General features: G+C 33.7%; 1 pseudogene; it reads right to left on the bottom strand.

The window, feature by feature from the left end:
- Positions 1–39,139: 39,139 nt before the first annotated feature.
- Positions 39,140–39,225, bottom strand: LOC120885122 (small nucleolar RNA U3; annotated as a pseudogene).
- Between the last annotated feature and the right edge of the window lie 249,133 nt (positions 39,226–288,358).

Below are 288,358 nucleotides of genomic sequence, written 5' to 3' on the forward strand. Positions count from 1 at the left end.
TCATCCTTTTTGTGTGTCTGATTGGAAGGAAAAGAGTTTTCCCTACTTGTAAGGACATTGGCTGTGTAATTTTTCTAACTGCAATTCACTCTGTTGAAGATTTCTTTTATTCTGAGTTTATTGAGTGTTTGTTATTGAGTGTTGAATTTTGCCAAATGTTCTTTATACATAAATTGAGAGGATTATGTGGATTCCCCCCACCTTTCCTTCTATTTTATATTTCGGACCATGCTTTCACTTGTAATATAAGTGTCATTTGGTCATCATTTTTTAATCTGTTTTCATTCTATGGTTGTTTTGCTGAATTTTTGCATCAATATTCATAAGGAGTATTTGTAGCTCTCTTTTCTTATAGTATCATTCAGGTAATGCTGGCCTTGTGTAATGAGATTGATTTGTTTTTTAATATTTTTGGAAAAGTTTGAGAAAGGATACTAATATTTTAAACATTTGGTAGAATGTTTAAAGTATTAAACATGAAGTCATCTGGTGTTTGATTTTTCATGGTTAGAAAGTTTCTGATTATGGATTGGAGACTTTTTATAGGGGTTTTTCAAATTTTCTCATCTTTATTTGATTTGGATAGAGTTTTCTTTATAGGGATTCATCAGTTTCACTTAAAATTTAGCTGATTTACTGAAATAAATTTATTCATAATATTCTGATAATCTGTTTCATTTTTGAAGAATTAGTTTTAATGTTATTCCTTCACATTTCTGATTTTAATAGTTTTTATTTGTCACTTTAGTTAAAGCTTATCACTTTTTGATTTCCTTGATTCTCTCAACTAATTTTCTGTTATCAAAATGTTTTGGTTATTTCCATTCTAATCTTGATTATATTCTTATTTCTACTGCCTTTATGTTCAATTTTATCTTTATTTTATAATTAGTGAAGTTGTTAATTTAGATGATGATTTGGTTCTTTTTAATTTACATATTTACCGGTCAATATAAATTTCTCACTGAACATTTTTGATTTTTTATCTCACATGTTTTGGTATTTTCGTGTTTTCATTAATTTCAAAGTATTTTATAATTCACTGGTAGTATTTCTTTGATTCATTGGTTAAGATTTTTTTTGCTTAATTTCTACATATTTATAAATGTTCCAAATTTCCTTCAAGTACAGACTTCTATCTTCATTCCTCCTCGAATGTTGTGGTTTGTGCTTGTAATTCCAGCAACTGGAGAGGCTAAGGCAGGAGGATCACAAGTTTAAGGTCAGCCTTGACAATTTAGCAACTTAGTGAGACTCTGTCTCAAAATAATAAATGAAAAGTTCTGTGCATGTAGCTTAGTGGTTAAGGTCCACTGGGCTCAATCACCAGTACCAAAAAGAAAACAACAACAACATAAAAACAAAACTTCATTGCTTTATCATCAAAGAAGATACTTTGTATTCCTTAAGTTTCTTTAAAATTTATTGTGACTATTTTATTACCCAACATATGGTCTATCCAAGAGAACGTTTCATGGTCACTCAATAAAAAGTTTAATATGCTATTGTTAAGCAGTGTTCTAGACATGGCTATTTCTTATAGTTGATTTATAATGCTTAAATCCTCTATTTCCTTGTTGATATTCTACCTAGTTAATCTATTGATTATTTAAAGTAAGATAGTGAAGTCTTTTGTTATTATTGAAAAATTCTCTTTCTCCTTTCATTCTCAGTTTTTGCTTTATAATTTTGTGGGCTTACTGTGAATTGTGGATTTTTTAATGTTATATACTAACCCTTTCATCAATTAAAAAAAGTCATTTTTGTCTCTTGTGACAATATTTGACTTAAATTCTGTTTGTCTATGGTTATTTTAACTATTATACCTCTTCTGGGTTAACACTTTCATAAAACATCATTTTCCTCCTCTCACAAATATTTTATCTTTGAATCTAAATTGAATTTCCTATTGATGATATGTAGCAGATCATTTAAAAAAATCTAATTGGCCCATTTTTGCTTCTAATTTGAGAGTTTAATTAATTTATGTTTCATTTGACAGCTAGTTTAAAAGTTGCTTCCATCACTTTATTTTTTTTTTACATCATTTGCTTTTTTTGGTGGGTGGAGGATACTGGGGATTGAATTCAGGGGTACTGAGCCACATCCCTATTTTTTTTTTTTTTTGTATTCTATTTAGAGAAGGGATCTCACTGAGTTGCTTAGCTCCTAGCTAAATTTCTGAGGCTGGCTTTGAACTTGAAATACTTCTGTCTCAGCCTCCCAAGCCACTGGGATTACAGGCATGCGCCACTACGCCTGGCCTTACCATTTGCTTTTGATATCTTTTAATGTTTTCATTCTTCACTTTCTTCATATTTCCTTCTGTAGTGTTTATTTCTTTCTGTTATATTATTATGCTTTCCTTCTTATTTCTTTTACTGTTTATGTTTTTAGTTGTTTTCTTAGTTGTTACCCTGGGTATTACAATTTATATTGTAGTTGATATTAATTTACTTTGAGTGCATGCCATCTTAATTTTAAATGTATACAAAAATTGCTTTTTCTAGTTTTACCCCTTATATTATTATTGTCATTAATTACATATTTCCATTTTTCTCATTAAAAAAGATTCACTAAAATCATTGTCTTCTGTATTTGTCTTTGAATGTTATAGGAAAAAAAAAGAGGTAAAAAGCAAAATATATGGAATACATTGGCCCCTGTAGTTACCTTTACTAGTGTTGTTTCTTTTCCTGTCTTCAAATAACTGACTAATATCATTTATTTCAATGTGAAGAATTCTCTTTAACATTTCTTATGGGGAAGATCTACTACCAGTAATACCCTCAGTTTACCTTTATCTAGAAATGTCTTAATTTCACATTAATTTTAAAAATATTTGCCAGATATAAAATTTGGGGCTGACAGGATTATTTTTTAAGCACTTTACATACGTTGATTCCACCGGTGGTGAGAATCAATTAGGGCTGAGTTCCATTTCCCCAGATGTAAAGACTGAACACCAGGCAAGAGCAGAAAGCAAATTTTGTTTAAAGGATAGAACAAAGGTAGACTTCTCTGTAGAGAAGGGCTCCAGAGGAGGTGGGGATGTCCTGCCCCTTTATACATTTTAGAATTTCTTTGTTCTCAGGCCCTCTTCTCCCCTTGTCTTGCCTCTTTGCTCTCCCCATCTTGAATCTGTGACCAAACAGGACCCAAGTGATCTTACTGTGACAACAAAGCCACCCAGGTGTATGGACAGGAAGGGACCATCCCCATAAAACAAGTCCTACAACTCCCTGAGTAGAAGAACAATTCCTGGGGCAGGTTACCATAGGAACAGGCTGGAGGAGAAAGTAGATGTCAGCATTTGATTTCCTTTCTTTTCCAACTAGCTCCTATTTTCCTGATTGAACTCAATTATTTATTATCTACACTATTGTTTTGCACCCCAACCCCTCCCCATCCCCACCTCAATGTCATTCCACATCCTGTGACTCAATAACGTTTGAAGAAAAATGGACTACTAATCTTATTGAGGATCCCTTATAGATAATTTCATTTTTCTTTTTTTTTGGTTCCATTTATTTAACCTTATTTTTTGTTGTTTTGTTTTTTTAATTTCATTCACTGAGCCACATACCAGCCCCTTTTAATTTTTTTATTTTGAGAGAGCATCTTGCTAGGTTTTAGAGCCTTGCTATATTTCTGAGGCTGGCTTTGAACTTGTAATCCTCCTGCCTCAGCCTCCCTGCCTATAATCCTCCAATGGGATTACAGTGGTGAGCCACAATGCTCAACCAATTTCCTTTCATCTTGTTATTTTCAAGAAACAATCTTTGTCTTTGTCATTCAATGATTTAATTATTTTATGTCTAGATCCAGATCCCTTTTATTAGGACAAAGGATGCACACACGACAAAGGTGGGAGATTGGAAGCAAATTTTAGATCAGCAGGCTTTTCTTCATTCAATATTTGAGGGACAAATCAATCGGTGGAACCCTTGCGCAGCTCATTTTGGGAACACAAAACGGTGATGGACAGAAACAAAGGTCTGGGTTATAGAGGCTTTGTTTAGGGTAGGACAGGAATGTAAATAGGGAATTTCCTGGGGCTTATTTTATTGGTGTCAGGTGACCCATTAGAATCAGATACTAGTCAGGTGAAATTCCTTTTGTGTTTCCTTCCCCTTGCTGAAGTTCTGGGATTTTAAATGACAAAACCTAGAGAAAAAATGTCCCTGGACTTATTTTTCATATTCTTCACCTTTTAGTTTACCACATTTTTTTAAAGCCTCTTCAGTGCAGAAATTCAGACATCTTACCGTATTTTGGAAGCTTTACTACTATTTCTGTAATATCCTTCTGTAAGGGTCCGGCGGAACGTCGGAGAAAGAGACCACACAAGAGACTGGCTCCATGCAATTGGCAAAAGGGGACTTATTGGGGATCCATTCCAGCAAGCTGGGGTCCTGTGCTCACTGAAGAAGGGAGAGCAGCCTGGAGCCCCGAGCTGAGGTCAAGCAGAGCTTAAGTACACTTTCTGGAGAGGGCGGTGGGCTTTGCATACATCAGAACAAATCATCATGAGGCACGGGAAAATTGAACAACAACTCTGAGACGTGATTAGCACATTCATTGGCGGAACAGGTCGGGCGGGGGTGATTGGTCACTCCTAAGGGGGATACACATTCAAACTGATTGGTTCGGGCCCTGTGACGAACTGCAAAGGGCCCTAGGCTAAATGGCCAGTAGGGCGTTGTCTTAACTATCTCAGGAATCTGGGTGTAACAGAGGAACTTAATAATACCTAATCTTTTACATTCAAGCTTTCCAGCTTAGAAACTTTACCCTTTCACTTCCACTCTCTTTGCTCTCCTCATGGGTTGTGTTCCAGGGGTTTCATTCCATTTTATTTCATTCCCTTAGTATTTCTGCACCTCAGACTGGGTAATTTCTTTTTTTTTCTTTTTTCTTTTTTTTTTTTTAGAGAGGAGGGAGAGAGAGAGAGAGAGAGAGAAAGAGAGAGAAAGAGAGAGAATTTTTTTTAATATTTATTTTTTTTTAGTTCTCGGCGGACACAACATCTTTGTTTGTATGTGGTGCTGAGGATCGAACCCGGGCCACACACATGCCAGGTGAGCGCGCTACCGCTTGAGCCACATCCCCAGCCCAGACCGGGTAATTTCAACAGTATTATTTAATTATTTCAAATATTTTAATGAGTTCTGTTTTTGTTTGGTTGGTTTGGTTATTTGTTTTTTGTGGGGTGAAAAAGGGGAATATTGGGAATTGAACCCAGGGGCTTAACAATTAAGTCACATCCTCAGCCCTTTTAATATTTTATTTAGGGACAGGGCCTGGCCAAGTTTCTGAGGTTGGCTTTGCACTTTTGATCCTCCTGACCCTTTATCCTGAATTGCTGGGATTTCAGATGTGCACCATATCTTTATTGATATTCTCTATTTGGTGATAGAACTTTCTCCCAGTTTCCTTTAATTATTATTATTTTTTGTGTGTGTGTGTGAATTGTGGCTTACTTTAGCGTTTCTTTTTTTTTTTTAACTATTTATTTATTTATTTATTTATTTTACTGTAGCTTTTTGAGCATATTTGAGATAGTCAATCTTAAATGTTTACCTGGTAAATTCAATGCCTGACCTTCCTGAGGAGCAGTTTCTATGATTACCTTTTTGCATAAATGGGTTATTGAAAGTAAAGTGAGGAAGTGGGAAAAGGGTGAGAAATGAAAGACAAAAACCAGGCAGAGATACACATGAGAATTTATTTGTCAGATTCAACAGATAAAGGTCCCATTGTGGCTCACCACTATAATCTTTCCACAGAGTGAAGGAGACAGGACATGCTTGGATTTGGGGGCTTTTATGGGCCAAGCTCAGGGATCAGAGCTAGATGGGTCCTAATCTGGGCAATTTAAGAGTGGGGTTGGTGTAAGGGAGTGATGTGCCTTTCTCAGAAAGACCCTGGGGTGGGAAAATGGTGGCTGTCACTTAAGATGGCCACCCAGATGCTCAGCAAGGACCTTACAGTCATACTTCCTTATTTCTTTATATCACTTATTTTTATTAGAAACCAGACATTCTGAATATTACAGTGTACTACTTTTTGTATTTGTTTTATGACTTTTCTAAGCAGATTTTAGAAAGTCTGTATTATTTTTCCTATGGGACTAATGAAATCTATTTCATTTGTGCCTATTGATTTGATAGAAAATTTCTGAAGTAAATGGAAACTATCCCCTAAAACAAACAGCTCTCTTAATATTTTCAGACTGGCTCTGAGTTAAAATGCTCCAGTGCTTGAGGTGGGGAGGGCAGTTTTCAATGCAGGATTCTCTTCTCTTCCCTTCTGGGTGAAATGGGAAGGTCAGCATAGGTGAGAACTTGGAGTGATGGCAAGTCCTTTCTTAGCAGACATTTCATCCTGGGTATACATGTGGCCTCAAGATTTGCTAACACACTTTCTAAGCCCTTATTCCCTCAAGTGTCTCTTCCTTCAGCTTTCTTTAGAGGTTTTTTACTTGTTAAAATGGTTCTTTTTTTTTTTTTTCTTTTTTGCTGCAGGCACTAGCAATTAAACATTTATATATAAATGCTTAATTTAACAATTAATGATGCCTGGGAAAGCACCTCCATTCTAGAGAAGATCTGAGACAGGTAAAATAAATGCAAGACCTTGATCCTAGCCTTCAGGGATTCAGTAGAAAGTCAAAACATACAATCACAAGTTTTTGACTATATGTTTATTATTATTCCTTCTGATATCAGCAGCCTCCTTGGGAATAATTGTCCTCATCAAGCCTGCCTTGATTTAGGGAGTGAGGGAGGTCAAAAGATAGATAAAAATGCAATAGTTATCTTAACAAAAATTCATCATTTTTCCTATGTTAATTCTTCTTCTAGTTGTAAGTTTTTTTTTTATTAGATTCCAGAATGCTTTGGTTTAATTATCCCCCCAAATTCATATATTGGAAATGTGATTCCCCATATGACAGTGTTGAGACTCTGCCCTCATAGATAAATTAATCCCTTCATTGATAAGGGGGTCATGAAAGGAATGGATTTATTATAAAAAGGAGCTGTCTCTGGCTCATTTGCTCTGTCTCTCCATGGATGGCACTCTGCCACGTTACAATGCAGCAAGAAGGTCCTCATCAGATGTTGAGCTGGTGCTGACAACATGCTTTTAGACTTTCCAGCCTCCAGAACCACAAGCTAAATAAACCTTTATTATTTACAAATTACTGAATCACAGGTGAGTTGCTACTGCACAGAAAACAGACTAAGACACCAAGTCCTTAAAAACATTGGTTCTGACAGTCTCCCCCAACCCCCACTCTCTTAATTGCTTTTGTGGAATAAAAAGTCTTGGCATTCTGTACCATCCCATGTCTATTGATATCACTGTATCTATTAAATTTTAATGTTTTACAATTAAAAAAAATAATTTTGCAAAGAAAACAAACTCCCAACAGGTGTACTATGACATATGTCAGAAACAACAGACAATAATTCTGTATTAAATTTGTAATGCATTATAAATACCTGCCCCCCCCCAAAGTCACAAAGGATTGATTATTCTTGTGACAATAATATTATGTCATTATTATTGTGATTCTGTGTATTATTTTTCCTTGTGGTAAATCTGAGGAAAATGATACTTTTCTTTCAGTTACAGTATTTAATGCCAAATTAAGAGAGGTTCCTGCCAATATTCATGCTTAGAAAGTCTTTTGTCACATGTGAGTTCATCATTCATCCAGTCTTCTGGGTCTAATCAAGCAAAGAAAGATAGGGAGATGAATTGGGATTAGTCATACACAAAATTTTAGTTAACATAATTCTTTTATTTTAAAGAATACATATTATTGTACATTAGTTTTTGCATTGTGTTCTAGCAGTCAGGAAAGCAACAGAAATAATTTAAAATTTTTGAACTATAAAATTGAAAATATAGTTTGATTTAATATGTTTAAGCTATTAAATCATTTTAATGTTGCTTTGAAAAAAAATATGTTTAGATTTATTGCAGCTAATATCCTAATCTTTTCATCACTTCTCTCACAAAATGTCTTGAATAAACAGTAACAAACTCACAGAAAATGAAAAGAAACTACATTATAGGGGTCGGTTTGGTTTGATACATAAGAATTCATGAATCTAAAGGTTTTATTAGCCTTTTAAAAACTAGCTCCATCATAACATTAATTCATAGCAAGGCAATCTTTGACTATCTCTGAACTGAGTTAGTCATTGCTTAGGGCCACAGATCAGGCCTACAAGATATAAACAGCCTTCAATCTGATATTGATTAGCTTCATGGAAGGAAAAGGAGTAAAGACAAAGCAGATAGGTTTTTATTCCATAGAAAGGCACACTCCCAGGACCCTGCATCACTTACTTATGTCCCTTTCCCTAGGGATATATACATAGGGATGCCACAGATAGATAAGAGTAAATTTATGGATCAGCCACCATGACAGAGAGGTTGCCATATCAGTTTCCCATCAGTTATTAAGAACTGCAGCTTTTGTGCAAATGCAATTAGTGCAATCCAGGAGAGTTACACAGATGAGAATATTGTGCAACACACACCATATTCCATGATGATTTTAAATACAGTTTTTAAGGGGAAAAACCTTGGTTTTCAAGTAGGCTAGTATTAGCCCCAGCATAATATTAACTCTTTTATGTAAAAACCTATTAAACAAACTTGAATAAAATCTACAATGAAAGAAATCCAATTTGAAGAAGATTTGGCAACTGTACATATTGCTTTTATTCCAAATCTGAATTAACTCTCCCTTTCTTGATGTCTTACAAGATCAAAATTTCAATTTTACAAGTTTCCCAAAGTTGTTAAGACTCTAGAATGCTCATTAAAGGTAGAGATACTCATAAGGGACAGATGTGTAAACTTTGTAATTTATTAGCAATAAATGTCCAAACTTCCAGAAGAACTAGAAGTCATAATAAATGTGCCAGTTCATTATCTTCATGTGAAAAGCTATGTATGCCAAAAGACTTCTCTAGAGAAGCTTGCAAAGTCTAAAAAAAATTTATTTCAATCTATCTTTAATTTTTATTTAATCTTTTTTTTGTAGAGATAGAAATCTATTGCATAAATTATAGTCTTATTAGTATTAGACTCTGATATCTTTCATGCTTGTCCCATGCCTTTCAGGGGCTCAACATCTTGACACATGCTAAGTGTTTGTCAGCCCTAAAAGGTGGCCTATTCTATTCTCTGGAAAGAATTGTATGAACTTTATCAAAGCTAGTCATTATACCTAATTGTTTTTCCTTTAAAGACTAACATCTCTCTAAAATGACAAATTACTTCTGCAGATGTGTAAATACATTTAAAAGGGTTTACTGTAGTCCTACTAATCTTAGAACTCTGTTGTGGTTTAGATATGGAGTGTCCTCCAGTAAGCTCACATTAGTTAATGCAAGAATTTTCAATCGTGAAATGATTAGATTATGATAACTATAACCTAACCAGTGGATTGATCCATTTTATAGATTAATAATTTGAATGAACTAACTGGTTGGTAACTGGAAGGTGTATTTTTTCTCCTTGGCTTCTCTCTCTTCTCTGCTTCCTGACTATCGTGAACTGAGCAGTTTTACTCTGGCATGTCATTCTGCCATGGTGGTTTTTGCCTCATTTGATGCACTGAGTAGTGAAGTTGGCCAGTCTTAGATTTACCTTCTGAAACTGTGAATCTAAATTATCTCTTCCTTCTCTAAGTTGCATATCTTGGCTGTTTTGGCCACAGCGATAACAAGCTGACTACCACAAAACTTGATTGTGGGGACAAGCGGATGGAATACTGCATACATGATATATGTTAAGAGTGTCTGAGTGGCAGGCCACTCCCCTCATGCTAGGCGTGTGAGTGGCAGGCTGCTTACCCTGTAGGCACAGCACTGGGAGTGAGGTCATGTGTTGCAGTCTTTGCACTTGCTCCATGGCCCACTCCTAGATTGGTTGCTGCAAGGACAGTTAGCAGAAATTGCATTGGTGGCTGCCTATCATCTGCTTAGCTACGGCCTAAGAAGTACATATACATGGTAACTGCACAATAAAATCAGACCTGCTTGCTGCTTGGTCTCCGGATCTCCTCTACCCTGTTCAGAGGACCTTCTCGCTGGACAAGAGAGAGCCCATGCACTTGATACTAGAATTAAGGTCATTGCTATGATTAACCTGACCATTTGGTTCAGAATACTTTGGACCTGGTTTGTGTGAGATTTTGGAAATGTTTGGACATGTAGGCTGCAGAAGCCTTAGCATGTTTCGATTTGAAATTAATGGGCAATATTTTGTGTGAGCTCAGAAGACAAGAATGGCAACTGAAATGCAAACAGAAAAGACTGTACTCATAAAATTTTAGGGGGGGAACAAGTACTAACTGGGAATTGGACTGGAGACCATCCATGTTACATTATAGAAATGAATTTGCCTACCTTTTGTCTGTGTGGTGATAAATTTTGTGGGGCTGAATTTTTTGGAAAACTAATTAATCAGAGGTGGTTAAGAAGTTGTTTCCCAAGGATTCAGGTGCTTAGTCACTTGAGCGTGAAGAGATTGTGTCAATCTTCATCCAAAGGGGCTGAACTATTGCTGGAGATGACAGCAGATTTTGGCTTCATCCACATGGGGCTGGTTCTGCTGAAATGCAGGGTGATAGAGTTAGGGACATGTGGCGACTTTCACTGAGCTTTCAAAGGAAGTCCTGGGAGGACAGGCAAATATTAACTGTGTTAAAAATCTTGATGGACAGTCTCTGATATGTTGATACATAAAGATGTGAAGGTGAAGCTGAAACTGTAATGGAGACCCCTAAAATTAAGAAATATCAGTACCATGGAACTGTTGGTTGCAAAGAGAACTAAGCTAAGAGAGAGGCCAATGGCTTGTAAACAGTAAGGTTATAGAGGAAGAGCTAAGCAAGCCCTTTGGAAAGAACATCTTGCTAACATGTGGCCCAGATCCTGTTTGTGGAACTCCAAACTTGTTTTTTCCAGAGGGTTTTAATCTTACATTGGTCCCATACTTTCTTTCTATACCTTTATTTCTCCCTTTTGGAATAAGAATGTGTACTCTGTGTCATTGTATATTGGTTATTTGTAACTTTTGATCTTTACAAAGCTTATAATCAAGAGTTTTCCTTGAGTCTCAGAGGAGACTTTGGACTTGGGCTTTTGGTCAGTGCAGAAACTGGCAAGACTAAGGGAACTCTTGGAGATGAACTGATTTCATTTTGAATTGTGAGATAGAGATGATGTTTTGGGGTCAGAGACTGAATGCTATTGTTTGAACACGAGATAACTTCCAATAAGCTCATGTTACAAAATAATGCAGGAATGCTCAGTACCACAGTCTGGCTGGGCACAAAATCACGAGCTACTCAAGCAGGAACAAACTTTATTTTGTTTGGGGGGGGGGGAACACCGACACACTCCGCTTCTCCCGGACCCCAACAGGAAGTCTCTCCTCCGGAATTCCCTCCTACTGCACTTCCCCAACCAATGGGAACTCTCCAGGGGTCCCTTAGCAGGCCAAGGTAGACAGCAGGGGTCTAATATCCATAAGAATGCAGATCTTAACATAATCATATCATCTCAATGGCTTGCTGGCTTCACCTATCAACCAAAAATGCCATGCATCATACTACTTGGCTATGACTCTTAGCAGCTCAGAGGTGAAAGGACTATATTACAAGAGCTTTGACTTCACTTAATGGCTTAATAATTTGAACTGAGTAATTTGGTAGTAACTATAGGCAGGTAGAGCTTAGCTGGAGGAAGTAGGACACAGAAAAGTGTGCTTTGGGGGCTTATATTCCCTGCTTCTCTCTCTCTTTCCCTCTTTCTCCTTTGTTCCTGGATTTGTTCAGGAAACAGCAGATTTTCTTTGCACCATACTTTTCTGCTTTACCTCATGCCCAAAGAAATAGAGCAGAGCAACCATGAACTGAACTTCTAAAATCATGAGCCCAAAGAACTTTCCCTCTTCTAAATTGTCATTGTCAGGTGTTTTGATTACAGCAATAAAAATCTGACTAACACAGATTGCTACATTTTATTAATTAATTTATATGTCTTTGTTTTTAGCAATGATACCTTGATGGATTGCACAAAATGGAATGCAAGTGAATTTTAGGTTACCTGACTCATGGATTCCTATCTCCACCACTCATAAATAGCCTATAGATAATATTAGGCATATGCATTTGAATATCATTGAAAAATCAAGAGATCAACTGTTTCTACTTTTATTTCTAAATATACGTACACAGTTTTTTTTTAATGTGAATTTTTTTTTCCTGATTTACCATTCACTACTTTTCTTGAAATTGCTTAACCTCCAGCTCCTGAGTTGATCTTGATTTCTTTCTTTTTTTTAAATCTTTTTTTTTTTCTTTTTTTAAAGAGTGAGAGAGGAGAGAGAGAGAGAATTTTTAATATTTATTTTTTAGTTCTCGGCGGACACAACATCTTTGTTTGTATGTGGTGCTGAGGATCGAACCCGGGCTGCACACATGCCAGGCGAGCGCGCTACCGCTTGAGCCACATCCCCAGCCCCTGATCTTGATTTCATTCTGTGTCATATGTAGACACCAAATGTCTAGTTCTGGTTTAAACCATTAAGACCAGAGAGTCAAATCACTTTAGATCCATGTGACTACTAAAGAACATCTTCTTCATTTTGGGAGATGACAGATAGTCTACTGCTTTTTTTTTTAGTAAGACTTAAAAGTAAATTTTATTTTGTATGATTCAGCATGTCATGCTAGCCTCTTAAGATTTTTATTTATTTATTTATTTTTGGATACTGACTAAATAATAAAAAAATTTCTTTAGTATATATTACAGCAAAATTTTATCTGCATACTTAAAATATATTTCTTCGATTACTATTACCTTTTAAAATAAACAAAAAATTAAAAATCAAAATTTTACTTTAAAAATGAATAGTTATAATAGACATGCATTTCAAGTGTGAAAACATTATTCACTTTATCACCAGAGATCACTCTATTTTGTTATAGATTAACTGATTTTGTTGAGGTTATGTAATTTTGAGTTACCTTCACATAAAAACGTTTGAACACTTATTATAGGGTAGCAATTTTAATTCTTGGTCATTATTGTATTTTACTAAATGACAATTTTAGTTAAATATCTATCTTAATATAGTTCTATGGATTTTGTAAAACATGACATTTGAATTTACTACTTGCTTCCATTTAAAGCATTAACCTTTATGAGCTTTTGAAAATACTATATCTGAAGTTTAATATGCTTAACGTTTGTAATAGTCCTGAATATTACATAAATGCACTTTGCTTTTGATTACTGCTATATCAACTAATATGTTTATTTTTGACCACTGCAACATTGTTGAGTATTTTCTATTTATTTTCATGTAATATTTCATATACTGATGTGTTTAACAAGTGTTAAATTCTTTTAAGCTGAAATAGAAACTCATTTGCTTTGGAGTCTGATTTATATTACTCAGTAATTGAATTGCTTTATTCTATTGCTCTCCAGAAGAGTACACATAATTCCTTTAAACCCTAAAAATAGTTACTTGAATGAAAACAGCTTCTGCTTCATTGTCTTTTTATTAACTTAAAATTTTCAATCTTATAAAAGAACTAAATCCTAATGCCACACATAGGAATCAAAGTACGGAAGTGTCTAAAATTTTTGGCTTTAAAGCTGACTCTTACTGAAAGGAAAGTGACCACAACACTCGGAGCAACCAAAAGATCTTTATTGCAGCAGTGCAACAAAGAGAAAAGAAAGAAGGAAAGAGAGAGAAAAGAGAAGAGATAAAGAGGGAGAGAGCAAGAGCAAGAGACAGACAGAGAGCGTGCGCAAGAAAGATAAAGAGCAAGAGAGAGAGAGAGAGAGAGAGAGAGAGAGAGCAAGAGAGAGAAAGCAAGAGAGAGGGGGGCCTGGCAGTTTTTATAGCCCAAATCTAATGGGCCTCTGGGTCTGCAAGCTGCCTTGTTGGCCCACGGGGGTTGAGTGCTCAGCCTTGAGCGAGACTTGACACAAACAGGTGATAAAGGACCAGATAGAGGGGGGTTTGAGTGCGTGGGCTATCTTGCAGCCAACATCTTTTCAGCCTGCCCTGCAGACAACACAGTTCAGCCTGCTCTGCACCCAACACTTACTATGTGTATCCCTTACTTAACATGGGCACAAAAAACATATGTGTCTAAATCCTCTGGAAAACCATTCGGATTTTGCAGTTTCCTCAACTTTCCCATATCCAAATGCATTTGTACCACGGGCTCCAGCCCTCCTTGCCTTAAACATGAACCATGATTGTGTTGGTCATTCATTTATCAATTTAAAAAAAAGTTCATGTTGAAATTATTGTAAGTTTTTCACCTACTAGAATGATGAAAATAAGGAGGTAGGGGAAACAATTTGTTTCAGGATCAATAACAATGAATGAACCAAATAGCCATTTGATAAATATTTATTTAATTAATTAATCTTTAAATTACACAGTCCTGAACAGTCCTTTGAACTTGGGAAGTAATAATCTGGTGACTTAATTAAAAAGTGAATGTCTTGTGTGAATTGGGAGTATTTCTTCCTTTATGTTATATGTATAGATATTTCATCACCTTTAATAGTTTGTAAAAAAAAAAAAATGCATATTTTTTTTTAAAAGAAAATAATCCTGGCTCCCTGGCATGGAACCAATAAAGTGGACAGGCAGGTTCTTCTCAAAGTGAGTAAACAAACAACAACAACAACAATAACAACAAAATGGTGGGGGAGCTTTACTGGAATTTAAAACTGGATATTCAAAGCAGATAGGGACTCAGAAGGTTGTATATAATAAAATAAGAAAGAAATTGCCAGTGGCACATCCAGAGCTGTCCCTCCATAAGCAAAGTTGGAGGAATAAGGGAATTAAAGGAACCTGCATTTTTAGGAGGCCAGAAGTTTATCTGCATGTTACTGCTGTTTACTGGTGACCAGTCCTTGCTTTCCTGAATGCTAAAGTTTAACACCAGAGAAGCACACCTAGGCAAGTGTAGAGTGGAAAGTGGAAGGCTTTATTAAAGGATAGCAGAAAAGACTTCCTCCCAGAGGAAGAAGGGGACCCGAAAGACAAAAGGAAGATTTGGTGGAAGGGGGAGGTCTTCCCTCTTTTATAGTTAAGGTCTTCTTTTAGTCTTCCCACATTCCTGTCCTTTGTTTCCATTTATCTTGGAGTGATAGAGTACAGGTGGGAAGGCCAAAAGGCGAGAGATAGGTGGACTGAAGGGGTAATCTGGGCAGGAAGGGCCTGGTTTGATTAGCACTTCCCAATTTGCTGGAAGCTGTTTCATTAACAGTTCCTTAGGATGGGTTCCAGGCCTTGGGGACATCAACATTTCAATTTCCCCAAGTGCTGCTCTGCTTTCCTGGATTCCATTCTCAATAATGGTCTCCATTTTTCTTTATCCTCCTTGTAATTAGACCCGATTTACCTAACCACACTAACTACCTAACTTTAAATCTGGCTTCATGGGTATGGAGTATTTAGAGAATACGGACATTGCCCTACAAACCTGAAAGGCAAGCTGCACAATATCCTTGTATGGTAAAGGAGCTACCATCACTCCAGGCAGTGGGTGGAGAACAAAGGAAGGAACCATTTTGGGGCCATGGTCCAGGGGCCAGAAGTTGAGGGAGCTGATTCCTGGCAGACCCAAGTTTGGCCCGAAATACATGCCAAGTAAACACACTGCATGAAACAGAGTATGATTAAATGACCAGGAAAAAGTCAAATGTGGCTATAGGTTTACTCAGGGGACAAATGGTTGTGGAAAGCTACCCAGCTTTATCCCTCCTTCTCCAATCTGGATGCTTACAGGACTGGCTGGGAAAGATGAATCTGGCTGGGGATTTGGAGGGGAGAGGATGGGAAAGATTAGAGGTGAAAACTGAGACCAGAAAATGTGGGGTCCAAAGGCAATGTAGGGGACTAAGAATTGGCTTCCCTGACATGAGTGGAACCAAGGAGAGATCCCTGGGTATACTCTTCTAGCATGGACCAGCAATATCTGGTCCCTGGAGGTGCACTGATTTAAAAATCTCCAGACAAATTGGCATTCATTGAAGAGCCTGAAGTTCACCTAAGCCTAAAACCTGCCTCCAGAAATTCCTCCTGCAAGATTACCTCTCTCACTCCAGCAATATACAGGATGAAACATCATGCTCCAGATAAATCCACTTAAAACTGCTAAGAAGAGACACTGAGAATCTTTTAAAACTCCAACAGAAAAAATTCTTGAACTTTTCCTTTTTTTTTTTTTTAAATTCTTTTCTCTATTGAATAGTGACCATAATGGTACATGGACATTTAGACATATTTATATCTGTCTTTTTCTCATTTCTAGTACTTTTGAAAACAGTTATATTTTATGGATGAGTTTTGAGGATTAGGATGCTTGATTAGTATATTTTAGGTTTTTTTGTATTCTCTTATTTTTATTTTTAATTTCTTTACAGTTTTACTTTATGTATATTTTCTTTTACCTTTTTTCTTTGATTCTCTTTTCTTTTGCTAGCAACCAATCTCTATTGGTCTCTCTTTCATCTTTCCTTTAATTTTTTTTTCATTTCTATCTGTTCTCTTCCTCCCTCAAAATCCTTACATCCTATATCACTTCAGTGTTCTCCATGTCTACCTTTTAAAATTACAAATCCTTTTGCAAACTTGCTGTTTTTATTGTAGGCAATGAAAATGTACCAGTTCTGCTAATGGTGTAATTAACATTGTAGACATGATAGTAGGGATTATTTGGTTTAATCCTGTATATAGTTTGCATTGGTTGTAATTACTTATCTCCTTTTAAAGAGTGAGGTACTGGAAATCTTCAGGGACACTACAAGTACACAGGGTAGAAACTCTACTGCCTTAGAACCATACTGTGACATGGGAACACAAACAACATGAAAAAGCAAGGGAACAAATTGTCTGAAACAAACCAAGGTACTATGGTAAAAGAATCCATCGATACCCCAATGAAAGAATTGTCAGAGAAGGAGTTTAGAATGTACATAGTTAATCTCATTTGTGAAGTAAAGGATGGTATAAGGAGTGAAATTGGAGAAAAAATACAGAAAGTGAAAGGTCACTTCAATAAAGGGACCAAGGTTTTGAAAAAAAAAAAGCCAAAATTCTCAAAATGAAAGAATCAATGAACCAAATTAAAAATTCAATTTAAAGTATCACTAAGAGACTAGATCACTTGGAAAACAGTTTCCGGCAATCAAGACAAAATATATAATCTTGAAAACAAATTTGACCATGGAGAAAAGATGTTAGACAGTGAACAGAATGTGTGACAAATATGAGATAAATTGAAAGGAACAAATTTAAAATGTATTGGGATAAATGAAGCTTTGGAAATACAAACAAAAGGAATACACTATCTTCTCAATGAAATAATGTCAGAAAAATTTTCAAACATAAAGAGTGAAATGGAAAGTCACATACAGGATGCTTACAAGACCCCCAATATACAAAATTACAACAGATTTTTTTTAAAGCACATTATTATGAAAATATCTAACATATTGGATAAGGATAGAATTCTACAGGCTTGCAGAGAAAAACAGCGGTGAAATTTAGAGGGAAACCAATCCAAATTTCAGCTAATCTTTCAACCCAGATCCTCAAAACTAGGAGGTCCTGGAAAAATATAAACCAAGATCTGAAAGAAAAGGGATGCCAGCCAAGAATACTAACCCAACAAAATTAAGCTTCAGAATAGATGACTAAATAAAAACCTTTGGAGATTAAAAAAAAAGTTAAAATAATTTACACTAGAAAACTTGTACTATAAAACATACTCAATAAGTTGTTTCATGAAGAAAAAAAATGAAAAATAAAAGTTAAGATGAGCAAAGGGAGAAAATACACTAAAAAACAAAAAAAAACCCCAAAAAGCAATGAAACAATAGAGAGACTAATTCAAAATAAAAAACAGAAATAAATCAAAATATCAGGGAATAAAAATCATATCTGAAAATAATATTGAGTATGAATGGGCAAAATTAATCAAAAGACACATACTGACAGACTAGATTAAAAAACAAGACCCAACAATATGCTGTCTCCAAGAGACTCAAATTCACAAGGATCTCATAAATAACCAGAGCTATCTATACCCCTATCCGATAAGATGGACTTCAAACCAAAGTTGATCAGAAGAAACAAAGAAGGACATTTTATAATTAAAAGGAAATCATATATCAACAAGACAATAATCATAAATATTTATGCCCCAAATAATGGAGCATATACATACATCAAACAATTCTCAACTTTAAGAATAAAATGCTGCACAACACAAGATACTGTGTGATTTTATTGAACCTCACTCATGACTGGAAGTGGGTCATAAACGTCAGTTAAGACAAGTGAGAGGTGGGTCAGTGCTGTGGTTGTAATATGTGTGTTGCTCCAAAGTTTCTATTGATGCTTAATCCTCAGTGAAACGATCCTGTGAGGTGGGCCTTGAGGAGGCGGTTAGGCCATGAGGATTCAACCCCTGGGATGGCATGTGTACCTTAAGAGTGCTTCTCCTGCATGTGCATGGACCTGCTTCACTTCCCAGTAACTCCCACCCCTACAAACACACACATGCACAATTACTTTTGACAAACTGAGTGTGGTGGCATATGGCAGTTATTTTTTCCCTCCTTGGTACTAGGATTGAACCCGGGTGTGCTTAACCACTGAGACACATCTTGGACCTTTTTTTTTAATATTTTATTAGAGACAGGGTCTTGCTAATTGGCTAAGTTTCTTGCTAAGTTGCTGAGGTAGGCTTTGAACTTGTGATCTCCCTGCCTCAACCTTCTGAATTTTTGGGATTACAGGCATGTGCCACCATGCATGCCTGGGGGCAGTGTTTTAATGTGCTTTTCCATCACAGAGGTCAAGATACTTGACCAAAGCAACACAGAGAAGGAAACTTTTACCTGGGGATCATGGATTCATAGACCTCAGGTCACAGATGGCCAACTTAATAGCTCTGGGACATTGGTGAGGCCATCCATCATAAGGAAAGAGCCCAGCAGAAGAAAGCTGCTCAATTGAGGGCAATAAACTGGCAGAACCTCTTCATGCGAGGCCCTTCTGTCAAGTAGCCCAAAACTGTGCTCTCCATTTATACAGCCGAAACTCACTTCTCCATCATTGACCCCAAATACCTGTTTTCCCTGATACCTCCTTCATTTCACCACTTCCCAAGGCCTCTTCTTGCCTGTTGGTCTCAAGTGCAGCCAAAAGAAGATGGGTGTTTGAGTCAGTGCATGTCCATAGGTCAGAGGAGTTTATGTGTAGCAGTCCAGAAACCCAGAAGTGACAACCATCTTCACAGACCATAAACAGAAGTAGGCCTCATTGTGCTCAGTGAGAGCAAGACCCTGGCCTTAGGAGCCACTGTGCATAGGTTACCCAGGTGACCCAGTGTATCCACCAAGAGAGTTTGCTCAAAGTAAAAAATGGAGAGAAGAAAGGTTTTTGTTGTTGTTGCTGCTGCTGCTGCTGCTACTTTTAATGAGTAGAGCTTCAGTAACCTATGAGATGGTCTAGCATTAATGTCATCACAGATCTCAAATTAGAGGATGGATAGAGCACGGCAGTGAAAATAAATATGGCTCAACTTTCCAAATGTGGTGAAAGATATAAAACTACAGACTAAAACAGCTTAGCAAACCTCAGTAGGAGAAACTCAATGAAATCCGTACCCAGGCACACATAGAGCCCTAAAAAACTCCAGATGGAGTAAAACACTTTCATTTAACCAGAAGAAAATGATAACTTATTAGTAGACATGGAACCATTGAAATGACTGTCAGAAACTATGCAAGACAGAAGGCAGTAATAAGAGCATTTTTGAAGTGTCCCAAAGGAAAATATAGTAAAAGTCAAGATTTGATACCTAGAAAAGATTTTTTTTTTCAGGAAGAAAAGTAAAATAAATATAATTTCATTGAGAAAAGGCTAGGAGATTAGGAAGAGGTGATAAGACAGACATATGATTGTACAGACTGGTATAGAATAATTACAGGACCAAATTCAACATCTAATGATAAAATCTCTCAGGTAAGTAAGCACAGGGAGTGTTATAGAGTAAATTATAACCCTTGAAGACAGGTGTAAAAGGTTCAAAACTCAACACTTAATGAAAAAATTTTTAAATTTGTTTGTGTGTTTGTTTTTGTTCTTTTCTTTCTTTTTTTTTCTTTTTTCTTCCAGAAATGGCATTATTATGGTGTGATGACCTAAGATGATGGTTCAGTCTGGCTTGCATCCTTATAAGGAGAGCAGGACAAGTTTTGATTTAGTGTTACTTACATCTCTTGTGTTCTGTGAATGTTTGTGGTGAAATAGTTTAATTATTGTACCTCTCATTTTGGATATGTCCTATAGGAATATTTTTAATGGTACCCACTGAGGTTTCCATTTAATATAAGAATGGGACACCATTCTGATGCAAATCTGCAGCAGGGTGACTTCAGTAGTGTAAAAAGTTTTGCTGCTGTGTCTCTCTATCCCCACCCCCTCAGCTGCTGATGTCAAATGTTACATGTGAGGAAACTGTGTGTTCAATACCATACAACACAGATGGGGTTTTCTTCTACATGGCTCTCTTACATCTTGTAGAAAAGAGAAATTGCAATAGCTTTTATAATTGTCATGGATTGGCTTTACCAGAGACCTTTTTGTCTTCATGGAAATCTGAGATTCTAACCTCCACCTGAAAGATTCCCCTCAGACAAAGCACATATAATGAGGACCAACTCCAGGGCTTGTCTCTTGGGTGCTGTGGTTAGAATGTGTGTGTCTCTCTACAAAGTTCCTCTTGACACTTCAGCCATAAAGTAATGACATTGAGAGGTGGTCCTTGAGGAGATGGTTAGGCCATGACTTCAACCTCCCAGGGATGGAATATGGACCTTAACTGTGCTTCTCCTTTGTGTGCAAGGACCTGATTTGTGTCCCAGCACTCCCACCCATACAGGTGCGAGCGCGTGCACACACACACACACACACACACACACACACACACTTTCATTTGCCAAGCTTGGTGTAATGGTATATGGCAGTGTTTTTTTTTTGTTTGTTTGTTTTCCTTCTTGGTACTAAGGATTGAACCCAGGTGTGCTTAAACACTGAGAACACATTTCTAGACCTTTTTAAATATTTTATTAGAAGGTTTTCTGATTGACTAAGTTCTTACCTAAGTTACAGAGGCAGGCTTTGAACTTGTGGTCCCCTGCCTCAGCCTTCTGAGCTTCTGGGATTACAGGAATGGGCCAGCATGCATCACTGGATAGCAGTGTTTTATTGAGCTTTCACATCATGGTGGTCAAGACACCTGACAAGAGAAACTTTTAGAGATGGAAACATTTATTTGGCCAATGTAATTGCTCTAGGACCAGAAGAGGCAGCCCATCATGAGGAAAGAGACCAGCAGAAAAAGCTGCTCATCTGAGGGCAGCAAACTAGCAGAGCCAGAGCCAGAACCAGAGACAGAAAGAGGATATGAAAAGGGTCACAGGGATGAAGTATCCTTTTATAGCATGGCCCAATAACCCACTTCCTCCAGCCACCTGCCCACAGTAATCAGTCAGTCCATTCAATGTAGGATGAAATGATAAGGTTACAGCTCTCCAATTCCCATCATTTCACTTCTGAATATTCCTGCACTAGCACAGAAGCCTGTGCAGGGGACAGCTCACATTTGAACCATAACAGGTTACACTGCTCTCAACCCAGGATACTGAGGCAGGAAGATCACACATTGTAGCCAAACCTGAGCAATTTAGCAAGACACTATCTTTGGGAAACAAACAAACATAAAAACACAAAAAGGAAATTCAGGGAGCTAGAGCATTTTCCTCACATGCCTGAGGCCCTCGGTTTAATGTCCAGTGTGTTCAATGAACGCAAAACACAAACTGAAAACAAAACAAAACAAAACAAACAAACAAACAAACAAAAACAGACCCTCTTGATAGACTGTGGTCAACACTTCTGCCCCTCCCATTATGTGAGGATACAGCAACAAGGCACTTTGGCTTCTTGGACTTACCAGTCTCCAGAATGGTGGGAAGTGGATTTATATTGTTAATAATTTACCCAGTCTAAGAGGTTTTGTTAGCAGCAGCAGGAAGGGACACAGGTATGTGGGAATGTCTCCATTTTTTCCCCCAGCGAGAAAGACACTTTTGCTGGTTCTAGGATTGTTGGCTTTTGTATTTGATCCCTCATCACTGTGAAATCATCAACCCACTGTATTTTGGGTTCCAGGGTTTCTAGGAAGAAATGTGATGAGAACCTGTGGGGAAATGATGATGAATGCTACCTCTTTCTCAACCTCATAGGTGTTAATGTCTAGCTCTAAAACAGAGTGTCTTAGGGAGCAGAGCGTTTTGTTACAGCATCCCAATGTGAGTGACGTGCTACCTCCCTTGGACCCCAATCATTGTGAGTTGGAAAAAAGAGGAATTGAATACTTTGAGTGTAGATAATGATGTGGTCTTTAAAAACTGAAAGTCAATTCAGCTTTTCAGCCCCCACGTGAAAAGACCATTGAAGCATCCTACCAGATTTCATATCCTAACAGGTAAATGTTAGTCTTCATAGCCCAGTGAAGCAAAAAAGCTTATAAGGTCCTTTCTTCCACTCATAATGAAAATCAAAACGGTCTTAGAGGCCCCAAAGTGAGATGTCCCCTTCGGACTATGCCTAGGCATGACTGGATTATTCCATGGTGGAAATTCATATGTAACAGAATGAAATTTAATCCTTGTCTCTCACTTTGCACAAAACTCGACTCGAAGTGGAATAAGGATCTAGGCATTAGACTAGAGACCCTGTGCCTACTAGAAGAGGAGTGGGTCCAAATCTTCATCATGTTGGCTTTTGAACTGAATTCTTTAAGAAGACTCCTAAAGCATGTGAAGTTAAATCAAGAATCAATAAATGGAATTTTAACAACTCTAAAACATAACCCAATCAATAAATGAGCAAAGATACTGAACAGACAATTCATAGAAGAAATATGAGTGATCAACAAATATATTAAAAAATGTTAAACACCATTAGCAATTAGAGAAATGCAATTAAACAACACTGAGATTCCATCTCAATCTAGTCAGAATGGCAATAATCAAGAATACAAGTAACAATAAATGTTGGCAACAACATGGGGAAAAAATTATACATTGCTTGTGGAACTGCAAATTGGTGTAATCCCTCTGGAAAGCCTTATGGAGATTTCTCAGGAACCTTGGAATGAAATCCCCATTTGACTTAGTTATCCCCTGTCCAAAGATCTTTAAATCAGCATACTATAGTGATCAGTCCACATCAATGTTCATAGCAGTTCAACTCATAATAGCTGAGCTATAGAATCAACATAGGTACCCTTCAACGGATGAATAGATGAAGAAAATGTGGCACATGTACACAATGCAATATAACTCAGACATAAACCAGAATGAAATTATTACCTTTGCAGGTAAATGGATGGAAGTGAAGACTATCATGCTAAGTCAAATAAGCCAGAATCAGAAAATGAAAGTATTCTCTGATATGTGATGCTTACTCACAACAGCAGGGGCTAGGGAGGGAGGAGTGAAGGTTCACCCAATTGGACAGGGGGAATGGGAAAGACAGTAGAATAAATTGGACATCACTTTCTTATGTTTATACATGACCAGTGTAACTTCACATCATGTATAACCACAAGAATGGGGATTTATACTCCATGTATGTATGATATGTCAAAATATATTCTTCTGTCCTGTATAACTAAAAAGGACAAATGAAAAGAAAGAAAATGAATCCTATATTATCTTCTATAATATGTAAACTTGAAAGCTTCAGTTATTCCCAGCTCAATTATAATTTCTTAAATGATGCAGACATAAAAGTTTACATAGTTTTGCCATTATTCCTCCCCAGATGTACAGTAAAATGCTCAGTTTTTCTCTAGCAATTTGCTAATAATATATAACACTATGTGACCTTTTTGTTAAATATTTTAATTATTTCTACCTATCTCCTCAGGATCACACTCAGAATAATGTAGTGATTTATATGCAAAGCACTGTGTGTTTGCCTAAAGCAGTTTAGCAAATGCCAAATGTTTACTAACAGGACACCACTCTTCCTGTATCTTGATAGAAAAGAAAATAATCATGGAATGAGGCAGTACCTGTAGCCATTTTGCTCTTGAAGCTTGCAGAAGTCACATTTGTAATTGCTTTATGTGCTTTTAATATGAAATGTGTAACTTTTCAAAAATATGACCATTTTGGTAACTTTCCAAAATGGTCATATTTTGAATAATCAACATCACTGGAACTTTCCCAACAGAAAATTATTGTGAGTACAATGGCTTCTTTAGAAAGAAGCAATTTGGGGTGGCATAGAGCTTCTTCAGTGACAAAGACAAAGCCTTCAGAATGCAAAGAAACAAATTTCAGAATCCTAGTGACTCAAGGGATATTGGGTGAGATTTATTTTGATGACAGAGAAGATAATTAAAGTGTTCTCTACTTTATGAACATAGTTTAAAAAAACTAAATTATATTTACCTGAGTTTGTGTTAATTCATCTTTCTGTTACTATGAGAAAATAACTGAGACAAATCAATTTATAATGAAGAAATATTTATTTGGATAACAGTTTCCGAGGTTTCACTCCATGATCACTTGACTCTGTTAATTTGGAATCATGGTAAAGCTAAACATCTTGGTAGAAACATGTGGTAGAGCAGAGCTTCTCACCTCATAGCAGCTGGGAAGCATTGAGAGAGAGAGAGACAAGGCCTTCAATTTCTTAAATTCTTCTACTAGGTCCTACCTCCTAATAGTTCATCTATCTCCCAATATTGCATCAACTGGGGGCCAACATTTCAGCATATGGCTTTGGCGAACATTTAAGATCCAAATCATAACCATTGGTAAAGAGAAAAATTAAAGAAACAAAAGTCTATTATGTGGATATGAAGCAGTGTTATTAGTTTTAAATTAGGCAGGAAAGGGGTGTGGGAAGCAAGAGGCATTTAGACTATGTCTGACTCATATTTCTAAGTCCCAGTTACTGAATCCAAATAATTTCCAAATCTTTCTGAGAGAAGGATGATGTGACCTATGTATGCTTAAAAAGCCTCTGATAAATACAAAATCATACAATCATATGTCAGCTATCAGTGAAATTTCTCTTAGAAAAGTAAGCTAGGGTCAATTTTATTAATAAGATTTACCTAATTATACATTATTATAAAGGACAAAAATTATGTTGGATGGATGTAAAATCTATTTATCAGTATTCTTTAGTATTCCCCTTAATGATCAGAATTAAATTAACTAAGAGACCATTCTTTCTATTATGATAAATATTCCATTATTTTGAACACTGGTCATGGTCTAGGGATGCATTGTCTCTCTCCACACCAATATTTAACAGCAGACTAAAGGTGGAAGTGGGGTGAGATGATATTACTTTGGTGTCTCTCTTATTCCCAGAAATAAAGGGGATAAAATCTGGGGTCTGAGGAGATACAGGTCAAAGGCTTACATGATTTGTAGATTTTCTTTTTAAAGTCAGGCATATTTAGTTAACTTTTTAAGTCCAGCTTGAGATGACTGCTTTATTCTATCAGACATGGTACAGAAACCTTGTTTTTAGAGGTTCTAGAATGTTACCTTACATAAGATGTTGAAATCAGAGCTACAAAGAAATCCAGATCCTTATTCATAAATTAAATTTATTGTCTTATAATCAATACAAATGAATTATTGTAAACATTTAAATAAGTGCATACCCTGAAGAATATGGTATAATTTAGGCATCTTGAAGACATTCATTATCACTTTTGTTAGATTTAAATGTTAAACTTCTGCCAATATGCAATGAAAATCACATCAAAATCATTCAGTAATGGCTGGAAAACAATGGTAACTCTGTTCTCCAAATAAACAATAAAATCTACTTGGTAAGTACATACACATCCTTAAAGAAGTCATGATTCATCTGATCCTGGAACAAATCTGATAAGCTCGACAAATGCAAAAAAAAAAATCAGGTATTAATAAATAAGAATATGTTAACCCATATTTTATTTGAATATATACAATGCCAAAGCTACCATGTTTAAAGCTGGAAATAGTAAAAACATCACCAATACCCTAGGCCCTGAAGTCAAAGTACCCATTGTTTTTATTACTCTTTAACACAGTAATGGAAGTACTAGCAAGTGCACTTAGACAAGAAGAGTAAGAAGTTAACCCTTGGAAAGGTAGAAGCTAAACTACCTTAATTAGAAGAAAGTTATGCATTTTGGAAAACGAAAGAAAAATGGTGCCAAAATGTAAAGCTATTTATTATTTTAAAAGGCCAATTGTATATTTATTTTCAGAAAAAATATCTGAAAACGTGGGGCTGGGGATGTGGCTCAAGCGGTAGCGCGCTCGCCTGGCATGCGTGCGGCCCGGGTTCGAACCTCAGCACCACATACCAACAAAGATGTTGTGTCCGCCGAGAACTAAAAAATAAATATTAAAAATTCTCTCTCTCTCTCTCTCTCTCTCTCTCTCTCTCTCTCTCTCTCTCTCTCTCTCTCTCTCTCCTCCTCTCTCACTCTCTCTTTAAAAAAAAAAATTAAAAAAAAATATCTGAAAACGTGATACAAAATAAATCTCATTATAAATAACAATAAAAATAGGAACTACTAGAAAAATTCAATATTAAATAATGCTTCTCATGAAATACCGACATGATTTTTTTTAACAGATATTTTGATTTTCAGAGGTAAAGCTTTACATTTTGACTGGAAATTGGAAAATTTAGAGCAAGTATGTGCCCATGTTTATGAACTGGAGAGGAATCCATGTTCTGTTTCTTCATTTTCCTTCTTGGTAGTTAAAGTTTGTGACTTTGAACTTGATTTTGCCTTTCTAGTCTGCATTCAATTTATTCAAACTTATATCTTACACATCCCTGCAGTCACCTTAAACTTGTATTTGGAACAAGACAGGATATAAATAAATAAACAGTAAAAGTCTGTGACAGAAATATAAAACATGGTTTAGATTAGGAAAAATAGCATCTCTTTGGTATCCTTGAACTTATATAAATACTAGGAAGCTTTTAGGGACATATATAATACAGTCTGTGCATCAATCCCAATCATTCCCTAAAACACAAACAAAAACCACTTAGTTCTATAACTGAAGTTCTTTAACATCTGCCTGGTGCTTCGCCATTAGGTCAGCTCCATCTCTGTTTCGGTAGAATTGATTTTGTGATCAGAGTTCTTCCTCAAATTTCAAACTCTCCTGATATACAAGCCTTTTTAGTTTTCTGCTGATAAAAAAATTCAATATAAATAAATGCAAAAACAAAAGTCAATCAGAATTGTCAAACACAAATTGTGAGATGGATATTCTAATGTTAGTTTGTTGACCAATTTATTTCTTAAAGCAGCTCAAAGAAGTTTTGCATTTTTTACTATTTTTACAGACAAATAATTCCAGGCATTGAGAAGTTAAGTTGTGAAATCAGTTAGTAATGAAATAGGATTTTAAAAGAAGCAGTTTGATACTAGAGCTTATACTTCTACCCATCATATTATAGTGCCTAATCAAAGATAAATTATAAGAAACAACTATGGGAAGATATTTTAAATGAATATGAAAACTGAATAATGCAATATATATTAAACACTACAGGTTTATTGCCCTAACAAACACAAGAGCGACTCAGCATGCTGTAAAATAAAATTCTAATTAATTAATGGATATGTCATTAGGAATTAAGAGCTCCATTCTTTATTTGTTAAGCATTTATTGTGCTTCAATAATTTTTTAAGTCATTGGGACCAATGGATCTTTTGATATATTAAATAGTCCTAAAACATGTTCATTATTATCTTCATATTTAGAAATGAAAAACTTGAGGCTAAGGGTGGTTAAATGGGCATTTTTCCCTTAAGAGAGGCTATATGAATTTTCTTACAGACTTGATACCTCTTAACTACAATCACAATGTATCTTTTCCCCCTTATCTAATAGGAAAAAGAAGAATACTATGAAAATCTGTTAAGGCTAACTACTATTTTCAAATAAGTCTCAAAAATTACATGTTTTTTTTTTCAAAGATCAAACAAAAATTTACATTGGAGCTGTAAGTAAAACGTGTTATTGTTGAGGGCCACAGCCGAGTTGGGATGATACATGGCATTTTTGCCAGAAGTAGTGGTTGAGAGGTGACGCCAGCGAGCCATTAAGATGATGACTTTTGAGTTCTCGCAGAGTTCCCATTGAGTTCCTGAGTTGCGGTTGAGCTCTCGCGGGAATTCCTGAAGAGTTCACGTTGGTTGGTGAAGTTCCGGTGGTGGGAGTTCCCCTTGGTGTGTGGTGTGTTCCTGGAGGAGCCGCTGGGTGGCGTTCAGGAGAGTTCCCAGGGAGTGTGCTGGAGGAGTTTGGAAATAAAGTTTGTTCCTGCTTGAGTGGCTCCTGATTTGTGCCCAGCCAGACTGCGGCATGTTATACTTGCAAAGACACTGTGACCCATCTTTGTGTCAGCTTTCAAAACACCTGGGAAAATAAACATATAAACACAGGAGGTTTGTCTGGCTGGTGATTTCACAGATTTCAGACCCTTCTTGACCCTGTCACTTTGGGCCTGTGGGGCACAGTACATTAGAGCAGCAGTGTATGGTGGAGGAGGTCTGCCATCCTCATGGGCATCCAGGAAGCAAGGAGAAAATAGGAGTCAGGTGTCCCAATATCCCCTTAGGGAGCACCCCCTCAATGACCTGCCTTGCTTCAATTAAGCCTCACCTTCTAAAGGTTCCACCACCTCCCAGTACAGCCACATCCTGGGGGTCAGGCTCTGACACTTGGGCCTTTTGGAGAAATTCAAGACCCAAACTATAGCAACCTACATGTAAGAATGTTTTTGGAGAAGTTCCTAAAAATGTATGATAAATATGCAAAGGATACCAAAGTAAAGCCACTAAATCTTTTCACATGAAACACAAAGAAGATTAGGGTCACCTCTGCCTATTGTCATATTTAGAGAGAGAATCTATATGTATTCAGAGCAGCCCCTCACACTGGACTTAAGTGAAACCTGTGTTCTATCCTTTTATAATTTAAAATTTGAAATCTGATCGGATTTATGAAAAAATATATAATATTCCCATCCTTTAGGTTTAAAACCTAAAGTTTTAGGTTTATTTATTTATTTTTTAAAGTTAGGAATGGTTCTTACTAAAAACAAATTAAATTTAATCAGTCAAGGAAATCTTCCCTGTTTTACCAAGTGCCCAAAGCACATATCAACATGTCAGGCTGATATATGGCTGAATCTAGTTTCTAAAACTAGATTTAACCACACTTAGCCTCAAGTTTTTCATTTCTGAATATGATGATAATAATATTTGTGTTTTAGGACTATTTAATATATCAAAAATTCCATTGGTCCTAATGACTTTGAAAATTATTGAAGCACAATAAATGCCTAACAAATAATGAATAAAGCTCTTAATTCCTAATGATATATCCATAAAAATGACACATTTTAAATAAGCATATACCATTTAGGTACAACATCTTTGCCTGAATTTTATAACTTTATATTTTTTCCTCATTATCTTCAACATAGTCCATTATGTTTTTATGCCCCAAATCATTGCAATCTTCTCATAAATAAAAATTATAAGCATATTGTTATGAAGTTTGAATTAATGAAACTCAAAATTTCTGTGCTTTATAGTTTTCATTTTTATGCTTAAGAAATATTTATTTTCCAAGGTAATATCATGCCCTTTCTGATGTAATACCACCCTTTTAAGGTGGGATCTTTCACCTTGACATAGATCAATGGGTGTGTTTCATTGCTTCCTTTTTTTTAAATGTGAAAATTTAGAGCAAGTATGGTTTAAAGTTACAGTTCTCTCTTCAACTTCCAAATGATATTTCCCACTTTTAAGAAAGAGTTTTGATAATATTATCAGTCAGGGCCAACTGACTGATGGTAGGAAAACAATAATAATCTGGTAGATAATGGAAAGACATTTGAGATGCACATTGCACAATGCTTATGTAAAAGAGTATTTCTCCACTATGCAGGAATTGACAGTAGGCAGGACTAGATGATCCTTGCCATCTGTCAGTCTCCTCTTCTTCCTCTTCCCTCTCTTCCCCTACTCCCATTCTTCTTTCTCCTCCTTCTTTTAATAGTTTTTGCTTCCTAGAAGAATGAATCTTACCCATATGTTGAGGACATTTCCTGGATATAATTAGAGCAAGTCAATTCTATTTCTGCTACCATAATTTTGACTTACACTACCATTTTTTTTCCTTTGCATAATTGAAGACAGCATTGTAGGTGGGAGGGAATTAAAACAACATTTACCATAATTAACACTTTATGAGAAATAAGAAAAGGTACATCAAAACTGAAGCTGTGTGCCATGCTAAGCAGAGTCCTGGAGGACTAGTCTTTACTCCACTGGTTGCTGGACAATGGAGCTTTTTCTTGGTGGAGACAACAGTGGTAGTTTCAGGATGGGTGAGAAATTGAGCAATAGCTATTTACTAACCTGTATAAAACTAGTATGACTATTTCAATGATATAGAGGCTAGTATTATTTCAGAGTACCTGGATATCAGTTTTAGAAATAAGAAAATATAAATTATTAAGAACTCAAAAGTTTTATTTTGAACTTTTACTCAACCTACAGATTTAAAATCTAATTAATAAAGCCAGGTTAATACAGGAAGGACTGAGATGTCTTAAAGTCTAAAAGTGCTTGGCAGGCAGCGACTGCAGGAAAACAAAGAAAAGGTTTTTGATCATTATCTTTTTCACCACAAAGGCCTAATTTTTATTTTATTTTGAAGTTATAATTAGTACTTTCTTTCCCTTTACAATGTTAGTGAAAATAATGACTATGAAGTGGAAAATATTGAAAAATGTTTTTGAATGTTTAAGGTAAGCTATTAGATAAAAGGCATCTTAGAATTAGGAAAGTTATGTTCCAGAGATACACTTCCCAGCTAGAGATTTGCCTTTTCACCAACAAACACCATGAATTATGCACTTCTTAAGTTTCCAGTGCAAAGAAGAAAAAGATGGAGATTCTCTTTCATACCATTTCAAATATATTTTTCTCAGCCAAACACTTGGCAAAAGTTTCTATTTTTGTTGTTGTTGTCTGTTTTGTTCGTATAATAAATTGATTAATCATTTTATAGTTTCGGCAACTTTGGTCCACAGAATTGTAAGCAAATTAAATACCATAATGCCAACAAATATTTTCTCTGCGAAACAAATCTTTGTTTGTACATAAGATAGACTGAAAAGGCAAGGAAGAAGGAAGTGTAGCCTCACCAAAATTACTGGTGTCCTGTCTGAAACACATTCATGAGCTGGTTGAACCACAAGCAGATATTTTTATGATTTTTCTATTCTGTCTCAATGAAAAGTGTTCAATTATAGTAAAACAGGTATATTAGGATAGTGATTTTTATCCAGGCTTTTATTATGCAATGGGTGCTGCCTGAGTTGAAAATGGATCATTGTTAGTTGTGTTTGTCACATTTCATAAAGATCTGAACCTTGAGTAGATTTTCTTTTGAACAACTTGCTTTGTAAAACCCGGAAAATAAATCTTATTCTTAGTTCCAATAATTGGCCAAACTATCTTCCTTAAGTGAGTAAATGAGATTGTTGTTTCTTTGAAACTTCTAAAATCTTACTATTAGTCAAATAATGAATTTCTTTTCCCTTAAACTGTGGCTTCTAATAAAATTCCTGATTTAATATACTCAACCCAGAAAAAACTCTTTTATCTTTTCGAATGTTGTCTGTAAATTTTATTCTTACTTTTGAACTACTATTTTTATTTCCTTGTTCTCTCTTTCTTAAAAAGAACACTGCTTATATGGCTCTATTATATTTTGTTAACATTTCAACTTAGTTCTTTATATTTTCAAAGGTCCTTGCACAGAAAGCATTTCTGTGTATATAGCAAATGTACATGTATATGTTCATGTATATGCATGTGTTTTATTACATGTGCATACATAACACATCTAACTTATATTTTATATTAAATATCTTATGTAATATATGGCATATCATATATGCTTGTATATTACAGACAGACATGAACATACACATTTAGGCAAAGACATGGATATTGAGGGTTGTAAGTTTTGTTTCATTTTTATATCCATAAGAATGGAGTCCTAATTACAATAAGATATATTCCTTGCTTCTATGATCATATCAAAATAAACTCTATTGTTATGTATAACTAAAAAAAAACAATAAAATTTAAAAAAATTGTATGTGAAATCAAAATTTATTCATTTAAAATATAAAATTTGAAAGTTTCAATGATACCCTGCTCTTTAACATATAACTTGTCAATGTGTATTATAATTAATAATATTATTTATATAAATTTATTGTTATACTATATAATTTATATTTAAATAATTTATATTATTAATAATTTATAAGTTAAGCACTCATTTTATTATGTATGGCTTTACTTATAACATTCCTGCATGGAAAATGGAATCAATATCCTTAGCATCATTTTATATATGTGCATATGGGAAAATAAAATTGCTAACTGTTCTATAGTCCACCAGAAGTTTGATGTCTGCACAGAGTACAAGTTATGTTGCTTTCAGTGTCTACCTATACCTCATACAATACTATAGTCATAGAAACAGGATTTCTGATAAGCTATGTGGACATGGAGATCAACCAAACCACATAGGTATCAGTTCTGTGTCAAAACGGAAACACTATGAGCCCTTTCTAGAACACACATCATAGATCACAGTCAGATTTGATTGGAATTCATTTGTTCTCATTTAATCCATTTAAATTGAACACACTCCTGAGGGCATCAACCTTTATCTATGGATATATTGGTCACAGAAATTCCTGAGTTTGTGATGAGTGTGCATGCAAAGATTTCTGGCCCCTACCCCTTGCATGAGTTCTACAATATAATAGCAAAAATAAAACAGAGTGAAATTTCTAAAATTTAGGCTCTTAACTCATAGATAATTCACAATAGATAGGGAAAGAGAAAAATCATCTTTTTGTAACCAGTTTTAAAATGAAAAAAAAATGGGTCTCATGTTCAAAAATCAAAATTCAACAAGCCAAACATTTATTATTTAAGGTACAGCTAAAAACAATGAAATATTTATATACATAGCCTCTTAGGTTCACTGCATTTGTGAGGAATTCAAATAGGAACTGCTCCTAGCATCCAGTGGGAGTCTCAGATAGAATTCTTAACTTTGTGAGAATAAAGGCATTTCTTTTCAACAGAAGATAGAAGTCAAATTTGTATATTATAGGTCAGAGAGAATTTCAATTGGCCAAGAGAGAATGAAAGGGGGTCTCTTGTGAGTTTAACTCACCAGAGAACTAAGGGTTCACTTGAAAATGTCTTTTTTAGTATTACCTTTTCCTGAAAATAGTTTGACTTGATTGAGTCTCTTTTATGGCTACAGGTCAGTGTCATTAATGAATATGAAAGCTTCTGAGGATGAGGTTGAGAGTTCCAAGATATAAACCAGAATATCTTCTCTGTAGTTAGAGTCATTTCCAAAAGGTGAACCTATTTTACTAATTTGAAAGGGGTTACTGTGGAGACATGTATTCTTCCAATATATAGAATGAAAGACATCAAATTAGAAAACTATTAGGGTCCTTCCTAATACTAACATGAGTGGCTTTGGGATTTCATTTATTATATGAAAAGGAAAAGGTGAGTTGAACAATGTTAAGAAGGAAAAATAATATTGTACTTTTTTTTTTTGATTTCTAAAATTTTGGGGTCAGAAGCTCTCAGAAATGAGCATTTTTGTAAGGTAAAAATGGAAGAATAGTTTAATCTTCTCGCTAGCAAATGCAATATTATTTAAACGGCCGAAATGAACTACATCAGCTCATGAGGACATTATTTTGAATAAGTTAAACTAGTAAAGAGAATGTGAAGAAAGTTTTTATTTGAAACATTCTAATACCCTGAGCTTTCTGTAGGAAAAATGAAACTGACATAAAATTGCAGTTAATATGTTGATTTTTTTCCAGAATAATAGACTTATTCAGAGAAAATTATAGCAGCATTGTCTGTGAAGTTCTCTAATACAAGAAAATCACATTTTGGCAAATTTGGAATCTATTCTTTGAAAAGAAATATATTAAAGAAACCCTTTATTTAGTGCCTTACCACTTTTTGGAAGAATTTATTTTTTAGAATGAGAGATTATGTCTTGTGGGATTTGTTTTCATACATATATATTTATGTTTTAGTCCTGATTCATAATGTGCTGAATATTTCTTACAGAATCACTTTGGCATTAAATCTGATGATAATTTGAAAAACTAGGATAAGACAATTTTATGTATTCTGTTTCTTGTTTCTGAGAATAATCAAGCATTTTATGAGTTTGAGTAAGTGCTTTAAGGGGCTGGAGTTGTAGCTGAGTGGTAGAGCACTTGCGTACCACATGTGAGACTCTGGGTTTGATTCTCAGAATCACATAAAAATAAATAAATAAAACAAAGTCATTGTATCCCTTTTTAACTAAGAAAAATATTTTTTAAAAGTGATTTAAAACTCTGAAGCATGTGAAAAAACATCATGTGGAAAATTCACTTGACATTTTGTTGTTGGTGTTGGTTTTCTGGTTTGTTTCTTTGAATTGCTACTACTAGAAATGATGAAGGAAGGAATGTAGGAAAAGCAGCAGTTGCAATAATGCAGAGAAAGAATACATGTTATTGCACTGGCCAAACAAGGGGTGTCCTTATTGGAAAGAAATGGATGGAAAACTCATTCACAGAATTGATTTACCAAAATTTCAATAATAGCATGATAGACTCACACAAAACCAAGATTCTTGGACCCCTGTTTAAGTCTCCATTCTGTTAAATCATAAATTGTTCCAAAGTTTTAAAAATTACCTACAATAATATTTTCAATTACCTGGTAGCAGGCAACACTAATAAAATATTTCTTGATACAAATACCAACTCCCCTGCTTACAGTCACTTCTATGTGTAAATGAAAAAGGTCAATGCCCACATAACATGATTTATACCATCATTATGTAAACATAATAGCTTATATGAGTACAGAATTAATTTATGAATTAATTTATGAATAGTATGGAGGAGATTATTTATCAGATTACTTAGAGCAGAACCTTATGGAATATTATTCTAATAAGAGGGAAGGTGAGTGTTGCTGAATCAAACACCTCTGGGAATTGCTCGTCATATCAGGTTCTGTCAGCCGTACTTGTATATTAATACTTTAAGATATTCTCATGCATCATTCTTGGTACTTGAATTTTTATAGTCAAAAATTGTTCATTTAGAGAAACATTGAAAATCAGGATTTTTTAAAATGAAGTTAGAATAGATATAACATGGTCCTAGGAAAAAAAAAACTAAACTAGAACTAAAATCTATTTGCAATTTACTGCAAACTCACCTTAGATATTTACAAGTTGCTTGAACTCTTTAAAAAACATTTTTCTCTTATGAAAAACAGAGAAGGACTGGGGTTGTGGCTCAGTTTTAGAGTGCTTGCCTAGCATGTGTGAGGCACTGGGTTTGATTCTCAGCACCACATGTAAATAAATAAAGTCCATTGACAAATAAAAGATATATTAAAAAACAGAGAAGAATATAATTCTTAACTTATCCAGCTACTATTAAAAATAATTAAGAAAATATAGAACATATGAGTGTATCTACATATCTATCTGTATATCTATATATGTATAAGAATTATCACATTGCTTGCAATGTGTATGATACACATCAGTCATTATTAGATGGGCACTATTTCTAATTCTACTTCACAAATTACTAGAGTGCAAATAACATTTTTCAGATTATAGAATTAATAAATGGCAGGACCTAGAGATACAACCAGTTTTATCCAATGCCAAGGTTGAAATATTTAATCTCAGTCATATTCCTTCCAACAAAGACTTAAAAAGTATGTGCTCAGTAAGAGAACAGGGAATATGTGCTCTAAATCATCCTTTGAACCATGTTTTCTTTGAGTAACATCAGAAAACCTGGTAAAGAATCTATTGCCCTGACATGTTTGAAAATCTCTTTAAAGTAATAAATGGAGTAATGACTTAATTCTCAGTAACTAGAGAAAACAAAGATTAAGTTTGGTGAAAAGTAATTAGGTACTACCAAAGTTCATAATATGAATACATATGCATTTATGAATATATATATACATAGTTTTTTGTATATTACATAAATATTATAAATATACACACATATGTATATATTTTAACTTTTCATAGTTCAGGCTATATGTGCTACAGATATGAATCTGACTGCAAACATTTATGTAACTGATGTGTGGAGTAAAACAGGGGAACAGCTAAGGCCCTATCCTAGTCACCTAAGGATGCCTCTGGTAAGCTAGGGCATTAAAATAAGAAGTACATAAGACAAACTGAGGGTCACATATTCTCACTAGAAAGCTTAAACCCAGATAACATTAATAAGATAAATCTTGTGAAGAATGATGACAGGACTATTCAAAGGAGGTAAACAAATAAATCTTATATATAGGAACACTATTTGAAGATAGCAGCATGATATTAGCCTCAGTGGCCCTTTCTGAAAATCCAACCCATTTCTGTCTGTTCCTTGATCTATTTGAATTGGCGCTGCTATACCTTGTTCTTGTTTTCCTAATCTTTTTTCTTTCCTGATACCTTGTCTAGCCCCAGTAGTGGGCGCATTAGGATTGATGTTAACAAAAAATGCCAAGGTCTCAGCTTGGCACCAGAATCACGAGCCACCACACACCTTTGTAGGTTCAAACAGCAATTCTTTATTCCCGCTCTCACACCACCTCCACACAGGTCCAGGGGCAATCCAGTTCTCCCGCACAATTCACATCCTAAATACTTTCTCTCCAGGAGAACTCAGCAGGAACTCAGGCAGCAGGCACGCCCTACTCCCAGCAGCAATAATCTTCAACCTCCAACTTCCCTAAAACTCCTATTGTCATGCCCTAAACCCAAGGACGGGGATACTTCCTGCAAGATACACCCTAATCCTGGATCCACCCTGGTGATTGAGCAGGGTCACCTTTCTCAAACACACAAGCAAGGTCGCAGCAAATTTCCAAGGCAAGTCCATTTAACATGGGGTACGCTGGCAAGGATTTCGATGCATCATTCCTACTTGGTAATGGCCCTCAGCATATTAGCATATATTAAAATTTTGTATTTTAACAATATTGAATAATTTGGGCTGGGAAAATAAATGAATGAAAGACTGACATGGAAAGAATTAATCATTTTGAAAACCCACTATTCAGTAGCTGGTATACTTTATATATACTAATATATATGTATATAATTACAACAACTTTTGGAGACTATTATTGTTGTTTAAGGAGAAAGGGACTTAAATAAATTAATTATCCACCTCAAAATATTAAGATATGCCAGAGTTGATTCTAGCATACTTAATTCAGACTTCTGGTCTTATGATAGAGGGTATGACAATTTGCTCATACACTAGATTAAGAATATCTGTAAAATAAAGAATGGTTTCAATTACATACATTATGTAATTTCAATTATATATATATTATAGATTGAAACATAAATATTTGCCTAGCTTTATACAGACATGGTTTGGAATAGCAGAAAACGGAGGAATAAATTCTACCCAATCGTGAGAGTAACAGAAGCTTTCACAAATGAAATCTGTCAGCCTGAAATCTAATTGCACCCAGTTCTTCTCTGTCATGAGCTATGTTGGCTTCCTGGGGCCATATTAGTGTTGGACTACCTAGAAACCACTCAGAAAATACTTCTTAGATGAAGTAAATTTATCAAATTTATAAATTTCTTTTTTTCTATTCTTTTTTTACCTATATGACTGAGTTTTTAAAATTATTCTAACTTGTTATATATGAGAGCAGAATGCATTTCAATTCATATTACACGTATAGAGCACAATTGTTTATATCTCTGGTTGAACATAATGTACACCATTTGTGTCCTCATACATGTACTTAGAGTAATGATTTCCATATCATTCCACTGCCTTTCCTACCCCCATGCCCCTTCCTTTTCCTTCCCTCTGCTTACCCTATCTAGAGTTTGTCTATTCCTCCCATGCTCCCACATCCCCATTATGAATCAGCATCATTATATAAGAGAAAATATTAGGTATTTGGGTTTTTTTTTTTTTGATTGGCTTACTTCACTTAGCATTATATTCTCCAACTCCATTCGTTTAGAATTTTATTCTTTTTAAAAATTAAATTATTTATTTATTCTAATTTGTTATACATGATGGCATAATGCAATTCACTTCATATTACACATACAGAGCACAATTTCTCTAGTCACTGATTGTACATAAAGTATTTGCACATCATTCATATCTTCATATGTGTACTTAGGGTAATGACTTCTAACTCATTCCACCATCATTTCTACCCCCTTGCCCCCTCCATTCCCCTACCTCCCCTTTTCCCTAAAATTCCTCCATTCCTCCCATGCTCCCCCACCCAATAACCATTAGGACTCAGCATACTCATATTAAAGAAAACATTCGGCCTTTGGTTTTGGGGGATTGGCTTGCTTCACTTAGCATTATATTCTCCAACTTCATCTATTTATCTGCAAATGCCATAATTTTATTCTCTTTTAATTCTGAGTAAGTTTACATTGTGTATATATACTAAAGTTTTTCTATCCATTCATCTACTGAAGGGCATCTAGGTTGAATCCATATTTTAGCTATTGTGAATTGTGCTGCTATAAACATTGATATGGCTGTGTCCCAGTAGTATGCTGCTTTTAAGTCCTTTGGGTATAAACCGAGGAGTGGGATAGCTGGGTCAAAAGGTGTTTTCATTCCAAGTTTTCCAAGGAATCTGCATACTGCTTTCCAGATTGACAGCACCAACTTGCAGTCCCACCAGTGACGTATGAGTGCGCCTTTTCCCCTACATCTTCACCAACACTTATTTTTGTTTGTATTCTTGATAGCTGCCATTCAGACTGGAGTGAGTTTCCAGTACTCTACATCATCAGAGAAACTTCTCTAGTAACATACCATAGAAATGATCTCTGAAAGTATAGTCTTCCTTAGAGTAACTTTTATTTCCATTTCTCTAATTGCTAGAGATGTTGAAATTTTTTTCATATGTTTGTTGATTGATCGTATATCATCTTCTGTGAAGTATCTGTTCAGTTTCTTTGACCATTTATTGATTGGGATATTTGTTTTTTTGGTGTTAAGATATTTGAGTACTTTATATATCCTAGAGATTAATGCTTTATCTGATGTGCTTGTGGTAAAGATTTGCTCACATTCTGTAAACTCTGTCTTCATCTCATTAGTTGTGACTTTTGCTGAGAAGAAACTTTTTAGTTTGAATTCACCCCATCTATTGATTCTCGATTTTATTTCTTGCTCTATAAGAATCTTATTAAGAAAGTTGTGGCCTACTTTGACATGATGGGCCTCCTCCTTGATGTCTTTTGCAACCCATTGTTCATTCAATAGCATATCATTTAGTCTCCAGGTGTTGGAGTAGCTTTTATTTTTTATTTTATCATTGATTTATAATTTCATTCTATTGTGGTCTGATAGAATGCAGGGGAGTATCTCTACTTTCTGTACTTAATAAGATTTGCATTATGGCATAACATATGGTCTATTTTAGAAAAGGATCCATGTGCTGCTGAGAAAAAAAGTTTATTAACTCATTGATGGATAATATACTCTATATATGTAAGTTAAGTCTAAGTTATTGATTTTATTATTGAGTTCTATAGTTTCTTTGTTTAGCTTTTGTTTGGAAGATCTATCTAGTGGTGAAAGAAGTGTGTTAAAGTCACCCAGAATTATTATGTTGTGATCTATATGACTCTTGAACTTGAGAAGAGTTTGATTGATGAGTGTACATGTTTCATTGTTTGGGGCATATATATTTATAACCATATGTCTTGCTAATGCATGGTTCCCTTAAACAATATGAAATGTCCATCTTAATCCATTTTTATTAACTTTGCTTTGAAATCTACTTTATTTGATATGAGGATGGGAACCCCTGCTTACTTATGTAGACCTTTTAAATGGTATATTTTATTCCAACCTTTAGTCTGTGGGCATCTTTTCCTATGAGTCTCTTGAAAGCAACATATTGTTGAATATTTTTTTTTTGAAATTAAATCTACCAGTCTATTTCTTTTGATTGGTGAGTTTAAGCCATTAACACTTAGGGTTACTATTGAGATATGGTTTGTATTACTAGTCATTGGTGTTTATTTTTGGTATTTAGATTGACTTTGATTCTCCTTTGGTTGGCTTTTCTTTTATTGTAGTTCTTTTCTTTGTAGATTTTCATTGTTGTTTTTCATTTCCTCCACATGGAATATTTTGCCAAGAATGTTCTATAATGCAGGCTTTCTTGCTGTAAATTCTTTTAGCTTTTGTTTATCATGAAATTTTTTTATGTCATCATCAAATTTGAAGCTTAATTTTGCCAAATATAAAGTTCTTGGTTGGCATTCATTATCTTTTAGAGCTTGGTATATGTTGTTCTAGGATCTCCTGGCTTTGAGTGTCTGGGTAAAAAGTTCTACTGAGTTCTTAATTGGTCTTTCCTTATAGGTGATCTGATTTTTCTCTCTTGTGGCCTTTGAAATTCTACCCTTATTCTTTATGCTAGGCATTTTTATAAAAATGTGTCTTGGTGTATATCTGTTGTAATTTTGTATATTTGGTTTCCTATAGGCCTCTTATATTTGATTTTCTAATTCATTCTTCATGCTTGGGGAATTTTCTGATATTATTTCATTGAAGAGATTGTTCATTCCTTTGGTTGGAACCTCTGAACCTTTCTCTATCCCCAAAAGTCTTAAATTTTGTCTTTCGATGGAATCCCATAATTCTTGGATGTTCTGTTCATGGTTTCTTACCATCTTTACTGTGAGGTCAACTTTATTTTCAAGATTGTATATTTTGTCTTCATTGTTTGAGTTCTTGTCTTCCAGGGATCTAGTCTGTTGGTGATGCTATCTATTGAGTTTTTTTTAATTGACTTATTGTTTTTTCATTTGAAGGATTTTTGTTTGTTTGTTTGTTTTCAGTATCTCTATCTTTTACTTGATGTAATCTCTTACAACCTGTATTTGCTCTCTTATCTCTTTGTTGGTGTGATTGATGGTTGCCTGAATTTGTTCTCTTATCTCTTTGTTGGAGTGATTGATTTTTGCCTGTATCTGTTCATTTAGGTCATTCTTTAATTCCCAAATCATTTTAGTTGTGTATATTCTGAATTCCTTCTCTGAAATTTCACCTACTGCACTATGTATGGATTCTAGTGTTGTCGTATCTTGGTTTGTTTAGGGCAATTTCCTCCCTTGTTTTTTCATGATGTCCATTATTTTCCTCTCCTGCAATGTAGACTTGAGGTATTATAGCTTCTGTCCCATTGTCTTATAGTGTGCCTACAGGTTAAAAATACCTCACTTTTAAGGGAGAGATCAATATTACAGCACTCAATATACCCAACGTGCAGCCATATGTCAATTAGCTTCTATTTTTACATTTATAGTTTTGTTACTGTAATCAGAAATGATGAGTTCAGTTATCTTCAACCATATACTCAATGAGTAATGCTTTACAGTTTCTGATGGTGAAAGGGGGCACTGAGGGATTGGCTGAGATGTTTATGAGGTAGGATCTGAGAATAGGAAGGTATTAGATTATAAGAATAGTGTGAGGGCAATCATAAGAAGTTGGCTATTGGTAGGAGAAAGAAGAGATAAGCAACCCCATGCAGGACTCTCTGTTACCTCAGCTACAGGATAACTGTCGGCACCCCTAGTAGAGAAACCTCTCATACAGACAGGCCACAGGGATCTTGGTGACATCTTACTAGGTCCTTATTTTTGTCCCTTGATAAAAACCATGATAGCCCAATTTTGTGGCGGTGGCAGCCTCAAGTCTATATGTATCCTGATGTTGGGCTGTGGAGCCATGCTTTGATGAATAAGGAACCCCAGTGTGGGGTGGCTCTCCCCTGAACTTGGAGCCATGGAGGATGAACTCAAATGTGTCATATTTACAAATTTCTACTAATTCATTTTTTAAAAAATAGTTTTCTGATGCTGGAGATTGAATGCACATCCCCAGTCCTTTTTAGTTTTTATTTTGAGACAGAGTTTTGGTAAGTCACTTATGATCTCAATAAGTTGCTAAGTGCTGACCTGGAACTTGCAATCCTTCTGCCTCAGGCTTCCTCCTGAGTTGCTGGGATTACAGGCATGTGCCACTTGCACAAGGTAACTCTTGGGTTTTAAGCATGCAGTTGTTTTCATTTGTTAACAATCGCCAGCTGTGTCCCATCCACATTTCCTTTCATGTGCTTGTTTATTTTCTTCTCAGGATCTCTATGTATGTAACCATCCTCCAAAACCATGTTCTGTTTGTGCTCAAAGTTGTAATTTTATACCTAATTCAAAATCCATTTCCTCTATTTCCCATTGTGCAAGCTAGAGCTGTATTAGTGGCTTGGTCTGGGATCAAATTACGTACTCTTTCCTTGTGGCTAACTAAGAGAAAGTACAAAGGAAAAAAAAAAAAGAGAGATACAGGCATCTCATTTGAATGTTAGGTAACACTTATCCTTTTAGACTGTGATTGTTGCATTCTGTCTGACAATTTTTTACTTATGGGTTTGGGGGACAGAGAAGATCAAAGTGATCCTAAAGGCCAATTGCTCATTCTGAACTGCTGTCTAAATCTAGTGACCCCTACTGATCCCTGACTGCTATCCTTCTTCAGATCCTTCAGTTCTATGGGCATGAGTCATCAGATCACCAGATGAAGAGTGTCCAGCTGAGAAATAAACTAGTGGTAGCTGTTTTTCATATACTCTTTAATTTTTAAATGTGATTGTATGGAGACACCTACTCTTGGCTCTAGGAATATAGCTAGTGCGTGTTTCTGAAAGGTACATAAAGAAATAGAATAATTGATTCCTAAATTCATGCAAAGATTTTTATTAAATGGATGTAGGATTGAAGACAAAAAAGTTGTTTTGGAACTAACCAAGTAGTGGTACCTGTTTTTGCCCACCTTGTAAAGAGAGGTTGGCATTAGCTGGCTTGGTGGATCTTACTTAAAATGCAGAAAAAATGAGTCACTTACACTCAGTGTGAAAACTTCATCACAATTCCAGGAAAAGAGCAAGAATCTATTGGTTTTTTTTTTAAATCAAGCTATGAATTAATCAAAAATTAAACAGATAAATTAGTATGTTATTCAAATTCCTTCAAAGTACCCAAGACGATTGGCTTTAGAGAATACTACAGGGTAGGAATGATTATAACAAGAAAGGAAGAAATTCAAGAAACCTGGTCTGTGGATGCAGATCATATGACTGCATTCAATTTTGAAAACCAACTGTGCAGAATAACAATGTTTTGAACATAACTTGAATGCTCCTGAAAAGAAACTATGGCATATTAAGTTTTGAAAACATTTTATTTTATAACCAAAGTATAACACTTGTGTAAGCAACCAAGTTACAATAGAGAAGGTAGTATCTTATATAGGAGATTCAAAATATTTCATTTAAAAGTCAACAAGGGATGATTTCAGAAAAGGTGTAGAAATTGATTTTTTTTTTTTTGGTCCAAGGGATTGAACCCTTGGTTATTTATCCACTAATTTACATCCCTCTTTCCATTTTTTTTTTAATTTTTAAAATTTTGAGACAAGTTATCTTTAAATTGCTAAGGGTTTCTCTACATTGTTGAGGCTGGCCTTGCACTTTCAATCTCCTCCCTCGGCCTCCTGTGTTGCTGGAATTACATGTATGCACCATTGTACCCAGCTATAGGAATAGATATTGAAAAATAAAAACACAGATCTAGGTATTCACCTCCCTCACCAGATTTGGGGAGTTTTTTGTCATTAGTTTTTAAAATATTTCTTCCATTTTTTCTTTCTCTGTTCCTCTGAGACTCTTACAATGCATATATTTTATGGCATCTTATAAATCACAGAGATTTTCTTTGCTTTTTAAAATTCATTCCTCCTATGATTGAACAATTTAAAACTATTTATGGGACAAAATAATTTCATTGATCTTTTTTTCTGATATATTAAATCTGCTGAGGAAGTTCCCTATCGAATCTTAGTTCATTTATTGTGTTTTGTAGCTTCAGAATTTCTGTTGGGTTCTTTTTCATGCATCACTGTTGAAATTTATATTTTGTTAATGTACTGTTCTCTTGATTTTTCTCTTTGCCTGTCTCTGTTCTCTTGGTGTTTACTAAATTTCTTTAAGATAATTATTATTAATTCTTTGTCAAGCAATTCATACACTTCCACTTCTATTTAGTCAGTTACTAGAAAATTAGTGTATTACTTTGAATTTTTTTTCTTTTTTTTTTCTTGGTACTGGAGATTGAACTCAGGGGCACTCAACCACTGAATCACATCCCCAGCCCTATTTTGTATTTTATTTAGAGATAAGGTCTCACTGAGTTGCTTAGTGCCTCAACGTTACTGAGTCTGGCTTTGAACGCAGGATCCCCCTCAGCCTTCTGAGCCACTGAGATGGGAAGTGTGTGCCACCACACTTGGCTCTCATGATTTTTCATATTTCTAATAAACTCATATTGAAGTCTGCATGTTTGAGGGAACAGTCACTTTTTTCAGACAGGTTTTAGAGGATAAAGATCTTTACCTATAGATGGGTGCAACATTGGCAATGATTTTTTGGTTATGACACTGAAAACACAGAAAACCAATACAACAGATAAATGGTATTGGGTAGAATAACCTATGAATGAAAAAGGCAACTTGCAAAGTAGGAGAAAATATTTATAAAGCATACAACTGACAAGGGATTAAATCCAAAATAGATTTGGAGCTCACACAACTCAACAGCAAAATAGAACACACACACACACACACACACACACACACACAATAACCTAGTTGAAAAAGGAAAAGCATGTCAACATACATTTCTCACAAGAGGATGTATAAATGACCATCAGGTTTATAAAAAGTATTCACCTTCATTAATCAGGGAGATCTAATTAAAATCCTTAATGGGATATGATCTTATCCTGTTAAGAATGCTATTGTCTCTCAAATAGATACCTGTTCACCCATGTTCATTTCAGCATTATTCACCACAACCAAGATAGAGAAACAACCTAAGTATCTGTGTATGGGTAAATTTGTTTTCATATTTATAAAGCTGGATCAGAGTGTGATAGGCTTAGCCACATGGTCTCAGTTACATGTACTTGAATCTAGAAATGTTTGACTTATAGAAACAGAGAACAATATTGATTGATAGGGACTGGGTAAAAGGGTAGGGGAGGTGTTGTTCAAAGGGTAAACATTTTTAGTTATGTAAGATGAATGAATTCTGGAACTCTAATATTCACAATGTAATAATAGTTAACAATATTGTATTGTTCACTAAGACTAAGGTTAAAACTTATAGTGATCTCATACACAATCAAAAAGCCACCTATCTGATGTGATGGATAAAAACATAGCATAATAGTTAAGACTTTGATTAGTGATTAGTAATTAAATCAAATAATTAGTTTGTGATTAATAAATCACAATGAATATATTTATCAAATCATCAGGATGTAAACCCTAAAGTTGTACCTTTTTAAAATGTCATCTGTACCTGATTGATGATATTAAAAACAATAAATAAATTAAAAATTAAAAAGGACAAATAAAGGAATAGGCTCTAGGGGTATATACATATAGAAAATGTATACCCTTATAGTTATGGAAGATTGAATAAGAACAGTGATTTTATTCCCCAATTTTTTTTCAAAATGGACTTGGAATATGTCATTGTCATTAACTAGGATAAGAAAAAAATTAATAAATACAGAATGCCATTTGGAATTATTACTCTGTTAGCTTAATCTGTCTGAACATGGAGTGCATTAATTATGGTAAAGGGTAACTGTATATAAGCTTTTTCAAGTTTATGAAAGTGTTTTTACATCTGTTTGAGATGCATAAAAAAATGAAGATGCATAGTTTTTTCCTGGTCTTCATGGAAAAACAAAGAAGATAAATCTTGATTATTTGTTCTGGGAAGAAAATAATTTCTTTGTGCTACAAGAGTTCAGAGCTCAAAGACAGATGAATTGCAAGTAATTCAGGGACAAGGATCTACCCTTTTAAGCCACCTTTGGCAAAGCTATTTATGTAAACTGAAGTCTGACCTGTCATGACCATTTATTACTCTGCCAATTTTTCGTATTGCAATGCATAGCTCATCTTGCTCTTATTTTTTTTAGACTTCCCAGATGAATTTTTAATGGCATGACTTCAAAATACCATGGATATAAATGATGTTTATATTTCACTTGCAATATCAGGGCTTGAAAGAATCGTTTGCCTACAAATTGTCCCTGGAAGGTACCTAAAAGCTGCAGCCTCATTCAGACTGCAAGATTGCAGATAGCTTGTAGGTTAACTTGAGCCGCTTGTCTCAGGGTAACAGGATGGAGGCAGAACATGAATAGCAAGAAGGAAAATCATGTCTAGGGATTTGCTTTTGAAGAACTCATATAATCTATGAATGATGAAAGTGATTACTTCATCAAATATGCAATGGTGAATGACTTTGCTTTAGGAATTTTGAAATCATCACTGTTTCATCAAAATACTTGAATAGGTACCAGAAACAATTATAGAATATTTATTCTTCTTGCTTTATGATAATTTAAGATTTCTTTTTCCAACAGATTAGGTCTCAATAAAATCTGTATCTGTGGCTTAATATTTCCTTGGTCAGAAGTGATAGACATTATTATTGAGGAAGTTATCATTCCATAAAGGAAATTACTTATTAAGCTGCCCTGAGTGTGTGGTAATAAATATGAATAAGTTATTATTAATGAACAAAAAAACAATATTAAGTACTTAGTAGTAAATGGATTAATCAATAAAAGCATCTGAAAAAAATTTGGGGAACAATCTTCAAGAAAAGAACAGACATGGATTTATATTCATGTTTTGTTAATTTTTTAATGAATGGAACATGAAGCCCTTTCCTTAGATTAATATTTTTTGAATTACACATCTTTTAAAACTAAAATTTTATGAAAGTATTCATAAAGTGTATAAATAAGTTGTAAAATGAATATTTAATACATTGATTTTATTGGCATGCAGCTATAGAAGATATCAGAATAAAATGGAATGGAAATGGATATGAAAATGAAAGCTACTGATTCAATTCTAGGTTTTCACATACTCACTCTGTATCTATAGTCAAAGTAATTTATCTAGGGTTTGGTTTTATTATCTCAAAAATGGAGAAAACAACACCTGATTGTGCTTGGTGTATTGAATACAATCATATATATATATAAAGCTCTTAGTATTGTGCTTGGTACCACTGTCAGGAAGGCACCATTCCTGTCTCCTATCAGGTCTACAATTCTAGGACTATGTTCCACAAATCAGCAATTCCACTAGATGCTTTTTGGGAAATGATTGATTTTTGTAAGCTCATACTTCAAGCATGATAGTACATGTTACTGACTCTAAATAGACAGTGAGATTTATACCATTTTCTCTTTTACTTCCATTTCTTAATGAAAGCAGTGAACCACAAACTGTAAATAATTAAAAAAAATAGTAGCTCAACTGTGCAAATGAGGAATTCAGAGAGTCGGTTAATTACTTCTGAGGCTCTATTGTCATATCTGTAAAAACCATACACTTACTCACTAAATTAATGTTTATCGAAGGCTGACTATGTCGAAAATTCTGTGAGGTGCTGGGGTGAAGTGATGTGAACACATAGTATCTGAATTCAAGGAACACGGCATAATGTGATAAATAAATGGACACATTAAACAGAGATGGAGGTTGAGACAAGCAAAATTATAAGCGGCATTTATAGCAGGATTCCATGAGGGCAACATGAAGAGTAGTGCCCCAGGTCAGTCACGTTTAGACTGACCTGATAGAACCATCAGAGATTGATTTATGTTCATCCACTCAAAACATGTTCACAGAGCATCTGTGGAGGACCAGACACTATTTTGCATGTTAGAGACATACCAGGTAAACAAATATAAAAAATAATCTTAATTTCATGGAAATAGTGTGCAAGCAAAAAATAAAAATCATTTATATAAATGATATGAAAAATAAACCAGGAGAGGAGGTAGTACAAAGAGAGTTGCTTTTAGGAGACTAGATTGGAAAGTTTAATTGAGAACTCTATTTGCCTACCCACGACTATCCATAAGTCAAATATCTCACTGTTTTATAATCAACTGTGTTTACACATAAATTACATGAAATGAAATGCATTAATTTTAATTATATAGTTAGATGCTTTTTTATAATGATATACACCCTAGTAACTAGCACCACAAAAAGTATGACACATCTGTATTACCTCCAAAATGTTCCAAAATGTTTTTGTATCAGTAACTCATTCCATTTTATCACTTAGTAGGATTTTTTTCTACAAATATACAAAAATCTGAAGATGAACACATAGTTATTTCATGTTTTTGACTTTTATGAATAAAGCTGATAAGAAAATTTGTGCACAAATCTTGTAGGTTCATGTTTGCATTTCTCTTAGTATTTATGGGAAGAATTTTTAAGTAAGATGATAGGTTTATAAACACCTATCATCTTAAACAAGTTAGGACTTTTAGTTTTGACATGATTGACATTTTGAGCCAGGTGATTCTTTATAGTGAGAGGCTGTCCTGTAGGTAGAGAGTCTTGTAAAACACAGTGACCTGAACTCAAATGACAATAGCACTGTTGCCAATTGTGACAACAAAGAATAAGGAGATGTTGCCAAATTTCCCTTCAAGGGCACAATTATCTCCTGGTAAAAATGATTAGTTTAATTGTAAGAAAAAGCAAATCATTTTCAAAAGTTGTAGTATCATTTTACATCCCTACCAACAAACATAATTTCCTCCATATTATTGAGAATAGTTGGTATTATCAAACTTAATTTTAATCAGTTTGGCAGACAGAGTGACAGGCCATCATAGTCTTAATTAGCATTTATTTGGTTTCTAATTATTCTTAAGCATATTTTGATGCAACTTATTTTTTCTGTTTTGAATTTTATCATCAAATGTTTGACATGTTTGTGTGTTTTTTTTTTCTTTTTTTGGTGGGGGAGGTGTACCAGGAATTGAACTCAGGGGCACTTGGCCATTGAGCCACATCCCCAACCCTATTTTGTATTTTATTTTAGAGACAGGGTCTCACTGAGTTGCTTAGTGCCTCACTTTTGGCTTTGAACTACAAATATTCCTGTCTTAGTTTCCTGCGCCACTCAGATTATAGATATGAGCCACCACAACTGGATGCTTGGGTTTTTTATTGGTGGATATTTATTGCACAGAACAGTGAGATTCATTGTACATATTGGTACATGTGTATAACATAATTTGATTAATTTGCTCCCCAATATTTATCATTATCCTCCTCACCCGCTATTCTCTTTTTCTATATTGTCATTTCATGACCTTTTTCCTCCATTTTTTCCCACATATGAGGGAAAACATATAGTACCTATCTTAGAGAGTTTGGCTGATTGAACTTCACATAATACTCTTTATGTCCCTCCACTTTTTTAAAATAATTTTTTTTATTGAGGAAAATAGAGATTGACCTACAGGTTTAAGGAATAATATAAGGAGACCCTGCATAAAGTTAATTCAAACTTATTCAGTGATAAATTTTTTTTAATTCTATATCAGAACCAAAAAATCAAATTGAATACAGTCCATGAATCTTTTTAAAAAATATTTTTAATTGTAGATGAACACGATACCTTTCATTTATTGATTTTTATGTGGTGCTGAGGATGAAACTCAGTGCCTCACATGTGTGAGGAAAGTGCTGTACCAAGGAGCCACAACCCCAGCTCAGGTCTGTGAATCTTATGCCACTTTCATGACCTTTACTTGAATTCAGTTCTCTCTGTGTGCCTGTGTACACATCTGCATGCATTTAGTTCTAAAAAATTATATCACATGTGAAGATTTGAGCATCCAACATCAGAGTCAAAATATTGAAAAGTCCTATGACAGTAATTCCTCTTGTTTTGTATAACAACTTCAACTTCTCCTCTAATATACTTCTCTGAACTCTGCCAAAAATAAATCTCTTTTTCAATTCTAAAACTTGTCAGTCTTCATAAACTTTTATGGATCAAACAACATAACATGTAAACTTTGGAGGCTGGCCTTTTTAAAAAATAATTTCTTGGAGATGATGATGCTTTTATTTTTCTGTGTCTGTATTTAATTTCTTTTTTTTTGTCAAATAAGATTTATGTTTTGCCAAAGTTTAGCATTCATCTGTTGAAAGACGTTACTCTGTTTTCCAGTTGTTGCCTATTACAAGTAAAGTTAATATGAGCATTTGTGTATAGACATTTATGTGAATATGTGTTATATTCAAATATTTTTTTTAAAAATTTAGTTGCTGATTTTCTTGGATAAGTGCCAATGAATGTAACTGTTTGGTTATCTGGAAATTGCATGTTTAGTCTTACAAGGAACTACAAATTTTTTCCCCCTCCTTCAAAGTAGCTACATTATTATTATTTTTAATTTTATCCACTATATTTTGTTTTACCCATTATGGCATTCCATTGTGGTTTAGCACTCATTTCTCTGTTAATGATGTTGACCATCTTTTCATTTTTTTTTAAGTTTTCTATCTGGAATGCTTATTTATTTTTAGCCTGTTTGCTTTTTATGCATTTTTTATTTTTAATTTTTTTTTAACTTTTATTTACTTATTTTGAGGTACCATTGGTAGTACCCAAGGACATTTAACCACTGAGCCACATTCCCAGCTCTTTTTTCTTTCTTTCTTTTTTATTCTTTTCTTTCTTTCTTTCTTTATTTTATTATTTATTTTTTTTATTTTTGAGACAGAGTCTAGCTAAGTTGCTTAGCATCTTGTTAAATTGCTGAGGCTGGACTCAAACTTGAGATTCTCCTGCCTCAGTCTCCAGAGTTGATAGGATTACAGGCATGGGCCACTGTGCCCAGCCTTACTGTTAGGTTTTAAAAGTCCTTAATATGCTCTGGATACTAATTCTTTGTTAGTTACATTGTGTGAAAAATTTTCTCTAAGTCTGTAACTTGTTTTTGAATCCTCCAAATAGAGTTTTTATAAAGCACAGGTTTTTACTTTGTTAGATTATTGCTTGATTTTTTTTTTTTTTGATTTTTTTGAATGGATGGTAGATCATAACTTCAATCCTGGCTTGTGCCTCTGTGGTTTTTCCCTCTCTCTTTGGCCTTTTTCTGTACGTCTCTTTCAAGGACACTTGACCTTAGGGCCCACCTAGATAAATAATCCATGATGATCTTACTCAATATCCTTAATTATAACAGGTATAGAGTTGACTGTATCATTTAGGGAGACACTGTTTAATTCACCATTTAATAAAGTCCAATTTATAAATTTTATTCCTTTATAATGATTTTTATTTATTTATGTATCTCATTTTGTTTCTAGAGAATTTTATTTGATTTTTGAAGTATTTTTATGATAATTGCTATAAAAATTATGATAATTGTTCAGGTAATTTCAACATCTGATTTTTTTTAGTGTTGGCACCAACTAATTGTCTTCTCATTCCAGTTGTTATTTTCTTGGTTCTTGATGTGATGGATAATTTTTAAAAATTGTATCCTAGACATTTTAGCTATTATGTTTGAAGGATATGGTTTATATTCAAATATATATATATATATATATATATATATATATATGTTTTAAATTTAGCAGACACTTATTGTATCTTGCTTTCACATGCAGGATTGGCCTGTTTGTAGACTGCAGTTGAAATAGCAGTTTAAAATTTAGATCCTTTTTTATTTTATTTGTTTTAGCCTGTGGTTCTGGGAACACCTACTTATCTTGATGTTGCTTCTGAGTGAGTGTACAAAGAAGCTTCCTTGGATGGGAACTTTTAATGTTGGTATCCCCTTACCCATGACTCCCCGCTGCAATAATATCTCTAGACAAGTGAGGAAAGTTCCAGACCCATAGATCAGAAAGATATTCCAAGACCAAATAACTAGTTGTGGCTGGATTCTTTCTTACAGGTTTCCCTATACCATGTGTGATCTTTCCTGGGAAATGTGATTTCCAGGCAAGGAGGCGAAGAAGAGAGCTTTTTCTAGGTGGGTATTACTCCTGATGGATTTGTCTTGCAGGAGACGGGCTCAACTGTTGTCATCTGAGGAACGGGTCTGGCCTAGGGAAGAAATGCCACTTGTCCATCTTCTGTGGCTGGATGGTGTAGTCCACTGCTTTTGTACAAGAAGGGCAATTTATACTTACTGTTGGTGCATTGTTCTTCTCATCCTGAGATCATAACAAATTTCCCCTTGAGTTCTCCATTGATGTCCTCTCTCTCCATTTAATTCTAGAGTTGTGCTAAACTGAAAAGACCAGGTAGAAAAGGATTTTGAACAAGTCATCTGAATAGGAAAAAAAAATTATAAGTTTTTCTTCATTAACTGATTTATGTAGGTTCATATTTCTAATAGAACTTCCTTCTGTCTAAAAACTTCTTTTTAGCAATTCATTATAGAACAGAATTATTAGAAGTAAACATTCAGTTTTAATCTAATGATTTTCTTTATCTTTGGCTTTGCTAAATATTGTCATTGTATACAGAATTTTGTATTGACAAAATTTTTCTTGCTTGCTCTTTCATTGGTTTCTGTTTGCTTCCTCTCTTGTCATTTAAAAAATGTTCATATATATTTTATGATTCCTATAAAAAAGATCTCTGTAGGTCTTTGTAAGTACATTTTTATTCATTTATTTTTTTAAAAATCTCTTTAAGAATGACTGTCTTAGCTGGGTATGGTGGCAAATGTCTCTAATCCCAGCAACATTGGAGGCTGAGGCATCAGGATCAAAAGTTTGAGGCCAGTCTCAGAAACTTAGTGAGGACCTAAGCACCTTACTGAGACCCTGTCTCAAAATAAAACATTAAAAAAGGGGGTTGAGAATGTGGTCAGTGGTAAAGTACACCTGAATTCCATTCCTAGTACAAAAAAAAAAAGATTGTTGTCTTAGTTTTTACCACTTTGAAGATGACATGTTTGGGTGGCTTTCTATTTTACTTTTGATTTTTCATTTTATTCTTGCGTGTGTGTGTGTGTGTGTGTGTGTGTGTGTGTGTGTGTGTGCATGCAGAATGTTCTTAGCCACTTAAGGTAGGAGTTGGGCAGTCCCCTTCCCAGTGGGTCACATCCAACTCTGAAGCTACGGGATCAGTCTTCCTAGCCTAGGGAAGACTGAAGTCACGTGCATTGTGTAATCTATTAAGTGGGAGGGGTCACAAAATAACATGTAATGCCAGACCAAAATCTCCTTGGCTCAACACTGAGTGAAGACACTAAATAGCTCAGGAGTGGCTTCCCATATTCATCTATGTTACCTTTTTATGTATTTCTGCTCATTTTATCTTGCTCTTCAACCCCAGGGCTGCAAAGCCCCAGCATACTGTTAACCAAGCCCAAAGAAAAGAACTTGGAGGACTCAATAGAGGGGCTTTGGACATTCTGCTACTTACATTCTCCTCAGTGGTGGCAGGCTGGACAGAATGAAGGGCCTCCCGGTGTCTGCAAGCAGGAAGAATAAACAGGTCAAGTTGCAGGACCACTGTAGAGGTCGACTTCTTCAGATGTTTTATGAGAACATGGTTTTACTTACAACTGAGGTCACTCAGCCTCGATCCCCCTCTGAAGACTGGGGACAAGGAAAATGGCCAGCTCCTCTCTTCATACCTTCATTATCACATTTTTGCCAGATCGTGTTTTCTCACTGCTGTGAACAACTAGCTGTGTTCACCCCAACACGTGTGCACTACTTCTTTAGTGTTAACCCTAAACACATTTGACATGATTATGTTAAATCCTGTGCCAAATTTTTCCATCACATGTGAATATGAGTTGATTGTGATTATTGCTTTGTCTTTTTAAGATTTTTCCTGCTTTTATTTTAATGTCTGCTAACTTTTTTTGTTTTGTTTTGAGGAGTGGACATTTTACGTAGAACAATTGCAGCTGAGATAAGTAGTCATTATGCTTGGTAACTAACATTACTTTTTTTTTTCTGCTGCCTGATAAACTGAGATTTATGTTATCCTAATTCTATTTAGGATCTGGGCTATCTTATTATTGCTAAGAATATCTTAATTTATCACAGGTTTCACCTCCCTCCAATGATATCTGGAGTTTAGGGTGTCAAATGATATGCCAGAAGTTATTTTCTCACTATCTGGTCTGATGTTGGTTTCTGTTTTTTTTTGTTTGTTTGTTTGTTTAGTTTTTTTTTCTTTTTCATAGCATCTCAAAAAAACTTGTCTCTTGAATCTCTTTTGGCTGTATTCTACAGTTATTTGTACCACATTTTTGTTTTATGCAAGCAAGGATCAATGTGAGGAATAATTCTCCAATGTTCAGATATTGCTGCAGTCTTATGCAAGCACTTTGTCCAATGATCTCATGGGTGGGGACTTCACAATGACTCAAGATTCTTCTTCACTTGTGATGGTAATTCTAGCATTTTCTGTGCTCTTCCCCAGAGACAGAGCTTTTACTGTGGGTTTTATTCCCTTCCTCCAGCATCAGTGGGCTACTCCTTAGGTGATACTATTTGTTGCCCTTTTACTTGAAGACTGATACTCTTATTGCATAAAGGAGAAAGATGAGGTACATCTAGAACAATACCAGGTGTTTTACTTATTCCCTTCCTGCAGCTGTAGCACAAGGGAAGATGGCACAGGATTCTCTACAATGTTCCCTGTGCTTGACTTTTAGGGATCACAAAGAAAAAAGCCTACTAGAGGAGTGAACTTTCCTTAAATATTCAATTTCCAAGGAATTTGGATTTTTTTCATGAGCCAACACTTGACCATTAACTGTCAAAAAGCATTTCAGTTGAGTTATTCTTATGGGCTTGTTTTATGTCCAGTGGTACCCGTCTGAGTAATGCAAGGGCTCCTGCTATTTCTATCCATAATGATTATTGGCTTTCCTAGATTTTAAGATTTAAAAGCTATGATAAACCCACCAGAAAACTTCTAGAACTAATAAATGAATTCAGCAAAGTAGCAAGATATAAAATCAACACCCATAAATCAAATGTGTTTCTTTCTGTACAGCAGTATGATGAATTCACTGAAAGAGAAATTAGAAAAACTACTCCATTCAAATAGCCTCAAAAAATAAATAAATTGGGAATCAATTTAACAAAAGAGGTGAAAGACCTCTACAATGAAAACTACAGAACACTAAAAACAAAACAAAAACAAATTGAAGAAGACCTTAGAAGATGGAAAGCTCTCCCATGCTCTTGAATAGGCAGAATAACACTGTCAAAATGGCCACACTACCAAAAGTATCATACAGATTTTATGCAATTTCTATTATAAGACCAAATGGAGTCTTCATAGAACTAGAAAAAGCTATCATGAAATGAAATTGGAAAAATGAGAGACCCAGAATAGAAAAAACAATCCTTAGCAAGAAGAGTGAAGCAGGAGGCATCACAATACCAGATCTTAAACTATACTACAGAGCCACAGTAACAAAAACAGCATGGTATTGGCACCAAAACAGACACCTAGACCCATGATATAGAATAGGAGACACAGAGACTAACCCACATAAATACAGTTATCTCATACTAGACAAAAACACAAAAACATTCATTGAAGAAAATATAGCCTCTTCAACAAATGGTGCTAGGAAAATTGGAAATTCATATGCAGCAAAATGAAATTAATCCCCAATCTCTCACCCTGCTCACAACTCAACTCAAAGTGGATCAAAGACTTAGGTACTAGAACACAGACCCTGAACCTAATAGAAGAAAAAGTCGGTCCACATCTCCACTCTGTCAGCTTAGGAACTGACTTCCTTAACAAGACTTCTAAAGCACAAGAAGTTGAAACCAAGAATCAACAAATGGAATGGATTCAAACTAAAAAGCTTCTTCTCAGGAAAGGAAACAATAATAACAAAATGTGAAGAGAGATCTTACAGAATGGAAGCAAATCTTTGCCACATGCACCTTGGATGGAGTATTAATCTCCAGGATATATAAGGAACTCAAAAAAGTGAACAAAACAACAACAACAAAAACAAACAAACAAACAAAAAAACTAATCAATAAATAAGAAGAGGGACTGAACAGACTCTTTACAAAAGAAGAAATAGATGGAAATATATGAAAGAATTTTCAACATGTCTAGTAATCAGAGAAATGCAAAGCAAAACTATGCCAGGGATTGAACTCAGGGGCACTTTACCACTGAACCACGTCCCCAGCCCTATGTTTTGTATTTTATTTAGAGACAGGGTGTCACTGAATTGCTTAGTGCCTAACTTTTGATGAAACTGGGTTTGAACTAGTGATCCTCCTGCCTCAGTCTTCTGAGCTCCTGGGATTATAGGCATGCACCACTGTTCCTGGCTGGTATAACCATTATGAAAAGCAGTATAGAGATTCCTCAGAAAACTTGGAATGGAATTGGACCCAGCTATCCCTCTCCTCAGTTTATCCCCAAAGAAGTTAAAATTAGCATACTACAGTGTTGTAGCCTCATCAATGTTTAGAGCAGCTCAATTCACAATAGTTAAACTATGGAATCAATCAGATACCTGTCAACAGATGAATGGATAAAGAAAATGTGGTATGTATACACAATGGAATATTACTCAGCCTTAAAGAAGAATGAAGGTACAGCTTCTGCCAGTAAATAGACAGAGCTGGAGAATGGCATGCTTAGTGAAATAAGCCAATTCCAAAAAAACAAAGGCCATGTGTTTTCTCTGATATGAAGATGCTAATTCACAATGGGGGTGGCCAGGGAAAAACAGAGGTACTTTGGATTAGGCAGAGGAGAATGAAGGAAGTCGAGAGTATATGGTGGTATCAAGCATGGTAGAATGAATCTGACATTATTTCTTTTGTACATGTATGATTATGTGAATGGTGTGATTCTACATCATGTACAACCCAAGGAATAGAGAGTTATACTCCATTTATGTATGATGTATTGAAATGCCATCTACTGTCCTGTATAACTAATTAGAACAAATAAAAAAGTAGTATGAAAACCCATTTTAGAAAATCTAGAAAATGTGGATGTTGTGAGAATACAATTATTTGATGCATTCAAAAAAGTCATTAATTTATAGTCTTGTCTATTTCTCCTTATGATAAAGATTAAACAATGGGCTTTCAGTGATTTTGTTACACTGAGTTAAGAATGGAAAGCTTGCTTTTTTGATTTTTACATAGGTATACATTTAATAATCTAATAAACTCTGATAAACTAACCACTCAACCCACAAATTAGCTTATTACAAAAACTATGCATCTAATAATGTGTCCTTCTCTATCATATTTCCTTGTCTCCAGTAAGATGAAAACACTATGAAATGATTTCCTTGCCATTCATTACCTTTTCAAATTTAGTTTCAAAACAAACACACAAACATGCACACAATTTAAGTGTGTGTTTCAGTTTTATGAAATTTTGCTTTTCTTAATTAAGTTTCTTTTTTATCTGGGAATATATTTGTTCTTAGATTCATCTCATATGGCTAGGTTCACTGTGCTTGAAGACTTCTTTTCTCTCCAGCATAAACAATGGTTGCATGTGTGAGTGTAAATGAACAGAGTTATTTTCAAAGGAAATGATTTAGCCAATTTTCAGGTACAATGATCGAAGACATGGTTTATTTCACCTTAACCAGTCTCAGATATTAAATTTCTTCAGCATGCAAAAAATTCAGCACAGTAATAACAATTTATTTTTCTTATTCTACCTACTATAGTAAAAATGTAGCAATTAATCCAAAAACGGCTTTCAAATTAAAACCTTACACAAAGATATAACAAAATTTGATTTTATTGCCCTAGAAAATGTAATCTTTAAAAGAGTTCTATTTTGACACTGACTTTTAATAACACACTAACCAAGAAGGGTTGAATACAATTTAATTGTAATTATTATAACAGTGCTTGCATACTTTAAGTAAGGTACACAGTATTTCATCTAGAATATAGAGGCCAGCATAATTTTTTTTGATTTTGCCCTTAGAAAATTTGAATATAACATTGTGTTCAAATTGATATTCCTACACTCATATTTAAAAAAAGTATTCTATCAAAAATACTTAAATTCCAATTAAATGTCCATTATTAAGTTCTAAATGTCATCAAGAGAATTTCACCATTTTTCTTTTCTTTGTTTAAGAGTTCTGAGAAAAACTAGGTCTATGTTAAACAATGTTGTCTTAGCGCATAGAATTAGGTAGCATTGCTCTAGTTAAAATATATGTCATACTTCAAAGGAAAATAAGCCATGTGTTTTGGAGACTGACACTCCGTGAAGGTGGTTGCTACAAGTATTTGGAAATCATTATTTATTTCTTATAAGAGCTCTAAATTATGAATTTCTAATATTTCATCCACCACAAATTAAAAATAAATATACCACATATCAATGCAAAGAAAATTAGCAGAACCATGTAAAAGGTACATAAAACTAACATTATCAATTTTGCACATAATACATAGCCTGGGAAAATTCACTTTGTGGAACTTGCTGTGCTTTCATTCAGAATCATACATAATGTATCTTAACCACTCACTTGTTCTAGTCTTTAGTTAAATCAAATAAAATAGAAATCGATAAAATTGGCAAGGCATAAGGCACTAAATATTTAGGAAACAATATGTAATAACAATTTAACCTGAAGTTAAATTGAAGGAATGATTGACATTCAGAGCACATGCTAATATATAACAAAATTATACTGAAAATGTATTAACATTGGAGAAATGTCACACCTCGGAAATAAATTCACTCCAACTTGCTTGGTTTGCAACTCCATGAGGCGGGTGAAGCTCCTCCGGTGCTGCATTATGCCTAACAAAATAAAGAAAACTCCTTAGTAAACTCTGAGCTCCGTGGAAATCAGAAATCAAGCTTCAGCTGGCAGAATAATTGTGTTCCTTTCCTGGTCATTGTAGAGATAGCAAAATATTGATGAAAGAAGGAGGTGGCAAAACAGACATCATCAAATGATTTTGCATGTTTCTGGAAAAGGATGATTGGTTTAGAAATGGTGAATATTTATGAATGCAAGATTCTTGGCATCACTTTAGAGGTACTTCCTGCAAAGATTTACCTAAATACTGAAAAATAAAAATTAAATAATTTGTATTAACAAAACTTTCTCAGGGGACACTGCAAGGATGTTTGGGCAGGGTTGGCAAGCCATTAACATGGACACTACCCTCAACTCTGAGATGATTGACAGAATCATTGAAAGAGGCTATCTGCTACATTAGATGAATATTTTAGATAATAACAGTACCCAATTACTGCTTTAAAATATTTAAAATGTATATGTTTATTTGAATATTTTAGTAAGTAGTACCTAGTTATCAGCATATTTCAGTTCTCTGAACAACCCCAATCTATTCCCTTCGAAACCAAGTGAATATGAGTTTCCTGTTAGCTCTGAAAACTGGCTTATTTTTCATACTCTGGTCATTTTTTTTGGGGGGGGGGGTATAGGGAATAGAACTCAAGGGCACTGCACCACTGAGCCTATCATATCCCCAGCCCTATTTTGTATTTTATGTAAAGACAGAGACTCATTGAGTTGCTTATCACTTTGCTTTTGCTGAGCCTGGCTTTGAACTTGGGATCCTCCTGCCTCAGCTCACTAAGCTGCTGAGATTAACAGCTATGCACCATGACACCTGGCTTTTTTTTTTTTTTTACTTACTCTTTTTAAAATTTATTTGTTCTTTTTAGATATACATTACAGAAAAATGTATTTTGAAAGATTATACATATGACACTCTGGTCTTTAGTAAAAATATCTCAATAATCTGTTTTATGAGAATTGATGCCAACATTCCCTTAGTACATTACTTACAATGATGACATAGAAAAAGATCATCTTCCCACTAAGGCCATTTGTTCAAATCCATGGGGAAAAATTAAAAGAAATTATAACTGCCATTGTCCTTATGACAAGACCCAATCATTGGCATGTACTATCAAAAGGCACTTTTGGTGGTCATTTTACATTATTAGTCTGGCTGCCTCACTTCCCAAATTGTCACTTTGTTAAGGGAGCTCCTTTCATTCTTTGAGCACATTGTTTCTAATTTTTTATGATTTTTTTCTTTCTTTTCTTCCCTTTACTTACAGGATCTTTTTCCTACTTGAACATGTATGGTTCTCTTTCATATGTTTTTACTAAATTCTTTAATAAGTAATCATGGTGATTCTTTCTTGGACCATATGCCCTGAGTATATAATGTATTTAATACCACCTACTATTTATTATAATCTTGTGACTTGTCTTCTTTTTTCTACTAAACCATGAGGTCCTTGGGAGAAGTAGTTTTCATTCCTAGTATTTGGTTAACACAATGCCTGGCACAAAATAGTCAATACATAAGTGTTTGCTGTAAGTATGAATATCTGAACTTCTGTCCTAATAATCTTCTGGAGAAAAGATATAAAATCAACCTTCCTGGGTTCCATTTCCAGTTCCCTTACTGGCCAGCCATGGATTGCTCAGCAAGTTGCATAACACTTTTAAGAATCAGTTTCTATATCTGTAAGATGAGAACAATGAGGGATCCAAACTCATTGAGATCTTTTAAGAATTTAGTAGAGTTACAGCTAATAATGAAGTTGCATTCATTATAATTAATTTCAAGTAAGGATACATGAGTAAATAAAATAGCAATTTTCTAATGTAATCTGGATGATAATTTAATTATCCAACAAGTAGATGATATAGAAATCACAGTCAGATTCTTATTTGAAGAAAACTGAAAACAAATGTGTCAGCCACCCAAACCTGGAAACCTGATAGCATAGATTCTTGATCTTCTTCTATTTTTGAAAACCATGATTTAAAAAATACCATTTCTATAACATTAATTTTAAGTATCTTACATTTTTAGGAATTCTCCATCACATTTTTATGTGTGCACAAGCACCCACCTTCACACACTTACACACACATGAATACACACACTACCTAGTATTTTGCACAGTGGTACAGAAAAAAAGTTTAATTTTCAACAATAGGAACACACTGGCAAATGTTCTGTCTTCATTCTATTTTAAAATGGCTTGGTAAAGTAATTCAGTGGCCAAAAATATATTGACCAAGTTAAGAGATGATGCTAAAACTCATCACTTTAAATGAACTTCAAACATCCACAAAGGCATTACTTGAGGGCTAGGGTTGTGGCTCAGTAGTAGAGTGCTTGCCTGGCATATGTGAGGCACTGGGTTTGATTCTCAGCACTACATATAAATAAATGAATAAAATTAAAGGTCCATCAACAAGGAAAAATATATTTAAAATATTTTTTAAAAGGCACTGCTTGAGGAGCAGTAGGAACTGGCTACAAAAAAAGAAGCTTTATTTGATTTGGCCTTTGACAAGGATCCCCTCCCCTAAAATCTCTTCTTTATACTCATTCTCCTGCTTAGTGAACAAAACATTTTCCTCCCACCCTCCTCAGAAAGTAGAGGTGATTAGCAAAAAGGGACAGAGTTGAGGGCAGATATACTATTCTATTTGTTTAGCTAGCATCAGCTCCAATATTTGACTTTCTCATTTCAATACTGATGTTTTATTCATTTATTTATTTATGAGGTATAGTGGGAAAAAGTCATTGAAAACTGACTACATGCTATAAAACATTTTTGGAAAGAGGAATGTAAGAATATTCAAAATGGACTTGGTTCTTGTCCTCAAATAAAGGGGAGAAAAATTAAATATTCATTTATATATAATATACACTTATGTATGTATTTATATATGTATCTATATATATATACATAAATATCAATAGGAGCTGTAAATGATAATTACTGTGTGGTATGAGATCCTATAGCAGGAGGTGCTAACATAATGAGAAAATTAAGAAAAACTTTTCTGAGGAAGTAGAATTTCTGCAGAAACGTAAAAGTAAAAGAAAGAGCCAGGAGTGGTGTCACATGCCTGTAATCTCAGCAGCTCAGGAGGCTGAGGTAGGAGGATTACAAGTTCAAGGTCAGACTCAGCAATTTAGCCAGACCCTAAGCAATTTAGTAAGACCCTATCCCAAAATAAAATAAAAATTTAATTAAAATTAAAAGAAAAAGAAAAGGACTGGGGATATGGCTCAGTGGCTAAGTGTCCCTGGGTTGAATCTCTGGTACAAAAAAAAAAAAAAAGAAAGAAAGAAAAGAAAAAAAAAATTCATTGAGTGAAAGGAGCTAATAAATACCTAGAAGCAGAGGCAACATATCAAGGGGTCATGAAGAAGAGCCTTGTACATTGAGATGGCTAGATGTAGTCCTGTATGGAGGACTGCATGGAGGGTAAGAGTGGTAGGAATGAATCCGTGTGGTAAATTGGCAATGCCGACACATGGCATATTAACCTAAAAGTTCATTGAAGCCATGGAAGGTTTTCAAATAATAAGAAATATGTTTCCAAGAAATCTCTTTGTTTTTGAAAGCTGAGATTGGAGAAAAGAACTGTAAGAAGGAAGGAGATCAAAGGCCACAGAAGAATCGCTGGATACTTCAGCTTCTCTTTAATTTGTGCTACTTTGTCAGTAGTCAGTGTGGAAGCCAACTGAGGAGATTGTCAGACAGCAAAATGTAGAAGGTTTTGGCAATATGTTCTTTTATTTTGGTCACTGGGGGCGAGAGAGGCTAAACTACCACTTGCCTCAGACACATTCTAAAATATATTTAAAGTCTATCATTGAATAAACCCAGAGAGTGTAACTCACAGTTCCATGAGAGTGTCAGCTGAACTAATCTGTTACACTGCCTTGACTTACATATGCATATATTTACTGGATGTCTTTTGTAGCTTAACTCTCAACAACATAATATTGGTTACTCCCTTCTAAGTATCAATTTTGCATCTCATGTACATTTCTGCTCTTTACTTGAGCTTCACTCACCAAAGCAAAATTGTACTGGGAACTACTCTCTTAAGTTCTGTGACAGCTATAAAAAGAAAACATGATAGCAGATCCTAGAATACAGTCTTACTGTCAGCTGACTACTATTGCCTCTATGATGGATGATGATGGATGCATGGAGTCGTGCAGGAGATCATATCAAAATGTGTTACTATTTCAAAAATGGCAATTACTAAGTAAAAATTATGCCAGATGTCACCCTGGCACCAGACCTACATTATCTAATTTAGTATACCTCAAAAAAAGCTCCACGGGCCATTATTATATTCATACTTGGTTAAAATTAATATTGTGGTTACATAGTTTTACCTAATATTAAAATGTCAAATACTCAATGGTCAAACAATACTCAAGTAATATACTTTTTTAAAAAGTTAGCATTGTTCAGTGTATAACTATCATTTATTTATTTTTTCAAAACATTCAGTAAAAGCCTACATAACTAATATTGTATATAATAAAGAGGGAAAACAGTGACCCTATTATGTCCTCATAATCATTGGATTTTCTGTTTCAGCATTGTTAGTCACACCTCATAATTTTGATGAACATGTACAAACATCTCAGCATGGCAAACGTTTTTCTACAGGACATGTTCATGTAATCCAACCAGATGTCCTGTCTGCTAATGTGCCATTTTGTCCCAGCCTGGCTGCCCAATTGTGTAATCATCTCTTTTTACTATTCCAGCAAAGTTTCTTTTTTTTTTTTTTTTTTTTTTTGGTACTGGGCATTGAAGCCAGAGGCTCCTAACCACTGAGCCATATCCCCAGCCCATTTTTTTTTATATATCTTATTTAGATACAAGGGTCTTGCTGAGTTGCTTTGGGTCTCACTAAGTTGCTGAGGTTGGCCTTGCCTCATCATCTTTAGCTGCTGGGATTACAGGCATGTGTCAGCACACCAGGCTCCACCAAAGTTTATGGTGGCCACACCAACAACCTACTTATCCAAATTCTCAACCTACAAGCTACTTGACCATTTGTCACATGGTACAGTCTTAAAAGTACAGAGCATTATAGCACTAGCTTTTCTAGCCCAGGTTACAGGCTTTCTTACTCTCACCCAGAAAGAAAGTAAAACCTTGCACAATGGATACTGTGATAGATGAGCTCTCAAAAGTGATTAATTGGCATATTATCTATATGCGCCTAGTCAACGCTCACTCTCACGGTTTCTGTAGATATTGGAAAACTTCAATACCTTGTCATAACGTGCCTCTAAATATTTTTACCATGGTTTTCTCATAATCCTTTTCACTCTACTTTCTTGGTGATTTAATTCTGCCCAGTGGCCTCCATCACTGTATCTATTTTTCTGCTGAAGTTCACTCTCCTTTGTATCTGGCTAACTACCTACTATAAGTTTCTATCTGAATGTTTCACAACATCAATTGAATGTGTCTCCTTCTCCAGCACTTAATTTGTGTTTGTTTTCCATTATTTCTACTCTTGAAGAAAGTCACAGATCTCAGGTATCACTGACATCTTCCTTTCTCTCACATTCACATCTGAGCAGCCTCCAAAGCTAGTCAGTTCTCTAACTTGGGTAATTCTCCACTCCTTGTCTCATTTCCTCTGCCACTAATTTGGCTGCATTCACCCACTGAATTACTGCAATGATTTCCACAAGCTTCCTAGCCATGCATCTTTATTTCTACGACTCATTTTCCCATGCAATACAGTCAGAATAAGATTTCAAGAATGTAAACCTAGTTGAAACATACCTACTTTCTGCCAATGCTTTGGTTCTAGCAGAATCAAATACAAACTTCTTAGCTCATGTAGAAGCTTTCCTTTTGTTTTCAGGTTTCAATTTAATTCTGGATTGCCCTTCTATTTATTTATTTATTTGTTTGTTTATTTATTTATTTTTGTGTGTGTGGTGCTGAGGATTAATTAGAACTCAGGGCCTTGTGCATGCAAGGCAAGCACCCTACCAACAGAGCTATATCTTCAGCTCTGCCCTTCCCTTACATTACCTTTTTCTTTTTTTTCCAGAAAATGCATCTCAGTTTTTACCTACCTGATATCTTCATATATGCTGTCCCTAAATGCAAACATTGCTTACAGCAAACTTTCCAGACCCTTAAAATTTCATTCAGTTATTCCTCTCTGAGGGCCTCCTTCATATTAAAAGCATATTATGATTGCAATTTTATCAATGTTAAATTTAAGTTTATTAAGAAGAAATACTATATTTTAATATTTTACACCTAGTTGAATATTAAATGTTGTCAACTGTAGGAACCAATTAATGTTTGAATCATAATTTATAGTTTTTATAAAACTAGACATTGATTTTATTTACTAGAAAAACTCTGAGGGGAAAAACTTTGTAGATAATTCACCCACAACCTTCTTAAAACAAATAATAAGATGATTGCAACTTTTACTTGAATTTCCTGACTTAAAATTTGATGCAATTTTCATTAAATTTTATCATATAAATCAACCCAAGACTGGATACCCATAATAAATGATTTCCATTTTCAATGTCATGGCTTTGACAGGTAAGTTACTTCAGACAAGCATCCATTATTCAAATATTAATTCAAATGTATTATGTATATGCAAAGGAATTGGAAAAGAGTCACAAAAATATACAAATCTGCTTAAAATCTTATATTAGGGGCACAGTGGTATTTCAGTTACCTATATCAAATGGTTTTCATTTAAAAATTGTGTTCTCATGCTTGAATAATTTAAATTTATTTTACAATGACTTGTGATGTGAATCTCCAATATTAATCTGCTGCTTTACTTGCTTTTCCACTTTTTTATTTTGTTTTGATCAAACATTTTCTACCAAAGTTCAGGCATTATGCTGATTTTGAACTTCCTCACATAAGTAGGAGGCACTCCAATAAAAGGTCACTATCTAACCTAGTGATTTAATGAGCAGAACGTGAAGGAAATATATTCTTCATAGATCCCATGGGTGTATCCTGCTGTTTCTTTTGCTTTTCTCACATTCTCTTCAGTCCTCTGATTTGCTTTCTCAACACATACGAGAGAATGGCTAATCCTAGCCAGTATGCCTTGAAGCTTGCTCTGTGCATGCTATATCTGTTGGGACTTTTGAACAGCCGGTCCACACATGGAGTTTAATAATCTGGACAATTTACTAATTTCTAAAATAAATTGGTTTTAATAGATTAGTTCTGATGCTCCTTCTGATATTATACTTTAAGTCAAGACAGTATTTTACATTTCAAAATAAATACTTAGCACCAACAAATCTCCAGTTCCTTAATAAGGTTGGTTGTCAAAGTATGATTCTTCTTTCCTTAGGCTATATTCATAGAGATAAATTTTCCCTCCATAAATGGCTATTTAACACCATGGAGAATCTTGACCTGTGTTATCTCTATAATACAATTGAGATCACGAGGCCCTGCTTTGAGTTTCTGGTTGATGGACTCATATAACAGCAAGAGAAGTGGAGAGAAGTCAAACAAGATTTACCCATGTCAAGAGATGACTCAGTTACTAGAGTTCTATATGGATGTTCAGCTTCCCTTGCCCTGTGTCTGGTAGGTCACACATAGTTTAAAAAATATATTTTTTTCATTTTTTTCAGGTATACCATGGATTAATTTGGTCTCTCCGATTTCTGTTTTGGGCCTATTTTTCTTCTTTCTGTCTCTACCCCCCTTAGTTTAAATCAATGTCTTATGTGTTTTCAAGCAGATTCCATAGTGTTTTTGCATTATGATCCCACTCTGTCCAGTGTCCAGTGCCCATGAAGAGCATTTTTCACCAGCAGTTTTTCCAAGTTATTGAATATTTCATGTCCGTCGTCTTTTTTATCTGTTTCTCTTCAAATATTCAACTCTTGCAGTTTCTGCTCACTCTATTTCACTTGATGAATATTAGGTTCTGATTTAGTAAGCTTTTCATCACTGTGAGTAAACGACCTGGCAAGAATAATGTAGAGAACTAAAAGTTGACTTTGGCTCATTGTTTCAGAGGTTCTGTCCACTACTGGCCCAATCCCTAGCTCTCGGCCAAGGTAAGGCAGATCCTTATGGCAGAAGGCTGTGGCTCAGGAAAGCAGATCAGGACACGGTTACTAGGAAGCAGAGAGAGAAATATGCTCACCAGGGATAAAGTATAAACCCAAAGACATGCCCCTACTGACCTACTTCCTTTAGCCACATCCCACCTGGCCAGGTACCAATCAGTTAATCCATATCATTTGGATTAATCCACTAATTAGATTACAACTCTCACTATTCAACCATTTCACCTCTATATATTCCTGCATTGTCTCACACATTAACTTGGATATGCCATATCCAAACCATAAAAAGTTTATAATCATTCTTTTTCAACCTCCCTGGGTTCTAGTAAAAATAAAATTCACAGGATCATTATAGGAAAAAGAAAATCTGGGCATTGCAAACTTTAGGTAATGCCCAGTAACTGTAAATTAGGGCAACCTTTCATAAGACATATTGCAACACAAAGTTGTTACTGTAAGACCAATATGAGCTTTTCTCTACTTTCTATGAATTTGAAGTATTTTGCTCACCTGAAATAAATATAAATTTTGAGAAACTAATAAATGTGTAACATTTATCCCGCACCCTGAAGAACAAAATGCTTTGTTGCATCAGGGAAAATGCAAGAGAGAGAATGACAGAGAGAGGGAGAGGAATTACTGCCTTCTTAAAATGTTTTGCTCTATTCAGTATGCTTAATGAAAGGTGTTTTTCAACAATCAAAAGTAGGTATGACCAACCCAGAGGAATATTTCCCACAACTTGACTAAATTTTTAGAGAGGTTTGTAAAGTCCAGTGTGTTTACTTTAAAAAATGGCAATTATAAATTCTTTCTCTGCCTTTTTGAGATGAAATTTTCTCTCAGCCTTCTGCCAGTTTGTACAACCCAGCCATGTCCTTCTCAAAGACCTAACAGCTGTGCTTCAAAATAGCATTTTCAAAGATGATAGAGCCCCCACTTCCCAGTGCCCTTTGTGGGGTTCTGTATGAGCTGAACTTTGGTAAATTCCAAATAGTAAACACAAATGATGTAATCACACTGACTAACTTCTCCTCATTTCTTGGGTACTTTTCCATTAGTTTACTTCAGTGCCTAAAAGTTTTCTCACTATTTTTTTTCATTACATTTAAATTCAAACTCTCCTCTCTATTGCAATAATCTTGGCCCTTATTATAACAGCTCAGAACAATTCATTCTTGACAGTATTAATTCTTCTTTGAAAAGAGTCACCAAGTGAATAGTGGGAGAAATTAGGTGGATTTATTAATTCCCCTCTCCTGACAGCCTGGGAGGAGTTGGGAGTATATAAATGTCTTGTGAAAACACAAAGAGCAAAATGATCTTTTCTACTCTCCACCTCAGTTAGAGTATTTGTACTTTATTTTTGTGGAAGAGAATATAGCCTGGAATGTATGAAGGAGATCATGAAGAGAAAATTAAAAAGCATAACTTTTGTAGACTGTTTTAAATTGCACCGTGTTCAGAGGAGATGCAGCAGAGTTCACACTTGCAAATATCAAATATTTGAAGGATTTGGAACAGTAAAATATATATAGAAAATGGATTTAGACTTGTTTTATCTGGTCCCAGAGAACCGTACCGAGACTATCATGTGCAAGTTAAAATGGAAAACATCTCATCTCAATAGAAAAGAACTATCCAAAACTCTGAGGTGTTTAAAGGTGGAACCTGGTAGGCAGACTTGGAAGGTAGTGAGTTCACTGTCAAGGGACATGAAGACAATGGCTTATGAAGTCTTGATTGAAATGTTGAAGAGAGATTTCAAACACCATCAGGGGATACGGAAAATCCCAACATATGGATTTCCTTATAGCCTTGATATTTTCTATCTCCTGGAAATTTTTATTTTAATATGAATAAACTCATGCAACTTCAACAAGAAAAACAGTATAAAGATTATTTGCACCAAATAAAAGTGTTAAATAGTTTAATTAAATCATAACACCTGCATGCATACATGCACATAGCAGCGTCCCTCACTGAGGCAGTGTTTCTGAAAATACTTATTAGGAAAGAGGAACAAAATACAAAAATGTTAACAGACCACCACAAAGCTACATTATTATGTATCCATGTCATCAATGGACCCCACAGAGATGTAAAACACATCCTTTTTGTCATATGATCTTTAATTGTACTTGAAACAGAAAGTGCTGCATGGCAGAATCCTTTTCTTAACTTTGCCTTCTTAATGGTACATTTCACCTCCAAGCTAGATTAGGCTGTATATCACAGGAAACATAAAGTAGATCAATGACCTTAAGAAATTCAGAAATGGTGGGATCTTTGATTTTCAGAATAGATTAAGAGTAGCATGACTTCAGATGGCCCTGTGGAATGACTCCTCTGGGAAGATCAGACTGTGGCTATTAGTATGATTTGTCCACTCTCTTGGGCCATAAGAGAGTTGTCAATTGCTATGCAGAGCATGCTTTGCAGAAAACCTTTATGATATATATGATAATATATAATTATAGAACAAAGGGAGTCAATAATTTTAGCATTTTAAATTATATCTGGCATTCAATACAGACAAGACTATTACTTGGAAAAAATTTATAATTTTATTGCAATATATATACTTTTATTATATATCACTAAACTTTGTTTTGATAGAAACAAGATGACTTTTCATTTAAAAAGTGTCCTAATTAAAACTTTAGCCTTCCCAAAAAGTATATGAAAGAAGAAGTGCTATTTTCTTTCTTAAGCATAATGTACTAAATGATTTTTTATTTACTTCTGCTATGGTCTGCATATTGCTATACCCCAAAATTCATCATGTTGGAACCTAATATCCAACATGATGGCATTAAGAGGTGGGAACTTTGAGAAATGATTCATTCATGAAGACTCTACCCTGATGTACAGGATTAGTGCCCTTATAAGAGGCTTGAAAAGGCTCCATTATAACTTCTTCCATTTTAGGACAGAGCAATAAATTGTAGTATATGTAAATGGCCCTCTCCAGACATGGAATCTGCTGGTGCCTTGATTTTTGGTTTGGCAGCATCCAGAACTTTAAGCAATAAATTTCTTTTGTTTATAATTTACACAGACTGAGGCATTTTATTATTTAATTTGCGGACCAATCGGATTAAGACCACTTGCTACTAAAATAAAAGCCAATGTAACTGATAGTTTCTGTTATGTAGATAACATCAGTCAAAATGTAACACAGGAAGGAATTTTAAAATGTATAAAATGCCTCAAAAATAAATAATGCAATAAATATGGTAATGGCTTAATAATGGGGTATTGTTGCCAGATATCATGAGATTCCAAGGCATGTCTCTTTTTATGTTCTGGTTTATTTTTTGCTTAACTCATTATGTTTCACTGTCCAATATACAGGACAACAATAAAAACTTAAATTGGCCAGTTTTATAGATGTCCTATAAATTTTTATAGATTTTTACAGGTGGCTTCTATACTGGTTGAAGAGACATGATGTCCTAAGAAAACTCATCATTGAGTATGTCCCTCTAGATGCTTATTACTTGTCTGTAAATTTGTCTCAAAAGGACTATGGATGTTTTGACAGAAGTTTTGCTTATATTCATGACAAAATTCCTTTGACTTAATTATGGGAACATTTAAGATGTGGAAAGTTTTGTAATCTGGTAGCTGATTGACTAGTAAAACTGAAATCTAAGATTACTCATGATAGACGGTGCACAGGAAAAATGATAGGATGCTGAAAATTTCTAAAATTTTATGGATAAATGAAAATTGTGTCCAACTAAGTACTACTTGTGAGAGAGATGATTTTCATTTTTCATGTAGTTCTAAAGATTAATGAAAATTCAATAAAATTCAAATTAAACCTTCTGATTTATACTAGCAATATTTTAAGTGCTCAACAATCTCAGGTGGCTAGGACTGCTATTTTGGGCAGTGCTGATATAGAACATCTATTATCTTTTTTTTTTTTTTTTTTTTTTGAACATCTATTATCTTAAAAGCTCTGTTGGACAATGGTGGTAAAGAAACTTTGGGATATTATTTAAGCAAGTGATTTCTTCCCCAGTGCGTGCACACATACTAAACAAGCAATTTTGCATGCATTACTTAAATCCACATATGATGGTTTTAGGGAGTCATGTGACTTTTCTGGTGCAAAACCAGGTTTTTCTCTGTAGTCATTCTTTACATTAAAAAGCAAATATCAGCCTCTTTCAAATGTCTTAGTGCTCCTTTTCACAAATTTTCCATCTTTTTATGTTCTCTCCATGTCATTTACAAAACCTGCTTTGAGAAAAAAAATCTACTTTCAGCTACTTACAACTTAGTACTTACTTGCTTACTTACTCTTAGTGAATTACTCACTTCCTATGAATCTTTTTTCTTCTGTCACAATTAAACCTACCTTACTGTGCCTTTTATAAAACAGTGGTCATCATATATCATATTCTGTCAGGAAGTTATTTAGGTGAAAAGGAGATTATTCCAATAGCTTTTTTTTTTTTTTTTTTTTGGTATCGGGAATTGAACCCAGAGGTACTTAATACTGAGCCACATCCCCAGCCCCCCTTTCTTTCTTTCTTTCTTTTTTTAAATTTAGAGACAGGGTCTCACAGAGCTGCTTAGGGCCTCACTCAAGCTGGCTTTGAATTGAGATCCTCTTGCCTCAGTCTGCTGAACTGCTGTGATTACAGGTGTATACCACCATGCCTGGCTCTATTGTTTTTGGAATAGGGATTTAACCCAGCCACTTAATTCCTGATCCAGCTCCTTTTTATTTTTTATTTTGAGACAGAGTCTCACTAAATTGCTTAGGGCCTGGCTAAGTTGCTGAGGCTGGCTTTCAACTCATGATCCTTCTGTCTCAGCCTTCTTTCTGAGCAGCTGGGATTACAAGCATGTGCCACTGTGCCTGGCTTCCAACAGCTCTAATTAAAGCAAATGTTTGCCTGATTTACATGATTATGGTTTCCAGTGCTAACACCTTGGCTTTGACACACTGCAATGGAAACCTATCTATGCATTTATTTATTTTTTATTTTTATTTATTTTTTTAAGAGAGAGAAAGAGAGAGAGAGAGAGAGAGAGAGAGAGAGAGAGAGAGAGAGAGAGAGAGAATTTTAATATTTTTTTTTAGTTTTCGGTGGACACAACATGTTTGTTTGTATGTGGTGCTGAGGATTGAACCTGGGCCGCATGCATGCCAGGCGAGCACGCTACTGCTTGAGCCACATCCCCAGCCCCTCTATGCATTTATTTTTGCATTGCACATTAACATTTTATATAGCACACAGCACCAACAGTAACATAAATGAACTATTTATTTATTCATGTGATTTATTAATTCAGTAGATGATAGTATGAATTCATTTTGGGCGTACATTTTGTTATTCTGGGAGTGTAAAGAAGCTTAAAGCAATTGTTTCTTTATTTCAGGATCTTACAATCTAGAAGAAGAATATATTATGATAAATATAGTGAAGGAGAAAGAGTTCATCATTTTCTCTTTAGATACATATTGTGAAGACACACATTTTACAAAATGACTGTAGATATCACTTACTGTATGCTTATTATATTCTGGATATTGTGAAAAATTATTTCATAAACACATTTAATGTTTAGAATTAGTCTAAATATTTTGAAATATTTTTATCTTCATTTGATACATAAAAACTATGATGTTTAAGTTACCACTTCAAAATTAAATGTTTAGTATGTAAAAGATTCTAATGCAAACCCAAATTTTTATGAAAAACAAGACAATGACACATTTAGAATCTTACTGCAGTAAGTGCAATATGTTACCTAAATACTGAAGAAATTTTCAATGTGCCTGACAGTATTATCTGGACAATCTTCACAGAATGATGACATGTGTAGGAAGTCTTGAGGGTAAAAAGTGATACTTTGAGAGTGAGGGATTGATGGTACTAGTCAAAAGAAGAATGCCAGTCAGTCAAAAGAAAATTACTAGGAATTTTAGGAATCCTACCATCATGAAAACATGACAGTAGTTTCAGTTTATCTTTATCAGAGAGTATTAGAAAATGTGAGGGACAGGTGAGATTTCAAAGTTGAGTTAGGAAAGATGAACACAAGGTCTTGTAAACCTCAATAGGTAGAACTCTGATATATAATTAATAGTAAAATTATGGATTTTTATATGGTTACTGATCTTTACAAATTTTGTACTTATGTTTTTATATTCTTCAAATCATTTTTTTTGTGAGAGCAACTGTGAGCCAGACAATGATGCCCTTGTTGTCAGGAGAGATAAATTGCCACCTGCATTCTGAGGGTCACAGCTTGGATGAGATGGTTCCAATCATTTGTATGATATTATTTTTCTTTACATCAAAATTTGGATCAGTGATCAATAAAAGTAGGTCAATTGATCAATGATTACTCAATGATCAATCAAAACTTATGCCCAAGAAATATTGAAATAAAGTACAGCATCATATTATTTTTATAAGCTTACTAAACAAACAAACAATAAATAAATAAATAAAGAGATAGCTGCCAGTGCTGTTGGTGGAAATTTAATCGATGAAACATTTCTGAATGGTAATTGTGTGTGTTTATTTTATATAATGTGCAATGAAAAAACTGAAGAAGTATGTATTTGTAAACTTAGATGACTCTTTTCCAAAAATTAATCATAGAATTCTTCTCATGAATTTGAAAAGTCATATATATTCAAATATGCATTTAAGTTATATAGTCCTTCACAGAGAGTGAGAACAACTAATATAGCCATCAAGATGAAATATTTGACCCATAATAAAAAAATAATTTAGCCCTATGTATCCTGATATGTAAATACACCCATGATAAATTTCAAAGACAGACACCATCATGAAAACTAGAGTAGATTCTGGGAATTTAAATGTTTTCTATGTAATTCTATAGTATTTGTGTATTTTATAACTGACTTACTTTTTTTAATCAGGGAAAACTTATTATTTATAAAAAGCATGTATTCATTTTTTTTTGGTCAATAATGTAATGATGATAAATTCTGCCTTGCTAAACTCACAGGACTGTTGTCCAGTTGAAATATGACAACATGTGACAGTTCTTTGGCAAGCATAAATGTTGTGCATACACCATCAGGAGAGTTCTTGGTAGGAGTCAGTAGTACTTTTGTTCTTGAGAATATATAACAATAAATGTCCTGTATGTTTCTATCTTGTTATATTTTATTACATTTGAAATGATTTTTTTGTGTAGACTCTTATCTACCTAAAAAATTTTAGTTAAGAACAAACTTAAAGTTTTAAAGAATTATAAAAGCAAAATAAAATCCTATAAAACTTTGCAGTTTGAAACCTGAACAACCAAGATGAAGTATTTTGATGGCTTCCAGAGAAAGATCTTGAGAAAATCTTGATTTTTTAACATAAATAAATGTGCAGTATAAAGTGTCATGATTGTCCTAAAAATAAGAGAATTTCCAAATAAGTTTGTCACTCCTTTGAACAATTGTCTTTGCATTATTGCCTTCTGCCAGGCTTTTGCATGGAGTCTTTGGGTAAAACATGGCAGTCAAAAGGGAATACACAAAAGACCACATAGAAGGTAAGCTTGCTATTGGTTTTTAGTCAGGCTTAAGAACCACTGGTCCAAACCAAGGTTCTACTGTCTATATAAATCAACAGAAAATTTTATAAAATGAGAAAATACCAAGTGCACAAATCATCCACTAGAGTAGCATTATTGCTGCTAGCCTATAACAGAAAGATCATGATAAGGGGTGGCACCTTTTACCTCTCATTCTATACTGCTAGCCCATAACTGAAAGATCATGATAAGGGGTGGCTCCTTTTACCTCTCATTCAATTTAGTGCAACAACTAAATTGGAAATATTTGATTTTGGTGCCAGTGGATAAAGGACATAAAAATTTGGCTTTTTATTTGTTTTCAATTTGTTCTATTTCTCTGGAGTTTCCTTGTACTTGAATGTTTGTTTTTAATATCAATAATATGGATTGAATATCTAATTCATAAACCCACCTCTCAGTAATACCGTACTTTCTCTCTATTGCTTTGACTGGGGTATTAATGAATCCTCAGGGACGTCCTATGTTGAAAAGGATAGGAATTGATGGAAGGAAAGCCAAAAGGGGAGAAATCTGTAGATAAAGAAGCACTCTCCCAAGGATGTTGAAATATTATGAAAATATAATGAAATGAATGGGGAATTTTAAAAAGTGCAAAGCTGGGCATTGTGGCTCACGCCTGTAATCCCTTGGCTTGGGACAGTGAGGCAGGAGAATCAGGAGTTCAAAACCAGCCTCAACAAAACTGGAGTGCTAAGCAACTCAGTGAGACCCTGTCAGTAAATACAACACAAAACAGGGCTGGGGACGTGGCTCAATGCTCAAGTACCCCTGAATTCAATCCCTGGGACCTCCCCTCAAAAAGTGTGAGGCTAACTAATGAGTGAAAGTATCTAAAGAAGAATAATTGTGAAGAAAATTTAGAGAATGAAGAGAGTGCTGTTGAGTTCTCAGAAGCTCTTTCCAATAGTGGGAGGAATTGAATAAGAGTTCATACTCTGAGAAATAAGGAAATAACTGGTACTGTGAAGAAGAGAGGATGATGGGAGGCAGTATTTACGCTGGAGAAAACTTTGAATTACAGGTATTATTTACATTAAAATTCTTAGTCTGTTTGAAATATTCAAAAATTCTGATACATATATCTTGTGAAATTCTCATTTTACAGAGCTTTATGGATAAATATAGTGTGTGTATAAACAGTGCAGAAATAATTAATATGCCTGTACCCCCATGATAAAAGTTGTCAAGTCTCATGCATTTTGCTCTTAATTCATCCTTGTTATCCAAAGAATTCTAAATCTCCCTATTTGCAATTTCATTTGGAACATTTCATGGTATTACATTTGATGTCTCTTATATCATCACATATATAGTTTTCGATTTTATACTATAAAATTTAATTCCAGGAATGAAATACAAATTCTTAATCTTTGCTTGTCGAACAAGAAGATCAGCTAGTTATCTTTATCTGGGTATGAATGAGTTCCTTTCAAGTTCAACATTTAATACAGAAATAATGAATCTTTCCAATTCCCAGGAGCTCTCTGCAAACTTCATCTCTACAGTTTTGAATTTTTAATGATCATTTGTTGTTCTCACATTATCATAATTTTAACAAAGAAAGTTGGCTTTCCACATTTTTCCATTTTGAAAATTTCTCATCATCATCTGGGAATATTTGCAAAACAAATGAGATTATAAATATTGTTTGTGATTAAAAATAGAGGATTTATTATGTTCCCTCACCCCATGGCCAGTGCTAAAATGTTGAAATCCTTAAAAAAATCACTGCAAGAAGGGGCAAAACTTGCACTGCAGTTATACAAAGAAATACAAAGAATGTCAAGTGAGGCATAGAAGTCCCCAAGAAGGTCTAATTAATTCAATTATGAAAGAGAGTGGCTGGCCTATTTTTTCCAAATTGGGCATCGGTGAGATGGCATCAGACAAAAAGAAAGGGAGGGAGAAATGGAGGGAGGAGGTAAAGAAGGGATGGACAAAGGAAGGAAAAAACTATTATATTGGCTTATGCTTATACCAATGACTTTCAGTCTTATAGTGCCTGAATCTTTGTTTTACATTGGGGAATGTACTGGAAATGTAAGACACACACACTGTGCTTGAAATCTGCATGTGTGTGATCACAGAATTTGGTTCTGATAAAGGTATGAATCAAGAAAAAAAACATCGCTTTGCAAAACAATTATTCCATTTGACCTTTGAATAATTCAGCTTAAAGGGAAGGATTTCCAATGCTTTCATCAAAAAGAAAAGATGCATATTTGAGGTGATGAATATACTAATTAGCCTCACTTGTTTGCTTCACAATGTACCTGTGTTAAAATATCACACTGTACCCTGTAATGTATTCAAACATTAATTATGTGCATGTATGAATATGTAATAACAAATTCTACCATTATGTACAACTCTATTACAACAATTAAAAATGTGGGAAAACAATAAAAACAACGATTTACAAAAAAAGAAGAAGAAGAATTGGAGTCCTTAGATTCCTACATGTCAGATCATGGGGAAGAGGGCCCCTGAGACACAACTGTGATGAAATTAGAATTTGTTTGTCAGCCTTAAATTTCTTCAAAGACAGGGACATTTTAGTCACTGTAACAGTAATAACAACATAACCTTGGTTCTACTATCATCACAAATGGAAATGATATTTTCAAGAAAGGACACTGGAAAGGGAGAGACACCCCACAGTAAACCAGAAAGAATGGACCACAAGAGGACATAGTATTTATTTTTTTAACATGTTTTTACTTGTAGATTTACACAATACCTTTATTTGTTTGTATTTGGTGCTAAAGATCAAACCAAGTGCCTCACATGTGCAAGGCACAGGCTCTACCACTGAGCTACAACCCAAGCCCTAAGAGCACATCGTATTTTCTAGAGTCATCACCTAACCTTACTAATGATTAAAATAATATTAGTTCAGTAGTTAGTAGTATGCATGTACATCTCTTCTTGTCTTAAACATGTGATTAAATTACCTAGAAATTCCTTATACTGTTATTTAAGGAATCCTAGTATATGATATAAGGAAATGTACAGAAAGCTAATGGAAATGGTATCAGTTGAAATGTAAGAATTGAACACATGAAAATTTCAATTCTAAGTATTCCAAGTGACTGCTTTTTCAAATATTGGTCACTTTGTTATTCTATGAAAAACTATTGCTTTAAAATGTGTTTTTGCCTCTTATCAATTCTTTACACATTATATTCATCTACTCATTCTTTTTCATTTTTGACAAGTATTTATCAATCACTTGCCAAGTGTGGTACAGATTGATCTCTCCCTTCCAAGCACACTTGTTATAGATTACAAATAGTAATCTAGATATCACGTAAACATAAATGTGCACCTGTGGCCATTGAAAAAACCGCTGTGAGGATAAAATGAGTGTATTAAGAACTTTTATCTAATAAAGTGACTACATAAAAATTCCCTCAAATTAGAGGATGAGTAGAACATAACTAAATATATTGACAAATTTGGACAACATAATAATAAAAGCATTTGCAATGAGAAGAAATTTGTTGAACTACTGCACAATATATTAAGGAAGACCGCTGCAGAATGGAGAAGAAAAAAGAAGTAAGAGATGAGATAACAACATAGCTAAAACTATATAAATTTTCATATAGAATTTGCACTTTTCTTCTTACTATATTAGTATGTCACTTTCTCTTTGAAATATTTGTTTCATTTAAATTTGGCAAGGACTTTTCTCCTCTTATATATGTGCCCTTTGTATAATTCCGTAAATATGTATATACACACAAACACACATATATGTACATATGTGTGTATGTAAATGTGTGTATGTAAAATCTCCAGAAGATTTCATGGAATATAACAAATAACAATTCATGACTTTGTTTTACCAAAATTATATGTTCATATATTAGCTACAACAGATAGAATCTGCAAACTCCATTTGGATTCAGATTGTTTGGCTTTAATAGCATAATGGTGTATAGGAGTATGTATAATAAAATTAATTTTATCAAGAAAGTAGTGTATTCTATTATGGTATAGTATGAAGTCACTAAAAATTTTAAAGTTTTTATTTTTTTATATTTCATCTATCATTAAAACACATATTATTGCTATATCAATATCTATAAATGACAAAAATAAATTTGAACTTTAGAGTCTTTTTCAATAGATACATGCATTCTGTTTTATCTTTCTTGGTCTTGTGTAGATATACTGTATTGTAAATTATTTCATCCTCCAAATTTGAACAATAAAATAATGTTGATGATTCAACGCATTTTCAGTAACTCGTCTATCGCTGTAAATTTACTTGTGGTATTTTATTTGTATGTGTAATGTTTTGAGGGTTATAACTATTTTGATTTCTCTTTCACTATCTCTAACTTTCATAATTTTTCTAAACTGTTTAAAGTAATGTAGATTATGGAATCCTTTCTAAATACCACAGTTGGATATATGCCTCTCTTTTATATGCCACTTTATTTTAATTTCTCTCATGGTACTTACTTTACTCCATTTTGCAATCTTTATGCTTATGGTTCACATCTTATTAGAAGATAAGTTATTAGAAACTGTCAACTTTACTATAAAAAGGCCCCAACAGAGTGTTTTATGCCAAGCCTTGAATAAATATTTGCTGAAAAATATTAAACTGTAGTTTAAAATTCAGTATAGTCTATGTTTTATGAAACCACTTTTAATTTCATAAAACCAGATCACTGTAGGGCATGAGAATACAGCCATGTTCTTAGAACTTGGGATCTAATACAAACTGAAACTATAAAGAATAAAGAAATTCTAAAAACAATATTTACAAATAACGAAATAATTTGGGTTTGAATGTGCACAAACCAAATTGCAATATGGCATCCATGATTCTTCCCTTCTTGACGGTTGCCCAAGTCCCTCTCACATTAGATAAGGTATCGCAAACATGGCAGAGCATGTTTCTAAAGTTGGGTAATAAAAAAATCCTGTGTCCTGCCGTCTTTGGATTGATTGCTCTGGGGGACGCCAGACCCTTTTTTGTGAGAACACTGAATCATGTATGGAGAGTTCCATGATGAGAGGAAGTAAGCCTTCTGGCAAGTGCCAGCTAAGAGCAGAGTCCCTCCTGCCAACAGACGTGTGAGTGTGGCATCTTGAAAGTGAATCATGACCTGCCTTGAGATAGAGTCAGCCAGCTAGGCCACTGAAGTATCCCAGACCCTCAGAAACTGTGTGAGACAATAAATGTTTGTTAAGGGGATAAACTTTACAATAGATAACTATTATATTATTTAATTAATCAAAAATCTACACTAAGTATCTCCAAAGGCCTAACCATTAAGGTAAGCACTTCTTTTGCCTTCTATCCTTCATTCTTCCAAAGAATGCTATCATGTATTAATTACTTTTCAGAGGTGAAAATTGTGAAAACTTTTAATTTTGTCTGAAAAAAGCTACTAAATAAAAGAGCTAAATTCTAAATTTCTTGAATTTTTCCCTTAACATATATGTTAACATTCTCTTGCTTTGGGTAAGGTATTTTTTTTTTTTGAGGTGTCTCATGCTGAAAAAGTTTATATTTTGTTATCACTGATGTACATTTATAAATCACTGGGAAGATAGAGTTATTCATAAATATTGAGTAAAATTTAATTGCCAAGATATACGTTTCAGTTCTATATGAATTCACAAAAATGAGAGATTAGCATGTGTTGGAGAAATTGGTTAAATTACATCAGATAGAAAAAAAGTGAGCTAAATTTTGGTGGGTGGCATATAATAAGAAAGTATAGGATCCAGAAATGCATTCAGCAGTTAATTTATTTTCCCCTGTGTCAGGAATGATAATTACCTGTCTGGGAGGAAGAAAAGTTTTCCATTTACTGTATGTAATATGTAGTGTAGAAATTGGATGGAAAATGTTGTTTGGAGTAAGAATATAGAAAGTGGTGAATAATGTTTAATATTTTATCTGGTACTCAGTAAAGACTAGGACATTTCTAATCAGGAGATCTATTTTATAACAGTATATTTTAATGAAATCAGTACAAATATGCATTGAATGTAGAGAAATACTTAATTAGATGTCAAAAACAAAGATAAGTATTTTACTGCATAATTGCCACAGATTATATTCAATTATTTTTACAAAATAGTGGGGTATGACAATTATACAAAGATTTAAAAAAATTGTTCTGATATTACTTAACTATCATCTATTACTAAGCTACTTTTGGTGCAAAGTTAGGATAAAAGGAATACCTATGAATATATGTTCATACAATGGTGATGATCCTATGGTGAAATATAATGTATGCAAGACAGTATATGTAGATCTGCCTTTCTTTAAAGAAATCATCTAAGAAAAAAGAAACTGAGCCAGGTGTGGTGGCACACACCTGTAATCCAAGCACCTTGGGAGGCTGAGGCAGGAGGATTAAGAGTTCAAAACCAGCCTCAGCAACCATGAGGCAGTAAGCAACTCAGTGAGACCCTGTCTGTAAATAAAAGACAAAATAGGGCTGGGGATATGGCTCAGTGGTTGAGTGCCCAGAGTTCAATCCACAGCACCAAAAAAAAAAAAAAAAAAAAGAAGAAGAAGAAGAAGAAGAAGGAGGAGGAGGAAGAGGAGGAGAAACTGGAAAATAAGTGATAATAACAAATAATAATAATAATTTAATAAATGATTAAATTGACTAATAGAGTGATGTACAAGTGTGTTGTCATTTCCAGCACGGGCATGGCAGGAAATATATAACTTCACCTCTCAAGCGAGGACTTCAAAGGAGGTAAAATTCTATCCTAAATTAGCATTTGATGCAATTGGATGAAATAAAAAATCAAAACAATTATGTATATATATATATATATATATATATGTGTGTGTGTGTGTGTGTGTGTAATTTGTCCTATAAAGACAAAATCACTTATTTCTTATTAGATGCTTATTTTTTATATATATATATATATATATATGTGTGTGTGTGTGTGTGTATTTATTTCAGTAATTTTAGTTTTGTCTTATATTCAAAAGTACACATTTCAAGTATTCACAGTGAAACATAATTTTGATTTAAAAATATCATCACCAGTATTTCCCATATTGTCTTTTTACCTATTGGATATAATGACTCTACAGTACCGAGTCAATCTTACATGGTGATTTCATCCATCCCTGTTTCTGCATGTATATACTTTTAAAAATTGTAGAAAAACAAAATACTACTTATTTGTTGAAGGATGACAAAAAGTAAATAAAATCCCTATACATTTTAAGATTTCTTTGACTAAAATATTTGTTTTCTACAATATTTGTCCTAGTGAAGTGCCTTACAATTTTTGTCTAGATTTTCTTAAAGATGAAATTGTAAATTTCATAATATCTAGTCTTAGTACAACATACAATTTCTTCTACATATGTTCCTGTGTAATTCCTTCCTCTTGAGTATAAGTGGACACAGGAAATCAATTCTAATGAATAAAGAATAGCAGCAGGGATAATAAGCTACAAAATAATTGTAACTCCTGGTTTTTGTCTGCCTGTCTGTCTCTCCTCTCTCTCTCTCTCTCTCTCTCTCTCTCTCTGAAGAAATTGACATTTTGTCACTAGCCACATGGAAAGGTCCAAAAAACAAGAAACTGATATTTCTCCAGCATACAATGAGTACTTGAGAAGTATCAGCAGCTTTATGTGTGAGTTTAGAAATGGATCTTCTGAACCTTGCTGGGAGCCTTAATGCTTCAGGATGGCATTACCCCCAGTCCAGCTTTAAAATGACTGTGGCTTTGGACAATGCCCTGACTACAGCCTTGTGAAATACCCCCAGTGAAAAGGGCCCATCAAGGCACACCTTCATTCTTCATTCACAGAAATACAAAACACATGTTTGAAGTTTTGGGGTGACTTGTTATGCTGTATTGATATATTACACTGATGCATAGAAATGTTCATAGATATGAGTTCTGTTCCTCTACATGCCCCTGCCTACACGCACAGGGGATGTAACTTACATGGAAGGAAATGGCTTTCTTTGCTGTGAGGTTAACCTTAGTGTATTTTTTGACCATTGTCCATGTCACAATCAAGAAAAAACTGAAATATTTATTAAAATTTAAAACAAGAAGTTGTCATAGAAATCTAAGAGAGTTGGGGTTGAGCGGACCATTTACATTCATTGCACAAGTGTCTGAGGAACTTAAATGTGTTCCTCGTATCATTTTCTTAATAAAGATGGATTAAAAAGTATGGTTCTCAATCCACTACTAAGGACTTTATAACCACGCAGAGACAGAATCAAAAACTACCATTGAACCACAGAACAAAGGCAATGTTAAATAGAAGTACAAACAGTGCACTCCTTAGATACCAAGAAGACAGTGATGGTTTCTGAACCATTAGGGCTAATCAAGTGGATAGTAGTTAAAAAGGTATTTTATATTAGACAAATGTCAAAATAAATCACTAAGACAAGAAATCCATAGAAAGGCAAATAAATGCGGTTTTGATGAAACTGGTGTTGAACTATGAAGAACTTTGTGATGCAGCTGGAGTTTTGAGGGTCTTGCATTTCTCCTACATGCTGAGTCCATTGTACTGGTCCTAGAAGAGCAAGGCAGGGAGAAAGCAATATAGAAATGGTAAAGGCTAGACATGTTTTTAGGTCTTCATCTTATAAGTGCAATGAAAGAATATATTACATGCTTGAGAAGATTCTTCTAAAGATGTTTACATTTATAATTAAGAAAAACTTCATTATTGTAACTGGAAGAGTTGCCAGAAATGTCATTGTGTTGTGTGTGTGTGTGTGTGTGTGTGTGTGTGCATGTGTGCATCTAAATTTGTGGTCAGATAAGATATTTGAGGACAGGAAATGAAAATCAAAAAGTGGAGGGACCTTATTTTTATATCTAACACACTTACATATTAATTAAGAACAAAAGCAAGCAAAACAAAACCATGCAAAGACACTACTAATTTTGAACTGGCTTGCTATTATTTATTTATACTAAGGTGTCTCTTTTCCTAGAGGATATTTTGATGAAAATTTAAATAATATCAATGAAATAAAACAAAATAAATGCTTAATCAATAGCATATTTGAATTTTATTGCTTGAGAAAGATAATTCCATCAATGTAAGCATTTACTAATTTTTTTTTAAACATTAATTACTTTTCAAAGGACAAAAAAATTGTCAAGGATACATAGTAAATACTCACTTTTTAAAACACACCAGATCATTTTATTTAGTTAAAGTGGCGACTTTGAGCCACTTCAGAAACATCAGAGATTATTGACCTGGGCAACTAATGTGGTGAGTAAAGACGCCTTGAGTTGGTAAGCCCAGGAGATAAGTCAATCAATAATGATTCAAGCAAGGTGCCAGCAAAGAGTTACTTTGGTCCAGTCAGGTGTTACTGGAATCCATCAAAAACTAATCCAATGAAACTAGCTGAAAGTGCTACTAAAACTAGGTAGTCTTTTGAAGTAAAGCACATGCATTTACTGCCAAATCTGACATGCCAGTCCACTTAGATTTAAAGGATCACCACCCCTCTCAAGCAGATAAAGATCACTAAAACAACTAGTGAGTGACAATTGTGCATTTTAAGAACACAACCCCAAGCCAGTATGTCTTCAACAAAGATATAAGGAATTTTGGTAGTTAGCAGACATGTTTTCTGATTAAGCAATTCACTTTTGTTAAATTCTCTCAATAATTACTTCATTTGACTATAGTGGAAAATTTTCGATACTGTGAAAAAGTAAAGATTGATAAATAAAGAAGTAAAGTAATCCAATGGATTAATTTGAGTATCATCACCAATTATCAAATATATGCTTTGTAGAAAAAACTGAATAATGAACAGAGACACATATTAAACAGATGTCTTTATAATAACAAGGTTAATTAAACAATTACTTGTTATTTATTGAACATATTGGGGAAATATATGACAACATGATAAAATACATAAAATAAACAAAATAGATAAATGTATGAAGTATAGAAGTTTAATTAACCTGTCACATATATTACCCAGAGATTAAAGTTTTCTAACATTTTGAGTTATACCAGTTAAGGTTATTATAAAGTGTGTCTCTGTTTTCAAAAAGATCACTTTTATTACTTAGGATATGACTCTTCAGCAAATAAACCTGAATTTGTCAACATGTTGTATAAAACTATTTATTACTATACAAGTCATTAAACCAAATTTCTGTACCTATGAAATGTATTATTTTGATATAGTAATCTTTAACAGGCTATAATATAACAAAATCTGTTGACAATCTGTGACAAATGTAATCCTCTATTGGGTGTTTTTATTATCTATTTTCTTCTCTTTTGCCTGTATGTCCATTGTAGATTGCACTTAACATCTAACCCTTCAACCTTATCTTTTGCAGTTGCTTTAAAGTAATGTGGTAATTTACTATTCATCAGAGAATGCCAACCAAATCCAAAATGAGATATTACCTCTCAGTAGTTATAATGGCTTTCCTCAAAAAGACAGAAAAATAACAAATTCTGGGGAGGATGTGGAGAAAAGGAAACTTTCATTCACTTTTGATGAGGATGTACAGACACAGTACCGAGACTCCTTCAAAAAATAAAAATAGAACTTCCATTTAATATAGCAATTGTACTACCGAGTGGTCATATCAAAGAGATACCTGTACTCCCATGTTTACTGCAGCACTATTAACAATTGACAAGATAAGGACTCATCCAAGGTGTACATAGGTGGATGAATGAATAGAGACAATGTGATACATATGTGCGCCAGAATATTAATTAGCTATAATAGAGAGTGAAATCCTGTTATTTCCAGAAACATTGATGGAGCTAGATTTTATTATGTTAAGTGAAACAAGCCAGATACAGAAAGACATATATCACATGTTCTCGTCATAAGTCAATTTCATAAAAAGAAGGAGTGAAAGAGTTTCCATTAGAGACTGGGATGGGCAGGGAAGGAAGTGGAGATATAAGAAGTTAGATAAGGGCTGCAAAAGCAGAATTAGGAGAAATTAGTTCTAATGTCACAACAGTTACAGCACAGTAGGGCAACTATTTTTTTTAAATAATCTATAATAGGTTTTAAAACAACTAGAAGAGTATGAAGCTATCAATACAGAGAACAGATTAATGTTTGAGGATATAGAAGCACCAATTACCTGTATTTAATTATTATATATTGCATTCATGCATCAAACTAGCATATTGTGGCTCATAACTATCTACAAATATTTCTCAATTAAAAAAATAGTATGCATTTCTATGGGACAGTATTGTGTAAAGTTTTCAAACATTAAACTAGCATCTACAATTTTTTTATTTTGATGCTCATGTAAAATTAACAATGCTCTCAGAATTATTTTGATTAAAGTATACCTACTCTTCCAATATATTTGCAGCAAGATAAATAAATTAAAAGATCATTGAGTATGCATAACACTTCTCCACTCTTCCTTAATGGTTTTCTCTTCATAAAGGATTCTCTTTCACCACTGTATCCATTCACCTCAGATCCAACACTGTGGGTATTCTTTACCTCAGTGTTGGTAATTCACATTTGTGACTAAACATTCTCATTCCCTTCTAAATATCTGGAGAGTTCAGAATGATGCTTCCTTTCAAAATACATTCTTTTATGGGGCTAAACCAACTCTTACTTTTAAATGGTATTTTAAATAATTTAATAAAGAAATAATATTAGCATATTTTAAGTAGTTTCTATTGAAAGAGGAACATATTGTTATCTTCTCATTGATTTCACATTCTCAGTATAATAATTTCAAGCAGTCTTTATAATAATAAGGTTAATTAAACAATAGCTGACAATGAGGTTGTAGAAATAAAGTAAATACTTTTAAAATTTCAGACAGCTCAGCTGGTAAAGTCTTTGTTTATTGGATAATACAGTATCGGTAATGTTTTCCATATTTGCTTAGAATTGTTTAATATATTTGTTCTGTGATGGGAAATTTACTTTCCTTCAAATATCAGTGGATAAAGTGTTGAATATCTAAACATGGATATTCGAATGTAAATTCTCTAGGGTGTGACTCAGAACACATGAGTATGGACTTCTCATGAAGACATTTGATAGTAAAATATATTTTTTTAATATTCTTTGTATTTCTACATAGTTAGAATTGAAATAAATTCAGGGGTGCCACGGTCTGTCTTGTGAGAAATAATAAATTTTTGCAAAGAAAATAAGAAAAGATACAATTGTGGGATTACTCCTATGGCAACAGAAGCATCTACATTATGACATGGAATCAAATAACTTAGTGATACATGGGGTCTGGCCAAGTTTGAATTTAAAAAGACCGATTGAAAAGGCAGTATTTTAACTTGCAAATTTATTTAAATCCTCTTATTTCATCAATCTGTAATACTTTATAATATAAGCTTATTGTTACCTAGAAAAGTACATTCACCAAAATGGATTAGTCTGCAACTTGTAAATTCTGGCCAAGATAATAATAATGATTCAAAGTCCAGAACTAATAACCAGAAATTATGTCCACTGGTCCATTACTTGTCCTATGTATTAATAGGAATTTATGCTTTCTTAGGAGGTATTTATCTACTTGGCATATAAATATTGTAGGTTTTTACTTCTGAACATCAAATATAGGCATAAAAACAATAACCCTCAATGTAGAGTATGGGGAAAGTGAAGCATTGCTAACCTATAAATAATATCATAGCACCTGAATAATGCTTAGGAATTAGTATGCAGTCACTGGTAATATTTAAATCAAAATCTGTTTCTGGGGAGTGACACCAAAAAGATGACAGAGAAGACCTCATTCTTTCATAGAAATACTGACCTCAAGACAATATTTGGGTCAAAATATCTTCACGTGAAATCTGGAATACAGTTCAGAAGTCGCTTCATCATAAAAGGACACAAAACCAAGAATGACCGTGTTGGAATGAGTAAGATAAATTTCACTTTACCCACATTAATCCCTCCTTTAAACTAGCACAGCCAAGTGCTGAGAAAGCTTTAATGAGCCGTGATTTTTCCTCTAGGAGAGAGGGGAAGAGAGGGAGGAAGGACCTAGCCTCCTGTGCTTTCGGGGGTGCTCTCCAAGAAGCCTGTTCACAGAGGCTTGATTCACACAGCAATGAGGGTCCCTGATGGTTCCTATGCCTGAGGCGTCGATGAGCACAGAAAAAGGACTGGGAGGTTCCCTGCAGCTGGCATACCTTTGGGAGGCTGGGAAATGGTGCAGAACTGAGAGTTTTCCCCCAGGAGGCTGGAAGGAAGAACTGAGTATTCCTCCCAAGCCCCTGTGGCCTTGCAGTGCACCCTCACAAAGGGCCCTTTCTAGGCCATGTGACAGACGTAGTGAGTGTTAAAGGAACCACAATATCTGAACACCAGAGGCAGCCAGGAAAAATGGCAGAGGGGTGCTGGGCTCCTTGCAGCTGGTTTTTATCTGTGATATCAAGAAAGGAGCAAAACTGAGGTTTCTCCACAAACAAGGAGGGAGAATAGAGGGTGTGCTTTTCTAATGCCTTGACCCTTCAGGGCTTTCATTGTTTTAACCTCACACTGTTTTGAAGAAATCAGCAGAATCTGACACCAGAGGAAGCAATAGGTTACAGGCTCCTGAACAAAATAAGACTGAATGTCTAAGCAAGCTAAAGAAAAAGGCTTACCTGGGCTGATTTGTGAAATGACTTCCAAGTCTAAGCCAGTTCATAAAGATTGGGAAAGGTGGCTATTTATCAAAAAGTATAGATATCATTACAAAGGTATAAGAAATATGAAAATAAAGATGACACAAATGAGGAAAATAATCCCTAGTAACTGACTCTAAAGATATAAAAAAAACCTATGAATTGTCCATCAAAAATTCAAAATAATTATTTTAAATGATCTCTGAATTACAAGAGAACAGAGGTAGGAAACTAAATAAAAATAGGTATACAAAGAAGAACAAAGTAAGGGTATTTGCAGCAACAAAAACAAAATCCAAAAAGCTACATGGAAATTCTGGAGATGAAGTATACAATTATTGAACTGAAATATTCAGTAGATGGGTTCAGTAGCAGACTTGATTAAGTACAAGAAAGAATCAGTGAACTCTAAGACAGCTCGCTGTTATTAAACACAGAGAAGAACAACAATAAAAAAGACAGAAATGAACTAAAAAAAGTCTAAGGACTTATGGAACGCCAGCAAATGAATCGACAGATACATAATGGATTTTCTACAAAAAGAGAGACAGAAAGATGCAGAGAGCTTATTTAAGCAAACTTAGAAAAAATCTCAAATCAAATCTGGGTAGATAAATGGACATTCAGATTGATGAGGCATAAAGTCTCCTACATGGAATAAATCAAAGGAAATTTAAACAGGGACACATTGTAATAAATTGACAAAAGTAAAAGATGAAGAATTTTGAAAGTAATAAGAGAAAAGCAACTTTTTCACATATAAAGCTGTCTGCAATAACACTTTCATCAATTTCTCAAAAGAAACCTTGTAGGACAAAAAGAGTGGAAAGATATAATCAAAAATTCTGAAAAATAATGCTGCTCAAGAATATCATTCCCCAAACTGTCCTTCAGAAATAAAGAGATAAAAGATTATCAGGCAAATAAAAGCTGAAAGAGCTTATAACCTAAACCAGGCTTATAAGAATTACTAAAGAGATTTCTTTGTGTTGCAATATAAGGAAAGGACACAGCAACACAAAAGCAGGGGAGAGTAAGAAATTCATGTAAAGACAAATACATAGAAAATGTAAAAACTGAAATATTTTAATAGTGGCACAAATAATTTCTGGCTCTGCATAAAAATTAATGTAAAAAATTATGAAGAATAACAACAAATATAAAGAATTATGAGTATGCAATATAAAAAACATGAATTATGTTATAAATAACAAAGTGGGGGAGAAGTAAAGTGTAGGATTTTTTAATGTGATTGGAGTTATCATCAGCTTAAAAAGAGACTGCTATGTTTTATGTAAACTCCATAGTAACCACATAGCAAGTATCTAAAATGATGCATAAAAGAAAAAAGAGAAACCCATCAAAGTAGATCAACACGTATAGAAAAGCCACAAAAATTACATAGGAAGAGAGAAAGAGAGGACGACAAGGACAATAGAATGATACAACAAACTCAGAAAAATTAACAAAATGTCCATAGTAAGTCCTAACCTATCAATAACAACTTCAAATATAAATGTGTTAAACTCCATTATCAAATAACACCAATGAATTGAATGGATATAAACAAAGCAAAACCACAAACAAGATTGAACTGCATGCTGCTATAAGACCCTCACTTTACCTTTAAGGACACATATAGCCTGAAAGTGAAGAAATCCAAATGATACATCATGATATATGAATGAGAGAAGCAATATATAGATTCATATCAGATAGAATAAATTTTAAGTGAAAGACTGTTAGAAGAGGCAAAGTCTTTCACTGTGTAAAGATAAAACATTAATTTGTGGAAAAACATAACAATGAAAAATATATGTATAACTTTAAAAATAATCATATATAAAGCAAATTTTGACAGATTGGAGAAATAGAAGTGCAAGAATATTAGAAAACCCAAATACTCCACTTTTTAAATATTTTTTTGGGGGTAAGGGTGTCAGCAATTGAACTCAGGGGCACTCAACCACTGAGCCATATTCCCTGCCTTATTTTTTTTGTATTTTATTTAAAGACAGGATCTACAAATACCCCATTTTTGATAAGTACTATCCAAGAAGAAAATCAATAAAAATTAGTTCAATTTATATATACTAACAAACAATGGGTAACAGATTTCTGAAAATTTTAATTAAAAATAATGCAGTGTGCAATAGCGTCAGAGAGAATAAAATACTTAGCAGGTGAAAAATATATGAAATAAAACTATAAAACATCAATGAAGGTAATTAAAGAAGACCAGTAAAAGGAAAAACAATGTGTAGTCATGCCTTGGAATATTTAGTAATGTTAAAATGTCCATAATAAAATAAATTATCTACTGATTCATTAGTATCACCATCAAAATACCAAAATAATTTTTTACAAAACTGGAAAAAATCTTAAAATTCATATGAACTCCCTATGACCCAGAATATCCACAGAGATCTTGAAAATGGACAGCTTAGAGCAGAAGGCATCCCTTTACCTGATTTTAAAATGTACTAAAAACCTACAGCAATGAAACTGGCATGGCGCTGACATAAGGACAGGCATAAAGTCAGGGGAAGAGAAAAAAGTACAAATGAATTAATCCACATGTATATAGTGCAATGATAATCAAAGACAATGTAAACAGGGGAAAGGATAGTCTCTTCTATAAGTACTGATCACAAAGCTGGGTATTCTCAGACAGAAGATGAAATTGTGTCCCAAACTCATGACAAATATACAAGGATAAACTAAAATAAATAAAGGCTTAAATGTAAGACCTGAAACTGTAAAAACTCTAGAAGAAAAATTTGGTGGAAAAATTTTCTTGCCATTTCTTGCAACAATTTCATGAATATGATACCAAAGGCACAGTGAGAAGACAATGATATCAAAGTAAATAGCTTCTGTACAGTAAGGCAAACAACAGAGGGAAGAGGCAATCCCCAGAATTGGAGTAAGTATTTTTTTAAAAGAGAGAGAGAGAGAGAGAGAGAGAGAGAGGGAAAGAGAGAGAGAGAGAGAGAGAGAGAGAGAGAGAGAGAGAGAGAGAGAGAGAGAATTTTTTTAAATGTTTATTTTTTAGTTTTCAGTGGATACAACATCTTTGTTTGTATGTGGTGCTGAGGATCGAACCCAGGCCACGTGCATGCCAGGCGAGCGTGTTACCGCTTGAGCCACATCCCCAGCTCAAGGAGTAAGTATTTTTCAAATCATATATCTAATAAAGGATTAAAATTCAAAGTACATAAGAAACTCTCAAATCTCAACAGAAAAAAAAAGTAGACAAAAATATCCCTGTATTTCAGAAAACGAACAAAAGAATAAACATCTCCAAAGACACAAAAATTGTCAACTGGTAAAAAAAAACCTGCCCATCATCATTCATCAGGAGTGAAATGCAAATCACAATGGAATATTACTCAGATTCCTGCCATATGTGACAGCATGGATGAACTGGGAGGATATTACAATAAAAGAGTCACAGAACAACAAATATGGCATGGTTCTACCTACATAAAGCACCAAAATAGTCATTTTCACATAACTAGAGAGTAGAATGGTGCCTACCAGGGGTGGTGTGTGTGTATGGAGAGGGGGAAGGAGTTTGATATGAGGGGAGTAGAGTTTAATTAAGTATAAAGTTTCAGCTTTGTAAGATGAACCAGTTCTAGAAATCTGCTGTACAACATTGTGGGTATATGTAACAATAGGCTACTGTTCACTGAAAACTTTGAGAACAGGGTAAATCTCAAGTGTTCTTGCCATGATTAAAATATTTATACATGAAAATCAAATCAGATCTTACTCAGCCTAACCTTTTCCTCTGCCTCTGCAAAATAACAACAACAACAACAAGCTTCTAGATTTTTGGAAAAGATGAATACAAAGTAATGCAAACAAAACAAAGAACAACACTTGAAGAAAAAGTACATGAATAATAACCACTATATTTCTACTGATTTTTTTTAACAACTTAAGTAGACCAAGGAGGTGTTAGAGTTAATATTCCATTTCTCCCTTGAATTTCTATACACCTGAGAAAAGACATTAAAAGTCTTTGCTCCAGATTACCAATCCAAGAACATTTTACACCAAATAGTGACCTTGATGGTTTCTCCCTTTTGCAGAGAAGGCAGATTTATTTATGTCAAATATAATTAGAGATAATGTTTTCTTTTGGGCAAAGATGGAACAAGTTTGCTAAGAGTCCCCTTATAAATGTAGGGATTTTCTGAGTTCTTCAAATGTGAGTGAGATTAACAGTGAGGACAGCATTTGCATGGGTTCCTCTGCATCACTCTGCAGAACCTCAAGGGAAGGGAATCATGTAGGAACATGTGGCTCATGCATCTTGATGGCTTGTGAACAATAGTCATCTCTTTCTGATCCAGGAATCTTGTGCCTTCTGCCAGCTTCTTGAAATGGTGGTGGCTAATTTGTTAGCTTGTAAATAAGTAAAAATAAGTAAATTGGATAGACTCAGGACTGATGATACCCATAGTAGTGGACTTGGATTACTTGGAGTAGTCAAAAAACAAAACAAAACAAAACAAGGCAGACAAGAGAACACCCATGGAAGTTGTTGCAAGAGGATGTTGGTGAATGTTGAAAGAAGATTTAAGGTAACTATAGTCCAATTATAGTACTCTACTTTACCAGGCAGCACTAGTTCAAATGGGTATACAAGCTAAAATATAGGCCAACATGAAAAAATAACAAATCTATTTTTTTTTTGGTACTAAGGATTGAACTCAGGGGTTCTTGACCACTGAACCACATCCCCAGCCCTATTTTTTTTTTTTATTAGAGACAGGGTCTCACTGAGTTACTTAGTGCCTCACAATTGCTGAGGCTGGCTTTGAACTCATGATTCTCCTGTCTCAGTCTCTCAAGTCACTGGGATTACAGACATGTGCCACTGTGCCAGCTAACAACAAATCTATTAATGAAGAGTTGGTTTAGAAAGGTGGTGTGCCTTGAAACCTTATCATAGGAGAATAGATCAGGATTGGTATCATGTACATGTGGTGAGAGGGATGGCTAAAAAGCAAATTAAAAGAGAATTTTTCAGGAAGGTTCAATAGTAGGATTTGAGTATGGGAAACTGTAATAGACTGGATGAATTGTGAGATAACTAAAAAATCTGATTTAATAATCTTTGCAGTATTTTCAGATGTTAAAAAACATACTTAATATCATTTTCCCAAGGAGATTATTTGCAATTTGGTAGTCTGTAATGATGTTGGGAGAAACGCACATAAGAAACGTTCAGACATCCAGTGCAATGAACTGTGTAATTGCAGTCTCTTTTATTTCACAGATGGAGCTGAGACTGAAAGAAGGGAGGTTTTCTATCATATTCACTGGGGGAGAGTTGGGCTCTACCATTTACTTCCTGAGAACAACATTGGAGGAATGAGGATTAGGTAATGAAGCAGTGCTATCAAGAGATCAAGGATAGTAAAGGAAGACAAAAGTCACGGAGAAGTGTGGGCTCTACAAAGAAGTACAATTTTAAAACTAATTTATATCCTTTGGGAGTTGTGGAAGGGAAGTGTTTGCCTGAATGAAGATATCAGAACCCACATGGGAAAGGGGTGGTGTCTGTCAAGTCTGATAAGAACTTAATTGCTTTTGGCCAAAGGTATTATTTTAGTTATCTTGTCATTGCTGAGACCAAAATATCTGGCAAGACAACTGAGAGGAGGAAAAGTTTAATTTGATTCATGGTTTCAGAGATTTAGTTCATGCTTGGCTGACTCTATAGCTCTGGTCCCGAGGTGAGACAGAAAGAACATCATGCAGGAGGGTGTGTGAAGGAAAGCGGCTCAGGACATGACAGCCAGACAGCAAGAGAGAGAGAGAGAAAGAGAGAGAGAGAGAGAGAGAGAGAGAGAGAGAGAGAGAGAGAGAGAGAGAGAGAGAGAGCGCAAAATATTAACCAAAGGAATACACCGAGTGACCTACTTCTTCCAGTCACACCATAACTGCCTACTGCTTAATAAACCAGTGGATTAATCCACTCACTAGATTAGGGCTCTGATAATCCAATCATTTCATCTCTGAACATTCTTGTATTTTCTCGTGGGACACTTCATATCTAAACAATAACAGGTTTATAAGTTTGTTAAAATTTTCATGGGGAATTTTGTACAGAAATATTTATCATGAATTGATCAGTACAAAATACAGCTAGCATTGAAATTCAGAAATAAAAGGGACTGAAAGTCTTGATTTCCAAATTGACCAAATCTCTACTGTTCATTCATTTAGAATCAACTAAAACAGATCTCTACTGATGCACAGAAATATCTTGATGTATTATAACTAAAATTTAATATCACAATAATGAGAGAAAAGACAAAATACAGTTGATAGTCAACTCTATCTAAAATTCAGATCATGTCTTTGAACAAATATTAAGAATGGTAAACAGAAGTAGTATATCCCTTATTCCCATTGACTTTCTATTCCTCTAGTCTTCCTGACAGATATAATTAATGCAATGCAAAAATTTTAATAATAACTTAAAACATATATCATGGGAAATCTATTCTTGTAATTGTACTAAAAAAAATGTAGGTTTGATTCATGTTGCTTTACCAATCTATCTATTTGTCCATCTAAATAATACTGTTACTTAATCAAAATAGATTAACATTTTTATTTCTGTGCTTTAGAGATAAGAAAAGTGAGCACTAGAGAGTTTAATTAAATTGCCCAAGATCAAAAAATGAATATATCATAAAACTTTGGTTAAAAACTTGATATACTATTCACTTCATATCCACCAGAATATAAGAACACGTTTAGTATCATGCTAAGTTTGTGTGTAGAACAATTATGCATAGTAAATTTATTATAGATAATATTTATTTTTTTTTATGTGGTGCTAAGGATTAAACCCAGTACCTCACGCTTGTAAGGCAAGCGTTCTTCTGAGCTACAACCCCAGCCCAATATAGCTAATATTTAAAACTGAATGTCATCAACAATGTTTATATTGAAAAAAAAACCTATCAGATTGCTATTACTCATCTCCTAATCCTTATTTCTATGGAATTTTATAAAAACAATAATAATAATTGCTTGAATGATACTAGAGTTAATGTTGATCACATGAGCCAATGTTGAATGCTAGGATATCAAATTTTTCTTATTTTAGAAGATATTAAGATGTTGTCATGATGTAAAATTTACTATTTGTTTCTTTCTAGTCTTTTTCTTTTATTTTTCTTTAGGCTTTTTCTGATTCCCTTCTCTACTTATTTTGAATCTCTCTCTCTCTCTCTCTCTCTCTCTCTCTCTCTCTCTCTCTCTCTGCTGCATATTGCTAAATTGCAAACAAATAGCGTTAAAAAATTACTACTTTTATGTACATTTGAATTTTCATATAGGTTTCTTTAAAATGAATATTTTGTTGGTAATATTGCAAGTCTGTAAGTTTCACATTTTTAACTAAGATTTTTTTTTCTCCTGTATTTCAAACCATACCATTCAAGCCTCTCACATAGCCAGGTCTTCCCCAAATTAAGGCATATGGTGTGCAAGCATCAATGATAGTTTTGAATAGCCATCTGTTTTATTTTTTTCCCTTTTAAAACTTCAAAGCACATAGCTACATCACATTTATTTACCATGTTATTTCAGCTTGGGAAACCATTTTAAGAACTAGAAATAAGTACATAAATGACACTTTAAATTTTCATCAGCAAGTCAGTGAAGTGTTTCCCTATTTGACACATCATAGTGTGTAATGAAACATAATGGTGTGAAACTGCTAAGTTGAAAGACACTGCATGAGGTCTGCCCAGAATGGGAAAAAGTCCTTTTTTACAATGTATGAGTCATAGTTAAAAAGGTAGTTTGGGATTGTTTTAATAGAATAATTCACATGGACTTTTATACTTTTGATGTTTTGATTTTTAAGTAAATATACTCTGGATAATATCTCTCTTTCCAATTTTTACCATGGCACAAAATAGGTGATTTCCTAATAAGAAGTTGTATTCAATTAAAAAAAATTCTTCTGAGGGTATATTAATAAAAATGACAACAAAACCAAAACCAGATCTATATTTTTTTTTCTGAAATTTTATCAAATGTTTTACATATTTTAAATTTCCAAAAGTATATGAATATATGATAATTATTATTCTTACTTTCCAAATGAGTACACTGAGACTTTAAAGTTGCTAAGTAATTTGTTAAGTCACAAGGTGAATTACTAGAAGTCAGTTTGTCCTTCTTTGCTTTCAAAGACCACATTCCTCATTGCAGCAGGAATTGAGTAATTTTGTAAGTTCCATTAAAACTATAACAAATGCCAGCAAATTAAAATGCCAGAAAAGTAATGCATCATGTTTCATTATTATTGTTGTATTGAGGAGGTGAGGAGAAAATACCTAATCCCTTTAGAATTATCTTTGTGAAAGGTATGGCATTTCAGATAAGGATTAAAGGATATCTATAATTTCGATAAAGAACTTATGGCTGAAAAAAGCAAAAGGTGAGGACCCTAGAACAGCAAGCAGCTGGAATGGCCTCAGACGAGGGGCTTTGGGCAGTGACCTAAATCAGAACAAGCTGACTTTTCACTTTTGTAGACTCATGAAGTCAGTGAAGTTTTCATAACCTGAATTATAAATTGTCAGTTTCATATACCCTAAATACCAAGATGGAGGCTCTATGGGCCCCAAATTCCTTTATTTCAGAACAAATATATATTTTTACAATGCTTTTTAAATCAATATTTAACCTGAGTGCTAATAGTATGAATTCTCCCTAAAGTCAGTAAAAAAGGGGGCTCTTGAATATCAGGTCCTAGATAAGTTTTTTTTTTTTCCCCATGTGACTATATTCTGAACTGTGATAGTAATCCTTTATATCAAAATGTTAAATTGCTCCACCTTAGCAGCTATGTTGACCTGCTTCTGATTCTCAGTTTCACTTTCAAACATCAAGGAATGATCTTGGAAGACTTGGGAGAACCAAGTCTTAGATGATCCAATTTTGAAGATACAAGCAATGGAATGCCCAAAGTTTCTAGGTTCTAAATCAAAGTCATAATATTTTAATATATTTGTTTTATTTTTAATTATTTTTTAATTTATATATGCCAGCAGAATGCATTACAATTCTTATTACATATATAAAGCACAATTTTTCATATCTCTGATTGTATACAAAGTATATTCACACCAAATCATGTTTTCATACATGTACTTTGGATAATGATGTCCATCACATTCCACCATCAATTCTAATCCCATGTCCCCTCCCCTCCCCTCTAACCCCTCCGTCCTATCTAGAGTTTCTCTATTCCTCCCATGCTTTCCCCTCCCTATCCCACTATGAATCAGCCTCCTTATATCAGAGAAAACATTTTGCATTTGTTTTTTTGGGGGGATTGGCTAACTTCACTTAGCATTATCTTCTCTATATCCATTTATCTGCAATGCCATGATTGTATTCTCTTTTATTGCTGAGTAATATTTCATTGTGCATATATGCCACATTTTTTTAATACATTCATCCATTGAAGGGCATCTAGGTTGATTCCACAGTTTAGCTATTGTGTATTGTGCTACTATAAACAGTGATGTAGCTGTGTTCCTGTAGTTGTTGTTTTTTAGACTGAGGAGAGGGCTAGCTGGGTCAAATGGTGGTCCCATTCCCAGATTTCCAAGGAATCTCCATACTTTTTTCCATATTGGCTGCACCAATTTGCAGTCTCACCAGTTGTGTATGAGTGTACCTTTTTCTCCACATTCTAACCAACACGTATTGTTGTTTGTTTTCTTGATAGCTGACATTCTTACTGGGGTGAGATGAAATCTTAGAGTAGTTTTGATTTGCATTTCTCTAGTTGCTAGCAATGATGAACATTTGTTCATATGTTTGTTGATTGATTATATATCATCTTCTGAGAAGTGTCTCTTCAGGTCCTTGGCCAATTTATTGATTGGGTTATTTATTTATTTATTTTTGGGGTCCAGCTTTTTGAGTTCTTTAATACTTTAGAGATTAGTACTCTATCTGATGTGTGAGGGGTAAATATTTGCTCCCAAAATGTAGGCTCTCTATTCAACTCACTGTTTATTTAGCTGAGAAGAAAGTTTTTAGTTTGATTTCATCCCATTTATTGATTCTTGATTTTAACTATTGTGCCACAGGAGTCTTATTAAGGAAGTTGGGGCCTAATCCCACATGAGGAGATTAGTGCCTACTTTTTCTTTATTAGATGTAGGGTCTCTGGTTTAATTCCTAGATCCTTGATCCACTTTGAGTTAAGTTTTGTGCATGGTGCAAGATAGAGGTTTAATTTCATTTTGTTGCATATGGATTTCCAGTTTCCCCAGCACCATTTGTTGAAGAGGCTCTTTTCTCCGATGCATGTTTTTGGCACCTTTGTCTAATATAAGATAACTATAATTTTGTGGGTTAGTCTCTATGTCCTCTATTCTGTACCATTGGTCTACCAGTCTGTTTTGGTGCCAATACCATGCTGTTTTCGTTACTATTGCTCTATAGTGTAGTTTAAGTTCTGATATAGCAATGCCACCTGCTTCACTCTTCCTGCTAAGGATTGCTTTAGCTATTCTGGTCTCTTATTTTTCCAGATGAATTTCATAATTGCTTTTTCTATTTCTCTTTTTTTTAAATTTTTTTATTGGTTGTTCAAAACATTACAAAGCTCATGACATATCATCTTCCATACATTTGATTCAAGTGGGTTATGAACTCCCATTTTTTACCCCAAATACAAGTTGCAGAATCACATCGGTTACACATCCACATTTTTACATAATACCATATTAATGACTGTTGTATGGAGGACATACAATCAACCAATAAGTATATGAAAAAATGCTCACCATCTCTAGCAGTCAGAGAAATGCAAATCAAAACCACCCTAAGATACCATCTCACTCCAGTAAGATTGGCAGCCATTCTGAAGTCAAACAACCACAAGTGCTGGCGAGGATGGGGGGAAAAGGGTACACTTGTACACTGCTGGTGGGACTGCAAATTGGTGTGACCAATTTGGAAAGCAGTATGGAGATTCCTAGGAAAACTGGGAATGGAACCACCATTTGACGCAGCTATCGCCCTTCTGGGTCTATTCCCTGAGGACCTTAAAAGAGCATACTATAGGGATACTGCCACATCAATGATCATAGCAGCACAATTCACAATAGCTAGACTTTGGAATCAACCTAGATGCCCTTCAATAGATGAATGGATTAAAAAACTGTGGCATTTATACACAATGGAGTATTACGCAGCACCAAAAAATGACAAAATCATGGATTTTGCAGGGAAATGGATGGCATTAGAGCAGATACTGCTAAGTGAAGCTAGCCAATCCTTAAAAAACAAATGCCAAATATCTTCTTTGATATAAAGAGAGCAACTAAGATCAGAACACGGAAGAAGAGTATGAGGAAAAGACTAACATTAAACAGAGACGAGTGGGGTGGGACAAAGGGAGAGAGAAGGGAAATTGTATGGAAATGGAAGGAGACCCTTATTGTTACACAAAATTACATATAAGAGTTTGTGAGGGGAAAGGGGAAAAAAAACAAGGGAGAGAATTAAACAATAGCAGATGGGGTAGAGAGGGAAAATGAGAGGGAAGGGGAGGGGGGATAGTAGGGGATAGGAAAGGTAGCAAAATACAACAGTCATTAATATGCTTTTTCTATTTCTATGAGGAATGCCATTGGGATTTTGATCAGAACTGCATTAAATCTATATAGTGCTTTTGGTAGCATGGTCATTTTAATAATGTTAATTCTGCCTATCCAAGAGAAGGGTAGATCTTTCCATCTTCTAAAGTCTTCTTTGATTTCTTTCTTTAGGGTTCTATAGTTTTCATTATATAGATCTTTCACCTCTTTCATTGATTCCCAAGTATGTATGTATGTATGTATTTTGAGGATATTGTAAATGGTGGTAGTTTTCCTCATTTCCTTTTCTGAAGATTTGTCATTGAGATACAAAAATGCATTTGATTTATAGGTGTTGATTTTATATATAGTTACTTTGTTGAATTCATTTACTACTTCTAGAAGTATTCTGGTGGACCGTTTAGGGTCTTCTAGGTATAGAATCATATCAACAACAAATAATGTTAATTTGAGTTCTTCTTTTCCTATGGACATCCCTTTAATTTCTTTCATCTGTCTAATTGCTCTGGCCAGTGGTTCAAGAACCAAGTTAAATAGAAGTGGTGAAAGGAGGCATCCCTGTCTTGTTCCAGTTTTTAGAGGGAATGCCCTTTGCTTTTGTTTTTGGTGATCAGTTCTCACTTTTGCCTTATACTGGCCTTGAACTCCTAAGCATAAGAAGCCCCCTGCCACAGTTTCCAAATGGCTGGAATACAAGCACATATGACACACCCAGGTTGTTGCTACTGTTGTTTTATTAATAAAATTAGTGTTCTGGAAAGAGTATTTAGTTTTCGATATTTTACAATGCTTTTGTAAATATATAATAGTATTTTTCTCTAACAATTCAATACCACAATTATAAAATCTTTGAATATGAACCTGGTAAATGTTTTTATATTTTTACAATGTTCTTAATTGAGGCTATTATTATTGGCCCCTCAGGTTTTTATTTTCTTATTTTTTCTTGGGTCAGCTGTGTAATAAAAGATCACAGGGCTGGATTTATTGTTCTTTGCTTCAACACTCAATGACCAAAGATTTTTGCAGTGTTGTTCACAAAAGTCAGAAAAAAAATGCTGACTGTGAATATTATGTCTTCCAATTTTAATTTATGCCTAAAAGCAAAAGACTGACATTTTTAATATGGGGAGGGGAATGACTTTTATTTGTTATAATACTTTTAATGCTTTTTGGGGAAAAATAAATCAAAGCATTAGCAAGTAGAAGAAAATATCTACACTCTTCATTTTCTGGCTCCTGTTTTAGACTGTTGCCAAAAGGGTTTTATGACTATTGTTGCTTTTTTTCTAATGAAGCTGATGATCATTTTCTGACCGATAATTCTGATATTGGCTATGTTGAAAATACATATATACTATTGACAGAAGATTCCTTCAGTTGGAGAGAATTCTAAATTGTCTTCAACTGTAGAAATAACAATCAACAACAACAACAAAAAAGACAATGATAATAATCTATTAATCCATTCCAACTTTTGGTGCATTATTTTTTAGACATAGACATAGTCCACCTTATTTTGATGTGAGGACCACCTAGCTTTATAAGTCCTACCACCACCCTTCATATGATTGTTTGCTTCCCTAACTCTTGGTAATATTATCTGATATTTTGATTCTTCAGGGGCTAGTATTCTGTTTTAAACTAAAAAGCAATAATTAAAATTCTTACATTTAAATTTTTATAAAAAGGAAAAACGAAATTTATTTTCCCCAAGTAATAACTAATATGACAAAACAATTCTAATGTGACAGAATATTTCACACTAAAGTGGAAATATATACATACCCTTAAATCCACATGATTTATGATTTTTATTGCAACTATTATCAAAGCCTAATAAATTCAATAAAATATGAAAGTGTATAATGTTGACTTCCACTATAATACTATATATATATATATATATATATATATATATTCATTTATGCTTTCAATCTTTAAAGAAAGAATGTGTTTTTAGTGGAAGTATTGCTAGAAACTCCCATCCTAATTGTGTCTCCCCACTTCCGAGTTTGTGATGAAGGTAAGATCTTCCATTGCACTACATGTCTTCCCTTCTTTAATGAGGCTGAGTGAATCTCCAGTACTTTTTTTCATACTGAGTGGATTTTTGAGAGTAAAGTACATAATTTGCCATTACATTTAAATATAAATAAAACAGCCCTGATTCTCAAGTAGAGTTCAGACGCTTAGAAGTGAATAAATCATGTCAATATTCAGTCCCTATGCTTAACAGTGATCCCATTTCCTCTCCTTCATTTCATGTCTTACTTCATTAAATAGAGCTATAAAATATAGTACTCAAATAATTCTTCTATAAAAATCTTACATTAGTCAATCAATTCAGAATGGACATTTACTAATTGCTTTTTTCATTTAGCATTTTTTCATTCTTTATTTCCACTGAACATCACTGGAATATCTTATGGGAGAGCATATTTTATCTTTTCACTTTATTCCTCATTTCAAAGACATAGAGACATTTGTTCCTTACTGTGTCTTGGTCAAAATATCTTTACCATTCCTATTTCAGTTCCTGTGTCTCCTTGCAATAAACTACTCCTTGTTGCAAAACTTGTCAGGAATAAACTTTCAGCTTCCCATTTCTTTTTATTTTAAATATGGAATATTAATTGAAAATGTCATTTCATTGCATTAATTGCCAACTAATTTAATTAATTTGACCCAAGTGAAAAATGGCAACAGTATTTAAATGGCCCTGGTAGTTAAACAAGTCTTACAGAGATTGATTAGACCTCATCCCACTTGGTCAGAATAGCTCCCACACTTTGAAAGGTTTTGAAATAATTTTGAACTTGACCATAATTTCTTAAGACTTGTATCTTTCTGTTTATGACAGTTCTTCGGTCTATAAGCCTAAAGTACAAGATGTCTTTTACAATGATAATAATCTCTCTCCTGCTGTTATTTCTCATTTCTGTCTGTCCCTTGACAATTTTAAAATATATGACATTCTTGTCTGTACTATATTTGTTTCAGGACAATATATACTTAACATAATTCCTCCAATCTTAGCCCAATCATCACTAGGTCTGGTTAATGTTAGCAAAAGTGAGTTTCAGAGTTCTCTCTTAATTCTAGTCTTACTGTTCTTGCAGGCTAATATTACAAGTGCCCTCATAAGAAGAGGATGATGTGCAGACATAGAGACATGGAGGATGTGAGGCAGAGCTATGAATCTGCAAACCAAGGAATCCTAGTGATTGCCAACTACATGGGAAGTTAAAAGAAAGAAACGGAGCAGCTTCTTCCCTATAGTCTTTAAGAGAGCATGGTCCTATGGCTCCCTGATATTAGACTCATTTCAGAGGTGCTATGGCAGCAGAAACTAATAGAAATTTGGATACTGGGAAGTGGGGTTCTGTTTTAACACATATATGTAAAAATGTGCAAGTGGCTTTGGATTTCTGTAATTGGTAAAGGATGAAAGAATTTCAAAGTGCATGAGGAAAAAAGCCTAGGCTAAACTGAAGAAATTGTTAGTAAAAATAGGAATATTAAACATGATTCTCATTAAGGATGAGATTGGAAATGAAAAACATATTATTAAAAAGTGAAAGAAATGGCTGGGTGTGGTGGTGCACGCCTGTAATCCCAGGGGCTCTGGAGGCTAAGGCAGGAGGATCATGAGTTCAAAGCCAGCCTCAGCAAAAATGAGGAGCTAAGCAACTCAGTGAGACCCTCTCTCTAAATAAAACACACACACACACACACACACACACACACACAAATAGGAATGGCGATGTGGCTTAGTGGTCGTGTGCCCCCGAGTTCAATCTCCAGTACCTCCACTCACTGGGGGAAAAAAAAGTGGAAGAAATGTGGTTATTTTTATAAAGTGGCAGAGAACATGTTCAAGTTGTATTTTCTTGGAAGGAAAGTAAAACTTTTAGGTGATGAACTTGGAGATCTGACTGAGGGATTTCCAAGAACAATATTGAAGGTGTGGCTTGGTTTTACCTTGTTTTCCAATAGTAAAACTCAAAGAAAGGGGCTACGAAATTTAAATTCCATGCACAAAGGCATGTAATGAAAGTAAAGCTAAGAAGAATGTAAGAAAATGAAAGTTTAAAAAGCAACTCTCTTACATATGTATAATATCTTTAAAAAGCAAGTTAGTTTGTACAGCAGCCAAATTAAAGGAAGCGGAGAGAAGTCATGGGAAAGAAACTACATGACAGGATGACCTAGAATTGAGAAACCTCAGAAAACAAAAGCAGATGGAGAGTACACCCAGAGGTGTGGAATTCATTCTCCTTGTTCACCATAACTTTACTTAAGAGAGCTGAAACCCTTCTTTCTTCCCAGTTAGATTTACCCAATAAAGAAAATTAAGGGAGAATAAATTTAAAAAATCCAAGACACTGTGGTAAAACAATCTGTTTTTATGTTAGCAGAAAATAAAAGGAGCTTTTTATTTTTTCCTCATCTGAACCAAAGGAAATTCCAATGTCTTTGGGGATGGAAGTGAGGTGAAAAGAAATTTTTCAGTGATGAATAATAACAAAAAAGGGATCTAAAACAGCACATATAACAAGATAAAGGAAATGAACAAATAATGAAATAGAAAAGTATCACTTGGTAACAGGAAAAGAAAGTCCATGATAAAAATATTGCTAATGGAGCAAAATTAAAATTTTGATTAAATATTTCAACAGGAATTATAAAAAAAAATGCAGGCAAAATTAGTATAATATATACCAAAATTGGAATTTTGAAAGTAGAAAAATAGTGGGAAAGAACAAATATTTAAAGATACTGGTACTTCAGGGTTTCATCCTAATTTTCATTTCTTTGTAAAATTTACAAATTATATAGACAAATTAATAATATGTAAATGTTATTCTCATCTTTTGACCCCTAGCATATAAATACCTATAGGCACTTGGAAAAATATCTTTAAAAAATAAACATGGTTGGTCATCGGAATGAATCAATACAATCTCAGAGCTATAGCAACTTGCTTAATTTCCCTAGAGTAATTCTGCAGGCCTGAAATAATGTATACAAAAGAAAATAACAAAATGTGAAGTGCCATGGAGTGGCACTTTGCTATTCCTCTCTCCTTACATCTGAAGTCGGCTTATTTCTATTATAATATAAAGCTTACCCTGCAAGCAGAAAGCTAAAGTCAAAGTTTAGATAAAACAATCTGGCGCCATTTGGGTGATAATCCTGACATAATGTCTTGTAGTAACCACCGTATCATCGTCATATTCATTGAAGTTGTTGAAACTTGTAAACCCTCCAGCTCAAATCAGAAGATCGACACAGTTACCTCTGGCTCATTTGAAAGGACTGTGTTCCCAGTTTACCAAAAAGTCAACCATCTGCATAATACAAGTTTTATGTAAAAAATAAATTAGTTTACAATCCGGTAATTTGTGCACTGTCATGAAAATCTCTTTTGCTTTCACAAAATTTGCAGTTTTATGCTGCTTATTGTGTTTGAACAACTAAAAAACAATAGTAGAAAAATAAAATGATTAAGTAAAATGGAAAGATGTAGAAGTTGGGTTATTTAAGGTAATTTTAACTCCCTAATAATGCTTAGAGATTATCATAAAAGGTTATTATGCTTTACACTTAATTTTTAATTTCCAAACTTATGGGTGATAAGTGGTGAAAGAAATGTATTTTTCAAAATATGTTTGCATCAGTTATGTTCTTGAAATACTGAATTGAGTGTGTGCCTATAATCCCAGTGGCTTGGGAGACTGAGACAGGATTGAAGGTTCAAAGCTATCTCAGCAATTTAGTGAGGCTATAAGCAATTTAAGACACCATATTTCAAAATAAAAAATAAAAAAGGGATAGGGATGTGGCTCAGTGGTAAAACACCCCTGAGCTCAATCCCTGCTATAAAATTTAAAACAAAATTGAATTGATATTTTATGATGCCTTCTCATGACTTCCTGTAGGCAGTCATTAGTATGTTTTAAAGTAACAAGACATATAGTGGGAATTCTCATGCCATCCCCATTTTCAGTACCCCATCATATATAATGAGAAATTTTTCTGGAATATTGAAAAGAATATTTCATCAGTGGAATGTGCCATTTATTTAAAGACAAATATGCATATAATGAAATTTACTGTCCCTAAAAAGAAAAATTAATTCAATCATTTAAAATGGATTACCTAAACTCTAAGAGGTCAATGATCAATTCCAGGTCACTTAGAAATCTATTAGTATTTGACTTAAAAATTATGTTTTAATAGACATGGTAACTAGATTATTCTAAACCTAGACAATGTATGTTTGTATGGGGATTGCTAGAATTTTAAAACCCATCTTTTAGAATTCTACAACCTAACAGTATTATCTAATATCAATATATTTATTTGTAATTAGAACAAATTAAGTTTAATTTTGTTCCGAACATCTTTGTATTTTAATGAGAGCTCATTTGAGATATCCTGCAGTGTGAAAAATTTACTGTGTAAAATTTCAGTTTATATATTCAGATTACAGTATCTTTTAATTCATCTTTTCTGTCAGTGAGCTAGATGTTGCTAAACTTAATTCCACATCACATCCTTCACTTGAAAACTCTTAGGTCTTATTTAGTATTCTGAACTCTCTTGTTTTTTATCTTTTCTAAAAATAGATAGATGATAGAGAGATAGACAGATATAGATATTAATCATGCATTCCCCCAAATGTAATGCTTATCATCTCAGAACACATTCAGTCATTTCATAAATCTCCAAATAAATATATCCTTTTACCCAATTAATCATTCTAGCTGTCATATGGCTTACCAATTCTTTTAGTATGTATATTTCCACAGATGCTCATTACTCCTACGCTCGATGTCAAGAAGCACAGAACATACATTGGAAAACACAAGCAGTTTCTCTGCTCCCAGGCAGTCCATAGTGCAGTGGGGGAAATAATCAGAAAGTCTTGGTATGGCATTTTTCATCTTCCCTATTTTGAAATGTTATCCTTGCTTTCTTAACCATAAACATCTCTTACTTATTCTTCATGGCTGAACTTCAAGATCAGTGATTCTTTTTCTTCCTTCAACTTCTTTTCCACTGTGCCTCTGAGCAGCCGACCATATACTTGTGTTTACAGTTGCTTTACAGTGATACAACTGTGAACTTTTTACCTTGTCGTCACTATCACCCCTAGTCAGTCATGTGGCACAAGGTTATTACTGAGAGCTTTTTCCAAATAAACCATGACTTGTTTTTGAGAGCAAGTATATATTATATATTATTTACAATTTTATATTAAACATGTACACACACACACACATATATTATGATTTTAATAGACAGCAAAGCACAAAACATACTATAGCTGATAAACAATGATCTGCTGGAGAATGCAGAGATTTTCACTCAATGTATAGAGTGGGCCAGATCATAGATGAGTACTCCTGACTCTTGTTACTCCTGACTCTTGTCTACATCATGAAGTTACTAGAAAAACAGAAACTTAAACCCTACAGACTTATCGACCCCTAAGCTGCATTTCAACAAAAATTCTTAGGTAGTTTCTTTTATAGCAGAGTTTGAAAAATAGTTTATAAGTCCATGTTTCTATCAATAGTGGCATTTAAGCCGTAGCTAACAGGTGTCCTGGAAAGCAGTGATTTTTTTTTTTTTTAAGGAAGAATAGTTGGTTAGAAAGGTCCATATAGAAGTGAAAAGAGAACAAGATTTTGCTGTTCTAAGGGTTCTTCATACAAGGGAAATCAGAACAAGGAAGGCTTTCAGATTATTTAGTTTATTCTTAGAATGATGGTTGCTTGATTGCTAGTTATTAATTAATAGTTGAGTGTCAATTATTAATATGAAACACAAGAAAAAAATATTAATATGAAGCACAGGAAAGAGTTATGATTCACTCAATATATATAAAATTTATCATTTTAAACAAAGAATTTATATGTAATTACTTGGTGCTTTTAAAGTATTCTTATGCTCTAGTCCAATCCTAGGTACTTTAAGTCAAGAGATTCATCACAAGATCAAAGTTTACATAAAGTTTAAAAATATAAGGGATTGAACATAGAACACTGCCTTATTGCATCAGCTGCCTGAATTATACTCACTGGTATTCTAGTAAAGTTTCTAGAATTAACAGCAAGTCATTTGCTGTTTAAGCTTCTGTACCTCCCACTTTCTCTCAAACAATGATTTTCTGGCTTAAATTTTCTAAATTGGAATGAGTGTTGCCCTATGAGATAATATCAGTTCTCAAATTCAGTGCTATTTGGAAAAGTTTTCACAGTGATACAAAGTTTTAATACAAAAATTTCAATAATACGAACAGCAATAGTACAGGAAGAAGATGGAAAAGGAGAAGAGAAGGATCAAAGACTAAGAAACAGAGGAGGGGAAAGAATGGAGACAGGAGAAGGAAGAGCTGGAATACAAATAACAAACAAACAAACAAACAGACCAACCCAGAGAAAAGGAGAAACCATATGAAGTAACGTTGGAGACAGAGGATAGAAAATGAAAGGAAAATAAAAAGCTTGAAAAATAACAGAAAAAAAAATGGAAGAAAGAAAAAAGAAAAAAAATTAGAACTGTTATTCAATGATGTGTTGTTTTCTTTCTTATGCTATAGTTTCACACCCAAGAGGAAAATCTTCTATGCCAACTATGTGTGATCTACATCTTTTACTCTGCCAAATAGAGATGACAAATTCTTTCCCTCTGCCTCTTTTATATTATTATTATTTTCACCGAGTTCAGAGATGTTGGAAATGTGACATTTGTGGATTGACAGTCCAAAATGTAAAGTTACAAAGTTTAACTGGTGAAATCATATGTGTCCCTGGTGAGATGTTCTGAAGGAGAGTGTTTCACAAGAATGGCAGTTTTAGGAATAAACTGCCCAAGCAAACACTGGAGATTTTTTCATAAGTCAATTTTTAGAATTCTGGGTCATTTTTCTAGTACTCAGCTTTATGGCATTTTGTGATTGTTTTAAGTAAGCTTCTTTCATATTGGCGATGATCAACAATAACAGAAATATAGCAACATAATGATTACTCATATCGCAATTAAATTCCTCAAATTGCCAATAATCTTAAATGTTTGAAAATTGATGTCATCCTATACGCATCATGCAATAGAATGTGTGCTCATGTGTGCCACACAAAGACACACACACATATTTCTCAGTGCATGCTAAATGGCCTGTTTTAGATCCACCACCAAGCCCTAAGAATAAAAATAAAAATTCACATACCACTCTAGAGCCATTATGTGATTTTTCAGCAATCACACGGTGATTGCATGCTTTTTAATTTCTGCTTTCTGAGAGGAAGGGCTTTTTTAAAGTAGTTAAATGATATGGCTTCTGAAAAAAAAAACTATGTTTAAGCTGAAAGGGAGTACATGTCAGAATATTGAATAAAACTTTGCATCTTTCTTACCAGAATAACATCAACATTAGAAACAACAACCAAAACAATATTCTCTTCTCTGGAAAATTTAAAACCTACAAATTATGAAATTTACTCATTTCATGACTTTCTTCTCTTTCTTTTTTATATTGCTTTAATTACTTAAGAAAAATAATTATATGTGGTTAAATTATTAGATTATGAATGTCCTTCAATACAGAGATGGTCACTAGTGTTTATTTTAAAGAAATACATATATGAATAGATGATTTTGTCATAGAAAATTTACAAATATAAATAGCTTTGCAACTCTTTGCAACATATATAATTTGTATAAAACAGCATTCTATATAGAAAGTATTAAGTTATTTAAATCAATAAGTATTAAACATATACCTACTATATGTGGAGAGTGGTGACAGAAAATGAAAGAGCAGTGTCTGAAATTGGGGTCTCTGATTACCTCATGATCATGGCATGCTTGGTGCCTGGGAAAGTTTCTGTGCAAATGTGCAGGTGCCTAGTTGCTATGGTAATGCCCTTCATGAGGAAGGTCTATGCTAGAGTCTTATCAGCCTCAACCTTGATCTCAGACACACAGTTCTTGGGAAGAGAGGAACTCTCTTGCTATACAACCACAAGGTTTCACCAAGCTCCTATTCTCCTGAATCTGCCCCCATAACAGTATCTTTAAACAATGGACTTTCTTGAGAGCTACATTGCACATTGCAACTGTAGAACATAACTGCAGAATAAGCTGCATGCTGTTGTTAACTTTGTGACTTTTGTGAGTACAAAGAATAATGCTTTCATAGTCTTTAATCTGATAATGAGAAATATATAAATAAAGGTTACTGGCATAATTCTTTAGACCTGCTTCTGCGTTAGAGAGAAGCACTCCACTGGATCCCAGATGTTATCTTCAAATCTGAGTCTATGAGTCTTTATTTTTCTTATCCCCTTTGGTCCCTCCTCAGAACTTGCTAGATTGGCCACACTGGTTGTGGCAACTATATGTTAGAAGCTATACTAGGTTCCAGGGGAAATTCTCTTTTAAGTTGTGCTCTTAGACTTACACAATTGAGAACCAGAGGATGTCAATGAAGAGTAAATTTCAATAAAGTGTATTAAACACTATACCAATGGAAGTACAAGATAATATAGTGTTAAAAGTGAGGTACTCAGTTGACATTAGAAGTTTAAGAGGAAATTTGAAGTGTACATGTAATGCCTAACTTGAATCTGACATGTATCTGAGAGAAGAAGGCAGGAAGAACATTCCTCACATCCCCAGCAATTGAATGAGTATGTAGGGAAGTCTGGGACTTATAAGAGCATATGATGTAATAGAATAACACTAAATTGTTCCACATTTTTTTTGAAACTTCAAATCTTTAAAGCAGGTACTCTTGGAAGGGTCAGTACCTTGGAGTGGGTTCTGCCAGAAACAGGCTCAAACTCAGATTCATGTGTAAGGAATTTATTAAAGAAGAGTTCTCAGAATATGGTCGGATAAACCTTATATCTAGGACCAATAAAAGAAATGGGAATATACTAAAAACTTGTATTTTCAGAAAAGGATAAAAACTGTAGTTCAAAGATTGTCCCCAGTGGAGGTAAAGAATATTGGCTTCCATCCTCCTGCCTAGCCACTTAATGGGATCAGTTCCACTCAGGGGACCCTAAAACACCAAGAACTCCATGCTGTCTTCCTGGTGGGCAAAATGGAGTCAGCTGTCAGGGACAGTATTCCAAAAAAGGTCTCAGGTGTAGGCTGTTAAGGGAAAGGCCCAAAGAAGCTGTGAAGAAGCACATAAAAATGAATGAAAACACCTAAGGAATCTGTAGAAAGCACCAACATAGTTCCTTATAGGTAGACACAAATTAAGCTTTCATAAATGGGATTGCATTATGGATAATCATCAGTTACTAGTATGGCATTATGTAAAAATGTGAATGTGTAACCTATGTGATTCTGCAATCTGTATTTGGGGTAAAAATGGGAGTTCATAACTCACTTGAAACTATTGTTCGAAGTATGGTATGTCAAGAGCTTTGTAAGGTTTTGAACAAGCAATAAAAAAAAAGATAAAAAAAAGAATGCATATCCTTAAAAGTAAATATGGTTCTTGAACAAATGGAGTATAAATTCTGTTTTAAATAAAAATTTCTCTTGAAAAAAAAAAGAGTCAGAATAGACTGAAGATTTTTTAAAAGCTTTTATCAAAGTATAATTTACATATTTTAAAAACCATCCATTTTGAATGATTTATAGTAAATTTGCTGAGTCCTGAGATCACCATAATCTAGTTTTAGAACATTTCTCATCCCAATAGGATCCCTTATGCCAGAAGACAGTGAATCTTCATTCTCACCTTAAGTCCAGGTAACTACTAATCTCTTTTTCTTTAGATTTTTCCTTTTCTGAATATCTCATTCAAATCTAATCAAGTTATGTGGTCTTTGGGACCTGAATTATTTCTATAATGTACTTAGAATAATGTGTTTACCTAATATTATGGACTACCCATTTTATCCCTGAATTAATCAATATAAGTAATAAATTATAGGTTATAGATTAGGATTAGAAAATATAGATTAATGGAATAGGAAGGATAATAGGTTTATAAGATAAGTGTTATAAAATTGGTGATGTTAAGTTACCTTAATCTGTCCTAGTTATGATAGAAGTAACAGTAAGATAGACGAGATAGCAGTACAATCACGTAATGATATAACCATAAGACATAGGATTTAAGGTTGTTAGCAACAAGATATAGACAATGTAAGGTGATAAGTGTATGCTCTTAGGTTAAATATGGTTACAGACAGTTATAAGTCAATAGAACAATAGTTAAATATAAGAAATAGTTATAGACATGTAAGTATAGCCATAGTGACTCCATCTTTAGGTTCCTGTGTGAAATAGTTATATAAGCTGTTTTAAAACAATTTTTTCTCTGTGCTTCATATACTTGAACCCAGTATGCACAGCCACAACTGTGCTTGAACCCAGGATGTTTCTGCTCTGCTAACTGCTATTTTTAGCCCTTGTAGCCTGCTTGCTTGCAATTTGGAGATTCCATAGGATGTGGTTTTCTTCCTTAAATATTGCAACCACAGGCAGCCTGGTGCACTTCTATCAGAAGGCTGCTTGAGCTCTGGCAGAAGAGTCCCTGGTCAGGAAAATATAGGTAAAATAAAATTCTTTGATTTGTTTCAAATTCCATCTCTTTGTGTTTTCGGAACAGTCGCCCCATAGCAGTATATACCAGGATAGTGCTAACCAACAATGGTGGGAGGGGGGAGAAAGAAAAGGAAAAAAAAAATATTCATACTCAAGTGAGGAAAATGAATGACCAAATAATCATACTAATAAAGGTAAAATTCTAAATAACTTTCATGATGTCTTGGTAACATGTCTGAGAATTGAAGAAATGCTTTCTTGGAGAAGAAGTATTTGACTGAGGCTAAAAAAAATAGAATTTAATTCTAAAAAGGACAAATTATTTCAGATAGGGGGAACAGGATGTGCTCTCTACCCGGAAGGAACACATTTGATACAAATGAATGAGAAAATGTTGTTTGCCTGAAGTTCTGAGGGAGAAAGAAGAATGGTGGGAGGTGAGACTGCAGAGAAAGCAAGCAGTAGTGGAATTTAGGTCTTATTAAGTCATGTTAAATATTTTGGTTTATTTTAAGATCAACAAATGTCATTGGAGTGTTTTAAATTGGATTTGTTTAGAAAAAGACCTACTCGAGTTGCAGAGAACTTTTTTTTTAATTTTAATGTTCTCAAAATACTTTCTCTAAGTAGAAAAAAAGACTATATCTTATTTATGTGATTCAGATTTCTGCCATGACAAAATTATTATTTTTGTTTACCCATTTATCAGTTAAACAAATAAATAGTCCCCTTCATGATAATTCTGGAAAAAAAGAGCTCACCCTAGCTCTCCTATTCTGCTTCCTAAATTAAGTGGACACATTTTGTGTGCATCTGGGCATTGTTCTACAATCATCTCTTCTGTTATATAGTCATCACTGACAACATTACTCATTTAGCAAATTTAAATATGTCATTTAATTTATTACATCATATGAATGACATGAACTAGTTCATGTCTCTTTTCAAATCTTTACCTTTTCTGTCTTTTAATACTAGAAATGGGAACTGAAATATTTCACTTCTTTAACATAAAATCTTACTTCTATGGTAAAATTGAAATAGTTAAGATAGTTATTGATATCATTTGAGCAAAAAAGCTTACTTTGTTGTCTAGTATAATCCTGATGTATTGTTTATGCATATCCAATTTAGCAGATAACAGCTTACCTACATCTTTCAATATTCCTATTACACAGTAGATGATTTAAGACATGCAAAAGATATAAAAAATACTGAAAATGGAAATCTCATGTTCAGTAAATATGCAATAACAAATCTGGGAAATAACAAGAGGATTATTATATTGTTTGGTTTCCAACTAACTTTAATATGAATTTGAGAAAGATAGCATAAATTAATAGTATACATGAGACATTAACCTGAGATGTCAGGACTCTGGGACTGAAAAATATGCAAATTCCTAGGCACGAGGATACATATAAAACATACATATGTCATTGTCAACTCAGCTACCAGTTATAAGTAGAGTTCAAATATATACTGCTGCACACTGGAGGTGGATTCCTTTGAGTGTTTCATGAATTCCGTGTAAATTTCTAAGAGGTACTACAAAAAGTGACCATTTGAAAGATATGGAACTCAGGGCCTTTCTTGGAACATGATGAACACATTTCATTGAAACCAGTCTGACATTATCATCAGAAATACTCTGAATGAAAAAATACAAAAAAATTGAAACTCAGTTTCTGTATATATGTACATTTTAACTCCTATTGTTCTTAGAACCTTATGGTGAATGAAGTTATTGTCAGTATTTACAGAGGAGGAAACTGAGAATATGGGCAAAGAATTGGCCTAAAGCTGCACAATCATTAAAATGATGTGTCTAGAAATTAAACTTCCATTTGTCTGATTCCAGAGTTCCCTAACTTACTGTTCTATTTATAATTCACAGTTCCATAGTTTTACCTTAAATGTACTTTCCTCCTTAAAATGCCATATTACCTCACTTACACAGTAAACCAATATTTCTATCTTTTATAAATATTGTGGCATGAAAAAGGGAAGATTGTGCCATTTACAGGACTTTTTCCTCAAAAAAAAAAAGTTGTGGAAAGGATTTTAATATAGACAGATGTGACCATCAAATAAGTCATTTCAATTTTGATGACTAGAAACTTATAGCTACAAAGTAAAAGGGAATGACATATTTTATGATATTCCCAAGTAGAAGTACCGTGGGAGAAGAATTGGGCATGTAAATATTTGATTTATTTACATTGTGCCATTCATCACATAGAAGGACTGCGATTCTGCTTTGTCAGCTACTAAGATCACACCCTAAACCTAAGTCTATGTAACAACTTAGTAATTGCTCAACTTATGCAGATGACAATTCGGCTCTGTAAGAAGGGCGACAAAATCAGGTAGAGTAATTGTATGGCTAAAATGAAGAGCCCTAAGAGTTGCTTGGGGGACTTTTTGCAATGTTGTACCCGAGGGTTGAATGAATTTGACACATTTTCTTCAGATCCAGGTTATATTACATGATTCTACAACAGAGAAAAAATGATTTCCAGAAGGCTAACAAAAGGTTTGTATAATCATTACATGATGTGTATATGCATTGTATTGTAGAAAATGAATCTCACTGTGGAATGAAAGGGGTTGTGGAAGGGAGGAGGGAGGAAAGAAAAAGAAGCTTTTCTGCAGGAATATCAGAACTTTACAGGTATTTTTAAATGTACACCTGCTGTCTCCCTACTCCTACCTTGTTCTCCCACGTGCAGCCCCACCACACACATACACACATGTACATTAAGTGTTACTGTTTGCATCACTAGCTTCGTATGTCCTTCCTTGCCAGGTTCAGCAGATGAGAGGAGGGTTGAGAATCAAGAGAAAGAGAGAGAGAACTGCAGAGTAGCAGAGGGAACAATTTTCAGATCATGCAGATCACCCGTAGACAGGAGTGAGTTACTTACATATCTTGTCCTTAACTTTCTTCGCATAACAGATGAAGAGTTGGAAATTTATACATTTTAATGATCATTACATTTCTACTCTCTTCTAATACCATGTCCTTTTTGAATAGGTTCAAGATTTAGAAGTCTATAATTAACAAATCAACTGTCTCATATTAGAAACAGGTAACTATGCAAGTAGGGTTTTGTTTTATATTGGAACATACTTGGAAGGAACTTTGCCTATTCTGTCTGTCCCTTAATTTTACTTCACCCTGTTCTCTAGTCTAAACCCATTGATTAGGAAATATTTTACAAGAAATAACATAGTTTAAACTTCATTTTTCATTATTATTATATTTCAGATGCCATTGTCAGATTTTTTTTCTTATTTTTATAATCTATGATGATCTTGAAGGCTATAGTCCTTTACTTTGCTATCAAGCATTTCCTTTTATTATTTCCACCTACAGTTAGCTGAAGTTTTTGTTTATTTGTATTCAGTGATCATTCTTTTTCCTCCTAAGCAACACTCATTTTTAAGCATTTTAATGCCAGAGGCATTTGATATATGTATTCAGGGTAGAGATCCAGCTTTGGAGAAAAAAGAATACAATATTTCTAACTAGTTCAACTAGTGTTAAAAAAAAATAGTACTTTTATGGAAAAAACGGTGTTTTGCACATTAATACAATTTTTTTCTAGCAGTGCCAAACTTTCATAACCTTAGTCATAGTTTTATCATTTTGTTCAAATTAATTCCTCATTCACTTACCAAAATAATGAGTTAAAAATTTTAAATCATGATCAAATAAAATTCCTTCCTTCAGACCCATTGCCATAATGTAGAAATGTAGCAGAAGCCCCTGGATTAAGATTTCAAATGGATGTGTCAGTAAGGCTTATTGTCCAATAAACTAAAATGAGTAGGCACTGCACCATGCAAATGGACTTCTATTCTTGACAGTGGCTGCTGCATTAAAAAAAAAAAGAAACAATTTGAAGGCAATAAACACATGCCAAGCAAAAGAGGCTGCCTACAGACAGTGCACTGGGCTCAAGACAGTAGCTGGGAACTGAGCATAGAAAAATGTTTAAATTGATTTTGGTCATTTCATATTCAGGGCACATCTGCCCTTCAGACTTTCTCTGAAACACAGTGTTTCAAACCCTGCGGATTCAAATCACGTCTGCTTCCGCTGTTCCCCAGCACACAGAACTGCTGCAGGAATCAAGGTCCCAGCCTGGTAATGGAAGCTTGCCCTTGGAATACTGTGGGAGCAATGGGATAATAGAATCGTGGTGTCTTAGAGTTTATGGAGGCCTCCGTGGGTGGGTCTCCATTTTCTTCTTGGACATAACCCTGAAATATTTCTAGCAAATGGCCACTTAGTTTCTACTTGAACACTTTGTATCCCAAAGAGATAATTATTCCATGATTCAAAGTCTCTGAATATCAGTTCTTCCTAATTTTACCCCCAATATATCTGCCAATTCAACATGCTCCGTTGTCTTTCAATCCACTAGTGAATTTCGTAATTGTTTCATGATCATATTTGAACAGTTCAGGAATACAGACATAACCCTATTTACTTGCATCAGTTTTATATTTTCTTACTACTTACTGAGTCTTGTGATAATCTCATATTCAGATTCTTAACATGAATCAGGCTATATTGTAAGAAACTAACTCCTAGAGACATATAAGTTATGTAGTAATAAAAGAAGAGCAAAATCCTCACTGATTTCTGAATTCCAACTACAGGTAGTCATCTCTACGGTTATTGTTACTGTATGCCATCACATTTTTATTTTACTTGTTACAAGAACAGACTATTTGTCAGACTGCTTTGAGTGGGACAAAAGAATATTTTAGGTGACTTTATGTCACCTAAATATTGAGAACAATGAAACACAAGCTTATACAATTTAAAATATATTTTACATTTTTATAAGATTAATTGATTTATGTGGAAATTATAGAGCCCATAGATTATTTCTCTTCTCTGAACAAAACAGTAATGTCAAATGATGTGAAAATTCTAGAGAGGTAAATTGATGTATTTTATTCCAAAAGAAAAAAAAATGGTATATATTCAAAACAAATCATAGTACCAAGCAGAACATATTCATGTATAATTCTGTCACTTTCAAATTATGCAAACTTGGAAATTTTATTTAAGCTCTCTTGCCTTAGTTTTTATTCTACAATATATTGTTATTAAATTCCAATATAAAACCATCAGCATAGTGTATAATATTTAATATGCTTGGCTAAATGTGATCTAAATAGTTCAAAGAATTGATGATGTGAAGACGATAGTGGTGATAATGAATTTGAAAATGATGATCATGATTATGACAATGATGTTGATGTATCTAACACATTGAAAACAACAATAATAAACAAAGATGTAGCCTGGATTTAGGTAAAAATTCTTTAGGATGGGGCTCTGACAGACGGTGGAGAAGAAAAGAGACAGAGAGAGAAAGAAATCTATACCAGTGTTAGTTGGCTTTTCTATCAGTGTAACAAAATGCCTAAAATAATCAACTAATAAAGAGTGAAGGGTTATTTTGTCTTATAGTTTTGGAGATTCTGTCCCATGATTGGTTGGCCCCACTGATTGGGTCTGTCGTGAGGTAACATATCATGGTAGGAGAATATGACAGAGCAAAACTTACTGGAACAAAAGAGAAAAGATGGGTCCAAAGTCCTACAAATTTTGCGGGGAGCACACCCTCAATGATGTTTAGACCCCTCACTAGAACCTGCCTCCTAGACCTTCCACCACCTCCTAATGGCCCTACCTTGGGGATGAAGCATTTAAACATGCGCCATTTGGGAAGATTCAAGATCCAAAGTGTACTAGTCAGAATGATCAACTGCATGAATTATGATTATTTCCATGCTAGAAAAAGTGCAGGGTCACTGACTTTTGGTGGAAAATGTCTGTGATCAGAATGAAGTCTAATGATGACAAATCAATTCTGAAATAATGACATGAATTTTACTACTATAGCACCAGAGGAGATAAAATTAAACAACAACAACAACAACAAAGACACCTCTTTATCCAAAACAACTAACATGAAACAAGACAGAAAATAGCAATGAACAAGAAATCAAACATATTTTTTGGAAAGCAAATGAGGGAACAGTAGCAAACTTTGCAAAGTTGGGAAAGTTATTCTAGGTACTTAGAGAAGCAGGCAGGCAATTTGCCATACAGAAGCTTAAGAAAACTCTTGGGCATGAGACAACAAAAGACAGTGATAGGCTGATAAAGGGGGAGTCAATTAAAAGTCAATAAAATGCATAAGCATGTTAAGTCCTGGTTTCCTTCACCAATCCTCTGAACACAGATCACTACAGAGACAAGAGATTCAATCTATTCTGAAATTTGAATGGAGGCAATAGATGGCTGGAAACAGAAAGATGAAGTAAGAACAATGCATAACAAACATGTTAAGGTTTGAAAACCAACTGACAAACAATAAACAATGCAATAAAAGACACATAGAAATGAGGCAAATGAGAAAGACTACAATAACTAGAAGGAGAAGGGTTGACAACTAGGTCAGATTTCTAACACTTTATCTGCTTGATGATTCTTTCCTGCTTCATGTTATATAGAAAGGTGAAATTTTCCAGGCCTGGATCTTTTCCTTCCTTCTGGATTGACATGATGGTAGAATCACAGATACTCTGGCTTTTAAGCATGCAACATACTGGCCAATGAACTAAATGGTTTTGTCTATTTCCTATTTATTCCGACCTGGATGGTAATTTTAAAATTATCACTTATATTATTTATTGTACCTCAGTGAAATGGTATTTTCAAAAGAAAAGCAAAATCACTCTTAAGAATGAATGTTAAAAACTTCAAAATTAATGTGTGATACTTCATAAGAATCACAATGACCAACTTTTTCCCTTGAAACATCATTTATTTTGCAAAATGATAGAGAATATGCAAAAACTAAAATTCAGTTTCTTTCTATACTTAGCAGTGATAACATTCTCACAATTGTTTGGGTTCAATTACCTGGGAAGAAAATTAATGTGTTCCAATTTTCAAAAACTCCTTGTTCTAAAAAAATGGCAGATACATTGGTTTCCATTGTCAAAAAGCAGGCGAATAAATCCCATGATGTAAACACACACACTTATTCATCTCAGAACATAGTCTGTGGAGTGCAGTGAAAAGTGAAGAGGTGGGTGTCCTTTTTCACATACAATATTCATCTGCTTAATAAACTCAGGGCATCTCTCAGCTTAGGGTCCTGTGGAACTATTCTGGACAGATATCTATGAAGCCAGCTATGTCAGATGCAACTTTTTGTCTTGTTATTCCAGTGTTCTTTCAGTTTTTCATGTTTTATACTGAGAATAAGGAAGAAGGAAAAAGGAAGTAAGAAGAGGAAGAAGAGGATGAGGAAGAGGAGGAGGAGGAGGAGAAAGGTGAGGGAAGAGGAGGAGGAGGGTGAGGGGGGAGGAGGAGGAGACGACAAAGAAGAAGAAGAAAGGAAAAAGAAAAGAAGGAGGAAGGAGAAGATCTCTCTCTCTCTCTCTCTCTCTCTCTCTCTCTCTCTCTCTCTCTCTCTCAAAAAAAAAAAAGGCAAACTTTTTTTCCTAATTGGCAAATCAATTGACTGCAACAATAAACATTGAAATAATTTCCTTTCTTAAAGATATTCCAAAGTCCTGAAATTACTATGTGTCTACTGGAGAATAATCCTTCCTATTTCAAGTAATTTATAGGAAAACTTTTCCTTACAACCTCAAGAAAAAAAAAATTGAAAAATCACATCTACTAGAAAAAAGCTATGTGATAAAAATATAAATATATAATGAATATATCCTCATATGAAAACTGAAAACAGTTAGTACATTACTGTTTATATTGAGCATTATTTTCTTTTCTCAGAAAGTTAATTAATAACTTGAATATGCTGTAATTATTTTAGTTTTAATGTATTTATTATTCAAAGTAATTATATTCCAAACAAGTTTTAATATGGAAAGGTTTTATTTCTTTAAAATTAGAAAATGTCAATTATTAGATTAAATGTTATTTTTTATCTAAGTATATTTGTAAACATTTTAAACTTCTTAGTAGTTCCAAAAATTACTTAATGATCAAGTTTATTTAATATTGAAGTACTTTTTTGTGGGTCAGTTAATAATCAATTTGTGTTATTGTTTTATCAAACCTTAATTTATCATGAGTTTTACTTTATATGTAAATATACTGAGTATTTATGGCTCTAAGATGAGCACGACCTATATTTGAGCCATAATATATTTACACAGAAAAAATGCAAAGAGCATCAATGCGAAGAGGATTGCATAAGGATTTTACAAGAAAATACCCCGAAAGTATCATAATTAAAATTCCTTAGTTCACTGATTCTGATATAAATAAAGTTGTAAAGCATTTATATTTCAGACGATAGTAACCCTAACCCTAATATTAACCCTAACCTCTGTCCCTTTTAGTTCACTTTTCCACTAACTCCAGAACTTGCCTTTTACCTTTATGTCCAGGTTGGCAACAGCTACATTCTAGTTAGAAGGATCAATGCAATAATAATGCAAAAGGAGATTCAGTGGTTCTATTTCCTTTTGTAATGAATTATTTTCTATTTCTTCTTGAAAAATAATTGTATATCTCTATAATCTACAGTTTGGTATTTCAGTGTATTTCACTCATGTATGGAATCTAAAAGCTCTGCATTCATAGAAATAGATTTGGGGGACTACATGTGTGAGTAATATCTTGCTATACTTGTGTTTCTGTACCTAGTTTATTTCACTTAATATTGTGATCTCCAGTTCCATGCATGTCAGGTGACTCTCTTTAAAGAAGATTTCTGAGTTGTCATAGGAATCTGTCATTTACATTGAATTGGGACTGAAAGTAGTCATAAGAGTACTTCAAACTCGGAGGTGCTTGGAAATGATGTCTTTATTCTGGGCAGAAAAGCATTAACTAGAAGTATCCCATTATTATGAAAGAAAGAATTAATGAAAAAAATCAATCAACCTGTTATTTCTTTTAACAATGGTAAAATATGATGTTTTCATATTAACAAATAAAAAGCAATACATATATGAGTGTATGTGTGTGAATATGTATGTGTACACACACATTTATTCATAACTTGTTTGTACACACACACAGAAGAGAAGGATATCAGGGAAAATTTTTATTTTTCTATTATAGCAACCTTCTTGAAGCACAACTGTCTTCTAGACACAGAGATATTTTGAAGGGAGTACAATGTATGAGGCTGTCAGAATTCAAAGAATTGTGGCAAAGATTTAAGCAAAAGATTCTGGAGATATATGCAGTTTAAAAATATAGTGACTAGAGAAAAATGTGTGCTCTTAACAGGGTACTTGATGTTTTTATGGATAATGTTTACACAAACAGTGTACTGATATTTTAAAAAGTTTTGTACAGAGTAACATGTCTCCCTGGAGAACTCCACTTGATTGCAAAACATAGGTGTTCAATTGTACTGTCAAGAAAACATCTGGTATTGATGGGATGGTAAATTTCACATCACTTAAAATGTGACCCTAAGAAGTGGATTAGATTTAGGGTCTTGCATCAGGGATAATGGAGACTATTGAAGCCAGTCAGAGAAACTAAGAATGAAGTCTGGTTATTAGTCTTACTGATATTTAGGTTATGTGCCTCTTTGGACTTGAAAAAAATCGGGCAAGATCTGCCTAAACTTCTTGGTATTTCTTTTAATATCTTAATACTTTTGTAATGAATGAATAAGCACCAGTCCACATACACATGTGCCTATCAATGTACTTACATAGACACAAATGTATACCTGGAGCTGGAAGATAAAGGAAAAACTGAAGGCTGATTCTTTTGTTTTATTTAACATTCATTGAAAAATAGAAATGAATATAAAATTTACAATGTGTTGCTGCTTGTATTACTTAGGAAGAAGCTGATTTGCAAAGACATCACATGGCCTCATCTCATAGAGCTCTGGTAATTAAAGTAAATATAAAAGAGTAACTATGGATATTGGCAGAAATAAAATAGGAAACACTCCACACTTAGCCTGCAACATCTTAGATGTATAGATTACATGAATCTATGAAACTATTAAATCCTCTATAATGAAATACGATTCACTCTTGTTTCCCATAATGCCGACAACTTACTTTACATGACACACAGAGCTATTACATTCCCTGGACTAAAAACTAAACTTATACTATCCTTAAATCTGTAATTTTCCTTATTTACTACCTGTCTTAATCCAGAATCCTGGGAACATCCTGTGCTCATTTTTCTCCCTCAGTTCCCTAATTAAATCCAAACTCGGGTTGATTCTTTCACTTGTTGAGTCCTGTTTCTTCACCTTCTCACTACCTCAACATAGAGTGTTATTCATTCTCCATTTGCATTTGTACAAAACCAAACGATTTTTTTGATTCTTTGATTATTGCTCTATATTCAGTTGATTATATTCTTAGTTCCTAGAGATATTTAATAAATTGTGAATTTGATTTGTCTCCCTCCTGCTTAGATTCTTCACTGGCCCCATTTCCTCTCAGATAAAAATGTGCTAAGAATTTTCTTAAACTACCAAAAATATCATTGATGAAATCTTACAATATAAGTCCCAAGTTTACCAGTTGCCATCAAAAATCAAGTCTGATTGTAGAAAAACGGAGGAACTAAAGTTAAAGAGATCAAAGGCAGGTATAACAAGTTGAGGTATGAGAAGAGCTACTTGGATGTCCAAGGATGACATCTGATGAAGCTAATCATTCATTAGTCAAGGTGGACACAGAGGGGCTCTGGGCCAAATTTTTGTGAGAATCATGGATCTGTAACCATTTATGACAGAAGTTCCTGTTGCTCTGCCTTGCCTTTAAAAACTTGTTGGGACATTTTCTATGGTAGCATCACAGGCTAAATTTGCCAGGGACAAATAGACAATGCCTTATGGGGTCAGGATTATCCTAAAAGGCAATAGCCATGGTGACTTATTATGTCTTATGATATCTTCTTAAAATGTAAGTTCTATTTTAATTTTTTTACCTGATATTTTCAATCTACTAAGAGAAAAAATAAAATTACTTAAGCCTAGAAAATAGCAGAAGAAGAAATCCTGAAGATTGGAAAGTTATATAGTTTTCTAGAACCAAAAGAATAAATGCCAGGCATACTAAAAAATTAAACAAAATTTAATTTACTGAAATTCATTTGAAAGCAGAAAGCTCATATACAACCTCTAAGCTCTGACACTTTCTTATGTCTAACCTGTCCCCTTCCTTAGCAGGTTAGATATCTAAATATCTTCCCATGGTTAATTCAACCAGAAAGTCAGAAAGACAACATTAAAACCCATATTTACCTTACTAAAAATTAATTTTTTCTGCTTTTCCAAACCCTTCTCATTTTCTCTAATAACTTTTAGAGTATTAGATAATAGAGAATCCAATATTTTTGTTCTCTGAAGACACATAAACTATCAAATCTCACTTTCCAGGTAAGAAAAATTTGAGATAATGAGTGTTACACCTGGAGCAAAGTCATAGAGCAATATGTATTAACAGAATTACTAGAAACAGCAATGTGAAGGATTCCCTACATTCTAACAAGCTTTGTCCTTTTCCATTAGAGGGAGTCTAATCCCACCATAGTTACATAGGAATTCCAGTTTACCCTCACCTGATATCTCTTAGTTGATTATAAGTTATCTGATAAAAATATTGCAATTCTACATGTTAGAAACTAATAACTACTATTATGCATTATGGATAATGGATTTTCACATTAACAAGAACCAGTAAGATAATAACCTAAAACAAAAGATACCAAAGTAGAAAAAGTTAAGGACTTGTCTATGGCATTACATACTATATATGTCAGTCAGTTTTTAGTTACTGAGATAAAATACCTGAAATGATCAACTTAGAAGTGTGATAGTAGGAGCAAATGTGACTCCATTTTGTTTTATGGCTTCATCCTGTAAAACAACCATGCCAAGTAGAAGGGTCATGACTGGGGCAAGATGTTCTTTTCCTTTTGCTATAGAAACCTTTAAGAACATGGAACTACCTAATGGGGCATTGTTTCTGTAACGAGGGTAACGGGGCTCTGTTTCTGTACCTGGGGTGACTGGGCTAACTGTGATTGGTTAGGCTTCCCTCTGCTTGACTGCACTGTCCCGCTTCTGTAACCTGGCTTGCTTGCATTGGCTAGACCCCCTGAACATCCCTTTTGTGGTTTTCAGGCTTATAAGGAGTGCCCTTGCAATTGTTCAGGGGTGGTCAGAAGAACAGCTTTATGTTCTGGTCAGCCGCCACCGGTGTGCTTCAGTAAAGGCTTAATTCGATTATACGTGAGTGGTCTGGAAGTCAGTTTATGAAACCCTGGGACGAAGCTTTAACTCTAACAAAAGGTGGAAAGGTTTACTTTGACTCACAGTTTCAAAAGTTTTAGCTAATGTTTGCTTGGCCCTATAGCTTTGGGATCTGTGGCAGTACAGTACCTGATGACAGCTGCTAAAGGCAAAGGAGACCTGTTTACCTCATGGTGGCCAGAAAGTGAAAGACAGAGGAAGAAGCAGATCAGATTTCCAGTATCTGCTTCAAGTCCACACCCTCAGTGACCTAACTTCTTTCCATTAGGCCCCACCTCCTAAAGGTTCAACCACCTCTTAATATCATCATGGGCTGGGAAGCATACTGTCAGCACAAGAATTTGTGGAAACTTCAAGGGCCTAACTACAACATTAGGAAATGCATTTCCAAAACAGACCCTCCTATACTCCTCAAGTGAGTTCACTTAAATACAAATTAACAATGGAAGCAAATTCTTAAGCACAGTTTGACTTTTCCCAGGGTTCCTCGTTCTCCATTTTTTTCATTTCCCTATATTTCAATTCTATACTTATTCTACTTCATTCTCCCCTGCTCCATTATTCCTGAATCATTGCCTCTGACTGCTGTTATTTATTCATTTATTTATTTATTCAAGCATTGACAATTCCGAGTCTTTCCCATCTTAGCAATCTAGAGAGCATTCAACAGCCTATAAATTCCTTCCTAGCAGTGACCTTCCATTCTCAGAATAACATAGTCTCCTTCTTACCCTGGACTATCAGGTCAATCTGCTTGTTATAAGGTGATTGTAAGTCTAGGGGAAAGCTTAATTAATCTAAAGATTATATCATCTCCCTAAGGTAAAATTTTGTCAATGCTTTTATATGATTAAAAAAATAAAATCAAGCCCTGAGTAAAAGTATAAGAAACCAGTAAGTGTAATCAGCCATTCTTTGTTTCCTTGTGAAAATGAGATTTTCTTCTCTATGTGGATGATTTTCTCTCTTCTTTTTTTTTCTTTCTAAAATACTTGGCTTGTAGTGGATCATTGGTAGTAATGATCAAGTTGCAAACAGAGAAAACTTTTATCTTAGGATTTAGACTGTGGGGTTGCAATGGAGAACAAATGCCTCTTTACTCATGATATTCCTCCTCTGCATGGACAGTTTCTTTTCATTTTGTAATCTTTAAAATTATACACCAAAGCTGCACCCTCAGGGAAGTTTTTCATGATATCTTCAACATTGGGGAAAAAAAATTCTGTGTATGTGTGGCAGTAGAAAACCTAAGGTTTGAACCTCAGTCTGTTTTTATTTATTTATATGGCCTATATTTCCCTAAAATGTCTAATGAAAACAATATTTCTCTTGCAGGGTATTTTAAAAATTATAAGCATTGAACTTGAAGTATCCAGCACATTGAGGGATATTTAATAAGTGTTAGGCCATCTTTTTATTAATATTTAGTTTCCTTATTAATAATCAAGTTTCTTTTTTTATGGTAACTAAGTTATTTAACAACCTGTTATTAGATCCTTTAGTTTCTATAACTATAGGTCTTCCCAAGTTTAATAGAAATAGGGTAGGTTGGAATTCCTAGCTCTGGAGCCTCTTCTCTTTGGAGAAGTCTGTCTCTGTATCTCTGTCACTTTTGCTATAAAACTACTTCTTGTTTGCTATATCTGAGTTTTATTCTTAAAAGAAAATAAATGAAAAAGAAATAGTATAAATTGGAAGGATTCATGTGAATTCGCGTGCTGAAAATACTTGAGAGGTACATTTCCAGAGTGATGATAATGAAGGAAAAGGGTGTTATACAAAGCAATGCAGCATTGTCCCCATCATCAAGGGATTAGTGATGAGAGAGCAGGTGGCCCAGAGTGCAGGGCTTAGGATGGATCAAGAGAAGCCCCACTTGGAGTGAACCTTTATTGTAGGGGATATTGATGCCTAGCTTCTTCCTGCTTCCTTACATGTGCATACATAGTACCCATGAAGATTACACTCCCCATTTCTGTATTAAATCAGCTGCCATCACAGTAGGCATCTGGAAGAGAGGTCCCACAGTCTTGTAGTGTGGTGCTTCTTGCAAATTTGAAGGAGGACAGTCAACATGGCTAAGGTTAGTAACAAGAGAGTAGAAAGATGGGAGGGAGTGGGGGACATAACTGGTTTATAAGGAAATGCATATCTGTTGAATCAAGCTGAGTGATACTTGATAACAAAGACTTTTTTTCACTTTTATTCTGTATCTGGTACATGGTGTAATTTCTAGCAGTAAATATCTGTCTACAATGTAAATAAGTGAATTAAAAACACAAATAAACAACATCATGGCATTAGTATTCCTTGGAATATGTAGTAAAGTAACTAATCAATGATATCAACTGATTGAGTTAGATATCTGGTTCAAAATATTTTAATTAATAACGATGAATACATTGCCTATTTGCTTATATGGATCACCAAAGCTACAAAGAAAAGAATCAAAGTTGTTTACTATAATATCTATTACAATTACATCTTAAAAATAATACTTGACTCTTTTCCTTTTTTCTATCTTTTTTTCACTTATGATCTCTTAAAATGTCCTCAGAAATTGTTGACTTTCTCTTTACTTTTACTCTTTTTGTCATTTCATACTAAAACCCTGAGGAAGACTCGAAAATTCTATGTAGAACACATATTGCCTGGGTAGATTTTCTTCACCTATTTAATGATGTTAAGAGTTTTGGCCTGGCATGGTGGTGTATGCCTGTAATCCCAGTGACTGTAAGGCTGAGGCTAGAGAATCACAAGTTAGAGTCCAGCCTTAGCAGTTGAGTGAGGCACTACATAACTTAGCAAGACTCTATCTCAAAATTTTAAAAGTAAATAAATAAATAAAAAGGATGGGTATGTGGCTCAGTGGTAAAGCACCTCTGGGTTTACCAAAAATAATGTATTTTGTGTTTATATACTTGTACCAGAAATCACTGGAGAACAAATATAAGAGCCTACAAATCACAATTGCCTAAATATCATCTTGAATCATTAAAAGAAAATGCTTATAATCCTACAACATGGCACGGAAGTAAGGGAAACCCTGAAGGACTTTCTTTCAAGTATTCCTCGGCACTAACTGGCACAGTTAAATGGAGACTAAATTTGCATAATATAGATGGATGACTTAATTAAATGAAGTATGTACTTCAGGAAAAACATATCAGTACTCCTCTAGTCATCCATGCAGCTGGCAGATTCCTTTGGGAAGCTCTTTCACAGATTGATAGGCAGCACTGAGCCACCAGTAGCTGCCTCTTCCCTTTCAATTCACATTCTCTCCAATCCCATACCCATATCATGGACTAATCATTGGGCAATGCTTCATTTTTGAGTGTGGAAGAAATTTTGGTGGGCTAGTTCCTCTTTTGCTGCTTCTCAGACAGAGTTTGCTCCACCCCCAGATTAATGTTTTGAATTTATTTACCATTCATCATAACAGGGTTTAAATAGCTCAATAAAATATGGGGAAGCTCTGACTTTACTTATAGTATACCAGAAATGCTATCTTTGAGTATAGAAAATATATACATATATATACACACAAAGCCATCTGATACTTGATTAAATTTTTCAGAAACAGAAATATAGACTAGCATTTTCCAAACTAATATGCATTGTACCACATAATTGTTAGAGTTCTTTTACTGTTCTTTTGAGGAACAGTACTCATTCATTGCTAAAGTAGGGTTTGGAAATTTGTGTGTCCTTTTCTACTTTGCCACTATCACATAAATATTCATTGTACTTATGTGTAAATTAAAGTCTCAAGTCCTGTCTAAAACATACTTATTTTGTGTTATTTCAGTGCTCTCCAGATATTTGTGTTCAAAGAAACTTTTAATCATGTAATTTGTATATAGTACAAATACATAATGGGAAAGTAGTATCCCACAAAACTGATTTTGAAAAAACCCTAGTCTAATTGCAGTATATTAGAGAAGTGGTAACTGGTTTTTATTATTCTTTAAGTTTTCTCACAAAGATATTACTTCCAAAAGCCCTTCTGTCACTTATCTGTATAACTGTAGAATGTTGAACTGCTATTAAGGCTGTCATTCTAGTATTGCACAGATTCATTCATGATAAATCTATTATAACCTATTATTTTATGTCAATTACTTTATCCAGAATTTTTTTTTATTTTCATAAAAGTTTTTCAAGATGAGAGTATTCATAGTCTATCTGTGGGAATTCCATAGTTCAAATAGTTGGAAAAAAGTGTTCTGTTAATGTAGGAATATGCAGAGGTACACTGAATAGATTAGAAGAGCTAAACCTAATCAGTCCCTCCTAGTTTAACTAGACTGAATGGGTGTTAACGGTAGGAAGATGGAGGCTTCCTGGAAGTATTCATCTTCCTGTGGACCCTTCCCCTTTCTCTCTCTGCTTCCCAGTCACAAGGTGAACAATGTTCCTTTGTCATACACTTCTGCCATGATGTTCTGCCTCACCTTTGGACTAAAGTTGGTTACCATGGACTGAATCTTTGAAACCATCAGCCAAAATAAACTTCCTCTTCTAAGTTGTTCTTGTCAGCTATTTTAATCACAGCAACAAAAAACTGACTTTCACAACCATGGCACCTCCTTCAGGATCATTCTTCCTCTATAAGTAGATTGTAAATTTTTATTGGGCATAAATTGTCCAATAAATTGATTGTCCATAAATTGATTTCAACCTTCCTTTGCCCTAACCAGCTGCAAGAACTGTTTTGTTGGTAATCATTTCAACTTTTTCTTCTACCTTTACATTTGTGTATATATTTATGGGTGTGCATGCATAAAGTTAGTATGGAAAAACTCAATGACCATGGAAAACAATTGTTAGTAAAGAGGAAGACCTCAAAAATTCAATTTGCAAATAACATGTTTTTCAGCCCTAACAGGTTAACTTTTCATTTACTTTAACTCTTGTTACATTACTAGAAAAAATCTTTTAAAAGCTACAAATAAAATAGAGTTAGTCATGAGTCTTCTAGATGCTAGGATGAGATATTATGAATTGTTTTTTTTTTTGCAATTATTTCTTTATTTTTTCCTTGTTCTTTGGGAGTTTTACCAATTGACCATAATTTAATCATAATGTCTAAAATGAAGACAAACAACAAAGTTTGACATAATTTATTGCTATGCAATGGTAATGAAGTTTCCACACTTTACAAAAATATAATCATCTAGAAACACCAAAGTCACTTTTCTAATGGCTCAGAAATGATATTTCTCAAGTCAATGTGCCAGGTTTGGGAAGTAGAGTGAAGCATATGAAATAGCTTTGGACATTCTCCTCCAGTCCCCTGTTAACCCTCAGGCAGTCTGGTCTCATCACACTCATAAACAGTGCCATTGAGAGAAAATTATTTTCTCTGAAATCTTATCAAAAAATATCCATTGATGTGTTTAATCCAAGCGTTCCTCTTGAACTTTGAGGATTCTTCATGCTGTTTAATAATCACAAGGAAAATTTAAATAGCATGATGGAAAGAGGCCCATAACTTAACATTAGTATAACCCCCCTTAGACATTCTTAGAACAGAGTCCATGAACTTGTGCTACATTCATTGTTGCTATCTGGAGAAACAGGCCCTCAGCTGTGCTGCAGCTTATACATTGGTTGAACTACTAGGGTTGTACTCTGATAGAGAAATCAAATATTATTCAAGTAATGCCTCAAGGCTGAAATTAAGATGAATATACTATCCAACATAGGAAGGATTTTAACAAGAGGAAAGTCTATCAAAAATGAAAATGAGAAAAAAATAATTATTACAGTTGGGAAGGCAGACAAATAAAGGAAACAGAATGAGATTTTCAAGCTAGCTTCCTTCAACCAATATGTATTCTTAACATTTTTAAGGCATTCAGTTAGATGCAAAGAATGCCCAGAAAGCATGTCTTAAAGTAGATTAATATAAAGTGGAAACCTAACTGTGAGTGTACTGTATTCAGAATGATTGGTTGAGAGCAGAAATTATAACATAAAGGTCTTTATTAGAAGAGTGGAATTAATGGAGTGATGAAGTGGGAAATGGGAATATGCAGAATTATGAAAACTTAGTGCTCGGAACACCTGTCTGGCAGACTGAATTTTAAAAATGTTTCATTTGTATCTTAACTATCTAGAAAAAGTGACATTCTTTCCTTTCACACATCAGTTTTAGAAGCTGGTGTTACACATCTAAAACAACTTCCCTCTGAGGGTTTCCTGAGATACACTGTCAACATTGGAGTAAATTTTGAAAATAAGCCACTGAGTGGGATTCACTTCCACCTTAAATTAATTTCTTGATGCTAAAAGTAGAATCTTACTAATGTTCAACTAGAAACATAATGCCTACAAGCAACTAAACCCAAGCAAAACATTACTTCTATATGTAGACTATCTAACTAATTGTTTCAAATAGCCAGATGATTCATTCTCATGCTGTTTTTCCACAAATAAACTTGATATATGCATTAATGAATGGCCAGAGTGTGCATATGCATTTTCCAAGAACCACTGCATCTTCGCTATCACAAACATCAACAAAAGATTTTGATAGCATCAGAGATTATTAAGAGCAATTGTTAGAAGTATTCCTTGTATTGTAATGCTAAATTATTTGTCCATCATTCTTTCTAAAATTTGTAACCTGCATTTGACACATTATAAATCCTTATGCTGAGAATTGAATGTGGTGAGGGAGGAAAGTGTGTTTATTTCAGTTTCTTTGAATTCTCTCATTTATTAGTACCTGTGTCACAGATGAGAACAGTATGGTGAAATCCCATGTGGTTCAGAGACAGAAAATAGTTTGTCTTTTTTTGTTTATTTATTTATTTTTGGAGAGTGGTGCTGGGGATTGAACCTAGGGCCTTGTGTATGCAAGGCGAGCACTCTACCAACTGAGTCATATCCCTAGCCAAACGGTTTGTCTTAACAAGAGAACAAATTAAGATTGAATTCTGAGTGGGCTGTCAATATACAAGCATCAAAGTACAAGTCTGAGTACAGCATAGTTGAGACAGAATATCTGAATCCATTAATGAAATATCAACGGTGAAGAATGTCCCTCTGTCTTATAAGAAAATCTACTTTTGATTATATATAGATTAGGGCTAGCAGATTAGAGCGACACTTTGTGAAAAGAGAAAGAAATCTCCAGAGAGCAATGGAAAGGTTTAAGGACTGAGTCCTCTGAGAAGCCCTCCCAATTCTAATATAATCCATGGTGTTATTATTTGGATATGAAGTGTTCCCCAAAGGCACTTGTGTTGAAGGCTTGACCCCAGTGCACCACTGGCTAGAGCTGGGGATTCTGTAAAGTGATTTTGGAATAAATTGATCTCAGAGGGCACTCAAGCATGCCCTGGAGAGGTATTTGATATCTCTGGTTTCTCTCTTTCTCAGTCTCAATCTCTCTCTTTCTCTCTCACTCTCTCCCCCGCCCCCATTGGCATGAGGTGAGCAATTTTGCTGCACCATGGACTTCCACCATAATGTTTCTACCTTGGAACCAACTGATCTTGGATGGAAACCACTGAAACAGTAAGACAAAATAAAATTTTCTTTCAAGTTCCGTTTCTTGGTATTTTTGTCTCAATCAGGGAAAGCTGACTAATACACTGGGGAACATTTAAATCAAGAGTTATGAGTAAAGTACCCTAGGAAAATTTATTCTTTCTTTTACTTATTTTTGAAAACACCATTAGAACAATCTATACCTGTCAAATGGGTACATGAAACTCAAGAAAATCTATCCTAAATTACGTTAACAACGTGCAGGATGATTTTAGGAAAATCTAGCTACATTTAATGTATCATGCTCTTTCAAGATCCTGTAACTTAGACCTAAGTTGTTCCTTACCCTTTCTATTTTTGGTCACAATCTCATCAACTCTAGAAAGTTTTTAGGAGAGTAAGTTTTCCTCTTCTGCGATGACCTCATTGGTATTTCCTTTCTCTGTAGTCTCATAAGTTTTTGTCCATACTATTTTTATATCACTTAACCAAATTTTCTTTAATTATCTGTTTTCATGTGTGACGCTCCTAATGGACATGTTATCTCTTCCAAATATGGTCATGGCAAGGTGTACTTTTAAAATCATTGTATTTTTGAGATCAGAAGATCATCTGACATGTATACATATTCAAAAAATGTATAATTGAACAAATAATAACAAATGTATAACTGAAGAGTATATTACTCTCACCTCCAGCTCACATTACTCCAAAATTTTCAAGAAATTCTCTCTTACTTCTGAATTGTAGTCTCCAGGAATAGGAAAGAGCATTAAATGGAAAGAAGTAAAATGTAAGGTACAAAAGGAACATGGGTTTGATTGAGAGACAGTAAGATTTGTTATGATACCCTGTCCAGTCTCAGGAAGAGTCTGACCTTTTAGGATCTGTCCCAATTATGTAATCACTTGATTATATATTCCATTTGAGATAAGCAAGCTAATTTATATTTATTAAAATTAGCTAAAATCAGTGCTATAGTTTGAATATTAAGTACCCCCTATTGGTCTGTTTTAGACAGCTTTCTCACTGTTGTGACCAAAAGATGTGACAAAAACATTTTTAGAGGAGAAAAAGTTTATTTGGCACTCACAATTTTAGAGCTCTCAGTTTATACATGGTGATTCCATTGCTCTGCCATGATGTCCTAAGACTGGAAGGACATCATGGCAGAAAAATGTAGCAGACGAAAGCAGCTCAGGACATCACACCAGGAAGCAGAGAGAGACTGTTTTCTCTTAGAAAGGACAAAATATATACTCCAAAGGCACACCCCAAGGATTCACCTCCTCCAGCCACACCTACTTACCTACAATTAATCTCAATCAGGGTATTGGTGCACTGATTAGGTTTAGGCTCTCATGACCCAATCATTTCACCTCTAAACCTTTTTTTAATTGTCTCACATATGAGCATTTTTGGGAGATGCCTCATATCCAAGCCATAATAGTCCATGTGGTAAAGGTTTGGTCACCAGGAAGGTACTAATGGGTGATAGTACCTTAAAGAGGTAGAGCCTGGAGAAACATCTTAGGTCACTGGTCTTAGGTCAATGCCCTTGAAGGGGACTGTGGGACCTAGTCTCTTCCTTTTAATGTCTCTTTAGCTCTGAGATGTGTATAATTTTGCTCTGCAACCTGCTTCTGATATGATGCATTACCTTGCCATAGACTTCAAAGAAATAGGTTTAACCAATCATATATTAAACCTCTAAAATGGTGATCCAAAACAAATCTTTTCTCTGTATAATCTAATTACCTCAGGTTTTGGTAATAGTGACAGAAAGGTGATTAACCCAGTCAAGACATTAATACATATTTTGAATATTTTTTTGGAAATTCACATTATAGAGAATGATTCTTGTTTGTATTTATAGAAAGAGATATACTTAAACAGGATAAATAATTAGCTTTTTTGTTTATTAACAATAAAATTCAAGAACCTTCATTCTGAGATTCACTAGAAACGAACTTTGAACTCCTGATGTCTATCAGAATGACAAACTATGAAAAAGTAGAGAGAAAAGAGAAATTATTATATGCATACCAAATATATTTCTCTCTCTCTCTCTCTCTCTCTCTCTCTCTCTCTCTCTCTCTCTCTCTTTCTCATACACACACACACACACAAATACAATTAATCAATCAAACATGAGACTTTGCTAACGTAGTATGGGGAACAAAATGTTCATTTATTGTCAGGAAGCTGAAAGATTGAGTAACTTTTCATCTCTAAAGTTACTGAACTCTGGCTCAGCAAATAATTTCCTACTATGACCTTTTATTTATAAACAGAATGATAGTATTGCATGAAATTACCTTTAAAATCCTTTCTAGCTTTTATATTTTATTGTTTCATGATTTCTGAAAATTATTATAGAAAATAATTTAGGACAGAATAAAGCACATGAGATGTCTTGGATGTCTCAGAAATGTGTATTTCTGCCCCTTTGCAAGTTTTTTTCCAGTACTCTCACCATATGTTCAGTTTTCCAGTTGAAGTTCTTCCTAGAATTATCGCAAGTGGAAGCAAAACATCTTTTTTCAAGTATTATTTGACCTTTTCAAAATAAATTTTTGGGTCTTTCTCAAATCTGCAAAAGTTATGATTGTACTCTTGATCGATGATCATTGTAATTAAGGAGCTGGCTCTATCAAATATAGAATTCACTTACCAATAATGTAAACATTTCTCACTCAAGTTCTTTAAGAGTAAGTTTTCATTATTTATCCTGCCATGATAGTAAACATAAAAATGCTACACACTGCAGTAGATAACTGTTTATAATGTCAAAACTCAGATATTCACCACCATTGGGAGGCAGAACACAGTGCAAAAGTATTTGAAATAAAGAGACTATATAGAATTGGCTCTAGGCAAACCAAGTTTTAAAGAATTGAGTGGATTTTCAGAATCTCTGCATTGATCAAATGTTTTGAATAACTGGATAACACTATTTCATTTATCCTTGATTTTGTGCCTTGTGCTATCTACCAAGGTCCAAGAGAGAACAAAGGATGAAGTAGAACTCTATGAGCTATTTATTGGTCCCTATTCCACTGAAGGTTAAAACCAATTTCAAAAAAGGCAAATGCAAAACAACTGAGGCACAAATATAGTCCTACTAGCAAAAATCAACGGAAATGGACACAAACACAGTATCTAAGCACTTTTCATTTCTTTCTTTTTATCGTATGGGTGTTTGTTTTTCATGCTATCTCCCATGTGGGCTCTTTAGTTATAATAGAGAACGTCTAACTGTCTTCTAGAAGTTTGTGTAGCACTCCTTCCTCTCTCTAAAATCTGAAGAGCTATCTCCCAAGAATTAGCCTGCATTCCCTGCTTTTTGAAATAAAGATAGACTATATAGAATTAGCTCTATGCACACCAAGTTTTAAAGAATTGAGTAGATTTTCAGAATCTCTGTGGGATGTGTAGTGCTTGTCCTTTGAACAGCCTTCTCCTGGGTCCCAGACTGAGAAACCTTCAATGTCTTTTCCAGAATATGAGAAATTGAGTAGGGGATACAAAGCCAACGTCTGAATGCACACGTGATAACAATGAGCATGGGAGACTAAATTGAGCAGAGAAATATAAATTTCAGTTCAATAAAAAAGTATTCATAACATTAGAAGGCATTTCAAACTTTCCAGAAAGTATTCTGAAAATATTACCTTCATGAAACAGAAGTAAATTTTTCTAAACGACTTGTATAAAATATCGTCTATGAAAAAAGAACATCATGAATCAAAAATCAGGGAAATAAAAATGAAACCTCAATTAGAAAAATGTAAAATTCTTAATGGAAATCATTATTAATAATATAGATAATGACTTCAAGAATATTTTGAGAGTATACATACATATTTTTTAAAAAAGGAATGAGAGAGGAAATATCAGGGAAATTAGTCTCAGTTATGTCAGAGAATATGGTTCAGATATTCCTAAAAGAATGGTTAAAAAAATTCTTACATATGAAATTAGATTAAGGATGTCATGTTTCATGCAACTCTGAATCAAGGTAATGATTGGGAATTAATTTTCAAGATCTATGAGTAAAATCTACTTAAACTATTTTGAAAATTTCTTCAAAATTTGTAAGCTGAAAAAAATTGCCTACAAAAAACATTAAATTGAATTGAATCTCTGAATTTTCCATTTGTATCAATACATTCAATTAGTATTATAACACACAGAAAATTGTAAAAGGAAATTATCTGGAGTCCAGATTTTATATATCCACTATACTGTAATTCATATGAGTAGACAGCAGAAAGATAATTCTCCAAAATGAGAAAATAAGAAACATAATATGCAATTACCTTTGCTGTAAAATTACCTAAAAATATTCACCACATTACCAAGTAATAATCATAAAAAAATTAATGAATGGAGAAGCTGCATTGGAAAATAACTAGAGGCATTTTTCCTCAAATAGTAATGTATTTACATTTGTCTTTTGCTCTAAATTAGGGCACTTCTTGCAGATCATACATATTAATTATTAACAGGATTTAGTCACGGATCTTTTCACATATCCCTTTTTCACTCTCCTCTCAGAATTCTCATAAGCTTCTCTGGTTTAAGAAATTAACCCTAGTTATCCCTTAACCTCATGGAGTCACTGCCTCAGACTCTATTTTGGCAAAGATTACTTGTAAATAGCAGTTATTCATACCAGAGCTTGAAATAAACGTTCCAATCTTCCATACCCCAAATCCATCACAAAGTGCCAAAAGTTTTACATTCAAATTATTTGTTCAGATATACCTCCATTCTATTTCTCTGTTGTTACCCCTTTATCCAAGTCTCTAAAATTCTGTGTTTTCTAATAGTATAGCACCTTCCTGAGTGAATACCTCATAAACCTTTCTGAATATCCCCACCCAATATAAATCTTAAAAAAAATGAAAAATACCAAGATGTACTAAAGTAATCTCAAGTAGATCTTCATTTGATAGAATTTCATGCACAGGCAAAAAACTTCAGCATTGCCACTTGAAATCATTCTTAGCATTTGGAGGGCAAGTTTAAGGACCCTGAGCACAAAGCATATGGTAGGGGCTATCACCACTATTTAAGAAAGAATCAGGGGATTAAAATCCAGGGATTCTTCCAGTACAGTTTGCCTTTTTTTTTCTTCTTTCTGTTTGCCAATTTTTATGGGCCACAAGTTATGAGGGAAATAAAATATGTTAAAACACATTTGAGTGCCAGAAGCTAAAAGTCAGAATCTTCCATTTTGCGTTTTATCTCTTGGGTGTATTTGGAGACATCATTTACCTAGCTACATAATTTTGACACTCCATTGTTGCCTATGTAAGTAAAAATTTCCTTAATACCAATGAATTACTTGCTCCAGTGGCACCAGTGTCTTCATTACACCCCTGTGTCTGGTACCCAAGCATATTGCAAATGACAGAATATGTAACTTTTATGCATGCTCAACACAGTTTATGGTGCTTTTAGTTGCTGAAAAACATTAGACGGTATTTTCTTTTCAGATTGAACACCAATAGCCCATCAAAAACATCTGCAGCCTCTCTAAATGCGAGAATGGTGGGACACATGAGCACAGTTTTGCCCATTACTCTAGTTTGCAGCTCTCTCCGTAAACCTTGCTTTCTGTTACTCATCTCTGATATGGAAGATATGTCTTTTCTTCACTTCTCCAAAGGGAATATCTATTTATAATGTTTTTTTTTATATTCAAAGCAAATACTTTTACCCTTCACACTAATCCTCAAATCTGAACTTTAATTATCAGAGTCATCAATCTCATTTGCCATGACACTGTGAATGGAACTATGAAGACTCATTATTACAGGCAGCTGAACATTCCTGCTTCAAAGAGATTTACATATTATAACAAAAAAAGCATAAATTGAAGTTGATTTGATTAGAAGAATTTAACACCCGCAAAATAATGATACTGCTTCTTCTTTAGGGACACTACTGTATTATCATTTTGCTTCACTAAATTAAAAATGCTATCAAGTTGGTAGTAAATCCTGAAGTGTGTTATTGAGCAAACTCAAAAGGCCATATAGAGGCCAGAAGCTCATATATATCAACAGAAACAAATTAGACAGAAAGTTTAAAAATCAACATTCATTACAGGAAACTTTGAAAACACATCAACATTTCATCTTTTTTTTTTTTTTAATACTCTTGTTTTAATGACTCAGCAGATGACTTCACTAATGTTTAGCTGCTGAAGGAAGTAAATTTAATGATGCTAAGTATTTCAGAGTTCAGGAATATTTGGACTATGGACCACTCTACAATAATTGGAATTTACTCCAAATGAGTTTTTCTATGCCTATTTTCTAAATGAGTGCTTAAAATGGCCTGGTAAATAATCCCAAAGGAATGTATTTAGAGTCTGATCAAACGACCAACCACATTTTACTGCCTGGGAAGTTCAGGGTTAATGGCCCTTATGTATTTGTGTATATGTGTGTGTACATGCATATGCATGAGCATAGAGTGTATGGGAGAGTATGTGTGCATATGTGCAAATACACGTATTAAATATGATTGAAACATTTAACAATAAAGGGTTCTGTCCTGCTTGTATTTTTCTAATTGACATTAATCAATCAAAATGACACAGTTTTAAGGGTTGCTGGGGCACAGACTTAACAAAGAATAAGGATGAGAGGGAAACAAGAACCTAACAGGCCAATGGAAGAGTTCCTAACCTAGATATAAGCTTCCATACACCAAGCACCACAAGGTAATAAGCATGCATAATTGGACTTATGTACAAGATGAATACAAAACTACTGGACCCTTTCAGGTAAAAGAAGTAAACATATGCCTCTAGACAATAGCTTATCAGTAACAATAAACCTTGAAGCTAAATCTAAAATATGTTTCCTATTTTTTGTAGATGTAATAAAAAATAAATTCGCTAACTTCTTACATATAAAATATCTGATTTGCAATTTTTTGAAGACTATTATTTACAAGATTTTTGGCTATTGAGTCCTTTTTACTTGTAATTGAATATGCTTTTTATAAATAAAGTATTCCACATATCATATAACTCTCGTAATTTCATAGGTTGTGTCTGAATTTCATCAAACTATAAACTTATGTTTTCATTAATAAGTTGTATTTCAGTGGCTGCTGAACTCTATGTAGCTATATTGAAGTTGTTTTATGCCCCTTCTTCTAGACGTTTTGAGACTCTTGTGCAGATCCTCATTGGTGCATTTAAACATCTAATGAAATGCTTCTGCTTCTTAATTTACTGTTTTTCCAAATATAGTCACAGATCTTTTCCTTAAATTACTACAGTAATTGCAAATAACAGATTAATATTTTTATTACGCACAAAGAAATACAACACAGAAAGTAAATATGTGGCTATTTTATTGCTCTAAATGCCAGAGTTTAACTTGATTTTAGGTCCCTTATTCTGCACATGTGCAGATTACTACAGAGATTCCTAAGCCCACAAAAATATTTTAGGGTCTGCCCATGCCTCAGATTCCATTTGAATATTCCAGAGAATATTTTCACTTTTTCTTTAAGTTCTACCTCAACTGTCCTTATTTCTTGACTGTTCATAAACTTTTTAGAATAAGGTAATTATGACCCAAGTTAACAAATTCCTTCATGGAAAATTCCAACAACTCCATAAAGGAATATATTCATCCTCAGAATCTCTAAAAAAGAGCAAGGGCTTCAGAAATCAACAGTGCAGGATAATTCTACTCTAGTTTCATTTCATGTGACATCACTTAAAGATAAAACAGTATCTGTATCCTTCCCATTATTTCAAAGCACTCTCCATTCCTGCTTATAATTTCTATATAATCTTTAAAATGAAGACTATGCTTGTATATTCTGTCATTTCTTTCCATAGTTTATTGCCGAAGCATAATTCAATATAATCAATACTTTGTAAACAGATATCTAAATAAAAGACATTCATACAATTTTATATTTAAATCTTTGGATATAAGAAATTACGAAAATATTTTTGCTCAAAGTAGTAGCCCAAAATTCCGAGATGTAATCCAACTAAACAATTTACAATTTAAATTCTCCAACTCCTCAATTTCTCAGTCCCCAAATTCATAATTTTCATCAGTAATAATGAGCAATTCTGTGCTTTATTTTTTGCTATTAAAATGATATTTAGTGATTGTTTTCTGCAAATCTTTGATAGTAGTCAAGTTTTGAAGAAGGACATGATACTTGATGTAGCAAACTGGGTCTCACTGCACAATTATGCCACAAATTCTAATAATATGGAAAATGTTGAAGGAGAAAAATGGTATAATGTTTTGTTTTCAATGTAAGCCATAAACCATGTTTTCTAGTAGAAGGAAGATTTTGAAGTTAATACTCTAGCTAGGTACTCATATAATCTATAAGTATTTAGTTAAGTAGAAATTTAAACAGAATAAAAATGGATTAGTTTTTTTCCTAAACCCCCAACAAAATTTGTTACAGATTAAAAATGGCACCTGCTATTGGGGTTGAAGGATCACATCATCAGTATAGGCTCTTCCATTTATAATGTTTGAAGCATATTTAATCTAACTGATTTTTTTCCCAAAAGGAGATTTTTTTAAATTTTTTTTAATTTGTTCTTTTTAGTTATACATGACAGTAGAGTATATTTTGACATATTTATACAAACATGGAGTTTAGGTATCTGTCTTATAGATGTACATGATGTAGAGATTCACTGTTGTATAGTTATATATGTATGTAAGAAAGTAAAGTCAGATTCATTCTACTGTCTTTTCTATTGCTATACTCTTACCCTTCCCTTTATACCCCTTCATCTAATTTACTGAATTTCTATTCTTCCCCTTCCCACCCTCCCGCCCCTGTGTTGTGTGTTAGCATCCACAGAAAGAACATTTTGGCCTTTGTTTTTGGGGGATTGGCTTCTTTTGATTAGTATGATAGTCTCTAGATCAATTTATTTACCATCAAATGTCAAATGTCATAAAGTTTAAAGTTATTCTTTTTTATGGGTAATATTCCATTTTGTATATATGCAGCATTTTCTTTATCATTTCATCTGTTAAAGGGCACCTAGGTTGGTTCCATAGCTTAGCTATTGTGAATTGAGCTGAAATAAGCATTGATTTGGCTGTGTTACTATTGTATGATGATTTTTTGAGAGAGAGAGAATTTTTTAATATTTATTTTTTAGTTTTCAGTGGACACAACATCTTTATTTTATTTTTATGTGTGCTGAGGATCGAACCCAGCGCCCCGCGCATGCCAGGCGAGCATGTTACTGCTTGAGCCACATCCCTAGCCCGTAGTATGCTGATTTTAAGTCTTCGAAGTATATGCCACGGAGTGGGAAAACTGGGTCAAATTGAGATTCCTTTCCAAGTTTTCTGAGGAATCTCCATAATGCTTGCCAGAGTGGTTGCACAAATTTACAGCCTCACCAGCAATTTATAAGTGTACCCTTGTCCCCACATCCTCACCAACATTTATTTTTACATGTATTCCTGATAATTGCCATTCTGGCTAGAATGAGATGGAATCTCAGTATAGTTTTAATTTGCATTTCTCTGATTGCTAGATATTGAACCTTATTTCAAATATTTGTTGATTGATCATATTTCTTCTTCTGTGAAGTATCTGTTTCAATTCCTTTTTCCATATATTTATTTGGTTATTTGGTGTTAAGTTTTTTGGCTTCTTATATCCTGGACATTAATCTCTATCTGAGGTACAGGTGTCAAAGATTTTCTACCATGTGTAGTTTCTCTTTTCATGTTCTTGATTGTTTCCTTTGATGTGAATAATCTTTTTTAGTTTGATACCATCCCATTTATTATTTTCTAATATCAAGCTACTTTTAAAAAGTTAGTGCTCAGGTGGACTAAACTAAGACTAGGCAAAGAGAAATGTCTCTTAAATTTAATATGCACATGACCTACCTGACGATTATTGAAGTGCATTTTATGACTAATCTTGTAGCTCTGGGGTGTAACTTGATATTTTGGACCTAAACATCTCACAGATGAGTTCATATAGCTACCTTTAGTGGATGGACCATACTTTGAGAGCAACAATGCAAAGGAGTTTCCCTGTGCTAGTCGAGTAGAGGATAACCACAGACATCTAAGTATGATCATTTTCTGTTGCCCATAGCTGCTGAGTCATGGGGTCCGGCAGAATGAAGATCTCTGCGCTCTTAAATGAGTCCTTTCTCCTTTCTCAGTTGTTTTGAAATTCTTCTGGCTTGCAGTAGATGCAAATAAAAATGAATATCTTTGGAGGATGGTGAAAACAAAACAAAACAAAGAAGGATTTCACTTTCTTTTAGGATTCTCATAAAAAAATTCTGAGAATTAGAAGACTGAGAAATTTGAAAACATTTTTTTACTTAGGTTTATGTTCCACCAATTTTGAATAATTATGGAAACCTTTTATCTTCTGTTATCTCCTGCTATATTAAGATGAATGTTACTTTATAATTAAAAGCATAATAACAAAATTAATTCTCCTTTATTTAAAAACTAACCAGGGACAAAGTAAAAGACTTTCCGTAGTTGTGCCTAGACACCAATTTTTATATATCTAACTAAATTTTAACTTCTACCATCAGAATATATTTATGGTTTTATATGTTGATAATCCAGTGTGACAAATTTTATGAATCACTGAGTAAGGTGGTCAATTACACACAAATTTCAGGAGGCAATTAAAGAAAAATGTGAATGAAATTTTCACAGTAAAAATAGCTACATATGAGAAAAGCAAGACTACATTCAGTAAAGAAAGCCTGTGTTTGAGATCTTTGGTAATAGGATTCAGGTTGATATGGGAACCATATAAAAATGTTAAGCAACAACAGAAAAAAAAACTAAAGTATGTTTCAAAGGGACATAAAAGAAATATGGCTCAGGAGACAGTAAGCTTTAGAAAAAGCTGAGAACAAATCTGGCAAGTGTATGAAAAAAAGAGAGGGATTTACTTAAGAGGAATCTTTAAACATTGCAGTCCAAATTAAACATGAATGAAAAGAATCACAGGAATACAGCCAAGAAAAACCTACCTTAAACATTTTTTTTTTTAGGGATTTATGAAGAGCCGGGTATCTTATGCTTTACAAACCATTACAAAATTCATGAGATTGAATGAAAACCAGACTTAAAAAATATAACTGGTGTATTATCTACACAGAAAGTCTGATCTAGAAAATTCTTGAGCATTTACAATATAGTGGCAATAATAAAAATGTAGAAATAAACTTTCCTGAGTTAATGGAATAACTGCAGAAAAATTATTTGCAGAAGATCTAACTGGTTTTGGAAAGATATTGTCACTGAGTTTTGATGCAACAATCATCACCGTTGAGAAACAATCATGAATTTTTTTTTTTTTTTTTATGGAAGAACAAGTGCCAAGCATGTGTGGTATTAAGAGCTCTATAAAAAACCCCAGTGGGCTTGCCCACAACTCAGGTGTATCTTAGGGCAACAGTAATTAGATGTTGAGCTGACAACTCTGTAATTTCTGAGTGGAGCTACTTCTTCAGGGTGCTGACGTGGAATTTGTGTTTTGACAAAATGGATGTTTTGTATAGACCCAGACTGACCCACTTACTACTACAACTGGACAACTCTTTAGGCTGAAAGTTAGGAATAGTTCAAGAAAATAAAACTAAAACTAGAGGATCTTAATGCTCAAGGTTTTAATCACATGTGCAAAGACACAATTGCCTAAAGAGAAATGTCACATAGATTCTGAAAATGATGGAGAACAAAGAGAATAACAGAAGGTTTTGTGAAGATTTGAAGATCAAGGGAGATTCAATTTCATTCCAGTCTGCAGAGAGGACTGCTTACCATCAGTCATTCCGCAAAAGAGATGGCTACTCTGCAGTGTACTCTAGAGAGCACTAGAAGAGGTGAGAGTGGAATAATGAATGATATAAAGAAAATAGAGTCATGGGGGCAAGATATGGAGGGCCATCCTTATGGGATTGCTCTCCAGCAGAAACTGAGACATATATTTATACTGGGGATAAAAATGTTACATGTTGAAATGTTTTAGAGGAAATTCAGCATTTATCACAATAGGAGATGAGGAGGTAGTCAGTTGAAGACTAAACTATTATCGTTTCTTCTGTTTTTTTTTCCAGAATTCATCTTATTAAAAAAAGATTCCATGGAAAATATATGTTGGTGGTGATATTATTTGTATCATAGAAAGTTACTCATTTTCTGATTAATTTTCCCAAACATTGCCTGTATTGATATATCAAGCCCCACTTTTATTCCCCTTGTAAAAGTTGAGTATATTCTGCCCATTATTTTATTTTAGATATCTTAGAGAAACTTTAAAAGTTTTTTTTAATTTTTTCTTTTTAGATATACATGACAGTAGAGAGAGTTTTGTCATATTAAACATACATGAGTATAAATTATTCTAGTTATGGTATCTCTTTGTGGTAATACAAGATGTTGGGATTCAGTGTGGTGAATTCATATATGAAAAAAGGAAAATTATTTCAAATACATTTGACTGTCTTTCCTATTCCTATTCCCGTCTCCCTACATGTCATTCCACCATGTATAATCCCCTAAACCTCTATTCTTCCCCACCACTTCCTTGTTCTGGGTTAGCATTCACATATTAGAGACAATATTTGACCTTTATTTGGGGGTGATTGGTTTATTTCCCTTAGGATGATAGCCTCCAGTTCCATCCACTTTCCAGCAAATTCCATGATTACACTCTTCTTTATGTGTACATATGCTACATTTTCTTTATCCATTTGTCTGTTGAAGGGCACCTAGGTTGGTTCCACAGTTTAGCTATCGTGAATTGAGCTGCAATAAACATTGATGTGTCTGTATCATTGTCATATGCTGATTTTAAGTCTTCTGAGTATATACGAAGGAGTGGGATGATTGTGTCAAATAATGGTTCGATTCAAAGTTTTCTGAGAAATTTTCATACTCTCCAGGGGGGTTGCACCAATTTGCAGCCCTACCAGCAATGGAAGAGTGTACCCTTTTTCTGACATACTCATCAAGAATTAATTTCTTGTATTCTTGTGTGTTACCATTCTGACTGGAGTGAGATGGAATCTCAGTGTAGTTTTAATTTTCATTTTTCTAATTACTATAGATGTTGAACATTTTTACACATATTTGTTACCCATTCATATTTCTTTTTCTGTGAGGTGACTGTTCAGTTTCTTTGCCCATTTATTGATAGGATTATTTGTTTTTCTGGTGTTAAATTTTTTGAGTTCTTTATATATTCTGGAGACTATTGCTGTATCTGAGATGCAGGTGACAAAGATTTTTTTTCCCATTCTGTAGGCTCTCTCTTCATGCTATTGATTGTTTCCTTTGCTGTAAAGAAGCTTTTCAGTTTGATACCATCCCATTTATTGATTTTTAATTCTTCTTCTTGGGCTTTAGGAGTCTTGTTGAGAAAGTCAGTTCCTAAAGAAACATGATGAAGTGGTAGGCCTATATATTCTTCTAAGAGGCAAAGGGTCTTTAGTCTAATACCTATATCTTTGATTCATTTTAAGTTGATTTTTGTGCAGAGTGAGATATTAGGGTTTAATTTCACTTTGCTACATACGGATTTCCAGTTTTCCCAGCACCATTTATTGAAGAAGATATATTTTCTGCAATGTATGTTTATGAAACCTTTGCTTTGTATAAGATAACTATATTTATATGGGTTTATTTCTGTTTCTTCCATTCTGTTCCATTGGTATTCATATCTATTTTTGTGTCAATACCATGCTGTTTTTGTTATTATAGTGTGTACTGTAATTTAAGTTCTAATACTGTGATGCCGCCTGCTTCACTTTTCTCATTAAGGAATGCTTTGGCTATTCTGGGCCTCTTAGTTTTCCAAATACTTTTTCTTTATCTATGAAGAACATCATCAGGCTTTCAGTAGGAATTGCCTTAAAATATATATACAGCACTTTTGATATCATGGCCATTTCAACAATATTAATACTGCCTATTCAAGAACATGGGATATATTTTCATCTTCCAAAATCTTCTTCAATTCGTTTATTTAGAGTTCTGTGGTTTTCATTGTAGAGATCTTTCACCTCTTTTGTTAGATTGATTCCAAAGTTGTTTCTGTTTGTTTGTTTGTTTGTTTTTGAGGCTACTGAATGGAATAGTTTTCCTAGTTTCTGTTTCAGCTGATTCACAATGGGTGTATATGTATATAGGAATGCAGTTAAATTGTGGGTTTAAATTTCATATCCTTCTACTTTCCTGAATTAATTTGTAAGTTATATAAGTTTTCTGGATTTTTTTTCTTTTTTAGGGTGGTATTTTTTTAGGGGTGGTATTTCCAATATAGAATCATGTTATCTGCAAATAGAGATAATTTGAGTTCTTCTTTTTCTTTTTGTATCCCTTTAATTTCTTTCTTTTTGTCTAATTGCTCTGCCTTAAATTTTAAGCATAATGTTGAAAAGAAGTGATGAAAGAAGGCATTACTTTCTTGTTCCAATTTTTAGAGGAAAGGATTTTAATTTTTTTCCATTTATTATGATGTTGGCTCTGGGTTTAACATGTATAACTTTTACAACATTATGGTACTACTATAGTAAGTCACATATCTATAGAAATTTGTCAATTTCTGGCTTCCTACTTTCCCTAGTTTTTCTAGTGTTTTAAACATGAATTGATGCTGCATTTGTCAAATGTATTTTCTGCCTCTATTGAAATAATCATGTGATAAATTCTTAAATCAATGGATATGATGAATTATGTTTATTGATTTCTGTATGTTGTTTTTTTTTTTGGTACTCTTTTGTGAACCCTAGAGTGCTTAACCTCTAAGCCACATCCAGACCCCTTTTTGTTTTTTATGTAGTGACAGGGTTTCACTAGATTGCTAATTGACTAAGTTTCTAAGGTTTCTTTGCTCCTGCAATCCTCTGCAGCAGCATCCTGGGCTGCCGGGATTATAGGTGTACACCACCAAATATTTTTTGCATCTATATTCATCAAAGATATTGGTCAGCAGTTTTATTTCCTTTATGTGTCTTTGTGTGGATTTGATATCAGTTTGAAACTAGTTTCATAGAATAAGTTTGGAAAGGGTTTCCTTCTTTTATATTTTATGAAATAATTTGAAGAAGTTCAATGATGTTAATTCTTCTTTGCAGGTCTTGTAGGACTTAGCTTAGGATCCATCTGGTCCTGTGCTTTTCTTTGTTTTTAGGTTTTTAATGATGTCCTGAATTCAACTGCTTGAAATCAATCTGTTTAAATTTTCCATGGCCTCCTGATTCAATTTGGGTAAGTCATATGTCTATAGAAATGTGTCAATGTCTTCAAGATTTTCTATTTTAATGGAGTATAAATTTTTAAAATGGTTTCTGATTATCATCTGTATTTCAGTAGTGTCCATTATGATATTTTCTTTTTCTTCATGGATTTTAGAAATTTGAGGGGTTTTTCCCTCTTTATCTTGATTAGCTTGGTGAAGGATTTATCAATTCTGTTAATTTTTAAAATATTTTTGTTTCAATTTTCTTGATTTTGGACTGAACTTCAATATTTCCTGTCTTCTATTGCTTTTTGTGGTGACTTGTTCTTTCTCTAGGGCTTTGAGATTATAAGGTTATTTATTTGTTGACTTTCTATTCTTCTAATGAATGAGCTCAGTGCTATAAACATTCTTTTTAAAAATGCCTTCAGAGTTTCCAGAGATTTTGATATATTTTGTCACTATTCTCATTTACCTCTAAATAGAATTTTTTAAAAAAATCTCATCCCTGATTTCTTCTGCTATTAATTGTTCAATCAGTAGAGTCTTATTTAGCCTCTGGATATTAGAGGGGTTTCTATTATTTATTTCATTGTTGATTTCTAGTTTCATTTCACTATGGTCTGATAGAATCCAAAAAGGATTATCACTTCGTACCCTAAGGTATGGTCTATTTTTGAAAATGATTCATGTGCTCCTGAAAATAAAATGTACTCAGTCATTAATGTACTCAGCAGCGTTTTGTGTGGTGAGATAAGGTGTGATGTCCCCTTCATCCTCAGCGTGGGGTGGCTAGAGTGTGAGAGTGGATCCAGTGGGTAGAGTTCCTGAAAGCAGGGTTTAGGCCTAGGTAGGCTTCACGTTCTTCGTTGAATGGCAATTGGTCTTAAGATTTTAAATCAGGGCACCTCCAGGGCCTGTAGTTGCTAGTTCATGCAGGAATTCCCCCCTCAATTCCACTCATGTGGCAGAGGATCTAATCCTTTGTCCTCTCTGTCACTCATGGACATTGCAGTTCTTGGTCTCTGGGATTCAATCTCTAAACACAATCACTCTGCCACTCCCCTCTCCCTTTCAAATTCTTGGCCAGGCCTGTCTCTCCCAGCTGGTCCTGTGAGCCACAGAATTCAAAAGTGAGGGGGAAGCCAGGTGGGTTTCCATGACCTGTATTCCTCTCTGTAAACCCTTGTCTGCATCTGATTTTCTCCCGGTCACTTAGGCACTCTTTATGTCGTGCATTGTGTGTTTGCTAGGCCTATACTTTAGGCCCAGCTTGTTTTTACCAGGAATTGGCTCCCCTTGCTACCAGCCCCATTGCACAACTGCACAATGGTTTCTTCCTGTGACCTCCACACACTGCAGGGAGAGATGCAATTTTTTGCTCACAAGGGTATTGTGCAGCATACCTTTTATGTTAGTCCAGCAGTGTCTAATCTCTATGTACCCAGACATACCACAAGCCTCCTAAAAATGTGAGTTCCTTTAATACTCTTATCCTTCCACTTACCTCGCAGAAGGCCACGTTTCTGGTGGTGGTGATACTGGGATTTCTTTCGTATTTTATTATGTTTAAGCTCTTGAGTCCCCAGTATATCTGAACATCCAGTATTAATTCCCAATAAAGGGTCCCCTCCTCTTTTTTTACACATATTTCTGAGAAGCTACCTATCTGCTTTCTTAGTTACACACAACAGAGCAGCCAGAAAGGCAATCTCCTGTATTCCACCATTTGAAACAAGCCCTCTTAGAGTAATTTTTGTGTTAAAAAAAATCAACTAATTATTTTATAAAATGGCTACTTTTAAGCTTATCTCTCTTTTTTTCTTTTCTTATTTTGAAGTAGCTTTTACTAATCAGAGAAAACATTTGTTCTATGGCTTTCTGAGTCTGACTTATTTCACTTAGTATCATAATCTCCAGTTCCATCCATTTACCAGCAAATGCCATAATTTCATTCCATTCATCTTTATGGTCGAGTAATACTCCACTGTGTGTATATGCCACATTTTCATTATCCATTCATCTATCAAAAGACACCCTGTATAATGGTTTGGATGTGAGGTATTACCCAAAAACTCATGTGTGAGAATGCAAGAAGGTTTATAAGAGACGATTGGGTTTTGATAGGGATTAACTGAATAGAAATTGAAGTGGTATAGTGTGGCTGGAGGAGGTGGACATTGGGATCATGGCTTTGGATTGTATATTTGTATCTAGGAAATGGAGACATCTCTGTGCCTCTGATCACCATGTGAATTGCTTTCTTCTGCCACAATCTTCTTCCACCATGAATCCCTGCATCACCTCGACCCCTGAGGAATAGAAGTAGATGTCTTTGGACTGGGCCCTCTGAAACTTTGAGCCCTCAAATAGATTCTTTCTCCTCTATGGTTGTTCCGGTTGGGTTTTTCAGTCAGAACAATGAAAAAAAAAAAAAACCTGACTAAAACATGTTTATTTGTTCTATAGTTTATCTATTGTGAATTTGCTGCTATAAGCATTGGTGTAACTGCATCCCTATAATATGCTGATATTAGGTATTTTGAATATATACCAAAGAGTGGTATAACTGGATCATATTGTGGTTTCCTTTCTAGTTTTTTGATAACTCTTCATACTGCTTTCCAGAGTGGTTGCATTAATTTTTAGTCACAAAAATGTCATTTGAGTGTACTTTCCCCATATACTTGCCAAAACCTGTTATTATTTAGATTCTTGCTGATTGACATTTATATTGTAGTAAGATAAATTCTCAACATATTGTAATTTGCATTTCTCTAATTGGTAGAGATGTTGAACATTTTTTTTCATATATTTGTTGGCCTTTTATATTTCTTCTTTGAATAAATAGCTGTTAGTTTTTTGCCTATTAATTAATCGAATTATTTGTGGGGTTTTTTTGGTGTTGATAATTTTTTGGTGTTAATATTCTGAATATTAATGCGCTATCTAGAAAGTAGATGGCAAAAATATTCTCCCATTCTGTAGGCTATCTCTGTATACTTTTTATTGTACTGAATAGTTTTAATTTGATGCCGTCCCATTTATTGATTTTTCTGTTGTTTTTTTTCTTGCTCTTTAGGAGTCTTGATAAGGAATGTGGTCCCTGTGTCAACATGTTGAAGTGGTAAGCTTACATTTCTTTTAACAGTTTCAGAGTTTCTAGTCTAATTCCTGGGTCTTTAATTCACTTTGAGTTGACTTTTATGCAACATGAGAGGCAGAGGTCAAATTTCATTCTTCTACATATGGATTTCCAGTTTTCCAGGCAACATTTATTGAAAAGGTTATCTTTCTCTACCTTTGTCTAGTATCAGATGATTGTATTTATGTGGGTTTACTTTTATGTCTTGTATTCTATTGTTTTTCACATCTATTTTGGTATGTTTATCATGTTATTTTTGTTATTATATTTGTGAAACTAATTGTCCCTAATATCAAGAACAGGTATATTGAAAAGAAATTTAGTGACCTGGAAGATGGAGATAAAATTTTTTAAAAATGTGGCCCTTAAGTTAATTTTAATTTATCAAAATTCAAAATATGTTAAATTTTTTAAAATTCCTTTTACAATCTACTAGTTCTATTAGAGAAACTGAGACAAGTAATATTAACAAAAATAATAGTCAACATAAATATTCAGATTAAGAAGACCTGCATATACTCATCAAGATATTTTTAAAGGTAAAGCCTTTTAAATAATAGCAATACTAATTAAAAGTAAGCAGAAACTGGGAAGACATAGTGCTTAGTATACATAGAATCAGGAATAGAAGACAACCCTTTGTATTTTTAGATCAATTTTCCATTTCATTGCTCTGTATCATGAGATTCCTAATTCTATTCAATAAAAATGTGTTAAGTACTTTTTATGTTCTCATTATCTTGTTAATTACTACAAAGAATTATATGAAAGAATACAAGGTTTAAATCAACTAGAACGAGAAAGCAATGAAATATAGTCTAAACAAAAAAATATGGGTACAAATGGAGTTTTTATGGCAATCAAAGAATATTTTGCAACTGCAAACTTGTTCTTTTGACTTGAAGGAGTCATCTCAGTAACTCACTGCTCTCTTAACTCACTGATTCATTCTATCAGTTAACCAGGAGTTTTCATAATCATATATCCACCAAAATTAAAAATTAACACTAATTTTATTATGAAGTAACTCATGCTGAACAGGTAGAGCATGAAAGGGAATATAAAAGAAAGTTTCCAAGAAATAAAGTGGTGATTAAAGGATAAACAATGCATTATTAAAAATCTACAGTATTCATTCTCAAACATGTAATTATACAGTAAACTCTAACATACTTAATTCTAAAATAAAATAATTCAGTGGCCTTAAGTTTTTCTCCAGCACAATAGAATGAACTCACATACCCAAATGAATTACTCTGTGTATGACTGTGGAAGACAAATAAATAGCAAGTATCATTTCTTGTTCAGCAAGAAAAGTATATTAGAGGACTTCAAATATTCAGATTAAGAAACTAATTTTATTTTTGAAACAAAGATTTTTCTGGGGATTAATTATCATGCCCTCAAAAGTGTCTATACAAGCATAGATGACATATTCTTCCAAAGATTCAATGGGAGGGAAGAATTTTGTTTGCTTCTTTCCTTTTCTTCCTCTTTTTATTTTTTGCAGTGCTGGTGATGGAACTGAGGGCCTCCTGCGTGCCAGGCAAGCACTATAGCATCGAGTCACATCCCCAGTTGTTGTTTTCACTTTTTTTTTTCCCACTGATTCATTCAATTATACATGACAGTAGAATCCACTTTGACATATTTGTACAAGTATGGAACCTATCTTATTTTAATTAGGGACTCAGTCACGTGAATGTACATGATGATGAGATGCACGTGTGTATCAGGTGCATAGAAAAATTATGTCAGGGCTGGGGTTGTGGTTCAGGCTTTAGTAGTAGAACACTTGTGAGAAGGCATTGGGTTTGATCCCTAGCACCCCATAAAAATAAATGAATAAAATAAAGGCATTGTGTCCAGCTACAACTAAAAAATATTTTTTAAAAAAGAAAATTTATTTCAGATTCATTTGACCATCTTTCCTTTTCCTATCCCTCCTCCCTTCCCTTCACTCACCTTTTTCTAATCCACTGATCTTCCATTCTTTCTTCCCTTCCCTTTATTATCGGCTAGTTTCTACATATTAAAGAAAACATTTGACCTTTGGTTTGTGGGGATTGGCTTATTTCTTTTTGCATAATAGTCTTCAGTTTGTTTTAATTTTTGATGGACAAAATTTCTTTCTTTTATTTTCAGTTTTACAGAGATATTATTAAAATATTATGTATGGATAAGATGAAAAACTTGAAGTTTAATGTATATTGTTAAATTATCACCAATTTCCAGCTAATTAACATATCTATATTTACACTACCTCTCTGCAGTTATGATTTATTTATTTATTTATGATTTATAGCAAATTTCAAGTGGTGAGCTTACAGTTTCTTTGGTAGTTCTATACTGTATTTTCCTACTGTTCCTATGATATCTATTAGATCTCCAGAACATGTTCATTTTGAGCAACTGGAATGTATCTTCATCCAACATTACCCCATTTACTCCTCCTCTCAGATTCATTTTGTTTTCCTTTTCTTTTTTCATGACTACCTTGGTTATCTGGGGTCTCTTGCAGTTACATAGGAATTTCAAGATATTTTTTTCTATTTCAATATAAAATGTTTTGGGGATTTTGATAGAAAATATACTGATTGCTTTGGAAACAATGGACATTTTAGTAATGTTAATTCTTACATTCATGAACACATTATATCTTTTCACTTATTTGAGTCTTTTAAAACTTTTTTACTGATGTTTTATAATTTTCAGCATGTAGAAAATTTTACCTCTTTGCTTAATTTAATTTGAGTATCTTATGAATGTTTTGCTAATGTAAGTGGCATCATTTTCTTCTTTCCTATTGCAGATAACTTTCATTGGGTTTTGTATGATAATTTTATGTACTGCAACTTTACTGAATTTTTGTATTAGTTGTAAGAGCATTTTTGGTGGATGGAATCTGTGGGATTTTCTATATTTATAATCAAGTCATCAGAAGATGATTTTACTCTTCCTCATTTAGTGGACTTTTATTTCCTATTCTTTCCTGAACACTCCGGCTTGGGTTTTTACTATTATGTTTAATAACAGGGCAAAGAGTGAACATTCATTTTACCTTTCCAAATATCAAATAAAAAGCTTTCCATTCTCCCCTTTGATTATGATGTTAGCTGTGGAATTTTCATTTATGGTATTGGTTAAAGTATAAGTTTTTTCTTTACCTATTCTGTTGAAAGTCTTAATCATAAAATATGTTGAATATTGTCACAAAACTTTTATGCATCTAGTAAGATGATGATGTGGTTCTTGTCTTTTATTCTATTAATATACTATATCACATAGATTAAATTATCCTTATATCTCCAGGGAAAAATTTATCTTGAATGAAGTGTATTGACCTTTCCATATGCTGTAAAATTCAGAATGCTAACATTTTATTGAGGGTTCTTATATCTATTTCCATCAAAGATATTGTTCCTTTCTCTTTTTCTTTGTCTGACTTTGAGATCAGAATGATGTTGGTCTCATAAAATGAGTTTGGGAGTGTCCTTTCATCCAGTTTTGTAAGAATTTCAAAGTGCCAGTAGTGTTTCTTCCTTGGATGTTTGGTGGAATTCACCAGTGAAGCTGTTGGTCCAGCACTTGTCATTGTTGGAGTGTTGTTGATTACTGATTCAGTCTCTTTGTCTGTTATTGCTGTATTCAGGTTTTTTACTTCTTTTTGATCCGGTCATAGTAGGTTTCATGTTTATAAGAATTCATCCATTTCTTATAAGTTGTCCAATGTATTGACATGTAATTATTCATAAAAATCCCTTAAGAATATTTTCATTTATGTGTGAGTTCATTTGTTTCTGCAAGACTCTGACTGAAAATTTATGAGTTGCCTTAGAAGGAGTCATTTTACTTATTAATATCAACAATTGAACATTACAGTCTTTCACTACCAACAAGAATTCTGCATTTAGAGGAGGTATCATCTTCACCTATATTGATCGAATTGTGTCATATCTACCGGTTCCATGAACAAATAATCTCTGTGAATCAAATCTCAAATTGAAAAGAGCTTTTGAGAAAGTATATAGAAACGGCTCTCAGAGCTGAAGCTATAATTGGAAGCATTTTATATTTGCAGCTGTGTTTTGTTGTTACCAGTGTCTGCTGGGAAAATGCTCTGACATTTTCTCTGAAATGGTTATTTTATCATCTTCCTAGAAGTGGGCTAGAGTCCCCCAAATAGTACATTCATTCTGTTTGCCTAAGTATGTGTAGTTCTAGGTGGAGCATTAAAATATTGTTATGTAGCACAAAGCCTCTAGCCATATTCTAAATTTTCACTTCAAAGCTATAGAGCAAAAGGTTTCACTGCTAATTGCTTCTTAAGTTTATATTTAAGTGTAGGATGAGAGACTAAAAAATGAAAGCATGGGATTTAATGTTCAATAAAAATAATGTAATTTGCAACCATGTATTAAACACATATGATGAATATAGTATTTTTTCTCATTATTTTTAAAATTATCAGCACATGAAAACATATTGCCATACTTTAGATGTTAGTGTTAACATTCTACAAGAATGTAACACTAACATCTAAATGAGATAAGCTATACTATTAAAAGGCTACATTTGTAGTTTGTATTACATAAATCTGCATTACACATAATTAGTAAAAAAAATAAGAAAAATAATTGGTGAAAATTAGAATAATATTATTTAATTGTAATTAATATGCACTACCAATGCACTTTGTTTGCTTTTATTTAAAATTTTCCTTGGTGACTATTCTTGACTATAAATAGGAAAATGTCTCATTAAAAGTGTGTTAATCATAGATGGTGAAAGGAGACCCTCATCATTATACAAAATACATGTATAAAGATGTGAATTTGGTGTCAACATACCATATATATAATCAGAGATATGATAAATTATGGTATAATGGTGTATTAAGAATTGTAATGCAAAAATAAATAGATAAAAATATTAAAGAACAGTGTGTTAATCAAGAAGATGTACAATTATTTCAGTTTATAGTATGTATAAATGTGGGCTCTTTCAGGTTTTTTTCAATTTTCTATTTATACTGTACCAACAATATCTTCATTGTTTACAACATGGCTTTGGAAACATCCATAATGAAACTCCTACAAGTTACATACAGCATAAAGGGAACAAAATTTTTTTTGTTTTTCTGTTTTTTCGTAAGGAGCATATTTCCCACAAGCTTCCACAATACACACTTATATATTGAAATTTAAGATTTTATTTGTAATTGACTAATTATATACGTTTATGGGTGCAGTGTGAGGTTTCAATACATGTATAGCTTGTATAAGGAAGTCAAGGTAATTGGCCAATAGATAATTTCACGTTAGATATTTATTATTTCTTTGTGGAAAAAACATTCAAGATCCTTGTTTCTAACCATCTTGAAATATACAATAGATTATGCTTGGCTATAGCCATGCTACTATGTAACTGAACACCAGAACTTATTTTTCCTATCCACAACTTTGCACTCATTGACCAACTTCTCCTTATCCATCTCTTTCCCCACCTTCCCAAACCTTTTGTAACTACTATTCTACTCTCTATTTCTATGAAAATACTATTTTTAGATTTGAAATCATTTGTGAGTTAAAATCATAACATTAGACTTGTGAGTGAAATCATGCTATATTTGTCCTCCTGTGCATGACTTATTTCACTTAAGGTCTTCCAGGTTTATTCCTGTTGCAGCAAATGACAGGATTTCATTATCTCTTTTATAGATGAATAGCATTACACTGTGCATTTATACAAAAATTTCTTTATCAATTTATCTATTGATGTACAGTATGTTAATTTGATATTTTAGCATTGAGAATAGTGCAAGAGCATCAATAACACATATTGGGGGAAAGAAAGTTTTCAGTAAGTGGTGCTGGAGCATTTGGATATCCACATGAAGAAGAATTAAAGTAGACATATAAATCATATACAAAATCAATGAGAAATCGATCAAATACAGACAAAACCCCCTAAATTATAAAGATAATAGAAAAAACGTAATGGGTATGCTTCATAATATTAGATAGCAAAGGTATTTTTTTATAAGACTTCAAAAATATATCCAACGAAAGCAAAAAGAGACAAATAGAACAAAAACATCCAAGTAAAAAGCTTCTGCAAAGCAAAAGAAACAATCAACAAAGAAGCAAACTACATAATAAAAGACAGTATTTACAAACAATATACCTGACAAGGGGTTAATATTACAATATATAAGGACACAAATAACTCAATAGTGTTAATAACAATAATTTTATTAATAAAAGGGTAAAAGACCTCAGGAGAGATTTCTCAAAAGAGGCATTAAAATGGTTAACAGATATATAAAAAAGTTGTTCAACCTCACTAATCATTAGAGAAAAGGCAATAAAATTCACAGTGAGATATCACCCTCCATTAGAATGGCTATTATCAAAAATATAAAAAATAGAAAATGCTAGTGAGAATTTAGACAACAGGGAACATTCATCCCCACTATAAGTGAGAATATAAATTAGATGGCTACCATGGAGAACAGTATGGAGGTTCAAACCATTCAACAATTTTTTTTGCCAGCCACCTTTAATTACCTTTTATTTTCTGCTACTTGCATTCACACAACACCAATTTGTACTTCAGAGAAACTACTCACTAGCATGGAATCACTGTTAGAAAAAGAAAAAACATAAATTTATGCAGAATGATTTGCTGTCAATCATTTAAAAATGTCCGCCAACATTTTATATCTCAACTAATACTTTAATTCCTTGAAATAGCTTACTTCAGAGATAGAGAAAAAGAGGTTAGTGAATAAAAGAAGTCTAGTGATAGAATTCCTTGTTTTAAACTTTTAATTTCCTGCAGTATAATTTTGAGTAAATTGTTTACTTTGTATGCCTTGGCTTTCTTGCTTATGAAGTGGGAAAGCAATAGTACCTTACTTCCAAGGAATGTTCGGAAAAGTTTGACTCATTGGTAAAAGGCAGTGTAATGATTTGGACCATTTTCAAGATCTATAAATTTAAATCTATTTTGAATAAGTTATAGATCTCACAATTGTTATACTTCCTATTGTGAATATCTCAGACTCTACTATTTTAATTTCTAAGACTTCCCTCCCATGAGATTCTTGAAGATTTTCTTCAGTTTCTGTTTACTTGTCCCTTTTCAATGAATTGCTATTTGTAAATATCAATATATAATATGATCTCCTTGGAAATGGTCTAATTTTTTGAGTTCTTTGTATACTCTGGAATTTGGTACTGGTACCAAAACAGGCGGGTGGACCAATGGTACAGAATAGAGGACACAGAGACTATTCTACAAAGTTACAACTATCTTATATTTGATAAAGGGGCTAAAAGCATGCAATGGAGGAAGGATAGCATCTTCAACAAATGGTGCTGGGAAAACTGGAAATACATATGCAACAAAATGAAACTGAATCCCCTCCTCTCGCCATGCACAAAAGTTAACTCAAAATGGATCAAGGAGCTTGATATCAAATCAGAGACTTTGTGTCTGATAGAAGAAAAAGTTGGCTCCGATCTACATATTGTGGGGTCGGGCTCCAAATTCCTTAATAGGATACCCATAGCTCAAGAGTTAATAACAAGAATCAACAAATGGGACTTACTTAAACTAAAAAGTTTTTTCTCAGCAAGAGAAACAATAAGAGAGATAAACAGGGAGCCTACATCATGGGATCATTCCTCTTGAGGGAAAAAAAAGTATGTTTCCATTTACACACAGAATGCCCATATTTTCTTTATTTTCTCTTTTTTTTTAACCTTTTTTCATCAATTATATTCTCTCCTTCTACCCCCAGGGTGTCAATTGCTTGTTATTCCTTATAATCACTTAAAGGACTTCTATTTTTCCCTTTTATTTCTAGTTGTAACTGCTTTGCTATTTCAGTGTTCCCTTCTCAGCCACTTTTTTGGAGGTAGGAGAATATATTATTTTTCTTTTTTGGAGGTGGGTGGAGGTACTGGAGATGGAACTCAGGGGCAATCAACCACTAAGCCACATTCCTAGCCCCATTCTGTATTTTATTTTAAAAGAGGATCTTGGGGGCTGGGATTGTGGCTCAGCTGTAGAGCGCTCGCCTAGCACAGGCCGGAGCCAGGTTCAAACCTCAGAACCACATAAAAATAAAGGCCTTGTTATGTGTCCATCTATACCTAAAAAATAAATATTAAAAAAAATAAAGACAGGGTCTCACTGAGTTGCTTAGTGCCTCACTTTTCCTGAGGCTGACATGCCTCCCAGACTCCCAAGACACTGGATTACAGGTGTGCACCACTGTGCTGTGCTAGGAGAATGTATTCCTGGTTTGTTTCTTGTCACCTCAATCACTTCATGACCCACTGCAGACTGACTGCTGCATTCATTACACATGGAAAAAAGTTTTTCTCAAGAAAGTCATCAAAGGTGATAAAAATGGCAAAATACAGTTATGTTTTCATTTTTTACTTTTTTATTGCTTATCACTTCCAGTCTGTTAAGCTCATTTTTGAAATTTTATGTTCTTGTTTTAGAGACAGAGCATTATTTTTTTCTCTAACAGTTAACCTCTGCATTATGTTCCCCTTGAGCTTCATCTCTTCCTCTGCTAATAAATTAAAAGGTTCAGTTCATTCAATTGTGGTTCACGTCTTTTTTCTAAAACTTAACATCTTTGTCATAGCCTCTCACTAAATATCAAGAATTTTTCTTTCAGTATCTATATGAAATGTCTGGCAAGAAAGTACCTAACAATTGCTTTCTCATTGAATTAGTCAGTGGTTGATTTTCAGGAAGAGGTGGGGTTTTTTTTGTTGTTGTTTGTTTGTTTTATTTTGTTTTTGACTGGCAGGTGGTGCTTGCCTCAAGTTCTTTAGTTCTTAACAAAAGTCAGGTGAATGTGCTAAATGGAAAATCCTGCCTTCAGGGCAATAAGAAGCTGTAGAAGCTGAAGTAAATTAGAGGACTTTCGTCCTATCTAAAATGCATATCTACAATATAATAAAGGACCATTTTAATGCAGAATGTAGAACCTACTATTTTCATTTGGTGCAGTTTTTATTTATTTTTTCAAAATAAACCATAGATTCTATTTTCTAATATGAATAATACCAATATTCAAAATATGTGGCAAGCCAAAAAAATATGGCATCGAACAGAGGAAGTCTATGTGGGATTACATTTCAACCTATAATTATGAAGACTATTAATTTCTAGCCAAACAATTATATGAAATTCCTACAAAGAAAATCTAAACTTGGACATATTTTTGCTGAATTAAACTCTTTGGGAATACTAGAGGCATTTTAGATATAGACAGAAGTTGAACTGACTTTTTATTCCCCATGTTTTACTTACACTAAAAAATCTACTACACTGAAAGAAAATGCATCACTTTAAGAAATGTACAAACAAAAATGACTCATTAGTTTCCAAAACTTCAGGACATCTCTTCCCTGCTAGATGTTGCAGTGGTGAGGGAGTGGGTGGAGGGTTAATCTCAAGGGTACATCCTAATATTTCTAAACATCCTAATCTCCAAGGGTACATCCTAATATTTCTAAACATGTCACAATAGTTTGCTGGGAATCATCCAGGCCTAAATCAATGTAGTGACCTTGATGATGTAGACAAATTCCCAAACCATACGCTTCTTTCTGGACCATTCAAGTACATGTACTGATAAATTCTCTTTATATTTCATCTATTTTGAATTAGTTTTTAATTACAGGAAAGATCCTAACTTGGGATTACAAATTGGGTTGTTTATCTATGATACGATAATATTTCTGTTATTGAGTTCACTTGCTAAAATCAGCCTAATTGATGATTCAATCAATCATTTAACTGAATGAAAAATCAGAATGGTTTTTATATTGAGTGTGATGGGCTATATATCAATATTTTATGCCATGGCGTATTTGATATCTTTCTAGAGGCAGATCAAATGTTTAGAATAAAAATATCCTTGATATTATTCATATTTAGATATAAAGGTTCCAGAAATTACTATAGTCCACTTCACCTTAACTATCCTTGCTATCTAGAATATGCCTATCCTGCACTTCTACCTGTCAAACATAAAATTATTCCCAAAGGGCCAACTCATTCTTAATTTATCCATGAGACTTTTCCAGTTATAATGTATCTCTTCTCTTGACCTTCAATAGGATTGCACTCAGAACATTGCACTTGTTAGGCAAATGCACTGACACTGAAGTACATTCCCAACTCAATCATAGTTTTGTTTTAAAATTTGCTTTTCATATGATTTTGAGTTACTACCATGGGTCATCTATTATTACGTTGTAGTATTAATATCCATCTGTCTCTCCAATAATGCTTAATTTAATGCTTATTCCATAAAACAGGCTTAATCAAGCAAGTGGGATTCAGTTCATTGGAGCTCATGATTTAAGTGTATCAAATGAGTTTTTGGCTGCCCATTACACCTAGCCCCTCTGTCACTTTATGGTCAATATATTCCTTTTCAAAAATAAGATAATTGTGGAGACATATTAACATGAATCAGAGATCTTACAAATAATTTACTTACAAGTTATGGTATATACATTTTATGATTTAGATATTAGGTGTCCTCCAAAAGCTCATGTGTGAGACAATGCAAGAAAGTTTAGATTAAATGGTTGGGTTATAATAAGTTTAACTTAATCAATGGACCAATCCCCTAATAGACATTAACTTGATGGTAACTGTATCAGGTAGAGTGTGGCTGTAGGAGGTGGGTTTCTGCAAGTATGCCTTCATGCCTTTGGGGTTTTTATTTTGCTACTGTTGAGCCAAGTTTCTTCCTCCACCACCCTCTCACCCTCTCTCTCTCTCTTACTTGGTGTGATATCTTGAGCTGCTTTTCCTCTACCATATTTTTCTGCCATGATGTCTTGCCTCACCTAGATTCCCCAGGAATGGAGCTGGCTAAGTACTGAAATCCTTGAAACCGTGAGGCCCCAAATAAACTTTTCCTTCTCCAAAATTGTTCTTGTCAAGAACAAAATTGTTCTTGTTTTAGTCACAGCAGAAAAAAAAATCTGACTAAAATAAATACTATTGAGGCATACGTGAATCAAGGAGATGTCTGGTACTGCTAATTCATCTCCCCACAGTCCTCTTTATGTATGGATAGGGCAGTTTAACATATGATGTCTTTAAGTCCTATCCGTAGCTACAACACTTGTGCAACAGAGAGCCGATTAGTTACAGAACACCTCCATTTCATATTTGGATTGATTGATAGCTTTATATTTTCTAAAGAGCATGTCCATAAGTCATAAGTGATTAGATTATTTACAGTAAATAATCACATACTACTCAATTACATCCTGTTAAAGATACTTTATAGACACAAAATTTACTGTTAGATTAAAATATTAGCTTGTTTTCCAGAAAGCCTATCATTAATATGTTTAAAATGAGATTCAATCAAACTACCTTCATTATTGTCCTTTTGAGACATTTCCACAACCCTGATGCAGAAAGCATACATTACAGACCTGTTAATATACATTTCCCATCCCACAAAACAAGAATATGATACTTTATTCTCCATAATAACATATTTTCAGACTGCTTTCTAAACTTTTATCCAGGGCACCAATCCATATTGGTGAAAATATGTGTAAAGGACACTGAACTTATGTTTTAAAATTATATTTTCATGATACTGGTAATTAAATTTTAATATTGATGAAGTATAGACCAATAGTTTTAGATATGCCTGATACCTGAAGCTTTAAAGAAAGTGATAGTGAGCTTTTAAAGTGAATATTTAACATTTTGATTATTCAGACTAATGGGGATTCGTCATTTAGACTCATGAATAGCTGACAATTTGCTAGTTTCATTGTTTCTCCCTTCGTTCAAACTAGATGCTTTCTTTCTCAGAATTCAAAACCATGGACTTTTGTTAGAGTTAAATATGCATACAACTAGTCCTTTATGTATTTTTCAGTCACCTTATTGTTAATACATATTATTTTCTCCCTAAGACAGTTATCAGATAACATCCTTTGTATTTTAAGTCTTTGAGATCCTACTGCTTAACATCATATATGACTTTTGAGAGCTGTAAAAAATGAGAGGGATAAAGAAGTGGATTCAATAAATGTCAACAACAACACTTATCATGACATCCTTCCTTTTATTTGTTTGTTGGGCCTACAATTGAATCAATTCAAATTCCCAAATTCTGTCTCTTGAATCCATGATTATCATATTTTATTTCTTTTATCTGGCTAATGCATGAAAACTTGTCTTTTTATGAAATATGAATGGAAGAGTTAAATCTGAGACTTCAGGATCTTTTTTTAAAAAGGTAAAATAAGGAGAACTGAAGAAAGGACAATTGAGTCTCTTAATTAAAAAAATCACCAATTAACATGTGTATATATATCTTATATATACATATGGAGATATATAGCAGGGGACTATGGAGCCATTCCAATCTATTTGTTTAAAATGAGTTTATCAACAGTGAATGTGTTGAACCAGACTTTAAAGTTGTGAATTAAATGAAACGAAGAGGAACAACTTGTATGATAGATTGCTAAACCAAGATTTAAAATGAACCTGACAGACTGAAATACCAAAGTGAAATTAACAAGGCAAAATTTACAAAAATAAATGTAAGCATTTTAATTAAAATTCAACTTTAATTACAGTGTCATTGTATGAAGGAGCCCAGGATGACTCAGGTGAAAAACATCAATGTTGGGATATTACTTCTAATAGAAAGCATGAATGGAAGGGGCTTATATCTGTGAACCCAAACAGAAGCAGCATTAATAAAAAATATAATCCCTTTATAACAGAAAGTAATTACACTGCATAGTAATCCAAAAATATTTCTAATTAAGTAATTTCCCATTTAAGGATGAAAGTGTTGTTTGTGCAGGTAAGGTTGATCATCATGGTGAAATGATGTAGAAATGTTTAAGTGAATATGAGATGTTGAGATAAATTCATTCATATTTGAAGAACTGCAGTTGTGAACAAGAAGAAAATTTGTTGAGTGCTTCTTCAAAAGGCTGCATAGTACCAGTAGTTGAAACCCATGAGAATTAAATTGCTTTCAAGAGAACATTTTCAAGTAATTATATCCATCATAGGTAGAAATGAGTTATTTCATGAAGAATTACTTTGAAAACTGCTGTTTTTCAGATATTTCCAAACATCCAAGATCCAATGTTCGTGACTCCCTTGATCATTTACATTTCACGAAAGGCAGGACCCTCATCTGCTTTCAATGCTATATCTGTTTTATTTGGTATGAACTGTTTTATCTTCAGTCTAATTATATTTTTTCCATCTCTTGTTTTTTACTATTAGTCGATTTGTGTTAAATTTCTATGATTGATCCAAGTGGACTTACATTCTTAGAAAAGATTTATTTGTTGTAGATGTGGCAAAATAGTTTTGAAAGTGAAGAAATAAATGAAAAAAATGTACTTGGAGAATTGAGTATATGATATATGAAGATGCTCAGTAGCGCCTACATTCACAGAACTACAAAGCAGACACCAAGGCACAATTACAATGTTCTTTTGAAAGTTTTTTGAAAAGGAATTTTCCACTAGGGAGCCTCCCCAACCACCTACATCACTAAGGCTCCATGATCCAAGGTCACCTAAAGCAGATGCTCTTCCTCCTGACAGATTATCAGGTGGTCCTTACCAGCCTAATGCTGCATCCCAGAGCCTGCTCATTCACCTCCCTTGGCCTTACCATGTAGGCTTTACCTCATTCTGTCACCACAAGAAGGTGAGTATATTATAATAAAGTATTTTCAGAAAGAGACCATATTCACATAAGTTTATTAAAGTATGTCGTTAAAACTGTTTCACCTTATCATTAATTATTGTTATTATAAATATCTTGCTGTACCTAATTTACAAAGTATATTATAGGTATGTATGTATAGAAAAAAATTTTATTATATATATCATTAAAATCCAAGGTTTCAGACATCCTCTGGGAGTCTTGAAGCATATGCTTTGTAAATAATCAGAAACTGCTGTATATGTTCTAATGCAAATTTTTGTGGGATGGGATAAAAATAAAGGAATACATGAATTAACTTTCATATATTTAATTAACTTTTATAACTTTCAAATTTCATACCCAATTTGCTATTTTGTCTCTTCAATGTTGTTTTAGTCAGCTTTTTTGCTGCTATGACTAAAGGATCTGGCCAGCACAACTATAGAGTTAAAAACCTTTATTGGAGGGCTCATAGTTTTAGAGGTCTTAGTCCACAGAAGGTGGGCTCAGTTCCTCATGGATTGAGATGAGGCTGAACATCATGATGGGAGAGTGTGGGAAAGGAAGCTGCTCACAGATAATGGTGATTAGAGAGCCGAGAGAGAGACTCTACTCGCCAAATACAAATAGAAACCCAAAGCCAAGGCCTAGTTCCTTCCTCCTCCAGCCACACCCTACCACTTACTTCAGTTACCACTCAATCAATCCTTATCAGGGAATTAAGTCACTGACTGGGTTAAGGCTCTTATAACCTAATCATTTTTTTTTCTGAACTTTCTTGTATAGTCTCATACATGAGCTTCTGGGGGACACTTCACATTCCAACCATAACAAATATAAAGTGGTTTAATCAAATTCCCATATTCCCAAACATATAAAATACTGTTCCTCAGCATGTTTGAATTCCAAAGAATATTAATACAAACAAAATTTCAAAATAATTTACAGCAAAACATTTAGGAGATATGCAAAAATATTACTTAAATTAATAAAGATATATGTATAGATCTTTTAAAAACAAAATAATTTTAGTGTTTTTGATTCTCAATAAACTATATGAGCAAGTAACAATCTTATGGTGCATGCTCACACACAGACACACACACACACATATAGAGAAAGATGTGTGTGCATGTGTGTATGTGTGTGTATAGAGAGAAGGGTATTAGTTACATATATATATATATATATATATATAAAACTTCCTAATTGTTTCTGTACATCACACTTTTTTTCTGTCCTATTTAATTTATACATTATATCATCTAATCACTCATAGTACTCAAAAGAAAAAAAATTCAGCTACATCAAGATAAGTGTGTTTATAAAAATTGCTTTCTTCTTATATTTTTTTAAACCCAAAACAGTACACAGAAACTAGTGAGTGCTAAATGAATATGTATCAGTTATTGATTTTTCAATTCTAGATGTAGAGTTTTCTAAACTCCAATGACTTGATTTTTTTTCCCCTTAGCAAGTAGTTTCCTATAATATACCCTTAGAATGTAGTTTAAAGTAAATTGCTAGGTCACCAGTGAAGACAAAGCAGCCAGTTTAGAAGCAGAAGATCTGTTATTACTATTGAGTTGGATTCTGAAATGTTTTTGTTGAATATCCCAAATTGAATATCCTACACCTGCTAGGATCTCTGTGCCTCGGTATTGTTAGGTCATGGAAGGATTTCATCCTGGTAAACTGCAAATGTCCCATTTGTTTAGATGTCCTGTATTTGGCACATCTGTGTGTGTGTGAGACATTATGAGGAGGGAGGCCAAAAGAAAATTGTCATAATGCACCTGTCCATTAGTGAGTCGTCATGCCCTGCAGAAACTTTCTGGCACCATCTGGTTATAATCTTATGCTCTGAAGCATGAGAATTGATGGACCTTTTAATTTTTATCTCAGCTAGTATAATTGCAGATGCTATTCTTATTCAAAATGGACCACATTTTGCCCACGGCCAAAAGCATCCAGCTCCCATTGACTTTAATGTGAGGACAGGCATAAGAAACTGACAAGAGAATTCAGCTTAATACTTCTAATTGCTTTATGAATCTTAATAAGCCTGTTTAACTTAATAATATTCAATTGTGGAGAGTTTCACAGGTTATTTATTCATTTTCCATAGAAAGAATTTTTTGAACCCTTTCAGAAAAGGCTGTTTTCATTATAAAGCAGATTCTTTGCTTTCTCTAGCCAAAAAGCATGGCATGGCATTATGCATTTTTTGCAAACAAAAGGAGTCTGAAAAAGATTGAAAATATTAGTTCCAACATTCCAGCAGACACAGAAAGTGCATGCCCCAAAAGGATGAAGGCTTAGGAGAATTTATGCAGTGCCTTTTTCACACAAAGACAAGTGCAATTTGTACAATCATAGCTAATGAGACTGGCTTTAATTGGGTTTGTGCTAAATCCAATGCTTTATAGAACCATCAGTGCTGAGGCGGGAAAAGAGAATCAATTTGTAAAATATACAGAGAAATTGACTACAGAGAAGTAAGAGCGATTAAAAAGGCTACTTGCCCAATATCAAATATCAGCATAAAGAAAGAATGAAGCACACATTTCTAAAAGGAGATAAAGGGGAAATTTGTTTGCAACATTTAAAGTACCCCACATTCCTGTTTCTACATTTTAGAATTTAAAATTGTCCATATGTGTGGGGACAAGTGCATGGAGTACTGCATACCTGGCATACATTAAGAGCATCTGAGTGGCAAACCACTCTCCCATGCTAGGTGTGTGAGTGGCAAACCGCCTATCCCATAGGCACAGCCCTGGGTGAGAGGCCGTGTGTTGCAGTTCCTGCGCTTGCTCCATGGCCCACTCCTCGATTGGTCACTGCAAGGACAGTTAGCAGCAATTGTATTGGTGGCTGCTTGCAATATATATACTGCCTGAATATATATACATGGTAATTGCACAATAAAATTAGATCTGCTTTCTGCTTGGTCTCCAGAGGTCCTGATAAGAGACTCCACAGCCCCACTCTCCTCTACCCTGTTCCGTGGATCTCCTTGCTGGAGGAGAGAGAGCCAACGCACATATGCCTGCAGACATGCCTACTTTCTGACACAAAAATAAAATACCTCCTTCAAGTATAAGATTTATGTCACCTTCACATATATGGGCCACTTCTATTGAGATTAAAACCATGGCATGATGATAATAATGCTCAGTATTGGTATGAGTGGGTATGGACACCTGCCATATGTCATTCCTCCTGGATAGCAGAAATATGAATGATAAAAAGAGAGTTGACATTAAAATGAGAACACATACACCTGCACACAAATATGTATCAGGGCTACCTATATCCAAAGTAGTGGCAGACACATTTACCAGGCTTAGTTATCAGAATGCATTACTTTTCTCTTTTGTGGGCAAACTGGACTTATCCTCCAGTATATTTTTGAGGCAAAAGATTTTCTTATTTCTTGTTTATACCATTCCTAGATGTGAGGAGCTGGAATTAAGCAGAATGCCACTGCAGATCTCTGCTCTAATTTAACTAATCCCATTTTTGCACTAATAAAGATCCATATCTTGATTGGAGGTTTTTAAGGGCTTTATTTCAAAGAGGAAAAAGAAAAGAGGACTGGACTCAAAAAAGTTTAATTTTTTGTTCTCCATTGTTTTAAAGAGTCACAGGGAAGTGTCTTACAATTTTTCAATATTTGAAAAAAAACAGTGCTGTGTTTATCACCCTGTCCATACAAAAATGTTTATATCCAATTAAATTTCATTTCTCGTGGTTCAAAACTGGTCTCTATTCATCCTAACTTAAAATGCCAGATGATATTTTGAATATTTTACTGAGTCATGTAGGTTTGAAGAAGGGGGGCTTCGGACACAATTATATTAATGAAGAAAGTCTAGCTTCTAAAATTCAGCAAATTATTAAAGACAAACATCAGAGTATCCTGGTTTTGTACATGAAGGAACTGAAGTCACCATACGATAGAAATACGTATATGCACATGTTTATCATGACACTATTCATGAGTCAAGTTATGGGATCAGCCTAGATGCCCATCAAAGATGAATAGATAAAAAGTGGTAAGTTTCAATACAAAAATAAGAAATTAATACTTAAACTATTAGAACCACTGTAGTAAATGCTTTATGTATGTTAGTCATGTAATACACATGCACACACTATTAGATGCAGAATTTTACATGTGAAGAGAATACTTTTTAAATGAATTACACAGTGTTATATATGCTAATTCTGGAAATGCTAATGGTTGCAGAAAATTTCTGGAAATTTGATGATGAAAATGTCTACCATCTTATATATTGTGACAGTTTAATGAGTTTTTATGTGTGCCAAAGTTTATTAAATTAACAGTATGTTAAATCTATGCATTTCATTATATATCAAGGTTAGATTAATAAAGTTGATCAATGCACTGTTTGCAGATCAATGCCACATTACTTTATCACAATTATTGCATTTCACTAAATTAGTACATTGATTTGTGGAGGCTGATTATCTTTCCTATTCTTAGATTTCTAATAATAATAATATATTGTTGTATTTATTTAGATATTACCTCCCTAATATAGTAAAATAAAAAAATTCATATAATACTCATAAACATATTAACATAGATATTCTACTCTATAACCCTTGCAAATATCATGTTAGATTTATCTTTAGCAATTACATGAAGATTATTTTCTGCTATTATAAATGCAATAATTTTGGAGCATGAAATTGATTAATTGATTATTCAGTGTGATAAAGATAAGAATCAGTGATGAAGAAGAAGACTTTTTAAATTAAAAAAGGTCTATCTGAACACAAGATTTCAGTGGACCTTCCTATAAGCTGCAAAAGTTCTCTCCTACTTTCTTATTCAATGCTCATTTTTCTGTTTAGGAACACTAACAGCTTCACACCAAAGCCAGATGTACAGTGTTATGAAGGGTCTGTGGCATAGGCAGTTCTAACAATATACATTAATATTCTATGTGAATATATAATGTATAGCTATATCTGCATTTATTTAAAAAGAAAGAAGAAAGAGATTGGTTTCCTTTTTCAAAATGATATTCTTTGGAGAAGTAGAAGATAACTGTCCACATAAAAAATTGCATTTTGTTTTTCAGGAAATTGAGTGGAACCATGATTTCTCAACTGACTCTCAGAGTTTCTAAGGTTGAGTTCCAAATAAATGATGGATTTGAGGACACATACATACTTGTTTCTAGATACAGTTTATAGGAAATTTTCCTCAATACTGACCCACAGAAGCTTCTGGAGTGGCTTCTCAGAGGCAAGAATTTCTAACTGGGGTTTTGTATTGTAACGGGAACAGTAATGAGAGTCCATTGTCCACTCATGTGTATGTGGGAGGGGATGTGGATAGAGATGAATATTTGATGCTGCTCCAATAGTATTCGGGAGCCAGTAACTTATAAAAAGGCTATATGGCTTCTATTTGCCTCCAGCTATTTAATAAAAAGGCAAAACTAATCTCCTCTTTACATCCCAGTGTGCACTGTTGTTTGCCAACTTCACAATAAACTATGATTTATCTCAGGAGGTTATGAAATTGGTGTGAAGAGAAAAACTGCCATCTGAGACTTAACTTTGATAATTAGTCATTGAAACTGTCTCCTGGAATCACTTTTTGATTTATTTTCAAACTCTGCTCCATTACGCCTTGTCAATAGTTTTAGCATTAAAAAAGGGGGGAGCTTTTTTTTTTTTATCAACTCTCAGGCTAATCATTGGTATTCTTCTCCTTTCTACATTTTTTTGCTGCCTGCCTTTTAAGAATTAAGACTCCTTTTAGTAACTCCTTCTTTACTCCTGATTAAGCACTATCTGGGAACAGGTAAAGCATTGTCTGTTATTGTTGAAGTGGATTCTCCCCTCTTCCTGAGTTTCAGGGAATCCTAGGAAGGGTGGCATTATAGCAATTCAACCCTCTTTGGAGGGAAAGTATGAAATTCTACATGCAGTGTACATACAACTTCTCCCAGTAAAAGATAAAACACTTTGAAATATCCCCATGTGATCCTTCCAAACTATTCATTCCTTATCTATTAAAAAACAATCATAACAACACAGTGAAAAAATAAATATACACTAGCATTGTTTTAAGGTACAGATGAGAAAAGATATATTGATTGCCTATAGCAGCCTACAATGTGCTCATTAAATGTGCGTTAATTTCTTCTTTGAATTATCCCACAAATCTGCAGATATCTATTAAGTTATTTTTTTACTGTGTGGTATTCTGCAAGAAATGGGGAATCTCTATTCCCCACGAGCTTAGCTTCAAGCAGCTTCACTCCTGTAGCCAGCCATTCCTGGTTCTCCTAGTCTAACTTGCCAATTGACACCTTTGTTCTTTCTGTCTTGATATCCAATAGACACTCCATTTTCCACACAACATTGCACATAAGTTGCAGCAAAGCAATTGCATTTTAAAGACATATCTATTTGCTATTTGTAATTCCACTTTATTTTTAAATTAGTGCACATCTTTTTCTCTACAGCGTTTCAACCCTTCTTTACCAAATCAGCAATACCTGCATAAAGCTTTTTAAAATTTGTTACCAAAATGACATAAATCATTGTTGGAACATAAAACAATGTTCTTTGGGAAAGAGTTGATTTGATTTCTCAGACACAAATGAATAAAAATAAGGGATAGGATTAGTTATTTTTTGAAGATTTTTCCACTTTGACAACATCTATTTTCATCTTTCTTCAATGTAGATGACATAAAAATTTATCTTCATATACTTTACATTCATTATTGGTTTTACACTGGAAAACTTCCCAGAAAAATCAAAAGAATAATAGTCTGGCAATTAATTGAAAAAGAACAAAAGGGATGGGTTTAATTTCATAATGGAATTACTTATTATTTATTTATAGGATGACTCTGAACCTGTAATGATCATGGTCTGTCTTATACAGGGAGAATAACAACATATTCAAAATAAATATAATAATCAGAAATTGGTGGTACATAATGATATATTGAATTCAGTAAGACACATTTTTCAGCATCTTTCTATAAGATCATGAGTTCATAACTGAGGGTCTCCCCTCTTTCTTTATCTGCTTTTTCCTAACACTAAAACTGAGGGAAAAAATGTTTGAAAACTCAAGTTTTCCCCAAGTTTTCACATGTTGGAAAAAATCTGTGACTCACTACTGTATCTTCAAGACTGGATGATAGCAGTGAGGGTTTCTGGCCCAATTTATGAACTCTAATATTGTCTGTGAAATACTTTTCATTTGTACATTATTGTTATCCTGAAACTATCTCTATACAAATTCAAATTATACACATATGGACAGTAACTCTGTAGGGCAAAATTCAACATGGAAAGTATCATAGAAACTTATGATAAAGATTTCTTCAAAAGTTAATTCACAGGAAAAGAGCAAAATAAGCAATGAATATACATCTTTTGATTTAACCAGCAGTGCTTTAGAGAAGGGAATTTTTTTTTAAAAAAAAAAAGGAGAGGAAAAAGAATGAAGAAAAGTAAAGTAGGAAGGAGCTGTCCCTGAGAAATCATGATCTCAAATAAAGTTGTCACACAGATGTGACCTTCCATATACATAGCCAGTGTTGGCAGCAGATGTGCAAGCTTGAAATGTGTTTCAGGGCATGCAGATGATATCTTCTGAAACATTATTTTACTAAGTCAGGGAGTATCAGTTACTAATGTTTATAGAAGGAAATCCAGTAACGATTTGGTATGAATTTTAGAGGAAGAATTTATTGCCAAACAGTTATTTGGAGATAACAATGGATGATTTGCAAGTAGAGTATTGATTAATGTCATTAAGTTGGAATTAATATTAAAATGCTACTTTTTAAAATGCTTTTTATTTTATCCTTTATCCCATTTTTTGAAACTTGTTCACTCATACACTCCTAAGCTTAAGCTTACTTCAACTTTTAATAATAATTTATTTAATTTTGTCTTTTCCTACTTGGAGTTTAAATTCAATAAAGGTGATACATTCATTTATATGTCTTAATTGTACCAGGTTAAGTTCAGGTTAAGTTTAGGTTAAATTCAGGTCATCAGATAAGTATTATGTTTATATTTAAAAACACAACTTCCTCCTGGGTCTTACATACTTGCTCTGGGACTAAATCCAATGCAATGATCATGTGAGTCTTGTGGAATAACCTCTTGTTACTTTATTAGATCCGTGATCTCTGGTACTGTATGCTTGATTGTTAGATTCCTTTCTGATTCATAAATTCATTGAAAATTATTGCTCTTCTCCTACAGACAATGCTTTATTCCAGGTACTGGGACTATAATTGTAACCAAAGTAAAAACCCCTCCTATGGATCATTAATCTAAAGAAGTATGACTGGTAATAAAAATGTAAGTACAAAAGCATGATGAATCCACAAAATTTTGAATTTCATGAAGAAAATAAGTAGTGTGGCATGGTGTCGGAGGTAGTGGTACCCTAAAAGGGAAATTCATTTGTGAAGTCCAAAGTACATGTTTAGTATATGTTAGAGAATAAGAACAGAGGCTTTCCTAGCATAATTTCCATAACATATAGTTACCACAATAGGCCAAGGAATATACCTCTCTTATAGGCAATATAAGAAGGAAATGTTTGTAGATTTATATATATGCAGATTAAAATAATATATGTATGTATATATATGTATATATATACATATGTGTGTGTATATATATATATATATATATATATATATATATATGAATAACCAATACGGAAAATCTCAAAATATATACTGATTCATAAAAATATCAAATATCTAACACTCAATATATCCTTTTTCTTTTCTTTTTTCTCCTTTTTTAATTGATTTTATTATTATTATTTTTAAATACACAACAACAGTGGAATGCATTATAATTCTTATTAAACATATAGATCACAATTTTTCGTATTTCTGTATATAAAGTATTTTAAAGCCAAATTATGCCATTATACATGTTCTTGTTTTTTGAATTATAATTTTTAATACACAAGTCTTCATACGTGTACTTTATATAATGATGACCATCACATTCTACCATTATTGCTAATACCCTTTCCCTTCCCTTTCCCTCCCACCCTCTTCGCTGTATAGAATTAATCTAATCTTCCCACGTTCTCCCTCTCTACCCCAATGTGAGTCACCCCCCTTATATCAGAGAAAACACTTGTAATTTTTTTTTTTTTTGGATTGGCTAACTTCACTTAACTGGAAATCCATATGCAACAAAATTAATTGAACCCTTATCTCTTACCATGCACAAAACTTAACGCAAAATGGATTAAGGACCTAGGATTAAACCAGAGATTCTGCATCTAATAGAAGAAAAAGTAGGCCCTAATCTTCATCATGTGGGATTAGGCCCCAACTTCTTTAATAAGACTCCTATAGCACAAAAATTAAAACCAAGAATTAATAAATGGAATGGATTCAAACTAAAAAGTTTGAATAAACAATCTGTGAGGTGAACAGACAGCCTACATCCTGGGAGCCAATTTTTGCCCCTCTCACACAAATACAGCACTAATCTCTAGGGTATATAAAGAACTCACAAAGCTAAACACCAAAAAAAATAATAACCCAATCAATAAATGGGCCAAGGACCTGAACAGACATTCTCAGAAGAGGATATACAATCAATCAACAAATATATGAAAAAATGCTCATCATCTCTAGCAATCAGAGAAATGCAAATCAAAACTACTCTAAGATATCATCTCACTCCAGACAGAATGGCAGATATTATGAAGACAAACAACAAGTGTTGTCGAGGATGTGGGGGAAAAGGTACACTAATACATTGCTGGTGGGACTGCAAATTGGTGGCAGCCAATAGGGAAAGCAGTATGGAAATTCCTTGGAAATCTGGAAATGGAACCACCATTTGACCCAGCTATTCCTCTTCTTGGAGTATACCCAAAGGAAAACAGCATACTACAGGAACACAGCCACATCAATGTTTATAGCAGCACAATTCACAATAGCTAAACTGTGGAGCCAACCTAGATGTCCTTCAGTGGATGAATGGATAAAAAAAAAAAATGTGGCATGTATACACAATGGAATTTGACTCAGCAATAAAACAGAATAAAATCAAGGCACTTGCAAGTAAATGGATGGCATTGGAGAAGATGATGCTAAGTGAAGTTAGTCAATCCCTAAAAAATAATATATCAATTTTCTTATGTTAAAAAAGGCTTCAAATCTATTTGAGAACTTTATTGTCTGGCTAGGATCTTTTTGTTTTTGTGGTACCATGATTGAACTTAGGGCTGTTGTATACTAGGCAAATGCTCTACCACTGAGATATATCCCCAGCCTTAGGAAACAAGACTTAAAAGATGAGAAGCTTGTTACCAATGTGGAGCAGTGAAGGTTCAGACTTATTATGCAGTTGGATGTGAACTAATTATGTGCCTTATTCCTGTAGTCTTTGTAGCCCTCGCACTTTTAAAATTTTTATTCAGTAATAAATTCAATTTCTTACAATGTCAGGTTTGCTATACTTCAAAGAAATGAGAGTGAAATCCCTACACTTGTGATCCCTGTGTTAAAGAGAAGACACTATTATGTCACCTTTCAGTTAGATTATTTTGAGCACTAGGCTTCAATTTCTGAAAGGTATAATAGGCTTAGGATGATACTTTTTCTTATTAAGGTTGTCTTTTAGAAGAGAAGATTGCTAAGTGCATAATGTTTCAGAAATACTGGTTCAATTCTAGAACATCCACGGCCATTGTTTTTCTTTTCTTCACATTTTACTGCTAGAGGAGGAAGACATTCACCTCTAGTCACTTATAGCTCTGATAATCCTTTGATAAAAAGTGAATCATTAATATAAGGGAAATTCATAAATATATACAAATCGTGACTTTAAAGCGATCTTTGAATTTGAAATAAACAGTGTTGTCCTTGTCTCCTGTTATAATGTGAAATGCAGTTGATTCATCTGAATAAAACCTTGATGATCTACCAGGGGAAATGAGGTTATTGTTGATGTACAACATTGTAGGAAGTCGCAATGTATCAATAAAATATTTTTTTCATGTTAGAATGAAAATTTAGATGGCATTCTATGTATGCTGCTTGCCATAATTGTATTTAATATTAAAATGGTAGGAAAAAGCTTGTCTGTAATCCTTAGGTTTCTAATACACTCTCTCAATTCTGTTTGAATAGCGGACACCTATTTGAAAAGCAAATGTAATATGCCTTAAACCAAGCCATTTGCATTTCTAGAGTATGAAAATTGCAGCACGGTGCCAATATTTTTGACAGGAAACTTGAACACAGTAGAGTTAGCAGTGCCATTTATACAAAGACTTTAAAGCACTTTCTGTACTTTTTATGAAATAGATAAAAGAAGGCACTTGGAATAGAAGAAAAAAATAATTGAAGATGAGAAAATGATATTGGTAAGAATAAAATAAGCAGGAAATAAAATAAATGCATACATATTCACACAGATTTTTTTCTAAATTGCAGCAAAAGTAATAGTTGTCAGTGTGTGGGGGCCTTAGACTATCTAGACTTTCAAAAATATAATTAATTCCTCTCAGAAATGGTATAAATCAATGTATCCACCTGATCATTGTAAAATTTTGAGGGTTTAAAATTAGATCCTTCTCCTTAGAGAAAGTGCTGATTGACTCTAGGGCTCAGGGAAGAAATACACCACATGAGTCTGAAGAATTTTAAGGTGACAAAATGCAAAGAGATACAAAAAAAAAAAAAAAAAAAGGCAGAGCATGTCAAAAGGACACATAGGCCCAAAAGAAAAAAGTTCCAATGATTAGAACTTGATAAATTTGAGAAAAACCCAAATAATATCCAAAAATATTGGATTCTACCCCAAGACATAAAATAAATATCCATAAGTTACTGAAATTCTCTCTATATATGCATATATATATATACACACACACATACATATATATGTATGTATCTATGTGTGTTGTGTGTGTGTGTATGTGTGTAAAGGAGGACAGAAAACACTTGTGCAGAAATCCAAATAACTATACAAAGACTCTGCCCTCAAAAAAATGGAACAACACTATTGCTCTGTAAGTATGGTTTGCCCATGGAACTTCATTATAAATATTACAGTACAGAAAGGAGAAGAGTAACTTTATAATACTAAAAACTTACAAGCTCTACTTTGGTCAAGTGACCGAATTTATTGACCATAATATGTCTGATGATAATGGGACCTTACTTCTGTGAGATTCCTTCCAAAATCACATATATCCTATATAACCATTATTCATACAGTCACTATGATATGATTTCCAGAACTGAAACTTGGTCACCTTTGTCCAATACATGCACATCCCAGATCTTTAGCAACCACGTTTCCATTCTCTAGTTCTGAGTTCAGCATCTTTAGATGTCATGTATACATCCTGCAGACATTGTGCAGTATTTTACTTTCTGTGCTTGGTCTATTTCACCTAGTACAATGTCCTAAAAATCAGTCCATGTTCCATAGAACAGAAGACACAGAGAAACACCTACATAAATACAGTTATCTCATCCTAGACAAAGGTGCCTTAAATATACATTGGAGAAAACATAGCCTCTTCAACAAATGGTGCTGGGAAAACTGGAAATCCACATAAAATATAATGAAATTGAACCCCCATACTTAACCTGTACAAAACTCAATTCTAAGTGGATCAAAAACCTAGCCATTAGTCCAGACACCCTGTACTTAACTAGAATAAAAAGTAGGTCCAACTCTCTAACGTTGACTTGGGAACCAAATTCCTCAGCAACACTCCTAAAGCACAAGAAGTAAAATAAAGAACAAATAAATATCTAACTGAAAAGCTTCTTCACAGCAAAGGAAACAAACAAAAATGTGTACAGAGATCCTACACACTGGGATAAAAATCTGCACCACCAGTACCTCAGATAAAACATTAACTTCGAGGATATACAAAAACCTAAAAAATCAACACTAGAAAAATAAATAACACTATCAATAAGTGGGCAAAAGAACTGAACAAACACTTCACAAAAAAAGAAACATGAGTGGTCAAAAATATATAAAAAATTGGGGCTAGGATTGTGGCTTAGTGATAGAGTGCTCACCTAGCATGTGTGAGGCACTGTGTTCGATCCTCAGCACCACATAAAAATAAATAAATAAAGGTATTGTGTCCACTTACAACTAAAAAAAATATATTAAATATATATATACATATATATATGTGCAACATTACTAAAAATTAGAGAAATGCAAATGAAAACAACACTGAGATTCCAATCCATCTCACTTAAGTCAGAATGGCAGTTATAAAGAACACAAGTAACAATAAATGTTGGCAAGAATGTGGGGAGAAAAGTACATTGTTGATGGGACTGCAAATTGGTGAAAACACTCTGGAAAGCAGAATGGAAATTACTTAGAAAACTTAGAATGGAACCATCTTTCACCCAGCTATTCCATTCCTCAGTCTATACTCAAAGGACTTTAAAACAGCTTACTACAGTGATGCAGCCACATCCATATTTATATCATCTCAACTTGCAATAGCCAAGCTATGGAATCAACCTAAGTATCCTTCAACAGATGAATGGATAAAGAAAATGTGGTATATGTACACAATGGAATATTGTTCAGCCATAAAGAAGAATTACATATGGCATTTGCTAGTAAATGAATAGACTTGGAAAATATTAAGTGAAATAAGCCAATCCCCCCAAAATGCATGTTCTTTCTGATGTGTAGATGTTAATCCAAAACAAGGAGGTCAGTGAGGGGAATAATAGAAATAGCCACTAGACAAAGGAAAGCAAAAAGAAGAGAGGGGACAGTAGAATTAAGAAAGAGTAGAATTAATTGGTCACAACTTTCCTAGTCTTGTATTTGTATTCATGACTAGGGGGAAAATATATTAGAAAATATATAAATATATATAAAATGCTTGCATATATAATTATATTAATTATATATAATATACAATAATAATAATTCTTGCATATATATATATATATATATATATATATATATTCACACATACACATATCCTGAATTTTCTTTATCCATTTTGTATCCATGGACTCTTAGTTGATAATATATCTTGGCTCATGTGAAAACTGCTGCAATGAACATGGAAGTACAGATATATCTTTAAAATTCTGATGTCATTTCCTTTGGATATGGACCCAGAAACAGAATGGCTAACTCATAATATTGTTCTATTTTTAACACTTGAAGGACCCTCTGCAAGTTATTCAAAATGGCTATACTAATTCACAATCCCACCCAGAGTGTTCAAGTACACTTTATTTAAATCTTTACACAAACTTGTTAACTGTTTTTCTTTGTGATAATAGTCATTCTAACACTTGTGAAGTGATATTCTTTCATGTCTTTAATTTGCATTCCCTGATTATTAATGATGTTGGGAATTGGCCATCTGTATGTCCTTTTTTATTTATATATGACAGCAAAATGCATTGCAATTTTTATTACATATATTAATTGTAACTGACTTTTCAGTTCCTTCAACAACTTTGTCAATCAGGATATGTGTTTTTCTTTTATTGAGTTTTCTGAACTCTTTATATAGTTCTTCCTTTCTAATTTGGAAGACTTTGATTTCTTTCTTCTCCCTGAGTGTTCTAGCTAGGTTTTCCAGTACTATATGGAATAGCTATGGTAATAGTGAACATCCTCATCTTCTACAGATCTTATAGAAAAACTTTTAAGTTTTCAGCATTGAATATTATGTAGTTGTGACCTTTTCATGTATGGCCTTTACTACACTGAGACACATTCCTTATATACTTTATTCATTAAAAGTTGTTTCTAATCATGAATGCACAAAAATTATTCAAGTGCTTTTATGCATATAATGAAGTAGTCCTACAGGGTTTTCCCTTTAATCTGATGTGTCATATTAATTGATTTGCATATTTTGAGACATCCTTGCAACTCAGGGACAAATATCAATCATGTTTGAGACTTTATGTATAATCATTTTAATGTTGTTGCATGTGGTTTTATGGTATTTTGTCAGGAATATTGATCTACAATTGTTTTTTTTTCTTATAGCATCCTTCTCTGACTTTGATATCAGCATAATGGTAGCTGTATAAAAATAACTTTGAAAGTATCATCCTCTCCTTTTTAATTATTGGGAAGAGTTTGTGAAGGAGTAACATTAATTCTTTCTTAAACAATTGTACAATTCACCAGTGAAGATATCAGTTTCTGATATTTTCTTTGTAAGGAAGTTTTTGATTCAATCTCTTTATCTCTTTCTTAGTTTAGATTTATTCTTTCTTTTTCTTTACTTTTTTAGAGCAGTGACACTGATTGAGAGACCAGTCTCTGATACTGACGTCCCTGATGACTTCATGGCTGAGGCATTCTTGATGACTGGGAAAGTTTCTATGCAAAGGTGTAGGATGCCTGGTTGCTATGGCAATGCTCTCCAAGGGGAGACTCTGTTTCTAGAGTCTTATCAGCTTTGACCTTATTCTCAGGCACACAGCTCCTGGGAATGAAGGCACTTCTTTGCTAAGATAACCACATGTTTCACCAGTTCCACTGCTCCTGAATCTGCCTATGAATTAGTAACCTTAAACAATGGACTTTCTTGAGAGCTGCCCAATGTTCCTAATATTGCACATTGCAATGGTAGAATGTATGAGGAAATAGCTGCATACTGTTGTTAACTCTGTAACATTCATTGATTACAAAGAATAAAGCTTGCATAGTCTTTAATCTGATTAATGAGACATATATAATAAAGATTGCTGGTGATTCTTTAGACCTTCCTCTCTGTCAGAGAACAGAGCTCCACCAGACCCCAGTTTTATCTTCAAGATCTGCATGTGTGATTATTTTTCTAATCTCCCATTGCTCCTCACAGGAACCAGCTAGTTTGGTCAGGTAGGGTCTAATTAAGTTGTTGAGGCTAGCCTTGAACTTGGTATATTCCTGTAAGCAGAAAATGCTGGGAATGTAGTTCAGTGGTAAAGCCATGGATTCAATTCCCAATGCAAAGAAAAATAAAATAAAATAAAAAGTTCTAAAACATAAGTATCAGTATACTGTATTTCCATTTTTTTGTGTGTCTCAAAATATGCCTTGGTTTCTCTTTTAAACTCTTAGTTGTTCTGGAGGCTTTTTTAAAAATTTCTAATTTGTTTTAATTAGTTACACATGACAGTACAATGACCTTGACATATCATACATTTGAATCAGATGGGATATAATTTCTCACTTTTCTGGGTGTACAGGTTGCAGAATCACATTGTTCATGCAGTCACATATATACACAGAGAAATAAGCTTTTTTTAAAAAAAAAAATTCCACTTATTTGTAAGTTTTTGAATTTTTCTCTCATTATTGGTTTCTAGTTTTGTACCATTGTGGTAAAAATTGATACTTGATAAGTTCTAAATTTTCTTAAAATTTTAAAACTTATTTTATAAGCTAACATATGATATTTTCTGAAGAATGTCCTATGTAAAATTGAAGAAGCATGTGCATTATGCTTTTGCATGAATTTTTCTATAAGTCACCTAAGTTCATAAGGTATGTGGAGTTGTTGCTGTCTTCCATTTCCTCATGGATTTTTCAGCTCAGATGACATATCCAATAGTAAAAGTGGAATGTTAGAGTTCCCTTCTATTATTGCATTGCTCCTATTTCTCCTTACATTTCTTTTGGCTTTCTACATAGATGCCTCCAATTTGGGGTGCACACATATTTATGTGTCAGTGAATCACTCCCCTTACATTATATAACGACCTTCCTTGTCTCTTGGAATAGCTTTTGACTTAAGATCTCTTTTGACTATTTTAGGTATAGCCACTCTTGCTTTCATTGCGTTACCATTTGCATAGAATAACTTTTTCTATCCCTTCACTTTCAGGCTATGTGTGTCTTTAAATCTACAATGAACCTCTTATAGATAGCGTACTGCTGGAATTTTTGATTGTTTGTTTGCTTACCCATTTTGCCACTACCTGTTTTTGAGTTAAAAAATTAATCAATTTATATTTAAAGTAATTATTGATAGGAGAGAGATTACTACTGGTATTTTGTTTATTATTTTTTGTTTCATTCTTAATTTCTAGCTATCTTCCTTTTCAGATTTGATGATCTGCCATTGTTGTGCTATGGTTTCATTACTTTATCATATATATGACAAAAAATAAAGATAAAGTAATGAAACCATAGCACAACATATGCCATCCTACTCAGTGTTGGTCTGAAATGTTGTTGCAGAGAAATCCACTGATATAGTCTTATAGAGATTCCTTTGTTGGTTAAATGTGCTTTCTCTTCATACCTTAAAAATTATTTGTCTTTAGTATTGAACAATCTTATTATGTCTTAGGGAAGATCTCTTTATGTTTATTTTCAATTCTTTGGAATTTCTGGATCAGGATCTTCATTTTCCTTTTCAGCTTTATGAATTTTTGTCATTCTATCTTTATATAGGCTTTCCACCCTTTTCTCTTTGATCCTTCTGGAAAACCTGGGATACCCACTTTCCTTAGCTCAATGATTGCTATGGTTTGAGTGGCTTTTTCAAAAAGCATGTGTTGGAAACAATCTTCTAGTCAAAAAATTTTAGGAGGTGTTGCCTTTGGGAGGTGTTTAAGTCATGGAAGCACCTCTCATTTTTTATAACCTGATTATGCTATGGTTTCATTACTTTATCTTTATATTTTGTTTTATATATATATATATATATATATATATATATATATATATATATATATATATAATTGTTGCTCTCTCTCACCCTCTCTTGCCCTTTCATCTTCTGCCATGTAATGATGTAGTAAGAAAGCTGTGACCAGATGATGACAGCTTGACCATGGACTTCCCATCCTCCAGAACTGTGAGAAAATTAATTTCTATTTATATAAATTATTTGGTTTATGCCAATATGTTATAGTGTCATAAAATGGAATAAGGAAATGATGTCCCATCAGTGCCATATTTCACTCTTCTTTTGTCCTGTATGACTATGTAATGGCAAAGACAAGGTCTTTAAACTCACTGAGTCTTCTGCTTAAGTCTGCTGTGGAGACTATCAAATTTTTCAGTTCAGTAATTATGGTCTTAAGCACCAGAACTTAATTTAATTTAATTTTATTTTTTTGTTGTTGTTCTTGAATTTTTACTTTGTTCATTTTCCCTCTATTTTATTTAGTTCTCTGTCTTTTCCTTTAGCACTCTGAGATTAATACTATTATCTGGAGTTCTTTGTCAGTTAAAAATTGAGATCTATGAACTAGATTTCAATTTTTTAAGATTTTTTTTACTAAGTTTTACGGTTTTTTTTCCTTTTTATTGTATCCTCTTTACCTGTCTGACTATGATCTTCATGCTCTTGACTTGGTATCTTCACACATGTAAAAACAGGCCTGGTTCCAATCCTTACCTATTGGCTCAGGCAGGGAAATCCCTTTACTAATATATTGATACTGGTATTCCATCCAAATATCCCTGTGAGAGTCATCTGGTGGGACTGATGGATAATTACTAGTGTTCTGGGGCAAGGTGGCATGATAACTGTATCAGAAAGTGTCCTGGCTTGACATGTGGTCCACTGGAACAACTCTGGTATCTCAATCTATAGGATCAAGTCTGTAGCTTGGCTCCACAGAGGCTGTCCTGGTAACAAGTTCTACTGAGATGATTCTGTGAGCCTTGTTCCTAGGTCCAAAGGGACCAATATTGCCCTGGGGCAGGCTTTACTTCTCACCTGAAATTATGATAGGCCTAATACTTGAGTCCATGGGTATCAAACTGGAGCTTAAGTACATAAGAACCAAACTAGTACTGAGTCATACATGAACTTTTAGTCTTATGAGGCCAGATATAGGCCTGCAATACAGGGATGATCATGACACTGAGTACATATGACAGCTTGACCATGGACTTCTCGTCCTCCAGAACTGTGAGAAAATTATTCATATAATTTATTTGGTTTATGCCAATCTCAGGTCCACTAGAATGAGTCTGGACCTCAAGTTTATTGGAGTCTAAGTCTCTAGGGGTCATCCCAGAGTTTGAGTTCATGTCTGCTGGTCTGACATGAACCTCTGTGTATACCATGGGAGTTTTGAGAGATGACTTGGAAGCTATTTTCAGGGGGTGGGCTGGAATTTACAGCACAGGAGCATCCTGGTGTTGTGGTGGGCCAGGCTCTGGCTTTCACTGGAGTGGACCCATTTTTTGGCCCACAGTGAAGGCATATGCTCACATTTCTCTTCTTTTTCTACATGAAGAAGAATGCTACTTCCATACAGTTCTTCCTAGGCTTGAGAGAGATAGCTTGAGTAATGTGAAACTCTTTATCTTCATCAATAATTTTTTTTCTTATATCTGTGATAAAACTAGGTGTCACAATCTCTCACTCAAGTGAAACTATTTTCATGAACATATAGTTGTTCAAATTAAAACTTTTGTGGGAGAATAGCAACACAAAATGTGATTTTGCCATTTTGTTCCATGAATTCCACGTAGAACTCTGTTAAGCAGTGTTAAAGTCATTTTGGATGTTCTCTTTAATGAAAACATATATATGTAGGAAATACACTAATAAAATTAAGGAAGTGATAGGCCTAATACTAAAAATGAGTAAAACACACATTCCCTCAATAGAGAAGTCACAAGGTATAAGGATCCATATGGCAGAATACAACAGACACGAGTATGGCAATATGTAAATCAATGGAAGTGTAACTGATGTGATTCTGCAATCTGTATACGGGGTAAAAATGGGAGTTCATAACCCACTTGAATCAAAGTGTGAAATATGACATGTCTAGAACTATGTAATGTTTTGAACAACCAACAATACAAAAAAATCAACACATGCATTAATAAATGTTTAGAGAAACAAGTGTAGAACAGGGTGGGATTCCCATGGGAGTTATCATCTTGAAAAATTTCTATGAAGTAGTCACCTAAGTAGTCTCTTGAAATCTGGATAGATATTAATCAAATGAAGTGAGTAAATAAAATCATGAAACATAAAAGCCAAAACAGAAACCTTTCCTGGCAAGTAGACTCACATGAGCAAACACCAGGAATAGGACCAAGAAAAGAAGAGAGAGTTTTTTTCTAACAATCTACACATTGATAGAATGTGTAGATGTGAGAGGCATGTCTCAACTAGTGATGAATATGTTTTGAAAGCAGGTTTAGAGCATGAATATAAAACACCTCAGATGACACAATTAGAACTACAAGTGAAAAAACATGAACTACGTTTTAATTAGTCAAAATGAGTTCTACCCTGAATTCTTTGTAACCATTTTTTCATTCTGTTCTTTTGCTTATGACTACAAACTCTGAATGTATATGCATTCTGATATTGCTTCCTATCTTTATATGAAAACTGGTATTGAAAGTTTAGTCTGGCAGTCAATATATGGCAAATTAACTAATATCGTGTTCTGCTTTTAGAATTTCACTCCATTGTATAAATGTTCATTTATAAATATTTTATAATGATCTTCTCATATCAAACTATTGTTTGCACTTAAAATTATTTTTCTAACACCAGTAGGCAATGTTCTTTGATTCTTCTAAATCTGGAAGATATCAGGTCTTTTTAGGATTGACTGGGCAAACAGATTTTAGAAATACAATAAGATTATTAATGTTATCATAAATGACCATCAAGCACATCAACCCCATAGAATACCTTGTATTACTTAAAATGATATTAACCAGCATGTTAGCTCTTACAGATTTCTATCCTAATTGATATACTTAATGAGAAAAAATAAAGTTCTTGTTTCTAATTAATTTTTAATTGAAAGAAGGAGAGAGACATAGAGTGAAAGACAAATTTCTGTGTGAATTTTCCAGTAGAGAGATTATGAGATGTTTGAAACCTAGTTAAACTATTCATCCACTCACATACATTTACATTTTTTAAAGTCTTATTTAAATAAGTACTATCTCCTCTGGGAAATTTATTGAAAAATATGGTATTCAGCTGTTTTCTCTCCAGCTCTGAAAAAAACTCGCTTAAGTGATTTTTTAGGGGAACTTCACTTTTTCTGTGCTTCAATTCCTGAGTTTTTGGAAGTAAAAATGAGTTCTCTCACATATAACTATCACTATAGGAACTAATAAATGGAGATTTTATTGAACTGTTGCTTTCATGAGTCCCAAATCTATTTACTTTCTTAGTTTTCTTAACTCTAAATATATTTTTTAGTTATTCTGACTTCCTAACTCCATGATAAATTCTTTAGTGACTTGTGTAAGGAGCATTTCACAAAGATTTTTGTGAAAAATAGAAAATTACATTAATTGATTCATTGTTGTTATTTTTTTATATTTTGAAGAATTTCCCACAAACTAACCATTTATATCCATGCATGTGCCTTTCTTAATGCTTACATACAGAGATAAAAATACTTATATACAGAGAGATAAAATTATTATTTAATTTATTCCATTTATTGACTCATTGTAAATATGATAAGTGTTATTCATAATACAAGAACTCCTAAGAACAAATATCATTTGTATCAGAATGTGTTAGAATGTGTAGATGTAGGAGGCATGTCTTAACTAATGGTGAATATGTTTTCCCAATTTTATTCCTGTTGCCATTTATTATTTGAGGGTTCATAGCTCCTGGAATAGTGATGTCTTATTAATTCATATTTAGATGAACCAATGGACCTTTTTTCCAACTGAATTTTGCAGCTCTGCCCAACTGTTTGCTCAATTTAGTTCACTGACCTATTGTCATTCTTCCCCCTACTAAAATACACAGATAAGGGTAGTAAAATTGAACACACCAAGTGAATTCACCATGTCAATAAAGAAATTACATGGAAATAATAGATTAAAGATCAACTATTTGCTTCAATCATAGCTGAGCATTTCTATTACACAAGGATTCCCCAATTATTTACGTGACTATTCTTCATGTCAATATGTTGACCATAAGATTTTAACTTTCCCATTTTTTTTAATAAAAAGGGATTAAAAATTAATAACATGGATATTTACACTTTAATGAGCCATTAGGTTAAAAAAATTAATCTATAAATAAATCGATGGCTAAATAAGTAGAGGTCATCACTCAATTAAGCACAAACATGGAAGACAGTATCATGATTTTCCAGGTTTACAACTGAGTCCAGATCCATTGTAAAACTAGAAGAAGACTGAGCAATCTCAAGTATGTTGGACATTGTGAACTATCATAAACTGATTTTTTTATAATATATAAGTACTCAATGCTTATCTTTTAAAAATAATGTTCTTGTTAAAAGTAAATTTTTCATATATCATTTTTGACTGAGTTATTCTTAACTTCAATGTCTTGACCAGGCTGTTTTGTCTTATGGGTAGCTATCTTCAAAATACATTTTGTCACATCAAGTATCAGTATCTCAGTTATAATCAGTTATACATGTAAGAATCCAACCATTTCAGGCAAAGGAATTTAAAGACAATTTTATGCATAACATTTTAAAAATTCTAGATCAGCCTTTAAACTGGGACTCCAGGAATCACTGTTAAGAAAATAAAGGAATTAATTTGCATCTAACAGATTAAATGCTATGATTTGAATGTGTATTGGAAATTATTTACAACATCTTAAATAAATGACTTTGAGAAGTAAAACCTTTGTAAGGTCATTGAGTCATGATGAACAAACAGATGAATCCATTCATAGATTAATAAAAGATCCTCGATTGGTTGACTTTATTATGAAAGTGAGTTCTCAAGAAAGCTTGCTCTATCTTGCCATGAGATACCTGAAACACCTTAGGACTCTGCAGAGTCCTGTCCTTCTAGCCCCCAACAAGAACGTTCCCACTAGATGTAGCCTTCTGACTGAGGTACTACTAGTCCTACTATTTATACTCTTGTTTTTTTTAAGTTGTTTGACTATATTAGATCAATTGTGTTTAAAAATGAATTTTAAAATCAGTTGTTCAATTTTCACAATGTAAACCTATTGGGATTTTTATAGGAGTTTTATTGCATCTATCTATAAATAGATTTTCTAAATTTGATATAATATATATGGAGCATTTTTATCTTAATAATTTTCTTAACTCTTTAAAAATTCCTTTCAACAATGCTTTGTAATTTGGAGTGTACAAGAATTTTCCATTTTTTGTCATATTTCTCCTCACCCAATTTCATAATTTTAATACTAAAATGGACTTGGCTCATGGTTTCATGAGCTCTGGGCCATGGCTCTGGGCCAAAGGTAAAGCAGAATATCATGGCATCTGGGTGTAAAAGGAAAAAGCAGCTCAAGACATGGCAATCATGAAGCAGAGAGAGTTCTGCTCACCAGGGACAAAATATAAGTTCAAAAGGCAAACCTCTCATGACCTCTCTCCTACAGACACACCCTACCTGCCTACAGTTACTGCCCTATTAATCTATATGAGTTGATTAATTCACTGATTAGGTTAAGCATCTCATAACCCAAGCATTTCACCTTTGAAGAGACTTTGTATTTTCTCAACATGAGTTTTTAGGGGACACCTTATATCTAAACCATAGCACGTATCTTCAACCCTCATAAACTCACTTATTAGTTTTATAATGTTTTATAGATATAAATAGATTTAATACATGTTACTAAAAAATAATAATCTTTCTTTTTACAATTTATATGCTTTTAATTTATCTTTCCTTATTTCACTGACTAGATCCCCCAGAGAAAATCAGTCTTTCATACTTAATATAATAAGGGTTGTTATCTTTGTATGCCCTTATTAAGCTGAAATGTTTCTCTTATTCCTTTACCAATATTTTTATTAGAAACATATGGTATATTATATCAAATTTTGGGGGGATATGTATACTAAGATGATCTTTTAAAATTTTTTATTTGTTAATATGGTGAATTATCTTGAATGATTTTTGAATATTACATCCATAAACTGGGATAAACCTCACTTGGTTGTAATTTATTGTTATTTTTATATATTTTATTGATTTGATATACTAAAATTTAATTCATAAAGTTAGCCATGTTTTCTAGAAGTAATTTTTTTGTGTTTCATTTCTTAAGATCTTTGGTGGATTTTACATTAGAGTAATCCTGACCTCAAGAGAGTGAGTTAAGATATATTCCCTTGTTTTACATTCCTGGGGAAGCTCTTATAGATTTTATATTATTTCTTCCTTTACTGTTAGAATCCACCAATGAAAATGTCTGAACTAAAATCTTTGAAAGATGTGCTTCATTACAGATTCAATTCCATTTCTAGTTTTATATTTCTTACTAAGCCAGCTTTAGTTTGTATTTTTCAAGAAATTTTTCTATTATGTTTAAGTTGTCAAACTCATTGGCATAAAAGAGTTCACAATATTTCCTTACATTTATATTTAATGTGCATAAAATATATTATCATAGTCATTCTTTCTATTGGTGATTTGTAGTTCCTCTTTTTGTTGATATTTTCTAAAGGTTTATAAATTTACATATCACAATTTGTTTTATATTTTATTAATTTTTATTATATTTTTATTTTATTGATTTATCATCTTTTCATTATTTTCTTTTTCCTATGGATTTTTGGTTTGATTTACTTTTGAAATTTGTTGTTTCCTTAAGAAGAAGACATTGGAGACTTTTTTATTTGTATTTCTAATACAAGCATTTAGTGTTATGAATTTCCCTTAAGTTTGCATTTGGTTATATTCAATCCTTATATCTTCAAGTTAATTAATTTTTTCTTCAACAATATTGAATAAGCAGTTAATCCTACCTAGTTTATTTTTAGCATGGTCTACTCTATACTTAACACTAGAAATTTTATTTAGGTCTTTTTTATATCTCATGCTTTCATTTACCTTTTGTATATAGGGCTAGAGAAATACATACCTTAATGCACTTTACTGTTAATTTCAGTATAGGTATAAGTCAATTTCAGTTTACTGGTTTTTTTTTTTTACCTCTCATGAGAGATTTTATTTTCTTGATTCTTTACATGCCTAGTGATTCTTAATTGGACACCAGGAATAATGAATTTCATACTTTTAGGGATAGGAATATTTTCTTACTCATAGTATAGTTTTGCTATACCTCTGAATACAGTTATGTTGCTTGGAAATACTACAATTTTTTTGGAGCTTACTTCAATTTTTCAGGAAGGTTAGAGCAAGGTTTATACTATGCAGACTATTACCTGATATTAACGTGATATCCTTTAATTTAGTACAGGAAACTTATCAATATCATTGCCTTTTTCTTTTGCTTCAGCCTACAATATGACTCTGTAGTACTTAAGCTCATCCTTACTTTGTTTATAATGTTGATATTTTGCTTATCATATTTTTATTAATATTTACTTTTTAAAATATTGTATTAAAACATGTTTTTCTAAGTAATTAATTCATTTATTCTAATTAGGGATATATATCAGCAGAATGCATTTGATTCATTGTACACAACTGCAGCACAATTTTTCTCTTCTCTGATTGTACATGATGTAGCATTGCACCATATATCTAGTCATACATACACGTAGGGTAATGATGTCCATCTCATTCCACCATCTTTCCCCCATGCCCACACCCATCCCATCTCCCCACACCCCACCCCAATATGGATTAGCATCCACTTATCAGAGAAAACATTGAGTCTTTGGTTTTGGGGGGATTGAATTACTTCGCTTAGCATGATATTCTCCAAATCCATCCATTTAGCTGCAAATGCCATAGTTTTATTCTCTTTTAATGCTGAATAATATTCCATGTGTATATATACTGTAGTTTCTTTATCCACTCATTTATTGAAGGGCATCTAGGTTGCTTCCACAAATTAGCTATTGTGAATTGAGCAGCTATGAACATTGATGAGGATGCATTAGTATGGTAAGCTGATTTTAATCCTTTGAGTATAGACTAAGGAGTGGGATAGCTGGGTCAATGGTGGTTCCATTCCATTTTCTAAGGAATCTTTATACTGCTTTCCAGATTGAATGCACCAATTTGCAGTCCTACCAGCAATGTATGAGTGTATCTTTTCCCCCACATCCTCGCCAACATTTATTGTTGTCTGTATTCTTGACAACTGCCATTCTGATTGGCATGAGACTCAAATCTTATAGTAGTTTTGATTTGAGATGTTGAATATTTTTTTCTTATATTTGTTGATTGAATATATATTTTCTTCTGAGAAATGTCTGTTCAGCTCCTTTGTCCATTTATTCACTGAGTGGGTTGTTTGTTTTTCTTTTTGGTGTTAAGTTTCTTAAGTTTTTTATAGATCCTGAAAATTAGTGCTCTATTTAACATGTGTGTGGCAAAAATTTGCTCCCAGAATGTAGGTTCTCTCTTCATTTCATTGATTGCTTCTTTTACTGAGAAGAAATTTTAGTTCGATTCCATCCCATTTGTTGATTTTTTATTTTATTTCTTGCACTTTAGGAGTCTTGTTAAGGACGTCCCGGGGTCTAATATGACATGATAAAAATTACCATGGGACATCAGAGAAGGCTAGGAAACAGCTGTTCATTGCAGCACTGCATGCCACACTGTGACATCACCAAATAGGCCACCAAATGCCATCTCACAGTCCATACTTCCAGATCCATCTCTGAAAGCAGTTGCCTCCATCTTGAGACACCTCCACAGCCATCTTGGGTTATTTCCACTGCCCCCTCTACCCTCTTTAGTTGGGGAAGCTTCCACCTTGGGACACTGACTAGGGCCTGGAAGCCCAACATCAAGGTACCTATAGGCTTGATGCTGCTGTGGCCACCAACAACAGACATGGCCACTTCCGTCTAGGGACAACAACCAGGACCTGGAAAACCAAGATTCCTGTGGGCCTGGTTGCACCAGAGGTATCTCTACTAGTTGTGCTAACAAACACCATTCTGTTTCAGAGACAACAGGGAGCCTTGCATGGAGTTGGCTCTCTCTCTTTTTTCTCCTATTAACAGCCAACTTCTCTTGGTTATCCTTTCACTATTCCTACAATCTAATACTTCTATATTTTCACATCCTATCTCATAAACATCACAGGCTATACCCCCATCCACCATTAGAAACCATTTACCCTTATGCAAACTTACTGGCTATATGGTAGAAGATAAGAGAGCTCATCATTTCGATTTATAATGACAAAACTGTAAATGTCAAAATAGAAGCTAATTGACTTATGACTGCATATTGTTTGCATTGGGTGTTATAAACATTGATATCCCTTTTAAAGGTGAGGTCCTGGTAATCTGCAGGAATACTGCAAGATTATAGGGTAGAAGCCGCAATACCTCAGATCTACACTGCAAGAGAAGGATACACATAGACAATATGAAAAAATAAGGAAGGAAAGTGCCCCAAACAAACCAAGATACAACAACAATAGAAGCTATTGAAAGTGCAGGATATGAAATGTCAGAGAAAGAGTTCAGAATGTATATAATTAAAATGATCTCCAAATTAAAAAATGACGCAAGTGAGCAAATACAGTCAAAAATTGATCACACAAAAAGATGGTTCTTTGGAAAACTAAATAAAATTGACAAACCCTTATCCACCCTAATGAAAATAAGGAGAGAGAAAATTCAATTACTAAAAATCGTGACAAAAAGGAAAATATCACGATAGACATTATTGAAATACAGAAGACAATAAGAAACCATTTTGAAAATTTATACTCCAGTATAAATTCATATGCAAGAAAATGAAACTAAACCTCTATCTCTCACCATGCACAAAACTCAACTCAAAGTGGCTCAAGGACAAGAGACCTGCACCTAATAGAGGAAAAGTAAGCCCAAATTTTTATCACGTTAGATTAGGCCCCAACTTCCTTAACGAGACTCCTAAAGCACAAGAAATATAATCAAGAATTAAAAAATGGAATGAATTCAAACTAAAACTTGCTTTGGTTGGTGAGTTTTGGGGGGCCTCTACAGTTTTCTTGCCCTAGACAAGCATCTCATCCTGTCTATGCCATTTATGAGGTTTGCTTGACTGGCTCTTGGGATGAGATTCTATTTCTGGCTGTGTGTGTACTTTAGGGACTGTTAACTCTTATATTGTCAGGTATTTATTTCCTGATCTTATATCATTTTATCAGATGCATGTGCTGGTCACTGGTCACCTGTATGATCCTGCAAGAACCTCCCATATTTCCAGCATTTTCTGTCTATGCACCTTGCTTCTCTGCAGAACTCTGTACTGCAAATGAATTCTAGTTCATCCCTTTGGACTGTCCAACTTATCTCTTTAATTAAGGACACCTCCTTGTTTTCTGCTTCATCATCCTGGTCTCTATAACCTTTCAAAGTAAAAAGTTGTGTCAATAATGGAATTTACCATATGATTTTCTCCCCATGAGAAATCATTGTTCTTTATTGTCTGAGGTCTAACATCTTGAAATTGTTCCATTATGTATTTGACCAGTGTCTTGGTATTTTCCAGCTAGAGGATAAAGCTTCTCCTTTGAAATCTGTATTGGCTATAAACAAATATCTACACACTTCCAAATGACTCTATTCAGTATATGACATCTCTGTGCCTCAGTTGCCTCATTTGTATAATTGAGAATATAAGAACACACAATAGAATCACTTATAAATATTCAATAAACTAATATGTTTAAAGAGCTCACAATTATTTTCTGGCATACAAGGCATTCCATAAAATAATAAACATTATTTTTTTTATTCATAAGCCATTAACTGAATTGCAAATCCATGCAGCTGAGAGAATGTGGTAACTACCCATATAAATTAATCTAAAAAACTGATAGAAAATTATATCCTACAGAGTCAGTCTGAGAAGAATTATTGTTGGAACTTTTTAAAGGATGATAAATACTGGCTAGAATGTGGGTGTTATAACTACATTTTATGTCTAACAACATTTTGCTTAAGTCTTATCTAAGATTGCATAATAAAATTGTTCTTCCACTAAATTAAAATTGTTTCATAGGATAAAATAATTATTTTGATTTTGCCCTTACTGAGAATTATGGAACTACAGCTTTTACCATTTTTAAACTGGAGAGAGTCATTAAGGAAGTTTGCTGCTTTTGTTTTTTAGGTTTGTATAAAATATGATATACTATTGTGTGTTCTCTTAGTTTAAATGCCATTGTATTTATGCAGAATTTCAAGATTTGGTCACATTAAATATTAATCCATTAATGTTGGAATAATTATTGTTTTCATTTTATGATCATACCATGGAGGTCCTCAAAGATATCTGTTTGCTGTTCTTATGTTCTATGCTCTCTGAATAATCTATCTGGTTTTGGTTTGTTTTGCTTTGTTCAGATAAAATCTTGTTAAATAATCTGGAACTATTACCAGAGCACAAAATTTGATAGTGTGAAGACATCAACTCATAATATGAGTCATTTTACCTACCTAAGTCTATTAGTTTATTTTTTAAAATGAGTAATTGTTCCATCCATGTGTGCCTTAGAGTTCTGAAATTCCAGGGTTCCAAAAGAAACACCAAATTCCAAAGATGCATTCAAAACAATCATTTTAGGGAATCTGAATAAGTATGGACACTTACCTCAGAAGCATAACAATGCATTGGCCTTCTTAATCTACTGTTTATATTCATAAATTTATAGATTTATGTATAAATAATGGGGGACACGGTTTTAATATTTGGGACCTTGGGAACCAACTCTCTTGCAGCCTAGGTAATGTGAACTAAAGAACAGGGACAAAAGTCTTGTGTTTAAGCAATAATAATAAGCAGAAAAGATAAATTAAATTATAATATCCATTTTTCTATTTACTACAGACAACAACTGAATTTTAAGCAATGAATAAAGCATACCTCACAGTGGAGGTAGATAGTATTTCTGAATTTATAGTAAAAGAGGAGTGAAAAATGGCTGTAGGGAATATTTTAAATGTGAAAGACAGAGAGTAGGTAAGACTCATTTTTTTTTTGTTGAAGTTGAAAATAATGAACAAATAAAGTTTAAAATGTTGGATTATTCCAATAACTACTTATATGATCTTTTCTATGCTCTCTTTAAACTTATTAACATTACAAATAAACCTGTCTAAAATATTAACATAAAAATGCTATGTATATAAATCATAGGGTTATATTAAAATGCTAATCTTTAAAATTATGTACTTGGTATATTTTCCTGAACCATATGCATATAGGATACATGCATAGAACAGAATAATGGTGGTCAGAATAATTTGCTGCTAGATAATAAATATAAGAGGGAGTATTATCTGAAATCAACAACTAAAGAAAAAAGTTGAAAAGATTGGAAAAACTTAATTACCATAGAGGTCAAAATAATTAATTTTATTTATTTCTTGTCAAAATTGCTCAAATATAGCAGACCCATGAGAAAGTAAGGATAAGAGGAAAAGTTGTAGTGAAATCGGCACATCCTCCTTTTCATTATAGAAATTTAGATGAAGATGCAAAAAGTAAAACAAGAAAATACAGTATAGTAGAGAAAGTTATCATGGTCACATACATCTTTGTTGAGGTAACTTTTTATTTATTTATTTATTTACTTATTTATTTGTTATTTTGGGGGTACTAGGGATTGAATTCAGGGACACTTGGCCATGGAGCCACATTTCCAGCCCTACTTTGTATTTTATTAGAGACAGGGTCTCACTGAATTGCTTAGCACCTCAATTTTGCTGAGGCTGGCTTTGAACTTGAGATTCTCCCACCTCAATCTGGGATAACTGATGTGAACCCCTGTGCTTGGCTGAGTTAACTTTTTGCTTTAAGAAAAAAAAAATCAAGTAATGGAAGCATGTTAACTGCCTTTCTCACCATATAGAATGACAAAATTAATTTTGATGGGAAATATATTATTAATTTCATGTTATTTCTAAATTTATCTCTATAAAACAACTGATTTTTGAGTCTCCCTCCTTTTTATTACTTCCTTTAATTATTTTTCTCCCAGTCACCTGTTTTCCTGTTCTCACCATCTTTCCTTTCTTCTGTTCTTCTCCCTTCCCTTTATTTTTCTTATTCTACTTTTACTTTAAGAAATTAGATTTCCACAGTTTAATTGCAAGAATCAAGAAAGAGAATGATTGACTTAATTCTGCATTTACCTACCATTTTCATATCCATGGCAACTTTATTCTGCTCAGAAAATGATGTTCATATGTTACTTACTCATGCTCATCTGTCTCTTACCCACAAAGCTCTCCTAATAACTGTCTCTTTTTAAGGTTAGCTGATGTATTTTCTTCCTTCATCTTTTTTTTTTGGAGGGGGGAGTTGGGGGTAATACTGCAGATTGCAGTCAGGGGCACTCGGCCACTGACAGCCCTATTTTTTATTTTATTTAAAGAAAGAGTCTCACTGAGTTTCTTAGCACCTCACTTTTGATGGGGCTGCCTTTGAATTCTAGATCATCCTGCCTCAGTCTCTGGGATGACACATGTGTATCAACATGCCTGGTTTTCTTCCTTCATCTTTGTCAGATAAACAAATTCAGACATGAGATAAAGAGATGGAAAAAGAATTTAATTAAAAAAACTTTTTAACTGAACTCAATTTCAATTATTCCAGAGGTGACTGAGCCTTTTCAAGGGGGAATGAAAAAGAGAGGAAGGCAGGAAGAAGTGAAAAATACAAAAACAGAGAGGGCAATTGATACATGTAAAACTTATCCAGTACTTATGGAAGTCAGCCTCCTATCTCCCTGCAGAGAATAGAGGACAGTTGTCTTATTTCAAGGTTATGGATGGAACTTTATTCTTTCAGCAGACTTTTCTCAGGCAGTCACTTGAGATCTGATCTCTAGCCAGTAGTACATGGGCTGTCAATAACATAGCACTCAGTAAAAGAGTACCTATGAACTTCTAGTGTGTCTTTACTGACCTATATCCTGATGGTCATTTCCACCTGTGAATAAAGCCTGAGCTTTGCCTGTTAGAAGATGGAAAGGTTAGAAATACTGAGGTGCCACAAGAAAAACTTGCATGAAAGTGGGTGGGCAGGTTCCAATAGCACACCCTTTTACTCCTGTCAAAAGGGTGTGCTATTGGAATCTGGATAGCAAGCAGCTTGGGCTTTTATCCCCAATGCAGCCTTTCACCCTTACTGGAGGAACTGGAGGGTACAATTTATGTGATTAGCTAATTTTAAAATTGGAGAAGGAAAAAGGAAGGGCTATAAATAAAATGACTATAATTGAATCCAATTATAGCTTAATACTAAATTAATACTAAATTCTGAATATGGACCACTTGACTTTCCACTTCTCGCCAACATATTAACATAATCTACAATACTATCATACAAAACTCTTTGAATCATCTTTTATGATTCTCTAGACTCAGTTATATAAACACTGAAAGCCTAGATTCAATCATGAATAGAAATTCCATTTAAATACATATATAGGGTATATGTATATATTCTTTCTATATAACATTTGTGTGTATATATATACACATAAATATATATATAAAACATTTATATAACACATATATTTGTAGTATATATAATCACATATATGTGTATATATATATATATATATATATATATATATATATATATATATACACACACACACACATAATATATAGTGTTTTAGTTTAACTTTTCATTGCCATGACCAAAAGACCTAACAAGAACTGTTTTAGAAGAGGAAAACTTTATTTGGGAACTCATAGTTTCAGAGGTCTCAGTCCATAGATAACTGGATCTATTCCTTAAGACTTCAGGTGAGGCAGAACATCATGGTGGAATAATATGGCAAGGGTTAAGCAGGTTAGTTCATGACCACCAAGAGGTAGGAGTGTGGGGAGCACTCCTCAACAGGACAAAATATATAGCCCAAAGGCATCCTCCCAGGGACACACCAACTCTAGCCATACCCTATTTACCTACAGTTATCACTAAGTTAATATCTGTCAGAGGATTAATGCACTGCTTAGGTTAAACTTCTTATAACCCAATCATTTCATTTGGAGGGTAACTAATATCTAAACCATGACAAATGGTATCTATATAATACATAAATATAAATGTGTGTGTGTGTGTGTGTGTGTTTTAACCCCTTCTCGAATAAGGAAAGGCTGTTATTTCCTCTGATGTTTTCAATTATCACATTTTCTCTAGAGTATTCTGGACTGAAATAATATAGACTAATACAGGGTTATGTATCTCACTATAAAGAAAAATTAATTATAGGGACAAATGATTTTGTCAAAAAATACTCAACGAGTTAAAATAGTGGGAGTTTTTTAAACTATTTTTTGATCAAGGCATATTTCACTGAGTCAGATCCTCATACTATTTCAGATCAGACAACCAAGACTATTCATGAAAAGCCCTGCTGTAGTGAGGGTAAAGACTAGCTCTTTCCTAGTCAAGAATGCATTACATATCCCTTTCTCTATCATAATTTGCTATTTAATTCTACACGACTAATGTGGAAATCAGCACAGAAATAAATCCAGAGAATTCAGTGTTCTCCTCACCTGAATCTATACTAAAAGCAAGTATAAGTTCACATTTCTTATTTACTCATTATTTATGTGTATAACTTTTTTCTTTTGATATTAATTTTAATTATAATCCCTTACCTTACAATCTCTTGATGACCTTTATTATCTTGCCTCATATTCCTCACCAGTATGCACTCTAAATACATGAATATCTCTAAAGAAAATTTCTTCATACAAAGTAGAAGTGCTTAGAGACAAAAAAAGACTTATATTAACAAAAGTCAACCTATGAACAACTAAAGATACCATTTTGTATTATTGAAATATATTTTAATATAGGCTATAGTTCTCTTTTTACATTTAACTGGACACTTCTCAGTCACATAGTGAACTGCTGATTAATTTATTCTGTTAAAAAAGAACAAAAAATAATATGAAAAATCATATAATTAATATATATGCATTCATAGATGATTCTCCATAAATGATAATGTAATGTCCAGAAAAAATGAAGTACAGATAATTTCAAATTATCAGTAATATTTTTTTCTTTTTGATTTTTTTTTCTACTGGTAATTGAACTCAGCAGTGTTCCAACTCTGAATCACTTCATTTTTTATTTTATTTCTTTAAATTTTAGGACAGAATCTCACTGATTTGTCCAGACTGGCCTCAAGCTTGCAATCCATCTTCCTCAGCCTCTCAGGTAGCTATAATTGCAGGTGTGCACTACCGTACCCAACTTTCAAATTTCAACATGCCTTCCATAAATACACACACACATACCTGCAAACACACACACAAACATGCACACATACAATTTAGTATGAACTTATCACATTTGGTGAATATTTTAAAATTTATTTTAGTTATATATGGACACAATATCTTTATTTTGTTTCATTTATTTTTATGTTGTGCTTCGGATTAAACCCAATGCCTCACATGTGCAAGGCAGGCGACACTCTAGCACTGAGCCACAATGTCAGCCTCACATTTGGTAAATATTTCAATATTAAAAAAAATAATGATCATTTAACATAGGTGGATGAATTCAGTATTAATAAATGATCAACATATTTCAATTTTTGGTGATCCTTTGAAAGACTATATGCATTTTCAAGGTAATATATATCTAAACCTCTCAATTTTACTTTAGGATTTAAAGGCAACCATGCATTTCCCACACTTTTTTAACATGTAAAAGATCAATTTAATATTATTTCATAAAAATTGTGTCTGATGGAAGGAAGTATATTATATATTACCTTGTTTTCACTTTAATAATAGGAATCCTTTAATGAGACAGAAACTGAATTTGAATCCCTTTTGTTTGTGTGCCATCTTTCTTGTTGTAAAGGTCCATTCAGGAGTGATAGCTAGGTTATACCACACCTATTAGCATCAGTAAATTCTAGAATTCTGCTTTTCATGAGCTTTTTATTTTAAAATCTACTTTTTTTACTTGTAGATGGACACAATACCTTTACTTTATTTATTTATTTTTATTTGGTGCTGAGAATGGAATCCAGTGCCTCACATGTGCTAGGCAAGTGCTCTACCACTAATCCAAATCCCCGTCCTCTCCTGAATTTTTGTATATACAAAATCCAGATATACACATAGGACACAAATATCTCATGGTCTGTCACTTCTACATGTGTATGTCTTCAGTCTTCATTTTCTTCTAAAGGGGTTAGCTCTTCTGATTCTGAATATTGTTGAATAATAAAACTATTGTTAATCTTGGCTCCAAATTTTGCAGCTAACTAAATTGCTTCCTTTCTCTTAATTCAATATAGTACATCATTGACCAGATCTGGTAAGCCCACTACATAATGCCTCTGAAACTTGTCACTTCTTTTTCATGTCATTGTGAAGACAACAGTGTCATCATAGTTTTTAACAAACCATAATCATTATATAGTTTCTTATAGTTTTATATTACCTTGTATATAAATATGTTTTTTATATGTAAGCTGGAAGTTTACAAATATTAATCATTCACTATTCATTTAATCATTCAATGAACTACAAAAACTAAGATATTTCACCAGATGAAAATAATATTCAAAAATATTCCCATTCTGACTGCCTGTTCACTGATTCATAAATACTTTTTTAATTGAATATGCTATCACTTTTTCACATCTCCTTCTTAGCAAGAGCAACTTCTCTTCTCATTACTGTAATCTTCACCTTTAAAGATCCACATGAAGTGTTTCTTAAGTTCCTTTGCCCATTTATTGACTGTTTTTATTTCTTTGTGTGTGTGTGTGTGTGTGTGTGTAAGTGTGTGTGTATGTCTTTAAGTTTTTTGAGTTTTATAAATCCTGGAGATTAATGCTCTATCTGAGGTGCAGATGGCATAGATTTTCTGCCATACTGTAGGCGCTTCACATTCTTGATTGTTTCCTTTGCTTTGAAGAAGTTTTTAGTCTGATACCACTCCATTTATAGATTCTTGATTTTATTTCTTGTGCTTTAGAAGTCCTGTTGAGGAATTTGGTTCCTAAACTGACATTTCACAGAAGAATAAAAATAAAAAAGGATTGGTCAACAAATATATGCAAAACTAACATCAGTAGCAATTAGAGAAATATAAATTAAAACAACATTTCACTCCAGGAAGAATGGCAATAATCAAGAATATAAGTAACAGGCTCACCAATGGAAATTCCTGCCATCCAGATGCACTACAACCCAGCACTGAGGGAGTCATGTGTCATCAGCCTCGGAATCCCAAACTTGTGAAATGGTATGCATGACAAATACAACACCGTGGATTAAAACTGGTTCAGGCCCTTAGACTAGCAAACTACTGCGGGAGGTCAATCCCTGAGGAAATAGATGCACCTATCCCCTGTGCGGGTCCCAGAAATACAGGTCCAATCCTCCCCTGGCTAGGCAGACATCCACCAGAGCCTAGCCTCTGGTGCAGGATCACCTCTTCCTACCAGCAGACTACTGTGGGAGCTGAGATCCAACCCATACTGCCCACGCCAGTCCTCACAGGGCCAAGGCTCTCAGTAGGCCTGTTTCAGTCCTCCCCTGGTGGGACAAACACCTGCCAGAGCCTAGCCTTTCATGAAGAACTGCCCCTTACAACCAGCAGACCACCAAGGGAAGTCAGCCCAGTGGCCCAGATCCACTTATGCCAACTTGCACAGGACTCAGTTCCAGGATGCAGTAGCATTCACTGAGGCACACCAGCAGGTCTGGAAGCCCAACATCAAGGTGAGGTACAGACAATCTGTACAGGTACTACAAAAATATAGGGAAGAAACTGTAATATCTCAGATCCACACTGCAAGAAAGGAAGACACATAGACAACATGAAAAAACAAGGGAGGAAAGTGCCCCAAACAAATCAGGATACTTTAATAACAGAACCCATGGATAGGGAAATTGATGAAATGTCAGAGAAGGAATTCAGAAGGTTCATAATTAAATAATTAAAGAATTAAAATGATTTGTGAATTAAAGAATGACTTAAATGAGCAAATACAGGCAAAAAAAATGATCACTCCAATAATAAGATAAGAGAGCAAATACAGGTAGCAAAAGATTATTTCAAGAGAGAGATAGAAACCCTGAAAAACAAAGTCAGAAATCCTTGAAATGAAGAATATAATAGATAAAAAATAAAACTCAATAGAAAGCATAACCAACAGACTAGATCACTTGGAAGAAAGAACATCAGATAATAAAGACAAAGTATACAATCTGGAAAAAAAGTTGATCACACAGAGAAGAAAGTTAGAAACAATGAAGTTAGAAACATCCAAAATTATGGGACAGCCTTAAAAGACCAAATCTAAGAGTTATTGGGATAAAGGAAGGCACAGAGTTTCAAACCAAAAGAATGCAAAATCTCTTCAATGAGATAATATTAGCAAATTTCCCAAGCATGAAAAACAAATTTGAAAACCAAATACAAGAAACTTATAGGGCACCAAATGTACAAAATTACAGCAGATCTACACCAAGACACATTATCATGAAAATGCTTAGCATACAGAACAAGGATAGAATCTTAAAGGCTGCAGGAGAGATGAACCAGATCATATATCAGGGGAGACCAATTCTTATCTCAGTAGATTTTTCAACCCAGACCATCAAAGCCAGAAGATCATGGAACAACATATATCAAGCTCTGAAAGAAAATGAATGCCAACCAAGAATCTTATATCTAGCAAAACTGAACTTTAGATTGGATAATGAAATAAAAATCTTCCATGATAAACAAAAGTTAAAAGAATTTACAACTAGAAAGCCTGCACTACAGAACATCCTCAGCAAAATATTCTACGAAGAGAAAATGAAAAACAATGATGAAAATCAGCAGAGGGAGGTATTACACTAAAGGAAAACCTAATCAGAGGAGAAACCAAGTCATATTAAATACCAAATTTTTTTTTTAAAAAAATGACTGGGAATACAAATCATGTCTCAACAATAACCCTGAATGTTAATGGCCTAAACTCACCAATCAAAAGATATAGACTAACAGATTAAATAATAAAAAATGACCCAACAATATGCTACCTCCAAGAGACTCATCTCCTAGGAAAAGACATCCATAGACTGAAGGTGAATGGTTGGAAAAACTCATACCATTCACATGGACTATGGAAACAAGCAGGGGTTTCCATCCTCATATCAAATAAAGCAGAATTCGAAGGAAAGTCAATCAAAAAGGATAAAGAATAACACTACATACTTCTAAAGGTAACCATATACCAATAAGCCTTACCAATTATAATACATTTGTCCCAAATAATGGAGTGGATATGTTCATCAAACAAACCCTTCTCAAATTTAATAGTCAAATAGACCACAACACAATAATTTTGGATGATTTTAGCATACCTATTTCATCACTAGATAGTTCTTGCAAACAAAAGCTGAACAAAGAAATCATTGAACTTAATAATACAATCAATAATTTAGACTTAACCATCATATATAGAATATTTCATTTTTAATGGGAGAATACACTTTGTTCTGAGATCCATGGATCCTTCTCTAAAATAGACCATATAATATGCCACAAAGCAAATCTTAGCAAATATAACAAAGTACAGATACTACCTTGCATTCTATCAGATTATAATGAAATGATATTAGAAATCAATAATAAAATAAGAAATAAGATCCACTCTAACACCTGGAGACTAAATAATATGTTAATGAATAAACAATGGGATGCAGAAGATATCAAGGAGAAGATTAAAAAAAAATTAGAAGTGAATGAGAACACAGATGCAACATATCAAAATCTCTGGGACACTATGAAAGTAGTTCTAAGAGGAAAGTTCATTGCATGAAGTTCATTTCTTAAAAGAAGAAAAAGTAAACAAATAAATGACTTAACATTACATCCTAAAGCCCTAGAAAAAGAAGAAAAAATCAACACCAAAATCAGCAGAAGACAAAACAATTAAAATCTGAGCTGAAATCAATGAGATTGAAACAAAAGAAACAATTGAAAAAATTGACAGAACAAAAAGTTGGTTCTTTGAATAAATAAATAAAATTGACAGAACCTTAGCCATGCTAAAGAGAGAAGGAGAGAGAAAATTCAAATCACTAACATACATAATGAAAAAGAAAATATCACAGCAGACACTAAAGAAATACAGAAGATAATTAGAACTTATTTTGAAAACTTGTACTCCAAAAATATAGAAAATATTGAAGCCATCAACAAATTCCTAGAGTCATATAATTTGCCCAAATTGAATCAGGATGATATCACAATTTACACAGATCAATTTCAAGTGACAAAATAGCAGACACCATCAGAAGTCTACCAACCAAGAAAATCCCAGGCCCAAATGGATACAAAGCCAAGTTCTACAAGAACTTTAAAGAAGAATTAATACCAATACTCTTCAATTTATTTCAGGAAATATAAAAAGAGGCAGGACTTCTAAACTCATTCTATGAGGCCAGTATCATTCTAAACCAGGTAAAGACACATCAAAGAAAAAAAAAAAGTAAACTTCAGACCTATATCTCTAATAAGCACAGAGGCAAAAATTCTCAATAAAATTCTGGCAAATTGAATAGAAAAACATATCAAATTGATTGTGCACTATGATAAAGTGGGATTCATCCCAGAAATTCAAGGTTGGTTCAACATAGAGAAATCAATAAATGTAGTTCATCACATCAATAGACTTAAAGATAAGAATCATATATTCATCTCAATAGACACAGAAAAAACATTTGACAAAAGACAAAACTGCTTTATGTTGAAAACACTAGAAAAACTAGGGATAACAGGAACATATCTTAACATCACAAAGGTTATCTATGCTAAGTTCCATGCCAACATCATTCTAACTGGAGAAAAATTGAAGGCATTCCCTCTAAAAACTGGAACAAGACAGGGATGCCTTCTTTCACCTCTTCTATTTATTATAATTCTTGAAACACTGGCCAGAGCAATTAGACAGGTGAAAGAAATTAAAGGGATACACATAGAAAAAGAAGAACTCAAATTGGCATTATTTGCTGATGATATGATTCTATACATGTATGACCCTAAAAGTTCTACCAGAAAACTTCTAGAACTAGTAAATGAATTCAGCAATGTAGCAGAATATAAAATCAACACTCAGAAATCAAAAGTATTTATGTATATCATTGACAAATCCTCAGAAAAGGAAACAAGAAAAATTACCCCATTTTCAATAGCCTCAGAAAAATAAAATAAATAAAATACTTAAGAATCAATTTAACAAAAGAGGTGAAAGATCTATATAATGAAAATTACAAAACCCTAAAGAAAAAAAATAAAAGAAGACCTTAGAAGATGGAAAGTTCTACCTTGTTCTTGGATAGGCGGAATTAATATTATCAAAATGACCATTTTTCCCAAAGCACTATACAGATTTAATGCAATTCCAATCAAAATTCCAATGACATTCCACATAGAAAAATAAAAAGCAATTATAAAATTCACTTGGAAAAACAAGAGACCCAGAATAGCTAAAATAATCTTTAATAGAAACAGTCAAGCAGGCGGCATCACTATATCAGAACTTAAACTATACCACAGAGCAATTGTAACCCAAACAGCATGGTATTGGCACCAAAAGAGACTAGTAGGTCAATGGTACAGAACAGAGGAACACAGAGAATAACCCACAAAACTAAAATTATCTTATATTAGACAAAGGTGCCAAGAACATGCATTGGAAAAAAAGATAGCCTCTTCAACAAATGGTTCTGGGAAAACTGGAAATTCATATGCAAAAAAATAAAATTAAAGCCCTATGTTTCACCATGCACAAAACTCAATTCAAAACAGATCAAGGATTTAGGAATAAAACCAGAGACCCTGTGTCTAATAGAAGAAAAAGCAGACCCTAATCTCCATCATGTGGGATTAGGCCCCAACTTCCTTAGTAAGACTTCTGTGGTGCAAGAATGAAAATAAATAATTAGTAAGTGGGATGGACTCTAACTAAAAAGTTTCTTCTCAGCAAATGAAACAAATCTGTGAGGTGAATAGACAGCCTACATCTTGGGAGCAAATATTTACCCCTCACACATCAGATAGAGCACTAATCTCTAGGGTATATGAAGAACTCAAAAAGCTGTTAACAACAACAACAACAAAATAACCCAATCAATAAATGGGCCAAGGACATGAACAGACATTTCTCAGAAGAGGATATACAATCAGTCCACAAATATATGAAAAGAGTGTTCATCATCTCTAGCAATTAGAGAAATGCAAATCAAAACCACTCTAAGATTTCAACTCACTCCAGTCAGAATGGCAGATATTATGAAGACAAACAACAATAAATGTTGGTTAAGATGTGGGGGAAAAGGTACACTCATACACTGCTGGTGGGACTGCAAATTGGTGCAGACAATATGGAAAGCAGTATAGGGATTCCTTGGAAAATTGGGAATGGAGCCACCATTTGCCCCAGCTATCCCTCTCCTTGGTCTTTACTCAAAGGACTTAAAAATAGGGACAAAGCCATATCAATGTTTATAGCAGCATAATTCACAATAGCTAAACTGTGTAACAAATGTAGATGCCCTTCAATAGATGAATGGATAAAAAAAATGTGGCACATATACACGATGAAATATTACTCAGCAATAAAAGAGAATAAAATCATGGCAGTTGCAGGTAAATGAATGGAATTAGCGAAGATAATGTAAGTGAAGTTAGTCAATACCAAAAAGGTGAATGCAGAATGTTTTCTTTGACATAAGGAGGCTGATTCGTAGTGGGATATGAAGAGTTAGCAGGGGAGGAATTGAGGAACTCTAAATAGGGCAGAGGGGTTGGAGGGGAAGGGAGAGGGCATGGGGTTATTAATGATGATGGAATGTGATGATCATTATTATCCAAAGAACAGGTGTGAAGACACAAATTGTTGTGAATATATTTTGTATACAACCAGAGATATGAAAATATATGCTCTATATGTGTAATAACAATTGTAATGCATTCCACAGTCTTATATATATAATATATATATTATGATATATATATATATATATATATATATATATATATATATATTATCAGCAAGGATGTTGGGGAAAAAGGTACACTCATATATTGTTGGTGCAACTGAAAATTGGTGCAACCACTCTGGAAAGCTGTATGAGGATTCCTCAGAAAACTTGGAATGGAACCACCATTTGACCCAGTTATGTCACTCCTAGGTTTATACCAAAGTACTTAAAATCAGCATATTACAGTGACACAGACACATGGATGTTCACAGCTGCTCAAGTCACAGTAACTAAGCTATGGAAGCAACTTAGGTGCTCTTTAACAGATGAATAGATAAAGAAAATGTGGTAGATATACACAATGGGCTATCACTCAGCCATAAAGAACAATGAAATTGTGGTATTTGCAAGTAAATGGATGGAACTGGAGACTATCCAGCTAAGGGAAAGAAGCCAATCCCCAAAAGCTAAATTTCCATTGTTCTCTCTGATATGCAGATGCTGACTCACAATAGGTTGGGTGGGGGGTGGGAAGGAGAAAGGGAGGTTTACTGGGTTTGATGGGGAGATGTAGGAGAAAGGGAGAGGGGATAGGAATGAGAAAGACAGTAGAATGGGCTGGATATAATTTGCCATGTTTATATAGAAATACATGACTACTGTAACTCTGCATCTTGTACAACCACAAAAATGAGAATTTGTATTCCAAGTATATATAGGTCAAAATACATTCTACTGTTATGCATAACTATAAAGAACAAATAAAAAATTTAGAAAAAGGTGTACATGAATTCCAGTTTTTACTGAGAGATTCCCTGGCATCCTCAAGATGAAAATCCTTATAATTCTCACCCTATCATTAGTTGTATGGTTTCAATTTTTAATATTGAATTTTGGGCTGAGGTTGTAGCTCAGTGGTTGAGCAGTTGTCTAGCAAGTGAGAGGCACTGGGTTCTATTCTCTGCACTGGCATAAAAATAATAAATAAATAAAGATATTGTGTGTATCTACAACAACAACAAAAAAATTTCTTTAAATTTCTTTGACCTCTTATAACTCTTCTACTTGCCATAGTTTTCTTTTACCTTGTGGAAATCATATGAGCCTCTCTGTTTCTTTGAAAAACATTTTATAAACATCTGCTTTAATTTATTCATCATTACTAAAACCAAAAAAAAATGATGTTTAAATGTTTTGCTGAAAGGTGTTATGAATTCATAGAGTTTTGAGAATCACATGTACATTTATGTATTTATTAAATAATATTCTGTTAATTTACATAAAAATCAGTGAATATCTCTTCTATGTAGAAAAAGTTTGTCAGCTTCATTTTATACTTGGAAACATCCCCAAAGGCTTACTGACAGTTAAGAAAGCTAAACTTGATTTGACAACATTGAAGAATATGTTGCACAACAAAACATGTTTCAGTTATAAATTTCCTATACTGAAAAAAAAAGAAGACTAAGGAAGCAAAATAATCATTACTACCTCATGCCACTTATACATAATTTTCAATATCACCTACTCATGCTCCAAGATGCAGATTGTAAGGCCACCTGTGAACAATAAGTTGTAGGAAATTTTATTTGCCCACTTTTATGTATTTTCACATTTATGTGTCTTTTTGCATATTTTAAAAGGGGAAAACAAAATGCACAAGGAAGAAAATGAATAGAACACATTTAAAATATTGTCTCATTTGTAGCAGGGAGTCTCTCTTATGTCCATATGGTCATAGCATCTTTAAAATAAAAAATTAAAGTTTTACATTAAATGAGCATTCACTTAAAGTCTGCAGACTCTTTTTTTTTTTTTTGGAGTTTCAGTTCTTTTTTTTTTTTTTTTATTGGTTGTTCACAACATTACAAAGCTCTTGACATATCATACTTCGAACAATAGTTTCAAGTGAGTTATGAACTCCCATTTTTACCCCAAATACAGATTGCAGAATCACATAGGTTACACATTCACATTTTTACATAATGCCATACTAGTGACTGATGTATTCTGCTACCTTACTGACAGTTTGTTCAAATGACAATGTCTTAAGTATCTCTTTTCTAAATCCCTATACTTCTGAGTGCCCAAAGATTCATTTTAAAGTGATAAACAAATAGCATTTTAGAAAATGTTGATTGACTTCCTTACTTCTAAGGTTTGGTTATGGGTATTTGTTTTCTTTTTACTCCTTTCCTCAATTGATATCACCTTGCCTTCTTTTCATAGACATACAAAACAACCAGAAAACCCTAGATAATTTGAAGCTCTCATGAAACAATCATATTTGAACTAAAATTCTTTCTACTCAAAGTTTGATATATATCACAGAAATAAAAAGGAATTTGTTTTGAAGACATATGCAATAGATAAGAAAACCCTTGAGTAATTGAAATCCCCAAAACATAACACATATGACTCTTTGTAAAAGTTTCAGAGTAAAAAATTGACATCTAACCATAAATATTTTCATGAGATATGTGAAATATGCACAGAATCTGGACAGAGGAAAGACATAGCTATGTTATATAGATACTTCTTGAACCCACAGCACATGAGATATTATGGGAGAGGAGGATGGGAGAAACCTGGAAAAAGGAAGATTTAATCATTGTGATGAAAGTAAATGGAGAGCACATAAACAGGGAAAACATAAGATCCAACATGGATTCAGTTTATATATAATAGAGTGTAATATTGGTCTGTCAAAATATTTCACTAAAATAAGGGAACAACTTAGAAGACATCATAAAAGCCGAATATTTAAAGTTAAAATGGATAGTAGCAGATTAGAGAAAATAAAGTACAAAATATCGTAGAAAAACAAAATTCAAAAAGTAAAAAAATAACTTTCCAAAATAATTAATTATTATTAAAACATCAAGAGGGGGAGGGAAATAAGATCCTCTAGCAAGACTCCCCCACATATAAATCAAAGTTGAGCAGCTATTAACACACTAAACTACTTTTGCAAGAATTAAGGAAACCAAGTCACAAACCATAGTGGTTGCTTTTAGTATAACAGAAATAAATTATGCACTCAAGAAGAAAGAAAGAGGTCAACTAAATCACCCCTCCCCCTACTCTAAACAATACATCATAGAGACACCCCTACTTTGGATGTGGGGAGGGAATTAAGTCTAATTCCCACAACATGGTGGAAGGAATTAAGTAGCATTCCAACCATGGTAAAACAATGCTGGTCAGAGTTGGACCCCCAACAACCAAGCCAATACTTGCTGGACTGAGCTGCTGAATTTTTACTAGTTAGATGCCATAAAAACTGCCTCTACCACCACTCCCCCAAATCTGGGCAGCAGAGGAGAAGCAAGACTTCACCTTCTGGGGAAGGAACAAGGCACTGAAACCAGAATAATACTTTGTTTTAGAGCTCATTGCCAGGTTCATCAATGTATAGTCCATACCCATTATAAATCAAAGGCCCTACACATAGACTAAAACATGTAAACAGAGCCTTTAGGTCTACCCCATGAATCAGGCAGAAATCAGCCAATTGGACAGACTAAAGTTTCAGCCTGCATTTTAGCCAGCTTTGTATTGCCATGAACAAAAACTTGGCAACAACCTATAGGAGGAAACGTTTATTGTGTCTCATGGTCTCAGAGGTTCAGTTCATGGTTAGATAACTGCATAGCTCTGGGCACTAGATGAGGTAGAATACCAAAGTAGAAGAAACTGGTAGAGGGAAATAGCTTAGGACATGGCAAACAGGAAACTAAGAGAGAGAGCTGCACTTACCAGGGACAAATTATAAACCCCAATATCATGCTCCCAGTGACTTACTTTCTCCAGCTGCAACCTACCTGCCCACAGTTTCCACCTACTTAATCCATCAATGGATCAATCCACTGATGATGTTACCACTCTCATAATCTAATAATTTCACCTCTGAACATTCTTACATTTTTTAACCCATGAGACTCTGGGGACACCTTATATCTAAACCATAACAGTGTACATGGTTTCTAGCCTTAGGGTCATCCTAGGGCACACTCTCCCCTGAAACTGAAGGTCTCTTAGCTGTGTGCAATTCAGCTTAACATCAGCCTTACTTGTCAAAGGACTATCTCCATCACCCATTCCTAACCTTGAGTATTAGTATTATCACTAAGTCTGTATTCACTGATGGAGCTCTAGACCTGTCTTGGCACCAGGCAGAGACCTGTGCACTGGTAGGGATGATTTGGATTTTGGCTTCATCAATGAAAACTATGGTTTGGGTCTTATAGACACCTTCAGACTGTGTAGGTACTTATGATTATGGAATTTACTCACACCTAGTTAATTATCAACCTAAGAAATCAAGAGACCACCTTCACCAACATTACTTAAATCCTGGGCATTACTATAGCATGGAAAAATACCCCATTTGCTGAGAGTAGGACAAGGTAGTAACCAAAGGAATTTGTTCCTAAGTTTGACACCAGGCTGGTGAAAGCTAACACTGAGTGCAACCTAGTGTCCCCTATCCCTAAACTTTGAGCATCTGGATCTGACTCAGAGTCATGTGGAGACACAAGACCCTAATTTTTTGAAATTGTATTCTAGCCATTATTATTTATGTCTGGTTATAGTATTTGGGACACAAGCCCATTATAGCAGAAGGCCTCCCATAACAGTGTGGGTCTTGATCCTTCCCCAGTGGTGTGCTGGTTTGGCAGGCTATGGCCAGGGTAAAACACAGTCTGTATGTATCATTGGTGGCCACAAGTATGGAATGGGAATGTGGGTTCTGGTCTATCCCTGGTGATTCTGTCAAGAACTGGACTGAATCCCCCAGTCCTTGACCACAGGCTGATGGATGAGGTATTTGGGCCTAATCTGGACACAGAAATAACCTGTGGAAATAGATTACCCTTTCTAGGTACTCCCCTTGTTCATACTGAAGAAAACACTAACTAAAGAGATAAACCTGGGGTGGAAGACCTTCTAGTTTTGAAACAGTGATAACACCAACAAAAGACTACTGTAACAGCTGGATTTGTATTCCATTCAGTGCTTAAATAGTGGAAGTAATCACAGACTCAGTGGAAGCTTGGAATTTCAGGAAAGAAAGACAAAAACAAAACCAGATTTTGAAACAGGGAATAAACACTAATCCTTCAATCCCCAGATGATGTTGCACACCAAGAATAATCAACACCTTTGAGGAAACAGTGACCTCACTTAATGGTCAATATAAGGTACCAGAAACTGATCAGATAGTAATCTCTATGGGACAAATTCTCTCATGGAGAATTTAAAAGATATTTTAAAGGAAACACAATGAGCTTTAAACAAGAAGAGAGTCAATATAGAAAAACATCAAAAAGATGTAAACAATTTTCAAAAAAACAATTATACAATTCTTGAGCTAAAAATATATAAAGTGAAATTAAAATGTACTAGAAGGCACCAATAGCAGTAAATCAAAAGAAGAAAGAAATAGTAGACTTGAAGATAGTCTACTGGAAAATACACAATTGGAAAAAAAATGAAAATTCAGAGGTATGAAGAAAGTTAATGGGAAATTTAATACACCATTAAAAAATAAATATTTGTGTTACTGGGGTTCAGTTGGGACATAAGGATGCCAAATATGTAGAAAGTGTATTCAAAAAATAATAACAGAAAATTTTCCAAACCTAGAGAAGATTAGAAATATCCAAATATAAGAAATTAAAATTTATCAGTCATATTTGACTCAATAAAGTCCACCCTCAGCATATAATCAAAGGCCAATAATGAAAAAAAATCCTCAAAGCAGCAAGAGAACAGAAGCAACACAGAAGGGTATCTCAATCCTCCTGACAGAAGACTTCTTAGCAGAACCGAATAGGCCAATAGAGAGTGGAATGAGATTTTTAAAGTAGTGAAGAAAAAGAGAAGAAAAACATAAAAATTGAGAACACTGCAATCAGGTAAACTGTTCTTCAGAAATGAATGAAAGGTAAGTAAAAACCAAGATAAAATCTCTGTCATTCCTTTTCTATGAAAAATGTTCAAGGGAGTTCCTCCAGCTGAAAGTGATGTTTATGACAAAAAAAATTTAGAAGGTATAAAACTCATAGCTAAGATTAACAATATAAATTTAAAATTTTCTCATATTGTAAATATGTTGAGTAAATCATTGTTTTTAGTAAGAAGACTAAGCAGAATGATTAGGATAATAATAAGTACATTAGTAGGTTAAGAGAGAGGCAATATAGGAAGATGCAAAATGAGATATAATGAAAAATTTAGAAGAGTATTAAGAAATAGAGTTTAAGTACAGACTTTTCTTATTAGCATATTTTCCTTTTTCTTTTCTTGTCTTGATTATCACATTAAATTTATCTCATTTCATAATAGCTTGCTGTAATAAAAACATGTTTTTTCTTCAAATCTTTTGATATCCACAAACCAAAAATATGCAATAAACAAGCCAAAAACAATAAGTAAGAAATCAAAATATATTACTAAAATAAATAACTTAATCACATGAGAATGCCATGACAGAGTGTGGGGAGAAAAGTAAGGAATCATAATAAAACTATGAAAGAAGTTACAAAATGACTGCAGCAAGATCTTACATATCAATAACCACACTGGATGTAAATGGGTTATATTGTACAATTAAAAAAATATACAGGCCTGTAGGGAATGCTTTTAATCCCCGAAATCTCAGTAGGCTAAGACAGAAGGATCAGAAGTTCAAAGCCAGCCTCAGTAATTTAGTGAGGTCCAAAGCAAAATTAAAAAGTGGGTCTGGGGATATGGTTCAGTGGTTAAGAATCCCTGGGTTCAATCTCAAGTACCAAAATAAATAAATAAATATAGATAGATAGATAGATAGATAGATAGATAGATAGATAGTAGATAAAAAGTCATAGAGTAATTAAATTAGGAAAAAAGACCCAATTATATGTTGATTACAAGAAATATTATGTTAGTCCACCTTTAAAGATTCACATCTACTGTAAGTAAAGAGCTAGAATAAGATGTTACATGGGAGTGGAACCCAAAAGAAACATGAAATAGCCACATTTACATCAGATAAAATATACTTTAAATCAAAAGCCATAAAAAAGAGATGAGGAAGATCATTATATAATGATAAAAGTATCCATTTATCAAGAGATTAAACATATATATGTACTCAATGTTGGAGAACCAAATTTGTAAGTAATAATGAGCCTAAAAAAAAAGATAGACTCTAACAAAATAACAGTAGGAGATGACTTTAATACACCAATTGCAGCCATGGAATGTCAGTTAAAGAGAAAATCAACAAGCAGCAAAGTTAAATTGCATGCCAGACTGAATGAAACTAACCAACATTTTCAGAACCTTCTACTCAAAATCTGCTTAATACACATTGTTCTCATCAGCATGTGGAGCATTCACCAGGGCATATCATATGATAATCCATAAAACAAGTCTGAAGAAATTAGGAAAGACTGAAATCAGATCAAGTTCCTCTTTTACACACAATTCAATAACACTACAAATCACAAAAAAGAAAAAAAATTAAAAAAATATACAAATACATGGGAATTCAACAAATTTCTCTTGAACAAATGGGCCAAAGAAAAAATCAAAAGCAAAATTTAAAAAATCAAAACTAACAATAATAGAGATACAACTTATCAACACTCAAAGTTAAAACAAAGGTAGTACTAACAGGAAAATTTATAGCAATCAAGACCTATATCAAAAATGTAGAAAGATCATAACTTAAACAATATGTTTCTCCATGTGAAGGAACTACAAAAACAAGAACTTCAAAACAGCCACATTTATTAGCAGGAAATAAATAATGAACAAGGAACAGAAATGAAATAGTGGCTAAAAGACAAAATAGGAAAGATGGGTGAAACAAAAAGCCAGTTCTTCAAACAGATAATGGTAGGAAAAAAAAAACACCTCAACTGAACTAAATAAAGGAGAGAAGACTCAAATAAAATCATGAATAAACCAGGAAACATTATAACTCACAGAAATGAAAAAAAAACTTTATTAGAGATTATTATGAACAACTATATGTCAACTAATTTGATAACCTAGAAGAAATGGGAAGTTCCTGGACACATTCACCTTACCAAGATTGAATCATGAAGAAATATAAAACGTGAACACACTAATAACAAGTAACAAGATTGAGTCAGTAATAAAAACTGTCCCATCAAAGGAACTCTCAGGACCAGATAGTTTCACCCTGACTTTTACAGACATTGAAAAAATTGATACTAACTCTCAAACACAGAGACCAACAGAACACAAAAGAGAACTTAGAAGTAAAGCCACATATCTACAGACAACTGGTTTTTGACAAAGGTGATAAAAATACATGTTGAGAAAATATCACTTTTCAATAAATAGTGCGGGGAAAATTGGATAGCCACACACAGAAGGATGAAACAGAACTCCTATCTTTCAGAAGTTACAAAAATCCTTTAAAAATGGATCAAAACTTAAATATGAGGACAGAAACCATGAATCCACTAGTAATAAAAGTAGAGTAAATATTTTTAAATGTTGGAATTAATATGTACTTTTTAGAAAAGACCCGCAATGCACAAGGAAAAAAGTAAAAAATAGACAAATTGTACTATATCAGAAAAAAGTTTATGAATAGCAAACCATCAACAGAGTGAAGAGTCAACTAAAGAATAGTAGAAAATTCATGCATACTATACATCTGACAATGAGTTACTATTCAGAATGTATAAAGAACTCCAAAAACTCAACAGTATACTAATAAGAATAATCTTATTTTAAAATCATCAGGGAAACATCGTTCAAACTCACAATGGGATATTTCCTCACCCCATTTTGCTTATGTGTTATCAATATAAGTAAGATAACAAGTGATGGAGAGAATGTAGAGAAAATCCAATACTTGCCCACTATTGGGAGGAATACAAATTAGTATAGCCAATATGGAAAACTTTATAGAAAGTCCTTCAAAAATTAAAATAGAACTAGCATATGATCCAGCAATCCCACTACTGGACACATAGCCAAGATAAATATAAAATCAGTATATTGAAGAGACATGTGCACACTTATGTTTATTGCTGTACTATTTACAACAGGCAAGAAATAGAAGCAACTTGTGTGTTCATCAGCTGATGAATGGGTAAAGAAAATGTGATATGTATGTATATATGTGATATGTATGAATATAATAACCAAATGTATATATGTATGTATATACATACATATCACATTTTCTTTATCCATTTGTATATACCCATGTGTATGTGTGTATGTATATGTGTGTGTGTGTGTGTATATATATATATATATATATATATATATATATATCACATTTTCTTTACCCATTATTTTTAAGGCTGAATAATACTTTATTATATATATTTCATTATATATATATACATATATATATATATAGTCAAAAAGATTGAAGGAAATAATTCTTAATCTAAAATTCTATGCCCATTTTAACCTTCATGAGGTATAAAAACAATATGAAGACTTTCAGATGAAAACTTATAAATAATATGGTAATTCAATACCCAAAGACTACCAGTGAAATTTGATTCTACATATGAAAAACAACTAATCTAATTCATCACATAAATAGAATCAAGGAGAACAATTGTATGACTATCTCAATAGACAAAGAAAAGAACATATGATAAAATTCAGCCCCCATTTATTTTAAAATCACTGAAAAAAATTGGAATAGAAGGAGCATACCTCATCATCTCAAAGACTATATGTGACAAATCTAAAGTTTACATTATACTGATTTAAGAAAAAGTGAAAGAAGTTTTTCTAAAATCAGGAATAAAACAAGGATGTACACTCTGACCATTCCCATTCAATCTAGTTCTTAAAACTCTAGACAAAATAATCAGGCAAGAAAAGGAAACGAATCAAATTATCTCTGCTGATGACATGATTCTATACTTAAAAGACTTATAATTCTACAAAAAAAGACTTCTAGATATGAAAAATTCAGCAAAGTAGCAGGATACAAGGACAATGTATAAAAAACAATAGCTTTCCTATATTCCAATAATGAATCTATTGAGAAAACAATCAATAAAACTATTCCATCCACAATATTCTGCAAATAAAATAAAATGAAATACTTGTGAATAAATTTAAATAAGAATATAAATGGGCTTTTACAGTGAAAATTATAGAATACTGAAAAAGTAATGGCCCTTCATTGAGCATATGAGGTTATCAAGACTACTCACTTTCAAAAATGACACAATCCAGCAGCCTGGGAGGAAAACAATTACTTTGGAAGCATGTCATTCCCAGGCAAAAGTGAAAGCTGCTGAGTATTATGTTAAATAAGACAAAGCAAGGGTAAGAAGAAATCAAGAGATAAAGAGAAAAGAAAAGAAAGAAGAAATTGAAGAACTAGAATTTGGAAAGAGCTAAAACGCTCTTGGAAAGGGAGATTTACTATTGTCAAAATGGCCATATTACCAAAAGTGTAATATGGATTCAATGTTATTCCATAAAAATGCCAATGACATTCTTCACAAAACAAAAGAAAAACAGTCCTAAAATTCATTTGGAAGAAAAATAAAGACTCCCAAAATAAAATTTCCATATAAATTTTGTTTGGAAGCATAAAAAGACTCAGTTCAATCCTGAGCAATAAAAGTGATGCTAGGGGCATCACAATACTTGCTTTAAAACTATACTATAGAGATATATTATACAAAATACATGTATGAAGATGTGAATTTTGTGTCAACATACCTTATATACAAACAGAGATATGATAAATTGTGGTATAAAGGTGAATTAAGAATTGTAATGCAAAAAAATTAATAAGAAAGGTCATGTATAATGGCATAATTTGGCGTGAACATACTTTATATAGAGAGTTACAAAAAATTATGCTGTGAATGGATAATTATGAATGCAATGCATTCCTATTGTCATGTATGTAAGAAATAAAAAAGAGAGATACACTCATGAAAATAGCATGTTTTTGTCATAAAAACAGAGATGAAGACCAGGATAGAAAACATAGAACCTCATCATTATACAGAATACATGTATGATGTTGTGAGGAAAAAAAAAAAAAAGAAGTGTGTCATATTAGATTGGGTAGAGAGAAGTGATGGGAGAGGGGGGAAGGGGAGGGGAGGATAGGAAGGGCAGCAGAATAAAATAGACATTATTATTGGTGTATGTATATACGTGACTGTATGACCAATGTGATTCTGCGACCTGTACAATCAGAAAAAATAGAAATTATACCCCATTTGTTTCAAATGTATGAAATGTTAAGATAATTGTACTGTTATGTGTAACTGATTAAAAAAATTACAAACCTAAAAAAAAAAAATAGAAAACACAGATCCTTGACCTAGGTGTCAAAATATACATTGAAGAAAATATAGCATTTAAAAAAAAAAAGTGCTGTCACATGGCTCCTAATCACTGAGCCATGCAGCCAGCTCATTAACCCCTGCCAAAAAGTGGCAGTAAAGCAGCATTCGAGGAGTGTCATGGGTGAGTGGGAGCAAGTGCAGCAAGTTTAGGACAGAGCTGCATGGAGTCCACCTTGCTGGCACAGGTGCACAGCCAGCCAGCACTGTGGAGACTGGTGTGGGCTTGTGTGGATGCCTTCTCCACACAACTCTGCACGTGCAATCCTCCCCTCCAGCATCTGTGATCCCAAAACTTCAACCTCATGCTTTCTGCTTCCTTATGACCTGTGGAAAAATGGAAGTAGAGCAGACTTGAATGGGATTGCAGGGCTAATCAATAGCGCTGGTACTTTTCAAAACCCTGATTAGCATAAATTTGGACCAAGAGTGTTGACCAAAGTGCTACATAGGCCCTCACACTAATACACTCAAGCAGCAACGACTCTTGAGGTCTCCCCTTACCTTGCAGAAATTCTATTCACACTTGAGTAAATCCTGTTCTTACACTCACTCATCCTCATTGGTGGATTTTGTTATTTGAATCCACAAAAAGTACCTGGAAAGACATTGGCAATGAAAGACTGTAGTCTGTTGCAACACCATTAAGAACCGCAACACATGTCATGAATATAGAGGCCTGCAGCGTACACAGAGCCCACCCAGAAGCAGAGAAATTTCTGTTAAACTGAGAAAACAGGATATCAATATGTAGAAAAATAAAAGTAGACCTCTGTCTCTCACTGTGCACAAAAAACCTACTCAAAATGAATAAAAGACCTAGGAATCAAGTAGAAACATGCCAGAATAAAACATAGGATCAACACTTCAACCTATTGGCACAAGCACTGACTTCCCTAATAAGACTTCTAAAGCTTAAAGAAATAAAACCAAGAATCAATAAGTGGGAAGTATTCAAATTGAAAAGATTCTGCACAGCAAAGAAATCAATTAGACCGTCAAAGGATAGCCTGTGTGAGGGAAGTAGATATTTATCACCTACTCTTTTGACAAGAGGTTAATAAACAAAATATATAAAGAAATCAAAAACTTAACACCAAAAAAACCCAATAAATAAATAGACAAAAGAACTAGACATACATTTCTCAAAAGAATAAATTCAGATGTCCAAAATATATGAAAAAAAGTGTTCAACATCCTTAGCAATCAGGGAGATGCAAATCAAAATTACAATAAGATTTCATCTCCAGTAAGAATGGCAATCATGAAAAATACAAAAAATAATAACTTCTAGAGAGGATGTGAGAAAAAAAAGGTACACTTATGCATTGTTGATGGGACTGCAAATTAACACAACCACTGTGGCAAGTGGTACAGAGAGTTCTCAAAAGAATAGGGATGGACCATCATATGACTCAGCTATCCCACTTCTTGGTGTTTATCCCAAAGTGCTAAAATCAGTTCCTATAGTGATAGTCACTCAATGTCTATAGCAACACAGTTCACAACAGCCAAGTTGTAGAATCATCCCAAATACCTGTCAACAGATGACTAAATAAAGAAAATATGGAATATGTACACAATGGAGTTTTACTCAGCCATAAAGAAGAATGAAGTCATGTCATTTATTTGTAAAATGCATGGAAGTGGATAAATAAGTCCAACACAGAAAGTCAAGCATTGAATGTTTTCTCTTATATACAGAAGCTATGGAGATATGAAGCATTTTAAGAAATTGGGGAAAACTCATGATAACAGAAGTAAGATCAATGGGCTAGAGAAAGGGAAATGAGTAGGGTGAAGAAGGGATGGAAAAGGGAGGAAGAGAAGAATAAAATTAATGAAACTATGGTTTATATATAATGTTCCTGCTGCAGTCTGGCTGCAGCAAAATAACCATGGGGTGACGAGCAACTTGTGTACATTGATACAACAGGAGTGAGAGCCATTTATTGTAGGACCGGAGGGGTATATATACATTACACACAGCTTATCTTAATTAACATAAACTAGATACAGCAGTCAACCAATAAGGAATCTCCACACTTAATGGCTCATTGGTGTTACTTCACAAACCACTCCCTCTGCAAAATGCCAGGCACCATCTTGACTTGTTTACAGACTCTAACAATTCCCCGAAAGGTTATGTGTGAGAAAAATGCAAGACAGCTTAGAGGTGAAATGATTGGGTTATGAGAGTCTTCACCTAATCAGTGCATTAATTCTCTTATAGGGATTACCTGAGGGGTAACTGTAGGCAGGTAGAGTGGCTGGAGGAGATGATGACGGAGGGCCTGTCTTTGAGGTATATATTTTGTCCTTGGTGAGGGAAACTTAGTCTCTTTCTGTGCTTCCTGGTGCTGTGCTCCCAGCTGTTTTCCTCCACCACATGCTTCCCCCTTGATGTTTTGCCTCACGTTGGACCCACAGCAAAGAAGTCAGCCATCTTTGAACAGAGACCTCTAAAACCATGAGTCCCCAAATAAACTTTTCTTCTTCTAATTGTTCTTGTCAGGTTTTTTTTTTTTTTGTTTGTTTGTTTGTTTTGTCACAGCAGCCAAAAAAAGTACCTAAAACACTATCTATACATATACACATATGTGATATGTCTAAACATATCACAATAAATTCCACTTTTAGGTACAAATATAGTGCAGCCATTTAAAAAATTAATAAAACAATAAAACAGGAGGTGAACTCTTATATTACAACAATAATAAAAGCTAACATATTGTGTTTAAAATATTTTCTTTTACATACAATATTCCACTAATTCTAATTTTGACTCATTAAACAGATGTATTTTTTGCCACTGTTATTTTAAAATGATCAAAAGATGCCATGTAAATTTTATACTTTCCAAAGGCAACAAGTAGTTCTGGGATTTGGATTCTAGCAACTTGTCTTCAAAGATCCCAACAACACTAAGTATGTGAAGGGGTAAGAAGAGTTTATGAGATCTCACATTCTTAAGACATTGGAGAAAAAAATGAAGATATTGACTAAAATGTACAAGTTAAAATGTATGAATTATGTGCAATAACAGAAAACTAATGTTATTTAAAATTTGAGTAAATAAAATATAAAAATATCAATCAAATCACTAGCATTCATGAAGAAAAATAGAAACCTGGATCATATAAATCATAATATATAATTGTATATATAAATCAGAAAATATAGTGGCATGAAAAAGTTAAATAACAGTAATATTTAAGCTGTCATTTAATATGCATTTACTGAGTAACTAATAGGTGTAAGGAACATTTTCAGTGCAAGAAATAAATCAATGATGGAAAGAGATAAATATCTCTTCTTTCACATATCTTTTTGCAATCACAACAAACATCAACCATTTCAATTCTTGGGTTAAATAAAAACTCCAGATATATGCAAAGAACAAATATCAAGTTACATAGCATTTACAAAAGCACCTAACAATGACATAGTAATTAAATCTGAAAAAATACACTAAAAGATGAAGTGTTTCATTTAAAATACCAAAAACTTATTTTATAAGTTTAAAATGGATAAATTATCATAAAGAAGATAAAATAAAATTATAACACCAAAATATGTGAAACCAAAGTGGCCAGAAACATTTTTTAAATAATGAAAGCACAAAAATATTGCAAGGTTTTTAATCAGACTTTCTTCAGAAATTATAGGCCCTAAAACTGGAAATGAGGGAGGAAGGAAAGAAGCAATCAATGTAGGAATAAACAAGGAGGGGAAGATAATAGATTTATTATAATAATTACAATAAATCAAAATTATTTTGAAGTTGCATTTCAAACACAAAGATGGGAAGACTAGCAAAATCCATATGATAATGCAAAGAACAAATATCAAGTTACATAGCATTTACAAAAGCACCTAACAAAGTTGGCAACTTCAATATGAAATCATGTTTAGCTTAATGTAGATTCAAAAGACTACATGTGTGAAAGGAGTTGTATATAACACACAGGTTAGTACACACATACATATTTTCTTGTTCCATCAACTTAAGATACCTGGATACAAAGAAAATAAGCACACCGAGCACTCAAATCATAGTTAATAGTACCATTTACTGTTAAAGAAATCAAAGTTCCTTGGGAAAATGGCTCATCCTAGGACTTGAAGAGAAAATATAGAAGGTGAACCTGAAGCATCTTGCAGTGAAATAAAATTTAGAAATTTTAATAGTAATATTAATGAAAAGGTTCAACAAGAGAGGCATTTCAAAGGGACAAGGAACAGAGTAAAAGAACTCTCAATGACTGAAGATGGAAAATTTGGCCAATAAAATAAACATTAGATTATAATACAATGTATAAAATATATATGTTAGTTTGTACTGATATTTAAAAAGAATTAGTTAATATGCGGAATAAAAATGAAAAGTCCCTTCTACAGAACACTGCTCAGTAGATCATACAAATACTCCACCTTTAAGAAGTTGAAACTTAACACTCCACTCTTTATGATCAGATTGTACATCATATCCTTCCAGGATATAGGAACAACTTTATAGTGGAAAAAAAACCTTACAATCATTTCATCAGCCAGGTGATCAAAGTCAACACCAAAGGTAATATCATATTGATAGTGTATACCCTTGGTGGAATGTGAGGAATGCTGAGGGCCATTACCAAGTAGGAATGACGCATCGAAATTTCCTTGCCAAGCGTACCCCATGCTGCTTAGAGGACATTCGATGGGACATTGCATGCATGCTTTAATAAGGTGACCTTGCTCAAGGACCAAGGCGGATCCGGTTTAGAGCTGATCAGGTTTGAGGAAGTAACCGGCTCCTTGAGTTTAAGGCGTTGCCAGTTTAAGATAATGGGTTTTAGGGAAGTTAGAGGTTGAAGATTATTGCTGGGATTAGGGTGTTCCTGTTGCTTGTTCCCATTGAGTTCTCGTGAGAGATAGCCTGGTGGAGTAGGTGAATTGTGCGGGAGACGGAGAACGCGATTGCCCCTGGACCTGTGTGGAGGCGGTGTGAGAGCGGAATAAAGAATTGCTGTTTGAACCTACGAAGGTGTGTGGTGGCTCGTGATTCTGGTGCCAAGCCGAGACCTTGGCAGAGGAAGATATAAATTTACATTTACAGTCTTCAACCCAAACCCATACCTCCTATATAACCATGAGAAAAGCAGCAAAGAAGTTCTTGGTGAAGAGTATTCTGCAAAATATATGACATATATTCCTCAAAATTTCAAGATCCTCAAAATCAAGGCAAGTTTGAGAAACTGTCACACTCCAGTTATGAAGATATGATGACTAAACTATAATGTATATTCTGCATGGGATCCTGAAACATAACAAGGTCATTAGATACAAAAATGTAATCTGAATAAAGTATGATCTTTAGTGAATATTATATAAAAGTTTTTCATTAATTTTGACAAATATACAATATTAAGATTATAATACCACTACAAATGGAATACATATTATGTTAGTAGCTTTTCTGTAACTATAAATCTATTCTAAAGTTTCAAAAAATAGTTGAAGGAATAAAAGTATTCTAACTTTTACAGACTAGATAAAAAAATATCAAGGCTCATCATAGACGATTTCTAAGGACGCAATTTAAATAGAGTTATTGTATTTTTGCAATTTAAAAAATTTAAAAGGATAAGTTGAAAGTATATTGTTAAACATTATGCCAGGTAAACTTTAATCATGTAAAAGTTTGATTATATTAATATTTGCAAAAGCACATTTTGAGATAAGAAATTGCCTTAGTATGTTTGAACTGCAATAAAAGAAGTATCACAGACTGTGTGGTTCATAAAAAGCAGAAATTTATTTCTCACAGTGTTGGAGGCTAGAGGTCCAAGATTATGTCATGGACAGATTACAGGTCTGGTGAGGGCCCCATTTTCTAGTATTGTAGGTGATGTTTTTTTGCTTTGCCCTCACGTGATAGAGGAGTGAAAGTGCTCCCTTGGCTCTCATTAAAGCACTAATCTGACTCTTTAGGGGCTCAATTCTTGTTACCTAATTTCCTCCCCCAACGTTGCACTTCCAAAAAGAAAGCCTTAATTGCTTTTATTTTTAAAATACATGACAGCAGAATGCATCACAATTCTTATTACACATATATACCACAATTTTTATACCTCTGTTTATATAATAAAGTATGTTCACATCAATTCATGTATTCATAAATGTACTTTGGATAATGATGTCCATCACATTCCACCATCATTGCTAAACCACTGACGCCTCCCTTCCTCTCCCACCCCTCTGTCCTATCTAGAGTTCATCTATTCCTCCCATGCTCCCTCTCCCTACCCCACTATGAGTCAGTCACCTTATAACAGAGAAAACATTTGCCATTTGTTTTTTTGGGATTGGCTAACTTCACTTAGCATTATCTTCTCCAAAGCCATCATTTATCTGCAAATGCCATGGTTTTATTCTCTTTTATTTCTGAGTAATATTCCATTGTGTAGATATGCCACATTTTTTAATCCATTCATCCATTGAAGGGCATCTAGGTTGGCTCCACAGTTTAGCTATTGTGAATTGTGCTACTATAAACATTGATGTGGCTGTGTTCCTGAGTTTGCTGTTTTTAAATCTTTGGGTATAGACCAAGAAGAGGAAAAGCTGGGTCAAATGGTAGTTCCATTCCCAGTTTTCCAAGGAATCTCCATACTTCTTTCTATATTGGCTTCACCAATTTACACCCCAGCAACGTAAGAGTGTAACATTTTCCCCACATCCTCGCCAACACTTGTTGCTTGTCTTCATAATAGCTGCCATTCTGACTCAAGTAAGATGAAATCTTAGAGTATTTTTGATTTTTATTTCTCTAATTGCTAGAAATGAAGAATATTTTTTCATAAATTTTTTGATTGATCAAATATCCTCTTCTGAGAAGTGTCTGTTCAGGTCCTTGGCCCATTTATTGATTGGGTTATTATTTTTTTTTTTTTGGTGTTTTACTTTTTGAGTTCTTTATATACCTTAGATATTAGTACTCTATCTGATGTGTGAGGGGTAGAAATTTGCTCCCAAGATGTAGACTCTCTATTCACCTCACAGATTGTTTCTTTTGCTGAGAAGAAATGTTTAGTTTGAGTCCATCGCATTTATTGATTCTTGGTTTTAATTCTTGTGCTATAGGAGTAAAATAAAATAAAATAAAAAAGCAAGCCCTAAGCTGCTAGGATTTCAGCATATAAAATTTGGGAATACAAAAGCATTTCGACCATAGCAGCAATAGTGCCAGAGGAAAAGACATAACACATGATGTTTGAAATACTGGTTTATTAAGAAAAAAAGACAATTCTACATAATATTTATAAATTTGATCTACAGTTTTAGGGGTTTTGTGTTCTTAGTGAAAACTTGATACATCTTCATCTGAATAGAATGGGTTTCACTTTGCTACAAATTTGAACTATATATTTACTCTATTTATTCTGTGTATTCCTATTTTATACTATAATGCTATGTGCTTTTTAAGGTTTCTAGAAGGAAACCATTAACAATCTAGATGAAAAAAAGTTAAATGTCATGAGAGACTTGGAATATACCCATTTCATATTGTAGCAAGAGAAGTTCATCCAAGAATAGCTGTTCTGAAACTTGATCTAGAACAGTAACGCAATTGTGCATCTCACTTGGATCTTGTGTACTAGGCTGATAGCTCTTTTTCCCTTCTGAGTGTTTACAAATAAGAATATTTGTGAAAGATTAATGAAACCCAAGGAAAAGAAGACTACTAAACAGGTCACAAGAAAGCAGAAGAAAATGCAAGGTATAATGCAGATAAATGAGAAAGAGAGAAAAAGAGGGAAAAGAAGGAAAGGGGGAGGGGAAGAGAGGGAGGGAGAAAGAGAAACACTCTAATCCCACCTACTGCAGGAACATTTTAGAAATGGAAAACAGTGAATATAGGTTGTATATTTTTAGAGCAAGAAAATAACTACTGAAATTTTGTTCTTGTTCAGTCAGAAGTATCTGGGTTATTAAAAAGAGATTGAAAAAGAGGCATTAAGTTTAGTACATGTGTATAGTATTCATTTGTAGGAAATTTTAAAATAGGTAGTCTTTTTCATATTGCCTAATTCTTTAGAATCAATATGTATATAAAATATGCAAGTTCACCCTGGAATTATTGCAATGTTATGAAAATCAACTATACATTACAGTGTAAAATTAAGAAACCTGTATTATTTCTTAATTCAATGGGACTTAGCCCCAGATCACTTATCTATATTGAACTAAACTTTAAAAAAATTTTTTTTGTTGTTATTTTATTTTTTGTACTGGGGATTGAACTCAGGGGTACTCAACCACTAAGCCACATCCCCATTCCTATCTTGCATTTTTTAAATTTAGAAACAAGGTCTTACTGAGTTGCTTAGCAACTCGTAATTGCTGAGGCTGGCTTTCAACTCTCGATACTTTTTTTCTCAGCCTCCTTGGCCTCTGGATTTACAGGCATGTGCCACTGTGCCCAGATTGAGCTAAGCTGTTTTTTATAAATGTATTTTATTTGTTAGTATGGAGTACAACAATAGATCTGCCCTGTTTTACCTCCAAGCATTGATCTGAAATTCTATACTAATGTTGAATATAGAATATGCTTCATTAAAAAAGATTACTTTTGATTATCTTCTTTTTTAATTATTTTATTTTAACTAGGTATATATGACACCAGAATTTATTTTAATTCATTATACTCAATTGCAGCACAACTTTTAATTTCTCTGGTTGTATATGATGTAGCATCATACCGTATGTGCAGTCATCATGTACCTAGGGTAATGATGTCCATTTCATTCCACCATCTTTTCTTTCCCCATGGTCCCTCCCAATTCTTCCCTACCCTTAATCCAAAGTTCTTCCATTTTTCCCATGGCCCTCCCCATATTATGGATCAGTATCCACTTATCAGGAAAAAAAAAAAACATTCGGCCTTATGTTTGGGAGGATTGGCTTAATTCACTTAGCATGATATTCTCCAATTCTATCCATTTACCTGCAAATGTTATGATTTTATTCTCCTTTAATGCTGAATAATATTCCATTGTGTATACATACCAGAGTTTCTTTATCCATTCATCTCTGGAAGGACATCTAGTTTGTCTCCATCATTTAGCTATTGTGAATTGAACTGCTATAAACATTGATGCGGCTGCAATACTATAGTATACTGATTTTATTTCCTTTGTGTATAGACTGAGGAGTGGGATAGCTGGATCAAATGGTGGTTCATTCCAAGTTTTCTAACGAGTCTTCATAATACTTTCCAGATTGGTTGCACCAATTTGCAGTCCCACCAGTAATGTATGAGTGTGCCTTTCCCTCGACATAATTGCCAACATTTATTGTGGTCTGTGTTCTTGATAACAGACTGGCGTGAGATAAAACCTTAGAGTAGTAGTTTTAATTTGCATTTTTCTAATTGAACATTTTTTCATATATTTGTTGATCAAATGTGTATCTTCGTCTGAAAAGTGGCTCTTAAACTCCTTATCTCATTTATTGGTTGGGTTGTTTATTTAGTTATTATATATGTTGGGTATTTTCTTCAGTTTCTGATTGGAATAAGAACCAGGACATTGAAGTCACTATTATCATCTGTCTATTCACAACTTCAATTCCATAACTGCTTATTTAAATGCTGGTGGATTAAGCTCACTAAGATGCAGTCTTATCTATTAGCACTGTAACTACACATATCAGGAACATATTTATATCAATGTTTCCTTCTCCTCCTGTCCCAATCGGCAGGACACATCAACGTGGGCAGCGAACCTAGGTGGGGAGGAATGAAGGGACAAGAGACATGAGCGATGGCAGCAAGACAGGAGTTCTAATCAACCTGCAAATTTTTATTGTTCACACGTTGGTATTTATATGCTGGGGATGGGGAAGCTCTCTTATTGGCAGTTGCTGGGCGTAGGTTGTGAAACTGCATGCCCTAATCCCAGCAGGATCCACACCCTAAACCTGGAACCGCCCTAAACCCGGATCCGCCCTGGTCCTTGAGCAGGGTCACCTTTCTCAAACTTTCCCTCTGGCAAAAATGCCATGCATCCTACTTGGCTATGGCTCTCAGCATCCTCCTGCTCTGCAGACAATAAGAGACTCATGAAACAGTAGGTTGGTGGGAAAATTCTTCTTTCTTAAAACATCCCACAGAGTTTTTATTAAATGACTAATTTTAGAAAGTGTCAAGAAGAGTCTGCAGAAAGACAATTGGTGTTCTGTTCATATAGTACCTGCCTTATACAAAAATTTTAGTGATTTGTTCATAATCTTTAAGTTTTATGCTTATTATAATATCAGATTTTGGTAAACCAAAGGGTATTCAAGTGTCTGTTGTTTTAGGTCTCTCCCAAATGTATGTAAGGGGAAATAAGAATTCATTAAAACCTTCAATATGTTGACAAAATAGGAAAGTTACCAAAACACACGAACCAGCTAAGCTGCTCCTTCAAATGTTAGCTTTAAATGTTACAGTTTCTTCTACTTTCTTACTTCTAGTATCTTGCATATTCCTAAATATTAAACAAGGTCACTTCATGATCAGCTACCCATCCCTCATTTCTCATAATTTTCCCTTTCCCTATATTTTTCTTTCTGGCTTATAGACTTGTAGTCTATGTCAACCTATGACAACAAACTAAATTGATATTTTTAATTACTTTCTAGATTTCTTTCCAATAGTCATTGTCTCTCCCTTCCATGTTCCCAAACCTATATGTTTTCAGCAGATAATTCTAAGAAAGTCTTAGAGAACATATCTTGCCATCATATTTCTGTTTTTGCTAAATAGGACTTTTCTGAAATTACTACCCTGCTAAGCACAGCTGACCACTACAGAAACCCAACTTATACTTTAGGGAGAATTTAGGTGACCAGAAAGAACTATAAGTATAGCCTATGAACATACGGTTGTACTAAATCACTGTCTAGCTTCCAATCAGAAAGTCAACCAAAATCAGCACCATTTAGAAATCCTGTGATGTAAGAAAGTTATTCCATGCTGACCAGGGAGTATGATCTGTTGGACAAGCCACTTTCTTGAAGGGCATTTGACATGAATCAAGAGAACCTTAAGACGTTTGGTTTCTTGGGAACATGCATCAGAAAGTTGTAAAGTATTCTGAAATAGAGAAACAGAGATAGAATATCACATGGGTTCAGATCCAGGTTCAGATTATTCAAATGGCATCAGAGTTTTGGGCTGAGCCCAGCCACCTGGGAAGGACATATAACATTTTGAAAGAAGTATGCCTCTTTATGTAGGGAATAGCTCTGCAAGTGGATAAATTCAGATTCTGGGCTTTTAGGATATATCATAAAAGGTAGTTGACAAGGTAGGGCTTCTGAGGTATAGGGCCCAGGACAGTGATGAGTCAGTTTGCTGATGTGCACAGTGAAAATTTAGATCAATTCTATCATATTCCCTAAAAATTCTTGTTGAACTTTATTCATCCATTATCCATGGTCAATAAATAAATGTGTTTCTATATGTATGTATATATTTATATGTATATAATATAAATTTTAAATACTTATAAGTAGAAATATTTCTATGTTGTATATATCTCAAAAGCACACACACGTGCATGCACATGCACGTGTGTACACACACACACTCACACACACACACACACACACACCTTTAATTATTTAATTATATATTTAATTTATCAACAGGGGTAGAAAAAATTTACAGGATCCCAGTGCTAATTTCTCCATAATTCTGAAGTGAAATAAGCTTAACATTTAGGCTATTCACCAGTATGCATATATTACAGGAAAATAAAGAATATCTCTGCATTGCCAAGTGGTTAATGCATCACATTTCAATTAGCAAGGATTGTTCTCTATGGTATTGGGATGCTGAATTCGGTACTTAGTGAACCATTTAATTTCTTCATTGGCAATTATCACAGAGGTAGGTGGGTTGCAAGAAATACAAAATATCTTAATTGTTGTTTTATAATTAGCTACTCTATTAAGAAGAGCACAATACTGAATGTTTTATTTTTGTTTCTATTATAATCATTTACAAATTAATTTCTTTGTATTGATTCTGCATTTATCTTTTACATTTGTTTTTCTGTACATTTATGCCATTAAACTTAGATTATATTAAGTTAATCCAAAATGCTATATTCTCTAAGTTTAAAATGTAATTGTTATTGACAGGGATAGCATGATATAAAGTGCTCATATTTTACTTTCATATAAACCTACAGCTTATTAAAAGTATAACTCTTAGATTTTTGGTTTAGTGAAATGATCCTATGAGAAAGGCCATTACCTACATGCCTATCTTTTAAATATGATCAAATCTTCCATTTATGAAGTTATCATGGTTCAGAATACCTCTAATTCTCATTCTTTTACTGAAATTATTGTAATACCTGGGCTCTTTTAAGAAATAAAGATAAAGAAATGACATTTTTGTGAAATAACTCATCAAAAATACACTAGTTACAGTTAGAATGCATAAGAAATTCCAAAACCTCTATAGTAAAACAAATAAAGAAAATGACACCTGATTAAAAATGAAGAATACAAACCCAGAAAGTCAAGAGTCATGTTTTCTGTTATATGTGGAAACTAAAAAGGAAAAGAAAAAAAAAGGGTGAGAGAGGATCTCATGAAAATCAAAGGAAGGTTAACACAGGAAGGCGACCAGCAGGAGGCAGAAGGAGAGGGAGGGGCAAACACTGGGGAATGACATTCACCAAATTTTATTATAGCATATGCATGTTCAAATATGTAGCAAGGAATACTATTATTATGTACACTTAGTTATACTGCGGTAATTTACAATGGGAAAAAAAAGCAGGCAGTAGACGTAAACAGATACTTCCATAAGATGACATAAAAATGGACAAAATGGTATATAAAAAATGCTCAGTCTCATTAATCATCAAGTAAATGTAAATCAAAACCACGTCAAAAAAAGGCGCATCACTTCAATAAGAATAACTTATGAAAATGACTAAGGAGAACAAGTGCTGGAAAAGATGTGGACCCAGCGGAACTCCCACACTGTTGGTGTGAATATAAATTAATGTAGCCATTATGAAAAGTAGTATGGGGGTACCAGCCAAATTAAAACTAGAACTACCACTTAATCCTGAAACCTCACTACAGCGTACACTTCCAGAGGTAATTAAATCAGTATGTTGAAGAGACATCATCCACCTCATGTCCACTTCAGGACTATTTACAATAGCTAAAACATGGAGGCAAACTAAATGTTCATCAACTGAAGCAAAGATAAAATGAGGAACATGTACACAGTGAGATACTATTGAACCATAAATTAATTAAATCCCTTCATTCACGACAACGTGAATACAGCTGGAGATTATTATGTTCAATGAAATTACCAAAAGACACCAAAAGGCAAGTACTGCATGAATCCCACTCATGTGAACAGTTAATCTCATAGAAATTAAGACTAGAGGGCTGGGGTTGTAGTTCAGTGGTCTAGTGCTTGCCTAGCATGTGTCAGGCACTGGACTGATTCTCAACATTGCATATAAATAAATAAATAAATAAATGTGTATCAATATCTAATTAAAAAAACAGTTGTAAAATATTATTTAAAAATAAATTAATGAAGACTAAAATGGTTGTTATCTGAGGCTGTGAGACTAGGAAGAAGGATAAAATGGAAAATATTGATCAATGGATACTAATAATGAACTGTATATTTTAAAAACCTATAGATAAATATCTTAAACATATTTAATCATAAAAAATGATAAATCATTGTGGCAACACTTAAGTTTAACCTGATTGAAACATTATACAATGTCAGCACGTATTAAAACACCATGTCACACAATAATATGTATAACTTTAATGTGCTTTTGTGATCATTAAATTTGAATATAAAAATTAAAATGATTAAAAAATTTAAAATATGCTGGTGATTTGCAAAAACAGAGCTACAGTTAAGCTATCTGTGGATTTTTTCCTTTCCTTTTTAATCTCTCCTTTTGAAAATTGTTTTCATTCTTTGAAAATTATTTTTACTCATCTTATGAATTGATACATTAAGTATGAGAAAATATCAACATCTCATTATTCATACATAAATTTACTAATCAAGAATTTAACTGTGTAGTGGCTTGAGCTGCAATGTATTGTCTGTCTTCTATAACCTGTAACTTTGCTTTTGTTTTTGGCTATGTTTTAGGAGCTCATTATTAAGATTTGTAAATGTACTATTATGCTATTAATAATAAATTAACATATGATCAATGGACTATAATGGTGGTTTTTATTGTGTTATAATAATTTAGGAAACTATCAGTATGTTGATTAAAGATCAATACCATGAGAATAGTATACATGTTAGCCTCAAATTTACCTGGTAACATTCTAGGATTCTGTTAAAAAGTCATACTTTTATTTTGTGGCAGCCTAGGTTTATTTTCCTGGAACCACATTTAATTATAATTTTTTTAAAACTTCCATTCACTTGTCCATTAAGGTCAGAGCAAGGAGAAAACACCTTAGATCAAAAGTTAAGGCCTCTTTTAATTCACTACCATTTCTTTCAACTTTACTTATTTCTGTTTCTTAGTATGGAATATTTCCCTCATCTATGTAATATAATTTTTATTTTTATGATTTTTTGATACTTTCTCTTGCACAGATCACTTTAACCCTTCTTTTTTTCATTTTTTCTATTGTTTTTCATGAGTATCTCATTAAATCTTAAGACTGAAAAAAGTGTTTCTTCTTCACTTAATGATTCTTAAATTCCAAACCTCCTTTACAGACTGCTCTATGGTTATTCATTTGTTATATTTTCTTCATAAATATGGATATTAATTTTACAATTGGATTGCCATCTTCTTGAGAGAAGACCATGAATGCTACATTATATTGTATGTTCATCTCATTACATTATATTGCAGACAAAGTGTGATTTTCATTTATTCATAATGTTTATAGAATACTAAGAATGCAGGAGAATTTAAATAAATATTTGACAAAATTTAGCTCTCCTAATGTTTCATTTATGTGATACTCATTATTTAACTTTCTTTCAATTTACAGAATTTAAAAAAAAAAAAAGAAATCCCCTGGTGAAGAAAATGGCCAATGCTGTCTGTGATGGGTTTGAAATTTTACCGTATTGGAACCTGACAAATTAGCCTGCTACAGCTTCGTGGGTGCTGGTTGATGACACAGATACTATTAAAGATTAAATAGAAGAAAGAGCATCATAATTGTATTTATTCTTATGTCCCGACCTTACAAGAACATTCAAAGAAAGTCAGGTGATATCTGAACATGTGACAGGTTGTGTTACAGCAGAAGAACCTTGAGGTATGTACCTTATTGAGTAATAGGACAAAGACTCATCTTTTCAGGTCTACTTTTCTTGGCTCAATAAAACTGATGTAAACAACTTTCTCATGTAGTAAAAATGAAATGCATGGGGACTATAGATGATGTCTAAAACTAGGCTTTAAAATACAATGATGTCTTCATAATTCATTGTTCAAAATAAAAAGTACAGTTAAAGTATTTTTACTTTCATTAAATTTGAATATAAAAATTAAAATGATGAAAAAGCTAAAACTATGTTGGTGATTTGCAAAAACAGAGCTACAGTTAAGCTATATGTGAATTTTTTTCTTTTCCTTTTTAATCTCTCCTTTTAAAATTGTTTCCATTCTTTGAAAATTGTTTTTACTCATCTTATGAATTGATACATTAAGTATGAGAAAATATCCATATCTCATTATTCATAAATAAATTTACTAATCAAGAATTTAACAGTATAGTGGCTTGAGCTGCAATGTACTCCTAATTCTTCAGAATTACCTCCTAATTCTGCTGTTTCTAGACCTTATATTTAAGATATGAAGATAGAAAGACACTTCTCTTAAAGATAGAAAACATTGCATTTGTTGAAAGGAGCTTCATTCATCACAGTCAGGTGCATCTCAGGAAGTAGGTGGTCTACTGAGATCTTAGGTAGGGAGGAAGTTCTTTCTGTTCAGAAGAGCTATTAGTGCTTTCCTTCACATAACTCTCATTACTTTGTTACAGATATTTAAGATACACGTGTATTATTGTAAGGGTCTGGCGGAGCATCGGAGAAAGAGACCACACAAGAGACTGGCTTCATGCAACTGCAGAAGGGGATTTATTGGGGATCTATTCCAGCATGCTGGGGCTCCGTGCTCACTCAAGAAGGGAGAGCAGCCCAGAGCCCAGAGCAGAGGTCAAGCAGAGCTTAAGTACACTTTTTGAAGAGGGCGGGAGGCTTTGCATACATCAGAACAAATCATCATGAGGCTCGGGAAAATTGAACAAAAACTCTGAGACAGGATTAGTACATTCATTGGTGGGAACAGTCTGGGAGGGGTGATTGGTCACTCTTAAGCGGGGTACACATTTAAACTGATTGGTTTTGGAGCCTAGATGCTTACGTGCCGAGCTACTTGGAGCCCTTAGCTATCAAACAACCAGGGAATCAATGGAAATATTTACTGGGCAGTTCAGGTATTGTCCTAACAGCTACAGAGATTACAGGTTCCGGGGGTAGCAGAGGAATTTTAACAATACCTGCTCATTTACTTTTTAGCCCAGGCCTTGCAATTTGGAAGCTTTACAATGCCCAGTCTTTTACACTTTAACTCAGACTTTTGCAGCTTAGAATCAGCTTAGAAATTTTACCTTTACATTATGATCTAAAGTTGACAGAAGTAGTTGAGGGGCAAATTGTTTTGGTTGAGATTCAATATGAAGGAAAAGAAGTGACAGTTTGATCAACTAAGCCATAAACTTTGTATTTCCTGTCTCTATGAACTTTATTGTTTCTAAACCTCTTATAGTTAGTATTGCTATTATGCTTGAGCTAAAATGTTATTTCTTATCTTTTTAACCATGGAAGAATCAGTATATAAACCATTAGAAAAATAAAGTGGGGAACAGGAACATCGTATAGTAGTAAAGTGAGAAGAAATTAAATTTTGATAAATTAAAGCTTATTGAACATATATAACTACAAAATTCTAATTTATATGAAGAAAAAAATGTTATCTAAGCAGCCTTAAGGATTGAAAATAATTTCTATGTAACTTAAAATGGTTTTTTTTGAAGCACTGTCTTGGTCTGTTATATATCATAGGCATAAGAAACTAAACCATGCAGAAGGAAAACTTTCTCAGAGCTAAACCTAAAAGTAAGGATTAAATAATCAATTTAATATTGAACTCCATATGTTACTTTGGGGAGCAGGTATATTTTACCTTCTCAGATACATGCACAATTATTATTAACACTGTACATATGTACATGGGAGGAAATCTGGAATAATGCTTAATTTGTTTAGAACATCATGTGAGGATCTGGCTTTTGGACAGTAACCACAGCAACTGATATAGGATGGACATTCCCAGGTTATGTTCATTACCCCATCATGATTTTCCATAATGTCATTTTTTATCTTCAAAAGTTTGAAATTTTATGATCACTTCAGATTCTGCAGGCTGGAAAGGAGAAAAGCATTGTTATCTAAGTAAAACAGTCTGGGAAAGAAGACTGAAAGTCAATCACACATGAATTAGTCACGGGAGAATTCTAACTTCATTAAGAATTCCAAATAAGTTAGGAAAAACAATTTTTGACTTAAGTCGGTGAGAAAATGGAGGAAAACAAACAAACAAAAATACCAAAAAAAAAAAAAAAACTTGAGCAAAGCAGGTAGGAGTTGGTGTTAACGATTAATTCCAGAGATACAGGGTTGATACCTGTTATGATATTAATTGATATCTCTTTTTTTTTGTTCTTGTACTTCCAAAATTAATTCTTTTTTTATTGATATTTTTATTGGTTGTTCACAATATTACAAAGCTCTTGACATATCATATTTCATACATTAGATTCAAGTGAGTTATGAACTCCCATTTTTACCCCAAATGCAGATTGCAGAATCACGTCGGTTACACATCCACAATTTTACATAATGCCCTATTAGTAACTGTTATATTCTGATACCTTTCCTATCCCCTACTATTCCCCCTCCCCTTCCCTCCCATCTTCTCTCTCTACCCCATCTACTGTAATTCATTTCTCTCCTTGTTTACTTTCCCATTCCCCTCACAACCTCTTATATGTAATTTTGTATAGCAATGAGGGTCTCCCTTCATTTCCATGCAATTTCCCTTTTCTCTCCCTTTCCCTCTCATCTCATGTCTCTGTTTAATGTTAATCTTTTCTTCTTGCTCTTCCTCCCTGCTCTGTTCATAGTTGCTCTCATTATATCAAAGAAGACATTTGGTATTTGTCTTTTAGGGATTGGCTAGCTTCACTTAGCATAATCCACTCTAGTGCCATCCATTTCCCTGCAAATTCCATGATTTTGTCATTTTTTAGTGCTGCGTAGTACTCCATGGTGTAAAAATGCCACTTTTTTTTTTTTATCCATTCATCTATTGAAGGGAATCTGGGTTGGTTCCACAGTGTAGCTATTGTGAATTGTGCTGCTATAAACATCAATGTGGCAGTATCCCTGTAGTACACTCTTTTAAGGTCTTCAGGGAATAGTCTGAGAAGGGCAATAGCTGGGTAAAATGGTGGTTCCATTCCCAGCTTTCCCAGGAATCTCCATACTGCTTTCCAAATTGGCCACACCAATTTGCAGTCCCACCAGCAATGTACAAGTGTACCCTTTTCTCCACATCCTCGCCAGCACTTTTTGTTGTTTGACTTCATAGTGGCTGCCAATCTTACTAGAATGAGATGGTATCATTACGGTGGTTTTGATTTGCATTTCTCTGACTGCTAGAGATGGTGTGCAATCCACAAAGTTACAACTATCTTATATTTGATAAAGGGGATAAAAGCATGCAATGGAGGAAGGATAGCATCTTCAACAAATGGTGCTGGGAACACTGGAAATCCATATGCAACAACATGAAACTGAATCCCTTTCTCTCGCCATGCACAAAAGTTAACTCAAAATGGATCAAGGAGCTTGATATCAAATCAGAGACTCTGCATCTGATAGAAGAAAAAGTTGGCTCTGATCTACATATTGTGGGGTCAGGCTCCAAATTCCTTAATAGGACACCCATAGCACAAGAGTTAATAACAAGAATCAACAAGGGGACTTACTTAAACTAAAAAGTGTTTTCTCAGCAAGAGAAACAATAAGATAGGTAAATAGGGAACCTACATCATGGGAACAGATTTTTACTCCTCACACTTCAGATAGAGCCCTAATATGCAGAGTATACAAAGAACTCAAAAAATTAGACAATAAGATAACAAATAACCCAATCAACAAATGGGCCAAGGACCTGAACAGACACTTCTCAGAGGAGGATATACAATCAATCAACAAGTACATGATAATTGATATCTCAATGGAAATTTACCTAGAGAAGCCATGTAAATTTAATTGTACATGGAAAGAAAAAATAGCAATAAGTAGCTCTTCTGGCCTTTGTTGTTGTTTTTTGTTGTTGTTGTTGTTGTTTTTTTTTTAATTATTTGACTTAAAAAAAGATACTGTTTTGGCAGCTTTTATTAAGAACAAGATCTAGGGAGTTCACTTTGGCCACAATTTATGGTAAACAAAAAATTACATAAGTGCTATAAAAACAATTCAACAAAATAATCAGATTACTAGAATATTTAATTAATTTAAAAAATGTTTGGTTTTGGCTGTTTGTTTTTTCTTGTGGTGCTGGGGATGGAACCCATGTTCTTGTGTGATATTCAAGCATTCAACTGCTGAGCCACAACCCAACCCTGTGATCTCAATTAAACTTTTAACAGATTAGAAACTCAGTTGAAGTCTATAGATGACAATTTTTTTAGAGAGATAGACTTAAAATACAATGTGTTTTTTTTTTCCTTGAGCTTAAAAACAATGACAAAGATAATTTAAGCAATAATATTTTAAAGAAAACGTTGATCAGTTAAAATCATGTTAGAGATAGAAGCCAAACATTTATTTAATGGTTATTGAAGCTTGTTTCATGTAGGAATTCTGGCTGTGGAAATGTACAGGGAAGCGTTCCCTTGGTGAGAAAACTCCCCGGGGGGGGGGGGGGGGGAGGGGATAACAGGCACTCTGTTTCCCACCCTTAGAATGCCCTGTAATCTCTCTTAGGATCTAATAATATAGCTGATATATGTGCATTGTCTAGCTAGTATGGCAATGCCCTAAGATGCCACTGTGTTAGAGCCTCATCAAATCTCAACCTTGATTGCAGGCACATAACTCCTGCAAATAGAAGAACTTGTTTGCTACATAACTACAATATTTCACCAAGCTCCAGTGCTCTTGGAGCTGCCCTCCTGACAGTAACTCAGACAATGGACTTTCTTGAGAACTGCACAAAGCTCCTAACATTGCATATTGTAACTATGAAATGAAACTGCAAAATAAGCAACCTTACTGATACTCTAAACAATGATGTGGTTATGTACCAATGACCTAATGTAACCTATTGTTATAAATAAATGTGGTCGCTTGGACAAAGAGCCACTCAGCCACCTTCCCTGTCTCTGTACCTTGTCTCTGTCTCTCTTTATTATTATTCCTTACAGTTTCATAAGGCACAAGAGAAACAAATTTTAGGATCATTACATGGACATTTTAAATTTCCAAATGTTATTACTGTTAGTCATATTTTTATCAATGACATATATGCTAATAAATTTAATAGTTTATGAACAACTACTTAGTCAAATATTGAATATTTAAAAAATAGTTCTAGGTTGAATGAAAGATTGTATCAGATGAGCTTAGCATAGAATTCAATTCAACATATTATGTGATACTTTTGTTTGCTTATTTGCTCATTCAAATTGTGGCTCTGTTGACAGAAGTTTCATTTTACATATGTTTGCATTGATAACAAGCTATTTACTATTTGTCTCTAAGTCAGATAAATGGTTGAAATCTACGTGTATATTCTATAATTTTATTACATCATAGATATAAAAATACAGCAATGTCCAAGCGGCCACACTTATTTATAACAATAGCAATACAAATATCTTTTTTTAGAGAGAGAGAGAGAGAGAGAGAGAGAGAGAGATTAATATTTATTTTTTAGTTTTCAGTGGACACAACATCTTTATTTTATTTCTATGTGGTGCTTAGGATCGAATCCAGTGCCCCACGAATGCCAGGAGAGCAGGCTACCACTTGAGCCACATCCACAGCCCCACAAATATCTTTTAATTGGCACTTCTTCATTGAGCACTAATTTATAAGAAATAATATTCTTGTCACAATAAAGAGATTATTATTTTATACTCTCTTCCAATAAATAGCAGAAACTTCCAGAGTTTAGAGATTCTCAGTCTGTGTTCATTGTATTTTTCTGATATACTAACATTTTCTCCTCATGCTAGATGATAATAATTTTCTTTAAAAATATCTCAATTCTTAATTTTTAGTCTTTGTAGATACATTTTTTTCATAACATACAAACTCAGTCTTTTAAAGACACCTTTGTCAGAGAGTCATTTGGTATGTACAGTCAGAGCATGCAGTTTACCTCAGATTCTTCTATGATTCTAACTGTGCTTGACCATACATACAACATCTATTTCTCTATTTCTCCTTCTCTCTCTCTTGTTCTCTCCCCAACCCCCATGAACCAAGAAATCAAGGAGTGTTAGCTTGTTTATCTCTTACCTTGGATATTCCCAATTATTCCATCTCTTCAAAAATATAATTTCCCATTTTTGATAGAACAGCAAAATACCATATGTCATATATCCAATGGATTATGTATCCATGCTTATACTCAATGTTATATTGGGAGTCTCCAAGTCTGTCTGTTTTGAAAAAGAGAAGAAACCTAAAGTAAATACCTGCCCTTTCTTAGAGATCACTGCCCTTCTAACATTTGATTATTCCTTTCTCTCTCAAAATCCTTCCCACATAGTACACAGAAAGGGGAAGATAAGTAGTGGTAGTTGAGACTGTGCTGAAAATGTTTCTTTCAACCAAGTTAAAAAATCTGATGGTTTTGGGACTCTGTGGTTCACACCTGTAATCCCAGCAGGTCCAGAGCCTGAAGCAAGAAGGTCACAAGTTAAAGGCCAGTCTCAGCAACTTAACAAAGTCCTTAGCAATTTTTTTTTTTTTTTGCAAAACCCTGTCTCAAAATAAAAAATTATAAGAGGCTGGTGATGTAGTTCAGTGGTTAAGCATCCCTGGTTTCAATAGCCAGTAACCCCTACAAAAAATGTCCGATGGTGAGATTCCTAATGACGTTTGTTCTCAGCTGTTGACCTTACTTAACATTTTCGCTACTAAATTCCTGAAAATATAATATTATAAAAACTTTTGAGTATTAAGCTTAAAAATTTAAACTTATGACTAATAAGCAACATCATGATTATAGTTAAATAGCAATAATTTTTCCCTAATAAATGCATGGGATTATTGCAGTTTTTATGATTCTTAATTTTCTGATATATAACTGTATCAAGGTTCCCAATAGAATGACAGGTCACATTAAATTAAATTAATAAGGAAACCTTAATGAAATGATTGTTTTCAAACTGTTGGAAGGGTTTAGAGAAACAAAAAGTCTCAGTGCATTACTCCAAGATCACCAACAATAGGGAATTGTGTATAACCTAGACCTAGAGGAGCAAAGGAAGAAAGCATTCTGGGTTAGGTATGAAGTGTTCCCCAAAAACTCGTGTATGAAACAATGCAAGAAAGTTCAGATGTGAAATGATCGGGTTATGAAGCCTTTGATTTACATATTTTGTTGCTGGAGAGTAGAGCTGTTTCTCTCTGCTTTCTGATGGCCATGTTCTGAGGCACTTCCCTCCACCACATCCTTCTGCCATGACATTCCGCCTCATCTTGGGCCCAGAGCAATGGAATTGTCCCTCTATGGAGTGATAGCTTTAAAATTGTGAGCCCCAGATAAATATTTACTCCTCTAAAATTGTTCTTGTCAGGTTTTTTGGTGACACTGTCAAAATGTGTGTGTGTGTGTGTGTGTGTGTGTGTGTGTATACAGAACAATTACCATAAATCAAAGAGGATACCTTGTAAAGGAACAGTTCCCTGGCAGAACCTATCCTCTTCCCAATGCCTATCACTACCTACAATTGGCCAAATACAATGGGAAGAAGAAAAAGAGATTCTTGGTATAGTCCATACATTGTGCTCAGTAGGATAACATATCAGGACAGAGAAGAGAAAGTTTTCTGGGAGAAAACAGAAAAAAAGTAGCATTAATATGAATATTCCGCCACCTTATTTTATCTATTTGTTCATTCAAAATTCCTGAAAAAAAAATTCATGACTTCCTGGCATTGATACATGTATTTTGGATCATTATGTGGCTTCCCACTGGCTAAAATAGATACTGAATTGAATTCAAAGATACAAATGCATTCATCTCTGCTGGGATTTTTTTTTTACTTGTGGATCTAATTATGCATTTAAATGGAATCTATTTCTCAATAATACTCTGGGTATTTGGCTTTGGAGTTTAACGCCAGTGTCCAACATTTTTCTTTATTGTTTATTCTTTCAGAGTAATTTGCCAGAGTGTTCCTCAGGATCCTCAATTTAAATTTTTACTGTCCTATTTATACAGTTAGTTTTTCATTGACATGCCAAGATCTAAGTAGGTCAACTGTATCTGTACCTTTTCTTCTTTTACTTTTTCGATTTTTTTAAATCATAGTCTTTAAATGCTTCCTAAACATCTAACGTCCTATTTGCCATATGATTGCCTAGGATTACTATTGGTTAACCCTCCCATCCTATGCTCACTCATCATTATTATTCATAAATGTTTCCATTATATTCTTCCAGAGGATAATAAAATTTTTCCCATGGGATCAGTACAAATATGTTTAACAGATTTTAATTGGAAAGACATTTTTGACATAGGAGTAAATTAATCTACAGAAACATCTTTTAATTTCTAATGTTTAATAATAGAATCACAGCCTTCTTTTCTTTATTGATAAAAGGACCCCAGTGTCAATAAATTGAGGCTGATAATTTATTGTGATCCCTACCTATTTTCTTAAAGATATCCTCATACCTCATTGGATTTAGCTTTTTCTAATGTCCTGTTGAATACAGTATAATTTATGGAAAATTTACAGAACAGAGAGCAGCATTTTGAAAAAAGAGAAAACATTTCAGGCTATTCAGTTGGGGAAACCATGTACATTTTAAAGAATAATGCAAATAAATGCTAGCTGACAACAGAGGTTTTTTTTTATAACCATTGTCATTATTTTTGTATTACTTACTCCTTATAATGATATTCCCATGTGATTTTTCAACAAGATTCAAGTATGGATACATCATTTGTCACTGATAAAAATAATCCAAGAATCACTGGACAAGTCAAGGTCCCTGGTCAAGAGTAGGTTATGTGCTTCCTTGTGGGGCATCTCCTTGAAGTAGTTTCTGAGGTCATGATAGATGAATTTATCAATCTCTATTGGATACTTCAGTAAAAGACATTTGTATTCTCTTTGATATTAAGGAAATCTACAAAACTGATGACAAAGGAAGAAACAAGTATCCAGAAAAGAGTTTGAGTCAAAGTTTGAATGACTTCCCTAGGCAAGCATTTTGTACTTACTGTAGATCACACCAAGACAGAGCTTAGGAAGGCCTCAGGTACAGTTCCCCTATCTTCCTGTGTGCTTTGACCTATCTCACTGGTGACTTTTTTATAGGTCTCTCACTCGGTTTTCATGGTCCCTAGATTTCCCTCAGTCTTTGGGCTGTAACTTTCCAATTGAATTTCCTATTCCCTCTGCTATCTATTATCTACTCTTAAATTAAAAATGTCCCTGTTATAGTATAAATGGATGCTAATTTATTCACAATTAGTTATATCTCCAGAGGTATTTAAAGTTTCATGAAGAACTCCTTTGAGGGGGGCAGACATTTGAAAATCATTTAAAATAGCATCTGTTTTCATAAAGATTATATTCAAATTTGAGTAACATCTATAATGAGACATAAGTGCGCTAAATTACCTCATACTAGAAAATATTTGGAGTTTTGATGGACATCGTAGAGTACAGAAATAACAGGGGTAGGGAGAAAAAATATTTTTGTGAGAAAAGATTTTCTGAGAGAATAAAAGATAGTAAGCCTCATGGGCAAGAATGCAAACAACAGATTCACATGAAAACAGTGTTAACTTTTGAAACAGGAAACTTGTATTACAGAAAACAGGAAATATGATTGATAGTTTGGGGTTACCATATGAAAGAGCCTGAATGCCGTGATTAGAAATTCTTTCTTGCTTTGCTTGGAAATAGGGAGTCATTCATTACAGGTTGTTTGTGGAAAGGATGCCATGTTGAGGTTAAAACTCCTCATTAAAGATAGAAAAAACTGGGTTATTGATGCTATTCCAGAAATTAGCAGTAGCTATAGATCATGTGGGGTGTTGAATATGATGTAAGGATGAAATGTAAAATATTCTTACTATTGAATCAATACAATTTGTTATCTCTCTACAGATAGGATTTGAAGAATATGTTTAATTTAACCCTGATATAGAAAAATTTGAAGAACTTTCAAGGGACATAATTTTTTTTCTTTCTTTCTTTCTTTTTTTTTTTTCTTCTTGTGGCATGGAAGAGGAGGAATAATAAATACCTTTGGATAAGATAGTGGATTATAGATATTTACAAAATTTCTACTACCTTATTGTTGTGCTGATAAACAAGTCTATGAAAACATTTGCACGAGAATGTAAGTATGTGGTATTATGTAAGAAGACAAGACTAAAGAAACATGAATTAGGAAATTATCCACATAAAAATAGTTAGAAATGTTAGATAATACCAAACTCAGAGGAAATCTTCAGAATAGTATACCTATGGCTATTTCTAATTAGTGGGAATTTCTAGGGTAACTCAATAGGTATACAGAAAATAGCCAAATTCAAAATTTTGTATTTTATTTCCAGGTAAAGCTGATCTTAATACTGACTGCATAAAGTGGCTGCAATGAGTTTGTCATTCTCTCTCTCTCTCTCTCTCTCTCTCTCTCTCTCTCTCTCTCTCTCTGTAAAGAAACTTCGTTTTTCAAAAGGGGTTTTAGATTTACAGGAAAATTGATATGAAAACTTCCAAATATAGAATCATATATTAGTATAATAAATTTGCTCCAATTAATGAGTAAAGCAATAGTGTATTATTATTAGCTTTCATATTTTAATGAGTTTTCCTTAGTGATTAACTAATATTCATTTTATTTATTAGAAATTAAATATCCTCTAATATCATCAGGATATGACATTACATTTAGTCATCATGTGTCTTTAGGCTCCTTTTGGTTGTGATGATTTCTCATAATTTCCTCTTTTTTTGATGTTTCTGACATATTTGAGGATACTGGACAAGTTATTTGTAGAATGGCCATTTATTGGGACTTTTCTGATGATTTTTCTTATGATAGACTGAGGGTTTATGATTTAGGGATAAAACCATGAAGACAAATTTTTATCTCATGATACCAAAGATATATATTATTAATATGAGCTAATTGTTGATGTTAATGCTGGTCACCTGTAATCCACTATAAAGTTATTCTATTTCTCTTCTTGCTCTTTTTTAAAAAATTGCTTAATTTTTTTTTAATTTAAATTTTTTAAATGGCTCAATTTTGACTTGAAAATTTTGACTTGAAAAATAATATTCACAATTTCTTTCCTGCTCCATCCCACCCCAAAGTAACATATATTGTACATGGATATTTAAATTAAAAAAATTAAACTTTAAGTGTTAGCCATATGGAGTGGCATTATAAATGATTAAATGCATACTCACACAAAAACATTTCTACTTTTAAAACATATTTACTTTGGATCCATTTGAGATTTAGGAAAGCTAATGTTTTGCAACTTTCTCTGTGTATTAAGTAACCAGAAGAGCATTAAAAACTAATAGAGACTGAATTTCATCACAAGGATTCTTATTTCATTGGTCTGAGGTTTGAACAAAGAATAAGTTTTGGAGGTCATGATGGTGGTTTTGATGTTTAAAGATCATCCCCAGTGATTTCAATATGCAATCAAGTTTGAATTCCACTAGCCTGAAGCCATTAACTGTGGTAATTTTGCATTATTAGTTTTAGCAACAGTCAGTTGCAGCCAGGAGTAACTACAAAATTAATAAATAGATAGATGGAGAGATAGAGAGATAGATAGATAGATAAGTGAGTAGGGAGGGATTATTTTGGTTTGTTATACTATTAACTATACTTTGGCCCAGTCATGACTTGATGTGGAAGGCATCCTGAAGTAAAATTTAAAAAACTGCTTTATATAATATGAGACACTAGGGCATTTATAGAAAAGGGTGGAAGCCATTATGTTGAACACCCCAAAATAATTCAACTATATTTAATTATTTTTCAGCTCATGATATTAACATGTCTAATCTCCACTTCTATTACTTCAAATTAATCCATTAAAATATGGTAAAAAGTGAAAAAAATAAAACACTGCTTTATCTACTAAAAAAATAGAAAAAATTACACTGTGGAGAATCTGCATTATGGAAAAGTTTTTTATAACAAAGGATTATACTTCCACTGGAAATATTTTTAAAAAGTAGATTTCCATGTAAAGATTGAAAAAAACCTTAATCAGAAATGGCTCAATGATTCCCAGAAATCTATGATTTATGACACACACCCAAGGAAATATATGCAACTATATAAATTGTATAAACTACTTTGCTAGTCTCATTAATGCAAGATAGTGTCACATGAAAAATGTGCAGGAAAACTAATAAAATCTTCTTTTATATGCATTTTAATTATAGTGAGAGTAATATTGGTTTCCTGCAGTAATCTGTAACAAAAAATTCAAACACTTAAAATTATGAAAGATTTTATATATTTACCAGCAAGCTGTCTACCTATTCCAAAGTATACATCAGTAATAATATTAGCAGCATTCTATTGATGGACATCAGTCTTCAGAATTAGCTAATTCAGCTCCACAGAATTTGTGAAACTTACATAGATATCATCAGTCAATAGATGTCTTTATTGAAGCAGCAGGTGTTCTTACATACACCAGTTCTGAGGAAGAACATGATATTACAACAATCTCAGTTCTCTACTGTTCTCAAAAATTAATGAATTATTGCTTTCCAAGATTGGTACACATTTTTTATGACAACATTTATTGCAAAAAAAAAATTTAATTGGGCAAAGAAATTTAAAATTTCAGTATATTTAAAAATATTTTTCTGATTAAATAACTGAAACTTTAGCTGGATGTGGTGGTACATACCTGTAATCCCAGAGACTTGGGAAACTGAAGCATGAATATTGCAAGTTTGAGACCAGCAAAATCTTAGCAAATAAGTGAGATCCTGCCTCAAAAGAAAAAATAAAGAGGACTGGGGAGAGAGCTCAGTGGTAGAGCATCCTTAGGTACAATTCATAGTACCCTCCTTCTCTAACCCCCCCAAAAAATCATAAGCTAAAACAAATAAACAAAAAACATAAAATTTGAATTTTCTACAACTATATTACTTGAAACATATAATATACTTTTCAGTCAAAGACAGTTGACACTGAACACACGCAATGCACATCTTTCTCTTAATTTTTTTGTTAATGAGTAAAATATTATACACATCTTTATCTTAAAATATTTTTAAGTTAATGAGTAAAATATTAATTTCATGAGTTCAAGAAAAATATCAAAATAAATATCAGAAAAAATTTAAAGCAAGAATTTTTTATTTTTTAAGAATTTTTTAAAAGGAAGACAATAAAGTAGAATATTTCAAAAGTCAGTGTTGGACTGGAAAAAAAATGATTCTCAAGAAGAGAACAAAAGTCACCAAAGCAACAATATGAAAACAGACAATTAGGGAATTATAGGGGAGACATAATCAGCAATATTTAAAAAGCATAAATTATAAATTTAGATATCTTGATTAGCATTTTAATTTTGAGGGAAATATATGGTAAAAAATTACTCAAGTACAGAATCTGAATGGATGATTTAATGAACATCAAAATATTTTAAAGGCTCTTTAGAATATACATGCAAATAATCAAATATTCTAGCAAACCTTGAAGAGAACGTATTGTATGATATAGAAATGTTTAGAAATCATAAATTACTTCTCAAGTCAATCTTTGTGGGTAAGATAAGCCTAACACTCGAAATTGGACAAAGGGAAAACAATACTGATCTATACTAAATGATAATTTGAATAGTAGATTTTAAAAAATCAATTAAAGCTGGGAACAGTGGTGTACATATGTAATCCCAGCAACTTGGGAAGCTGAAGCAGGAGAATGCAAGTTCAAGGCCTGCCTCAGGAACTTAATAAAACTCTGTCTCAAAATAAAATAAAAAGGGCTGAAGATATAGCTCAGAGGCAGAGCTCCTTGTTCAATTCTCAGTAAAGTAAAAAATAAATTAATTAATTAAAGTACACCTATATGTGTATATGTATGTTTATATATATATATATATATATATATATATATATATATATATGTGTGTGTGTGTGTGTGTGTGTGTGTGTGTACATAATTAGTTAAAGCCTTAGCATATAAAGTCTGAAAATAATTAAGCATAATGCATCATAATCAAGTAGCATTTTTCCCAGGAATGCAATGATCACTAGATGAACTAAAGTATTCTAAAAATAAATTGAATCAAATGAATAATTCTATAATTTCACTACTCAATGTTGGAAAATAATTTTACAAGGTATAACATGGATTATCAACTTTAAAACGAATTAAGTACAGAACTTACAGAAAAAATATTAATATACCTAAACAGCAGAAGCATTTCTATTACAGTTAAAAATAAGATCCTAATATTTACTGTCTACTGCACTATAGAAAAATAGTATAGAGATTCTACCTGAAACCAAAGAAAAGAATAGTAATGGAATAAATACACAAGCCATGTGATTTGCTACCCAAAGCACATGTGAGAAAGCATTCAAACACAAACATTTTTAATGACATTAAAATGTGAAACTACACAATAATATTAACCTGTAAAAATAGGTACTTCTCCTAAACAAAAGGAATGATTACAAATATATAATATACTAAAATAATCACTGCTAAAAATAAAATCTCCAAACTCTATATCATGTTCTCAGATATCATGATAAATTTTTCCATTTTTTACTATTCATAAATGATGTATTCAGTTAGATCCTATTCAAGCACTCAAAGTATATTTTACACAATAATACATAAAGTATTACATAAAATAATACATAATAATAAAGTATATTATTACACAATAATACATTTCAAATGTAATCTAGAAAAGTAATATTCTTGGAATAAGGTACAATAATTAATAAGGATAAATGAGATGGAGGTGAACATATATTTTCCCTACTAGAAATTAAAACATCAATGGATTACATTTTTAGAGTAATTTGAAAAGAACCGATTAGCAAAGGAGAAATCATGTTCTACATTTTCTATTATCAACATAGTTTTTATTTCACATATTTAAAAAGTAAAACAAAACCAGAAAATCTCATCTGACAAAGAGAGACAGAGATAGATTCAATGAAAGAGACAGACAGGAAGAGTAACATCTTAAGTGTTAATTCCTTGAAAAACCCTTAGGAACTCATTAGAGGCATTCAAAGCCATGGTCCTCTTTGTACTTTACTTTTCTGACTCCCCTTTATTCCTATATATAATAGAATAGATCTCTGTTTTTTTCTGTGAATGCAAAACAAATTCAAAAAGGGTGGAATGATAAATTTTGGGTCATATTTTTTGCCAGAGTGCTAGGCCAGAGGTGCCCTGCCTTTGGGAAAGTTCCAGCAAACCATGCCTAGCCACTTGCCCTGGAAGAAGGAGGAGAAGGAGAAAGGAAGTGTGTGTGGGGTGGTGAGGGCAAGGAGAAAAATGGAGGAGGGAGGAGGGGGAAAGAAGAGGAGGAGGAGGAAGAGGAAGGGAAATAGGAGGAGGAAGAGAAGAAGGAGAGGAAGAGGAGGAGGAGGAGGAGGAGGAAGAGGAGGAGGGAGGAGGAGGAGAGGAGGAGGAGGAGAGGAGGAGGAGGAGAGGAGGAGGAGGAAGAGGAGGAGAGGAGGAGGAGGAGGAGGAGGAGAAGAAGAAATAATGTGAAATTACATGAATTGATTTGACATAACCATACTGGGAAGTAGGGGAACCAGTAGAATACTAATCCCTGCTTTCAAGGAGCTAAATAGGGGATCATAAAAAGTAAACAGGGGATCATAGAAAATAAATAGGGGATCATAGAAAAGTATAAGTAGCAGTGAGAGGTGTGTGGTGTGCAAAGTCAAGTAGTTTTGGTCAAACTATAGTTGACATTATTAGTGATAAGAAAGTCTTTGCTGCCTGGTGCTTGTCACAAGATGTTTATCATTTTTTACCTGCTGTTCCTAGAATTGAAGGTGACTGTGGGAGAGAACGATTCATAAAAATTTGGGGATACAGGAAAAGACATGCTGAATCTCAAAAGAAAAATTCCTCTAAGCCATTAGAATGCAGGACACAACTATGAACCTGTGGAAGGCAGAAGGAGCCTCATGAGCAACTCAGTCCATGCCCTTCGTCTGGATCCTTGGCCACAAAAAGTAACATGCTATGAGAACAATGAGCAAGTGCTAGAAAAATTGGCAGGAAGTCCTGTAACCTTCCATGACTCTACCTAGAGTTCACCCTCTAGATACTGTTCCTCCATAAATATTACCTTCAGATAAAGGGGTTACTGTTTCTCCTTGAGATATTCTGCATTTCTCCTTTGAATCTGCATTCCTTGTTTTACCACAGATGTGCTTCTCACTCTTGACATAGTCCACATTCTCCTTGGAATGTTTTTTTTTTTCCCTTTGCTAAAAAAAAAAAAAAAATGATGTCTCCTTAAATTTATTTCTTTCCTATTGTCACAAACCCCAGTAGTCCTGAGTTGAGTTTTCCTCACTAGAAATTCCTCAGACCTCCTACAGTAACAAGAGGAAGGGCAAATCAGAAAGGCAAGATGAAGCTAGGCCTTTGGGTTTACCACAGTAACTAGAGACTTCTAGGCAGCAGTTTGATGGTGCTTGCAATTCTTGAAAAATATCTTAGTTACTCTTCTAATAGGGTCTTCGGCCTTAATGGGGAAGAATCACTTGCTTTAGTCAAACACTTAAATCATTAACATGTCTACCTGCAAAGTTGAGCAGGTATATAACCCCAAATTTAAGGTAGTTCAGACAGAATTACCCTTGGGACATCTAAAAACTAAAGAGAAAAGTCAGTGCTTTTAGCAAAAGCAATCTCAAAGTCCCTATGGCAATAGTAAATTATAAAAATGTATCTACAAGATGGTAAGAAAAAATGATGAGGTGTGATAGTCACTAATTTTTTGATGATTAGCAATTGCTACTGGAGTCTTAGGACAGGAGTCTGTCTTTGGAGATCCAATATATCAGGTCTGTCCACTCACCACAAAACCAGAGAAATGGTGCTGATGAAAAGAATAAAATGAACTTCAGTCAGTGTAGGTACACCAAAAAGAAAAGGCAATATTCTTAGCAAAGTCTTTTAGGGAATCACAGTGACTCTGAGGTTTATAGAAAAGGGAATGAGGGAAAGGGTTAGGGGTTGCATAGCTGGAAGCTTTGCACAGCTGCTCAAGCAGATGAACCTTAACAAGCATGGTCTGGTCCATTGGTATTTTAGGGTTGGTCAGGTGGGGATTTTGTCTGAGATAAAAAAAAAATTGCTGTTGCCTGGGAAGGTATTTTGACTAAAGACAAAATGTTTATAAATCAAACATGTTTTTCCTGGAATTCAAGGTGACTCAGCATAGGATATGGATGCAAACTAGAGGCAAAGATATCAAGTCTTAAGTCATGAATCCTGCTTTTAGTCATCTATTATATATTTGCAGACAAAAGTAGAGTCTTTCCTTATTATATGATCTATTTAATTTATAACTTCCATGTGATCTTCACTTATGAAAACAAAAAAATTAAAATTTTAATATGGAAGATTTTTTTTAATAATATAGGAGGTAAATGGTACATGCTATACAGCAGAACCCAGAAAGACATGCATACATAATATGTTTTATCTTCATATATAATAATCATTTTTGTGGGGGATACTGGAGATTGAACTCAGGGGCATTTGACTACTGAGCCACATGCCCAGTCCTATTTTATATTTTATTTAGAGGCAGGGCCTCACTGAGTTGCTTAGCACCTCACTTTTTCTGAGGCCGGCTTTGAACTTTCAATCTTCCTGCCTCAGCCTCCCAAACCACTGGGATTATAAGCCTGCACCACTGATACACACACACACACATACACACACACACACACACACACACACACACACGTGTGTGTGTGTGTGTGTGTGTGTGTGTGTGTGTATCCCCAGTATTGGTTATTGAACCCAGAGAATTACATATGCTAGGCAAGTCCTTCATCACTAAATTATATTCCTGGCCAATTTTTCTTTTTATTTTACTTTGAGACAGAGTCTCACTATGTTACCCAGGCTGGCTTTCAGCTTCTTATGTTCTTTTATCTTCAGCCTCCAAAGTAGTAGCTGGGGTTGCAAGCATGTGCTAGCTACCATGTTTGATTCCAAATTACATTTTTACCCAACATTTCATGTCTTATTATTTATGCAAAATTAGTACATTTTAATTTTTGTACAAAATATGTTTGCATGTGTGTTAAACCTATGTTTCAATAGTACAATAGTGAAAATTGTAAAAAAAAATGACATCTAATAACAAGATAACAGTTATTTTAAAATCGATAGTAGGAATTTTGTCATATACATATTGAAATTTACTATGAAGCCATTAAAATTAGTGAGGCACTTTGATTATGTATAGTATTTTATAATGCTGTTAGTATATAATCAAATATATGTATATACGTAATTGCAGATTTAGGGAACAGTCCAATACCACCCTTACTTTTGACATCTACTAGAAGTTCAGAATCCTCCAATGTTGCAGAGCAAGGCCATCCACAGAGCCAAAGTAGTCACAGATATCCTCAGTCACTGGTACTGGAAAAATTTCAGGTGGGTTACTTAGAGTAGCAGGCGTGACTTTATTAGGAGGCATAGGCATATAATTCTACCCAGTTTGTAGAATTATCCTCTTAACCTCGTGTTCCCACATGATGCTTGGTTAGACAGAAATTGTTTGCAACCAAATGTCTGTCCTCAGTCTGCAGACCTCCTAAGGAGACACACCTATTGTGGTCAAGCTGATATCATATGAGTTAACCATCCCCCCAAATGACCTCACTGGGTCTCTGGTATGGTACAAGATCCCAAAGTAAACAAAGATACTCTTATCAGGCAGAAAACAATTTTTTTTGTTTGTTTTCAAGCTTGACAATCCAAGTAAGCTTGACAATCTTTATAGTTTTCTAAACATTAAAATGTGACTCTAACGAGAATATAAAATATGTGTATGTTATATTTAATTCATCAATTATGAGTAAACCAAGGAAGTTGAAATTTTGATCCCAAAATTATTTCAGGAACAGGGTTTTATAAGTCTATCAGGAAATGTAAAAGGGAAAAATATTATTATAAGACTGCTTTTAGCTAGAATTGAATCATATTCTCTGGAACAATAAAACCATTCTGATCTGGTCTTGTCTTTCTTATCATACACAAATATTTAATATATCTGATCACTAACAAAATAGTAAATGATCAAGATAAGCATTATTCTCTAATAGTTAAATAGTTTTGGAATAAAATTGTAAATAATGACCAGTATGTTAAAAAGATAACTTTGATATACTCTCTTGGACTTAACTTCCAAGTTCTTAATTATTTTCTTCGTAACTGCATTTGAGAGTATTTATAGTATAATTGATATTAATTAATTCTCTAGAGTACTGTATTCCTAAGAAGGATCTTTTACATACAAGACATCAGATGAAACTTTTATTCTAAAGTTTGAAATCAAAAGGTGCATTATTATAACAATGAGAAGAATAGGTTTTAAGGTCTGCATTTGATTATTTTTGTAAGGTCTTTGACCAAGTTTTTCATAAGAGAATTGTTAACATAGCATTATTAATCACCTCTACCAAGAATTCATAAAAAATTTGGGAAAAAATAAGGTGAAATTGCTGTGAATATGTTCAACATGGAGGGAGTCAAATGCTTAAAATTATTGCCACTGTTCAGACATCAAACAATCTTTTAAAATGATAAAATTGTTCATTGTCTTTCTGCAATTTTGGCAAAAATTCAAAGTCATCTATGAGAAATGACTCTTTAAAAATCAAATTTATATTTTATTAACAAGTGATGACTTTATTGATTGAATATATTTTTAGGATACTTTTTAAAAAATATGTGTTCATCTCTTAATCATCCTGGAATTATTTACTCAGTGTACTTTACAAGAAAGAGTATAGAGGCATTACTTTTAAGATATTTGTAATACAAAAAATGTAATTGGATTTTTATATACTTATGAAATGAATTTATTATTACCCTTATCCTACAAATTTTAATCTTGTTATCCTACAAAACAATAACTGAACAACACAACCCTCTACTAACTGGTAAAGAAAACCTAAAACAGTTATGACTGCAGTTAGCTTTCTTCTCTTTGAAAAGATTCCTAGGGTGCTTATCTCAAAATTTTATCTGTCTTTCCATACCCAAATTTGCAAGCTGTAAGTAGTATTAATAGCTATGATGAGTCTCAGAAAAAAAAAAAAAAAACCCTCAAGTGTTTATTGCCTGGGCTACCATTCTTTACAGACTTGCTGAAGTTACTCTTTGTAGTTTAGAATTTTGCTTTTTTCTTTTCAGAAATGTTATCCTTCTTTGATTATGCTAGGGGGGAAAAAGTAGCATTACAAACGCTTTTATTAGACATCCTCATGGAGGAAAACATCAATAGAAGCCATGGTAAATATCTTAGGTGAGAGCATAAGGGCAGAACAAAGAAAGTTACATAATAAATCCATAAAGAGGTTCTATTAGATTCAATGTAAATTACATAGAACCAGAGGACCAAATCAAACTCTAGATCATAAATTCATTATATCTTTATCTTAATCCATTTGGACTGCTTTAACAAAATACCATAAAATGGGTGTTTTAAACAACAAAAAGTATTTCTCACAGTTTTGCAGCCAGATAAGTCCGTCCATAATCAAGGCACTTGAAGATTCAGTGTCAGGTGAAAGCCAGTTTCCTTAAGATTGTGGCTTCCTGTGTTTTCACCCTGTTAAAAGGGGCAAAGGGATTTTTGTGGAGCCACTTTTATAAGGACATTAATCTTATTCACAAACTTTAGATCCACAGGACTTAATTATCTGCAAAATATATTGCCTATTAATATTGTTATCTTAGAGCACAAGATTTACATGTGAAAGAAGTTAAAAATATTCACCATAAAGCATATATGTAATAAACATATAAAAGGGTAAGGGAGTGTGTGTTCCAAATAATAACACTGACTCTCAGGATGATAATAATGTAGGATACTTCGAGAGAAGGGTATGATTTCTATAATTTCTTGCAATAATTTTTTTGTAATTAAAATATAGTCCAAATAATTTGTCATTAAGAAATTACAAATCAAAACAATAAAACACCACTGTACACTGATTGTGATGGCCAATTTTGATGATAGATAACAAAAACCAATATATGTGGAAGGAACATGAGGTTAAGGCAATATTTCTCTAAACTAGGCCTACTGTGCTGATCCCCCTCCTCATGCTTTTTTTAAAAAAAAAAGTTATCTGAAGCCCTTCCTGACTTAAGTCAATAGGGTATGTTAACATTCCTCAGCAAGCAACCTGTTATCTGTAGGACAGTGCAGAACCAAAGTCTCCTTCCTGTCAATAAGAGCACAAGCTAGGAATTTGTGACCACATCTAGAACTCAAAGATACCATGGTTAGAAGCAAATCCCCCCACCCAGAAATTTTGTAAGAATATATTGCATTAGAACTGATTAGTATGACCCAGAGTTACCTTGAATTTTCTTTGTGGTAAGATTATGCACAATCGGGACTTGAAAGTCTGATGTAATCCTGCTATCTGTCAAAAGTAAAGAGGTGGACTTGGGTGGGACGCTCTGGAAATTACCTGGGACTCCAAAAAGCAAGTGGGTGCTGTCTCTCTCCTCTCTGAGAGCATTTCCTTGAAAATTTCCCTTTTTTTTCTTTTTCTATCCATTGTAATAAACTCATGCCTTCTACTCTCCATGATACGTGTAAAATATTTCCAGTGTGATGTTAAGAACCTGTAATAGAGGACCACTGCAGCTTCCTTGGTTTCATGGCAGGCTTTTGATCTCTAATAATGTATTTGTTTGTTTGTTTGTTTTGCTTTAGAGCAGTTTCAAATGCTGGTAAAGGAAGTTTTGCTTTAGAGCAGTTCCAAATGCTGGTAAAGGAAAAGAAACTCTCAGTCATTGCAGGTGTAGATACACAATGGTTCAGCCACTGTGAAGATAATTTGGGAATTTCTTAATACGCTAAACACAATTTTCCTTTTGATTCTTCAGTCACATTGTAGGTACTTATCTGATTTGACAATTACATCCACATAAGACTTGCAAGTGAAGACTTTAGGTAATTTTAATTACAATTGCTAAACATTTGAAACACCCAAATGCCCTGAAATAAGTAAGTAGATGAAATGGTATACTTGCACATGCGCGCGCTCGCACACACACACACACACACACACACACACAAACACACACAAATCATTCAGAAATTTTTTTAAAAAATTATTAGGCATGAGAATGCATTGATGAAACTTAAATGCATATTGCTGATTGAAAGAGAACAGACTGCTATAGCAGAAAGAATTAATTAATGCATGATTCCAATTCTATGGCTTTCTGGAAAGAAAATTTACAGAGACAGTCAAGATTCCAGTGACTTCCACAAACTCAGGTGGAAGAATGAGGTTCTGTATGGAAACACAGATTAATTTTCATGATATATATATTCTATAAGATATTGTAATGGTAGATTCATGAAACTATGCATTTGTTTACAGAACAAAGAATGCAATATACTGTTACAAATGAAAACAAATTATTTAGCAGATAGAGGGCCCTAGGAATGAATGCAGAATATCACCAAAGAATCAAACTGCATTGTAAATTTATTCACTGAAAGAAGTAGGAAAAAATATTCTGAACTGAATAACATGATATGAATGAAATTTTTGAAACTGAAGACAAAAGGAACTGTGCTATACTCTACTTAACAAATCATTTTCATTGTGCTACAGGTTAACAGTTCTAATATTGGTATTAAAATTGAGCAATTTATAAATAGCATATAGTGGAGGAAAAACTTAAGAAAGGGAGCAGGTGATAATCCATGTGATAGTAGATTAGAGGTATATACATTAGCATGAACTCATCTTCAATACAGATACCTACAGATACAAAATAGTTACATATAGAAAGAGGTGTGTATGTGTGTGTGTGAGTGTGTGTGTACGCACCCATTGGTGTGTTTATTTCTTGAAATGATCTGTGATTAAAAAGATAAATATTAAAAAGATAAAAAGAAAAAGAAAATTACCAATGGAATTTTGCCAAAATGACATAGAAAGTGACTGAAAGAGTTTCCAGTGGGCAAAGGGAGAAAAATTTGAGCATTTGAATTTACCTTTAAAGTCTTAAATCTTAAGTCTTTTTTTTTAAGACTTAAATCTTAAAGTTACACCTTTTTCCTTGAAAAGTTCAATAATTTGTTTTCTATAGAATAAACTGAAAATAGACTGAACACATGAAAATAACATGAAACATTTACTACATGCCTAAGGTGTGTGTGTATTAGACTCAAAGAAGGACCAAATAGTTCATGTTTGTATACAGCAAAAGGACTGTGGGGTGATGGGGAGTACAGGGGTGGTGGGCAGGGGTGGTGTGTAGAAGAGTTTGGGGGGCACATGCCTGTAATCTCAGGAGGCTGGCAAAATCAAAGGCAGCCTCAGTAATTTGCTAAGGTCCTAAACAACTTAGTGGTATTTTGTATCAAAATAAAAAATAAAAGGTGTTGGGGGAGGCATAACTCATGGGTTCAATCTTCAGTATAAACAAACAAGAACTAGGGAAGTAGAAGGGAGATAGTCTAGGAAGGGTAGGAGAGGACTTCACAGTAAGCAAGGATTGTGTTGTTAATGCAACTGAGCTGCTCTAGGTAAGGATTGCCTGGGGTAATGTCTGTCTGGGCCACCTGTGAGAATCCCAACTTTTTCTTCCTACTGAAAAATTCTTCCAAGGCATTTGCATTTACTTTAGTAATGTAAATGTATGTGTAGTTCTTTTCATAAAAGTTTGTCAGAGTCATTCCCTTGTCTTCAGTTAGCTTCTCTAAATAATCTGTGTGGGCTCTCTCTCATCCTGCGAGGAGGTCCACAGAACAGGGAGAGTGGCTGCAGAGTCACTCATCAAGACCTCTGGAGACCAAGCAGGAAGCAAGCAGTTCTGATTTTATTGTGCAGTTACCATGTATATATACTCAGGCAGTAGCTAAGCAAATTACAGGCAGCCACCAATGCAGTTTCTGCTAACTGTCCTTGAAGCAACCAATTGAGGAGTGGACTGTGGAACAAGCACAGGAACTGCAACACATGGCCTCATGCCCAGGGCTGTGCCTACCAGGTAAGTGGCCTGCCACTCATGGGCCTAGCAAGAGGGGAGTGGCCTGACACTCAGATGTCCTTCAAGTGTGCCAAGTACGCAGTACTCTCATGCACTTGGCTTGCCACTCAGTTGCCCTTAAAGTGTGCCATGTATGCAGTACTCCATGCACTTGTCCCCACAATAACCAACTCAAATAATTACAAAGAAACATGTGGGATAGCATATTTTACTCCACCACACTAAAAAACAAAATTGTATTGGATTCTAATATTCAATATACATTAATATTTTGGAGAAAATTGATATAAATATCAATCAGTCAATAAATAAAGGAAAAGAGACAATTTTTTTCCTGTAAACAAATTTCAAATCATTTATTCAGTAATAATTTATGGCATAAATTATTACTCTAGTTTAACCCACACATGGTAATTTGTTTTCCAAAAATTTATATTAGAAAGAGGGAGAAAAGGTTAACTTTGCAACAGAGAAATCTTAAGGAAAAAACAAAACAAACAAAAACACCAGAGTCATGTGAACAAGGTTAACATCCATAGCAATAATGATTAAATGCCACTCTATCTTTGTGGTCTTCCTCCTTAAAATGTAACACTAGGGTTACTATAAGTTTTAAAAAATTCAGACAAATTCCAACAAGTGGACATTCTCAAATTACTTGAATAGTACTCTTCAAAAACTATGTTGATATCAAAGAGAAGTTCATGGGGAAAATGAGGAAATCTGGAGAAACTATTACAGCCAGGACTGCCTAAGGGGACATTAGAAAATGGGGACTCAGAGCAGAAAAAAAAGCATTACGAAAAAAAAAACCCAAAAACCTAAGGAAATCTAAATCAACAGTGGGCTGTTGACTGTGGTCAGAGCTCTATTTTCATATGTGGCATGGCAATTGTGTTTTATAATATCAGAGCTAGATGCAAACCCAATAAATCTTATATTATGTGCAACTAAAAATCTGCCGTATGCTGTATTGCTGCTCTAATCACAAATGAATACAAATAAGCTTTGATTAAAACAGTGGTCAAAAGCGTCAACCAGAAGGATCTCCTCCCAAGACTTTCAAGAATATGGGCAATGAAATGGCAGAGGAACAGTCTGACTGGCTTTTCAGGCACTCATTCTGTGTTTGTTATGAGCAGACATATTTTTTTTTTTCCTACAAACCCCTGAATTTCCGAAGTCCCAAGCAATTCTTGCAATGCAGAATCAAGATGAGTACTGGAACAGGCCACAGATTCTGTTATTCCTCCCTCTCCACTCTTCCTTCAGGGCACTCTGTCACTTTGCTTTTCCCCATAAATATTTTAAAAGCTCTCAAATTTTCTGCTTATCAAGCTTGGTTAGCTTTAAAGTTTTTTTGTAGATTTGAAAGATAAAATGTTGTTTAAATCTTTTTTGTAATATGGAAAGTAGTGTTGTAGGGACAAATGAGGCAAGGCACCAAAGATAGCAGGAAACAGTTTGATTTGGCTGCAGCCAGGTACAGAGGGTACAGCCTTTGCTGTAATCAATCAATCCCCTGAACCCCGAGTTCAGGAAGTTTCAGAGTTTTATACCCAGCATGTAAGGGGAGGGGCTCAGAAGTTCACAGTCTGCAGAAGTTCACATAAAAGCAGCTTTTTCTTTCACTGTTCTGGGTAAGTTAACTCTTCAAGGACAGCACCTGAGAAGGGGAGAGCTGCTTCTCCCCTTTCTTTCTTCCCCCTGCCAGCTGTTACCATGGGCCCATTTGTAACTTATCTTAAAAACGTAGACATCTCTGTGAGGCCCCAGCTCAAGGCCAGAGGCCTTGTTTGCACATTTCTTCAAAGTACTATACTGGATGCATTTGTGATAACTAGTAAGAGGGTGTCCAGCACCTGGAGTACTGGTATCTTCTCGGCCGGTGGCCAAGTAAACATGGTGACATGAAAATAGGAAGTTTATCTACATTGGACTCTTTTGCAGAGACACTTTTGCTGACAGTCCTAAAATCAGCCATGGCGAAGAGAGCTTTTCTGTGGAGAAAGGGGTGCCACTTCAGTAGGACATGGGAGGAGCAGGAAATACGTTTCAACCAAAAGCATTTCTCCTTCCCTACTGCTATCCACCTGGCATTTGTTTCATGGAAGCTGAGTATTAAAAAAAAAAAAAATCAGTACAACAAATAAGGTAAGATCTGGATTAGGTGATTTACCATTTTTTTTTAAAAAAAAAAAACTTCAGAATTTTCTTTTAGATCAATTTCAGGCTTAGAAATCACAAGCGTATGCATGCTGGCAGTTGACATATTAAGATTTTACCACCAGAATTATCTTTATTTAATGGAAATATATTCAATGGCAGAAAAGTGAAGTACGCTTTTAAGTTTACTTGCTTCTCCTATGGAGGAGAAGTTTAAAATTACAGACAGTGAATTTATTCTTTAAAGACTTCAATGAATTATTTCAAGAACAGTGTTGTAGACACCTAGAAAGAGAAGCCAAAGATAGATGCATTTATTGAGCAGAAATATAAAAATGAACAGGCAAATATAGGAAATAGCTGTTTTGTTTGTTTCTTATTTTCAGAGGAGGGCAAGGGTCTGCATAGTTTCTTTATACTACACAGAACTCATTTATACCTCTATAACTCACAGCATTTATCAGAACTGTCAGAATTAAATTCAGAATCAGAAAATGAGGAAGGGTATAATCCAGATAATGAGACTATATCAGGAAGAATGAATTTGTCCCTATAGTATCCATGATACTATGTAAGTGAATATAGTGTTAATTTTATAAAAACATTAATAAAACAATTTTTCTCTTATTCTGTGTACATGATGCATCTACTGATAATTTCTTCTACTTTCTCCAAAGTAGGATTTGCCATTGCAACTGACCCATATGCCAAATCCTGTCTGCAGCCTATTAAAAGAAAAAAAAAAAACTCCATATGAGAATTTACTTATATTTTTAAGAATCATAAGGAAAAATACAAAGAATATTTTATGTGACAAAGACCAGATGTGACAAATAGAATCTGAAATATTTAACATCTGGTCACTTACCAAAAAAAAAAAAAAAAGATGTGCTAAACCCAGCTTTTTGTCAACTGACCATTTACTCCTTGAAAAGAGTTAACACATTGTCTAATCTAAAATTTTTGTGTTCAAGCAGTTAACAATTTACTTTTGCTTTACAAGTTTACCTTTACCTTTTCTAATTTTCTGATTCTTTTTATTATTGATTTTATACACATATCTTCTGTGTACTAAGATGAATCATTCCCCATGAATTTATTTAAATGTTGTGTTTCTGATTTTTTAGTTGAAGATATAACATGTCCTTAAAGAATTCTCCAAAATGGAGGGCAAAGTCTTTTGTTCTAAAAAGCTTAATGAAAGATACCCTAAAAAATAATTTTTGGAGCCCAAAAGTATCTGCAAGGTGAAGATCAGCATCTGATTCTCCTGTTGGACAAGATCACTAGGACTAAAGCTTTGTTGATCAACCTTTCACCTACTGGTGCTGCATAAAGAAATTTGCAGAACAGTGATCATCAAGGAGCACACCTTCTTGTCAACTGGCAGAGGTATGTAGAAGGCATGGCGTTGATATCATCTTGGCTCCAATGAAGACCTTGGGCCAAGAGTGTGTATATGTGAGAAGAAGGGATCACATTACTATAGAGGAAGCCAAAGAGAAATTCAGGGGTCAGGCTCAGGTTCTTATAACAACTCACTGTCTCAATAATCCACTCCTGAAGACAAGCATTCACTTCTGAAGGCCACACTGATAACAACCTGAGGATCTCTAGGCACAAACTCTTAAACTTTCTGTTTCCAAATTTCCACACTGGCGACCAGAACCATCAGGAGATAGAAAACATCAAGCCATAGCAGCACACAAATTAATTTACATTGAACAATACTTAGGTTATCTTTACTATTACATTATTTATTTTATTGGAATGCCTCTTTAAGTACTTAAGAACATTTTATTAATATACATATACTCATTGGTTGGTAATGAAACATACCTTCTATCTAGATTTTACTCATTTTATTATTCTATGTATATTTTAAAGAACATTCATATTGGACACTTTAGGGATTTTGTTTGTGCTTTTCATTTTTTTATTCAGATTTATTTTTACCCATAACTATTTTTTAATAGGTCTTTCAGATAGTAGGTTTGCTTTGGGCTCTATCTTCTTAAAGTTTTTGAAGCATAATTGTGTATCCCATATTTGAAGATTAAAGGGCAGCAATGAAGCAAAATTGAACAATAATACATTTACTCATGTGACGCAAATAGAGGCTGACATTTGAACATAATTATCAGATACTAATTCTTCATGGCATAAAACATAATTTTCTCCAAATTTTACTGACTTCTATATTCATTAATTTAACAGTGAATAGCTTGTACCTTGCCTTGGTAAAAACAGAAATCTTCTGACATTTGTGGTAATTCAATTTTGTAGAATAACTAGGAGAAGTAATGTACCAGATAACTTTAGGTCTATTGAATAGCCAACTTGTCTCAAAGACCTATGTATTTTTTGTTTGGAGTTAAGGCAAACTGTCAAGCTTTTTTCCCTAAGCCAAAGTATATCCTTTTTTTCCCTCAAAGTCCACCCTATTACCTATTACTCAGAGCCATTGAAATGTCTTCCTTCATTTCCTGGAGTCAATTCCACTTTTCCTTAAGTAGTGTTTCTTTATGGACAGAGCTGAGTGAACTGTGATGTTCAGAGATTATAATATATCTAGAAGCATTGAATTTCAGTCCAGTCAGCAACATATTGAAAATGAGCATACATATTTAGTAATGAAAGGAACCAGAGAAATTATTTACTCTTTGCTTCTATATGCCTTATCTATAAATGGAATGATGTTTATTTATTTGTTAGATTATTATAATTTAAAAAGGCCTCTACTGTCTCTGACATGGAGTGTCCCTATCTTCATACAATTTACAGGGAAACAGGGAAAACAATCATGTGAAAATAGGTAAATAGATACATAGGTAATTAAAAATTGTAAAAACTGAAATTAAATTTAAGAGACACTGTGATAAAGACACATGGATTAGACATTATCGTACCTATTTATTTGGGTTTGTGGGGAATAGAGTAGAATTTAGAGATCTGAAAATAGGAGAGGTAACCTTCCAGATGGTCATGATCAACTGTAAAGACCTGGCAACAGGAATAAATGCTTGACAATTGAGATATGGTAATTGTAGGAATGTAGACCATTCAACCAAATTCTAAGCATGAAGCAACAATTCAATTAACATTTGTTTCCTCAGGTTTCTCCAGTGAATTTCCTATTAATTTGTCTTTAGATATTTGTTATCTTCCAAATTTGAAATTGAATCTTGGCCACATTATACAATCAGCCTGTGGTTTTATTCCCATAAATTTGAAATAGTTGAAATAACTAAATTCTGATTTCTTAAGATTTTGTGTCTGAAGAGATAGACGGTCATGTCAAAATGAAACATGTTTGTAGGGCTATAAAAACTTAGGTCCACAGTCCTGATCCTTGGAACATAGTTAATTATAAGTTATAGATAGTGATAGGAAATGTTTTGCCTGTTTAATATTAGCACCTCCAAGAAAAAAAATAATACATAATTGAGACTTTTGCTGCATTAGTGCAGAATACAGGATAATGAGTTCTGTATAAAGAAGCAATTGAGACTTTTGCTGCATTAGTGCGGAATGCATGGTCATGAGTTCTGTATAAAGAAGCAATGCGTGCATACGTATTGAGGGGAGATGGACAGTAAGAAACTACAGGACAGGCTAAGTGACTTTCTGATTGGCTGCTGCTTCTTCACAAATATAGTTTTTCAGCAAGACTCACTAGTTAATAGATTTCCTCTGCTTTGTGTGATGAGGGTATATTCACTTCTTTCATATTAGTCTCTTGGCTTGATTAACAATAATAATTGTGAATGTAAAGTGGGTAATTCTCATAGTCAGAATTCACAGAGATCACTGCAAATTACTAGTAACCAATTGAAAGTTTGGATGAAATGTTTGACCCTGATTATATTTAAATGTGTGTCCACCAGTTAAATTAATGATCAAAAATGCCAGAAGCCATACATGTTTATTTTTTGGACTAATATCTCTGGTCTTTGAATATCTAAAGATTTAAATCCTCAGAGATAAAGACATCCAGTAGGAAATAGGGTCAGAGAAAACCTGGCTGATGTTCCTCAGAATCAAACTGATTTGTTTAGAAAGCAAATTGTTCCACTTTCACAAGCTATGGACTGCCAAGATGACTGAGAAGTGATCAGTGCATTATCTTTCTCTGAATAAAAGCCAAGGTATGCCACTAAATTCAGTTCAGGGCTATTTGTATTGAGACTTTAGGAACATCACAAGGAAGAACATATCTTCTTATCATTTTCAATTTATGGGTGTGTGTTTATCTCTTTTTGTAGTATTGGTACAGTTTTACTTATAGCTCATATTTCATCTTTCCCCTCTTCCATTTTGGATATTCCAAAAGCATTTTTAATAGTTTTTATTTCATAAAGTATCCTTAGTAATAATCTCTTTCCCTTTCTTTTACTAAAGATAAAAACTAACATTGTTAATATTTCTTAAACATTAACCTATACAGTGGCTTTAGGACTCAGGTCAAACATGATATGTCCATGAAGCCTTCTATGTACCTCATCAATAAAGCTAGTAACACTTTGGCTTTTAAACATATGATTATAAATATTAGTATTTTATGAAATTATGTCCTCTATATTGATTTATTGCTTTCCCTTGTTCTGAACAATAAACTTCTGTAGAGCAGTTACAATGCTGCATACAAATCTGTATCTCTGAATATTATCTAAGAACTTGGCTTAAAATAGAATAAGATATAATTGTATTTACACGCCTTTCACTTTCTAATAATCTTCAGTAACATACTATATGTGCCCACCTCTAACAGATAGAATTGAAAGGTTAGGAGTGTAAGGGTGGAAAGGGATAGGTTTAGGAAGAGCAAGGGGGTGATACTATTGACAAATATGTTGAAATTTTCAGATACGTATGACTAGAAATACATTTCTGGTCAACAATTATATCTACACAGATGAAAGAACTTATTCTTTATTCACAATTATCTCAGAGACTAATCTATCATTTGTTGCTTTTCTCAGAATTAATTTGAAACAACCATTAGTGAACATAGAAATATTTTAGATATTATCAATTCCCAGAATCACTTTTGAGACAAATCACTATCAAACAAATGAATCAGAGAAGCAAGTATATGTGTATGTGTGGGTAAGACGTAGTATATACATTTATATGTGTTACCATGTGCCTTTTTACGTGCATTTGGGTGGGGGTGGGGTCAAAGAGCATGACTCTTCTGTCATTATTTTGTGATGGAAGAATAAAATAGAAAAGTGTTGAAGTAAGCCTTATCCCTTATCCAAGATCTTCTTCACTTTATTCTCCCCTCTTTCTTGTTACATTGCTTTTGTTTATCCTGTTTTGTATCTTACATTTAGCTTGTCTTTACTAGATGAAACATAAGCAGGACAGGTTTGGGAACCACAAAGATAAGGGTTCAAAATTTCAGCTCTTTATAATACATCTTAAATAGACTTGGAAAATTACTTAAGTATTCTGAAAATCAAGGGTAAAATCAAGACGATGATAGTTCTCCCTTAGATTTAGCACATAGCACACACTGTTAAATAACACATAATAAGATCAAAACAGGACTTCCCACCTGTCAGCATTTTGTCACTGTGATAAAAATACCTGACAAGAACAACTTAGGTGAGGAAAGTCAATTTGGGCTCCTGGTTTCAGAGAGTCGGTCCATAGTTAGCTGACTGCATTGCTCTGAGCTGGGGTAAGGCAGAATATCATGAAGGATGGGTATGACAGAGAAAAGCTGCTCAGCCCCTTGCAGGTGGGAAGCAGAGAGTGAGGAGCCAGGGAGCTAGGAACCAGGTATAATCCCCACAGGTACACCCCTAGTAACCTATACTTCCTCTAAGCATGTCCCACCCACCTGCAGTTATCATCCAGTTTATTAATCAATCAAATGGATTAATCCATTAATGAGGTTACAGTTCTCATAATCAAAGCATTCACCTCTTGACATTCTTGCCTTGCCTAACATATGACCTTTTCTGGGATATCTCATAGCTGAAACTTAATAGCACATAATCCATAAAAATTACCAATCATACACGGCATCATATTGCCAGTTATCAGATTATGCCTTTTATTGCCAATATTTTTCTTGAGACCTATACTGCTAGTAAGAGTGGCTTATTTCCTTCTATTTGCATTCTCTGCATTGCCACAGTTTTTATTCTGGTTCAGTTCCTCAAGATTTCAAACACACTAATTAAAAGAAGATTTCAAGCACATTAATTAAAAATCCTCTCATCTACCATCAATTTCTCCTTGCAGAATCATAACATACAGTGTTGCCAATTTCACTCTTATAAATCTTTTCTCATGTTATGTGATACCACTAAATATATTCAATAGGCCTCTTCATCTCTATTATATCAAATGAGATCTCTTTACTTGATTTTCAAACTAATCAAACTTGTACTGCGCAAACTGTTGCTTGTTGAGTAACAGAGCCATATGCAGTAGGAGCTTCAAATTTAATATCCTATAAACTTACATCATTTATCCCTGTCTCAAATTTTCCCAGCTCTTGTTTTTCCACACTTAGCTAAATGTCTGACCAGCATCTGTAACTATGTAGGCATCCAAAAACAGAAATCTGAAAGCTTTCCTCAAATCCTATTTCCTTCTTTCAAGACCTAATTGAACCAAAAATTTACTTATATTTGAATTTCTAAATATGTATATACCCCACCTTACCTTTATTTTCTTGCTTTATTTCAGAATCTTGTTATCACTTATATAACCTATTTTAAGTTATCTGCTCACGGTTAAAAATTCATCCTGAATATTTCTGCTCCAAATATTTTGTAAGCAAGGAATACTCAAATCTATGTAATATAACCCTAAGTAATATAATATTCTTATATTTTACCTAGACACATTTTCCTTTAGCAATTTGTTGGGTTGTAAAATCTTTATTCATATATAGTAGTATAAACCAATGCATTAAGATAAGAAAAAAATTTAAAAAGCCACAGGAATCAAAATCGAACAGAGAAAAGGTAAAATAAAGCATTATTTTCAAAGAACAGGGAACTGTTTGACACTCAGTCTCCTAAAATTTTATATAAAGTCGCATTAGAGCTAATGAGAATCTGTTCATAAATTTGCTTAGAATTAAAATAAGTAGTAAAATCAAGATTTTCTCTAACAATATTTATTTAATTCTCTCCCTTAAAAGAATAAGCTATTTGTATATATCCCCCAAATAAAGAAAAAGGGATATAAATCAACTCATATAAAAATATATAAGAAAGTTCAAGTGGATAGATTTGAATTAGAACAAATAATAAAATGATTTTTTTTCCTGCAGTTGTTATGCTGGCCTAAATTTCTAGAATCTTCCTCTACTCTGTGTTCCACACACATCTATAATATTTTCACAAATGCTTCTTGCTTCAAGCATTATAATTTGACCATGTTTTCACATCACAAACCTCTGCCTCCTGAGTGATTCATTAGCCTCCTCTCTGGTCACCTTGTTTCCACTCCAAACTTCAGATAATATAATCCATGCAGCGGCTAACCAAAGTATCCCTTTTCATACTAACTCACATCAGTTTCCTCTATTTTTAGAATTTTGAGATGGTTTTCCACTTCTCTTAGAGTAAAAAACAAATTCCTTCAAAGTCCTTAGAACACTGACTTGCCCCCAGTTTTCTCATTTCCCCTCCCACCATTTTTTTCCCTGACATACTTGATTCTGCCCCAAACTCTGCTTAGTTGTTCCTGGAATGGGACAAGCAGGCACCAAAAGGAGAGATTTGGGTGAACTGCATAGTTCACTCTTTCCACAGATGTCCAAATGGCTTATTCCTTTTTTTTTTTTTTAAAGAGAGAGTGATAGAAGGAGAGAGAGTGAGAGAGAGAATTTTAATATTTATTTTTTAGTTTTTGGCGGACACAACAACTTTGTATGTGGTGCTGAGGATCCAACCTGGGCCGCAGCATGCTAGGCGAGCATGCTACTGCTTGAGCCACATCCCCTGCCCGAATGGCTGATTCCTTACAGCCTTCAAGCACTTTCTTAAATGTCATCTAATCAAGGGAGAAATACGTTCCCTGACTTCCTCATGTAATATAAAAATCTAAACCTTTCTTATTACATTTTTAATTTCTATAGAGACCTATAAATTTTAAAATCTATCTAACACGTTTTAGAATTGCAGGCTCCAATAGGGTAAAGAATAGGACTTTTTGTTAACTATGTTATTCTGGCATGTAGATTGTGTAATCTATAAAATTCTCAATGTCAAATAAATGAATTTAAAATGATTAGGGAAGTTTGTGACAAATGTCAAGCTATTAACAATAAAAATAATGAGATAAATTTGGATATTCTTATTAAAGAAGATGCTCTTAACATCCAGAAAGATTAGAACTCAGGTTTTGGGGAAAATTTTAAAAGGCAATATTTATTAAGAGAGAGAAAGAAGTTCTGAAAGAGAAATATTATAACTACCTGATGAGGGATTAATTACAATTGTGAGGCGTGTTTTCTTCATTTATATTATCTAAGTTTTTGTTCACAAAAACACTTTCTAAGAGAGTTTAGCAAAAAAAAAAAAACAAAATAAAAGAAATTGTGGGTATCCAAATTTTACTGTATTAGAGTAGGACAGAGAGTTGGAATTTGTAAATAGTGTAGATATACTATAATTTGTGCTGAGTACTTTCCTATACCTATTTTCCTTATTTTTCTGAGAAAGTTTGATAAAAGACATATAGGTGTTATTGCCGATTGTGGACTCAGCTGGGTAAGCTCTTCTTTTGGATTCAAAGATTTCAGAATAATACTAGTTTATATATCTTAGTATTTTAGGTAAATGTTATCGTATGTTTTATGCTGCATAAATCACTACCAATTTTTATCCCCCTTCCCTTCACATGCCTGAAAAAAGAGTATAGTTACTATTCCTTTATGAAAAGCCATGTGATAAGGTTTGTGAATGTAACTTCAACAACACTGAAAGTCCAGTGTCCAGCAGAGGCTTGTGTCAGTTTTTTGAGTTCCATCCTTTGCCATAGGAATATTTTGACCTAGGTAGAAGTTGCACCTTCAGTCTACATAAGAGATCATTTATGGACTCTAAAACATCTAAGTAGCTGGCTGTCAAAATATCATCAAGAAGTCTTCAGAGTTATTAAGCATATCTGCAAAATCTCTCACCATCTGTCTTAGTTTGTAGAAAGTTGTGAAAATTCTTGTCTTCACTAAGCCTTTGCAACACTCAGGCCCACCTCTCATGATTGCTAATGTGACTGACTGAAACCATCTATGGGATACAAAGTCCTTCCTCTTTTTTACCTTCAAATCTCCTCTGAGTTCTCCCCATTGGCATCTCACATCTGGTACTATATGAAGAAAAGGATTCTGAGAGATGTAGCCCTCGGTTTCCTCTCTCCAATGAAGAACACAATACATACAGGAACAATGGTGCTCAGGTGACAATGTACTACCTGCCAGGGAACCACTTTGTAACCTAGTGCAATATGCTTTATAAATATTTAAACATTCAATGAAGTATTTTTAAGAGGCTATGGATTCTATTTCACTCTGCCAGGAAATCAACAGATGACTGTATAAATGACTATACTTTTTTGAGAATTATTCATGCATAAATTAAGGCAATTGAAGTATTCATCATTTAACAGCTTTGTAAAACTGATTGTAGGTTTTATCACTCATTCCTTAAGTTTTAAATATATATATATATATACATATATATATATATTCTGTGTATATATATATGCATATCTGTATACACAGTAGATATTAAATATATATAGCATATTATTTGTATATTATATATACATATTTATATGAGAAGATTTGAAGTATATATGTGTATATATATATATATTTATGTATATATTTAAATATATGTGTGTATATATAAGTATATATACTATATGCAAAAATAATTTTGAATATCTGGTATTTAATTTGCTTCTAATTTGGAGTTTTAGTAAAAGATTGTTGTTTAATCTGTATTATGCTCTCATGGAACCAAAATATTTGTGTTCTACAAATCTATGAACCTTGTGAGTGTCCCTGATTTTAGATAAAGTTTGATATTCAGTCAAGTTGCTTTCTTCAAATGCATGAAGGATCTCTATACTCTCTAAGGGGAGAGAATTTCCCTGGGTCTCTTTGAGATGGAAAACGGGCATTTCTCAAGCTCCTTAAATACATGCACATGTCAAAACTACATAGAGTAGTTATTTAGATGAGATTGGTTCTAAAAATTAATCAGGATATTATATACATGATAATTTCTGTGGCCAATAAGTATGAATAATTTTATTCCTAAACTTTTAGGAAAACAATGATTGTGGTGCAAAAACTGAAGGGAAATATCAGAGAAATGTACGACATATATTAAGGCAACTCAGTATCCCTGTTGGCCAAGGAAATGGACATTTTATATTGGTTATCCTGATATGATAATTAATAGGATCTTTTTCATACTCAAAATTGTCCCCATTTGTGTGATACTTTGTGAATTTGGAAAATACAGTGTAATCTTTCACTGCTTTCGATGTTCATCATATTGTAGAACTCCTGAAAAATCCTTCCTTTGGGGCACTGTCTATCTACATCCTTTAGATTTGGAAATAGACATGGGTGATGAAGGGATATTCATGTAAAATAACTGTTGAAGGAGTCGCCTTATCCTTAGTGATATAAGGTAAAACTGGACAATGGGACTTGCATCTGCGATGACCTTCTTTCACAATTTCTTTATTGCTTTCACAGGCATTTAATAATTTGCATGTTTCTAAAGCACTTTGCAAGGTGCTGCCAAAGAAAATTTAGAGTGCATTGTCAAAATTGCAGTAGGAATGTATTTGAATATATGTTAAGTTATAATAGAAACTGGAAGGGTACCTTTCCTGAAATGTGAGGTAAGCAGTGAACAATCAAAAAACCCAAATGACTCTACTTATAAGGATTTCAATAAACAATACAAACCCCAAGAATAAACAATAAAGAATACTTCCAAATGCAGGTAGGGGGACAATCTGGTCAAGGAGCAATTATATGACAGACTATGGCAAAATCATAAATTCCAACCAGGATTACTACACAGTTTGTGAGACCAGTAGAAATTAAAAATGTGACCTCCCATATTAAAATGTTATTAGGCATTTGATAATGGTAATAGCACACCACTAAGTGGGACATGGAACTCTTTTGAACTTTGGGCCCTGTGAAGCATCCAGGCACCTGGCCATATTCAGACAGGAAGAGGGTATCTTCGTATAACATAAAACACTTGTATTGATATCAGCTCCTTTTTTCCTTTGTCACAGTTCAGTATATCTGATTTCTTCTTGTTTATGACTTCATAAATACCATCTCAATTTGCACCAGCTCTGTGGGTCCTCGTCTAAGAAGGAAAAAAAATGAAGTGACTCTATCAGTATCTCCTTTTTTTAAAAAATCAATGGTTTGTATTTTTTCCTGTATAAGTCTTTCCCCTTCTTAGTTAAGTTTATCCATAAGGATTTTACTATTTTGTGGGCTCTTGTAAATAGGGTAGATTTTCTAATTTTTTCCCAATAGTTCACAAAGGAATTCAATTTAAAAAGTTGAAAACTAACACATGATAATTTTAAAAGCAATCCATATATATTACAAAACAGAAAATAGAAACAATTATAAAAACACAATTATTATTCACCATGAAACCTACTAATCATACAAAAAAATGTGTTGATGTGTCATCTTTTGGGAGTCTTAGATTTCCTTTTGCTATCATTTTCTATATCTCTGAAATATATTGATTGACAAGGCAAGAGACACATAGCATTATTTAATTAGTGCATAATATTTTGCCTAAATACTGAAAAATGTATCTTATACTTCATTTTTGTAAGAGTTTAGGTGATTTCATTATTATAAATATTATTTTTTGGTTAGCAGAGAATGTTAATGCTATAGCAATAAAAATTCTCTTCTGGATATATTTTTCTCACATACAAATGCTGCTTGGCACCCTTGTTTTATTGTGACTCTGAATTCTTCCTTGCACACTCTTCCAGCCTTCCATTTGGTGTGGTACTATCCTCATATTTTCCTTACTTAGATATGTAACACCAAGTTTCACAGTGTCAAAATCATACTGTTATTCATAAATAATAACATGATTTCTAAAATTAGTATTTTACTTCTGAAACTGTTAGAAATATGTTATGATAGTTGTTGCATCTCTACAAAATGTAGTGCCATGTTAATTTTACAAATGCTATGATGCATATCTACTAACGTTAAGAATAGGAATGATTATAGGAGTTATCTAGAGCTGTCCTGGCATTGTTTCACAAAGCATTCTTCTTCTGTGGCTGGTTAGTTTTTATGTGCTTTTCATATGGCCCTTGCTAGTTCATTTTCCCCAGTGACAAAATCTAACCCATAAATGTTATTTTCTTTACAGGGTATTGCATTGCACTAAAAGATTGCACTTTAAAAAAAAAAAAAAAAAAGATCAAACTATCAGAGATGTCTTTTCAAAGCCAAATTTCTGGGGGAAAGAGGCAACATAACATGGATTTCATAACATATTTATGAAAAATGTTAAAGAAATACATATTTATAAGATATCAGATTGATCTCCATAAAATACTACCCTGATTTCAGTGATTGTATATTAAGAAAATAAGTAATAACACACTGTAGGAGTAACTCTTGGTTTGCAGCTAGCAGCTTTGAGCAGCTCAGAGTGATTGAAAAACCGAGGCTCCTACAGGTCTGACAGGAACACCTGCTCTGCTCTAGCCAGCCTTCTGAGAAACCACGTCCTCAATGATTGAGGTCAGCATTGCCAGGGAACCCAGTAACAAGGGCCACAGCGCATGATTCCCCCAACTCATAAGGCCCCCTTTTCATAGGGACAATGATCCTACCAGTCTGCCTTCCACCTTATAGCAATATTTAGAGCTTCCTCATAGTGGGGTTACATTGATCATAAGATGACTGGCTTCCAGATGTTGTATAACTTGCTTTGCTTACGTATGACTGGAGGATGCGCCTATATCAATTGTAATCACTTCCGCATTAAATGAGCTTGCTGCTGACTTCGCCACCTGTCAACTCTCACCAGCTCCCGGTGTCTGTGTTTTGACTCTGCATCTCCCACACCCGCCACAATTGAGGTAGCCGAGTGACCCACAGCAACAATACACCCTGTTAAGAATTATTTCTAGGTGTCAGGCTTTTGCATAACCTCGCAGAATAGATTGCTTTAGACAGGGGAATTTGACTCAATGAGATTAAAAGTGAAGATGTTTTGTGATTTTGTTATTGTTAGAGAAAGCAGAACGATTCCATCAGAAATAACTTACTTATGCAAGTACAGAGATGGAAAAATATATGGTGCATTTCAAGGGTACAGTAGCAATTTTTCTAGGACCAAATAAGCCAAGTTAAGTGTCTTTAACATAATTGATTTTAAACCACAATACTGTGTCTTTGTTCAAGTAATTTAATATTAAATTGATGAATTTATTTATTTCTTTAATACAATATTTAAAAGATATATGCTTATATGAAGAAGTGTTTCATATTAAATTAGAATTTTTGTATAAGACTTATGAATGAATTTTTTGTTATTGTAAGCATTTTAAGATCTGTTTTATCAGGGTATTTTTTACGTAAACTGTAGTTTATCGATTTACATTTTGATGAATTTAAAAACTTGTACAGTATGTAACCGCCACAACCATCATGATAAAGAATGTTCTCATCAACTCTCATAATTTTATCATTATCTCTCTGTGGTATATCTTGTCTCCCAGTCTAAGCCCCTTGCAATATCTTGTCTGTTTTCTTTCACTAGAGCTTTATCTTTTAAAAACCTCTTTATGTTTATGTAACTGAACTTAGTGTACTTTCTTGTAGTTCAGTCTTTTTTTATTTATCATAATATTTGGGAAAACTTTTGAAATATTGTTTCTGCATCAGCATTGTTGCTTTTTTGTTGCCAAGTAGTATTCCATTGTATGGATGCATCTCAATGCATTTACCTATTCACAAATTGATGGATGTTAGGATATCAAGTCTTCTGGTCATTATGAATAAAATTTATATAACCATTAAAGTACAATTTTTTTTGCATTATTCTCCCCAAAAGTTAACTTGTAGAAGAATTTAGGAGCTACATAAATATATGGGTAAATCTTTAAAAAAAAAGCGTGTGATAAAGTAGTAATACCAATACCGTTATTATAAAACATGTCTAGAATTTTAATCCATAATCACCATAACTTTTAAGTCCTGAGTCAGATAGTAAGTGAATTTAAAGTGAGTGGCAGATGTTCTATTTTCATCAGGAATAAACACTTAAGACTTCTAATAGTTGCTGAAAATTTGAATATTCAATTTGTAGTTCTTACCATTAAAAAAAGATAATAAAGTATAACAAATAAGTTAATGGAAGGTTGAATAATAAAATATCAACCCAAAATACAGTAACAAAGGAGAGAAATATGAAAAATATGTCAGAAAGATTTAAAAATAATAGTGATATAGTAATGTATTTTTATTATTAATAATTAATGTAAAAGTACCCAATGATATAATGAAAACACAAAGTTTCTCTTAAATGACTAATAGAAAAAAGACTTGAAATGATAAATTCTAAAAATAAAGCTTAATGTAGTTGTGAAATCAAATAAATTACTGTTTTACAAAAAAAATATTAGGAACAAAAGGTCATTTTATGCTAATAAAAAGACTAAAAGTGTTAACATACAAGAAGTTAGAAAAATTTTCATATTTGTATGTACTTATATTAAACTAGCCTTCAAACATACAAATGATGGAAGAAGGAAAATCACAATGTATAATCAAAGTAGAAAATATTAATGCTTTCCCTCAGTAATTGATTGAACAAAAAAAACTGACAGAAAACACAACCATCACTATACTTTCTTTAAGGCACAATTCCAGTTAGGAAAGATTGATTATGAATGACCTTGTGACTTATAACCATGCTTGAATGACTTTCAATCTGTTGAAATTATAATGCCTGTGTTTTTAGCCCCCCAAAATTAATGTGGTTAACCAGAATATACATGAAATTGAAAAATTATTTTTAAAAAACACTTATAACCACCTATGAGACAAAGAAAGAAATCACAAGCCAAATCTATTTTGTGTAAAAAGTTATTGCCTTGAATTGGAGTAATAGCTCTAAGTGTCTATTTCAAGACTCTAAAAAAATCAAATCTAATACAAAAATGTAGAAAGACAAAACAACTGAATATATAGTTTATATAGATTTACATATGTATTTATATATGTGTGTGTAGTTGTATATACACATATTTGTATATATACATATATGTGAATGGAAATAGATATATAGATGTGTGTATATATTATTAGGTATAGAGATAACTGTATATTAAACAGTATTATTAGATATAGAAATAACTATATATTAAACAGTTATATCTGCATATTTACACAAACGAATAAAGAAAATAAAAATGTGTTCCTTAAAAAAATGAATGGAAGTGATAAATATGGAGTGACAGTGGTTTAAATAGGAGTGGGAGAAGAGATAACATAAAATAATATCTGACATTATGAAAGAAATGGAAGAACTTTTAGAAAAGCCCAACTTACAAAAAGAAAACAAGAAGAAATATAAAAGTTCAAATGTATTATACCTACTAATTAAAATCCAAATTTTAAATGTGTTCTAAAAGAAAATGTCAGAAGTAATTGACTCTTTTATTGTTATTTCCATCAAACATTAAAGGCAGAAATAATGTCACGTTAGACGAGACTGACATCAATTTGTAGAAATAAAATTATAAGCCAATATTATCAATGAGGAGAGAAGCAAAAACCCTAAGTCGATGATGAGCAAAACAATTTTAGTAGTACATAAGTAGAAATATGTATAACCATGAAATTGAGTTTATTGTTGGAATGCCAATCTCTACTTAGTTTCTTTTTGTAATTACATTTCCATATTGATACTGTCCATTTGATGAAATATAGTTCTTGTATTTCCTGTCAGCTTTTTAGTTTTCTTTTAACCCTTTAAAATATTTTTAATTACTGATTTGAAGTCTTATTCCAATTTGTACAACACTGTGATTCCTCAAGGATAAGTTTACTGATTGCTTTTATATCTAGTATGGGCCACATTTTATCTTTCTTTTTTTGGGAGGGTATCAGGGATTGAACTCAGGGGTGCTCAACCACTGATCCACATCCTAACCCTATTTTGTATTCTATTTAGATACAGGATTCTCACTGAATTGAACTTGCAATCCTTCCATCTCAGCCTCCCTGCTGCTGGAATTACAGGTGTGCACCTCTGCACCTGGCTTTTATTCTTTCTTTCTTTCTTTTTTTTTTCTTTTTTGTACTGGAGATTGAACCCAGGAGTGTTTAACCACTGAACCACAGCCCAACTCTTAGGGCCTTGCTAAATTGCTGTGGCTGGCTTTAAACTTGTGATCCTCCTGCTTCAGCATCTCAAGCCACTGGTACAGGCGTGCCTGGCTCTCTTTTCATTCTTATATACTATAATCTTGTTGTTGTTTCTGTTGAAAATTGAGCATTTTAAATGTGGCACTGTTCTAATTGGGCAAGTCAGATTCTTTCCCTTTCTGGGGATTATTGTTGTTTTTGTCTCTTTCATGGGTATCATTTCTTTGTTTAGTGACTTATTTAAACTAATTAAGGTATATTTTGTGAATCTGTAATCATTTTAGTCTTTTTAAGTTACTTAGTTTTTAGATAATGATTAACGAGGAATTTATTTATATTATTAAAAGCAAAAAATCTCCTACTCTTTGCAAAAGACTGTTTTGACATACCTTTAACACCCAGCCACATGTTAATTTTGTTATCTTCAGGATCCAAACCATAGCATTAGTTAAACACAACACACTTTGCTGCTGAGGTTCAGTTCTTTTTAAGGAATAAACCAACAAATTGCTGCAAGTCTTTGATTAATGTAATATTTGTTGTTAAGGTCTGGTGTCAAATACAAATTTCTGATTAACACACTTGTAGAATGTTAATTGAAAAACAGTGGTCAATAACAACAGACAAGTATTATCGTTAGATTATATATCTATATTGCAATAATAGTTTTTGTAAAACTAAGCCTACAAATAAGTAAATATAGGGCTGGGGTTGGGGCTCAGCTGTAAAAGTGCTCACCTAGCACATGCGAGGCCCTGGGTTTGATCCTTAGCACAACATATAAATAAATAAAATAAAGGTATTGTGTCCAACTACAACTAAAAAATTAAATAATAAAATTAAGTAAATATGAAGGAATAATTTTTATTAAAATTTTCTCAAGGAATATATTCAAATAATTAAAATTTATAATAATAAAACCACTTAAAATTTATTCATAAAAACATTAAAATCACTTTAATGCCATCATATGGCATGAATAAGGTGAGTCAGGAGAGTCAGGATCCTTAAGCATACTGAAACCTATCATATTCACTCCATTTCTCTCCTCTTGTCCTAACACTCCCTCAATTTCAGACTGCACTGAGGTCATGGCAGCAGAGCAGAAATAAACAGCCAGGCAACATCACAAACCAATAAATATCTATTCTATTCATAGTATCTCACCTTCTTTCACTTTTTCCCTATTTGTTTGTTGAATACAGAACTGCCCTCATGTAAGACCCAAGAGTAATCACAATGAGAAAAGTGAAGGTGATATTCAAAAGAGGGACTAGCAAAAATTGGTTTTATTATAGTATAAAATAAAAGCCATTTTATTGAAATTAAATTCTGTCAGATTTTCAGAAATATGTTTTATATTCTTCTTAAATTAGCATCATGATAATGAAATACACGGGCTTGTCTGGGATAAAGTTAAACATAGGTAAAATAATATATATTCCTTTAAACATTTGAATATTGAGTATTGTTAATAAGGTAAACTTCAGTCCATGAAGCTTCACAGGATGAAATTAACATTAAGTAAAAGAAATTAGCAACTTTCAAAAATTAGAACTTTCAGAAAGAACTTAGAAATTCCAACTCAGAAATTAGAACATAGAAATTCAAACTTAGAAAGAAATTAGAACTCTTCAGAAAGAGAGTTCTCCAGAGTAAATGGAATTCCTCAAATGTGAATTGGATTTTCTAGTGACAGAATATGTTTTAAAATGGATTAGGACATTATTTTTGGAAAGATTCAACTAGCTATTCAATAATTTATTCTCTTATGTAATTGAGGGCCTGACAAGTGCTAGCACTTGGATCAGAGAAGCTGATAAGAAATACTTGATTCTAGCATTTAAGAAGTTTATAATTTAGCAGTTGGTATAGCTATCAGGCTTTTTTATTTTTTTACAATATTGGGGGTCAAACTCAGAACTTCACACATGCTAGGCAAGGAATAATCACTGAGTAATATACTCGGTCCAATTAGGCAAAATTTATGTAAATAAGCATATAAATAATGGAGATAAATATTTTGATAGATGTGTATGATTATGATACTAAACTTGTCTTGGGCCCCAAGAAAGATTTCTCCGAGAAATCCATGTCTAAGTTGAAATTTGAAGAAAATTAAGTTAGTTTGGGGCTAAGGAAAAGTGAAATATTTGTAAAATATTTGTGTCTTTAAAAGACATCATCTCTTAGTACTTTTTAATTTTCTTTAAGTTGAACAGGAGCAGTCACATACTTGAAGGGAAAGGACAAAGGACAAGTTTGCTTTGTTTGGAGTAAAAGTTAGGGAAGGAAGAAAAGGAATTTTTCTTCTTAGAACAGCGTAGGAATAAAAATCATTAACCTAGTTCACAATTACAAAGTCTAGGCAATTGTAATGGAAATTTCCACAGTTCATTGCAACTCTGGGAATTAGGAAACAAAGATTCAAAAATGTAGAATGATGATAAAAAGAGGTAATGCCTTCTCCAAAAATAAGGAAATTACAAGCCACAGCACCTACTGAGCCACCTTCCCAATCACTTATTTCAGCAAAAGATCTGAATCCCTCTGAAAGTAATTATATTATTGAATTTAAAAAAAATTCAGAAAAGCCCAGAAAAAAAACATTAATAGATAGTTACTTCTACTTTAAAATATTAGGCTCACTATGCATTTGAGGCCTAGGAAGAGAGTAAGTGCCTATTCCCTGGTGACTTCATACATCAGAACCTTTTTAGAAGCCATGGTTACTGGTATTTCAACATCAAATCAACCACCGTTTAATTTATTGAAATAATTTAGTTATTAGGTAGTAAAGTGGATACGTCAGGCAGTTCTTCATAATTCAAGTTGGCTCCATTCCCAGGACATAAGGATATTAATACATGGATGGCATCACCTCAAGGATGTCAGGGGCAAAATAAACAAACAATAATATACTATAAAATGATCAAACTCAACATAGATATGTATCATGACCTTTAGGAAGGAATTAGCTGTATCAGATTAAGACATATTAAGAGTAGTCAGATAAGGCTTAAAATAAGAAAGGTAATAGAATTAGAAATTGAGTGTCATAATGGGTATCAGGGACAAGAGGTTATTTTCAAGAGAGAAAACAGAATGGCTTAGATAAGATAGATTATATATATAATCATAATAAGCAATTCTACCTATAACCTTAAAATATTTTATTCAGGAATGAAGAATGATTCTGGGAAATGTATTGCAGCAGCAAACACTGATTATGTTTCTTCATTAATATTTAACTGTATAATATTTTATTTTCTATTACTAAACTCTTTACTGTTTTAAGTTTTTCAATACTTTCTAGTCAGAACCTCCCTATCATTATTGTCCTAGTCTAAACTAATATTATATTCTAAAAAAAGTATCAAACAAAGGCAGCACTTCCTAAATAAGTATGCTTATGTTTATTTTTACTCTGTTCTTCATACAGAAACCAAAGCTAAATTCTTCATAAATATAAATTAAATCATGTGTTTCTTCTGCTTATTCTTCTTCAGTGGATTCTTCTCATACTTTAAATATGCATGATATGGTCTCTCAGGTAACTTCTCAGATGTCATATCTTAAATTATTTTTTCTATTTCATCATGCAGATCTAACATGTAAAGTTATGATAATTTAGTGACAAATGTTCAGAGTTGGGAGTCTATAAACAAGAACCAGAGTTCAAATCCCACCTTCTGTACTTGCTACAATAGGATACAATGTTTAATCTCTTTGTGCCTCAACATTTTCATCTGTAAAATGAGATATTAGGGTCATCTAGATCATAAAATTATGATGAATTGTGAATTATTTACTTAGAGAATGTAAATCCTTTAAGCAACATCCCTGGTATGTTTACTTATGCAATATTTGTTAGTCTTATATTAGTATCACTGTCCCTTAAATAAAATGGTCAATTTTCTTTTATTCTAGGCAATGTACTTGCCTAGACAATCATTCGTGTGTGTGTGTGTGTGTGTGTGTGTGTGTCTGTTTCTGTTTTATGTATCCTATCTCTTTTATTTTATGTTCAAAGATAATTAACAAACTAACTGAAAATCAACCTACCTAAAAGGGCATTACTCTTGATTTTCTTAATAGCTGTCATTGACACATTTATTGTCATTACATATTTATTTCAATACTTTGATATTATCTGTCAAATACACAAATATGTTATACAAGAGGGTAGAGTTTTTGTTGTGTTTCAGTACTGTATCTCCAGTATCTCACATGTAAATTTGCACATGTCAGCTATTCTTTAAGTATTTATAAATTTTTCAATTAATCAATGAATGCCTACTGATTATCCTAAAATCTAAGTAGAAAAAATAACATTAATGTGTAGTTCTTTTAGTAAAATAGATGAAAATTTAAATATCATCAAATAAATACTAATACAGAACAAAAATAGTAACACTACAACACAAAAAGAGTTTATTGATACAACACAAAACAAAAAAAAATATAGTAATACTACAAATATGCAATACAAGAGGGTAGAGTTTTTGTTCTGTTTCTGTACTGTATATCCAGTATCTCACATGTAAATAAATGCTTTGGGCTGATCATTCTGGTATTTAGTGCTCTAGTCTTTGCAAATCCAACTTCCTCCATCTTGAGAAGGTTTCAGAAAATTCCTTGAAGCAATAATTCTCCCAGCAACAACTCCTGCCACACTTTTAAATTGACTCTAGCCACAGGTTCAGCCAGGCACAACAAATAACATATGTAGCAGATATAGTTAAAAATAAATGAAACACAAAAGCATAAATTATCATTATCCCACATACACATCCCTCTCACCCCCACCCCACCTGAGTCAAGGTGTCAACTATTGAATGACTTTGTTCAACCACACCTTTTCCTCTCTATATTCTGCTTGTATGTTAGGACCAGAGAAAAGAAAAAATAAATTTTTCCAGCTGTGTTCCAGATCAACTGTGCCATTCATTAAAAGCCACTAGAAACTTAAGATCAGAGGTTTGTCACTGTCTTTGATAGCACCATTACTGGCAGGTAAGGGGAAGTGATTTGGCCTCCTGTGTGGCAGTGGTGGTGGAATCTTTGTTAAGCTTAGTCTTCTTTAGGAGAGTAAAATAGCATGAATTCAGAGGATCACAGTGAACCAGCCTGCTTAAGTTTTCATATAGATGTGTGCTGGAATGGCCAGAAATAGAAGCACAGGAACTGATTATTCTCAATCTTACAATTCTTGATTCCTAAGTGTTAATATAATTTTCCCCAGTTAAAAATGTAACAGTGTTCCCTTCACCTTCTGAATATAGCCCTCATTGCTCCAAGCCTTCTTCTTTTTTTTTTTTTTAAATAACGCATTTTGTATTTTGTTTTGTTTTGTTTTTGTTTCTCTCTTCTCTCCTCTGCCCCTCCCTAACAAGATTAGGGAGTCAGTGTTATCTTTTCTTCCCATAGTTAATTGCCCTCAAACACACCCACTACAGGAAGGTGATGCCTGCTGAGGATCTGAGAAGCAAATATCTCCCAAATCAACAAGTGAATCCTAACCCCCATCAGGGCACCCTGGACACCTATACCAGAGCACACCTGGAATATAACCTTTGAAGAGTTCCTTTATAACTCCCTATCCCTCCTGACGGCAAGAGTCACAGACTTTGGGACAGGAATCCTCTGTTTCTCCTTTGCTAGTAAAGCAATAAACTTTCTTTTTCCTTTTTCTCAAAACCATGCCCTCATTATTAAATTGGCATTAACTGGCATTGGGAACAGAGACCAAGATTTCAGTTGCAAAAACACTAACACATTATTTTACCAAAATTATATCTAGAGTATTTTTTAAAAAAATCTTTTACAGGATGTAATCCCTATCAAAATGCCAATGACATCCTTCACAGCACTGAAATTCATTTGGAAGAACAGAAGAACCAGAATAGCCAAAGCAACACTGATCAAGAAGAGTGATGCAGGAGGGATCACAGCACCTAATCACTGAATTATACTACAGAGCTAGTGATGAAAACAGCATAGTATGGGCACCAAAAAAGACATGAAGATTAATGAAAACTAAAAGAAGACAGAGACAAATCCACATACAGTCATCTGAATGACAATGATATTAAAAATATATGTTGGAGAACAAAAAGAGTCTTGTAAACAAATGGTACTGGGAAAACTGGATATGTGGAAGGCAACTATATCCCTATCTCTCATCTTGCACAAAAGTCAATTTAAAAAATGATTCAAAGACCTAGAAATTAGACCAGAAACTTTTGAATTGCTGGAAGAAAATATAGGGTTAACACTTCAACATGATGGCACAGGCACCTACTTCCTTAACAATACTCCTAAAGCTTAAGAAACAAAACCAAAAAAAAAAAAAAAATCAGTAAGTGTGACAGCATTAAATTCAAAAGCTTTTGCACAGCAAAGGAAACAATAAAGAACATGAAAAGAGAACCTACAGAATGAGAGAACATTTTTGCCAACTGCTCCTTTGACAGGAGATTCATATCCAGAATACATAAGGAACTCAAAGAGCTTAATACCAAAACCCAAAACCCAAATAACCCAATCAATAAATGGGTAAAATAATTAAACAGACACTTCTCAAGAGAAAAAATACAAATGAACAAGAGGTAGGGAAAAAAATGTTAAACATTCCTAGCAGTCAGGGAAATGAAAATCAAAAGGACAGTGAGATTTTATCTCACTCTTGTCAGAATGACAATCATCAAGAATACAAACAATAATAAATTCGGGCAAGGATGTGGGAGAAAAGGTACACTTATACATTATTGGTGGGAATGGAAATTATTACAAGCTCTTTGTAAAGCACTATTGAGATTCCATAAAAGATTAGGAATGGAACCATGATATGACCCAGCTATCCATCTCCATCTTATTTAGCCCTTAGAACTAAAATTAAATTTATTTTTAACACTAGAGTAAGTTTTAGTTTTGTGTATTTTCCCCAGATTGAAGCTTGATGTTTATAATTTTCTAATAAAAATAGTTAAAAATAATGAATAAAAACTTTAAGTCATTGAAATTGTTTTGAGAATAATGAATTATATTTAAGTAAATAGTAAGATATAGAACACTCATTGATAAATAGCCAGCTTTCAAGGTACCAAGAGAACTTTTAATTTTATTATCGGTTCTCACCTTTATGCAGCAAACCAGATGCATAAGGATGTAACCGTAGACAGCAATGTCTCAGGACATTCTCCTTGGGATTTAAATATTAATAAATATAGCTTGTTTACTTTAGTCAGTTTTTTACAGATTTGAGAAAAAGAACCTGACAAGAACAATTAGAGGAAAAGTTCAGGAGCTCAAGGTTTCAGATGCTTCAGTCCATAGCCACAACCACCTCCATTCCTGTGGAATTCAGGACATCAGGGCAGAAGAATATGATAGAGAAAATCAGTTTAAGGCATCACACCAGGAAAGAAAAAGATAGAACAAATTTGGCTCAACCAGAGGAAAATATAAACCTCAAAGGCATTGCCTCAGGTACCCACCTGTTTCAACCACACACTACCTACTTACAGTTACCACCCAGATAATCCCTATCAGGGGCTTACTTCACTGATTAGGTTAAGGTTCTTAGAAATCAATCATGTTACCTCTAAATTTTCTGGCATTGTTTTATACATGAGATTTTGGGGGACACCTCATATTTAAACCATAACACCCTTCAACAATACTCAGTTCAGAAATGACTCATGGAAATTCAGAAGGCAGGAGGCAATTTGACATCATAATTTTATTTTTGTTACTGTGCATGGCATATTGGAGGACATGACTTCAATCTCATCAAGGTGCTTCTTAAGACTGCCTGCATTGAAATTAAACACCCATACCAAGTTGGGGACTAGCCTAAAAGCCTTAATGCTGGACTGAGTGTTCTGAAAATATATGCTTCCTTTTCATGAGCAGCAGGGTCCAAAAAAGTTGGAGAAATAAAGATGCTAAGTACTAAGGCTCAGTCCCTCCCCTGACTTATCAATCAGATGAGTCTTGTCTCCTACCTTGGAAAAAAGTAGGGGTAGAAGGATAGCAGGAAGTGTTTAGTGTAAGTCCAATGAACTTAATTATATGCATATATGAATTCTTTCTCTCCTTCTAGCCTTTGTTAAATCTTACAAATAATAAGGAACATAATTTATAGATGATGTGGGACAGGATTCAATTTCTACTATCTAGTTGCCATTATATAGCAATTTTAGAATACATTCTACTCAAAAATATTCTTTGAAATTCTAAATAAAATGACTATTGCTAGAAGAAATATCTTTTCATGATTTTCTTCTGAGAGTAGACTTTAAATTTCTCATTATATTTTATTTACTAGTTTACTTGATCTCTCAGCTGTTTATTTTGGCTGATTTATGTTTTTTCTTCTTCTTGTTCAATTTCATGTTTTTCTCTTCAGTGTTCATCATGGACTTCCAACCACCATGGCAAGCCTTCCTGAGTGAATGCAGAATGTTGCATGCTCTCCTGAGACATCTTCATTACTGTAGGGGCAAATGGCTTTTTTTATAAGTGTTATGTAGAATTATTTTGCAGAGATATATGTGCATGCAATTGATATGTATGGAGTTTTTTATTTTCTTTTTTAAATGAAGACTCTCTTCAAAATTGGCTGAAATTTTAAATGCAAGAAATTATCTGACATTCTTTGAAGTTTCTGGATGATTCTTAAATATTACATGATTGTCATAATTAAAATGATGTTTCAGTTATCAGAAAATTAGTAGAAACAATCTAACATTAATAAATTAAAATGAAACTATATGATTACTTAATAGCCAGTGATAGACATACTCAAATTATTTATATATGATTAAAATTGAAATAGAAGGAAACAACAAATATATTAAAACTGAATTTCTAAAATGTTTAGTGTTATCCTAAATGGCAAAAATCAAAAAAATATTACAATTTGAGTCAGGATATAGAATATAACTTATTCTTTCTATGCTCAAATTGATTTAAGTTGAATTATAGATTTCAGTAAATAAAACAAGAGAAACAAATAACCATAAGTTATTTGAGAAAGGATATAAGATGCTTTCTCTTTTCTGATAACAGAGTTAAGAAACTCAAGAAATTCTAATAGAAAATATAATAAAAGCCACCAATAATTAACAAAATATATGTTAAACACACAAGAATAATTAGTATTTAACATAGCTAGATGTGTTTTCTTAGGAATATTCTAAATAAAATAGTAATAACTCAAAATGATTAAGAACAATCACTTTGACAAAAATAAGTCACTGACAAAAACAAGTATTTTTCTTTAGAAATACTAAGGGTTATAGATCCAACATGGCAGAGGGTGCCAAGAGATCAAGTCTCTGACCTCTTCAGCTACACGGGCATAGGGAGTGGTAAACCGTCTAAATGCTGTTTGCTCAGGATCACTAAGCATTGCTGAGCTAACGTGGATCTGGGGCGAACAGTCTGGGCCTCTCAGAACACACACCAAGCCCGGATGGGCTGAATTCAAGCTCCCATTTGCCTGCATCTCACAGACAAACCTCGGTGACTCAGCACTAAACTATCCTGCTGAAACAACTGGTCGGCCCTTCTGAACCTGCGGAGGTTAATACCAACCAAGCCATCATAGGCAGTGGCTACAGGATTGAGACGGGGCTTGGGAGAGCCAGTCAGGACCCACCCTTTGCATTGGTCACCTGGCAAAGGGAATGAACTGTCGCCATTTGCATGGGATACCACCATGGCAGAGAACTGACATCACCAGACTGCGGCAGAGGAGATAACTTCATTGAAACGGCGGCGACAGGTGTGTAACCCCCTAGCCCTCCCTCTCCACACTGCAGGGAAACTTTAAGGGACCCTCCCAGCTCTCCCATGGGCATGATAGACCAAGGGAAGCAGGAGTGGCGCAGGACCCGCGGCGCAGAACCCCCCGCTACCACTCCCACCAGTGCTAACAACTGAGGTCTCTTGCACCAGCTACTGGGGGTGTGCCTACAGGAGGGCAAGCAAAATTCACTGAGGGTTCTCAGCCCCAAGCTCCACAAACTTAGGGTCTGAGGGAATGGCAAACAGGGAGAGTGTGCCCAGTCATTCAAGAATATAGGGCTCCTGGGAGCAGCAGACATGGCATGTAGCCAGTATTGTGATGAGCGTCACCGGTGAGCAGGGCCTGGCTTGAGGAAAAGTGGGGAAGTGACTAGACACAAGAGAAGGCCCTAGGCACTCAAGATTGGAGACCTGCCCAGTCTGGGAGGAGGAGCTGCTGCACAGTGATTGGTTCCCACATATTGAGTAGAAAAGCTTGGCCCAGTGGGCACAGATATACCTACTGGAAGAGAAGTTAATCAAACTCTAAGACTGCATTTATGAATTTTTTTATTATTATTTGGGTTTTTTTCATTTTCTTTATTTTTTAAATATTTTTAAATTATTTTTTTGAATTTTAATTTTAATTTTTTGATTATTTTTTAAAATATTTTTCTTTTTTTTCTATTTTTTCTTTTGTCTTTTCATTTCTTTTCAATTTTCTTATTTCCCCTTCCTTGAATTCTACCTGCTTACTCTCATTCTCTTTAGTGACTTCTTCCCTTCCCTTCTAATACCTTTCCTCCCAAGCATCAAATAAATTTATAGGAATAAACAGTAACACAGCAGTCAAAAAGAACAAAAATTAACATGAGCAGTATGAAAAAGCAAGGAAGAAAAGGAGTACAAACAATGCAGGACAGCCTAAATATTCAGGAGGACCTAGAGGCGTCAGAAAAATGGTCAAATAAAGAACTCAAGGAATACCTTAGACAGATGGAATGGAACCTTAAAGAGGATATGAGACAGCAAACTTAAACAGTGAAAGAACACATTGAAAATGAATTACATAAACAGATAAAAGAAGCAAATAATCATCGTTATCAGGAGATAGAGATTATAAAAAAATCAAACAATAATTCTAGAAATGAAGAAAACTATAAACCAAATTAAAACTCAAATGAGAGTATTCCTAACAGAGTGGAGCAAATAGAAGCCAGAACGTCAGATAATGAAGACAAAATATATCATCTTGAAAAGAGTCTAGCCAACTCAGAAAGGCTGGTATAAAATCACGAGAAAAACATCCAAGAGATATGGGATAATATAAAAAAAACAAACTTAAGAGTCATCACTATAGAGGAAGGTATAGAGGTTCAAACCAAGGGAATGAGCAACCTGCTGAATGAAATAATTATAGAAAACTTTCCAGAAATAAAACAGGAAATGGATATACAAATTGTAGATGCATACAGGACATGGAACATACAAAATCACAGTAGACCAATGCCAAAACACATTGTTATGACGATATCCAATATACAGAACAAAGAGAAAATATTAAAAGCTACAAGAGAAAGGAGGCAGATTACATTCAGGGGTAAACCAATAAGGTTAACAACGGATTTTTCATTATAGACGCTGAAACCGAGAAGACCCTGGAACAACATATTTCAAACACTGAAAGACAATGGATGCCAACCAAGAATTTTGTATCCAGCAAAATTAAGCTTCAGGTACGACAACAAAATAAAAATCTTTCATGATAAACAAAAGTTAAAAGAATTTGCAGCCAGAAAACCAGCATTGCAAAGCATCTTGAACAAAACACTACACAAGGAAGAAATCAAAAACAATAACCAAAACCATCAGTGGGAAGTACCTCAGTAAAGACAGGGGGCAGGGAGAAAGCTAATCATGGAGAAACAAACTAAATTTTAAAAAAAGATAAATAATCAAACATGGATGGAAGTACAAACCATATATCAATAGTAACTCTAAACATTAATGGCTTAAACTCTCCAATAAAGCGACATACGCTGGTAATATGGATTAAAAAAACAAATCTAACAATATGCCGCCTCCAGGAGACACATCTGATTGGAAAAGACTTACACAGGCTGAAGGTGAAAAGTTGGGAAAAAATATACCATGCACACAGTCCTCGTAAGCAAGCAGGGTTGGCCATCCTCATATCGAATAAAATCGACTTCAAGACTAAGTTAATCTAAAGGGATAAG

Source organism: Ictidomys tridecemlineatus, chromosome 12 (assembly GCF_052094955.1).
Source record: "Ictidomys tridecemlineatus isolate mIctTri1 chromosome 12, mIctTri1.hap1, whole genome shotgun sequence".
Classification (NCBI taxonomy): Eukaryota; Metazoa; Chordata; class Mammalia; order Rodentia; family Sciuridae; genus Ictidomys; species Ictidomys tridecemlineatus.